This window comes from Carassius gibelio, chromosome B9 (assembly GCF_023724105.1).
Source record: "Carassius gibelio isolate Cgi1373 ecotype wild population from Czech Republic chromosome B9, carGib1.2-hapl.c, whole genome shotgun sequence".
Lineage (NCBI taxonomy): Eukaryota > Metazoa > Chordata > Actinopteri > Cypriniformes > Cyprinidae > Carassius > Carassius gibelio.
In genome coordinates this window covers 9592863-9814739 of record NC_068404.1, presented here as the reverse complement: position 1 = coordinate 9814739, position 221877 = coordinate 9592863, and the positions used below count along the sequence as shown (strand labels likewise).

Here is a 221877-nt window from a genome sequence, read left to right as displayed (position 1 = left end):
GGAGGCAGCAATGCTGACAGAACTCCCATTTAAACATCATCAGACTTTTAAAAAGTGCTTTCTGAGCTTTCTGTGTTTGTAATAATCATACCACCATGTAGTTAAATTCTTCAAATGATGAGAAGAGACAGATTGTCGCTTAACAGATGATTCAGTGATTTCCAGGCCAGATGTTTGGTTTGACTCATGCTTTACTTTGCGTGTCTTCCCACTTCACCCTCTGTTGTCATTCTTTACCCTCCCCCAAGATGAGTGTAATCTATGCTTATGAGCTGATATGCAAAATATCTCTTTTCCTTTTAATGGGCTTATAAATACTTCTGTCCACAAAGTTTTAACGACATTATGCTCTTTAAACATCTCAGTTTATCCAGTTTTCTGCTTTGAATTTAGATGACTCTCTCAACATGTTGTTCTTGTGGTTTCTCAATGCAGCCCATCTTGTCATCAATGAGGCTCATGGTCTGCATGAATCAGTTTTGGTTTTCCCAAAATTTGGGAAGAATTTGGCTATTTATGAGCACATGTTGAAGTTTGTCTTCCTGTGCTTTGGTTTCTCCGGGTCTGAAACCACTGCGAATAGTGGGTGGCAAATATGTTCTTGTTGGGGGATTTTTTTGTGGAAAGTAGAGAGGTTTCAGTGATTGAACCTAAAGCTGCTGCATCATAGAGGTGAACACAGTAAGAGTGAACCCAGGAGAGCTGACTCCTTTAACGAAGGTCTGGATATGTGAGCACATCTAGCTGCATTTGCGATGACTCAGTGGATGACTCAAAGCCAGTGTTTTTGTGCATAGCTGCACAACAATATGCCAGAAACCACCATAGTCTATGAAAATGTTGACAGACAGTTGATGTGTTCAGGAAAGTTAGGTTTTCCAATAAAACTAGCTGGGAATTGTATAAGCAGAGATAATGCATACACTCAAAAAAATTCAATATTTGTTTTTTATATATTCCAAATGTTGGGTTCAGCCTGTTGGGTCATTTTATTGGATTGTTTTTAATATCATTACCCAGGTGCTGGGTCATTTTCAATGCTGGGTTAAGACTACGATGTCTCGGATGAAACAACCCACCTGCTGAGTTACAATCAGTGTGCAGGCTTTTTGTGTCCACTACGGAAAAGAGCCATTAGTGCCACCGAATTGGTGAACTTCTTCAGCGAAATAAAGGTTTGTATACTTTTTTTTTTCATTTATAAAGTCTTTACTGTGCTGTAAATTGTAATATTTATGCAACGCAACATTAAGGACAATGTCACAGCTGCGTCAGCAGTGGTCATTTCGCATGATGGAACTGCCTTTTGCCTTGCATAACATAGTATTTTTTTGTATTAATACTGAGTTTAATTTCATTTGATGTTAAAATATGTTCTCTTATCACAGTACAGTTTGTTTTGGGCTGGTTTTGGAGTCAGTCACAGAGTTTTTTTTCAGCTGTGAGTGAAACGCTCTGTCGATTTGTGCTGCTTTGTTAGATTTTGCTACCTCCCATTAAAACAGTGGGTAGCACAATTCAACAATGAAAAATGCTACCTGTAATATTGTGGTTTGCATGACGTAGGTCTTTGACTGAAACGTTGCCATTTTTAACTTTTTAAATAAAGAGACCAAAACAGTGTGCAGATCCTTTTTCTACTATTTGATTTACCCTTTGGTCTTGCACCTGGTCAAGACTTTTTTTGGATGTGCGTATTTAGATTTTTTCTTTATGTGAAATAAAATGTCAGGACACCAATCTGAAGTTTGCAGCTCCCCCCAAACAGCAGTCCATCATCCGCTCAGATTTCAGCGACACACCGGCATGCAAAGTAGCACTATTTCGGTAAAAAGCAGAGAACGGTTGAATACACTTAAATTAAAATTATACTTTTGAATGGCTGTATTCATGCTTTCTGCTCAAATAGAAAATTGCTGCTCCAAGATGGTCTACCAAGCAAAATTATGTGCCTTAATGGGAAAGGACATTGGTAGTCTCGCGTAGTCAGACCTTCAGACTGACGGCTGAAGGTCTGTAATCTATGGCAGCTTTCTTTGGCCAAGGCCCACCCATGAGGCCGTTTGATCGATATGTCAAACAACCAATCATAGTTTGTTTCGTTCAGCGGCATTTTTCGAGGTGTAGAAATGTCGCCACATTAACAGACCGGTGTGTAAAACTATTGGATGCATTTTAAGGATTCTATGCCGCAAACTTTAAATATTTTACATACTTTTGAGAATCCAGTGTTTAGTTGATCCTGATAAGTGCACAGTTGAAAGATGGCTTTCTTTTTAGTGAGAGGTTTTGGCACCATGGCATCTTTGTTTCCAGGCGGAACGTTAAAGAACGAGACACACACATCTCCCGGATATCCTATATAATTCAACCAATCCAATGGTGACTTGAAGTGTTTCCACTTTTGTGTCCCATATGCATCAGATGTTCAGCCAACGGTCTGTGGGCGTGACATATGAGGCTGAGACTAGGACATTGGTCATATTTAGTCTAAGCCCTTTTTAATCTCTACATCTCTACAGCAGAGTATGACATAATTCTCCCAGAGGACAGGGGCGGGGTACAGCTGCAGCCCCCTTCATTTTACCCAGACTGCACTAAACCCCTTGCCCCCACCAAACCTACAAGATCACATCTACAGTAACTGCCTTTTTCTGCTTCCCAACTCACTTTTGAATGCCATCTAAAGTGGGTTTAGCTCAGTTTAGTACCTGTTGTGGACTAAAGAGGGATGTATGTGAATTATGTGCTCTAAAACTAATGATTTTTTATTTATTTTTTAATCCTGAAATGTGTGCAGTTGTCCTGCTAAGCATAGCAGGCAATGTTTGTCTGGTATAGTTATTATCTGTGGATCTGTCAGAAGTGCTTTCAATGGCAATGGGCAAAGGAAGCCACAAAATGATAAAATTACTTGGCATAGGCACTAGAACTAGTTTTTAGTCGGTTAAACAGGCATTTGTTTATTTGAGTAAACTGTCCATCATGCCAACCAGCTTCTGTTCTGATGTCATTATTGTCTGTATGTCACATGTGTGCGGTTTATGATACAGGCGAGAGGTCAGAGATTAAAGGGTGAAGATCTTGTCACATCTAAGACATATACTTTCTTCACTCTCATCGCCATGACAACCCAGATGTGCATTTAGTCAATGATGTCTCAGAATTTCCTTTCCATAGTCTGAAACGCTGCACAGAGGCAGAGGTTATCCCTAGTTACAGCAAAACACACAGAGAACCTAAGTGACAGGAATTCTTACTAAGTTGTTGAGTCACAGAATACTTATTTTTTTTCTCGGAGGAAAACTCCTACAGAAAAGTGGCTGGTGTTTGTGGGCGGAAGTTCACACAGATTTTTTCTCTCTCTCTTTTTCCCAAAAATTTTGCTTTAAAGCAACAGTATCCTACACCCCTGAGATTTGTGAGTCAGAACACAATCTGGTAGTGATTTATGAACTAGCTTTAGTCCGCCTTTTCGATCATTAACCCTCACGTTGGACTGACTTCACTGTCTTATGTTTGGGGCCCCACAGAATAATGTATGTCCAACTATAAATAATGAAGCATTTACAATAATAATAACAAAATATGTAAATATAATATATAACCAGATTTATTTATTTTTTTAGCTTTAACCCTTTGCTATATAAAAGTAGTCATACAAATGTAAGAAATGTGACTGTTGGCCAGTAAATTTTTATAAGGATATATTATATAGGTCTGTTTGTGTTCAGTTTGACCAAATCTTAAAATTTTGCCACAGTGTGTTGATGATCACCATATAAACTTTATAATGTAGCAAAATACACTACAACTTCAGAATAAAAGTTCAAATTCAAAACCTCAAAATCAAAGATCAAAATATGCAACTAGGATTGCCCCAATTAATTACAAATATTAAGAATTAAATTTTAATTGTAAATGAAGAAGAATAATTCAATACAATCTATTATTAGTACTGAAAATGATTCAGATTTATTACATTTATTCATATTTTTCTGGGAACTTAAAGGCAGCACAGTTATATAACTAGGGAAAGTCAAAAAGTCTCAGTATGATACTTCTGTGAATCAAAAGCCTCAGAAACAATCATTTTCAGAGCCTTTGGATTCTTAAACAGAACATGCTTGTTAATAAACAGATATAAATATATATTATGCATGTCTTCTAACTAAATGATAACTTCTGTTTTTTATGGGGTGGAGTGAACAAACCACAGTGTTTCGCAACAATGGAAATGTTTTTTGGAAAGAGGAATGGGTGGAGGGGAAAACTCCTCCAATGAGGCCAGGGTGAATCCAACAGAGCCCCTGCTGGGATGATAAGGTGCCCCTTTATCCCTGATGAGAGACGCCTTCACCACTGATCCCAATCTCATGCCAGAGAGCCCTCTTTCACAAAACAATGGCTGATTATTTTTGTCCTGAGAGATGATCTGATATAGACAGGTCACTGTTGTCTAGGTCTGTCTTCCTGCCTCCAGCCACACTCAGTCCAGCAGCATTTGAGAGGGAGGGAAGCATCGCTGGCAGTCTCTGGCTGTGTCCTCTCCTATCCTGTTTAATGAACCTAAATCATCCGTAGATAAAAGCATGGGAGACAGTTCTCAGAGTGCATTACTCTGGACTGACGCAGTAATGTTTGCCATAAATGACACAATAACACTGATGAAGACTTTTTTCTTTTTATATCCTAGATTAACTTTAAATCTATCACATATACAAGAACATCTTAACCTTATATAGCAGTGTGCTAAATGTAAACGGATACCTGGTTTAGAGAAAAACATTTTAGAAGAAGCGTTTAAGCCACACACTGAACATAGAAGTTGATATTGCGTACAGCAATAAATAACACCGCTTTCAAACTGTTATATGTATATTTTAAGTCATGCTGACGAAGGACAGGCTTTCAGCCACCATGTGATGTGTGTTTTGTGAGCTGCTGGTGCAAACTGATCAATGGCAACTACATATTAAAGCTGTGTTTAAAATCCTAATAGGTGCGTAAGTGCTTGTTTGCTTTGGATTTATGAGTTCTTGGACCTTTAAGGAAAATCTAATCTTGTTAGTTCCTGGCATGCAGTATGGAGAGCGTCTTAAATTGTTATTGTTTCTCAGATGTTTCCCAGAAGAGTACTGCTTAATATTCCACCGGGTTGATTTTTACAGGATAGTGAGTAAGATGCATTTCAGGAAAACTGGCAAATATTCCAGAACAAAAACAACGAGTTTTTGAAACCGATAACAAAAAGCCAGGACAGACTCAAGCACACTAAACTACACAAACCATTGAAATGAAGGATGTGCATGAGTGGAACTATTACTCAGTGCCATAATTCAACCAATGTTATGTCATAGAACAGCGTCTGTGGGCAATCTGAGTGGAAACCCTGAGACATGGATAAACACCTGCACGTCATTCCAGATGGTGCTGCCGAACTGCAGCGTTAGTAACGAGAGAATTTCCTTGCATCGGAAAGCAATGGTGTAGAGTGACAGACATCAAGAGGAAAATCTGTGGAGTATTTTATTGCTGTGACACTGAATCATGGCATTTCCATATTTAAAAGGATTCTTTCACCACCCACCAAGGTTGGAGAGTTGGATGAAGCTCCCAGAAGGAATTTATTTCAAAATGACAAAAACATGTTTATGTTGTCAATGAATTGCTCTGTGTCATTGTACAATAAGGGAATGACATCATGCTGTAAAGGCTTGTGGTGTGGGGTAAATCACATATCCCAGACTGGAAATGAAGATTTCTTTTACAGTTATAGACAATTATAGACACCTTGATAAAATGAGGACATGATGCTTCTGTGCCAAAAATGCATTACTAAACAGTTAGTCCTGGTCCTCGATCTGCGTTCATGTTTATTACTGCATCCAGCATTGGGACTTGGGACTTTTCACTCATTGTATCACTCCACTTTTCTGTGTTCACTGGATTTCAGACCAAAGTATGTGAGCAACATGGAGTGGAAGCAGAGTTTTTCTGGAAAGGGAGTATTTGATAGACAAAGTGCTTATTTTCTCTTATTATATTATGGCATAAACCAGACAATATATTGTCTACTTGTCTACTGTTGTATAAAAAGTAATTTCAATCCTGTTTTGAATAACAGGGGTCAATAATGTGTGATAACAGGTTTACAAGACCATTTACTATTGTCTTCTTGCATTATCAACACTGCTCAACACTGTAAAGCTGCTTTGACAGAATCTGTACTGCATAAAGTACTATATATAAATAAATGTGACTTGAGTTGACTCTGAAAATTAGTGCATTAAATAACTTTTTTCTCATTTCATAATGAGATCTTAACCCCATTTTCAATTGTTTTACATCAATGTCATTTTTTGAAAGAAATCTGAAAACTACAAACAATGCATATTTATTTTCACATCATTCTTTGTTCATATTAATCAAGGGTGCAAGTAATTCTGACCAGGACTGTATTAATCATTGTCAAGCCACAATCCAAAATAAACACATTCACAACCAAACTCTGGACATATTCTTAGTGGTTTCCCATGAATAAACCTCCACTTTTAAAGTAGGGTGAATGCTAAATCCATGTAATTGATCTTATTATAAACGATTTCTCTATGCATTCATTTAAATTTCAGTTATTTCGTTTGCTTAAACCCTGCCTCTTTCTTAAAGTCAACAACTTGTATTTCTATCCATCTCTGTCTTACTATATCTGTTGTAAATATTTGACAGTTTTAAGGTTAGCCTTAAAAAGTACTGTTTCTTATTTGTGTGCACAAACTGATGTCAAAATGATTGTCATTGGTATAAATGACATATCATTACAGCAAAAATAACCTGACCACCTATAAACACATTCACTTGCAAATTCTATGAACCCTTATTATGTGAAATGCTGTGATATGTTATTAACTTTTAGAGTTCATATGAATTGTACTTTTTGGGTGTTTTTAAATACCACATCTGTCAGATATTCAGGCAGTGTTGGTGTAAACGGCGATCTGTCTTCTCTGACCATCGGTTCACCCAGGGCGGATGTTAATACCAGGTGTACACAGAGCCTGAGGCTAACAGGCCAACAGAGTCCACAAAGCGGCCTCACCCACCTGCCTGTAAGATAGGCCTTGTTTAAACCGTCTTCCTGTTTAATTTATTACTTGTTTCGTAAGATGCCTGCAGATCAAAGGCTCCGTTATGTTTTATCACTATGTGTGTGTGTAATACTGGGAGATGTTGAAAACAGGGTTCAGGGGTGGAAGTGTGGTTGTAGTGGTTAAAAATTTTACACTTGAATTCTTCAGTGGCAACCAACTGCTATCATCATCATGCTCCAAAGGTAATGTGTTACAAACAAAAACAGTATTTTCATGCATTGTTAAATTTTGAGAATAGCTCTTTTTTAAGAATCTGAAAATATTGTCAACAGACAGAAGCATATTAGAATAAACATAAACATGACTGTAGGAATGAAATTTCTAAAATCAAGGAAATTATTTAAAAACAAACCTCTCTGTATAGAAAGGAATAAAACTGATATATAGAAAGGAATAAAACTGTATTATGTATTGTGTTGTATGTAAGTGGAGATTCCAGATTTGTTTTTAGAAAACACCCTTTAAAGACGTTTACTTCCAGAATGAAAATTTCCTGATGATTTACTCACCCCCATGTGTTGAACCTTCAACCTGTTTGCTCCCATTGAAGTTCACTATATCCTGAAATGTTTCCCTCAAAAACCTTAATTTATTTTTAACTGTAGGATGGGACATTTCAGAAAACTTGTAATACGAAAACAAATGTTTGCAGTTCTTAATTAAACAATTGGTGAAGAATGATAATATCTATATAAGGGGCTTTCACACCAGAGGAACCTTTTTCACAGTTCCTAGAACTAATGGTGGAAGTTCTTAGAGAACCATCCTGGTGCCTAGTTCTTATAACTCAGTTCCTCGAACCACCCAATGTGAAAGCCCCTTTAGTTCAATCTTTTACCCTATTGACCTGGTGTGCTCTGTTTTACAGGAACAGTTCACTCCAAAATAAAAATGATTAATTACTCACCCTCACATGATTCCCACCCCAAAGACCTTCGTTCGTCTTCAGAAGACAAATTAAGATATTTTTGATGAAATCCGAGAGCTTTCTGACCCTAGTTAGACAGACTGACACATTCAAGACCCAGAAAGGTTGTAAGGACATTGTTAAAATAGTCCATGATACATCAGTGGTTCAACTGTAATTTTATGAAGCCACAAGAATATTTTATGTGCACAAAGAAAAAAAAACTGTATTCAACAAGACTTTATTCAACAATTTCTACTCTTCTGTGTCAGTCTTCGACACATGTTCAAGTGAGTATAATGAAGTTACTTTAGAGGTTAATTTGGAAGAGCTCACTAAATGACTTCAACCACTATAATCTTACAATAGATAAAGACTATAACCCCTAAAATGTCTATAGCCCCAAACTCTGATGACAAAAATCACACCCATCAAACTGCTTGAAACAAATGCTAATTGCATTTATCACTGATTTTGTAGGCGTGTTTGCATTACCTGATTTACCTAATTCCTTTAGTAAATCAGGCACAACAACAATGCATATAACCTATTACCTGTGCCCCTTGAGCAAGTACTTGCTCCAGGGTACTGCTCTTGTGATAAGAGATTTTAGCAGGCTTGGATTTACTTGGACTGAATGAGACCCACTGTCCTGCTCATCTTCTGGTGAGGGGGTTCAATTTCAGAAACAAGCAACAAATGTGCATTATATAAACAATTCTATGGTCAGGAACTTCAACATTCTCTTGTGAGGGATTAATACCCAAACTAAATAAAACTGGAAATAAAAAAGTTTAGACTGAAGGTTTGAAAAACAAATTTGGGAACTGTAACTACAAACCCCAAGTAAGAGCCAGAATACACACATTCGAACGACCACAGTGAAATGACCGCAATACAACAGACCACACACTAATGCAGTTTACACAATGTGTGTACATAGACTATCAATTGTTTGCTAAACTGTCATGAATTTGCTCATGTTTGAATTCAGCAATGATTGCATTTTAAGTGTCAGCTATGATGCTAACATTGCTCATTTCATATAACATTATGGTTCAGGAATTGCACTAAGCATTTTGTGAAACATAAGTGAGGTGGTGAAAGTATAGAAGTGTTCAGAATTTAAAACAGAATTAAGTAAATGATGTGATATGTGCAAAAAGTCTGTTTTCTAAAAAGACACTTTTCAATCACTATCACCCATTTGCTGCTTTTTCTTTCTTCCCAGGAAACAACCCGCTGAGTCTATTTACTCACAGATCCAAGTGGATCCCAACAGAGAGGAGAGCATCCGCTGTGAGTATTTGCTCTTTTAGTTTGTTATAAACACCAAAAGAAGAAGGGAGGGAGCATTCTGACACTGCCTGTCACGTTCTGACATGCAAATCTGATAGACCGCTGCAGATAAACCTGGGTGGGTTATATGAGTCCTACTGCCCCGAGGTATAAAAAAGCCTTTTCTGGCACATCAGCATTTACCACAAACTTCAAGGGCCGGTTTGGGCACATCTAGATAAGCAGTTTGCAATTGCTGCTCCCCAGGGGGATGAAAATGCAAGGCAAGCTCAACAGGGACTCCACCTTATCAAGTTCCTGTCCCACTTCTTCCACAGAGGCATTTCCAGTGATAAAGAAACAGAGAAATTTTCGAGTGCAAATTAGACTTTACTTTAAAGAGCTAATCCTAAAATGGTTTAGGAGGCATCTGCAATCATGCATATAACCAACAATGAAAATCCGCTGAAATTTTACTCACCCTCAGGCCATTCATAATGTAGTTTAATTTGTTAAACTTTAATGATGGATTTGTTTATGAGAAACATGCAACTTTTTCACTTCAGAAGATTTTAACTGATGGACTGGAGATGTGTGGATTACTGTGATGTTTTTAACAGCTGTTTAGACTCTCTTTCTGACGGCACCCACTGCAGAGGATCCATTGGTGAGCAAGTGATGTTATGCAAAATTTCTTTAAATGGGCTGTGATGAGCAAACAAACAAACTCATCTACTGTACATCTTGAATGGCCTGAAGGTGAAAACATTTTCAGTCATTTTTCATTTTTGGGTGAAGTATTCTTTTAAAGGGATAGTTAATATTTTAACTGTCATCACTTACTCACCCTAATGTCGTTCCAAACTTGAATGACTTTCCTTTTTTCTGTGTAATACAAAATAAGATATTTTGAAGACTGTTTTAGCTATTTGTGTCCATACAGTTAAAGTCTATGGGCATTTGTTGCGTTGGACCTCATTGACTTTCACTGTGTGAGCAAGAACTGAGGCATTATCAAAATATCTTCTGTTGTGTTCCACTAAAGTAAGGAAGTCATACACATTTGGAACTAAATAATGGTGAGTAAAATCCTTTTTTTTTTTTTTTTATAAACTTCCTCTTTATATAGTTTGAGACTTTCTGGCTTTTATTCAGGCTTCAGAAAAAAAGCTAATCAGTGTTTTCCACTTGCTTTTGTTAATGGGAAATTTCCCTTTAGATTGTAATTATTTGCTTTGCGCTTTTCCCATGGAGAGGTAAATGAGCACATGCACCTTATTAAAATAAATAAGCACTTCTCACAAAATACCCTACTAGGAGCAGTCAACTGCAGGTCCCCTCCCCCAACACACTACATAGTGTAATGACACATTCTCTCTAGTCAGAGGTCCCAGGACAACATTTCCGGTTGTCCAATTTTCATAAAGAAGATCAAAATTACCAATTTAATGTCTACTTGAAACAATACCCTTGCATTACCTAATGTTTGAACTCAGTGTGGGAAGGAACTCGCACATCCTCAGGCTGTGGAGTTCCCCATGCCTGATTTAGGAGAACTCTAAAGCTTTTTCAGGGAACACTGGGATAAATCAAAAGGTCTTTACTTTAAACCGCTACGATAAGATATTGGATTACAAATGCAGAAAGTAGTGCAAAGGGTGAAGAATTAAAAAACAAGCATTAACACATCCGAGAAAGAGAGACATGATTGTGTAAGATGAGCTAGGAGGTTCTTAGGGGACGTAAAAAGTGGAAACACACCGCTCCATATCCTTCCTGGAGAACACTGTAATTACAAATGTTTAAAGTCCATTCAACAAGGGACAAGTTGCTACATGTTAAGACACAAATTGACTGATGGAGAAGAACGAATATCTCTTACTCTTTCACTCAGGTTCTTTCTATCTTCAGTATACATCTCTGACCTTGACTTCCCTGACAAAGCCATGTTGTTTCGCAGAACCTGATTTTACCAAGTGAGACATGTTCCTGGGAACAACATTGTGATTAACCAATCAGATTTGAAGAACCAGTTTTTAGATTTTGTGAAGTTTACGCTTAAAATCAGTGTTTGGTGCTTGTACATCAGTGTCATTCATCTATCATTTCCTCTGATTTTAGGGATTACTCATGGTTAAGGTTAGGTTTAGGTGTAGGGATATGGTTAAGAATATATTTTTGGAGTAAAATGTTGTTCCAGGGTCAACAAAATATGTTGACCTAGGAACACTTCGAACTTGGCAAAATCAGGACGTGCTGTTGTTTCCAACCCCAATGGGAAGCTGAGCAAAGAACAAAGGTTAACATACTTATGTGATAAATTATAGCATCTGGACACTCCTTTAAAGCCAAGCTGTTAGCGCTTTCGCATTTAGAGTCCCACATGGAATCCGCACCAGTCAATAGAGCCATTGTTAGAGCTAGTTAGAGATGTGACATGCAATAGAACTTCATCATGTGACCCAAGGGAACTTTCTGGAATAATGTGTGAGATTTATGTGCGATGGACCATAGAGATGAGGGAGACTGTGATTTATGCTGGATAGTATGGCTTGTCTCCTCTAAAAATAAATGTATATGGAATTTCGAATCCAGTGGTTTGTCTTTGGGATTCAGAAAGGATAATAAAAGCTATTCATGATCGTCGGATGAAGCATATGAATTGCTGATGAACAATTGAATGTAATTTACAAAAGAACAAAAGAATGTCATTTACTTTTCTTTTCTGAGACTGTGTGAGGACTCTCTAATGCAATTTATGATTTTCAAATGGGACATGACATGAAGTTTTGTATATTTTGGTGGGCAACAAAGCAATATGCAAGGTCTGGGAGTTACATTACATCCAAAACAAGCACATAAATAGAAAAAGTCATCTCTGACATAGTGCACACTTGCACTGCGTCTTCAAAAACAAAATTTTCCATGGGATATTAGGACAGGAAGTCCACTAGACGTGTGTGGTAACCTCTGTGGCTTTTCCACATTTGGCAAAACTTAAGCACTAACACAGATGAATCATATACAGTAAGAAGCCCACTTGAACATTTACTGGCCTGATATGGGTAATATGCTGTAGGGTATTTGTGTAGTGGCAGATTTCAGAGGGGGGCAAGAGGGCAAGCTGCAGAGTGATAAGTTCTGCGTGACTCAGTCCATGTTGAGCAGTAAGGAAACTAACAGTCTACTAACGGTCCACTCATGTCCATCTTCAACACCCCCTCAGTCTCCATGAACTTTTCCTTTGTAAAGGACCTATACCATGGAAAGAGCAGGCCTCTGGAGGGTCATGGGTTTGTCCCATGGGATTAAGCTTGCAACCTTCCAATTCATCTTGGAAAGTACCTTTATTAATTAGAATTACAACGGGAAGTGAAAACAGGAAGTCCTCTTTTTCTTTTGTTAAATTTCCATCATGTTGAACTAAACTTTGTGTCTCCTAGGTAAATAGCATTTTCCCCTTAATTATTAATTTAATTAAAAATGAATTAAACTCCTACATAGCGACTTGAATCTGCTATACTAAATCAGACCAAAAGAAAAAAAAGTTGTTCCAAACCTCTATGTGTTTCTTTTTTTCTGTTGAGCACAAAAGATATTCTGAAGAATGTTGGTAACCAAAAACTTTACGGTAGCTATTGACTTCCATTGTACGGAAAAATACTCTAGAAGTCAGTGGTTACTGTTAACTTTTTTACTGGCAATGAATATCTTGAAAAATGTTTGTCTACCAAAAAAAAAAAAAAAAACCCCACAAAAAAAAAAAAAACCCCACAAAACAGGAAATGAGATCATACAGGGGCCCTCTGCAGACCCTCTTGAGTGTGTTAGTGTCCGATATCAGATCATTGACCTTTTTTGACCAGGGTGGCGTGTCTCACAAAACCTTAATGATATTTATGAATTAATATATTATGATATCTGCAAAAATACAAATTGTACATTTTGAGAAAGAAGAGAATAACATTTTGAGAAAGAGTACTTTTCTAAATGGCATTTAACATTTTTTTATTCTTTTTATTTTCTTTACTGTAGACAGTCTTGCAAATCACTGACTTTCAGAACTTGAGGTGCTTCTCCATAAAAGGGATCGTGGGAGAACAAACTATTTTTACGTCACGGAGGACCATGTCTTCAATTTGTCACACATCACAACTGTTGAAAGCATTTACATTAGGTTTATCATACCTCAGTGTTATATGTTCCTCTGCTGATTTCCAGGGCAGACCAAAGAGCCATGGAGAGTCGTCAAAGAGGCACAAAACGGCAGTTATCAGCACGCATACTGTACATGGTGAGGAGATCTGTGTGCAGGTGTGAAGTAAAACAATGCAGACCCCCTAATGAAGTACAACACATACACAAAGCCATTCAAAATGACTTACACATGTAGCAGACACGGCTGTCACTGGCTGCCGTTGTTTCTGGAGTTTCTATGATTTCCCACACCACAGCACAAGACACCCCTGCTCTGCCTCTTCTGAGGTTTGTGTGTCTATACACAGGACATACCGTATTCTGCCCCACAGTGTCTCACAGAATGTGTGCTGGAGAGTGAAAAGACGAGGCTGATGTCATGCACATAAATATTTTTGGAGAGCATAAGCGTAGTCTGTAGACCCAGAAAGGGAAGCAGCGGGTTTGCTTAATAAATAATGAAATATAAAGCGTGAAGGCCTGATTGCTGGCACAGAGGAGGGCGACATCCTCTCTTTAATCGATTACATACAGGCTGTGATGAATGAAATGCAAGTAGAGGTCTGGCCTGCATGTCTACAGAGAGGGGGCTGGGATAAAGAAAAGAATAGCAGAGACATAAACTAGGATGAAGGAGTGAGAAGGATGAATGAAAAGCGACAGGGAAACTAAAAGGAAAGTGAGAATTAGTGAAACAGCAGGAAACAGGGGACTATGAAGGGTTTTAATTTGAAGTTAAAGTTAGGAGTTTGGATAGTGAGGGAGAAAGGAAAGAGATAAAGAGAAGTTTGCCATGATCCTATGGCAGCTGTGTGTGTGAGGGGGGAAAAAAACCCTTAGTACAGGGATTACTGACTTTAGTCATGGACATTTTGCAGACTTTGGGAAATTCTTTGCACAATGTACCAAAAAAACGTCTAAAGACAGACCTTTGAGCCTGGCTAATACTTCCTGTATGAGGAAAGTTTTGGCTCAGTGCCTGTTGAGTCAGAGTTAGAGTAAAAGTAGCCTATTCGTTTCTCTGGCTTCACATTCTTCATGGATATATTATTTATATTAGCTATTTATTAATAGCCTACTTCATTTATTAATCAATGTAATAATTAAACCTTTATAACATTCAAAGAAAACGTCTCTAGGTTACGTATGTAACCCTAGTTCCTCGAGGGAATGAGACGCTGCGTCGAAACGCTTTGGGGAACGCGTTTAGCGTGAGCGACTCTGAATATGATATCTAATCTGTCTTATAGAAGAGTGTGACGTCACGGGCGAGCTGTCGTAAGCGACCAGGAAGCTATAAAGGCACGAGCCGCACAGCTGGCTTCAGCTTCGAGTACCAGCAAGCGCCGGCAGGGGTGCCGGGGGTATGGCCTCGAGACGCAGCGTCTTGTTCCCTCGAGGAACTAGGGTTACATACGTAACCTAGAGACGTTCCTCTTCAGGAACTCTAGCTGGGTCGAAACGCTTTGGGGAACGAGTACCAATGCTGCCAGACTACCAAACCCCTGCCTAGTGTGTATCCGAAGAGCACAGCTTAGGACGAGGGGAATGAAGTGCCTGGAGTGACTGGCATGTCTAAGCCATAGAATCTTTCAAAAGTAGAAGGCGTGGAAACCCCGTAGCATTGCAGATGTCCAGCATGGACGCACCTGCTAGAAAGGCCTTGGAGGCCGCCATACCCCATGTAGAGTGAACCTTGGCTCCCGACAGCGGGGGACGACCAGAGGGCTCAGAGTGGCGTTGATAGTCTCAACTATCCAATGACTAGTAGTCTGCTTAGAAGCAGGGAAACCCCTCTTGGGGGGACCGCAGCATGCAAGCAATTGGTCCATTTCTCTCCACAGGGCAGCTCTGTGGGCGTATGCATCCAGCGCTCGAGCTGGACACACACAATTTAGCTTCTCTTGGTCGGGCTCCCGAAAGGGAGGAGGACAGAAGGCCTGCAGCACTACAGGTTGTGGTGTGATAGAGGGCACCTTAGGAACATATCCCGCTCGAGGGTATATGAACACTTTGGTCATGCCAGGTGCAAAATCAAGATAGGTAGGGGCCACTGAGAGGTCCTGTAAATCTCCTACTCTCCTCAGAGAGGTAATGGCCAACAGAAAGGCAGTTTTAAGAGTCAGATGTCTATCTGAGATATCTTGAATCGGTTGAATGGAGATTTGTAAAGAGCCTCTAACACCACACCCAAGTCCCACGGGGGAATACGGGACCGCACTGGAGGTTTCAGCCTCAGTGCACCGCGGAGGAAACGTGTAACTAGGGGGTGTCTTCCCAAAGACTGGCCATCGAGAAGGGCATGGTAGGCCACAATAGCCGCCACGTAGACCTTCAACGTGGAGTGGGTCAACCCTGCAGAGAGCCTAGCCTGTAGAAACTCCAGAACTGTACCAACCGGGCAGTTTGCTGGGTCTAACTGGCGGTCTCTGCACCATGAGGTGAAGATTTTCCACCTCAGGGCGTACAGTTTCCTCGTTGAGGGAGCTCTGGATTGGAGAAGGGTCTCAACAACCTCAGTTGAGAGGCCGGCTGCTAACAGTTGTGCCCCCTCAGGGGCCACACCCACAGCTTCCACAACTCCAGGCGAGGGTGAATTATCGTACCCTGCGCCTGCGAGATTAGGTCCGTCCTGATCGGTATCTCCCACGGAGAGCCGTCGAGGAGCGAGACTAGATCTGAGAACCATACTCGGCCCGGCCAGAACGGGGCTACTAACAACAGACGGACCCCGTCCCGGCGCACTCTCATCAGAACTCCCGGGAGCAGAGCAATAGGGGGAAATGCGTACAGTCTGTACCATAGCGTCCAGTCCCAGAGGAGCTGGATGAACTAGAGAGAACCAAAGGGGGTATTGCGACATCTCTTGAGATGCAAATAGGTCTACTTGAGCCCTGCCAAATACTCTCCATATCTGGATCTGGTGCGCCAGCTTGTACAAAGGGCGCGAACGCAGACCTCCCTGGTGGTTGATATAAGAGATCACCGATGTGTTGTCGGTGCGCACCAACACATGGTGACCCCTCAGGTCTGGGAGGAAGTGCTTCAGTGCACGATAAACTGCTAGCATTTCTAGACAATTGATATGCCATGTTAGATGGCGATCGTTTCACAGACCACGGGCAGGGTGGCCACTCATGACTGCACCCCAGCCGGTGAGGGATGCGTCCGTCGCTAGTGTTACATGGTGACAAGGAGCTCCCAGCACCGGGCCCTGTTTTAAGAACCAAGGTTTCTTCCACATGTCTAAGGCACGGAGGCATCGCCGTGTGACCTTGATAGTGTGAAGTAGATTGCCCCTCGGGGAAAATCCCTTGGTCTTGAGCCAACACTGTAGGGGTCTCATGTACAGCAGGCCAAGAGGTATCACGTTGGACGCATCTGCCATCAGACCCAACAATCTCTGAGATTGTTTGACAGTGAGTGACTGGCCTTCTTTGACTCTCTCGACTGAGATGTGGATCGACTCAATACGAGCAGGGGACAATCGTGCCTGCATCGTGGTCGAATCCCATACTACGCCTAGATAGGTGGTTCTCTGAACCGGAGAAAGCACACTCTTCTTGGCGTTCAGTCTCAAACCCAGCTCCCCCATATGTGCGAGAATGACACCTCGATTCCGAGCTGCAACCTGCTCTTGACTGAGCTAAAATCAACCAGTCGTCGATGTGGTTGAGAATGCGGATGCCCTGCATGTGCAGGGGAACACATCTTGTGAACATGAGGGGTGAGAGTGCAAGGCCGAAGGGAAGTACTCGATATTGGTAGGCTTCGCCCCCGAAAGTGAACCTCAGAAACTTCCTGTGTTGTGGAAGTATGGAAATGTGGAAGTATGCATCTTTGAGATATATTGTGACAGACAAGTCCTCGGACCTGAACTGATCTACAACATGCTTGATCGTGAGCATTTTGAACTTCAATCTCATAACTGAACGATTTAAGACCCTCAAGTCTATAATCGGATGCGACCCCCCATCCTTCTTTGGAACTGTGAAATACCAGCTGTAGAACCTGGGCTCCATGTCTTGAGAAGGGACCACCTCGATGGCCTCCTTCTCTAATAGGGTTTCACTTCCTGTTCCGTTACTCTACCGTCGTCAGAATGACCCCATTGAATATCGGCGGTACAGAGCCGAATTAAATACGGTAGCTTTTTCTACTGTGTGCAGGACCCATTGAGATACATTTGGCAGTAGTTTTCACAGCTTTGCTCTTTGACTATTGCTTACTTTTCGAGGAGCTAATAGTGACAAACAACAACAAATAAGACTGACAAGACAGAATGAAATGCACACACAGAGCGCTTGCTGAAGACGCAGAAGCTGAAGCCAGCTGTGCGGCTCGTGCCTTTATAGCTTCCTGGTCGCTATTACGTCACCTCGCCCGTGACATCACACTCTTCTATAAGACAGATTAGATATCATATTCAGAGTCGCTCACGCTAAACGCGTTCCCCAAAGCGTTTCGACGCAGTTTGAGTTCCTGAAGAGGAACTGTTTACTTCCATGTTGCAAAATAAGGTATATAGTTTCCTTAGAACTAGGCCTATTTCATTCACTACCTTCTTCTGTGGAACACAGGAGAAAAACTGAAGACTGTGCTGATCACTTTTCTGGCTCACTTTTTTCCTGTCAAGCTTCAAACATAATGCAAAACAGAACCAAGAAAGTACCTTTATAATTTAGTTAAGTTGCACAATTGCTTTGCATGAGAGAGAACCGGAATTTGTGTCATTATTCACTGATAATTTTCTGTTAACCACTGGGAATGGATCAATGAACCAATGGACATCACTACTTCTCTCATGTACGTTAATAAATGTGCCAAAAAGAGCTTGGGTGGATGACATGATTTCCAAGGAAAAACAATTTAAATTTTGGCATTATTTAACGTTTAAAAGCTCCATTCTTCACTGTAATCATACTGTATGAAAAAAAGAGTCAGCGACATAGTCTTATGTCCCACAAAAGAAAAGTCATGAATTTCGAACGACATGAAGGTGAGTAAATGATGACATAATTATTTTTCGTGAACAATTCCATTAAGGAAAATTAGATCTTGTAGACTGATTTTATACAGAGTGAAGTTAATCTATAAAATTAAACTGTCTACACCATCATACCATCACATTTTGAATGTTAGGAATCTTCTTTTTACATATTTCTTTTTGCACATCCCTTTCCGACTACACACTACCCCTTCATCAACTACTGAAGCCTTAGAAACATGGGTGTGCCTGTACAACACACACACACACACACACACACACACACACACACACACACACACACACACAATGTTGCCCGATGGAGAATCTTAGCCCAACATGTTTGTCTCACTTCCATTAGTATTTATAGATCAAACTTTGCTTAGCTGTGGGTTCATTGCCTGGCTAAAGTCTGAGATACTGCTCAAATGTGGTTGCATTTTAACCATAGAGCTCTGCAGACTCTCTAAGCATCTCACCGGTCCCATTAGACCAGAATGTCTCTCATAGGACCAAGGACTGTCAGTGAGGAGTATTGCTGTAGCCATGGTCACAAGGATGGTCACAGTTATGTGTTTTCCCCCTGATGTCATTCTGACCTGAGTCAAAGGCTATTTCAGCAAAACCGGTGGTCAGAGTTTATATGGTAATGCATGTAGCGGAAGTCTAAGTAATGGATAAAGTGAGAGTAAGATGGATACAACAGTTTGGAGAGAATCAATGGTCTATGAAAGTCTGGACAGTGTGGGTTATGATTGTGGAATGTGACCATGTGGAGGGTAGGAAGGAAAAATCCCAAATGAGGTCTCTTTTAAACCTTAATTGTTTCTCTCAGACAACGAGATTAAATGGAGTGTAAATCGAAACTTGTTTGTTCTCAGATTCTCAGAAAAAGAACCTAGTTGCAAAGCCAAACATCTCGAAGTGGGAGGATCTTTGTAAAAGACACTGAATTGGTAGGATTTTGTTTTAAACATAAGCCAAAAACATCACAATTAAAAGAACCAAAGACTTAAACTACTTCAGTCTGTGTGCAGTGAATGTATTTAATACAAATGTTTCACAATTTGAGTTGGATTACTGAATAAATGGAACTTTTTCACGACATTATCATTTATTGAGATGCACCTGAAAGCTGTTTTTAGACTAACGAGAAAGTTTTGTGCCCTGGAACATACAGGATGTTTTTATAATACAATGACCTCTTATATGTAAAAAGATCAAGTGAATTCTGATTTCTCAGTTCATGATTTAAATTAATCTTTCAAACAGACTCACAACAAACTCCTGCTTGAGCTACCATTTGAATTCTCCATTAAATGAACTGGTCAATGCACCTTTACTTTAATACAGATTAGGCTACACATAATTTCTGTACAATCAACAAAGCAAAAATAAAAGATATTTTCTTTATCAGTATACTTCTTATAACTAACTATAAGCCTAAAAGGTTTGAGAACCCTTGATACCAGCTAAGATATCAGATACAGACAACATATGGGTGTCTTTTTCAGTGGGGTCGATGGAGGTTTTCTGAGCCTCAGGCTGGTGATGTCAGTGAGTGAGTCACTGTCTGACAGCTCAAGGTAATATAGAGACGTCTATAAGATAAAATTCTACAGGTAACAGTCATGGAACACTTGTCTGTCTGACCCAACACATTCCCTCAGGTGAAAGACCACAGCGCACAGATTAGATCTCTATGAAAGACGTCATGCGTTGAAATACAACCTAACCTGTCTATGCAACTATCTTCATTTCCAGTAAAATACACTAGCTGTAATGACTTTATATCGATTCCAAACCAAAGTAAGGATTATTTCTTTTTTTTAGAAATTTATATAGATACTTTAACACAATAGATACTGGGAAGAGCTCATTCACTTCATCTTAAAACATACGTTTGTTTTCCTTTGATAACTGTAATCTGCGGGGCGTTCCTGTAAAGGATGCAAAAAAGTATCTTACTGAGTTCAGTAATTATCTGGCTGTACCGTGCAGATGCTTCAATGTGCGTGAATAAATCATGCCATAAAAGGGAGATCCCTGCTCAATTATAGCCTTATATCCACCACACTGGGCTCCGACCTCTACCAGCCTGCCAGCGCTGGGCGTTCACTCACAAGTGAATTCAGTTGTGTATGCGCCTGTGATATCTGGCTGTTTCTTCAACTTCAGGCACTTTTATGTTCCAACTGACTCATTAAAACCTTATTTTATTTGTCTACAAAGATGGCATTAAAACATTCACATAATTGTCATGTCATTTCCATCAGAACTTACAATTTTGTCCCCATTAAAGTGCTTAACTATGAACATTTTGGTCAATTAGGTCAACATTTCCACATAAATAAACACACACACACACAAATAAAAAAGTCCAAAATGCAATTTACATTATCATAAAATAACACCATTATTTGCCAATTATACAGTATATTCATTGTAAAAATAAATAAATAAATACATCATTATATAATAATCACAAAAATGTCCCAAAGTTAAATGAACAGAATGTTTTTGTGCTAGCATTCATTGGTAATTAGACATTTTTGATAGAGCTCTTCTTTTCTCCTGTTACGTGGCACTCTGAATTTCTCTCTTTCTTTCTGCACACTTTTTCTTACTGCTGTCAGCATGATGTTATTGTTATACCGGACGGTTTAGTATTTCAAGGTCACAGAGTCATTTTTGGTGAGAGCCAGTTTTCCATGGGAACATACACACAATCAAATGTGCATTAGTTTTGCAGGGCAACTGACACAGTCAGATTAACATAGCATAGATCAGGATTTATCCATGTTTTTTCAACCAAGGACTCCTTTCATAATGTCAGACTATTTATTAATCCCCTCAACTTCATAAAGCATTGTGAATTACATAACGGTACAAGTCTTCATTGTCTTTGCAGAAATAGAATTGGGATAGAGTTTTGTATTGCGTCTTAACTTTTTTGTTTTTACAAAATGCTGTGATTTATGGTGAGCTAATTGGTTTGGTTGAAGGTTTAAAATCCATATGGAGACCATTAATGAGAACACTACACTATACCATACAAAACGGTTAGATTTTTGATGTTTTTGAAAGAAGCCTTTTATGCTCACCAAGGTAAAGTAAAAACAGTAGTACTGTGAAATTCACCATTTAAATTTACAGTTCTATTTACTGTGTTATATTTAGTATATTTTCAAAGTTTAATAAATTTGGAATTTGTGATGCATTTCTATTTATCTGATTAACAGTGCATTCAATAGAACACCATTTATTTGAAATATAAATCTTATGTAACATTATAAATGCATTTACTGTCACTTTTAAAAAATAAATTAATTTAATACATCCTTGCTGAATAAAATAAGCCTTTCCAAAAGGCACTACTTAACTACTGGAACAATAAAGATCACTGTTGCACTCTACATACCACAATTTAGCGATTTTTGTTTCCAATTCAGACACTTTCTCCTGACCCTTTGCCTTTTTAAGACGGGATTTCTAGGGCTCCACAGACATATTAGTCATTACAGACACATTACAACTCAGACTCGACACTTATCTCAAGCACATACCATGCTGACTGCAAACGGCAGTAAAGCTTTCTCTTTTGAATGTTTATCTCCATTCAGAGGGCCTCTCTCGTAAACAAATCTCTCTGCTCACCTCTCTCCCCCTGAGCGCTTGTGACATAACTGCACATTTCACCCTCCAAGCACATCTGGATTTCTGCTCTGCTACAAAATGTCTGTGTCACCCCTCAAAGCTGCTTAAACCAAACTGTTAAAATCAGTGAATAGCATTAGAAATGAAAAACACTGGACGACTCAATGCCAGTGTGCTTACGTGCAAAATTTCAGATTCAGTATGGTCCAGTCTCACGGGAACAGTGCATAATAGGTTTCATTTGTGGACTACGTCAACTGACCCAAATAAGTCTAACATTTCTTGAGGGGGTAGTGTGAGCATGCAGACTTGGCCAAAGAGGTCAGTTTAGGTTGGGGAGTGTTTCGCTGTGAGATAAACCAGAGTAGAGCAAGGCTATAGATAAGGACAGCTCATGAGTCAACTGGACTGATTTAACGTTTAGGGTTATCCTACCTCAGTCTGTTGACCTGACCCTTGTGTTGTTTAGGAAGGAAACAGCAAAGCAGACTGTAGAATTAAAGTGATTTATGTCCCCAGACAAAATACCTTCAACTTAATGTCTATATGATGTCAATGGACTGGGCCATTGGAGGGCAATACTATTAAGTATCATACCTTTCAATTGTAAAGCTGTGTGAAAAAGCAATTAATTTTTCTAAAACACTAAATCGTTATTTTAAATAAATAAATAAATTATGCTTTAAATTTTGTATTTAAATGCAATACAAAAGTTTCAACATTAATTACAATAAAGTATATTTAGGTTACTATGAATGCTTGCATTAGAATATTACATTAGATAGTACACTTTAACTGTATTTCAAAGACAATAGAAGTAATTAAGAAATTACTTGTGTTTAAGTCTTAAAAAAAGTTAATTTCACAATGATCATTATGATTATTGGACTCCTGATTTAAAAATGATTGGATTCCAATTTCTTTTTACATCAGAAAATAAAAAAATACTGCTGTTCTCTGAATTTCAATATTATGACATTAAGAGTTCATTAAATACAGCAGACTGGGAAAATAAGCTGTATTTGGAATAACTTAGCCTACACATGATAAACTGCATTTTTACTTACCTACAGTGACCTTTCACCTTTTGTCCCATCTGAAGAAGTATGCTATCCAACATGCTTGGGGCTGCATGCTCCTTTTTTCACTTTGATGCAAAAATGTAATTTTTCTTTCATGAGAATAGAGAGCTGTGCTATGCTGGGGCCTCATGAGAAGGACAGTAAAGAAACTGTGCTGTTCTTTCAGAAGGACTGACATCCGTTTATTTAACTGCACCACATATGTTAGCCAATAAGAGGCCACTGTCCAATCTTTGATGACTTTAAGCCACAGGCTGCATTGCTTCAATAATAAAACATGTTATAGCCCCCTCAAAGCAGAAGCAAGGATCATATATTAAATTCTTATTCTCCTTTAGAACCAAATTCAACATGACAAAAAGAAGGAAAAAAGAAAATAGTGGATACAGTGAAAGATAAAACCTAAGGAAAGCCCTGGGCAGTATGCATCTCTCTCTCTCTCTCTCCACTGCACACTCTAGTCACATCTGTTTAGAGTTTTATTTATTTAAGTTGTCAGTCAGTTATGGTAATATGTTTATAAAATACCAAACAAATGAGGACACAAAAGGCATGCTATCTTAGTAGAGCACAGCTATTCATATGGGATGAGATACAGATGTTTAAAACTTGATTTCTTTTTTACTAATTGCTCAAATGTACAGGAAAACAGGACTGGTCCTAAAACAGAGCCTTGAGGAACATCATACTCTACTGTTGCATTTTCTGACATTTCATTGGTAATAAATAAAAGTTTAGTTTTAAACTTAGAAGTACCAGTGAATCACTAAAACCCACAATGTAAATGTTCAACAGAAACCTGAAATTAAAAGGGTCATATGATGCGATTTCAAATGTTCCTTTCTCTTTAGAGTGTTTTAAGTTCTTGGTGCATGAAGAAGATCTGTAAAGTTGCAAAAACTAAAGTCTTAAATACAAAGAGATTTTCTTTATAAAAGTTAAGAGAGTCAACTATGCCCTCCTAAAACGCTCATTCTAACATGCCCCCACATGTCTACATCACGATGTGGGAAGATTTGCATAACGCCACCAAAATGTTCACTTTTATTCTTGCTGTTGCCGCCATGTTGTGGAGATGCTGTGTGTTTTGTTGTGAAAGCGAAACTACTCTATTTGACCTTCCAAAATAAGACAACTACAAATCAGTGGTTAAGTTGTATTTACAGCACTGTTCCAGAATAGTTCAACCCAAATATTCTGTGGGCAGTGCATTTTACAGAGGATGAGGATTGTTTCCTGAACCAATAGTCTACAATGCTTCTGTCCACAAAGGCTGTTTCTATAAAGTATGGCAATTCAAACTTTGCAAGGACAGTCTCATGCTTCTGACTCACAGCCTGTAAGTACGTTTGCATATTTAAAGAATTTGCCACTGATGATTCAAACGCGAGTTTTGAGCAGTGTAGAGTAGCGCTTGTACTTTTAATTATTCAGAGTTCAGCTGCTCAGTGGTTCCTGCTTTTCTGAAAGTTCAGTATTTTCTACTTACATTATTAAACTAACCTACTATACAAAATCCAGTTGATCTCTGAGATCCATATTACTGGGAAAAGGGAGAGATGTCTGGCTCCAGTAGAGAGTGAGAGAGAGGTCTGGCCGCTCTCTTTGCCAAATGTTCTTATGATGAGAAAACCATTCTCACATCCCCCATCATCTGTTAAATGCACTTTGCATAAGCATATACTGGTATTATACACATACAGTGACCCCAAGAATATTTTAATATTTTGGACAGGATACCTAAGTCATGCTTAATGTATAAATCTCATGGTGTTACACAAAATATCAAACAAAGTAGCATTGACAAACAAATATTGTTAGGGCTTTGCTGTTGATTGTAGGTGCCTCTGCCATAATTTTATACAATGCCTGTAAATTTTTAAGTGTTCAGTATTTTAGTCTCAGTATGATCATTAGATCAATCAGGCACTGTTTTTAGCACTGGGCATAATAAGGAGTGTTGAAACTGGTAAACTGTTAGTAATGGAACATTCTGGTTTCCTGTAAGTTAACAAAGTTTCCCAGAGTTAGACACTTGGTTTTGATGTTAGTCTATGCTACATGCTTCAGCAAATAACACACGTAGGTCATGCCCTGTGGTGTGTGAGATGCAAAGATGGGGTAATGTCAAAATCTAAGGCCAGAGATTCTTTCTTTCATTTTCAAGATTTTCATTTATTAAAATAAAGCTGAAAAAAAAAAAAGAAATAATGAATTACATTATAAAAAAAAAAAAAAAAAGAAAAATACAAAAATTACAAATGCTGGCTCAGCAGCAAGCTGAATGAAGTTAAATAACTGAAAATAAATGAAACTGAAATTAAAAACATATGAAAACTTACTGGAACAGTCCAACTGCATTTAGTGTACTGTATTTCAGAGTGCTTCCCAGACAAAATTACTAAAAAAATAATAATAATTAAAAAGTCGACTGAAAATACAAAAGATTATAAATACAATACACTATGAAAATCAACTATAAATAAAAACAATAGTATTCACAAATTATACTCAAATAAAACTGCTCTTATAAGCACCAGTTTTTCCACCACAGTCCCTAGCGGGACAGTTGGACAGCTCTGTTTGTCTGTTGGCATGTATTAAATCCCACAGGAACTAGACAACTGGAAAAAGTGCAAGATTTCTTGTGCAACTCGAAGATACAGCCGTAGTAACACAGCTAGAGATAGTGGAAAGAGAAGTAGAGAGTACTAAAGAAACGGTGGCAGGAGTTGAAATTGAAGGAAGTTAATAAAGAGTGAATGAAAGAGTGGGAAGTGACTGATCAAAAGAAAAGAAAAGAAAAGAAAAGAAAAAAGGAAAGACACTTTGCTATATGATAGGACTCTACTCTGACCCAATTGTAGAGCTCATATGAAGTTGGACTCGAGCAGTAATAAGAATCATTATGAAATACAATCACATATCCTTCATAAAGATAAAATGCTCCTATTTTCCTCCATCTGTGAGGTGAATGGGGGCAGATCATCTTTCATACACAGACCCTGAGATGATGTAAACTGTAGAAAGTTGGACCCTGTCCTTTCTGTGGTCATGGAGGAATATTTCTACCAATTGCTAGAGGGACGTGACAACAAAGCCAGGACTATCACACTGACATGAACACACACACACACAAACACACATAATCAGAACAAGGTGTTTCTGTTGGCCCCTGGCAATAAGAGAAAGCCAAGCTTGAAAACTCAGATTTATAATAAAGCCCCCTCCTCCTCCTCCTTACACTTCTTTCTCAAACTCTCTCTCATTCTCTGCTCCACATCTGTTTCTGGCCCCTCAGATCAGACCCAGGAGACAACGATATATAGGTCAGCGTGCACAGCTGAAACTATGACCACACTCACTTATTATCTGATATTAAACAGACATGCATGGCATCAAGCAGAGAGTTACGAAATACACTGTAGTCAATCTTCATCATGGGATGTCATGTCTTTAGATGTTTAGTGAGTTCATGCTGGACTACTGCTAAGAGGAAAAAAACAGCACTTTCAAAGAGGTTAGACTGACCTCTGCTGGCTAATCTGATGAAGCACATAAAATCACAAAAGGGGATATTCTCTTCACATTAAAGGGATAGTTAACCACAAAATGTAAATGTTATTTTTATCTTCTTACCCCCAGGGCATCCAAGATGTTGGTGACTTTGTTTCTTCAGTAGAACACAAACTGAGATGTTTAAGTCAAACCGTTGCAGTCTATAAGTCTCTCCTTTTTCTTCTTCTTGCTTTAAGACAGACTTAACTGCATTACCACCACCTATCTCCCAAGTGGACCATTGAAACTCCTAACTGAGATTTTAGGTAGAGTGTCAATGGTCCTCTTGAGAGATAGGTGGCAGTAATGCATGTTTAAGTCTGCAATCTGTCTTAAAATAAAAAGAAGAAAAAGGAGAGATTGTTGCTGAGAAGTGAGAACATTCTCAGGAGAATTATAACAGTTCGGACATTGCTTAAATCAGAGGTTAAAAAAAATATATATATATATATACATACATATATATATATTAGTGCTGTCAAAATTAGCGCGTTAACGCATTCGATTAATTTGAAATATTTAACGCGTTAAAAAAAATAACGCAATTAACGCGGTTGCAGTTTTTTTTATTTCCAGTTGTGGCCTATGTGTGTTCAACGTGTAAAGAAATATGGATAAGACCAAGGAAGGACTTTTAGACGGAAAGTTTCAGTATAAAACTCTGCCGGATTACTCTTCAGTCTGCCACAAGAAACATTACTCTTCATTTAGTCTGCCACAAGAAACAGCAACATTAAAATCATGAACTCAAATGTCATTGTTTAAAAAAAAAAAAAAACAATGACTGTAACAGTGCGTAAATCAGACCTTTCTGTAACGCTAACGTTAATAAGCTTAAACGAAAATAACGAAATAATTGTGTAGCGGAGTATTTTTTGTACACAGTGCCGCGAACTGTCAATCACTCCTGTACGCGTGCATCACTGTCCTCCTCGCAGCTGCAGCTTGCGCTCTCTCTCTTCATCAAGCTTTAAAACAAAAAGGGGACAAAAAGATCATATTGTCTTTGTGCATAGGCTATAGATTAATTAGATAAATGAATATCTAAATTTGTGCCTTGCCGTCTACGGTATTTTTTAAGAACTTAGAAAAAAGATGCTGCAGCCAATGAGCAGCCAGCGGGGGCTGCAGGACGACTCAGCCTCCGCAGACAGTTTTTAATGTTTATCAGACAATAAATACTCAAGATTTTGCTTTAGTATAACTCACAACGAGTTTCACACACCTTCTCCGGCCACGTTGAGTTGTTGACACTTAACAGTGGGAAAAGCGACACATGCGCTATTCACTTGTATAACTTAAGGGTGAATGGGTATAATGTAGTTTCTGCTCTGGGTGGGATGAATTAGGAAGCTTGCATTGTGAAGGGCGCTCTGAAAATCGGCAGTGCAGGTAAAAGATTAAAACCTCTATTAAAAGATATGTCCAAATGAGTGTACCGGTACGCTAAAGCACGTTCTGGGCGCACGGAGAGGTGGCGGTAAGCTCAAGAGCTATATTTGGAAGTGGCGGTACTGAGTACTGGTGCATACTGGCCCACTTAAAGCACTGGCAATGACTATACTTTGGAATTTTTTTGCAGTCCACTTAGAATTCAACATGGAAATGTTTGTTTTTTATTGGCATTGATTGTTTTGAAATTCAAATGGTACTTACATGCCTGTGTTTTTATTTCTGTAATAAATATGGCTTTCAAGCCAACAGTTAATTTGGAGGATATTGATGGTTTATTGCAGGTATGTTGTTTACATGAGAAAATCTGTGTTACAAGTTAAACAAAAATTCCAATAAACAATCATATTTTGAATTTAAATAGTTTCTTTGTCTTGAGTTTACATTCATTATTTACATTTTACATTTACATATCCAAAAAGTTTCAGTCTTTTAATTGCGATTAATCGCGATTAATTTTAAAAAATTGTGCGATTAATTAGTTATTTTTTTTAATCGATTGACAGCACTAATATATATATATATATATATATATATATATATATATATATATATATATATATATATATATATATATATATATATAATACTGTTCAGTTTCTTGCACAGACCAATCATTTTGTGTCTATACATATCAATGTATCTTCAAGAGCCACAGTGTATAATTCGTTTTTGTGTGTGTGTGTGTGTGTGTTTGTTTGTTTTATTGTATGTTTTAGCCATGATTCCCATACACTTACATTATAAGAGTAACAGACTGCAACGGTTTGAGCTAAAAATCTCAGTTTGTGTTCTACTGAAGAAACAAAGTCACCTACATCTTAGATAAGGATAAAAATCTAATTTTCATTTTTGGGTGAACTATCCCTATAACAAATAGGCTAACTGAGAATAAAGTAAAACTTGTACGTTTAGTTAGATTAAATGATTGAGATTCAATTATATTATTTATAAAAACTGCATTCAGAAATTCTTATTTCGGAATCATTTAGACTGCTGTCTATCTATGGGGACCAGCATAAAAGTCTCTTGAGATAACAGTTACAGTGATACTAGTGAGTTTTATTAGAGAGTGTCTACACGACAATTAATACACTTACCCAGGGGCACTGCTACAGTTACTGGGCCCCCTGAACAGCATGTTGACTGAATTTATTTATAAGAACAGTTGCAGGAGAAGCATCAAAGAGAGCAATCAAATCTGAACTTAAAGGTTCCTTTGCATCTCAAGACTCAATTCTTGGATATTTCTCTTTGGCAAGCTGTACAAAGTCTTCAGCACTGTCCAGAGACACCAGTCGATCCTAGGAAATGATCATAACAGTTAAAATGCTCATTATTCCAAAAGTCCTTCAGCTCCACCAAGCTGCTTGTAAAAGTGGCTCATCCTTGATCAAGTAAATACTCTACTTTTACATTATACGTTTATCTTTGATGTACACATACGGTTAAGTATCGAGGCTGTAGGACTGAGGACTGATGCAGACATGTATTTACCATGACAAAGTTATCTTTCACTGTTGCTGAGTCCACGGGGGAAGAGGCCTGTTTCCTCTGACACTATTTGCAGAAGTTCTTTGGCTTTCTACATATTCTCCCAGTCACTCAGAACCGTCTGTCTATTCACTGTCAGTAAGGAGTCTGCCTCTTTCTGGTAACCTGGATCATGTACATTGACATGACTGCACTTCCTCAAACACAAAGACATGCTCACACTCCACTGCCATTAGACTGGCAAATAAGGGTCATGTTTGACTTGGTATGCTATTACTATTATGTTAACTGCCATTCTACATTGTAAATGCAAGCATAAATAAGTGACATTTTTTAAGATAAAATGAGCATTGTTCTTGAGTGACATACAGGAAACATCAACAAGATGAGGTTGTTAGAATCACATGCATTGCATTTTATTTTAAAAAAGCAGGTCCAAAGATTATTCCTGAGCAAGAATTTCTGCTCTGATCATGTGACAGTTATGGTTTACAGTTAAAATGATTGAAATGTGATGCACCACATCGGTGTCCTAACCTCAGCTAAGGGTTGTGTCTGAAGTGAACCGTTCATCACTTGTCTTTTTGGTACAGTTGCACTGAATTCAATTTAAGAAAACTGGCAAATTACATCAGCCTAAATTCCGACGTATTTACTCATAGCCAAAATCCAATAGAAAAAAGTCTGTGAAAGTCACATCTGCTCTAAAGCAGATGTATGGAAGAACTTATGGATTTTTTGCAGGTTAAGGCATAACGTTTAAGGGTCACACTGAACACAATTTTCCATTCCAATGCACTACTTTTACATTGTTTGTCTATGAACACACCCTAGACTGATGTGTATGATAGATGTGGATTGTGGGTAGAGATGACTCCTGAGTCCTGTCTGGATAATTAACTTAAATAGCTGTTGTAAAATATATTCACTTGCTTAGTTCTGTATTCGTTTTCGCAGTCCTTGCTTGTATCTCAGAGTGCATGTGTATTTGTTCTTTACCTCAGTATCTTTGTTCATCATCTTGATGAAGGCATGTAATTATATATATATATATATTGTTGCTTATCTTAATATACAATCTTTCTCCTCGGTAGTTGGTGTTGGAGGTTTTCCCTTAAAATGAGCTAGAATTCATTACATCATACTCATACCGTAGTTATTATTATTGTTCCTTCTAGTAGAGCCAACATCCTCCACGCACTAAGACAGAAATTTGTGCTGCCAAAGTTATTTCTCACAGGCGGTGTCCTTAACTCTGGCCATGTGACTGCACTGTTTAAAAGCCCTTGGGACTAACCAACGTCAAGACAGAAACACTACATCTGGAGCTGCCTTATTTTAAACGGATACATTCATGTTTATATGTAGAAATGGCTACTGTACTTCTTGTGACCCTCATTTGGGAACTTGCTTTCTAACTAAATTGCTTCACAATTCAAAAGAACTATCAGACGTTTAACATTCCACAGAACCTTTAAGAACCAAGACAATGTGTTGAGCTACAGTATGTCAGCGTCTGGAAGATCCAACTGTTGGTGATTGGACAGATTCAAGAGAATTTACACAAGGGAGTCATTTTAAAAATGGTTTAATATAAATCAGTCTCAGACATGTCAAGAAGAAACTGAGTGTTAAGTTACTAGTGCAGAATGGCTCGTTGCTGCTCAGGCTCCAGGTTTGAGACTGTGGCTCCAGTAGACATGAAGGGGGTCTGGCTGGTCACTAGGGGGCGCATCTGCTCCCTGTTGTTCTTCAGTTCGGCCCTGGACTGTCTGTTGGAGCCAAGGCTGTTTTTCCTACACATACATAAAATGATAAAGTAAAGCCTGGGCGAATATCACTTCAGCTAATCAAACAAGAAGAGTCAATGTCACTTGGATGCATTTCTTACAAAAAAAAAAAAAGACCCGAACACAGATAGAGTGAGGTTAACATAAAAGGTAGATGTGACCTGGAAGATGAAGGTGGAAGAGTGATGATTCGTGGCCGTGTTGTCAACACCAGCTCACCCAAGAAAGCCTCCATCATTAGGTTCTGCAAGGTATTAAGCAAAATATCCTCCACTAGGTCACTAAACTCAGGCAACCTGCAGAAAAGAATTAGAGAGAATGAAGAGAAGTTGTTTAAATGGCAACATTTGATTTGTGACTAAATTGTGTCATAACACACCTGCGAATGGACTCCTGGACCTTCATTTTTATCTCCTCCTGGACTTCTTTCAGAGACTCCTGGACACTCTCAGTCTTGGGTCTGTCTGCAGTGCTACAGTTTCCTGTGTAAGTCTCTTCTGGACTGACACTGGAAACACTGGACATTTCTACAGGACTCTGGTTGCCTGTAGCAGAGCGGGGTTGTGTTTGTGTGGGGAGCGTAGGAGCAGGCCGCAGCTGTGTGAAGTATGGCACCTGCTCATTGTCGCCCTCTACCAGAGACTGCTGGAACTGAGGCTCATCTAGGAGACTCCTTTAGGAGAACACACAATAAAAAAAAACAGTGTGACCTCCTACTGAATGAATAAATAATAGGACAGAATAAGTCAGAAGAACTACCAAAACATATGTGAGCATTTAGAAGTTGTTTCTCAAGGAAGTCTTAGTCTTAGATTCACAAAAGTACAAATGGCAATACTGTGAAATATTATTACAATTTTAAATACTTGTTTTATATTTGAATATATTTTAAAATGTAAATTATTCCTGTGATCGCAAAATCATCATTCCTCCAGTCTTCAGTGTCATGTGATCCTTAAGAAATCATTCTAATATTCTGATTAACTATTTGTTTTTAGAACAGTTTTGCAGCTTAATATTTTTGTGGAACTTTTTTTTTTTCATGGTTCTCTAAGGAATAAAAGTTCTATTTGGAATGCAATCTTCCGTAACATTATAAATATCTTTATCAATGCATCAAAAGTTAATGCATCTCTCTCAATAAAAAGTATTCATTTTTAAACAAAGAAACAAACAAAACAGAATTGTATTAATAAAAAATTGAAAGTCATACTGTAGTAAAGAGGTGAGCACGAGTGTGATGACATCTCTCTCTGGACCCAGAGGAAGTGGGGGCAGGTCTGCAGGACAATGGCAGCTCTCACCTGTCCCAGATTGAAAAAGCTTGGGTTGCCTAGACCTGAAAGAAATATAATGCTAAAATAACCATCCTCATGTCAGACTTGTTATTAATTTTTAATCCTTACTCACTGTTTATCTCCAGGTTTAAATAAAACATTTACAGATTTGAAATTTTTGCACCCAGTTGTACCTGTTGATGTAATGAATGTTGAATTGTGTGGGGAAATGTGTCTGATACTCCATGAGGCTGTGAGAGCGCGCGGTGACACCTAAATGCAGTATTGCAGGACGAGGAGGCTCAGGACGTCTTCTCCTTTCATGGCCTGTCTGCTGCTGAGCCCTCTGTTCAGCACGACTGGGTCTCACTGAGGGACCGCTCACAGCTTGATCACTGCTACGAATGGGTGGAAGAGTCTGCCACATGAGAAACAAAATATTGGTCTCTCACTTACAAATATAATGTGCACAGAAACACTGCTTCAGCTGACTGCAACTCAAAATGTGAAAGTGTTACATTACTTGTAAATAAGACTCATTTGTCATTTTTCAGGTGTAGTTACCTTGTATTTTCTTGTGACAGTTTTCTGTTCCAGTACTGCACCTTCCTGAGGAAGTCAATTAGTTTTTTTTAAACAATGTTTTGATAAAGTGAATAAAATGTGAAAGTATGATTGTTAATGTTAAAAGTCTAAAATGTGTCTTTCTGACCTGAGAGCATTTATGCAGTTGGTTTGTCTGTATCAGGTCTTTCTCAGTGATAGTAAACTCATATTTCTGTCTTTCTGTCTCTTCCTCCCACTGTCGAAGGTCTTTGTGATACTGTGCAAGCTTCTTTACAAGAGTTATCTAACAAAGACAGCGAACAACCATTCTGTAAAAAGTATTCTGAGTATTCTGGAAAAAATTTACCTTTGTTACCACAGAAATATTAAGCAACACAACAGTGTTCAACATTGATCATAAGACATATTTCTTAAATCAACACCAAATCAGCATTTTAGAATTATTTCTGAAGGATCGTGTGACAGCTGATAAATGCAGTCATAGTGAACATATGAGATTTCTATAAATGAAATAATAATAATTACTGACCCCATACATTTAAATGGTAGTTTGCCTTTTTTTAAATACACACTGTATGTGTTTTCTATGTGCATGTGTGTTCATTGGTGTATTCGTCACCTCACAGACGAGGTCTTGCTGATAGAAAGTGGGGCTGCCTGAGTCCTGTATTGTCAGGATGCAGAGAACACTCTCCTCTGGTGCCAGACGGCCACTCTCAGGACGGATATATACAGTCTATGCACAGTGTAACAAACATATGAAAACATGCAATTAATCAATACACTGAGTAGACTGACCATAATATCTGATCAATTATATATTGTATCAGTTTGTTTGCACACAAAATAAAAAAAGTCTGAAAACTCACGCAGTTGTTTTGCACATAATGTTCCACAGTGACATTTCACTTCTGTCAAGCTTCAAAAAACTTAATGAAAGCACCATAAACGTGGCCCATATGACTTTTGCACTACAATGTACATACCTGTTGGCATTCTGTGCTTGTTCTATTCCATTTATACAACACTTGGTCTGTGTGTGAGACATTGGTCAAAAAAAGGATGCGTGTACTACGAGAGCCCACTGGGATATCACCAAAACACACTCTCTCTTCTGACAGGAACACCACCTATTCGCAAAGAAAGAGATGGAAAATTTTGGCTTCCATTTCACATGGAACACTCCTTATATATGGCTTTTTTTCATCAAGCACGTTCTTACTTGTCCAGGTACTGGGATTCTTTGAGTGCAAGGCACAGTAATACGCCCATCTTGTATCTGAATGGGTTCTGCCTCTCTTTCATCAAAGCCTTGGCCCTCAAAGGTTACAAACATACTGTCCCCCTCCACCACGTGTATAGGTACATCCACCTGGAATTGTACACCAAACTCAGTATAAAACACTTATTGGTTTGCATATTAATGTAGACAGTAATTTCTTTTCAGACAAAAACAAGTTTTTGCTAGCAGGGACATTAACAAAAAATGTTTTTTAAGCGGATGTTATTGTGGAGTAACTAACACTGTATGTTTTAGCCTCCAGTGGGGAGAAGATCCACTCCACCAGGGCAGTGTGGCCTGGTTCCACTTCTCCTCCAGGGTTCAGACACTGTAAGACTGGGTGACTAAAGTTCTCCTCCATCAGCTCCTCCAGTGGAGTGGTGTCGACGTGGTATCTCAGCGGAAGAGCGCCTGCATTATACAACTCAAACACCTGTGCAGATTAAGCATTTAGCACATCTGTGACCATTAAAAATAAACACATGATATCTAGTAGATGACTGTAAGGACCTGCCAATACATAAACAATGAATATATTTATTTTAAAAGCATTTTATCCTATAAGGTTTTCAAAATGTTTGACTCCAAGCCCCCTACTTCTGCACAACAATAATCTATGAACACTTCAAGTTTCAAATTCAGACGTTTTATGTTCTGAATGATCTTCAGGGATCCCATTCCTTCTCATTAATAAATCTGCATGACTTTTCCAGTTGTAGGTGATTTACCTGGTTAAGAATAATGATAATTTTAGGTCCCCTTTGGTTGGTTAGCATGACCTTTTTAGCCACTTCTGGTACATAGATACTGTAACTAAACCATTTGGGGAAACATATATATATTTTTTTCTTATCATTGAGAGCCATTTAAAATACACCCTATATACTGAGGGCCAACAGCATATAAATCAACAACAATTAACTACAAATACTGTATAGTCTGTGTAGATCAAAATTAGAGAAAAACCAACAATTTCATATATGTCAAGGTCACTGTTTAGTCCTATTTGAAGTTATCCGAACAGGTGTAAAAGCTCAGTTTTTTAAGCATATTTCTTGCATTAGATATATTCTGAAGCACAGTATAAAGGAGAGCGCTGTTCATTAACTCCCTCCCACCTACAACTCCTGCCAGCACCGAGACTCGAACCTGTGACCTTCAGGTTACAAGTCCAACTCCCTAACCATTAGGCTGTCCACAAAAGACAAATGCATGAGAGGACAGGATAATGTAGAGAATCTCAGTGGGGAATCAGTTCAACACTGCAACTGGAATTACTTACCAGTTAAGTGCTGATCAGGGTTAGGATTGGTCTCTGCACATTTAACAGTTTGTAGTAGTTTGACTGAAAGCACACCCTGCAGTGACCAAATCTTTCATCAGCAGAAAGATTTAAAAGGCTAGACTAATCTTTGCTGAGGAGCATAGTGTGTAGAGTTGAGGACTGGTCCGAAGTTATTTGGGTCTAATTGGAAACATTTTGTTCAGCTTCAAACTGGGGAAAGACTGAACCCCGATTGCTCAAGTCTTTTTTGTTTGATGCGACAAACTTTGCTCATCAGCATTTCACAACCATCTGCCATTCTTCCCCTCAAATGTTCACCTCTAAAGCTCTGTCACGTTGGATGAGGGCAGATGCACATTTTCCGGTTTCTCCAGAAATATTTGAATTGGTTCAAGCTCAGGCTCTGTCTGGTCCACCCAAGGACATTCACAAAGTTGTCTATAAGCCACTTTTGCTGCGTGTTCAGGGTCATTGTCCTGTTGGAAATTGAGATTTTTGCCCAGTCTGAGGTTCCGAATGTTCTGGACTGGGTTTTCATTAAGGCTAACTCAATATTTTGGCCCCACAGCACGAGGCTGCTACCAGCATATTTTACTTTTGGGATGTTACTCTGCAGGTGATGAGCAGAGCTGGTTTCCTTCAAAACTTGATGCTTAGAATTGAGGTTCATCAGACCAGAGAATATAGCTTCTCATAGTCTGAGGGTCCTTTAGGTGCTTTTTTGTAAATTCCAAGTGTGTTTTCAGTAGTCTTCACTGAGGAGAGGATTGAGTCTTGCCACACAGCCATAAAGCCAGAGACAATTTATAAGAGACATGCCACTTCCTCAATCCTCTATACAACTATATAAGGAAAACCCGTAACGGCAAAAATGGCGGTTGTATGCACATGTCCCGCCCCTCCTACTGGAAAGCCAATCATCTGCTATTAACAGTCAAGCTGGGAAACATTTAAGCCTATCGTCTGGCTCCACTGACGCATGCACATATTGAGGTTTTGCAACAGCGGAGACGATATGGTGACAGCGAGTTGTGGTGTCTGCAAGATCAGATGGAATCCACATACAGTAGGAAGGCACCGGACTACCAGTTAAAGCATTTTATATCGACCACAAATATGTTACCTTACATTCTAAGTAAATGACACCGTCACTCTGTATAGAGACTTAAATTAAGCTGGTGTCGTGAACCCTAGCAAATGCATAGTAAAAGTCTAACCTGTGGCGAAAAAGGCGTTTTTGAACCTTATTTTGGTTTTATCTGATTTTTATCATATTTCTATACATGCAGTTTTTATGTCCCGGTGACCATTGAAAGTGCAGTTCTGACTCTCTGCCCATTCATTTAGATAGGAGCCTGGTCTTGTTATTCTGAAATAGCTGCCCAGAGGCGTTGCCAAGATGGCGGCCGAGTGGCAGCACTTGCCTAAAAGGACTTTGATAAAGCCCATATTGGTGGAGTGTTGCAGTGATGTTTGTCCTTCTGTAGATTTCTCCACTTATGATCATAGACCATTTGTCCAGGAGGCCAGCTCTAGGAAATGTCCTGGTTGTTTAAAATTTCTTCCATTAAGTGTAACAAAGGCTACATGCTTCTGTGACCCTTCAATGAAGCATGATTTTTTTCTGAACTCTTCCCCAGATGAGTGGCCTGTGTTTCCGAGTTCTACAGGCAGTTCTTTTGATATCAGTGCTTGGTGTTTGTTCTGATATGCATTATCAGCTGTTGGACCTTTTATTAAGATGTGTGTGCCTTTCCAAATCATACCCATTCAACTGAATTAGCCACAGGTTAACTCAAAGTGTACAGTAGTAACATCTATAAATAAAATGAATGCTCCTGAGCTAAATTTCAATTGTCCCAGGGTATGAATGCTTATGCAATGGAATCTTTTAAGTTTTTTATTTTTAATAGATGTTTAAAAACAGTTTTTTGCTTTACCATTATGGTTTATGGAGTGAAGATTGATGTGGGGTAAAAAAACAGTTTAACATAACAGCAGCATAACAAAACGTGAAAAAATTAATGAATGAAAATTTATAAATACTTTCACAAGGCACTGTATATATAATACAATATAATATGATATACTTAATAGTCTATAATAGACAAAAAGTGTATCATACAAATTCAACAGCTAATGAAAACAGCTTTCAGGGAAAATCTCAGTTCAGGTAATAGGCCTACAAACCTGTTTGGGGGGACTGAACCCTCCAATTGCCACCGGGGAAAAGATGTGCCGGTTGGAGGCGAGGTAAATGTAGTGTCTGTCTCTTTCCACAGTTACTCCTATGAAATTCATCTGAAAAAAAAAAAAATCAAGATTCTTTCTGCATTAATAATTTTTAAAATGATGTATGTGGTGCAATGACAATAATCATTTGCCTCACCAGTATTTCTCTTCCATGTAAAAGTTTCAACAAGACAGGAAGACGATCTGTCCCCACAAAGTCATGTCTGGGAGAGAAGCATGTGCCTTATAGTTTTCTGTGCCTCACTAAACAACACTTCAGTGTAAAAAAAGCACTATTGTGCACATTCCTGACCTGTATGTGAATTGTACTGTCTTCTGTTGGCCGGGGAGGAGTTTACCAGAGCGTGGGGAGACGGAGAAGAGCCTGTTGTCCTGAATCTTCATCAGGTGGAGCTCAGATGGACTGAAATCTCCAGACTCAGCCCAATACTCCAGTTCAATCTGCTGGTCCTCTGGAAGCAAGAATGACCTGAGAACAACCATTTTGATCATTTCTTCATACTGCATGACTTTATTTGCTACCATACCATATAGGCAGATAAAGTTATGGATGCTCACCACTCTACAGGAATACTTCCTGGGTTCTTAAACAAAAGCAGAATACTGGAGGGGTCTGAGCCTAGGGGAGCAGCACTGAAGCTAAAATCCAACATGGCTGAGGTGAAGATGGAAGGGCAACGTTGAAAACTGCAGAAGGTTTTAATAGTTATCAAAAGAAATTTGAAGAAAAAGAAATCTCTGAATTTATCAGTGTTTTAATTGAAGCAAAATAAAAATGGCTGTGTGTATAAATTATTGCCTGTGTCTAGTGGGCACCCTGAAGGTGAGCTCAGATGGACTGGGTTCTCTGCGTAGATAAGTGTTGAGTGCATCCAGATTAAAGAGGCGCCAGAGCTGTAGTTTACTAAGTCCCTCCACACTGCCACAGCTACGGGCATCCATCACCTCCAGGGTGGGGTACACTCCCTCAGCCTGGACATGGCAAACGGATTGTGGGTCTACTCCCCCACAGCCTGGCAACCAGAAAAAGCATATTATATTGTGACATTTACTCATAGCTATTTTCTCAAATATACAAAACGTGACATTGTCTTAATAACCCAATTGAAAATACCAGCATGTATTTTCCATGCTGGTGCAGGCTGGTTTATTCTGGTTAGTGGTGGCTAATTGTGCTGGAATATTGCAGCAGGTAAGGTGTTGCACTAAGGTTTAATGCCAAGTAAACACTAGAATCACAGTTGAAAGCATAAACAGCACTGTTTTCTCTGTACGCTACCAGGAGCATTGAGGATGTGGTAACTGATGGTCCAGCAGTAATGGGCCCTGCACGCCGGTTTCACTGTGCAGCGGATCGCTAGCCTGCAGTCAGCAGGTATGGTTCCACTTGCATTCTCCATCTCCAGAACTGAAAAAGTAAAGCTTACTTAAAAAATGAATAAATAATACAGACTGACTTGACAGCTATCAACGGTATAACATAAAACAACTACACTACCTTTCAAAGTCTTGGGGTGGATAAGAGGTAAAAACGGTAATATTGTGAAAAATTCAAATGTAAAATAAATGTTTCTATCTGAATATGTTTTAAACTGTAATTTATTTATGTGATAGCAAACATTTCTGTTTATTATCAATGCTGAAAACAGTTGTACTGCCTTATATTTTTCTGGATTTTTTTCCCCAGGAATCTCTGATGAATAAAAACTAAAAAAAAAACTAAAAAAAAAAAAAAAAAATAGCATTTATTTAAAATCAATTTTTTTTTACATTCTAAAAGTTCTCATCAAAAGTTGATCAATGCATCCTTGTTAAATAAAGCATCTTTTGAATAGTATGTACATAATTTGCACATGCCTGAATATAGACAGCGAAGCATTTAAAGTGAGACACTGGCAATGGCAGTACAAACATTTCTAAGAATAGTGAATTGATAATGTCTCCAACCCAAAGGAGCTTGAGTCATATCTTCAGGGAGGCCTGTAACTGTGATGCTCTGCTTTGTGGTCAGAGAGAAGCTGACAGCACAGGGGCTGTTGTTCAGTAGAGGGACATCAAATGACTTACAGCTTCCCACCAGAACCTCACCAAGATCTATAACAGGATACTCTGCCTATGAAAAAATAAATAAATAAATAAATTAAACAAGTAATGTCACTTTTATTATACAAATATTACAGGAAAGTGTGCACAACCCATCCCAATGCAATGTATATAATATGCACTCCATTGTACATATGATTAGATTAGTTCTTTATTCCATTTAGGTAACACACCTGGAGAGACCCTTTGGATGCCAATCCAAGAGCTTTAATGGTAAGCCTGGACTTCTTGCATTGTGGCGTTTGGACAGGCCAGAAAGTGAGACTGGGCTTCATGATGTACATCATCTCCTCTATAGGGGCAAAGGACCACTTCTGTACCTGAAAGCAAACAAATACTTCTTTAATAATTCTCAAAAAACCACAATCATGTTGCAGCCTTACCTTCGATTCATTGGGCTGGAGTGTGTCTGTGTCCGGCAGTACAGTCAGAACCCTTCGGTCAGATCCACACAGCCTCCACTTGAACTCCACAGGCACTCTGCTCAGGTTCCTCACCCACAGGGTTCTCTCGGAGCAGGTGCCCATGGCTGTGGGCTGAAAGAACAGACTGCTGTCCCCCTCCACACTCATGGAAAGCTTCTCTGCTACAGCAACCACATTCAATACCTACAAAAGATTCAGAATCCTTAGTTTTAATCAGATTTCCAGACAGGCAGTGTCACACTTTAATAAAAGTATTGGTAACTAGCTATTCAGAAAAATACTTAAGTAAATGTAATTGAAATTAAAACTACTTTTAGTATTAAATGTACAGTTTAACTTCATAAACTCTTCTAAAGAGTCTTTCAGCAGAACATTGGGGTCTCTTGTTAATCTTGGTTAATGAATAAATATACTTTTGTTAGATCATTGTTAAGCCATCACTTTATGTTTCAATATTGAATTATTAATTTTTAAATGTAAAAATTAATTTCCCAATTAATGAAATAGAGTCAGACAGTTATGCCTAATGTGTCTGTGTCCATACAGTCATAAACTCAGTAACTCAACAAAATAATTCAACAAAAATATTCATACTAAAGAAAATAATTTCCAAGTAATACAATAAGTATTTGTATTTTGCTACTATACACCTCTTTAGGTATGTTATTCAATGCCTTAAAAACTACTATTTAGAAACTTTCATTTGGCAAATAATCTGCTGAAACAACACAGAATGAATCTGTAAAAAAAATGAATCTTTTTTTTATTCTATCTAGGCTATTCTAGTAAACTGGATTTGTTTCTCATGACGTTCCATCAATTGTCATGACCTTCAATCACTCAGTGTGGCAAATTACAATCTTAATGATATGTAGGAGATGGTGTTGACCTGTGAGTGTTTGGGGCTGGCATTCAGATGTAATGTCAAAGGGATACTGGCAGGGTGATCCGGTGATGGAGTGCATCTGAATGTGAGGATCTGGTGGCTGCCTGATGGAACCAGACCACTGGGTGGCAGCACGCATACAGATGGACATTCCTCTGGGTCTAGTCTGAAGATCAAGGGCAGGTCCCCTGTATTCTGCAGGAGAATACTGCGGTATGCAACCTGTCTCAGTGCTGGGAATACCTGATAGGAGATGGATTATGTCAAAACCTTTTATGTATATTCACATACGGTATTTTTCCAATGATTACAAATTATGATGACAGATGTCAGACTCACTACTTTAGGGTATTGAAGAGAAAAGTTGGGAATGAAGTGCTCTTTTCCAGCCTGAAACGAGTGACCGCTCACCCTGACTGTAAGGCACCAGGGTGGGCACAAAGTCCGATCTTCCACATTTTTATGATCCCTCAGAACCTGGGGATGACAAAAAACAAGTTCAAGCCAAGTAACATGTCTATTGTAACACTAAACATTCATGCCCATAACTTGTCTTCACTTTATGTCCCATTTACAGACTGACAGACTGTGACTGCTGGAAGTCAGCAAATCAATTTACTTCAAGGCTGGAATACACTATATGACTTTTGCACTGAATTACAGTCTGGATAAGTTGATGCTAGTTACCAAAAATCAGAGCCAGTCTGCCGATTTGATTGGACAGATTTCACAGAAAATCAAAGAGTGTATGATTGGCACAAATTCCAATTATTTGCTTCACAGACAGGGGATATTAAATGTTATGTAGTATATTCTAGCCTTTAGTCTCACATTACCTTATAAAAAGTCAAACACTCAAGTTGTGCTGCATGGAAGACGTTCTGCTGGTTGGGACTGTATGTCACTCTGAAGGCTGTGCTTTTTAGAGGGCCCAGCTCACAGGAGAGAGGAGAGATAGAGAAAGGGGTTTCGGCTCCATGAGTCCAAATCAGACAGATCTTGCCTTTGGTGTGGTTGGTGATGGAGACTGACTTAGATGCTGGGCCATCATAAAAAAGGAGCTCCGTGGGCCGCACTGTAACATGGGGGGTTGGGAATCTGGAGGGGATTGAGCTGTTGTCAAGTTCTGTTTCCGCTTCAGGAGCTGAATTAACGTGGAAATACTCCTCCAGAGGACTGCGTGGGTTGAAGAGAAGTGTGGATTTGTCAGTGTCCTCTGCTGGAATCTAAAGAAAGTTAGATGCAGTGTTACGTGATGTCACATCCTTGCTTTGTTTATCTTTTGTTTTTTTTAGCTGTGTTGTACCTGATTGTTTTGTGAATTAGATATGAGAATATGAGGTTAGTGTGTTTGAATTAACTCTAAGAACATTGTATGTTAAATCACAGTGCAGATGGACCAATACACACCTCCTGGATTAGCAATGCTCCGCTATCATCCAGTTTTAATTTGTGTTCATCCAGCAAGGAACTCAGTATGTCAGGAGGATAGCAGGTGAGCCCTCGTAGCAGATTCATTCTGTAGATACTCAAGTGTCTGGGGGTTAAAACGGCTGGCTTCGACTGCTCTGAGTGACAGGTGCCAATCAGATCCAGAAACAGTGGCTCCTTTAATGAGAAAAGCAGAACTGCACTATCAATCAAATGAAAACGAGATAAGAAAGTAGATATTCCACATAGCCAACAAACGGACAGATAGACAGACTACCCTGTGCAGCAGTAAACAGGTCACTGTCTTGTGATAAGCTATAGGCTGATGTGGGCGGAACTTCACACGCAGAGTGAGTTTGCTGCTTCCTGGCAGAGAGCCACAAGGCTTATCAATGCTGAACACACTATGGCTGCCAGTGTCCACATCAAACTGGTAATGAGCCAATACTGCAGAGGAGTTGATGATCTGCACATTGTGTGTGACCTCTGTGCCCTCCTCAACACAGCCAAAATCCAGTACAGAGGTATTTAAAGACACTATTGGACCTATAGTGGACAGATAAGGATGGTCAGACTAGGTTTGATATGTTAATGAGCAAATGTTTGGCCTACAGCTGTTACTGTAGGCTTATATATTGTACCTATGCAGGTGCCAGACACTTTGAGCAGGTCTTTGCTCACAGCCCCAGGACAGGTAAGAGAGAGGTAGTCCACACTTATGCTGTCCACTGTGAGTGGGGAGAAGCAGACGGGGACTTTCAATACTGAATTTGGAGCGATCTTCCCCTCATGAACCTCACAGAAGAACACAGACTCCATGAGAGCGGGACGTCTCAACCAGGACAGACTGAATGTTGTGCTAACCTGAGCGAGAAATAGAGTCAATTTGACAGGGAAATATCTGTTGTCTAAATACTGGATGAGAAAAAAAGCAGGGTGTGGAGGGAAACATACAGTGGAGAGGTTGTAGATCTCAAAGTGCCTTTCAAGAGAGTCTCCTACTGTCACACTGCCAAACTCAAGCACCTTGCAGCCTTCCTCCTGTCCCATGGAACTGATCTGGAGGTGAGGGTACTTGGCTGTGGAAAGGTATTTAAATTGGATGTGAGTCATTTCTAAGCCATTAACCAAACCAATGTCTGATATAAATCACAGCATTCAAAACTATAATTTGAGAAAAAGTATTTGATAATCAGGAAAAAATGAACTATGATATATATCATGTCAATGAACTAGGATATATATCATGTCAATGAACTAGGATATATATTTATATGTCAGCTGTAAAATGAAATATAGAAATATAAACAACAAATATAAAATATTTCTCATTTTTATATTTATATTTAGTTTTATAGATTTATATTTGTTTATTGTTTTTAATAAATGCAGCTGATGGCTTCAAAAGCATATATTGTACCATAGATTAACAAATTATGAGCTCATGGTACATCTGTCTTTAAAGGTTTATTCATGATTGTTATATGTTTATTTCTCTATGTAATAAAATGAATGATGTTATTACATTAATATGTTAGAAAAGACCAGAATATACTAAATGTAACCCTGGAGCACAAAACCAGTCATAAGTAGCACTGTATATTTGCAGCAATAGATAATTATATTCCAAAAACTTTTAGGATATTAATAAAGATCATGTTCCATGAAGATATTTTGTACATTTGCAACCATAAATATATCAAACCTTATATTTTGATCAGTAATATGCATTGCTAAGAACTTAATCTGGACAACTTTAAAGGAGATTTACTCAATATTTTGATTTTTTTTTGCACCCTCAGATTACAGATTTTCAAATAGTTATATCTCAGCCAAATATTGTCTGACATACATCTAGGGGAAATTATTAATCATTTATTCCGATGTATAAATTTATTGCATACATTTATTAAATTTTTTAAATGGACCCTTAAGACTTATGACTGGTTTTGTGGTTCAGGGTCACAAATGTGTTTTCTGAAATTCTTTGAAAAGCTCACACAGCCCACGCAGAAGCACAGTACAGCTGCTTTCCCCATCATCTCCAAAAGCACAGCAGGCCTCAGCCTGATACACTAGAGCCTGCTGGGGTTTAAACTCTACTGTAACCCTGCATTCTTCTCCAGGCTTTAACTGTCCAGTCTCAGGAGACAGCTGGAACGGAGTATCCACAAACCACCTGAATCCTGTCTGCAGCTTGCTGGAGACAAAATGTGCATTCACAGGTTTCAAAATTCAGCACTTTCTTTGCACTTTCTCCATAACTCAGGATTATTTTTAGCCATGCTTTACCTTGAATTCCGAAAGAGGAAGCTGGTTTGGGAGCTGTGCTGGGCAGCACAGGGTAGCAGCATCACTGTGTCTGGTACCTCAAGGGCATGATGAGGAATCACAGCTCGCAGAGATACAAGGAATATGCCTTCCTTACCCTGGAACTCTATAGTGTCTGTGTACTCACACTGGAAAAAGGAGGGCAAGAAAGAAAATATATACACATCTAGTCATGCAATTAATATCTCTCATTACTTTCTGTAAATGTTGATTATAAAATTCACCATAATACATCATAATCATAGGATTATTGAATGCTTCAATGATATAACAAGTTTAAGATAATATATTAGATCATTTAAACTTTACATTCTCAAGAGGCTGAAAAGTAACTGGGAGTGAGTAAGAAGTTCCTGGGCTCAGAAGAATGGTCTGAGGAAATGGTGTGCTGAAGAACTTGGAAGCAGGAGGTCTAAAATGGACAAAACAGCACAAATATATCAGTTTGAACACTGCTGTTTGAAAGTTTTGGGTCAGAAAGATAAAAAAAAAAATAATAATCTGATTAAACAACAATTAAATTGATCAAAAGTGACAATAAATACATTTGTGATGTTACTAAAGATTTATATTTCAAATAATTGGTGTATATATCTTTCTATTCATTGAAAAAAAAACATTAAAAGCATTTACTGTATCACAGTTTCCACAGAAATATTAAGCAGCACAACTATTCAACACTGATCATAATAAGATATGTTTTTCAAGCACCAAATCAGCATATTAGAATGATTTCTGAACGATCATGTGACACTGAAGACTGAAGTAATGGCCGATGGAAATAAATAAATAACATTTTAAAATACACTCAAATCGAAAACAGTTATTTTAAACTTGAATAGTATTTCACAATATAACTGCTTTTATTGATCGTTTGTTTTTTTGTGTGTTTTTTTTATCAAATATAAGCAGCCTGGGTGAACATAAGATATGCTTTAAAACCACAAAAAAAATCTTACAGACCACAAACTTAGCTTGAAATTCTGGTCTTAATGAGATATACTTTTCAGTGGACTGACCTGAAGGTGAGTTTCTGGAGTTTTCCATGAATGCTTCTAAGGAACAGTGATTTAGTATACTCTCGTCCTGGCTCCCAGCCCTCCCAGACCAGCTCAGCCCAGGTCTCCACCCCAAAAAAACAGTTCAGAGTTCTCTTCAGAGGACTCCTCGACCTGAGGCGCGAGACCCTCTGAAAATAAAGGAAAGTCAATCATAATGTTTATTGGCCTTTACACCAGCAGATGGCAGTGTATTTCAGCAAAGCATTTTAGCAGACTTGAGGCAAAAAGTCAATGCAATATCAGTCAACTTTTTGTCAACCACACAATTATTTATATATAGGGGGTATATTAATTATATATATATATATATATATATACACAAAAAAAAATAAATAAATAAATAATTCCAACTATCCCATATCTCCCCTACAAACATAATAAATGCCTATAAAAGCACCTTACCTTTCTATGTGGGTTGTGAATGACTCCAAAGGGAATGCCTGAGTTCAGAGGATTCACTGGATGATCCGTCAACATTGCACCTAAAAAACAAACACCCAAACCACAGGAGTTCAAACAGTGCTGCTGTATTTGAGGGGTTCAAATATATATCATATAGCTTTTAAATCAAATTAAATGAAACAGATGTGGATGAAACGTTAGTGCTTGAACGATCTGGGTCTAACTTATATCATAAATTAACCTATATTTCATCTGACCGATAATATGAATATTGGGCAATATCTGTATTGGCTACTTTAAGTGGTTCATTTACATTTTATCTGTTCTTCTCTCAATTTATTGTGTAAGCAGGATCGGTCATGTCTGTCTGAGGTTAACTGGGGCTGGTGTAAATGTATGAGCCTGTCACTCATTTCTTTACCTCTCTATTATCTTAAGTGAAATCACTGACAGCAAAGTTGATTGCCTCAGAGGATCATCAAATGAAATGTTATTGAAAAAAAGTGGGTTTTCTGAAAACTATGCAAAGGTTTTTTTCTGTTTGATGTCGAAAATCACTTACTACTTGTCTTTTAAAAAGTTGATATGGCTTTAAATGAAGCTGTAAATCTGTTAAAATAAATCATAAATTCGTTTGCTAAACATTACAGCAGCTTATATCAAGTAACACGGGTAACGTACGCGCTTACACCTAACGTTACCAAAACGAGCAGAATTAGCGTTGTATTTATGTCGTGTATCCTACTTAAAATGATAACTTACCACCGTGTCTTTATCTCATGCAGTAATATCACAAACAAACAACAAAAGTTAATAGAAATGCGTCAGTTTATTTGTTTCAGCTTTCCTCACTGTTCAGTTGTGTATTCGAGCTCCATGACAACGCCGACGGAAACAGCCGAGGGACAATTTTTTTCTCTCTCAACACTTCAGCAGTCAGGTGAGATCAAGATGCAGGTGTAATTTTCCAAATGCGTGATAAATGTTTCACAGTTTGCCTGTGCTCGAGTTTGCTTTGTTTTGGCAGGGTGTTATGTTTATTCCCAACAGTGCAATGCATTTAATCAGCATATAAATATGTCCTATTCTAGTTTGGCTGCAGGACCGCACCTTCTCTGCTTTAATATTTAATTGTTGGCCTTACACCACACCCCTGTAAAAATGCTCTTTTGGTCACTGAGGTAATTCATCTTTTCAAATTAAATTACCCGGTGACATCAGCATAAGGAGCAGATTATTTTGCTTTTCCTTCATTAACTTAATTATTTGCCTATCAGTAAACCCCCGAGTAATTCATATTTGAGAGGCTGTGGCCATAAATATCAGGGCCTGCGTTGTTTATAATGCACTGTAGGTTCGTCTGCACTTTAATCACAATCTGTGTCAGCTAGAGGTTAAAAGGGAGAGGAGAGTGGGATGTAGGAAGGGGGGTATATTCATTTACAGTTTTAAACATTTCACTCATGAGCAGGACACATAAAAGCAGCATTTCTACATGTTTTTAAAGTGAGAAAAAAGGCTGAAAATCATCTTTTATTTGGTTTATTTCCCTTTTGTCTCCAAGTACATATTTTACCAGCCGTCTCTGAAGGTCACACATCCTTCGAACTGACTCTTGATATCAGATGAATAAATTAGATATAATCTATAACAGTTAAATAACATTAAAGACACCAACATCAACAACATGACATAAACTAATTGACTAACTAATGCAGCGTTCACAGTTTGCCCTTGTTCAATATTTGCAGAGGATTTACCAGTTCCTCTGTGTTCCAGTCAATGGTTACTGGAAGAAAGCTGACATCGATGACCTCTGGACAATCATCTGTTCCTCAGCATCCCCTCTTGACTACTATTAAATTAAATGTGTTCAAGAGACCAAAGAGCACAAGTGTCAGCCTGTGACGTTCAATGCAAGGCTTCCTCATTTGGTTCAACAGCTTTTTTTTCAACCAAAATGTCCATGTTAGCATATAAAGTAAAGATTTTGTTCGCATAAGAAAAACATTAGTTAGTTGCAATAGTATACATTTGCAGTTTACAAGCAGTTTGCAAGAAAAATGTTAAGTGCAAATAAACTGGAAGACCATTTTCATGAATGAAGACTTTTTGTCTTTAAATGTCATGGACAATGAACTCAGTGGGTCTTAGGGATAGTTTTGACATCAAACAGCTTTCACTCTTTAAACCTGTCCAGTTCATGGACATGCAGACAGCAGCTGCCATTAGTTCTTCATAACCCGAGCCTGATCTTTCGCTCTCCTCTGATCTCTTCAAGGTCGTCATCAGAGTAAGAGCCATGAGAGCTGTAGCTCAGCGCGGAGCTGTGCTGCAGGAAGTCCGAGCGGTGAGGCAGACCCACACCTGCGTTAATCGCTTTTCTGAACTCTTCTTCTTCTTCTTCATCTTCCTCCTCAGCATCAAGATCCTCATCATTATTGTGTGCACTGCAGCGAGTGAGGTCTTTGGGCTTGGTTTCTTTCTTGTCTGACTTACAGCCATCTGTTTCCAGCTGCACAGCCTGCTCTTTAGCTTTACGGCTGCGCTTCCACTTCATTCGCCGGTTTTGGAACCAAATCTTCACCTGGTAAATGGATAACAATCATCACAATCAGTCACATAAAGTTTGATCCTTTGGTATTAGCATTTGGAAATATTCATAAGCTTATTATTGAACTGATGATGAAAAATATATTTCTGTCCCTTTGTTCTCAGTATGTTTTTCTCCATCATCTCATATTTCTCCAAACCCAATTTAATGAGAAAACTTAACTTTTAATAAAGTAAGCATTAAGGTCAACCCCAAACTTAACCGTAAGTGGGACGTAAGCAGATCATATGTACAAATGCATCCACCAATTTGTCAAAATATCCAATAGTCTTAAAAATAAAGTTTCTTCATTGGCCTCTAAGGTTCCATTGGCATTGTCATGGAACATTTTCATTGCACTGAAAGTTCTTATGTTCTTTAGAATGTTCTTCACACTATGTAAAAATAGTTACTTTAAGAACTGTCGACTGAAAGGTGTTGCTTTCTCCTCACCTGTGTCTCAGTCAGCATGAGAGAAGTGGCCACTTCAAAGCGCTTGGGTCGTGATAGGTACTTGTTGAGTTTGAACTGATTTTCCAGCTCTAACAGTTGCTGGCTGGTGAAGGCTGTGCGTGGTCTCCGGCACTTTCCGATTAAACCAGACTGAGGTGCCCCTGAGGAGAAAGTTAGTTGATAAAGGAGGTGTAAGACTCATGCCAAAAAACAAAGACATATGATGAAGTCACGAAGCAGACGCAGCAAACAAGAACATATTCACCTCTTGTTCCTCCCCCCAATAGATAATGATAACAGCTTTACTTCAGTTTATTGTTGATGACAGGACCGGGAGATATTGCTTTAGCGTGACAGTAAAACACTAGGAGAACACCATTAACTTAATGAAAATTCAATAAATGCTACCAGATAACTTTATTGATGAAGCTCAGACCGTTTTAAGTGTTTCTTTATAGTTTTCCTGTGGATGAAGGCAGTTTTAATGGAGTTGTCATTTATGATGCTATGAAAAGGCTGAAAATAAAAAAAACTACATTATATTTCCGTTAGCAGTAAATACTGCTTCAATTATGCTAGGTAATATTTATAGCATGTGAGTTCACTTTATAGTGTTTTTGCAGAAATATATAATATAAATAAATATTATACATATTTAGCCTATGTAATGATATTTTCACCATCATTTTCCCTACATTTTAGGATAGATTAAGTATTACATGTAAATATATTTTGCAGATTTATTAAGTAATAATAATCATTGCTGCAGCTTCATAGAAATACGTTTCAGATAAAAAAAAAAAAAAGTAAATAAAATGTAGGCCTGTTTTCCAGATTTCTGCGTCCAGATAACAAACTTCATAGTAGCATCATTTAGACTTTGTTTGCTTTACAAGCACTAATACAAATAGAAACAAGTTTTATAATGCATAGATGAATAAATATGCAGAACAAACACATACCGCTGTAGTCTGCGAGGCGAGGCATTATGAGTCCAGCCCGGAGCCAGTGCTCTAACGGAAATGAACCGGACAGGGCGGCCGCTTTTAGATGCTCGGGGTACGGCTGCGCGAAACCGGAATATGCGAAGGTGGGATGCTGCGCTCCAAGTGCCGTGATGGAGTACATAGGTGAGGGATACATTCCTTGCATAGACCCTTGGGGAAGTGACATTAATCCTGGGTGAGAAATGTTCAGCATGCCTGATTTGGGCATGACCCCTGTCTGGAGCTGATAAGCGCGAGGAAGAGGAGAGTGTTCTGTCCGTTTGCAGGTCGCAGGCTCGATGTCGGTGCCGTCGGTGCACAGTCCCGGAGAATCCTCGCGAACCACCCGCTGAGAGCTCTCTGACAGCAGAGCGTCTATCCGAAAGTTCCTCGACTTATCCATTGAGAGAGACTTTAGGTCTCAAGTATGGTACGAGCTAAATATAGGCTATTATGAAATAGTCTTAAGTTTAAGAGTGTTTTTCTTTTTCCCTCTCTTACACTAGTCTTAAATAGAATTCACTTTTACTTATATACTACCAAACTATTTGCTTGACCGTGTGTAATATTGTCTAATTCTTTATAACTGCGTATTTTCATTTCTATATACGTGACGCAATATAATGCCCCGAGCGTGTGCAGACTTCAGTTTTTGACTGTCTCGCGCTCCAGCACGCTCCTCCTAAAGACTCTCTGATTGGTTCATTTTGATGCCCTTTAAGAGTTGAGGAACTTGCAGTGCATTCTAATTAATTAATTACACGCGCTTTTATTAAAACTTCAAGCCATACATTTCACATCTCTTAAAACTTAAAGATCGAAATTATAAATTGGCCACAAAAATAAAATAAAAATAAAAAAATAAATCAACACAGCTGATCCTTTAAGAATAATTTTGATCCACCGAAAAGTTTGCAAAATGTAATTGACAATGTTGATAAAAGAATAAAACGATTAGACAATGTGCTAGAATATAGACAATAAAAAAAAAAAAAGGCTTATAAAAACTGGGCACATTTAGACGTCATTTAAAATGTCTGAGGCACTTTACTAGCCTATATTTAATTTGATTAAATTAGATTTTCCTCAATATTAGCTAAATTCGAATTGGTGGAAATAATTGCATGAACTTTTTATATAGCCATGTTTGATTCAAGTTATTTAAATATCGTTAATACCAGTCCTGATATTAAAACTACCAACAATGATACGTCATCTTTTGTATATGTGTGTGTATATATATATATATATATATATATATATATATATATATATATATATATATATATATATATATATATATACATATATATATATATATATATATATATATATATATATACACACACACATACACAAAGGCTAGTACACATATTTCGATTTAAGAATAGAATCGAATAGAATAGGACCGAGAATGTCTAATTGAAAAGCACAAACAGATCTATCCGCCTATCTGACATGTCATTTTTATAGCACATGCCACGTTCAGAATTAAAGTTCAGGTTATTTTAACTGATTAGCTTCTTAAGAGCATTGAAGAGGACTTCATGGCGTATTGTATTGTTAAAAGAGGAATTAAACAACACTTTCACTCCTCTCGAAATTATTTGACAGGTTTCTCCGGAGCTTGGGTTCAAATACACTGCTCATGGCGCTAACCTTGACAATGAAAGGGACAATGACGGACAGACTGACCTTTTGCACCTGGCGCGCTCGCAGGTGCGATGCAGCCTCGCGTTTCTCACACTAGTAATGCGGCGTGTTTGCACGATCACCCACTTACCTCCATTTCTTATCAGGTGCAAACATATACTAATGAACAAATGAATCAACAAGCAAGATAAACGCAAACGCCGGTTATTTGTTAGGTTGCTTGTTTTTCCAGTAGGCTGCTCTCGAAACAACGGTTTATTCTAGTTATTTTGCATGAGACGTTAGCGTGCTAACTTTTAAAATAGGCTACACATGCGGGGAAAAAAACTACTAAAATCATTATCCTACTACTGTGTCAAAGGTCGAGTAAAGTTTCGAACGCGAGAAACATACCAGTATGCAATGACTCCTGAGACTCGCTGTTTTAATAGTTACTTGCATAATTTTTCTCATGGGAAGTCAGGTAATGCACTCAGCACTGTTGGTGTGTTCCCAGACAGGACCTTGAGGTTATCTCAGTATATTAGGAAGATAAAGGTCAATTATTAGGCTTCTAACTGTCAATTATTAACAGTAGCGTTTGTGCAGCGGGACAGATAATACACCGATTTGCTTTTCTTTAACTTCTCGAAAAAAATATATGTTGCAAATAATTAGAGGTAAACACTACTAAACAGCGGTAACAATCCAATAACTCAAAAATGTTGCAGCTGTGTGAATCCTTTTAATATAACTCAATAAATTATTAATGTCAGTGGTTTACTTTTAATGTCATCATCCTATCTCACGAAGTAATATAAATTAAATAATTTTACCATTTATTTGTTTTATTTATTTTTTATTTTTTGTGTAGCCTACTTCATATTTTAGAAACAACTGCATGAACATAATTTTTTTTTTTTAAGTTTACAATACTAACTGCAAAAAAAAAAAAAAAAAAAAAAAAAATCAGAATAGCATAATCAGTATCCTCCTCATTGTTTCCTTTTTCGAATCAATATAAGGGCAAAATATATATATACAGTATATTTGAAGCACTGAATCTAATTAGTTATCAAATCGAATATTATTATAAAGTCTAAATATAATCAAATATAATTTGTGACATTTAATAAAATAATGATTAAAGCTAATTATTTTATTGCAACATTATATTAATAAAATAAGCACAGTTTTGTCAGGTTGGGGAGGACAGATATGAAAATGAAATTGCATTTAAAAAGATCAACTTCAAACAGTTTGTATTCAAGTTAAAACAGTTTGTTACAAAAGCATGTTACAAAATAATATTAATAACTAAATTAATTGCCTACATTTAGTGAAATTAATTTTGTGAAATTTAGTGACTACATGTAATGAATTAAGTGCCTAAAAATGTTTAACTCTCTGTACAAAGAACTGGCCTGAATAACAGTATTGACACAAAAGAAGCCATTACGCAAAAAAAACAAACAAAAAAAAAACTAGTGAAAACTCATGTGGAGTAAAAAAAAAACAAAAACAAACAAACACATGAGTACGTTTTTCTGAAACTATTTATAAAATTAAACTATTTTAAAATTGATTGACTGCAAGAATGGGCCAGATGTGCAATGTTGTGCATACATGGCAAAAAAAGTGTGATGTGATGACTGAACAACTTGTTTCTTGTCACAAATATTTTGAAAATGTTTAAAATGTGCCATAAAAATAAAATGCATGCAACCTAATTTTTCCAATGGTACCATAAGTAGATCTACAAATAAATGTTCTTTTTCTAAAAAAGGAGAACACAGATGCCTAACAAGCCTGCCAAAAGTGCATGCTCTCTGCATTCTGACTGTCCAGAAGGGAGCCAACACTTGTATTCAAGAGACTGTAAAAGAGCCACTGAATGGACAGCTATTCATACACAAATGCAACATGGGGACATGGGCTGCCCCTTTCGTAACTGTCTGACCTCTTGCTCTAGGTCAGAGATAAAAAAAAAAAAAAAAGCAATGTGCTGTGCTTGTATATATGTTTCAGTATAACGAAATAACTTGCTGTGCTGTGTAATTTTCAATTTCAGCCTTCCTACTCAACAAATTTAACTATTTGTTCAGACCTACCAAAACTTAACATTGCTTTGCTGGAATCCACTGAATAGTTGCATCTTATTTTAATTTCCATTCATAATCGACCCATTGTTGCACTCTTGTGTCCTTGTGATTGACCAGAGGAAATCACAGAGGGAAAACTTCCTCAGTAACCAGGGCTGGGCGGTGCAGGTTAACCAGTTCAGGCCTGTGTTGAATCGTTTGATTAATGACAGCTATGTTGCCCAGACATCAAGACAATGGCAGAGGCAAGAGGGGTGTGTTTCGGGATAATTACTGCTAAATCCTACTGTTGTGTTAAAGCATAACAGAAAGTTGAACACATACACGTGCACATACTACACAAAGAGGATGACCGGAATAGATAATTAGTCCGGCGGAGCTGCTACAAACATCTGTTGCTCCGGAAAAAATGGTGGCAACATCAGGAGCTGGTGGCGCATCGTGGGTGGTTCTCCTGCTGAGACATATGCACATAGAAAGACACAAAAAATAGATTACACATTTAAACAGAAAAACTAAATGAATGAATAACTAAATGCAATTTTATGAGATCATGCATTTAATAAAAATGACTTAATGAAGTGATATACCAATTATGATATTATACATTTAATTAAAAACTAAATCAATTAATTAATAAAATATATAAATGCAATTATGAGATTATGAATAAAAAAAACTAAATAAAATGATTTACCAATTATGAGATTATACATTTAATAAATAAAAAAATGCAATTATATGAGATTATACATTAAACAAAAATAACTGAATAAAGTGCAAAACCAGTTATGAGATTAAAAAACTAAAACTAAATGAATTAATACCAGTTATGAGGGGGACAAAATCTGAAGCTAAATGAATGCAGGAAAATACATAAATGCAATATCAGCAATGTGATTGTGTATGTTATGTTTAATAAAATAAGTAAATAAAAAGTGCAATAATTTGAAATTCTTATATTTCATAACTTAATAAAGCTCAATATAATTTTTGATATGTAATGAAAAAAGATACCAATACCAATGCGATTATACATTTCTTAAAAATAATAAATAAATAAAGTGCAATACCAATGGGATGATAAATGTCAATGAATGAATAAATACTCATCTCTGCAGAGTATGAGGTGATGTGCCCTAGACAAATATTAAAAAAGTTTAATCAGAAAGTTTAATCCCGGGCCGCAATAATTTATGGGATATCATTGCAGATTTCTGAACCACAATGTAATAACTTCCAAAATATAGCCGTATTTTTGTTTGTCAGGGTGGAATTTAATTAGCAAAGCAAAAATCCAACAACATGCACAGAAGGCAGGGCTGAATTGCTGTGCCCTTTGTGTACAGGTATGTGTGTGTTTGGTCACTCTGGAGATATATAACAGGACAGGCATGATGGATAACTACTACATCTAATCAGCCTCTGTGTTTATCTTCCAGGACCATCCTACTCAGCTCACAGATTCATCCAGGGCTGTATGTGTGTGTGGCTGTCAGAGGTGAGCAAATTAAATATGACAGTTCAATTAGCCTCGCTTGTCCAAATGGTTGCACCTAATCCTGCTCTAGGATAAGCAGCCCCACCCACCAATAGACTATATGTTTTTTAATCAGACGGTCCTCAGACCACACAGCTATAATTCAAAACCATGATTTAAGCCCACCTCACCCTTTAGAATCGTGCACCCATACCTTAGCTCACATGTTATGTAAAATAAATAAAAACAATGAGATTTACATCTTTCAAGGCAAAATAGTATAAAGCATCACTACAAAAAGCGGAAAAAAACGTTTACCTTTTAATTCCAATCAAAATGTATATAGCTGTTTTGTTGTATAAAATAACCCTGAAACAAATACCACTTGTGTACTGCCTGCGATCCCTTAATGTACTGTTTATGTCTGTGCTTTTATATCATAAACCTGTCATTCATAAATTACAGCATCTGATTTCCATTAGGAATTCATTAAAATATTCTCTTATAATGACATGCCCACATTAAATCTCTGTGTTTGTCTGGAAGGTTGTCGTTAAAATTTAATATTTGCTTTGCAAATCTATGCCAATTTGCAGAGTGACTGCATAGACTGCTAGGTGTATTTAAATGGGTGATGATCTATGGGGGATCAAGTCAGGGGACACAAAAAGGGTCCAACAAAGCATATTCTCATCCAGAAACAAATCTGGCTTGTTATTAATTTAGTATCTTGCCCATTACTAAACTTGGGTGTTGGGAACACTAATGAAAATGCTGCATTTTTCTAAAATAATATTTTGTCCCATTACAAATATAAAGGGAAGTTGAAAAAAGTAGAAAATGTATGATTCATATATTATAATTTATATAGAGAGAGATTTTAACTTTGTTCCGTTTTTTTCAATGTGAACAATGTGAATTTTAAGTTTCGTAAAAAGTCTGATCCTCAACAATCATCATTACACTAAAATGATTTTGTAGACAATAAGCTGACCTAAGTAAGTACAGGAATTAGGCTTTCCTAATGTTTTCATTCTTGCTGAAGGTAATGAAAGAGTAGTTTGACCAATAGCATGCAGGCATTGCACACAATTGACCAAATTGTAGTGTGCAGGAATGTGGGATATACAGAGAATGGTCAACGTAATCCAAATACACTTACATATAAATTATGAAGATTGTAGAGGGCACATCAATAGGATATCAAAGCCAAAATCTAGACATTTAATGCAATTTAGAAGTTTAGAAAAAGAGAACGAATGGTCACCCTAGCTTACTCCTCGTGATTGTTAGGTGTAGATCTTCATGAAGCTTACTGTACATTTTTGTACAACTCGGATTGTATACATTCATACAAAATTGGCATCTCGTAAAATAGTAAAATTTTTGCATGAGATCAGGATGGTATTTCCGCATTTATGTAAGGTTGCATGTTATGATTGGTTAATCACAATGTTGTTCCAGGGTCAACAACGATGTTGTCCCAGGAACATGTCTCACTTGGTAAAATCAGGTTCTGCCTGATACATATAGCTGGGGCCCATTTATAAAATGGTCTTGGTTGTGTACAGCAGTCCAAAGCGCTGGGGCCTAAAAGAAGAATTAGCAATCCGTTAACTGGCTGTTCTGTCAGAGGTTCTGACAAGCTGAAAGGGAGAAGCTGCCAAAAGCTAATTTATCTCCAATGGAGCCCAACATGAAATTTCATTCTCTAATTAGAAACCGCCCCACCCTTTCTGTTCTAGCACTTCGTCACCTCTCCTCGATCCCTCCGCTTCTCCATCATCATCCCGAGGGCGCAACATCACAATGACAATGCAGCATTATGGAAATAAATAGTTCCATTATGCCGCATTGTGTAGTGGAATTGGACTCGCCGCACTGCTTTAGTGATGGAGGAGGGTTCTACTTTGATTAAGATGGATGATTTATTGAGGAACGGTCGTGACACGTTTGGAGTCTAAACTGGGAAGGTCATACATCGGGTGTCTCCCACATGTGTAGGCAAAAGCAGACTATACCAACCAAATTGTTATTCACAAAAAAATACGTTAATGCAGTATCTGAATCAAAAGTACAAGCTATTTTGGTGCATGTATTGCAATTAAACGGTTGCAATTGCACCTGTTTTGTCCAAATCAGATTTCCTGTGCACTTGCATTAGTAAATGTACAATAGTTAAGAACGACTAGTATATCTTGGTGTGTTTTTTCTTTGTGCCTGTGAAGATTTCTTTGTATAATGTCTCAATTAATTTCCCGGTGAAGTGCCCACTTAGCATCAAGACAAGCCAATGCCAGCTCTGAAAACAAGCTGGAGTGTTTAACAGCTCATCATTTTTATAGAAGCAGGGGACACTGCCATCACAAAGGGTGTACAGCCACTTAAACAAATGCAGCCCGCGATGTCCTTTTCAAGCAGAGTCAACAGATGTCATTTGGTTGCTTTCTACTGAATAGGACTTGAGGTCAGTCAGGCAGATAAGAGATTACTGTTTGAGAATCTCTCAATTATCGTCTCAATGACTGACCCCTGAGAGACACGAGAGAGGAGGAGGAGGGGGGGGGGCAACGTAGCCAAAATGAGCCCCAGAACAGCCAAAAGCCTTTTCAGTGGAAGAAGCCATTTATCAGGCTGCTTAACTCTTAAATGCTTTGGTGTGGATGGAGGGTTGGACATTCGCTGCAATTGGACTAATTAAAACACTGCAGCGCTGCTAAATTGTACATCTGGTCATGCATTAGTTAAATGTCCTGCTGTTCCTATAGAGTGATTAATATGTCCTTTTCAAGCACTGATTAATGCCTAGTTTAATGCCTTTTAGTACTATAAAACCATTTTACATAAAGAACAAAACCAGTTTAATTGGAGCTGAAATACCCAGACATGGATTTGCATTTCAGCATTAGACAGATACTCCAAAGTGACTGCTCCAAAGAGTCTTTTCAAATATACATTTTATGTATGAAAATTAAACCTGTAATTTTGGCATTTTAAATATGCAAATACATTTATTTCATGCTAAGTGCAGTTAACGTATTTATGACATATCACTCAAGTACGGAGCCCCGCACATGACATGCAAGAAAAAATAAATAAATTGTGAGCACGATTTACTAATTCATTCCCTCAATGTACTAAAACGTGCACATGATTACTATTGTGTTCCCTCGATTTGCTAAATCATGCAAACGAATTAGGAAATCGTGTGCACAATTTATAAATCGCTTGAACAAAATAGTAAATAGAGGGAACGCAATAGTAATCGTGTGAATATTTTAGTACATTGAGGGGAATGATTTAGTGCACATGATTTAGCCTAATATTTTTTCCTGCATGTCATGTGCAGGGCTCCGTACTCAAGACTTATTGTACTGATAGAAAAATTACAATTAAATTTTATTTGGACACACATTTTAACAATATTAAGCCTAAAATGAGTTTTAATGTCACTATTGATAAGGAGTGTATGATCTTTGAATAATAAATAGCTGAAGTATACTTGCAATAGTTTCACTTTAACAATCAAACATAATTCAGTATATCTTTAGTTGGACTTGAGTGCATTAGTTGTTCCAATTTAGCAGACTTTTATTATACCAGTTTATTTACATAAATAAATAATAAATTTAATACATTTGAAATAAATGTATTTCAAATACATTTAGTATATTTATTTTCCACTAGGGTAAGCACCACGCAATACTATTTGAGCTACTAGAAAAAAAAAAACTCATTATTAATTCAGTATAATATAATATAATAACAGTATATGTTTGATTGATATATAAGCACAGTATCAACTGTTTCTCTTTCTTTTTTTCTTACACACAAAGAAAACCTGAATGGGGATTAATTTCTATTCATTCACTCAAGTTTATTCAGCAGCAGTTAGATCATCTAAAATGGCCTTTTGAATAAAGAATAAAATGACAATGAATGCTCTATGAAATCATATGGCCTCACCCACTAATATAATCTTGCGTACTTGTGTCTCTGAGTTTGTTTGTTTATGCTGTTTGCATTGGTAAAGCGCCATACTGCAGTGTGACTCTTCAATGGGCCCTGGGTAGGTGCAGAAGTCCTCAATGGATACGCATCAAAGGACAGATTGCCATTTGTCTTTTGAAATGGATGACATTTTAACGCCTGGTATTGTTTACAGGTCAGTGAAAACAAATCACAGAGAACTTTAAATACGTATGAGGAATTAAAGGCTCTCAGCATAGCCAGCGTTTAGAATATATAATCTGTCTTTTATTATATGAAGTGTCAGTAATAGAGACCAGGAGCTTAAGTTCAGAACTGGGCTAAAATGCACTTTGATTCAGGATTCAAGTGGTTTGCTAGTGTTTTTCTATGTTCTGCAAATTTGTAAGTGTTTATTTATGTTTCTCTGACGAAAATTTATCATAAAATGTCCTTTGAAATCCTTCAAATGTGAGCTATCTGGAATTCCCAATGAGTCCAGCTGGCCTAAACTCCACAGTGAGCATTTCTACTTGTGACCTTGAGTGTGAGAACGATCTGTAGATAAAGTGCAAAAACATTTGCAATACATTTCGTGTAATTAGATACACCCAGGTTGTTACATAATATTTCTCATATTCTGGAAAAATAAGCAACAGTAGCAAAGAGCAAAGATTTGTAAGCTCCATAGATCATCATCTAGTGATCGTGTTGTTCCTTTTCTTCATTCTGTCTTCGGATCATCGTCGTTCTCAATGAAAGCTATCCACTGGAACACAGGATGTGCACATCTATTGACATTTTTAAACTAAAACTAAAATCTTATATAAAATCAACTCAGTTCTGTAAATGCTGACATGGTTGTGGTTTAACTGGACGCTATCTTTACTGTTCTTTTTTGGCTCTGATAGGATGTGTATTTATGTGTTTGTTGTCTAATGCGTTTATGTTTACCTAAGATTATGATTACCTGCCAATAGGCCGTGGATGAAAACTAGCCATTGACTAAAATCTATACAGTTCATGAAAGGGAAACATTTATGTTCTACGTGGTCCCTTTTCAACTAAATTTAAATAACTAAATAAAGTCCTGGTGTTCCAATGCTGTCAGTCCATTTAATCAACATAAGGGCTTGTCTGTGTCATTGTTTCAGGAAAATGAATAAGGTTTACGGTAAAAGGACTATGGAGGTTGTGTGTGTGTGTGCTTCTGTGTGTGTGACAGAGGAGAGAGAGAGAGCGAGAGAACGTTGGACAGGGAAAGAATCCCACATCAGACTCAAATATTTCAAAAACTCACACAGATGGAGGGAACAGAAGTGTGTGTGAGTGCATTTGTGTTTATGCCCAACCCCTCTTAGTCTATTGACATGATAATGGGTACAAATTGATGAAGACTTTTCACTCTCGCTCTGACAACAGTGTGGAAGAATACACAAATGTTCCACCACCCACTAGCAGGAATAAATCACAGCCCTGTGCCTCCTCCTGGACTGCTTTAATCAACTAATTCCCCCTGCCACTGACACCCCTAACTCGTGCTGTGTCTCCTGTTTTGTCTCATCTCTCTCATAGCCACATAATCCCATCAGTCTTAATCTGTTTTAACAAGGTCTTAATCCACCAATTAGACCCTATCAAACCTCACGTTAAGACATAGCCGATAAATTACTAGTGTGCTTCGACTGTCACAGGATTAAACCATGTTACAAATTCTGTAAATCCATTCCTAATACGCCTTGATCTGAACTTTAAGAGACCATAGAAACGGTCAATACCATAATCCTTAAATCACACACACACACACACACACACACACACACACACACACACACACACACACACACACACACACACACACACACACACACACACACAAACACACACACACACAAACTCACACCAAGAACAGATGTCTTGAGTCTAACAACCCAGGTTGAGATTATACCTCATGTAGCCGAAAATGACCATTTTTGAAATATTTAAAAATATTACAAAATTTATTTTTCATTCAGTTATGCAAACATCCTGTCAAAGCTCTCTCTGGAATGATGCTAAATGAGCTATAGTGCCTAAAAAAGTGCTGTTTTCAGGCTACAGTATACAAGTTTAGTCCACACAAATTTGAATATGACTACAAGTGCACCAGGTTAAACTTGTTAAATTAAAGTTGAACAAAAATAAAATAGAACGTAAAATAATTAAACAGTAGAGGCCAATAAAGCACTTGGAACTAATGAAACAATGTAGATTCTGCTATACAAAACTAAATAAAACGGCTAATTCGTGAAATCATAGAAGTAAGGTATGGAAGCCTTCTTTCACATTAGAATACAAAAGATAAAAAAAGTAATGTGCAACTTTTTATACCACAGTTTTTTATATAAAAAGACTTTTATAAAAATACTTTTTCATATAAACACTAAGAATGTTTTTCATATAAACGGAAACTGTGAGATAAACTCAGAATTGCAAGATATAGAATACTGTCATCATCTTTAGTTCACAATTCCTTTTTTTCCTCGAAACTGTGAAAAAAAAAAGATTTATTGTCAAAATTAACATTACTGTAAGAATATTTTGTTTGTAATAAGTAAGTTCTCAGAGGGTTCCCTGTTTTTTTTTTTTTTTTTTTTTTTTAAGTAGTTTTCAGTAATGATTAACAGATTAAAGAGAGTGTCAACCATAGATTCTGCTCTGTCCATTGCAAATATACAAAACAGAAAGGAACAAGATGACTGGCATGTTCAAGATTCATAAGATCCAAAACCTGTATAAAAGAATCTGAATTCCATGCTAAGTGTCTATTTAGGCTGCTAAAGTATTTTAGATCAAGATCTCCACAAACCAGTGCAGCAAATTCTTTATATAAATGCTCCAGTTCCAACACTCAGAAAGATTATGTGTATATATTTTAATAAGTATGCTATGTTGACATTTCACATTCTAATTAAGTGAACGAGGGGAAATTGGAGTGTGTTAATGAATTGAATCAATATTTTTTTCATTGATCCATGTCAGTATTGATTATCCCAAAACGCTTTGCGTTTTCCAATTTGCATTCTCACTGAGACCCAAAGCTTACAGAAGGGCTCTGAGTCCAATGTGTTTACATGGAGATGAAATACTCACCTTCAGGAGTGAAGTGACTGGAAAACAGTCACAAATAAATGGAATCAATGTAATCAGCTAACAGCTGAATGCCATCGCCAGTTTCACACCATTTGTGTTTTAGTTGCTCCCAGGGGCTCCATCTAAATCCAGCATAGGAAATATTCTTAATTAGATTACATAAGAAATATAATTTCTTAATCACACAGCGTGCTTCATCGTATTGTAAATAAGTGGAATTTTTTACTCCATAATTTATGACTGTTTTTACTTCTGTTACTCTGCTAATATATCACCCTAATGCAAACCATTTCTGCAAAAGACACAAAATATAATATAGAGTTAATGCTCATAGGTGTGCAGAAAATGTAATGTATCTTTTCAGAAATAACTGAAAGCATTTCAAGTTTCCTTTTTGAAAACTAAAGGCTACTAAAAAATAGTAGTAAATGAAAACAAGAAAGATGATCAAATGCACTGTAAGCATGAGACCCAGGGTCGTTGGTGAGGATGTAACTGTGGCAAACCTTAATCAAAGTGTAATTCATTCATCTGTGTGTGTATGAGCTACAGGGTTAAGGTCACTCTAGTGATTAATTAGGACAAGGAAAGAGGTACGACGTCACTTTGAGCTTGCTGACCTTGATGGCTGTAAATCTGTTGCCCAACATATTTCTTTGTGATGGTCTGAGACCTGTTGGCCCCTGCTTAGTGGATTCTTTGCCTAATTTCAGCAGCAGCATATAAATATTAAATGCATATATTCTAGCAGATTGTGAACCTGGAAACAGGATTATTATGTGTTTGCATTTACTATATTATGTGTTTGCATACACTATACATATACTGTATTGAAGAAGCTTGGAATTGAAAATATGTGAGAAGTATTCACTATTTTTCAAAGGATAACATTGCAAAAAAAAATAAAAAAGCTTTGAACTGACACACCAGGTGATTGAGTTTGAGTCCTGGTTAGTCCCCCTTTGTCTTCCGCAATGCTTCCTGTCCACTCTCTTGTACTATACAAACTTTTTTCCTTAAAAAAAGGTTGTTATGAATTTGTCATTGACTAATTCTTAATGTTTTCCAGTATTTAATATTGGTTAAGCTTTTTCCCATCAGCACTTTTTGCTGGAATGTGTTGTATACAGTGCATATTGCTATATTTATTCATTCATCAACCCCAAATAAACTTATTTTAATATTCAGTCTTAAGATTAATGCAGATTTTTAACACAGTAAATTTAGGTCTGCATGCAGTCACACATTTTCACTTTCAATTGATTTCTTAAAAAACAAACAAACGCAATATTTCATATAAATTAGTTGTCTTTCACATGATGAAAATTCTCCTTAATCAGCGTGACTATACTGCCCCCTTGTGGTGTTTTTGCCACAATGCACGATAGATGAGTTTTCGTCAGAAACATGCATATGGGTTTTGGTGAAGGTGAATAACTTTAACACTTTTCTAAGCTAGTTGCTATAGTTGCTATAGCCTTTCAATGTATGATGAGGATGTTTATGTAATTATTTCAGGAAAATTAACAATTAAATATTTTGTTGCATTTGCAAATTCTATAACAAATAACCACGAAACAAAAACTAACTACTGGTTTAAAAATCTGCTTGAAGAGAAAAATCTATAACCTTTCTGCCAAAAGTTTTTTTTTTTTTTTTTAATGCCATGTTTATCGTACCTTTTACAACCACTAGGGGTCGGTATAAAAACTTATCACATCTCAAGAGTTCACGTAAAGTTAACATTAAAATTGAATGAGTTTAGACAGTAGGCATATGGAGTCAGTATTTATCTGTCAGAAGAAGAAATAGATTACCAAACATTATAGAAACCAACAGTATATAAATGTGAAAAACACTATTTTCTGAGATCCAGACTAGTCCAAAAAACAATTAGCTAAATGTTGTTGTTTTTTTTTGTTGTTGTTGTTTTTCTGGAAGTTGTTTAATTGTAATTATAATACATGCTGGAGGAAGGCTGGAAGCAGAGTATGAAAGTGAAATTCAATCTTTTACACACATTAAGAGTAAAAGTCTTACTTCTGAAGTAAGGTAATCCCTGTACGGTCATGTTTAAGTATATATTGCCTTAAAATGCACTTTGGTAAACTGATACATAGTCGCATAGACATAAAATTGATAAATGAAGAACTATAAAATCCTCTTATTCTGCTCACATTCAAACAGGATTTGCCTAAGCAGAAGATACTCAGGCCAAGATTACAAGAAAAAGGATGAGATGCAATTATCAGGAAGCCACATAAAAGAAAATTGAAGGTACATAGTTCTCAGTGTCTACGAGTCAATCTGAGCAACTATTGGATTACTATTTTTACTCTCTTGCAGCAAACCTCATTTTGAGCACACAAAGGATATAACATTACTCTCTGTAATGAGAGGAGCCATTATTAATTCATGAAAGTGTTTCCTCTGCACGAGTAACCTACAGATTCTTTCTTATATGCTTCTTTGTGTTGAGAATACATCAACCAAGATTTTGCACAAGTAAAGCCATACAGTTTGCTCAGCTGTGCTTTGGTCAAAATGCTCCCCAGAGGATTAAAAAGGCTTTCTGACATATTTTTCACCAGCCTATTCAAATTCCTAACTTAAACTAACAGTAAACTATTCCTATGAGTGTAGGAGGTGCTAACCTCATTTTTTTTGTCTTCTTCCTTTTTCCTCCTGAAGATAGTATCAACATCAGTGGCTTCTCCGATAACAAAGTTAACTTTTACTGCATGATACTCCAGGTATAAGTATGTTCTGTGTCAGGCTTTGACACATTTAGAGCTTCGTTCCGAACCCTGAGCATCAGCTAGAAGACAAAATTCAACATGGTAACCTATATCAGTCTATTGCAAATTACTTCAGTACTGGTATATTTAATCTGTATGATTAAAATAATTAATAATGTGAAAATAAATAATTCTCAATCTGCAGCGTGAGTGCATTCCCGTCCATGTTGGTCAAGCTGGGGCCCAAATGGGAAATGCATGCTGGGAGCTTTACTGTCTGGAGCACGGCATCCAGCCGGATGGACAGATGCCCAGTGACAAGACAAGGAGGAGATGATTCCTTCAACACCTTCTTCTGGAACAGGGAAACATGTTCCACGTGCCATCTTTGTTGATCTAGAACCCACTGTGATTGGTATGTGAACATTTTTGGTTTAAAAATGGTTTAAAATAGCTTGTACCTGAGAATACCACAATAATGGTCTTTTAGTGAATTAAGGGGGGAGAAATCTGATTAAAATAGCCTTCTTTGAACGTAGATGAAGTACGGACACTTTAAGATATCACTTTATAAAGAGATTATAAGTTAATACAGTAGCTGACATAAAATATTTATGAAGAATACTTTTAAAGCATTTATTAGTCTTTGGTAATTTCTACATATACTAATATATGATACTGCACACAATATATGATACTAATATATATACTGATACATCTGAAGTTGTTCAAATGAATACGTGTTAGTGAACTGTTTACATGCATATGATCACCTAGATGAATAATTGGTTTATAAACTTACAAGGTTAGTTCATTATATCTGATGTTAATGCATTAACTTAATGTTCCTAATTCTTTTTCTGCTTTTTGTGTTTTATCATAAAGTTATATCCCTCTCTAAAAGTAAAAATGAATTGTAAAAATGGAATAAAATAAAGAAATAAAAAGTCTGGTGCCAAGCTCTTTCTAAAAATGTGTTGTTATTTACACTCCTTTCGTGATAAACAGTTGGACATGTTATCTGTTTCATATCTGTATATATTTGCTCATGCAAAAGTGATTAAGGCCTAATGCAATACATCACGACACCCTTCCCCCAAGGGTATCTATGCTGCAGCACAAAAATGACCACCTGCTAGCTGTTATTCATGATTCAGCTGTCTGTACATGTCAATGGACATCACTATGAGAGGCTGGATAATATCTGTGCTTTCATTATCACTGTAGCACAGAAATTAAAGTCTGATGACAACTGGGTCAGTGTATCTTTCTCTATAGCAAAAACCATCAATATAAAATTTTAGTCAATAGTACTTTAAACTTGCTTTTCTTCATGTATGAATCGCAAAGAATACAGAATCCTGCTGTAAGCATTATATTACAAATAGATATCAATTTTCCTGCAGTTGTTACGCAATGTTAACACGCGACCGTGGAGAACTTTGACATATAGCCTTTAAATTTCCATCCTGGCTTTTAGCATTATCGAATGCCCAAAAAGCTGGTAAAGGGGCCAGATGGTTTTCACAGACCCAAATGTCCCAAGAGGGAGCTATTAGACTATACTCGTGCAGGAAGGACGGCCCTTCTGAATGACTATCCTCACTCCAACAGGCGATCCCACTTCCTGTTAACCCCCTCTCTTCCTCCTCCCTCTTCCCTCTCTATAAAAACCCCACCTCTCCTTTCTTCTCCACATCTTCCTTCTCTTTCCGAACCCTCAAGTCGGCCTGAAGGGAAATCTGACAAGATGGTAAGTTCATAGTGCTTGAGCGATTCTTAATTCTAATCTTTTTATACATCACTCCACTAAAATGTACATTATTTCAAATTTTGTGCACTTAAGGCATGTTAAGAGATTTCAGTAAACCCAATAATATTAAATAAACAAATTTAGATGAATGTATTCTTTTTGTGTGAAAGACGAAATTGGCGGCACTGTAGTTAAACTATTGAAACAGTTTATATATATATATATATACATTATATACATTTTAAGTCAGAAGTGAAGCGTTGAGCCAAGCTGAGTTTCAGTTATAAATCTGGCCTTTCATTATACAGAGGATGTGGCTACGGCCTTCAAAGCCTGATCCCAGACTGTGACACACATGTCAGCAGGAAACTGCAGTACTTTGCCTTTTCTGGATATAACATTTATCTATGTTTGGTAGGTCTGCTGAGCCAAAATAGCTAACCGAACCTCTGTCAACTAAAAAGGAGAAAAAAGGGAACTACAGCATGAGACATGCAGTTGTTACTCAGAGAATGAATACATTCATGCCTTTATGACATACAGCGAGGCATTGGTAGTAGATGAGATAATGAGTGACAAAATCTGCAGCATAGCAGAATAATAGATATAACTGTTCTAGCGACAAGCCCGAGTGAGATATCTCTGTGCTACACAAAGGAGAGTGTACAGCTGGGACAGGGAGGGGGTGGACTGAGGCCTCTAAGGAACGCACTCAGTCTCTTCTTCTGTAATCTAGAGATCCTATGACCCAGTCTAGAGGAGAGGGTAAACAGTGCATGTTAATGTAATTAAAAAAAAAAAAAAAAAAAAAACTGAGTTCTGCACTCAACAATAATTCCAAAAGTAAATTGCATAAAGTTGTTACAGTATTGAGCTTTGGGTAAATCAGCATGCCAATGACTAACATAACAGACCTAACTATATACATTTCTCATTCAAAACAATAAAAGAACAAATTTAGTTCAGGGGTTCTCAGCCTTTTTGACTTCAAGGCCCCACATTTTCAAAATTAGTTTTAATCTATGGGCTAGTTTCTGTATATATACAGTATATATATATTTTTAAAAAATTAAAGAATTTTCATTAAAAATAATTAAATATATGAAAATCCGGGTTGTTTTCGGTGTAACTAGGCAATATTTATATTCATTATAAAAATGTCATAGCATTTTAAGATTTTATAAATTTAAATGACTTTTCCAACCTTTGTTGACTTTTTCACAGGTCTTACAAGACTTTTGGAACCCTGATTCTTCAAAGTAAATAAACAGTTATTTAGGGAGTAAATTAAAATAAGGAATATCTTGATTTCAGTTTTTTAATGCATGTTTTGTTTTATTTAAAATAATTTTAAGTCACCTTGTGGTCCCCTTGTAAGTTTGCTGAGGACTCCCCCCATCCTTAAATATCACATAGTTAAAGAAATTTTAAATAATAGGATCTAATATGTTTCCGTGTCTTATTAGCTCAGAGTATTTAGCTAAAATATATACAGCTGCCACTTACATTCATATATATAATTTATTTTTACCCTCCTTCTCCCTTTAGCGTGAGTGTATCTCTATGCATGTTGGCCAAGCTGGGGCCCAAATGGGAAATGCATGCTGGGAGCTTTACTGTCTGGAGCACGGTATCCAGCCGGATGGACAGATGCCCAGTGACAAGACAATAGGAGGAGGAGATGATTCCTTCAACACCTTCTTCAGTGAGACTGGAGCAGGGAAACATGTTCCACGTGCCATCTTTGTGGATCTAGAACCCACTGTGATTGGTAAGCTGAGCCTGAGGAACATTATAAATAATTGTTTGAAAATACTGGAAAAGCAAGTTTTATAAAATATATATCCGGATAAGAAGTAATTACCTTGGATTTATTGGGTAATTTCTTCTTCTTTTTCTTCCTATTTGCTACTGTGAATAAATAATGTAAAAAAACACAGGAACTTAGATAATTTGGTTTTTAAATTTTTTCCTCTTCAGACGAGGTGCGCACAGGCACATATCGCCAGCTGTTCCATCCTGAGCAACTAATTACTGGCAAAGAAGATGCTGCCAATAACTATGCCCGTGGTCATTACACCATTGGTAAAGAGATTATTGACCTAGTGCTGGACAGGACTCGCAAACTGGTGAGGTTCAAGTCTTTTGAATACAAACTGAATTTGACTTTGACATTAATAATTATAAAGATGTTCTTTCTAATGAGCTGATTTACTCCAACAGGCTGATCAGTGCACTGGCCTTCAAGGGTTTCTCATCTTCCACAGCTTTGGTGGAGGCACTGGCTCTGGCTTCACCTCTCTGCTGATGGAGCGTCTCTCTGTCGACTACGGCAAGAAGTCCAAGCTGGAGTTTGCCATCTATCCTGCTCCTCAAGTGTCCACAGCGGTGGTGGAGCCCTACAACTCCATCCTGACCACCCACACCACCCTGGAGCACTCTGACTGTGCCTTCATGGTGGACAATGAAGCCATCTATGACATCTGCCGTAAAAACCTGGACATCGAGCGTCCGACCTATACCAACCTCAACAGGCTCATCGGGCAGATCGTGTCCTCCATCACAGCCTCGCTGAGATTTGACGGAGCTCTGAATGTGGATCTCACCGAGTTCCAAACCAACTTGGTGCCCTACCCACGAATTCATTTCCCTCTGGCTACATACGCTCCTGTGATCTCTGCTGAAAAGGCGTATCATGAGCAGCTCTCTGTGGCTGACATCACCAACGCCTGCTTTGAGCCGTCCAATCAGATGGTGAAGTGTGATCCTCGTCATGGGAAATACATGGCCTGCTGTCTTCTGTATCGTGGAGATGTAGTGCCCAAAGACGTCAACTCTGCCATCGCTGCCATTAAGACCAAGCGCACCATTCAGTTTGTTGACTGGTGTCCCACTGGATTCAAAGTAGGTATCAACTATCAGCCTCCAACTGTGGTTCCTGGTGGAGATCTGGCAAAAGTACAGAGAGCCGTGTGCATGCTGAGCAACACTACAGCTATTGCTGAGGCCTGGGCTCGTCTAGATCACAAGTTTGACCTGATGTATGCCAAGAGAGCCTTTGTGCACTGGTATGTGGGTGAAGGAATGGAGGAAGGAGAGTTCTCAGAGGCCAGAGAAGATATGGCAGCTCTGGAGAAGGATTATGAAGAAGTCGGCACTGACAGCATCGGAGAGGAAGATGAAGAGGGAGAAGAATATTAAAGAAACAGAATTACAGCCTGGAAAAATAAAATCTGACCATTAAGATTTTTGTAAATTCGGTTCGCAATTGAATTGGTTTTATATTAATAAAATTGGAATAAGAAAAGAAAGAATCTGTTCTTTTGTGTGTGTTTTCTCTCTGGTCTCAGACATAATATGAAAAATATTTTACAATTAAGCAAGTTCATATTTTAGCACCTTTTGTTGAATTAGTTTTTATGCCTTCTCTTATTTCTTGCCCTTACTGTACCTAGACTAAAGGTGGCCAATATGAAGCAATCCATTTAAGACATCTTCTTCCAGTGTTTTTAAAGCATATAAAATGGCATTGGAAATATATTTTAATTTTGAAATATTAAATGACTCACATGGCAGAAATAAATTATCAAAAAGCATTAAGGAAGTCTATTTCTGGAGAGATATGTAATGAATATCAATCTGGAATTAAGAATTTAGAGTTGCACTAAATTCTGGATTTTTTTTCTTTTTCTTTTTTTTCATTTCATCAGTGTGAACTCTTCAGTAAATATTTGAACCTAAAATTGATGTATTCTGAATACAGATACTTTGGGATAGTCATCAACAGAGATACTGTACCATGGGACCAAGGTAATGCTGTTCAGAATGGGCAGTTAGCTGCTGGTAGAAGTTTTAACTACATTCTTCAGGCAAAAACTGAAAAGGTTCTAGTCATTTTCTGCCAGGATGTTATCCATTAAGTTGTAACCCTGTATAACCTTAAAATGCAATATTGAATTTAATACACAGGTAAAACACCTGTGAAAAATAAATACGTATTGTTCCTTTAACAAACAGTACATGTTAGCTTGGTTGGCAAAAGTTAGCTATACTTGTTTCTATAGACAAACTGAATTTTGCCAATCAAAACTTAAAAAATGAAAGCCTGTAGACTAATTTTTGTACAAAGGACTGAGAGCGGTTTTACTGGGGAAATCCAAGGGAAGCTATCATTCATAACAGTGTGATTAAATGAACCTCATCTGTTGACATGATGTCGGTGAATTCCCCTGGCCTTTGCTCGCTCACATTAGATCTAATGTGGAGTGTGTGCAAGAGCATGAGCAATGAGTTACTGACCACAGCCACCGGTGTCACTAATAACAAGGGTTTCTCAATTCTACATAGAGCCCTTTAACAGCTACTGTTGACAGTAAAATAGCTTATGCCATTATCTTGAGTAGGATTAGGTGATATGATAGTACAGTTAAAATTTTTGACATGCTTATAAAGGAGCAATAAACAAACCTGAAAAGAAAAAAAAAGTACAGAGATGCTTGATGTTACTTAAGTAAACATATATTAGAATGGATCAATATATTGGATATTGTCTAGTATTGTCTCCTATAGGATTAAAGAGTACGTTGTATATAAATATGTTGTTTGTAAGTTGTTCAAGGAGGGGAAATCCCTTATCTTTCTCTTAATGGCACTGTCTCTTACACTTGATTTCAATTAAAAATTGTTTGTATTTCTGTATTTTCAAATGATAAATTACTTGTATTTTAATTAAATACATTTCTCACACCAGTATTTTGTATTTTTAAATTAAATAAATTTGATGAGCGAGTATTTTTAATTTGTAATTAAATCGTTTTTTTATGTAGGCTAATTGTGCCCAACTCTGCTGACAACAAGTGTGTGGAGCGCATATATAGTACATATATATGTATCCACATTTAGATATATTCACTATGTGTTTTAAAAGCTGCGGAATACTATTAAAATATAGAAAATAAAATGGTTCTGTCACATAGGTGATTCCGTAGTTTGTAGCGACTTCTTGTGGATACATTCATTAATGCATCTAGATCTTAGTGCCTGGGTACATTTATTTATTTATTTTAAATTTGGACATATATTTTGGTGAATTTGTTTAGTTATTTTATTGTTTATTTATTGCGCTGATAACAGTAGATGTTACCTGAAAGTGATAAGTCCAATTATAAAAGCTGAAGCAGTGCACAGGATTCTGATGTTGATGCTCATGCTGGAATCAGCTGGAATTAGTGGTGCATGTAACAGCATGCTCGATGTCCTGTGACTTTCACCAGGCCTGCTGTTCATTTTATGGTACAACTAGGCTTTGTAGGTCCACTCTATGATCTTAGAACAGGTGGTTTCTGTTTTTAGCTGAAGTGAACCAGCAGATACACAGAATCTCCAGTAAGGGTGTAAGTGTTTACTCCTTTTTGTATGAAAAATATATTTTACTTGAGCAAGCTCAAAGGGTCATTTCACAGCAGGTCCAAATGGGCTGTCGGCCGTTAAAAAGTGATTTGACATAAAAAGGCTGCTCAAGCACTTTCAGTGGCTTCACCACATTCTGGGCAAAACTAACATTGAATTTAATTACAAAAAAATAAAAATAAAATGTCATACACTATCGGAGGATTAAACTGAAATATACTATACTAATATGCAGATATAAATAATCAAGCGTACAGTAGTATAAATATACTGTACAATATAAAAAAGTCACATGGGAAAAACCTTTTAAGAAGAACTCAAACTTACTAGTTTTATATAATTTGAAACTGCTGTGTCAGCATATGGTTAATTTTGAGTCAGACATGAGCAATTCAGAAAGATATTAACAGGAGACTCTGAATGGATAATTGGATCAGTGAGTTGCTGACTCAAAAAAATAAGAAGGAAAAAAAGTAACAAAACATGATTTGTTTAGTGTGATTTGTGAAACTAGCTGGTTCATTAAAAAGATTCTGCCAACTCCAAGTGTCTTATAGTGAAAACTTAAAATGGTGTAAAAAGAAGGGAATCATACTAGGCTTTGGAATGTGAGAAATAGTTTTAAATAAGCTTGCTGGAAGAGTATAGCACTGGAATCGTAAAGACATTAAGACAATTAAGAAAATTTTGGGTAAAGAGTTTACTAAAGCAAAGCTTAGCATTTAAAAAAAAAAATGCATTCTTTATTTCAGCATTTTTTAAATTCATACCCACAACAGGATCAGCTGTCAATTTACAGACTGATGTGAAATCTACTCAACATAAATGTGTAGGCTTTTCTTTTATTATCTTTTATCTTCTATGGGTTTTAAAAGACATAAAGGTTATATATATATATATATATATATATATATATATATATATATATATATATATATATATATATATATATATATATATATATATATATATAAATTGGGGTTAAAAAAGAGCCTTTATTCATTCAACAGATTAAAAAGAGGCTTTATTCATTCGGTTAATTCAAATATTTTTTCAAAGTCAGTTTTAGCGTAGTCCCTGTTTTTATGACATTTTTTAAACTAGTAGGCCCGGCGCCACGAGGGGGCAAAAGGGGGCAATGCCCCCTCAGATCTGACTTGTGCCCCCTCTGTTTCATTTTTGTATTCGTGGTTAAAAATAAATGTTAAACCTTTTGAGTTAAATAATAATTTAACCTTATCCCCATGGGATTTAGAATGTTCAGTGTGACTCGTGACATTACTGCCAGATTCAAATATCTTTCGCGTTGGTTGGCGCTGAGCCAGATACGGACGAGCTCAACGCTGTCATATATCACAACTATGTAGTGTTTTCAACCTCTTAATGTTTATTTTAGATTTCAGACATTTAAATACACATAAGCACTGGTAAAATAACAGCCTACATTTGGAGTTTGTAAAATACACACTGATGTCTGTGGAAGCAAGTGCTAGTGTCGCGTTGGTTGGCGCTGAGCCAGAGACGGACGAGCTCAGCGCTGTCATATCACAACTATGCAGTGTTTTCAACCTCATAATGTTTATTTTAGATTTCATACATTTAAATAGGCTACACGTAAGCACTGGTAAAACAATAGGCTACATTTGGAGTCTGTGAAAGCAGCAAAAACAATCTATTCAAATGTAATTTGCCGACGTGTGTTTTTAAAATCAGATAAACACAGTGGAAGTAGGCTATCTATAAAGTTTACTCTATTGTTATAAAGATTTTAAAACGACCAAACACACTCACTTACACATATTTGAGAATCGGCATATAGGATAGTTGATGACATGGTAAGTAAGTCTGTGAATATGTCGAATAAAAAAGGAAAAACGAAATGAAGGATAGCCTACATCTGTTATACAGTTATTGTGGCTGCTGTGTTTCACGTGACAAATATGACGCGTTGCCATGGAAACATTAAGGGGGAACGTTCTAAAATAACTGTCGACTTGTAAAATCTTGAAAAAATCTAATCAGTTAGAATATTTTAAACTTTAGTGTGAAAGGGTTAATTATTCATAATAAATGACGCTGGCTTGGCTGTGTGATTTCCTGATGTGGGTATTAAAGGTGCTGTAGGGAACTTTTGTAAAAAAATTTTTTACATATTTATTAAACCTGTCATTATGTCCTGACAGTAGAATATGAGACAGATAATCTGAAAAAAATCAAGCTCCTCTGGCTCCTCCCAGTGTCCTATTGCCATTTGCAGAAACTCCTTCGCTCCCGGTAAAAAATAACCAATCAGAGCTGCGGTCCGTAACTTTGTTTTCAAAATGTAGAAAAATGTATATAATAAGCGAGTACACCATGAATCCCTTTTCAAAACCGTGTTTTTAGCTTGTCCTGAATCACTAGGGTGCACCTATAATAAGTGTTTATATTCTGACTATTTTAGATTGCTTCGGGGATACCGCGGCGGAGTAACCCAGCACCTTTGTGATTCTTCATAGACATAAACAGAGAGAAGTAGTTCCGGCTACGATGTTCTTCCGCAAGACGCTAGCAGTTCTGTTTATTAACCGCTAGAGCGTCAAAACTTCCCTACCGCAGCTTTAAATCACATGGAAAATACAGTTGTTTAAATTTAAAGCAAGGGGCGTGGTTTTATCCAACCCCGCGCCATTCGGTGTCCATCGAGCAAATATCTGAACATGTGATATTATCAGCAATTCAGTTTCAGCTAAAATGTGAATTATCATTAATATCATTAAAAATGGACATAAGAAAGTATATGCAGCGTATTTCAGACCACAAAAAGAACACTGTAAGTGTGATTGAGAGTACAGCTGATGAACATGACAGCCATCAAAGCATTTTGATGGTGTAATAAAGTTAAGCCCCCTTAACAATTTCACATGCCCCCTCAGTCATTTCATCCTGCAGCCGGGCCTGCTAGTAGCTATACAATCCGTTCAGTATTCAGAGTCTGAAGGGCTATGTTCTTTACACATTTAATGTAGTATAACTAAATGAACACACGATAGCTGCATTAGTTCATTGTGTCTAGCAGTTTGAGCAGTTCTGCACATGGCTCCCTCAGGCTGAAGTGGGCGGGGCTAGTGACGTAAACAAACACTGGCAAGTTCTAGACGGGGCTGTGTTTTTGGGTCGTGACGCACCGCGTTAGAGGGCGAGGGACAGACTCATATAGAAGTTGGGTGTCGGTTTCACGCTGAAGTAATGAATCCCGGCGTGCCAGCGGCAAACGGGCGATTCTGACTGAATTCTGTACTAAAGCGGACGTTAAAAGAGCGTCAGTTCCTGTGATCCGCGTCTTGGGAGTCGGGACCGACTGACGTTAGCGCCTCTCCGAGATACCCTAGCCCTGTTTACAGAAGCACGGCTCCTCCTGGCTGGATACAGTTCTAAAAAAGGTAAAAGTTGTTATAATAGAGCGGCCACAGGCACTGCTGGATCTCTAAAATGGTGTGTTATTAGGGAGTTGTGTGTGTCTCTGTGAAGATTACGCGTGTTTCAGCAGCACCAGCTGTCAGTGGACATATGGCCCACACAAATCGCTTTTCAACTTTGGGCTTGAAATAACATCACATTGTGTCCGGTTTCCAGAGAGTTCCAGACATGGGCAGGCCAGACTCCAGGGGAATACCAGTCTATATTCAGTCAATTAATCCAAGTCCAGCACTTTGTGATAAACTGTCAATAGAAGCAACAGTTCATTGAGTCGCTGTCTTCCTTAGCATTGCGTTTGAGCATGAACAAAGTCCAATGGGAAACTGGTCTTTCTGCCATTAAAGAGCGTAGAAGACTAAAGTTGTTCAAATAAATGCTTAATAATTACCTGAAAAACACAAGAACTTGTTATGTTTGATCATGTCATGGGGTTTGATTTGAATGATCACAGATGTGTAATTGTGTGAACATGACTGTAACTGACATGTAACAACAGTTCTGGAAATCGTATGAAGGGTTTCAGAAACACTTCTTGACACATTTTGATGATTTATGATTTTTCACATGTGTGTAACAGGTGGACTAAGCTGAAGGCCGCGATGGTGGATTACTATGATGTTCTGGGAGTGTCACGAAATGCTTCTCCAGATGACATCAAGAAAGCGTAAGTTAAAACTGAAGGCACTTATCAGTAGCCTCCAGTATGGAGGGGCCAATGGCATTGTAATTGAATGCGACTAAATTTGTCTCTGAGTAAATTAACTGTAAGCGAAGACTTAAGTATTTTGACACATACTGTTTAACTTTATAAAGTATTCATTAGCAGTGAAATACACTACCATTCAGAAACAGTTGCTTAGCAATTTTGCATTAATTATTTTTAAATAAAGTGAAAACAGTAACTAATTCTGAGTTTAATTCTATAATTTTAATATATCTTAAAATGTAATAAATTACTATGCCTAAGAAACATTTATTATTCTTATTATTATTATGTTGAAAACAGCTTAAATATTTTAAAAATGAAGTTCATAAACAACGTCATGAAATGTATTTTCTGCTCGTATTCTGTGGTCTCTTACTTTGACACATGCTAATATCTTTAATAAAGTCACAAAAACTTTTTTTTGTTTTGCTGGTCATTTTTATTTTATGCTTTTCCTTCAAACTAAGTAGAACAATCAAGCTGATATGCCTGAATTGGAAAAAGTGACCACTCACACATTTTAACTTGACTTGGCGCTCCAAAATTTGGAATTCAAATGGCGCAAGATGCTAAAAAAACAGTCTAACATGTCAGCCTAATGTTTATATAGAAGAAGATGGATGCAAGAATGTGTCATATGTGAATGACCCCCTGATCCTATATGTCACTTCATCACAATCTTGAGATGCCAGTCAAGCTAAGTTTACTTATGTTTATTTATGCTGTGTATACAGTTACAGGAAACTGGCTCTACGGTGGCACCCTGACAAAAACCCAGACAACAAGGAAGAGGCAGAGAAAAAATTTAAGGAGATAGCAGAGGCCTATGAAGTTCTTTCAGACAGTAGGACGCTGGACATTTGATTTCTACAGCAATTTTATTAATAGTTAAATTACGTGCATTTCACTGTTGTTGTTTTTTCTCATTTTTAAGAAAGCAAACGAGATGCTTACGACAGATACGGTAGATCAGACATGCCAAGCTCGGGTGAGGAGAACTTCACACTGCTTAATACCATCTTAGTGTTACATGTGCTTACATGAAGTCTGTTTTATAGGCTCTAGTGGTTCTTCATTTCCTGATGACTTCCCAGGATTCAGCTTCACATTCCGCAGCCCAGACGAGGTGTTTAGAGAGTTCTTCGGAGGGCAGGACCCATTCGCAGACTTCTTTGGTGGGTTCCCAGGGAGTTTGTATGTTGATGTGCTGATCTTGAATCTTGCTAATATACCACTGTGAGTGTTTCTATCACACCAGTGGCTCTCAATCAGGAGCCCGGGGTCCACTAGGGGGTCTCTGCAAACTTCCATGAGTACATCATAGCATTATTTAAATGTAGTTATATTATGATGATTTCAATTAAAATGATAAAAACTAAAAGTAAAAATGTACAACATTAAATTGACATTGTATTTTTGAATTGATTTGTTTTGATTACAACAGACGTACCAGAGATACATAATCAGTTTAGATATTAAGGCCACAGATAAAATTGGTTGAGAACCACTGACTTACACTTTAGTGGGCACACTCTGCACAAAGTCGTCAGATTGCTGTTCTTCTCACACTACATGACTGTCTACAAACTAAGTTTTAAAACCAAACAACCAGAACCAGAAGTGATCCAGAAAATAACAGAAGATCACACATGAGACAGGAGTTCTCACACAAGACTGGATTTCTTCCTGGTAAAAATTGTAGCTACTTGTAATACAAGTTGTCTGTACGCTGATTTGGAATGGAAAAAAGGAAAAGAAGAGAATGGTTGCTTGCTGATGTTCTGTTGCAGGTTTATGACTCCTCCTCCTGAATTTTTTCTTGCCATTTATCTTGCACTCATATTGGTTATGGGTCTTCGCTGATTTAATTTCTAGTCAAAACACATTTTCTCATAGGTATCAGAGACTCATTGACACTTCTGTTAGATCACAAAAAGCTGATCTAAAATTGTGCAGTGTGTACCCAGCAGTAATACTCTTTAACTTGCCATTTTCTACACTCTTCCACTTTGCCACTAGATGATTTCTCATTTGGTGGAATGCACAGTGGGTTTCACAGCTCCTCCTCCAGGCTTGGGCCCAGTCGCTTCTTCTCCTTCCCCTCAGCAAATGGTTGGTTTTTCATGTTTTTTATTTTTAATTTTTGTATATAATTAACGCTTATGTGTTCAGTCTCCTCCCAGAATAATACTTAAATGAACACTCCGCTATTTTTGAAAATAGGCAAATTTTCCAACTCCCCCAGAGTTAAACAGTTGAGTTTTAAAAATGATTGTTGCTTTAATTTAGGTGAACTTTACTGAATACATCAATTTGGTGAAAAACTCCAAGGCACGATGTTGATATGAAAAGAATTGTATTTTTTACTTATTAAGAGCTGCATTTTTTGTAACTTTTTTTTTGGATCAACAGCTGATTTCACCTCCTTCTCTTCTTCGATGGATGGGATGGGCAGCCTGGGAGGAGCAAACTTCAAGTCTGTTTCTACTTCCACCCGCATTGTCAATGGAAAACGTATTACCACTAAAAAGTCAGTTTGCTTCTCATCATACCTACTATTTTTCCTACTGTTACCTTTGTTCCATATGTGGTATGATATGCATTTAACATGTAATATGCATACAGAATCTATAATATGCAAAGTATAGATTCAAGAGATCCAAGATCCAAGATTTTATTTGTCACGTTCAAGTTATATGGCATACAACAAGCAGTGAAATGTAGGTCTGGCATACTCGTTTTTTATTTATTTTATTTTTTTAGACTGTGCGGAAAAAAAGAAGAGAAAATTAAATACAAATAATGAAATATATACAATATATTAAACTACTACACAGATGATGTGTAGAGATGCTGCACGGAAACTCCTACACAGATACACAGTGCAGAGATGTAAACAATGTGCAGTGAAGATGAGTTGCATAACTAGGTTATCTCAAAAAAGTGCAGTGTGCATAGATTTATTGGGTAACCCTACACTAACAGAATCTCTAAAGTGCAGTGTGTTATATGTCCATGTTTAGTAGTCTGATAGCGTGAGGGAAGAAACTCCTCCTGAGCCTCTTCGTTTATGCCATCAGACTGCGGAAGCGCCTGCCTGACTGTAGCCAGATTAAAAAGAGGGTTTCCAGGGTGGGGTAGTCTTTTGAGGATCTTAACAGTCCTAGATTTACATCTCCTGGTGTGGATGTCTTGCAGAGAGGAGAGAGATGTTCTGGAGATGCACTCAGCTTCTGGAGAAAGGCTGAGCTGTTTCCATAACACGATGTAATGCACACTGAAAGTCAATACACTTTCTATAGCCCCGATATAGAAAAAGTTTTCAGGATTCCAGGGGAAACCTTGAATTTTCTCAGGAGGTTTAGATGGTATGGTCATAATAGCTTTTTTAACTTAAGCTTGAATATGATTAGTCCAAGTCAGGTCCTTGGAAATATGTACAGCAAGGTATTTGAATCTGCTCACTCTCTCCACTGGGGTCCCGTTAATGATGAGTGGGGTGTAGATTCACTGTTGCCTCCTCCTGAAGTGCACAACCAGCTCCTTGGTTTTGCTGACATTCAGAAAGAGACAGTTTATTAGGCACCATGATGTCAGAATTTGTACCTCATCAAGGTAGGCAGCTTCATTGTTGTTGGAGATTAGGCCCATCAACACTGTATCATCCTCAAACTTGATGACAGACGTGGAGGTGTGAGTGGACACACAGTCATATGTGTAAAGGGAGTAAAGCAGCGGGCTCACTGACTGCGCAAGGGACTCGTTAAAGATGGACATAAACAATCCTGCCACATGCGCCTGGAGTCATTCATTTGGAAATGAGACTCAACTCGTTCTCTGTACTGTTGTTTAGCAGTTCTCACAGCGCGTCGGAGAGCGTAACAAGCAGTGCATCCTGCACATCAAACAAGAAATTTGATTTTGATTAAATAAGCAATTTAAACGCAGTTGATGAAAATGAGTAAAAAATGTTGAAGGCCTGGCTTCCAGAAAATCTGAGTTCGAGTTTGTTTATGATTGATAAACTATTGATAAACATTTCATTTCTTCCCTCAGGGTCAGAGAAAATGGCCAGGAGAGAACAGAGGTTGAGGAGGATGGGGTTTTGAAAACAGTCCTCATCAATGGTAATTCATTTTTTTGCTATCATTTAATAATGATATAGGACCAGAAGGCATCTCTATAGGTAATAGCACATATTCTGGGGTGTAATAAAAAGTTATCGTTTATCATCTCAGGATGAATCTTCCTGGGAAAGTAGATGCATTTGGAATACTAATACACATAACCTACCCTTCAAACATCTGGGGTCAGCTAAATTTTGTGAAAGAATGCAACAAATGCATTAAATTAATAAATAAAAATAATATAGTAAAAGTATTTTGTTATAATGCAACAAAATGTTTATTACAAATAAATGTTTATTTTATTTTATTTTTTACTTTCTATTCATTAACAAATCCTGAAAAAAAATCATCACAGCTTCCACTAAACATAAAGCCACACAACTGTTTTCAACATGATAATAAATGTTTTTTGTATCATTTATACTGTATTATAACATATTATAAAATATATTTTTGGAGATTAACTCAAGACCCTTGCACTCTGGTGTGTCTTTAACCTTTATCTTTGCTTGTTGTCTAATGTCTAAACTTCTTGCGTTATCTTTAGCTTGCTTTAAAGATTTAAGGATTTTTCCTTTTTTAATTACAGTGAAAACAAAGTAATTTTTCTCTAATTCATCCACTTGTCACTGTACATTACAAGTTAAACTATTTATGTTTAAATCCAAATTTCCTGTTTTTTTTTATGGTAAGAACTTCTCAAGTAACTCTAAACCACTTATTTAGTTATCTTCTTATGAGGCTTGCAGGTAGATTAAGCTAACTCATTACATTTCACACTATAGCTTCTTGATTTGATATATGCAGATTGCAAATTTCCTGTAGAACTGATATGACATTCATCTGTGTTTGTGTGTCCAGGTGTGGAGGATGAGATGGCCTTAGCTCTGGAACTGAGTCGTAGAGAGCAGTCCATTCAGCCTCCCAGACAATCCCAGCATCCACTGCTCCACCCCTCAAACACCAGCTCTTCAAACCCCGCCCTTCGCTCCTACAGCGCCGCCCCGTTCTACCACTGTCCCGATGCCGGTGAAGATGAGGAGGATGAAGACCTGCAGATGGCGCTGGCCTACAGCTTGTCGGAGATGGAGGCCCAGCAGCGGGCAGAGGACGTGATCTCAGGTGCTGGGGGAGGGAGGGGGAAGCAACCAGGTGGTGGGATGGGTACCGTTCAAAAAAACCCAGATCAGAAAGAAGTACCAGATAATTCAACACAAAGCACCCCCTCGTCTCCTGAGGATAGACTGACAGAACAGGGCCGGGCTAGAGGTTCAGAAAGTGTTGTTGTACAGGACAAGGAGAATGACAAAATGGCAGCCAATGGGCCTAATGTAGTAAAAAAGAGGAGGAAGTGTCAGTGCGTGGTCTGTTAGTAAGAATATGGAGAATAATCATGCTTGTGTGAAATGAGCAGAGTTTTAACCTTATGTTTTCATCTTATGGTTGATTTTTTTGTTAATCCTTCCTGAAGTTTTTGACTGTGCTTTGACTTACAGCTCTGTTTTTTATGGCATTGCACAAATGACTGTTGAAATTTTATTTTCTTGCATTGTGGTACGAGTATTAGGTGCCAATATCAAAGGCAGAAAATTTTACAGGAGATTTTGAAGGAACTGTTTGCAATATTTCAGAACCCCATGCACAAAATGCCCTGCTGTCTGACAGATATCACTGAAATGGGTGTCTTGGGATATTATTTGCCAGCATTTATTCTGTAAATGGTGAAAATTGTCACTAGTCACTATTTTAGACAATCAGAAAAACTGTCTGCCTGTGAGTTGTCTGGCATTGCTGGCATCTGGTTGACAGACATGTTTTTACAGGGTGCGATTTGGGGATTTTGGAGAGCAGGTATATTGTTAGCAAAATGGTAAAAGTTAAAGGGTTAGTTCACTCAAAAAAAAAAAAATTGCCAGTGTTTTACTCACCCTCGAGGCATCCGAGGTGTGTATGACTTTCCTCTTTCGGACAAATCCAATCAAAAGTTATATAAAAAAAAAAAAAAATTGTCCTGGCTCTACCAAGCTTCATCATTGACACCAAATAAAGTGTGCGCATCTATAATAAAAGACACGACTTCGGGCGTGAAAAAAGGCTTCTTGTAGTGAATCCATGCATATTCATTGAAATATCCATATTTCAAACGTAATGAATACTTCTCTCTCACACATCTGACTGTCGTATGCAGAAGCCGTTCCAGTGGACGTATGTGCAGCATGCGCACCTCTGAGATATGCTAGTCTCGCGGGTTTGTTTACAGGAGCAAAGGAAGCAACGTTTCCTTACTTTAGCAAAGGAAAACCAGTCTCCTCTTGGCTTATATTGAAATCCTCCAACATTTTCCTCGGTTTGTACTTCTCAATCTTGACCAGTTTTTTATTTTTATTTTTTTCTCTCTCTGAATCATGCAACGCCAACATCTTCAGTCATCCACCGGAACAGCTTCTGCATATTACAGTCAGATGAAGTGAGAGAGAAGTTTTTATTACGTTTGATTTATGGATGCACATTTTATTATGGATGCACGAGTTTTATGTGACATCTTGTGAACTATTGAAAAAATAAAACCTCTAGGATGAGTAAAACATAGTCTTATTTTCATTTTTGGATGAACATTATGGCTGAAATCTCTCACAGCAACTTTTTTGCTGCCGAACAAAGATAAATTCTCTGCAATTACATTTTCATTCAGATGAAATAAATTGCTACTAAGTTGCTACACTCGAAACCAGTAGATCCCGCAGTCTTGGAAAACCTGGATATATGAGGTTACCCTAATTTTATTGTGATTTAGTGTGATTTCTAAGATTGGAAAAGTAATGTTAATTAAAAAAAATCATATAACTCCATGGGATTAAAAAAAAAAAAAAAAAAAAACTTTATCCAGTAAATTCTGAAAAACTGTAAAGTCATGAGACTTTTGAATATTGTTTTGAACAATGGGTGGTTCTGGAGTCAGAAAGGTTTAGTACCACTGCTCTAAACAGTTTTAATGGCTTGAAAAGCATTTAAATGGATATCTTTTATCTGATTAGTTGACGTCACATCCCATTCCCAATGAACCTTCCATTTATTTTTTCAGCAGTGAACAACTCCGTTTCATTTGCATTCATATTCATTAGTATTGGTCATTCTAGAACGGAGATTCTCTGTTTCGGGTCTCAGTGAGTTATATTTATTTATTGGCCATTTGTCATTCCTTCAAAGGTACCTGTTGAATGTGAACTTGATGTTGTTTTTTTGTGGGGGGCGTGGATAATCAGCCTCTGAGGACTCATGTGATTAGCAATAATTCAGTGACTAACGGCTAGTCACTAAAATAATGTAGAATCCAGAATGATCTCAGTTAATGAGGAAGTGCCAAATAACTGACCGTAGAACTTGCATCATTAGTTTTATATGTATCAGAATTACTCAGTATTGATATTTAGTTTGTGCCTTTTTTTTGTTAGAATAGGAATGCTAGGCTATTGCTGCCAATGATACAGTATATACAGTATTTCACTTGCCAGTTTGTGTTTAAGTTAGCCAAAGAAGCACTTTTCTTTACTTGTTTGTGCATTTTGTTCCATAATAACTATCAGCTTTGTGATATAAAATATACAATCAAAATATCAATACATGAACATTTGTTTTGATTTTAATAAAAATAAATAAATAAGCACAGGAAGATTGAATGTAATGCTTTGTGAATATTAAAAAAAAAAGTAATATGCTCAGTGCTCAAAGTGCCATTTAAATGACTAACTTGTTAATAAATGCTGTTTCAACATGATGTTGTAAGGAATGGAGAAAAGGTGAGGAAAAAATAAACTGTAAAATATATTCTGTTCACTACATTCAATTCATTTTCAATTTTAAGGATAAGTATTTTTGATGGACTGCTAACGGTTATCAATTTTCTACCAGTTCACCTGATTAAAACAGCAGATTTTATTTTATAAACTACTAAGCCTTTAAATAAATAAAAAAATAAGCAGCGGAGATGCTTTGCATTATTGAAATCCCTTTCCACTAGCTTTCACAAGCCACCATTCACTATTCAGCATGTAATTCTCAGATTTGATCATTCCCACTCCTCATATGCATTCATTATGTTTATAATTTTTTCTTCCTGACTCATTCTCCCTGCCGTTACAGAGTCCGACTTCCAGGCCTTCACAGGCTGACCCGTGGCTGTGACCCCCTCTAACCCCTCCGAGGTAAAACGAAGTGTAGATGTCTCTGCAGCTCTTCAGCATAGTTATCAACTCTTCTCCCCATTCATAGTTCATTAACATTTGTGTAATTATCTGATAGTTTGCTGCAGCATTCCAGGAAAATATTGAACTCTACATTATTCCTTTGTGTAGGAAAATACTTAGTAGAGTCAAAATAACGAACAATCGTCAATTTTATTACTTGTGTAGTTTTAATTCAGCAAACACAACACAAGAAACTGTGAGGCAACACTAATACTGGATTCATCCGTCTGCTCCTAACAGGTGAAGCATTTCCCGGTGCTCTGCTCTCTCTTTCTGCTTCTCTGTCTCTCTCTGCCTGGCACACCTGCTGCTCAGAGCCTTTTCAAAGTTTTATTTGAAAAAAAAAAAACCCAGGCAACACTACATAAAGGTCAAACTTGTACGTGCTACGCATGTATATGTGTTTGTGTATGAATGTGTTCTCAGTCTTGAAGAAGGAATACTGGATTGCTTTTATATATATAAATTCAATTTATGGCCTGCACTGATCAAATATATGAGCTAATGTTGAAGATCAAGTGTCTTAAAGACAAAATTCTTCATTAACATTTTAATAATGAATGATTCAAACCTGTGATAAATGTATAGTTGCACTTGACATGCAGTATTTGAGAATTTAAAGCCTTCATAACTTATGATAAAGGTTTATTATTTATTCAGAAGGGTTTCTTGTGTTTTAATTGCAACCTCTGCTTCTTCATGTCTCGTTATTTTGTCATTTTTTTTCAATTCACTACTGTCCAGAAGTCTGGGTCCGTGTGTTTTTAAAATAATCTTAATCTCGCCAAAATTTTATGTATTTGATCAAAATAGTAGTATTGTCAAACATTATTACAATTTAAAATAAGTGTTTTCAGAGTGAATATATTTGTATTCCTGTGATGCAAAGCTGAATTTTTAGCATCATTACTCCAGTTTTCAGTGTCATATGATCCTTCAGAAATGATTTTAATATGCAGATTTTAAGCTCAAGAAACATTTTTAATAATTTATCATTATCACTGTTGAAAACAGTTTTGCCGCTTGATGTTTTGTGGTAACCAAAAATGTTTTTATTCAAGATTTTAGAAAGTTAGAAAAATCTAGAAAGTTAGAAAGCATTTGTTTGAAATAGAAATCCTTTGTAACAACATAAATGTTTACTGACTCTAACCTTCTAAATGTTAGTGTAGATTAGACATTAACGGGTTAAGCCCCGTTCACCAGAACGATAACTATAAAGATAACTATAAAGATAACGTAATTATCGTACACACCAGCGAACGATATAATCATCTGTTTATTCTGAGCGCACGTGCTTCTGTCGCTTTAAAGGTCCCGTTATTCGCGCTTTTTTGAAGCTTTGATTGTGTTTACAGTGTACAATATAACATGTGTTCATGTTTCGCGTGTAAAAAAAAAAACAGTATTTTTCGCACAATTCACCTATCTGTATACCGCTGTTTTCACTGTCATAAAAATGAGCTGATGTCTTCCTTGTTCTATGAAGTCCCTCCTTCAGAAATATGCAGGCGGCAAGGAAGTCGACCGGAAGTTGAAGTCGGCCGCGAGCTGCCATCTTGTAGCAGAACTTCACTTGCGTTGGCATCCCATTGACTTTGCATTCATTTCATTTTGGCGTCACTTTGACACCGAATAACTTTACATCTGAGGCGTTTAAAGACTCCATTTGTCCATTATTTATTTCTAAAGATACACGACAATGTATAAAGGGCTCCATTACCTTCTATGTTACATTATGGCCCCGTAGAAACAGTTTTTGTAAAAAATAGGCTAACGATTGCGTCATAACCACTCGACTCTCTGTCGCATTACCGTACAGACAGGAGGAGAAGCACGCAGGCAATTAACTTAATATGGCGTACTGGCGTTACATTTTAAAATACTATACAAAATAATTAATCAAAATACTTACTCCTGCTCACTCACGCCAAAGGACTCCCCGCTCAAGCTCGCCGTCTCTGCAAGATTAACGATGGCAGTTTGCACACACAGCTACTAGAAGATTTACATCTGTCAGACAGGTTGCTGACGTCGTCAAGCTTCATTTGAGTCTGCGCGTCAGAAACAGAAGTGCTAAAAATAGCTAAAAATGGGCTTCACTTGTCTCAATTGAGTTCCAATGGGGTGGCTGTGTCCATTTCTTTTACTGTCTTTGGAAATACGTAACGAGTTTGATTGTGCCAGCGGTTCCTGTGTTGTGATTCGGCAGCAGCTAAGTGCGCGCTGCCCTCCTGGTAATGTGATTGGGCTAGAAGGGACGTGCTGGAGATGTATTTATAATCACAGGAGCATTTTTACTTACGAGATGAGCATGAAAACCGCAGTCGTTTTTTTTTGCACAGTCCTAACATCTAGTTAACAAAGCTAAACAGTGTTGCCTTTTGTGTAATAAGTTACAGAAACTGTTAAATGCACCAACTTAAATAATAAAATACACTTACTGGTTGTGGTCCATAAACAACGCCTTCTCCAGACAAAGAGGGAACTGCTCCATCTTTTCAAGAATAATCGAATCCGGAATTAAACTGATTGAGATTGAGGAAGTTGTCCTCAGCAAGTTGTCCTCAGCAAAATGTGCTGCACATAGTTTTACATGTGCATTATAATTTTCGGGAACCGAGTTAAACATAAATTGTAACCATTAATCTCCAAGTACAGCGTCCCTGGGAAACCCAAACAAAGGTGATTGGACTCCGAGATGAAAATAACAGTGTTTCAATGACATGGCAAACACAAACACAGCTCTTCCTTCTTCTCCGTCGGAGAACAACAAGAACACGCCCCCCTTTTTGTGAATTCATGTGGGTGGAGGTTAGTCAAAAAACTGTTTTAGTGATGTCATTACTGCAGGAACTAGAGGGCTGTAGTCCAAACGGGTAGTTTTTTGTAGGCGAATTCTGTTAAATAAAATATCTCGCTTGGCATTGAACTTTGAGCTTTAGAATTTTATAGATATTATTTATACTCTAACACGAACATTACACACTAACTAAAGTTTAAAACAGGGCTGGCCCGCGGCATAGGCGAATGCTAAGGGCGCCACTCATCCATATGGGCGCCAGAATGAGTGAACGAGTGAATTTTTTTTTTTTTTTTTATAATAGGCTACTATTTAAAAACCATTAATTCGAAATACTACCAAATAAAGCAAAAAAGTCCGGCTCTTCAATCTTCCCCCGCCCATCGAGTGCTTGAAGTGCGTCAGAAACAGAGCGCGCGCACGATCAGTTGTTGGTAATTTGTTGTGTAGCGTGCCTGACGCCGCATCCAATGTAGACAGCACTGCTTTTGTTAACACCCTTTACTGTCTATGGTTAACACACAGCTCGTAGAAACGGGCCTGGCAGCTCGCGCCAGCTCTAGACACGGTGAAAGTTTCCTGATTGTGACGGAAGGCCGAATTTACATGACAATCATACAATATACATGAGCATAGTCTGCGATAGATACAGTGCCAAAAAGAAGAGAAGAGGGTAAAGACAGAGGTAAAGAGATGTAGTGAAATAACAATTTATTGCATAGGAGTAAGATACTATAATTTCATGGCAGTTATTTTTACCTTAAACTTAATGTTAGCAGTTGTTCTGAGTTCTGAGTTCCCAGACTGTGATTTTGTACAATCATGTCAGTTTTAAGACGCATTTTTTATTATCACTTTTTTTTATTAATGTTTTACTCTAGAGTTGTGTAGTTTTGGGGGGATACAGTACAGGCCAAAAGTTTGGAAACATTACTATTTTTAATGTTTTTGAAAGAAGTTTCTTCTGCTCATCAAGCCTGCATTTATTTTATCAAAAATACAGAAAAAATTTAATATTGTGATATATTATTACAATTTAAAATAATTTGTTTTCAATTTATTATACTTTAAATTATCATTTATTTCTGTAATGCAAAGCTGAATTTTCAGCATCATTACTCCAGCCTTCAGTGTCACATGTGACATCCAGTCTATCACATGATCCTTTAGAAATCATTCTAATAGATGATTTATAAGTGTTGGAAACAGTTCTGCTGTAATGTGTGTGTGTGTGTGTGTGTGTGTGTGTATATATATATATATATATGCTAAATCATGAACACAATGACAGGGTGAAATGGGCTGTGATGCATGGGGCGCCAGGTAAAATCTTGCCTAGGGCAGCAAATTGGTCAGGGCCAGCCCTGGTTTAAAACATGTGATCACGAAGAAGGGGACCTTTAAATTCTCGAGCTCATTATAGCAGGATGGATTCTGATTGGATGTCAATGTTTGTATCATTCATCAGCTGGAAAAAAATTGTTTTGAAAATGATTCCAACGATACCGTTTCTCTATGCCTTTATCGTTATAGTTGTAGTGTAGACTCTGCTATTCTTTAATATTGAGAACGATTTTTAGAACTATATCTTTAGTTATCTTTATAGTTATCGTGCTTGGTGTGGAAGGGCCTTAACAAGGTTTTTTTTTTTGGGGGGGGGGGGGGGGGGGGGGTTGCATGGTCATAATGAAAGAGAGAAGCCAAACACAACAAGCAGTGCTGCTACACAGATACACATTTAATTCAGAAACATTTAAAAATTATAGTCATATACTTCTCTCTTTTTTTAATAATTTTCTACACATTTGCTACAGGAGTAAACAGAGCTCTCAGTGAATTATTAACAGTGATCACATGACGTAAAGGCGGCACTAGACATTACAGATGTGTAAGCACTGTATGTTTGTTAAAGTTTGGACAGGACCCTTAAGATATTACAGGTGCCTTTCAGGTACATTCCAACGAATTCTGAGTTCAGACATGACTGTGCATATATGGTCTCATGTTTGACTGCATGAGACATGGTCGCTTCTTTTGTCATTTCCACATTTGATACATGAATTGCATTTTTGGCCATGATAAAGAAAGCATTTTAAGAACAAAATCTGCATTTTTCAACATCAAACATTATACGTATGTATATTTATAAAAAAGACAACCTGATACTGTCAATTTACAGAATTAGGACACTTTAAATGTGATGCTTAAAACCATCATTTCCCCCTGAAACTCAATTAGGACTGAAGCATTTGGCCCCTGCAAAGTGTTTCCAGCATTGGAAAGCTTTCATAGTCTTTCAAAAAGTGACAATATTAATTTCTGATTAGTGAAAGGGAGTGAGGTGCGTGAAAAAGATGTAAAAGTGACACAGTGGGATGTGGCTCACTGAGGAAGGGCTTTCAGAATGGCATTCACCTCTTCTGCCACAGCTGTCAGGGCAAACTCAAACTGGTCCTGAAGAAATAATCAAGATTAGTGTGTAAATGAATTCACTCAACATCCACAATCATATGCTGGGAAAGCACTTAGTACATACCTTGGTGCGTACCATACTTGGTCTCTGGTCACGAATGTGCTCCAGTGTTGCAGCAATGTCAATCTCCTTCACGCCTAAAACACACAAATAACCTGTGAGCATGCGGCGCGTGCATGAAATTAAACGGCTAGATAGAGAAGCGAGGTGCTTACCTTTCGCCATGCGGTTAAGTACCATGTCAATAAGAATATAGGTGCCGGTTCTGCCAGTTCCTTCACTGTGTGAAACAGGAAACCAATTTAAATCATTCATTTTCAATGATAACAGTAATAAAATAAAATAAAAACGCTCATATTGTGAACCTGAGACTCATTGTAGCCGTTTACCTGCAGTGCACAATGATTGGGCACGAGCGTCCTCTGTAGCACTTGTTCACTTTTCTAAAAAAGAAAAAGAAAAGGAGGATAGAGGAGAGAAAGAAAATTGAAAACTAAGTATGTAATAAGAAGCATTATGGTCAATTTGTCCAAATTTGTCAACAAAGAGGAACTGAGCGACGTGTGAGGTTGGGGAAGGATGGGGGAGAGAGGAGATGGAGCATCCGTTAAGCCTCGCTCCTGCTGCAATCACACCTACCAATGATCATTTTTGTGACTATGCAACTGGACCCAGACTACTAGCTGCAAATCACAAAAATGACACTGGGAGGTGCGCTACGTCCAGGGACCTACCGATCTCCATCAGAGACAGAGAGTGTGACGGTGGGAGGAGGAGGAGAGGAGGACATGGTGTCGAGCACAAACGGGGAAGGTCCAAAGTGCAAATGCATTCAAGGGAGAGGAACGCTGGAAGGACTGGACTTTAAGGTAAAGAAAACATCCACAGATATTCAGGGAATCCCAAGTGTGAAGCAGATCCTCATATTCGGGTGAGACAAGCAGTATTTGCAAAAAGATGTGGATAAGACACTGTGTGTGTCTAAACTGATTTTTATGTTTATTTGTTCATTGAAATAAAGATCATTTTAAACATTTGTCAAAGCCATGTGGAACACCTTTTACCTTACAGTCATCAGCAAGAAATTTTAATTTTAAGGTGTCCTTGTTACACTGTTACATGTACTATACTTAGAAATAAATCTAATAAATGACACATAATTAAATTCAAGTAGCCCTAAGCCAAACCCAAACCACATAGTAAGCACATGCAGTTCATATCACTCAGCACTTAAATGCATAATGAGACCGTAACAAGGACACCTTAAAATAAAGTGTCATTTTTGAATTTTTGGATATTGTTAAATATGCTTTTAAATATTATGTTTACTCATTACTTTTAAACCCTTTTTTTACATTACACTATCATCAAGAAACTTTTTATATGTTTTTAACAACAACATCAAATATACTATCATCCAGTTAAATGTAACATTTACTCACTGTTTATGCAGTTTTTGAATAATGTAGCATACATATTTTGGAACGACAATGACAGTAACAAGCACATTTATTTGTTTCAAGCAGTTTTTTGGCTATTTTTATCAAATCAGCAAATCTTCAATACAGATATTGCGCCTTTAATTTAACAGAGTGCTCACAAAAAATTGTTTCAATCACAGTCCATTTTGCATTCAATATCAATTCTGTGGAAATGTTCTTTATTCTTTAATTATCCATCATTTCCCACCGGTTTTACCAATTTTCTGCAATTTTCTCCTGTGGTGCTGCTATTGGACACTATTACCTTTTAGTACATTTGTTTTGCTATTACTGTGTTGTGAATTATTTTCGCACCTGAAACTTTTGAGTAGCGACTACTACCTGCAGTGTGTGTGTGATCTGTTTGTAGTTGTATGAGAATGCGAGTCGGTGTTGGGTTGTGTCAGTACCTGCGGAAGTCCAGCAGGGGGCGTGTGGAGGAAGGGATGCCTTGTGCAGGCCAGCTCAGCAGATGAAACTGGGTCAGAGTGCGAGTCTCCTGAGTCTGAACGTTCTTCAGGTAGAAACTACGAACCAGGAAGTCTTTACACCAGATGTGTTCAGACACAAGGTTCACCTGAGACATACAAGAACAAACAGGTAGTAAAGAGTAAAAACTAAAAGCATCAATGGCCTTCGAGGGCAATGAAACTGAATGTTTCTCACCTCATAGATGTTGTATAAAGATGATCCTTCATCAGGCCAGTAACGTTCACATTGTTTCTCTCCATCCTCCACTAGAGCGGTCATCATCACTATTACTGTACACCCGTTCTCCCATACCATCTAACACATGCACCAAAACACTGTCAGTACACAGAGAATCACTTACCGTATATAGGAGATGCATATTAACAATCTAAAGCATTTTAGTGTTGTGCTTTTATTCCATTTATAACCAGTTAGAATTTCACATTTTAAATCTAAAAATTCTAAATCTTAAAATTGCATCACTACTCTCAACGTGTGCACCTCACCTGCCAGAAATCCGCAACAGTGTGTGCTAAAGGTCCTTGAGTTGCAATATAAGCAGGTAAACGTGGATCATGGTCAATCTAGGGGTAAAGATAGTAAAATGAAGATTCGTTCCTGTGACATGATCACATGTACATTTGTTTATAGAGAAACAAACATTCATTTACTTATCCAGCATGCATATTAGTGCTAGAAGCAAAAACCTTGTTCTATAGTGGAATAAAGATGGTCACTTCTTACTATAGTGCTGGCATTTATGTAGTCCTCTTTGGAAGGATTGACCTCTGCCTTTAGTTTCACTCTCGAATGGTCATCTAAAACAGAATGTTTAAATTAAACATACCGAAAACTGAAATGTATACGTTTAACTCATTTTGGTTTGCCAATATTTGCATTTTTCAGTTATATGTTGTCTTTCTTGCCAGTGTAATCTACTTTTTTTTAAAGTCTCTAATTTAAGCTCAGCAAGGCTCCATTGGTTTGATCAAAAATACGTTAAAACTGTAATATTGTGAAATATTATTACAATTAAAAATAACTGTTTTGTATTTAAATATGTTTTAAAATGTCATTTATTGCTGTGATATCAAAGCTGTCACGTGTCACGTGATCCTTCAGAAATCATTTTGATGTGCTGATTTCAGGAAATATTCATCACTGTCAAGGATAGAAACTAAAATGGTTGTTCTGCTTAACATTTCTATGGGAACTGTGATAAAATATTTTTTAATTCATCTTTGATGAATAGAAAGTTCAATAGAACAGAAATTATTTGAAATATAAATCTTTAGGCATTATAAATGTCTCTACTTTCACTTTTAGTCAATTTAACGTGTCCTTGCTGAATAAAAGTGTTTCCTGTAATGTAAATGGATGAGATCAACGAAGTAAATGTTTTTTTAAGACACACTGCTCTTACAGGGCACAAAGTCAGGATAGCGGTTCTTCTCCATGTTGCTTTCAGACTGGGCGACAGAGACCGAGCTCGGCTCGGCCTGGTACGAACACAGAGCCTCCCACTCTTTCTGTAAGCGGTCCTTATTCTTCAGATGGTCCTCCATATATGCCTGAACAACAGAAATGGATTTGAGGCATTCCACTGGCTGCTCATTAAATGGCTATTTTCCTTCTATGCAATTAATACACAACTTGACATGATTCCACAGCACACAGTCAAGAAGACACGAAACTCCAATAGTTCTTCTTTCCTTAAATTTGCTGAAGGTTTTTTTTTTCTATACAAGTTTAAATATAAATTTGGTTTGTGCAAGCAGGTACTGCAACCTATTTACTGATATGTGCTGAACAGTCAGAAATTGTAATGCAATAATTCCTGTTAATTAGAGTATGATTCTCACTTTTGTTAGCACACAGAAAGATGCAGCATATTGCTAGCAAAGTGAAGTCTGAATTATAATTTGTGTGTGTACCAGTATCATGTGTCCGGTGGAGATGTCCATGTTGGACTGTGCAGGCTCTTCGCTCCAGGACGGTGTGCTGCTGTGAGAGCTGGGACTGTGCTGCGGTCCATCGCTGAACTGAGACGACACACTGCTGACTCGAGATGTGTCGGTCCCCCGTCGACCTCCTGGCTCCGGACGGGCGAACGATGACTTGGCTGCCATGTGCTGGCGACACAGCTCCTGAGAGATGCAGAGAAACCTGCTCATCACTGACTGAGCATTAATGTCTCAAATGACATTTTCAGATCCATAATCATCACTGTTAATAAACAGCAATACTTAATGTCAACTGAATTGAAATGCAATCGCTGTGCTGATTACATGCCAGTTACAACCTGATTAAACTGATCAAAACATTTATGTTACTAAAGATTTCAGTCACGCTTTATTTTGAGGTTCAATTCTCACTATTAACAAACCATAAACTATGATTTTGCCACAATAGACTCCTATTTTGCTGCTTATTGATATTAAGGTAGTTGTTAAATTTAGGTATTGGGTAGGATTAGAGATGTAGAATATGGTCATGCAGAATATTGCTTTATAAGCACTTATAAACAGGCAGTATGTTAATGCTAATGAATGCATTAATGCATGCTAATGAACAAATAGTTAATAATGAGAATTGGTCCCTATATATGTTACCAAGATTTCATAAATGCTGCTCTTTTGAAAATGTTTCTGTTTTCATAAAAAAAAAATGAATAAAATCTTAAATGCAGCACAACTGTTTCAAACATCAATGATAATTAATGTTTCTTAAGCATCAAACCAGTATATTAGAATGATTTCTAAAGGATCATTTGACACTAAAGACTGGAGTATGTCTGAAAATTCAGTGTGCCATCACAGGAATAACTTAAATATATTTCAATAAAAACAGCTGTTTTAAATTGTAATAATATTTCACAGTTTTTACTGTTCAAAAGACCCCAAAGGCATTTCGGGCTCCTAAAAACATGGTGATATGATTTTATTCATTATGCAAAATTTCAGGCACTATATGACGATATTACATGTGCCATTTTATTTCTGTGAAATGTATTTTCCATATTTCTTTTATTTTTATATACCTTTTAGTTCCTCTGACTACATTTTCCTTTTTGGGCGATACAGTAAACATCTTTCAATCATTCTGTATCTTTCTCTCTCTCTCTGTATTTGTGTGTGTTTAACATTGTACCTGGTAATCAAAGTGGGTTTCCGCACCGGCCTCTGGTCCCAGACCCAGTTTTCCAGAGGCTAACTGCCGGGTGTGGTGTCGGAGACAGGCGACCGCGAGGGCCACCAACAACACCGTGCCCACACAAGCCATGGCCACCATTGTGAGGACGACCCCACGTGAACCCTCCCCGACCCGTGTGGCCTGGGGCAAACCACGCCCCTCGCTCCTCTAAAACGAGAGAAAAAGAGAATTACAGCAAATCATACAAAGAATCAAGGGAACATTTGAGAGATGGCTTTCATCGCGGAGCGTTTGTATGGTCTCTCTTTCTTCTCTACACTCTCTCATCCCTCTTTTGTCTCTCTCTCTGTTTGTGTAAACACGTCGGATGTCATCATCGACTACTAATTACCCTGGCAACCCAGACGCACACGCACAGCCACGTGTCACCCTGCAATAATTAGAGGAAGTCAGTGACCCACCCGCTCCGCTGAATAATTAAGGAATTAAGGAAGCCCCCCAACACAATGCAGGGTCAATCACTCGGAGGGGATCTTTCGGACACTCTCATTTCGTTTTATTCCATCCTTACTCTTCTGCACTTACAGCGCATCGAGAGAATGATACAACGCACGGACGCAACTGCTGATGTCATGCGGCCGCTGTCCCGTGTCTCCAACCCCTGCCTGCTGGTGTTGCCATGGTGTCTGGGAGCCTCAGCAGGGGGGAACAGGCCGTAGCGCTACCATGGCAACAACGGAATGCTCAATGTAATCCATGGCCATCACAGTGAGCGAAGGAAATGAGAGGAGAGCAGAGGAAACATGCCACTGTCAATACGCCTGCATTATTACACCGAATAATACGTGCTGTTATCTGCAGAAACCACCTTAGGACCTAAAACTTACAGCCACTGGCATCTGTTTTATCCACCTGCATTCTAATCTAGTCTTTCTAATCTTTGGGTGTTAAAGGATAATGTTTTAATGAATATTTTAATTCCTATTATTCTCCTATTATAGAAAAGAACATCCTCTGTACTAACATAAATGTGACTCTGTATTACATAAACACACACACACACACACATATATATGTATACTTATCTTGAAGTCCTACAGAAACTGTAGTTTATTATAATATAAAATAAACTACAGCTTCTGTAGCACTGCGAGATAATTAAAAATACTTAAATCAATAATCAATACAATACAACATCATGCAATAATAATCAAAATAAATAATGTATATTTAGGTGCCATTGTCTGATTACCTAGTTATCCTTTATTTTATATTTATGTCAATTTTTTTTTTTTATTAATAACCAGAGTTAATGTTACTTTCGTCCAGAATATCAATTTATATTTGGCATGAAAAAAACAAATCTGAAAAAAAAAAAAAAAAAAGTATAGGTAATTATGACAAAAACAGCAGAACTTTTTTATTTCAAATAAATTATTTTAACTCCTGCATTCAGTTACATTGAATGCCTCTGATATCTACAAAATCAAAGAATTGTTTTAATTAATTTAGTGCAAAATGCTCAATATTTAATAATATTTCGATGATTTCAGTTAAACTATATTGCTCTCACATCAACCAAACCTAATTAAAGAATTATTTAATTTGGTGTACAATCCTCAATATTTATTATTATTTTAATGATATTAATTAAATTATTTTGCCACCGCAAATTGCCTGAATATATCTGGACACAATCTTTAGAAAATTAAATAATGGAACTTTTCATACATTGATATTTACTTTTTCACCAGCATATACAAAAGACTAATTGTCAAAGTTGTAAACTAAAAATAAATCTCACCAAGTGAAATAAAACAGCAACGAATGCAACAAGTTTTAACAACCTATTCTAACACTGCCTATAATTTTCGCTCGGGCACCCGCTCTTTTTTTCTGAAAGTGGAACAGACCTTTAGGCTGACACCTCAGCACCACTCTGCAGCTCACAGGCAGCTGTTAGAGCTGAGCTAGCAGAAGAAAAAGACTGAGTGAAAGAGCTCTTAAGTCTGACCACAAAGAGGTCAGGACGCTTTCCCTTCTTTTCGGTCCTTTCTCGAAATTCATCAACCATTTTCCCCCTCGCTCCCTGTCCTCCTCACACCCACTCTCCCTCTCTTTCTCCTTCTTCATCCCTCACACGTTTCATTCTGTCCCTCTTGTTCCCACTCAAATTCGGCCTTTTCTCCCGAAAAGCTAGAAGAATGTTCCGCAGGAGAGATTGAAGGAGGTAGAAGGAGGGAGGGAGAAGGCGGCGGCGTTGAAGCAAGGGTGCACGACTGGACGGAAGGACAATGGGGGAGGAGAGATAAAGGGTGCGGGGCGCCTCACCTGCTACTCCAGAGAGGCCCCGAAAGGAAGACTGACAGGCTTTTAGAATGGAGCACGGGAGCAGGCAGAAAAAATGAGCTGGTTTAGGACAAGAGGACAAAGGCCCCCCAAGGTCTGAGAGGGGCAGGCGGAGAAATGAGGACGCAGAGAGAAAGCGGGAGAGAAGGCAACCGATCGCAAGAAGAGAAAGCATGGTTACAGGGAACGAGAGTAAAACTCTGCACAGGAGGGATAAAAAAAACGGGTGATACGTGAGGAATAACCTCACGACATAACGCTCAGTTCAGCACATGCTCAACCAATCGCTAGGAATACTAATGTGCATTTGAATCACAATAAGCTGTTGGCCGAGGAAGCATAATTCAAACATCTGTTCCTCAAGAAGCGGGAAAATCAGATTCAGCGTCCCAGGACCCCTCTGCCGTTCCCCATGACCCCCGAGCCCTTTGACCTCAGCCACAAAAAAAGGAGATATACGCACACACAAACACACACGTATGGCTGTGTGTGCACTTGTTTGTTTTGGAAGATCCCAAGGGCAGAGATCACCAAGAGCTTCGCACTCAATAGATGATTACAATAGATGATTCAGACACAGCCGAACACGTCCGAGTCAGACATGGAGCACCGACCATCTCCGAGGGTCTCAGTGATCTAAGATTTCATCAGGCTGTCTGTCCCATTATGTATCTTCTGCTCAATTCGCTCGCTGTGAATTGATTTCTCAATTCAGCAGGGCTCTGCTGTTATCTGATAGAGGCGTTCAGACTATGACTCGTCAGAATTCACAGCACCGCCGTCGTCTCGCTGCCTTTATATTGCACAGCAGAAGGTGTGCGGTTTTCATTAAGTTTCCTCTAAGAAAAAAAAAAAAAACCTTCAGAGAGTTGTTTATAATGGATGATTTTTCTTCCTCTTGCATCTTTCAGTACATTCCCACTGGCTGTTTTTTTTTTTTTATGAATAATATTTGAAATAACCGTTCAATCTAAATGGAAACTCGAAAATGATTAAAAGAAAATTATCTAACTCTGTTAAATGAATGCAATAAAATGCAATTCAAGGTAACATGGAAAATTAACATCCACTCAATTCCAGTCACTTTAATGAATGGTTTAAGACAATATAACTTTTTTACGACCTACTCAATATATCTAATTAGTACACAAAACCAAGAGAAATAGAATGAACTTAGGTGCACCTGCAATGACTAGAAACGGATTACATCATCTCACTCATCCAGTCTGCTCTGCCCTGTTACCACAGCAACCGGTCCACCTGACATCACTATTCAAGATAGCACACAATTCTTAAAAACAGAGTTTAACCAAAATATTTCATTAAGCGCACATATGCCTTACGCATGCAGCACATGGCACTGCGCATGCACCACACACGCATTTATGTGTATGCCAAGCTGAAGATATGAACTGAGATCAAATGCATGTGGGTAAATGGTATTTTAGTTATAATTTGTAGTCAAATATTCAATTAAATATTACCAAAGACACATTTAAAGATTATCTATATATTAGTTGTGTTATTAAGGTAAGATATGTTAACATGGTTCAGATGCAAAAGAAAAATAATAACATACAAATATCTTAGGTTTTTGAATAAATATTTGCATCAAAAAGTTTAGAGTTAGCTTACATATGAAGACAATTCAGTTGATAATAATCATAATGTATTTAGACCATTTATTTTGAAACTGGTGAGAGAGAAATATTTATTTATAGTAGTTTAGTGTTCTGTAGTATCTATAATGTAGAAGTTTGAATTGTTATGGTATATTTGTTTCAGAACATATTTATAGAACTGATAAAGCCTACAATATATATTTCAGATTTCCATATAAAATACAGCTTTATCCACAACTGTCACAGTTGTTAACTGAAATTACAATTCAAGTGTATGAGTGTGCAAAAAGAAGAAAACAAAAAAAACATTTTTTTTTGGAGCTGTGATCATTTTTGAATGCAATAGTTTCTACCTTCTTTAACAACTTCTACATGTGAATAGGAATATATTTTGAAAAAAATATACAAAATATACACACACCCACCCACACACACACACGTTCACTAAATTAAATCTGAACAAACAGGATGCATGATTAATTGCATCAGTATGTTGGTAGACTATTAAAGCAATGAGTAGCTTATGTCTATTCCATTATTCATAAGGAAAATATATCATGATGTCAAGCACAACCATCAGAAAAACACCTAAATAAATAAATCCATCCTACATAAAGGCCTACAGAATCAGTAGATCTAGTACGAAACAGAACTCACCGGCACACATCCCGTGTGCTCTCCGGACGCTCAGACCTCTTTACCTCACACGCGCCACAACATCATGAGCAGGACCGTCTTCAATCTCACATTTTCAAGCCTCCAAACAGTCCAAACATCTCCGGTCAGACAACTTAAGAAAAGCATCAAACAAGCGCTTCAAAGTAGCCCTTAACGTTTCAGAGCAGAGAAACCAAAACGGTGGGATAGAGTGGCATACGTGTAGTGCCGGAGCGAAAAGGTAAATGAATGAAAATAAATGGGAAGGACAAGAAAAGGGAGGGGAAAGAGAGAATGTGACTCCCCGAGAGCTGTGTCCGACTCGTATGAAGGCCTCGCTGCCTCTCAGCCCCATTCAACCAATTCTGCCACTTGTCACATCAAACGTTGTTGCCTTAGAGACAGCTCCACATGTTTCTGATGGTGAAATGGTGGGGTAGGGGGTGGTATTGATGCCCTGGATAGGTCGTCCGTGTGTGAGAGAGAGAGAGAGAGAGAGAGAGAGAGGGGAGGGGAAAAATGGGCCAAAAGCAACAGGAGCAGGAGGGGGTACAACGAATGGGGTGTAAGAAAAGTGCCATGGGCCCAAAAAGGGGTTTGTAAGTAATATGGTTTGGCAGGGACACAAACACTGAGCCTTCACATCTGGAATAACCGTACAACAGAAGATATATGAGATCGCACAAGTTGGGGACAATACGGGTAATGGTCCCTGCCCAAGATTTATGGAATAACAAGTGTTTAAATTGACATGTCTGATAAAAATGCTTTAAACTGGATATATTATATTTTAAGCTGAAAAGGATTTTCAGGATGTGTCATCCAATAAATATATAAACCCTAGGGTACATTAAAGTAATAGTTCATGCCAAAATGAAAATTCAGTCATCATTTCCTCAAAACTGTATACATTTCTTTCTTCTGTTGAACACAAAAGAAAACAGCTGCTGGTCCCCACTGACTTCCATTGTATGGAAAAAATACTATGGAAGCCAATGGGGACCAGCAACCATTTGGTCACCAACATTCTTCAAAATATCTTAGGGTGAGTAAACCAAATTTAAATTTTGGGGTGAATTACTCCTTTAATAAGATTTCAGTGCAATCTCGGCGGGAATTCTGAAAGGGCATTGCTATGTATGTCACTGTGGGCTGTAAAAACCTTAATTCATTAAAGAAGTAAAGAAAGAGACTCACAGAGAGAGAAAGAAGCACAGAGAGACAAAACAGCCAAAGCAGAAAAGCATTTATCCCCATAAAAGGCGGACAAAAAACAGTCAGGTGCAGGCAGGTCTCATTACTGAGGCAGAGAGAGAAAATTATAAGATAAAGGACAGGGAGAGCGCACGCACACTCGCTCGCTCGCTCATACGCTGTGCACTTCACAGCAAAGAAAGTGTCACAGCCCACAATAGAACAAGAAAGAATAATTAAAAATATGAGCAGCCGGATGCAACAAAAGACATTATTCTGCATTCAAGGGCCTGCAACAGCTGTACAAAGTGAAAGGGGAGCGAGCGAGGGAGAGCAGAACGCCTCAATATGCGCCGAGCACAAAAGCCACCCAAGAAAGTGGGGGAGCGAGGGAGAAAGGGATGGGGAGGGGTCACAGGCAGAGGTAACAAAAAGAGAACGGCCAGAAGAATGGCAGAGGGGAGAATGGCATGGGACAAGAAGAGAAAGAATGAGTGAGGGAGAGAAATGAGGCACAGCGGGAAAAAACGCAGGAGGATTGGAGACGGGGGATTGGTACAGTGGGGACAGTTCGAGATGAGATGAACGGTGACGATTTCTAAAACAGTTCGTTTCAAATGCCCTCCTTGTTCAGTTCAGTATTAAACGCCAGAGTGATTCATGAAAACCCAGAGTTATATCTCAGTACGTGATCTGTACATAATAGATGGACAAAACTGTAGAATCTATGAATTTCAATGAGAACGTTCCCTGTTTGGTTGATGAGGGTGGTTACGCAGAGAATAGTGACCTGTGTGGCCAATTCTGTTGCTGACTGACAAGAGAGAGTGGCTCATTATACCAACCGGTTCCCATAATCGCTAATCTATAGACCTGCTGATCACAGTGAGCGTGTGGGTTTCACGGTTTGCGGTTGGAAGACATAAAAAAAGGGATAGGCGTACCTCTCCTACCCCAGTCTGGATGATTTTCAGTCCTGTCTCTCCCTCGAGGAAATTCTTCTCAGCTACTGCAATACAAAGACAATAAATGTTGGTGAATGTGTGAGTGAATCAATAAGTGCCCGCGCATTTTTTTTTTTTCATTCCAGTCCAAACGAGAAGGCTTGTCACTCACCGGCTTTACTGGCCACATCCTCCGCGCTGAGATTAAGAGAGTTCTGTCGTACCCTGAACGTCAGGGCCGAGCCCACCACGCTGCAGAGACAAACGGCCGAGAGATCGTGTTTTCTTTTATTCTCACCCTGCATTCACTAATCTAACTGTCTCACACACGCACACACTTTACCTAATGTTGATGAAACTGCTCGTGGAGAGATGGATTCTCTCGGCCAGGGTCTCTAAGAGTTTCACCCCATCATAAAGACTTAAAGGACTGGAGGGAAAACACAAGAAGAAATCCATTTGTTTTATTATGAGCATTCAGCACAAATTAATTAAATTCATTTCGAGGAACATCCGGCTATATTAACACAAATGCATCAGGAAATTATCAGAAAACCCTTTTAAATTCTGGGGTTGAAAAAGGGTTGCATAAATTGGAGCAACTATTTAAAAAGATACAGAAAAATTTACCTGGTATGTAGATTAGATCTCATCTAGTCACATTTAATATTTCTCTGATAAACCTTGTCATACATTTTTATTCATACTGTTCAAGACTTTTTCTTGAAGTTTCCAGTATTTTAACTGAAATGAATAATTGTATAGCAATTTGCTGATGAAATATTTTCTAAATATGCATAAAACAAGAAAATGTTTATTAACTACAAATTTTTTTATGACTTTTTAATGACACTTCCAAGCTATTTTCATGTCTTCCATAACAATGGGAATACAGTGCAATACAAATACTCATAATTTTTCCCCATTACATTCATTCATTTTTAAAGCAGAAAATTAAATCTGTCTATTTACTTAAAAAAAATAAATAAAAAAAAAATAAGAAATACTACGAAAATTGTGTTTTTTGTAAAAACTTGAGCATGGATGACTGTGTCTAAAATGATCAGGCATCTGCCATCTATAACTTCAACATAGTAAATTTCAGGTGAATGAACTGTACAACATTAAAACCTTGAAAAGTTTTAGGAGTCCCTACCTCTGGTTAGTGACAATGTAGCCATATTCCTCTCTGGTGTTTGTCCCAGTTTTCAAGATGTTGGAGGTTTTCTCTTTTAAATCCGGGTCTTTGGCTGGCAGGGTGGGCCCCACAGTGGCAGGAGCTGGTGTGGATGGGGGCTGAGTAGGGGCCCGATGGTGTATTGGGGTGGAGGTCAGAGCTGAAACAGGTAAGGGGGGTTTCGCACCTTTTTCTTTCACTTTATCACTACCTTCTACAATTGTCTGTTGAGGAAAACACAAAGCGTTGTGTGTAAAGAAAAAAAAAACATAATGCAAATAAATCAGCATTTTTTTTTTTACCTGAAAATGCATTATAAAGCTAATTCATTAATTATTTTTACTTCTTTTTATGCTTTCTGATAAGTGCCAGTTTTTTTTATAATCAGATGACTCATTCAGCAATGCATTAAAAGCAATGTTTAAAAAGCAAAAATCCTGGTGAAAGTTATACCTTTTCTTGGACTACAAATCTGCATTTACCTCTTTTACCGTGACTGTCCCTGGGGATTGATCTGAGGAACACAAAGATAAGAAAAAAATCACACAGTGCTTTTGTCCCACAAACAATTTTAATGACATGAATGCATAAGACCTAAGCCTGTTGATAAAATTTATAATGCCCATGACAATAAGACTAGGTGCAGTGACTTCATCCTATATGATTCAAGCAATGTGACAATGCGTATGTCTGAATGCATGACATAAATACATTTGTGTGTGTTCTGATGTCACTCTATACCTGCGTTCTCCATGTTTTGTAGCAGCTGTAACACTAAAGTAAGTCTTTTTATCTGCTGAGGGCTCAGGTCTCGTGGGTCCACCCCAAAACTCTTTAACAGGGTGGCCAGCTGTGCCAGTGTATCATCTATAACACAAATATTAACATGCTGGATGAAATGGAAACATCAGCATGCACCATCAGTACCAACTGGAAAAAAATTCATATTCACACTTCATAAAATGCTACATATACATTTATATATCCAAAGCAACTTACATTAGATTCATTTGATAAGTTTACACTTTTTCTGAGATTTAAAACATGACCTTGGTGTTGCCTGCACCCAAAGTTAAACTGTTTTAGGAACAGAAATCCTAGTTTTGCACCAAAAAAATGCATCTTATTATACCTGCTCTCTAAATATGAGAACAAACAAGTTTAAAACACATCTGTTTAAGCAAGATATAATAAACAGCTCTATAATATCATTTGAATCCATTCAAAACTAAAGCAAATTGGAAAACATGCAGACTTTAATAGTGAATTGTTTACTATGACATCCCCTGGGGCATAACATTTGAAGCATCCCAAAAAGGGATACTCACCATCAAGTCCAGAAAGAGAGCTGTAGTCTTGAGGAACTTTCTTGTTGTTGCGCTGGGCTGAGCTGGGCTGTTCCTGTAGGGTGTAGTCCTCTCCATATTCCAAAGGGAAATCTAGATCTTCATAATATGGGGCGGCAGGGAGGGCTGCTGCCCCCCTGTGGCGGAAAGAGGGTTGTGAGGAGGAGAGGTAGAGAGAGACTGCTTCTTGCAGGAGCTGACGGTCTCTGTCTCTTTGCTGGGCTCCAGCTCGAGAGGGGGGTCGCTGGTATCCCATGCTGGTGTGAGGATGGAGAGAATGGGTCATGTCCTCCTGTCAGGGAACAAATTAAAAATATAAGATAAATCTGTGTTTGGTTTTCTATGTTACTTAAAAAAAAAGAATCTTACTTGTAGGTATGAGTATGGGTCCACTGGTAGGGCTTGCATCCGGAGCGAGGAGGACTGGTGGGGGTCTAGGATCATGTAATCCATGTAGCTCTGAGCTGGACCAGGTTCAGAGTTAGAGCTGGAATAGACCTTCTTAGCTGCAGGCTGTGGCGGCCTAAGAAAAATTCAGTCAGATACATTACATCTAATACAAGAGATCAAACATCTGAGGTCTGAGAGACCTCTGAAATCAAGTTTTCCAGCAGTAATAATAACACACTCAAAGAATGGTTGAAAAATAAAAAATTACTTTTTCATCCTCATGTTCCTGTCAGACCTGTTTGACTTTCATTTTTCTTGTGTAGCACAAAAGGAGAAATTCTGAAGAACGCTTTTTTCATTCGTGTTAATAGATCGTTCAAGCACCATGAAAGTATTATAGTCTTTTACATAAGTAGAACATCATCTAAGAAGTCTTCTAAAGCCATGAAGTAGCTTTGTGTGAGAAACACAAGAAGCTTCATTAGTAAGTCAGTGTGCAATGAAAATCTTGATATTTCCGATGGAGCTGACATACTTGAGTTTGAGTCCTAGTTTGTGGTACTTTCTGACTCTCTATCACTTCACTTTCTGTCAAGCGACTATTTTCCTATTCAAATGGGCAAAAAAATCTGTCTTTCTGGTAAAAGACAAAATAATAATAACAAAAAAAAAAATCTAAATCTTGACAGCCATGCTAACCCTACTTTGAAATTTCATGAGGGAAGTGGTGATTTAATTATTTTCCAAATAAACTGATCAAAGTATCTGATCAGGTCCTCAGGTTCAACTTGACTCAATAATCCATTACAATTCACAAAACTATTATTTAAATTCAACAAACTTTAAATATAGTGCACTTTTCAGCTCCATAATCCATTAACTGTAAATGCACAGAGAAAATGAGCCAGGAGAAAAATGTATTCCACTAAGGAAATGAAGTCATACAGGTGCAACAACATCAGGGTGATTAAATTATACTATTCCTTTAAACTAACATCATTGTTTGTTCCTGGTACTCACTGTGCAGTCTGGACCTTTTGTGTGCGTGTGTGAGGAATACGGCTCAGCTCCTTTGCAATGATGTGCTGGGTGATTTCATCCTGCCAAGAGAATCCTGTTCACAGGCACACAAATACACAAATCAGCACAAACAATGTGAGCAGGTATGTAAAGCAGTACTTAATATGTACAATAGTACTTACACTGTACACAGCACATGCCTCGCCAGAGTCTTTTTTGCTATGAAACCTGATATACTCAATCCTATCTGCGGAGCTTTGTTTGTTTGCCTTTAGTCTCTCCTAATCCTAATGGATAATCTATTTCTTCATTACTTCATTTGGTATTATACTATATTATACTTCTGATACACCTTGCACACTCCATTAGATACAGCAGCAGATGAAAGTACTTCTATTCCAAAAACTGGTATTATGATTCAGAAAATAAATGAAGTGTTAAATATTAAAAACGTGGGACGTTTTGTTGTCAGTACCAACATAAAATGAGTGTAATGTAATGCAATATATCCCAATAGACAAAAAAAAGCTTTTCTTTTTCATTATACCATTTTTGTTTTATTCACTTTATTTTATATCAGTAAAATGTAATAAATTAACAAACAAAATGTATGTTGTTAGCAAATAGTTTAAATACATTTTTGCACATTTACGTTTGAATGTTTGCTCTAGCCAGTGCATACGAGTAACAGGAAGTTAAAAGGCATGGAGTAACAAAGCTGTCAGCTATTCACTGTCGCAGGATGTCAGCTGTGAAAGTAAATGTCATTCATGCTTGGCTTTAGAGCTCTAGGAAAACACTGGCTATGTTTGGTGCTCATGTTTAACTAATATTATTCATTGATTTGTAATCATATTTGCATTTTCATATTTTCAAAAAATAAAAAAACAAAAATAATAGCATTACCGCTGTAAATGTGTGTGAGCCTAAAAATTAGAAATCATAAACATTATGTGGTAGAAAGGAAAACAGCTTATAAAAACATAATAAACAATGTCTTAATAAATCTGTGTTTATGTTTAAAGTAGGGGCTAAAAAATATTATTAGCCCAGTACAAAAACAACAAAAGGCAATTTTTGAAGTCGCCACCATGACACCGTGTGTGTGTGTTTGTGTGTGTGTGTGTGTGTGTGTGTGTGTGTGTGTGTGTGTGTGTGTGTGTGTGTGTGTGTGTTTACCCTGAAGCATCAACTCTTTGAGCACTTCCTGCAGTCTCTGAAGAACAGGAACAGAGACCTGGTACTGAACCTGGTCATGTCTGGAGCTCCGGCACTGTCCAAAGAGCTTGTCTGTAACACATACAAACACACGGAGGAGAAAATCTATAAAGGAAACCTGTTTTCATAATAATATTCTGTGTAAATGATGCAAAAAAAAAAAAAAATAGAAAAGTCTTTTGAACATTATGTACTAATGTCAGTATAAACAACTTCAAAATAATTAAATATGAAACAACATCTTAAACACTCATACATAAATACAGCATGACTATGAGCACATTCAAATGTCACAGACAAAATAACCCAGAAGTGAAAAATGAGCCAGTTTTCTTGACTAATAAGCACCCATAACATATTCAACCCACCCCACACATACACTCTCATCAAACACATATACCACTGACTCATCCCTGACTAAACCTCCAGTTGTGTGGTTTAAAAAAAGCCCTTGATCCCTAGAACCCGGCCATTTTCTATATCTCAGAGCAGGTCTGTCCATGAACATGACTCACAGCTATTTATAGTACAGATGGAGATGTGAGAGCACAATGGGGGAGATGGATCAGTTTCCCTTGGGCATGTAAATACACAGTACATCATTACATCGCAATAGAAGTGACCCAGGAGAAACTGATGTCACACCATCACTTCAGCAAAAGAAAGACGTACATACACACGACACAAAATTATATTCTGCCTCTCATAATACATACATGAATATTCGTAAAATAACTTTTTCAGTGGTTGCTGCATTTTATTTTGTTTTATGGCTGACTATACATTGGCTAAGCATAGACAGACATCTAAATACATATAAGCTACATGCATAAAAAAAATAATAATTGTTTGTTAGAATCTATTTTAGGAAGAACGAGGGATAAAGTCAAGGCTTTTGGAATCTCATTTATTTAAACACTTGACTTGTCTGAGGTTTATTATGTCTTATTGAAGCTTGTTTGCCCCATGGGATAAAAATAAAATAAAAAGGTAATTGTGACATTTTATCTCATAATTCACTATTGTAAGAATTGCGATAATTTAAGTCAGAATTCAGTGGAAAAAAAGGTCTGAATTGTGATGTATAAATTCAGAATGATAAACATGAAAAACAGCTTATTTATACACCTTTGTTCCATCATTTTATGACACTGGGAAACGGAAGCCTTAACTATGTACAGCAACCCAAGACCCTGAAATGCATTTCAAAGAGCGCCTCATATTTGTGTGACCTCTTTTGAATTCGCAGGTCTCCGTGTGGGTATATATGTGCGTATGAGTGTGTTTGGATGCACGGCAAAGACGTGAGTCTGTGCGTAAGCACCGGGTAGTGAGTCATCAGTGATTGTGGGGGCGTACACCCAGCTTCCACGGGCTTGATGATGTCACCGTTACCAAGGGGACATGGAGCAGAGGTGGGAGGGACTTGACGGTGAGAGAGAAGAGCAGGTGACAGAATACTAGTGGTTCATGGCTGTGGTAATAAGAACACAGGTAAATCCTTGAGATGAATACAAAATAGCAGATGGAATGTGAATGATTCCACTTTAGAATTTTCAGGAAACCGCACTGAAACACAAAAACAGTATGGGGCCATACCGATACAGTGAGGAAAAAATACACAAGCATATAAATATATAGACAATACTGATAACTGATGTCTTCTAATTGTTACAGTTGGGTTCAAAAATGTCTGAGACCACATGGTTTATTTTAATATTTAATAGTGGAAATTAACAGAAAGATTTAGGATTAACAATAAAGAAATATTCTGAAGTAAGAAATATTCTGAGTATTCTCAAGTGATAATTCAAATAACGCCAATTCTGACAGTGTGCTTCCAGGAAGCACAAGATGCTCTTTGGATCTTTCTCAAATCTTACTGGTTTTACATTAAGTTTTACACAAACTTGGGGAGCTTGTGCAACTGAAATTTGTTTAGTTCATTTTTTATTTAACAGGTCTGTGAAATAATATTAACAAATACACCTTTCAAATTTATAATGCATTAGTAGATGCTGAGATTAACATTATCTAGGATTAATTAATTCTTAATATTTATTTTTCATTGTTAATTCATGTAAACTAATTTTAATAAATGAAACCTTATTGTAAATTGTCATTGAAATATATATATATATATATATATATATATATATATATATATTTCAGAAAATAATGCAAAATATAAGGATTTTATAGGTTTTTGGATCCTATTGTATCTTCATGTGGACATCTATGTAGAATACTGACACAAATAACACAAACACCCACCCTCCAATATATACCAACACAATTTTCATTACTGCTGACAAATATGAAATGAGAAATGAAGTGAAAGTTCCTGCAGTATAAATTATTTAGCCGTGTGCATGTGTCTCCTGTTGCGTCGTTGTTCTAGCAGGATGTAGCAGAGCAGCAGTGTCAAGCGATGATCCGGAAATCACAATTAGATCATCGAGAGCAAGAAATAAAGAGACAGGACACAGAAGACAGAACCACGTCCCTATTGTGATACTCACCATCAGAGCAGAACTGCTCTCTAGAGCACAGCCTCTTCTCAAACAAACAGCCTGTATGCAAGGGACAGAAAGAGAGATGAAGAGGAAAAGGCAAGTGAGCATAATAAAACATTTCAAATGACAACTACTGAAAACCTCATAGCATTTTCTTTTTCCATTTTGTCCATATATATTATATAGATTGTTTTCAAGAGATGTCTAAGTGACCTTTCCTTCACCGACATATTCATCTAATCTATGTGTCAAATCTGTCTTTCCAACTTTCTGACTCTGGGACAAGAGTTATAGCTTAAAAACTCAAACTCAAAAACAATACTAAATCAAGATGAATCAATGACAATCATCATTCATCCATGATGGCCTATCATTTCAGTGGCTTGTTTCCCCTAAGATGCAGAACTGCTGTGTGGGCGGACAGAATGAGGAGGAAAGCTCTGGGCATGTGCCGAACACAGCTGATCAAATAAAAAGGAAACGTAACTGCCAGCGAGCATGACCTTACTATGCTCGAGTGTGTATGTGGGTGTGTGTATGTCTGTTTGTGTGTCTGTGTGGGAAACACTAGGCTGGCCAACAGCACTGCTTTCAGGGGAACCGAGCAGGACAAACAAAGATAAAGAGTCAAGCTGATAAAGCTGGAGAGAATAAAGTGGCCTAAAAACAGATTTAGACAGTTAAAAAAAGGATTGGGCTTTTGGTGAAATAATTCTAAATGAAATTATATACCAGATTAGGGCTTTTCACACTGCACTTAATCCCAGATTATCCTGCATTCAGCATTTGAGGGGGGAAATGTCAAATGGGGACTGAAAACCATTTAGATAAAGAGTCAGTTTTATTTTTACCATTGACGCACTGACGCAAATCGCAAATGTTCAAACAGGAACATGCGAAACATCAATTAATGAGCAACACCCAGGCCAGGATTACAGTAGCTAGAGTAGACTATATGTATGCATATATATGGTCCTGATTTATATACCATGAAAGGACCATAAAATGTCTACTTGCCTGTCAACCTATGTATTTTCATACCTCTGGCACAGCCAATAGCAAGAGTTTTGGGCGTGGCTAATGTAGCAGGCTGAGCCAGGGGGAGTTTAAGAAAACTGGTGTCGAAAAAGAAATTCAGATTCCATTGAAATCAAAATTCAAGGACTTACCAAACTATACAAAGGACAAAGAATGTTTGCAAAAAGTAAAGTTACAAGTATTCCTAATATGTTTTACCTTTTATTGAAAGCATCCAATTTAAGCTGATTAGACGAGCTTTTACTTTTATAGCTAGATGGGCTATAAAATGTGATTCCGTTTACCCGGGATTCTGAATGATCCATGTTGATCTATTTCAAGTGTGAAAAGCTGTACCATTTGTTAAAATAATGAATAAATAAAAGAAAAGAAAAGAATACAAAATATCGAATGACTATGAATTATATTGAAGAGTGAAGGTTACTAAACACAGGTCTGACCAACAGCTATTTTTGAAACACACTACAGTTTACGTTGACAAAAATGGGAAGTGTAAAGCCTGTTCATTATTCACAGTTATTCTGTACTAGGAACTTGTGAACTGCTGATTTAGAAATGGAACAGAATGTGGTGTTAACCTCTCATTTCCACTTTCCACTGATGACTTATCACATCAGTGAAAATCACCATGGCAGAGTTTGACTCATGCTGGATTAATGATTAAAAGCACACTGGATTCTTGTAAACACCAGCCATTGCCACAGTTTAGTCTCAGACAAACAGGTGCAAATCTAAACTCAAACTGAAATACTTATTATTTAATATGTTAAGATAATAAGCAATATGTTTGCAAAAAATAATCCAATCAAGTTGTCAGTGTAAATTTGTATCAGGCTAAAGCAGCAATAACTTTTACTCTAACAAAGACCCTGTTTGTCAATAACTAAATCAACATTTGCCCTCAGATGGAATGAGAATAAATATTACAATGAATGAGACAAAACTCTAGCAAAAAGTCCAGAAATATTACAAATGTAAATAATTAAGATGTATAGATGCTTTCATGGCGCTGCTTTTTATTTACACAAAACTAAAATCAGCATCTGAGCCGGTTTAGAGCAGCCTTAACCAGGCTGTCCAGAAAAAATAACAAAAAATAAAAACCCAACATCCCAACGTTTTTTCAACATCTCACTGAAACTGTCGTCCATTAAATAAACTGAGAGTGCAATCAAGAGACTATTGAACATTTAAATTAATGTGTAAGACGTAGGAGAAATATTTACAAATGGGCCACTCCTCCAATGTCGCCGACGTGTCGCCAAGGATACAGAGAAGAGTGATTTCTATTGGTCAGAGCAGGGATGGAGCGTAAAGAGTATTTCTGTTAACCTTTTAATGCTTGCATAGAGGATGATAGTGTATATTGAATGATATACAACAAAACATAAAGTGGATAGTTGCTTTCAAAATAAACAAATATGAAAATTGACCCTCTCCATGGTGCTGAAATGATGCTCTTTACCGGACGACTCTTCGTTTCCATACTGTCCTTTCCCACCAGTTGCATGATAAAACTGGAAGCACTTAAATTACGTATACAATACTTGTGATGCATGTTTACGGTGCGATGTGTTCACAGTGTCAATAAGAAACAAACACTAATATTCTCAAAAAGTGGTTTTAAAATAATGGCACGTATATCTGTAACATGATCCCACATGTCACAAAATACACCAAATTGCCCACGAGTAGAATTATTTGTTGTAAAGAATATAAATAAATGTGGCCACATTGTAATTGTCATAGGCCTAAACAACCACACCAATGCACGTCCGTGCACAACGAAAACTGACATTCTTTCAAATCGATTTTCATTATATTTCTCAAATACTTTATTTTCTAGCGATGCTAAAACCTACCGTATTTGCCTGCCATCCCAAGCTGGCAGAATACGGACATCAAAAGCAGGGCTCTCCATACTCGTGGATGCATCATATTAACTATCCACGGGATTGAATCGGCACGCGTTGTTTTATCGCCCTCCGTCTAGATTAAATCCACATTTTGTCTGTCGGTGCCGCAGGCTTGTGCTTAACGCTCGTAGCACTGGTGATTGACGCGTCAGGTAAGAGAAATTAACTGTGGGCTTTCGTTTTAAGCAAGAATAAACATACAGAGACATTAACGAATGCACTGAATTTCTGGTGCGGATCTGGAGCCGGAATCACGATCTTCCTTCATCGATGTGGCGGGGACCCGCAATTACGTCATAGAGAGACCAGGAGGTTTGTGAAGAGTCTTGCGTGCAAAATGAAGGAAGGGAGCTAGAGCCCTATACATCGGAGTCCTGGTTCACATATGAAATGAAAGAGTGGGCAGGATGTGTGACTGTCTGTTAGTTATAACACTGACTGCAGAAGATGCGGTTATAGTTTTCCTCCTCCTACGAAGAGACTGAGGTGAAACATAACATTTCACTGAGGAAAGAACTGATATCAAGTGAATCCCAGGCAAATTCATGTTCAATGACAAATGCTGATTGTTAGCCACACATCTTAAGGAAACGTGTTTTTGTGTTCATATGCAATAAACCCCTTATGAAATTAACCTTTTTTTTCTTCTTCTTCTTTTTTTACAAAACCATTGTTAAATTTCGTAAGGGCTGGTCTCAAATAGCAATAATTTTATGCAGGTGTAGAGCAAGTAGACCGAGTGAATATTTTACAATGAAAACAAACTAATATCACAATTGATGTAGAGCCAATTTGGCACCGTTTCTGTTGCTTTCATTTGTGGTATAAGAAACCAATGTAATGTACATCATGTTTACATCACCATTATCTAGCGCCAATTGAGATAGTAAAGTAACAACAAAACACGTCATTCTGACATGGAGATGCACCGGTTAAGCTGAGCTGTGGTGCCACCAACTGTCCGGGTATTGTCAGTGCAGTATTTTTCTCATATACGCTACATTGCTTTGCCATTAGACTGTTTCAATACACTTTCAAAATAGTGGCCATATGATGCACTATATATATATATATATATATATATATATATATATATATATATATATATATATATATATATATATATATATATATATATATATATAGTTTTATATAATTTATTTATTATTATAATTATTTTGCAATGCACAATATTTAGCTCCACAACAAAATGTTCAAAAAATGTACTTGTGAAGGCCTAATGAAATTTGGCCTCAAGCATATAGCTATATATATGTCAGCAATTTCTGTAAATGTTTTATAGTGGAACCCTTGCATATTTAACCTTTAAAACTCTGTCCCAAAATCTCGCCATGTTCCCCTTTACTCCCTCGGCGTGGCATTTCACCTTGTTGGAATCTGTGTTTGTCTGTTTGGGGGGTTGCTAAGGCAGCCAGAGGGAGTTTTTGAAAGACAACCTACTGGGCAGCTCCCACCACTTCCCATAAACCCTACCCACATGTGGTTTCACATGTCCCGCCATTTGGACACCACATTAGCAGACATGTTTTAGTCAAATGTCTTATTCAGCGACTCACTAAAACAAAGCAATTACCTCAGTTTCTTTAGATTCTGTTAGTAATTATTTTTTTATGGCACTATTATCTAAAATACAACAAACAAACATTTATCATTTTCTATATTTAATATTCAGTTTATTAAATGTATTAAAAACAGCTATGCATGCATATTAACGGATAGACATTATGACATTTATCTTACTTGAATAAATAGATTTGACAGCTGTTATTGAAGCACTGCTGAATTTCTGTTGTGGTTACCTGGCAACATAAACTCCATGTGTTTTGACCTCGTCAGAATCATCTTCCCACCTGACACATGCCTGTCCCGGAATTGCTCTGTAACCTAGGAATTTTTAGAGGCTGCTCTCATAGTGTGCCGAAAATAGATTCGATTATAAGGTTAATGGTGAAGCATTGCGATGATGAAACACATTTGTCAGGTTAAATTGAGATCTTAAATGGTAATGTTGCTGTTTTTGATAAAAAAATCTGACATTTGAATGACTACCCTAACAGGAAGTAACTATACACTAAAAATGTTGGGTTGTTTCAACCCAACACACACACACACACACACACACACACACTTTTTGTATACAATGCTTTTGTGCATTCAATTAAATAATTTTTTTTTTTATTAATTAATTCTCACCGGTGCTGGCCTGGGTTTGCTGAAAATAATGAACTAACGGAAAGATGGTGTTTAATTGCAAGGGTTCAATTTGCATTGTTTGAGTTCCTTGAGGCACTTTTAGACACCAGAGACAAAGATCACAATACATTCCATTCACACAGATACATTCAGAGATATACAGTATGTAAAAGATTTAACTCATGTTCCAATAACATTTACACATTTGTAAACAAGGCTAAAAAAAGTATTTTGAGATCGTTGAGTCTCTGCCTCATCAAGTCTACTCTTTTTCCAAGAGGCCCTTAGGAAAGCAGCCTGGTGACAGTGTTCAGCCTGGAAGTCTATTAATAACTATGACAGCAGCTGTGGAGTAACATCGGCCTTTCGCGCACTATGGTTAGCTTGGGGAACAGCCAGAACTACGGGAGCTGGAGCGACAGAGATTGCATTTGGTATATTTGATGACACAGATACACAGTTACATTACTCTGATTTCCCAGATGCAATGTAGGAGTTTATGACACACACGAAAAACAAAAATCTAATTAAGAACATTCCATCATTGAAATGTGGTACAGTATATCTAAAATATTAAGCCCTCCTCTCATGATTGCAGACTATTTTATATACCTGAAGGCATTTAATTGCGAAAAAATACATTAGAATATTAGATGAACTGACAGTTTAAGGCCAGAGAAATACATTTCACACAATGCAAAAAAAGCAACATACAAAAGCTTCAATTAAATCCATACTAATCTGGACATCATTTAGCATTATGATAGTAAAAACAAGTATAGCACATATTTAATCAACACAAATGTATAAAAACATATATTATTTACTTATAACTCAAAATGTCACAAAATGAAGCATGATTGGGTTGTAATTTGTGTTTAAAAAAGCAAAACCTAAATGGCGATAGTTCACACAAAAATGAAACTTCTATTAACATTTACTCACCCTCATGTCAACCCCAACCTGTAGTATTGCAGTTAAGAAATATAACAACACTGTCCCATTGATCTTCACTGCATGGACAAAAAAAACACAGAACTATTTTTCAAACTATATAATTTTCTGTTCCCTGAAGAAAAAAAGTCATACACGTTCCATACAACATGAAGGTGGAATAAATGATAACAAAATTGATTTGAGCATCTGTTTTTTAGAGGAAAATGTTGCATAAGCTCAGATCAATATGACAAGATGTACGATCAATCAGTTCCAAATGAAATACAAAGCCTGTGCAGGAACACAACAAGTATAACAAGGTGGGAAAAAGTCCAAAAAAAAGAATAAAATGATCTATAATATTTTACTTGTTATACCCTATGTGATAAAAGCCAATACGTTTTAGTTAAATACAATAGAATTAACGTCTTTTGAAAATAAGAAAATGACTGGAGTACACCATGAGGGTTATATCAGCAGATTCAAATAATATTTTAACTAGAAGACTGGCTTAAAAGAGACGCAAACTTTAGTTATTTGTGCAGAAGTGAAAGACAAAGTTAGAAATTATTGTTGAAAAGAAAACTAACTTAATCATAAAAATGGCAACCCTTTCAAATTGAACATTTTAAATGTAAAATTCTCAAAGAAGTATTAGTTTTACGGTGGTAAAATAGATCTTTCTGGTAAGCATCCTCTTGTGTGAAAAAAAAAATGACAGCATATACGTGACGTGATCTGTGCCACCTCATGCTCCACCCAGCTGCTGGAAACCAGACCTTCACGACAGCTGAGGAAGCAAGGTTTAGAAAAGAGAAAGCCAAGTGGCCACCGTGTCTGGTGATAACAGTGACAGAAAAATGTGGGTGGGGGCAGACGGGGTGCTAGCTACACTATATATAGTTCAGCTTCACTGCTTGACCCTCATTCTACCACACAGCCTTCAGCGAACTGGCATTTGCACACCGTTCAAACCTTAGACCCCCAGTCATGAGCAAGTCATATTCAGCTTCAGCCGAGACGGCTTCCTCTTACCGCCGTACCTTCGGCTCCGGCCTGGGCTCCTCCATATTCTCTGGCCATGGAGGTTCTTCTGGATCCTCTCGTATGTCCTCCAAAGTGTATGAAGTCAAGTCCTCCTCTTCTCCCATTTTTTCCAGCCAGCGTGCATCCAGGGCTTCATTTGGTGGTGGATCAATGGTCCGTTCCTATGCAGGCCTTGGTGAGAAGCTGGACTTCAATCTGGCCGATGCCGTGAACCAAGACTTCCTCAATACACGCACTAGTGAGAAGGCAGAGCTGCAACATCTCAATGACCGTTTCGCCAGCTACATCGAGAAGGTGCGCTTCCTAGAGCAGCAGAACCAAGCCTTGTCTGTGGAGATCGAACGTCTGCGGGGCCGCGAGCCCACGCGCATCGCAGAGATGTACGAGGAGGAGATGAGAGAGCTGCGCAGACAGGTGGATGCACTGACCAATCAGAGGTCCCGCATTGAGATAGAGAGGGACAACCTTGCCGATGACTTGCAGAAACTAAAACAGAGGTGAGACCTTCAAGAATTATTTACGTCTATGCATTCTAAATCACTAAATGTAGACCGAATTGTGTTCATCATCACTAAAGTTTGAGGTAACTGGATGTTGCCATAATTGTTGACCAAACACAAGCGCTGATCTTCAATATCCAGACAGTATCTCTTACTGGTATTGTGTTGAAGTGATATGGTCTATTTAATTTATGGAGCATCCATCGAACTTTTCCATTCCACAAAAGGTTCTATAGATTATGTTCTTCACACTAAGAAAGAAAAGAACGATTTTTTTAAGAACGGTTCAGTGAGAGGTTCTTTGGGGAACCAAAAATTGTTCTTCTATTGCATTGCCACAAAAAAAAAAACATTTAGAATCTTTATTTTTAGTTGTGAATGTAGGTCCTAGAAGAAGTCAGATAGTCATGATGGTGCTCGTAACTCACGTATGTCATTAATTAGGGAAAAACATGAAAAAGTGCATTAGACATCTGCAATTCCCTAAACTTCTCCCCAACATTCTAGAACAATATAATTAGAATGCATTCATGTTCTCCAACAATGAAATCATGGCCAGATTTCTAGAACTCAAGCACTTGACATGAAACAGAGACCACAGGAAAGACAGAGGTCAGGACCACCTCAGAGGTAAAGACAACATTAATGCAAGAATGCTTATGACAGGGTATACAGTAACTGCAAGTAGTAACCACTGGTGTAACTCATGTCTGTGTATGATGTTGGAAAGACTGTAAGAGTGTTATTCCTGTTTGCAAAAGAACCCAGAGTCACATTACACATTGCTCAGATTAGACTGCTATTATTAGCCTCTTCAATATACCCCCCAGCACTGCAGAGAATGTATGTTCTTAAAAATAACCCTTATCTCAATTAGTGTGTGTGTGTGTGTGTGTGTGTGAGTGAGTGCATTGCACTCAAGGGACCCGCAACCACCCCACGTTAAAAGCTTACCAACAGCAAGTTTTATTCAAATATATTGTTCAAAGTGAACCTGATGGTTCAAATTATATAACACAACACATTTTATGACTTGCAGCTATAGCTATAAGTTATTGCTACCCAGCACTGTATGAAAAAAAAAAAAAACTAAAATACTTTATTAGTATTTTAGCTCTCCATTTCATTTTGGAGCCCACAGGGCCTAAAAAAATCTGTATGATTTATACCACAACTACTTTCATCTCTATGATGAAAATTTCAGATGCTATCTGACTGCCAACAATTGCATTCATGAAACCTGATATGTGCCACATTAACAACATGCCACTTTCAAAAGACTCAGGGATGTTTATATTAAACCTGAGCCTTGTGTGGCTCCAAGCAGTATGTGAGAATATAAAGTTCTGTCTTGATGTCTGTGCATGAAGGAACGACCACTTCTCTCAGTATATCTCAAATATGGAGAACACCCAGGACAACTTGGCCAATAGAACAGGCTCTATTTCTGCCCATGTAGAAATTCTAATATAACAAAGACCATCTTGTTTAGACCGTAAAGTCTTAATAGAGCACTTTAATAAGTATGTTAATTCAAATGATTACTTCAAAATTATTTGAAGACTCTAATATCTCTTTCTTCCACAGACTTCAAGAGGAGATCCACCAGAAAGAGGAAGCTGAGAACAACCTCTCTGCTTTTAGAGCTGTATGTTCTTGACATCACCTTTAGTGTTTGGCAAAATATTTCAATATTTAAGAAGGTTTCTTGGGGTGAAACATATAACACAAGACCAAAACTTAAGCTTCCTGTTGTACTCCTGCTTTATGTAGGATGTAGATGCTGCCACTCTGGCCAGGCTGGACCTGGAAAGACGTATTGAGGGTCTTCATGAAGAGATTGCATTCCTCAAAAAGATCCATGAGGAGGTTTGTATACATCTACAATTACATTTCTCAACATCTCCCAAAACTATACGTGACTAACTGTTCATCTCTTTCACTGTCTCTGTCTGCAACCTCCCCCACTCTCGTACCCAGCATACAACACGCACACTGACCTTTTACTCACGAGGCTTTGAAGTCAAGTTCTTTAAATGCCCTCTCTGCTTTTTATTTGACAAGCATGGATAAAATGGTCACATGTGTGTCTGTTTGCGTGTCAGCTGCACACTGACAGTGAGGGGGCAGTGTGAAGCTGTGGAACAGATGCATCCCTATAATTAAACAGAGACAGATTTTCTGAGACGCAGCTGTGAGAAGGGCGGTGGATAAAGAAAAAGGTCTTACAAGGCCACAGAGTCCTACAATTACACATAGCTATGAGAGATTACAGCTACACTCTTAAAAATAAATGCTCCAAAGGGTTTTTTCACAGCAATGCAATTGTTGAACCATTTTGGGAACCTTTCAGCCACCAGTTCTTAAAATAACCAACATTTTAATAATCTGAAGAACATTTTTACACTATACCTTTTGTGAAGTTGAAAGGTTCCATTGATGTAAAAGGTTCTTCATGGAACCATCAATGCCAATGCCTGCATTTTTAAAAGTATGAGTTTTATACACTTAACATTCAACATCTGAGATTCCCTTGGAAAAGTTACATTAATTTTCCCCTTTAGTCTCAACAATGACATTGACTTGTTTCATACACCCATCAAGCCTCAACTTGTCAAGTGAAATGACAATACATAAGCATGCTCTGAAGCCATGTCTCTCTCTCTACCTTTTCCTTTAGGAGATCCGGGAGCTGCAAAACCAGATGCAGGAGAGTCAGGTGCAGATCCAAATGGACATGTCCAAACCAGACCTGACTGCCGCCCTCAGGGACATCCGCATGCAGTACGAAGCTATCGCTGCCAAGAATATCGGAGAAGCTGAGGAATGGTACAAGTCTAAGGTCTGTATCAGAGGACAAGCACACAAAGGCTACACTGAGATCTGTGTATCTAGACTGAAAGTCGCCGGGTGTTTGAGCTGAAACATTTTGTTTTCACCAACAGGTGTCAGATCTGAACCAGGCGGTAAACAAGAATAATGATGCTCTCAGACAGGCCAAGCTGGAGACCATGGAGTTCCGTCACCAGCTCCAGTCCTACACTTGTGAGATCGACTCTCTCAAGGGCACCGTAAGTCCTTAAAGATTCTGTGCATGCAGGGCTCTAAGCCGAGTTATTATTTCCCAGCCAAAACAAGTATTAGCTGAGCCTCAGCACACCTGAATCCATCTTATTACCAATTATGAAGTCTTTAGTATGTTTCCCCAGGTGCTCAATGAGCAAATTTGATTCAGCAAATCGCTAGTAATAACACACAGTAGCTCAAGAAATATCTACTGGAACTCATCCGCAGTTTTTATTAATACTCCACTAAAGAATGAATAAATTCTTCCCTCTGTACATCAGTTTCACCCTACGTCTTGTCTTTACTTCTCGCTTTCTCCATCTTTTTGTCATTCCTTCTGCAGAATGAGTCTTTGATGAGGCAAATGAGGGAGATGGAGGAGAGGACGGGTCGTGAGGCCGGTGGTTTTCAGGACACCATTGCCCGCCTTGAGGCTGACATCGCAAAAATGAAGGATGAGATGGCTCGCCATCTCCGAGAGTACCAGGATCTGCTGAATGTTAAGATGGCACTTGATGTGGAGATCGCCACCTACAGGAAGCTTCTGGAAGGAGAGGAGAGCAGGTAAGAGATAGAAAGTATTTACACACACTTAAATTGCTAATTGCTCCCTCAACTGATGTCACAAAGCTTTATTTAATGTGATTTTTATTGTTTTTCGTATTTTTAGGATCACGATGCCTGTGCAGTCCTTCTCAACCTTGAGTTTCAGAGGTGGGTTCTTCACAAGAAAAACTACATTTACACTTCTTAAAGGGACAGTTCACCTACAAAAATTACAGTTTCGTCTATAGTTCTAAATATATGACACATATATGATTTATTTTGTGCAATAGTTTTTGTCCATACAATGAAAGTCATTGGGGTTTTGAAACAATGTTGCAAACCACTGACTCATCTTAATAACAGTAGAAAGTAGAAAGGTTTGAACCAACATGAAGGTTAAAAAAAAAATGAAACAATTATAGCCTGAATGCACTGTCGGTCACTTTTGATAAAAGTGTCTGCTAAATGCATAAATGTTAAATGGTTGAATAGAGATTTTTGACCAAGGCTTCACAAGGGGGGATATTTTTTTAATATCCTGACCTCTCTTCCTGCTTTGTTGTGTTTGAGCACCTCAGCTTATTTTGATATCAATAATGCAGTATGTATGTGTTTACAATGTGCGGGTGAGTTTTATGATGCCGTGGTTGTGAATTGTTGCCATAGAGACAAGCCCAGAGCAGCACCACCAGCAACAACAGCGTGCATCTGAAGTCCACTCCAAGAAAACAGTTCTGATCAAGACTATTGAGACCCGAGATGGAGAGGTAACAAACACACAAACAAACACTCGCTAACAGGCCAATAATTGCTTGATATTGTAATTTATGGATTTTACAGGCTGTCTAACCTCATATTCGTGTTATACACAAACACACACACGTAGGCTATAGTATATGCGTGCATTTAATCATTAAAATAATTTTTTAGCTTTACTCTAGACTAGGACAAGTGAGGGCATGAGTGCCCTCAGTGCTCAGTGTGTAAGTTTAGCCATGACTCAACTCTCTTTTTCCCAAAAAAGTCATGTTCCCTATTAACCGGCACTGGATTTCACTCCAGAATCCTCCAGTTTATAAGTGTATCACTTTTAATATCAGTTTTCTGCTCTGCTGAATGTCATTGTTTCTGCACAGCACATATGAAGTTCATTAATCAAAGAATGTGTTCTTGCTCTAGCCCAGTATTGATTTAGAGCAGGAAATGAACCGTTTTAATTTATAGAAACGCCTCTTCCAACTGTCTCTGTTCCTTATTACTGAATATCAACCATTCACTTTAAAGCGCTTTTCTGTTTTCCCAACATGTTTATGCGGCCATCTGTGCATGTGAATCATCTGTATCCTGTTCAGACACCGTCGCTCTAGTCATTTCCCTTTTCTCTCCCCCTTTAGGTCGTCAGTGAGTCCACACAGCACCAGCAGGACATCATGTAAAGCCTATGAAACAGATTGAGTTTCATAAAATCCCTTATCCTAACTTAAATGTTCACTGATGGCCTCAGGCTTTTTATGTACTCGCCCAGTATTGCCATGACCAATTACTGCATATGTGGAGGACACAGACAAAAGGGAAAAGTGAGCTGAAGAACAAGAGGGTGAACGAGCAAAATGGCATAATATGCATACTGCCTGTGGCCAGTTGATCTCAGAGTTTTTGTTGACATGAATGTATGTGTGGTAGGGTCATATCTGAGAAGCTGTGTTCCACTGCTACAAAATGACAACATATACTGCACGGTATTTTCTTGCAATAAAATTGAAGGCCTCTGTACTTTTGGATTAATCTCATACATAGTAGTAACATGTTTTAAGTCAATTTACTACAAAAGACAAATCATATGCACCATGTTTTCCTTCTATAAAATTTACGGCTTTTGTAATTTTGGATTAATCTCACATTAAAATAAATAATAATAATTAATTTTAAGTATTTGCTACAAAAAAGACAACAATACACTCCACTGTGTTTTACTTCAATAAAATTGCAGTCTCCTGTGATTTTTGGGTTCTCATGCTAAATATAGGTTATAGTAATATAATGTATAGCATTTTTCAATAGAAATCTATTTCTATTTTATTAGACAACAACACTGCCTTAAAATCTTGGCTATAAAAAAAGATATTGAACAGCAATATAAACTGTTGATGCAAAACATTAACACATACTGACCTTTTGTAAATACAGAGTATATTAAATGTATTATTAAATAGCCTTCTGTGCAACATAAATATAGTAAAATAATTATTAAATGACAAAACATGTCATTACAGTAAACTGAAAATTGTAATTAATAAATTTCATAAAATTACCATTTTCATTTATGAAAACACCCGTATAGAGTATAGTCTAAACTTGACAAAAAAATGCTTGAACTAGGTCTAGTATGCACCTGCTAGAGATCCAAACAAATCACAACAGGGAATAAACTGACAGGCTGAGTAAACCATGCTGAGATTTCACAGTAAAATACCACCTTCTGTCCTAACTCAGCCTCCAGCTCTTTGTTCCTGAGGCGAAGGCAGTCACGTGCAGACTCACCACACTGTAACCTTCACTCTATCACCTTACAGTCCCCTCACTTTATACTGACAGGTTATGACGTATCATCATAACCTTAATGAGACTCTTTTATTAGCATTAACTCTGACCTTTAGAAAGCCTCCTGGGCTGAGTTGTGTTTTATGCTTGCATGTCTGTCTCTGTGTCGGTGTAAGGTAGGTTTAAAAATAAAATGAAAACAGAGTAATGCTGCTGCTAGCTGGAGAAATCAAAACCTTTAAACTTGGATTCATCTTTGAATTAAACTTCCCTGCAATGTTGAGACAACTGATTAAAATGAATCCAATTTGAATATAATTAATTTTAATCCAATTATATTGATATAATTTGCCACAAAGTACCCCAAAGATACAGACATGAACCAGCATGCAGTCTTTTATCACCAGATTAAAAAAAAAAAAAAAAAAACACAAAAAAGGAACTACTGTCACTGGGGCTGTATCTGGACTTCAGGGCATTCGCTGCCATTAACCCCGGGTTATCATCATTCTAAACCCTGCTTCCAGTCCTTGATTCTGATTGGTTGAGCTGTGTTCAAAGCTGTTGTCTTTGTTTCTGTGTTGCACGGCAACCACTTTGTTGCAGCCATACAGTCATGGCCAAAAGTTTGCTGCTTAAGCTGTTGTGGTGTTCATTCACATTATTTCTAGATTATTGTGCAGAGTGATAAGATGCATTTAAAAAATTACTAAAAGCTTCATAGGCCAAAAAATTTACTTTTCACAAAATAAACCAATAAATAAATAAAATTGTTTGTATATAATTTCAGTTTTTTTTGATCCTGTCACAAAATGACCTGCTAACATTAATTGACTAATCATATCACTTGAAGAACTTGACAAGAACAAGAACTTGAAGGTGAGAGGTTCGACTGCAGTGAAGTCTTCAGGACGTCCAGAGTGTCCAGCAAGCACCAGGACCGTCTCCTCCTGAGGAGTCTGGTACAGAATCGTGTCTCCAGCAGTGCAGAGCTTGTTCAGGAACGGCAGCAGGTTGGTGTGAGAGCATCTACATGCACAGTGAGGACAACAGCCTTGTATCAACAAGGACAACAAAGAAGCCACTTCTCTCCAAGAAACACATCAAGGAGAGATTGAAATTCTGCAGGAAGTACAAGAATTGGACAACAGAAGACTGGTGCAAAGTTATTTTCTCAGATGAAGCTCCCTTCCGACTGTTTGGGACATCTGGAAAATCAAATGTTCGGAGAAGAAAAGGTGAATGCTGCCATGAGTTCTGTGACAGTGAAGCATCCTCAGACCATCCATGTGGGGGGGCTGCTTTTCAACCAAGGGAGCGGTCTCTCTTATAATTCTGCCCTAAAACACTGCCATTAATAAAGAATGGTATCCAAATGTCCTGCAAGAGTGACTTCTTCCAACGATCCATAAGTTATTTGGTGATGATCCATGCATTTTCAAGCATGATGGAGCTTAATGTCACAAAGCAAGAGTGATAAAGAAGTGGCTTGAAGATCATTACATTGAAATTTTGGACCTGGTGCCAGGCAACTTCCCAAGATCTCAATCCCATAGAGAACCTGTGGTCAGTCCTCAAAAGGTGAGTGGGCAAGCAGAAGCCCACAAATTGTGATCAAAACAGAGAACTAATAAGACAAGAATGGATCGCCATTAGTCGGTTTTGGCCCAGAAGCTAATATCCAGCATGCCAGAGCAAATTGCAGAGGTTATGAAGAAGTGTCAACACTATATAGACCCTTTATTTATTTTACCATTAAAAGTCTTTAAACGTATATGATTATCATTATTTTTCAGTATACCACAGAAACGAGGAAAAATCATCTACAAATACTGAAGCAGCAAACTTTGCGAACACAAAATGTAGATATGTATATGTATTTCTGAGGAAATATATCATTGCATTTTATTTGCTTTGTGTTATTTTGTGAAACCTTGCTATGTGTATTGAATAACTGTTTTATAAAAGCAATAAGCCCTTTAAAGCTTTTTTTTGTTTACAGTGAATTTATAGCAGCTAAAATAAGGGGGTTTTAGGCACTCCACTCCGCGTCATATCTAACATATATATACCTGTATAGACATATATATGCCTAACAACACCCCTTAGCTTGTATATACTCACTGTAATCCATGGCTTATCGCTTTATTTTAACACAGCTGAAGGAACCTTTCTCACCTCACCTGTAAATTGGAGGTGGGGTTAGCACCGCTTTTTACCTAGCATAATGATACAGGGAAGGAGTGCTAAATTTGTTCAGTGTAAAGCAACATGATGCGGTGCTACAATTTTATGGCTTGATGCTTAGCAACAGCCTTTTCGCATGTTTTTACAGTCACGGAAACACTGCTCATTTTAAGAAGGGGTTGGGGGGGGGGGGTAGGGTGTTGAATTGCTCACCTTTGGAATCCACTGTAAAAAAAAAAAAAAAAAAAAAAATCAATTTCTGGATAGATGTTGCCTGTACATTCCTCACTCTGCAGTAATACAAAGACCACCTGCTGTGTTCATCCAATCACTGACTCCGCAAATATGCAAATAAGAATGTTAAAGGGATAGTTCACTCAAAAATGAAATGTCATTAATTGTCACACAGAGATTGTGTAGCTAATACTTAAAAGGGTCTTCTAATCAAGAGAATCTAGTCCACCACAGAAAGTGTATATTCTGAGCTCATGAATGAAAGAGAAGCATTACCAGTTCAGCCCCTCGGTCTGAGACTCAGTTTATACTCATACTCATACTATCAATACTCAGTATGGATGGTGACCATTGCATGAAAGCAAATAAATCATTTGCTAGTTAAAGCTATCCAGCAGTTCATAAGATGTGAATCAAATAAAGGACAGGTGTATTTCAGTATTATGAAAAACAGAAATTCGAGACATCTCAGATAATTTAAAGGAAACCACTCAGCTGAAATCACATCTGTAGCTTTTTCCATCAATTTGGAAGTAAAACAATAGGATGACAACAAAAATCCATTTTAATGTGATTTTTCATTTGCCCTTGTGTAAATGAATTTTACCCCTGCAGGGATATGCACATTTATTTTCAAAATGGAAAATTATGCTGTGCATCACAAAGCTACTTGAGCACGTTTTGTCTTTATTGTTGGCACATTCTTCCCACCAGTAGCTAGTTCACGCAATTAAATGCGTCTCACCCAGTGCCTCACAGGCATCTACCACCACGTTCTTTGCCATCTATCTTTTTTAAACAGCAGTGTTAAGAGGAAAATGGACACATACTCACGTGTACTTGACTTCAGGACCACAACATTTATGGTTATCAGTACTGTACAAATACATGCTCAAGAATAATAATAATAATAATAATAATAATAATGGTCAACATCAATTAAATTACATACAGAGTATGTAACTCCACTTGAAGTCTTAATCTAATAAATTAGAAATAAATTATAATTACAAATCACTATCAATGGGACAATTTAAAAGACAGTTCTTCAACACACAGATGTAACCACTGATTAGAAGAAAAATATCAAATTAATCAAAGCACTAGTAATAATACAGAATTGTATGTAAGCATATTTACATTTAGACAATGTACAAAAATTTACAAGAGAGCCAATCTGTAACTTTAAAAGAAACAGTAAACAGAGGAATTTAAGCCTTTGAGCCCTTTCACTACTTCAGAGTGAGGAAAAGATTATACTTTGACTCTTCATTGCTCCGACAGCCCTGATAAACACAGACGGGAAACTGGGTGTGAAATCACCCCACATCCGAACATGAAGGTAAATCAGAAATTAAGACTCAACCCACAGTATGACAAATACTTTCACACATCCACACACACTCGAAACACAAAATACACATACAGACAGTCTCTCTCTCTCTCTCTCTCCTTTTCATGCTTTCTACAGACACAGAACTACACTAAATCTTTTTTCTGTGAGAAGTCCACCATTGTAAATCTCTTCCACCCTTCTGCGGCATCTTTCTTTAATCCTTTACAAAACTCTTCTCTTGTAGGCAAGGTCAAGGACACTTAAATCACTCACAGAAAACCCCTTAAGTGTTCACAGTTACATCGTTAGGGCTCTTCTCGATGCCACAGCCCCTGAGATTTAACTGGGAGCCACTAAAACAGTCTCTAGATACTAAGCCATAAACAGAAAAACAACCAAAAACAGATTAAAGTGTACATCTACAGCACAAAAGCAATGGTGGCACTTCCCCCACATGCATTGGCTAACGATAAATGCACATTTCAGTATATGCTTGTGCAATAGGCTCAGACTGAACAGAGGTTTTGTTCACCATACATGGTTTGGGAGATTTTGTGTAGGCCCTGGCACAGAGCAGATAAAGCCATTTGAAACATTATAAAATGTTACACACCTCCCGGCCCGTGCTGTAAACACAATGTCATCTGAAACGTCTTTAAAAGGTCAGGAGGATTGAAGTTTGAATCTGTAAACTGAATGTACAAATAGTCTGTCTAGCAGAAACCATGCATGCTTTATGACAGTTTAGTCGCATAAAAGCCAAGGCCGTATTTGGTCCCGAGTTCAGATTGAACATAATGGATCTTCTTTAAAACTTCTGCTGTGGTAATGAGACCGTTCTTCTCGGACGGAGTGAAACAGCAGCCTAATTACGGGAAGATGAGCCTCGGAGGAGCAGACACACATACCACAACCATCTTCAGCAATATATAATGGAGTTAAATGCAAGAGAACAGAGCCGTACTGTGGTTAAGCATTGTTTCATAGGCATATGATCCATTTGCTGCAACTTCTCTGGCATTAAATAAAAAAATCATGGGAATACAGCAAATGGATTTAGGTATGAAAGTCCCGTCAGCCATTGTGACGGCTGAGGTAATTGCATGCTGTAAGATCTGATCCGGCTTCAAAGTTTTCGGTTCTCGGAATGGTTTGTGCAGTGCAATTCCTGTTCATTAAATGGTACAGGGTCATCCTCTCACTGCAGGGCCTGTATGGGCTGTTAGGGGCACTTGGGAGCCGTAGTCATAGTCCAAATCTACAACATGTGAGCCGCCGATCAGCCTGTCATGAGAGTAGCCCCTCCTCTCCGTACGTCTGTCACGGAAGTTCTGGATGTAACTCTAAAAGAAAAAGTAAACATGCAATCAATCTCTGATCAATTGAAAAGATAAGCATAGGGATTCGTTTGTCAGGTTTCAGTGAGACCGATGTCTGATACTTACTGGAGAAAGTACGTCTCCATCGAAGCGGCGAATGGTGTTGGGCTTGCGGCGGTGGGTGGGCTCCGGAGGCTGGAGTTTGGGAGGAGGGTTTGGGGGATGAGGGTTGGTCTGAAGGGGGTGGTGGTACTTCTGTTGCTGCGGTGGCTGTTTCTGTGGCTTTTTCTTCTTTTTCTTTTGGCATTCCCTTATTTCTTCCTTTTGACGAATTCGCATTAACTGTACTCGTCTCTGCTGGTGATTGATGAAGACTTTAAGAAAAACAGAATTAAGAAAGATAGATATTAATGGAATATATTTTCATACATCAGGTCATCATAACTGCAAGAGGCATTATTCTACTCTGTAAAGACACGATGCAGTGTGTATTGGCAGGGTCTCTCAAACAGTGGTCCAAAGCCAAGCTGATAAACAAACCGTTGAGTGTTTTGAAACATTCTGCCCTGCGCAGAGCTAAACTGACATTCTGTTCTCTGTCATTATTAAAAACAGACGGATTAATTCTGCCCATTCAGTCGCTCTGTTGTGCCTCAACAGCTTCGTGGACCATCTGTCAGGGAATTCATGTAATGATCTTTCTCTCCCGCTTTCCGCCTCGGAAACACTCCTCCCACTCTCACCTCTATTCTTCTGTCCCATGCTCATCACGGCCCCTTCCCCCATTCCCGCCAAACAAGGGCCCAGCTTGTAGTCATGGCAACCACCCCCAGCGCAGTTCACGCCGCCTGTTCTCCCAGTGCGCACATTAATTCTGAACACTAGTGTTTTGTTTAGCCTTGCACTTGACAAGGAAAAGAAGAGTATGTAAGTGTACTTTTAAAAGAGAACTGCTCAAGGTGCTTCCTTTGTTTTTAACTTCCCACAATTCTGTTCTTATTGTGAGAGAAGTATTCTTGTTCTTAGTTATCAGACATAGACCTTGGTCAAAGTAGCACCATATTTAATTCCTGACAGTAGTGAAAACTACAAGGCTGTAAGGGATACAAGAAAATATGATCATATTACCCCAATTTAACAGTCTCTGCACTGGCTTCATATTAAGTTCCGTATCAGTTACAAATTATTATTAGTTACCTATAAGGCTCTCAATGGTTTAGCTCTTGCATACCTAACTAGCCTTATACCATGCTACAATCCATCACGCTCTCTATGGTCACAAAACACTGGACTTTAGCCAAGTCCACTAAAGGAGGTAGATTTTTTCGCATTCAGCTCCCAAGCTCTGGAATAGCCTTCCTGATAATGTTCAGGGTTCAGACACACTCTTTCTGTTTAAATCTAGATTTAAAAACACATCTCTTTCGCCAAGCATTTGAATAATGCATCTCATAATTTGTGACTGCAGTTGTATCTGATCAAACGCGCATTATTATTCTTTAGCTTGGGTTAAACTAATTAATTGTACTTTGTTGGAACAGCAGCTATGCTCATGATGTCTCTATTTGTTTCTCTGTTTTGCCACACAAGCTCCAGTCTGGATCCAGAACACCTGAGAAGAGATGATGCCAACCCCTCAGAGGACCTCAGATGATGCTAACCCTGAAACAACATACAGAACTAACAAATATTGCTACTTACTATGCAATCCCATTATAATTGCTGTTAATAGTGTTCATCGTCTGGTTGACTATGTCTTGTATTCATTTTTCAGAAAATTCCTGTCATATGCACATAAACTGATCACCACTTATAAGCTACTACTAAATATTGTAGAAACTTGCTTTGCTATGATTTGTATCGTAAAAAGCGCTATACAAATAAACTTGAATTGAAAAAGTACAGTGAGTTAAGTGGATTGTACTGTTGTTTAGCAACATGTTTACTGTTCAACTGACTAAACGTCTTTCTGAGAAAAAAAAAGAAGAAAACTTTACACACTTAATTTAGGTCTATAGAGGTCTACAGAGAGTGTGACTTCTACCCTTGGAAATTTCATGGCCGTGGCTACTTTCTACAAGACAGCGATGAAGCAATTTAAAAATCCCCATTCATGGATTTCAGGTCCAGGCCTTCTCATTGATCACTCTGAGACTATGGGAGCTTGTATGCAGGGCACAGCTGAGCCAGTCTGATCTCCACAAGATCTACCACAGGAATTAACTAGGACACCCATAAATAGAAATAAATAAGCACCAAAAACCGTATCACCTCAAAACACCCAGAATACCCAGGGGGAAGTTTCAGAAAGACACCTTGTTGTAATGAATTCCACAGAGGAATTTCTCTTTAGGGTTGTGCCGATAGACGATAGTATCGTGTATCAATGATAGAGATATCGACGTAAGCTGTCTCTGTCGATAGTCAAGACGATATTAGGCTCATTCTCCTATTAATGTATTAAATAATAATAATTATTATTATTATTATTTTCATAAGGTGGCCTATTATAATTCGGCTATCAAACTGCCCAGCTATTTCACTTCAGCACCGCATTTCACACAAATCCATGCGCAAAAATGATGATTAGATCCTGTAGCCGGTGAAGAAGTCTCCATCCACAAACAGAAATACTGTCTCCTGATTTAAGGTATTTCATTGCACTTTAACAAGTAATCTGAATGACCTATATATGTGCAATATATTAAACAAGCCCTCACTAACTGAGTTTAATGGCACAGTTATGTTAGAATGCATCTCATTCTTGTTTCTGTGGCGGTGCATCGGTCTCGTCATGAGGCACGTGGTCTGGGCCGCTGTATGACTGATGCAGCAGTTCAATTCAACTTTACTCCAAATATATGATCTTACCTGTTTTGAATACTTTATATTTAATGTGTTCATTTATGTCCAATATTATTGTTAAACTGTTGGACCTTAGCATTTAGACTGATAACTTTTGTGCGCAGATGTGGCAGAATTGTCACAGTACGCGCGATATTACTGTTGCGTCTGACCATGAACTGAACTGAAACGGTTTTAAATACAGTATTTTTATATTTAACATTAGTTTATCAGTATGTTTGAAAGTATATTCTTTTGATTATTTGAGATTCCATCGGCTCTCTCTCGCGCACCTGCATGGTTTAAAACACCAAATAGTTATGCTATGACAAGAACAAAGAGTCTCTCTCTTGCTCCAACCATGCACGATAATATCGTGTTTCGTCGATCTGATGGGCTGACAATATGACGATTTGAAAAAATACCATATCACCCAACACTATTCCTCTTAAAGGAATAGTTCACTCAAAAATCAAACTGTTGAAACATTTTTTCTACAAACTCAAAAAAAAAAAAAAATCAATCATGCTTAGGCTTAAAGCAGGGGGTCCCAACCTGTGTTTGATTAGGTTTGTAGCCAAACTTTGCAGGACAGTCGATCGCCAGGAGCAGGGTTGGGCATCCCTGGCTTAAAGGGATAGTTCACTCAAAATGAAATTTACTCACCCTCAAGTTTTTCTAACATAATGTCCTAACCAGATGCATCATGACAAGATTCCAGCAAAAAGCAATGTGTCTGTCCAAATCAGATGTGAAACAGCTATGCGACATAACAAAATCAATCAAATCTCACAGCCAATCAGAAGCAAGTGTGGGTGGGATCTCTCTGAAAGTGCACTGCACTTGCATAGAAATGAATACATTTATAATAAAATTCATAAACATTAAATCTTTTTAACATTATTAATAGTACATACTTAGTGACTGGTACCATCTTTTTATTGAATAAACTTGTTGAGTACATATTAACTTCCAGATCTATTCTAACTCAAGTTAGACACTTTTAACATTGAATGAAGCACACGATCAGTTACTGAGATGATCATTGTCATAGTTTGTATGCCACAATGTTGCAGAAATAGAAACCATTTCTAAAACAGAATCCTCTGTTGCTTGTCGCGGCTGAAACAAAACTCAGATTAACATGGAAAAGATGCCTTTTTGTGTGTCGCTGTGTCACACAAAGTCGGGTTAGGACTTGTATGAGTTTCTACCTTCTGTTGAACACAAAATATACCTTTAGTTACCAACTTTCTTCAAAATATCTTCTTTTGTGTTTAACATAAAGAAACTCATTCAGGTTTGGAACAACTTGAGGTTGAGTAAATGACAGAATTTTAATTTTGGGTGAACTATCCATTTAAGCCACAGCCTTGTCCCTTTCCCAACAATCGCTTGCCAAACTTACCTTCTGTGTGTGAATATCCTTCAGCCGTGACCTTCCACTGAATAAGAACACCCAGCAGCGCCAGCACGGGCCAGACTCCCATGACCACCCATGTGAACCAACACACTGGGCGAGGTGGATCCACCTTCACCCTCTCATAGATATATTGTGTCAAAGCAAAGAGCTCGACAAAATAATCCACAGTCACAGTCACCACAGCTGATCCGAAGACGGCGGTGGACAGGGTGGTGAAACAGCGCTGCCACTGCAGCGTGAGCACAGCAAACAGCATGCCCGAGCCCAGCAGCACACCCAGGGGAAGCCACACTGTCCTCGGGTGATAAAACTCCTCTAGAACCACCAGAGAGGCCAGGGCCACCAGTAAACCCAGGAGAAGTCCAACCATGAAAAGCCCCACGCTGCGGACCAGCATAGTGACCAAACCGCACAGTGTGCCAATGCCCAGGCCGATGCCCACGCTGGCCTCCACACTGAGCTGAGTATCCATGACCCTCTCCTTATAGCAGAGCATGAAGATGACGATGGAACCAAACATTAGACCCGTGAGGAACATTACAGCCTTGAAGCAGCGGTACCCTACAAAAGAAGAAATGTGGAGAGGGAAGGATATAGGAGGAGGAGGAGGAGGAAAGGGTGGAAAAGAAAATGATTTTAGAAGAGATCATTATTTTATTCAATCAAATGACAATCGCAATTACATATATGTAGATAACGATGATAAGCTCTGAATATTTGTATTCAATATGGATAAGTCTAACAGCCTATAACACAGCAGAAATAAATGGAATGGTCACCTTTTCATCTGCATGTCAAAGCTCATGTCAATTTTAAACTACAATTGAACTACACTGAAACAATCTCCATCGCCAAATTAAAAGCTTGTTTTAATTTGAATTAATTTGGAAAGAAATTCTACTATTGCATAATCATTTACTTTTATAATACTTATGTAATTTACAGCTATATTCATTATTCGAATTTTTAAATATTGTACAACCAATACATTTTTCATGTTTTAATGTAAACGGCATACAAGTTCTGTTGTACAGGACCTTATTTGACAAAAAACTAAATGTTCATTGTTATATTTTCATTTAATCACATTTTTTAAGTAATATATTCAAGTAAATTCATTGCATTCTATTCAGATATTTAAGTAAATTAACTTAAATAGATATAATTTTGTTATGATAAATACAATTTTTATATGAAAATCATAAAACACAGAATTCACAAATAAATAAATACATAAAATTCAATGGAAAACACTGAATTTTGGGACACATTGAAACAGATTTTAATGGGCCCTAAATTAAAAATGTAATAAAAAAGTTTCCATGTAAATAAATAAGTTACATGAAAATGAATTACCAATATCTTACTTACATGTGGAATGCATTTCTTACAAATAAATATCGTGATGAATAGAGAATGAAATAGAAAAATAAAAATCACCCACCCCTGTGTGTATCTATCTATCTATACAAGAGACAAAAACATTGTTCATTGCTGGGCTTATTTAAAAAGGTAATTTCTCAACCAGCTCTACTTGAAATTCCAGGGATAAACATTTTGTTTGGAAACACAAATGAGTGGGATCATCAGAAATGCCTTGAGTGAAAGTGTTTATGCCATTAACGCCCATTCTGTTGCTACAGTTACTGTAAAAAAGTAGCTTTTAAACAAACAGGAGCCTTTCATAATGCATTGTGCTTTTCACACAGGTTATCTGCTTTCACCTGATGCAATTTAGAACGGTTAATAATGGCCCAAATTGGCAGCAGAAAGGCAGGAAGAATAAATAGCACGTTTTAACATTTTAACGTAGTCACACTGGGGCCAGAATGTCACAGAGTGAAGCTGCTGTTCGTCACAGCTGAGATAGCCTCGATCCTCCCTCTCTCTCTCTCTCCTAGCAAGTAATGGGCAGTGAAAGCAAATTTCACAGTCAAGTGAAAGTGATAAAGCTTATCTAATAGAGAGGGACACAGATTTGTCACCCTTGTCTGGTTGTCACATTCAGATGGTTATTAAGTGAATTAAATTTGGCCATTACCAACCACAGCTGAAACAATGTTTGTGATAATGAGACAAAAACATAACCCACACATTCAAGTCATAGCAGAATTTGAGCTTGTTCTTACGTAAATCTACATTTCTCCAAACCAGACACACGTCTCATTTTTGTAAACATTATCATTCATGCTTTGTAACCTACCGAAGAAGCAGTAGATGATGCCAAACAGGCAACACATGGAGCAGACGACAGACGGGACCACCTCATAGCGCCGTTCAATGTCCTCATCACAGCTGAACAGACGCTCTGGACTCCCATCCTGAGAGGGTGGGGAGAGCTTAAAGGCCAGAATCTGGCCAGTGGACGACATGCTGTCAGTGTGTGTTAGAGAGTGTTACGAGCCTTCACGGGAGCTGATGAAACAGGGAGAGTAGGGTCATGTGGAAGGTAAAGGGTGCAGAGAAGCTTCCCATCCACTACAATTGACCTGTTCAAAAAGATGAGAAGAAGATGTGCAGATATTAGCTCATGAGCGTCAGAGACGGTTTGACTCTACCTGTCAAAATAAACATGCCAGATCACATTAAAAAAATTCTCTTTGTGACAGCATCAGACAGTTTAAAGCTGAGCTGCTGTCAGACTCTATTAAACTCTTAGGTCAAGTCATATTTTCTCTTCATTTAGTCTTCTAATCTTTTCGCTCTTCAAAATATATAGTGGCATGACCTACAAACTAAAAATGTGTGATGTCAGTAGTAACATAGTGATAAATAGCCTTTAGAGGGTTCGTTCACTCAAAAATGAAAATACCGTCTTTATTAATAACTCTCATGTCACTCTCACACTCGTGTCGTTCCAAACCCATAAGACCTTCATTCATCTTCATAACACAAATTAAGATATTTATTATGAAATATGAAAACTTTCTGAGCCTGCACAGACCGGAATGTCATGTTTAAGGCCCAGAAATCATTAAAACAGTCCATGTAACATTAGTGGTTCAACTGTAATTTTATGAAACTACGAGAATACTTTTGTGCAAAGAAAACAAGAAGAAAGTGTCTCTTCCGTGTCAGTCATTAACGCACGTTCACAACATGAGCCTTACTACCTTTCTGGACCATGAATGTGTCAGTTGCGTTGCTGTCTATGGAGAGTCAGCAAGCTCTTGGCTTTCATCGAAGAATATCTTAATTTGTGTTCTGAAGATGAACAAAAGTCTTATGAGTTTGGAATGATACGAGAGTGAGTAATTAATGGCAGAATTTGTATTTTTGGATGAGCTATCCCTTTAACATCAACAACACATACTAAACATTTAAAAGTATTATAATTCTGAATTAAAACCGAACAGTTCTGTTTACGATGTCAGTGATTTGTGCACTGCATGGTTGTCAGCAGTACTTTAATTGTTTTTAAGTGCACCACACTGAGCATATCTGTCTTATTGAAAAGTCAATATTTGTATGCGTGTACTTCAAAGCAGCATAGTGAGTATTTGTTAATGCACAAAGGACAGAACAGAAAATCAATATTGTTTAGCAAAATATGAATTACAGAATTCCTCCTACATTAAAACATCCAAACACAAAAGACTACATCTCTTTGTTAGTAAGGGGTTTCGCTTGCTTTAGAAAAATGTACCACAACAAAAGCCTCCATCACACCACAAATAGTCCATAGCACAATACGGTTGAAGGGGGAAAATTGCTCCATTAATTTATATGTTGGTTCCCAGAAATAAGATATTATTTTATATCAATTTATCTGAAAATATAACCTTTTTTTCATAGGATTCCAGTAGGGTGCCATTTGGGATGGCAATATAATGCCAGACCTCTGAACCGCAAAGGCTGATTATATGTTGGTTCCCTCTACAATTCAGGCAACCTTTGCGATTCAGACATCAGGCATTATATTGCCATTCCAAAATGCACCCAACTATATTGGAAAGATATAAAAAAAAATATATATATATATATATATTAGTGCTGTCAAAATTAGCGCGTTAACGCATTCGATTAATTTGAAATATTTAACGCGTTAAAATAAAATAACGCAATTAACGCGGTTGCAGTTTTTTTATTTCCAGTTGTGGCCTATGTATGTTCATCGTGCAAAGAAATATGGATAAGACCAAGGAAGGACTTTTAGACGGAAAGTTTCAGTATAAAACTCTGCCGGATTACTCTTCAGTCTGCCACAAGAAACATTACTCTTCATTTAGTCTGCCACAAGAAACAGCAACATTAAAATCATGAACTCAAATGTCATTGTTTAAAAAAAAAAAAAAAAAAAAAAACAATGACTGTAACAGTGCGTAAATCAGACCTTTCTGTAACGCTAACGTTAATAAGCTTAAACGAAAATAAAGAAATAATTGTGTAGCGGAGTATTTTTTGTACACGGTGCCGCGAACTGTCAATCACTCCTGTACGCGTGCGTCACTGTCCTCCTCGCAGCTGCAGCAACTTGCGCTCTCTCTCTTCATCAAGCTTTAAAACAAAAAGGGGACAAAAAGATCATATTGTCTTTGTGCATAGGCTATAGATTAATTAGATAAATGAATATCTAAATTTGTGCCTTGCCGTCTACGGTATTTTTTTAGAACTTAGAAAAAAGATGCTGCAGCCAATGAGCAGCCAGCGGGGGCTGCAGGACGACTCAACCTCCGCAGACAGTTTTTAATGTTTACCAGACAATAAATACTCAAGATTTTGCTTTAGTATAACTCACAACGAGTTTCACACACTTTCTCCGGCCACGTTGAGTTGTTGACACTTAACAGTGGGAAAAGCGACGAATGCGCTATTCACTTGTATAACTTAAGGGTGAATGGGTAATGTAGTTTCTGCTCTGGGTGGGATGAATTAGGAAGCTTGCATTGTGAAGGGCGCTCTGAAAATCGGCAGTGCAGGTAAAAGATTAAAACCTCTATTAAAACAGATGTCCAAATGAGCGTACCGGTACGCTACAAGCACGTTCTGGGCGCACGGAGAGGTGGCGGTACGCTCAAGAGCTATATTTGGAAGTGGCGGTACTGAGTACCTGTGCGTACTGGCCCACTTAAAGCACTGGCAATGACTTTACTTTGGAATTTTTTTGCAGTCCACTTAGAATTCAACATGGAAATCATTTTTGTTTTTTATTGGCATTGATTGTTTTGAAATTCAAATGGTACTTACATGCCTGTGTTTTTATTTCTGTAATAAATATGGCTTTCAAGCCAACAGTTAATTTGGAGGATATTGATGGTTTATTGCAGGTATGTTGTTTACATGAGAAAATCTGTGTTACAAGTTAAACAAAAATTCCAATAAACAATCATATTTTGAATTTAAATAGTTTCTTTGTCTTGAGTTTACATTAATTATTTACATTTTACATTTACATATCCAAAAAGTTTCAGTCTTTTAATTGCGATTAATCGCGATTAATCGCGATTAATTTTAAAAAATTGTGCGATTAATTAGTTAATTTTTTTTAATCGATTGACAGCACTAATATATATATATATATTTTATAAAATGAATAATGTTGACGGAAAAAATACAAATATCCTCTCTGCTACTCTCAGAGGAATGTCTAATCTCTCTCTATTTGGACTTTGATTTGGCCTGACATGAAATTATCCAACTTAAAAATCTGTTGAAAGCAAGGAGCAAAAAATTAAGCCTCCATTAAACCCCGACATAAAGTAAGCCTATATCCAACTTTGCCTTGGGACTCTGGGGTATTCATTAGTCTAATTCAAACTAAAATATCTCACAAACCTGACATACACTTTAAAACTTGCCCTTTGGCATTTACTGTGAAACTGACATGAACAAATACGCTTCATCAATGAACAGAGACAAAAATGTTTTCATCAGTGTCTAAAAAGCTGAACTGAAAAACCTGGCAGAGCTTTTAATACATCGATATAAAAGCACCATTTCCATGACGCATGTTTCAGAACAATATAGCTCTTCAGCATTGTGACAGAATGCTAGGGGTAACCTCGATCGACAATAAGGCTAGACATTATTATTAGAAGCCTTTTGTCTTATAAAAGACTCTCCAGTTCAAATTGATGTTTTCTTGCTGCAAGAAATATTATAGAAAATAAAGCCTTTAGCCTATATAACTGTGATAACAATACCTCACTTCCTGTCTGTTGTCATTACAACAGTGTAATTCTGGGATGCTACAAGTTATACACCATTTGTCTGAGACGAGGAGAGTGACCTGCCACCATGGCAACAGCCTGAGAACCAATCAATGTTTTAGCCTGCCCCTTATGCAAACCCCTCCTCTTCTGCACCCAAGACGTGCAAATAACAACTTGGCACACTCGGGGAAAGCCTGGGAAAGAGAGAAAGATACAAAGAATAATAAATAAATCAAGAAAAAAGTGATCAGGAGAAATAAATAACCCTCTTAAGCTGTAGTTTTGATTTGGAACAGGGTAGCTGTTTTCTACTGGTCCATGCTGGGCACTGCAAGCTAGTTTGGATCTGAAACAAATTGTGGATCTGCATCTGAATTTTGTACATGCTGACTGGTCAACCATCCAATGATCAACTTGGACCAACTTAAGGCGAGGACCAGTTAAAGAAATAGTTCACCAAAAAATGAACATGAGAGTCAAAAACAACCAGTAAAAGACATCACAATAATCCACAGGTTATTAATTTCATGGAACTCTGGTCAGTCATTTTTGTTTTATGAAGTGAAAACATGTATGAAACAGAGCCATCGTTAAGGTGTTTTAATGGCGAAGTGTTGCTTCTGTCCAAAACACCAGTCCATCAATATTAACGCTTTCTTCAATAATAATAATAAAAAAAGTTCATCAAAATACACCAACATATTTGTTTACAACTGTTTTGGACTATGTTGCTTTATCTGTGCATATTTCTCTCCTGATTCAGAGGAGACAATTATTGCCTGGAGTAAGCAATAGAACGGAGTGGACAGGAGCTGGAAGCACTTTAAAGTTCAAAGCATCTTGATGGATTTTTTTATTTATTAAAAACATGTATATTTACTTCACAAGATATTAATTGATGGACTGGAGACATTTGGTAACTTGTGGATTATTGTGAAGTTTTTTTTATTATCTGTTTGGACTCTCATTCTGATGGCACCCATTCACTGCAGAGGATCCATTTTCTCTAAATCTGTTCCAAAAACAAAAAACTTGTCTAGATTCAAGTCTATATCTCAAATCACCTGAGGCTGATAATTTTTGGGTTTACTGACCAACTTGGATCACCTGGAAACTAGCAACCATTACAAAGCTACCAGCTTAAACTGGAACCGAGAAAAACATGAGGAGAGAGACAGAGAGATCATTTTATTAAGCCATGTTTTGCCTTCACCCATGCATGAGTAAACTTGTAGCAGTAACAGCTCAAACAGGCTCATGTTACAACAAGAAAAATAAATCGATCTGGACCAACACTCCACAACAACTCTCAGCACTCAAGCGAAAAATTCATCAATTGGATGGAGAGACAGAAAGAGATAACATTACATGAAATTTCAGCAGTGGAAACAACCTTCAGGTTTTACTCCATCTCAATGCAAAGAGCATTATTCAACGGCAGCTGTCTCTAAGGAAAATAAGCCGTCTTCAACCACTAAAAAATCTTTGTTGTTCTCTTTCCATCTTCAGATGGTATCTTCGGAACGTCCCAGAGCACTTCAGATCATGAGCAACGGGTCCTTGTCTGCCTCAGGTGTAGATGTCAGTCATGATGTAGAACAAAATGCTCTATTGAGCTTGCGACTTCACATGAATATTTTAGAGACCGCTGATAGGCCCGCAGAGAAAATGTCAGCAGAATGAAGCTTGACCCATGTATGCACGTGTATGTATATTATGCACGTGTATATGTATGCATCCTGCGCATTAGAATGAAAGTGGCAGATCAATGTAAAAGGGTGTCCAGCTGAACAAAAACAGACAATGTGATGGGCTTGAGAACAGCCTCTGGAGACTGTCTGGAGACTGTCTGGAACTAGAAGCCTTGCTTGAGAGCACAAACAATGAAAAACACTGTGAAAAGTAGCCTAGTTGTGTGCTACAAGCAGCCCCATGTGTGTGCATCTGGGTTAACTGCTACAGCAATCACTAGGCACCTGGTGGTCCTGAACATGCATCATGCCCCCAAATGTCTGCTATAATGTGGGACACTGGATGTACAATTCACAGATGACAGAATCATGTAAACACCCATCTAGCTGGGTAGAAACCAGCATAATTCCTCTATATATTGTGTATTGCATAAAGAGATCTAGAAAGGAGAAAACATGCGGTACTGTCATGAAGACTGACATGGAAGAGAAGAAATTGTTGAATAAAGTCTTCATTTTATTTCTTTTTACATATTTTCGTGGATTCATTAAATTACGGTTAAATAACAGAAGACTATTTTAACAATGTCCTTACTAACTATCTGGGCCTAAAATGTGTCAGTTGCATTCCTGTCTATGAAGGGTCAGAAAGCTCTCGGATTTAATCAAAAATATTTTTGTGCTATCCCTTTAAGAACAATCCCTATAGTTCACCTACAAATGAAAATTCTGTCATCATTTATTCAACCTTATGTTGTTCCAACCTGTATGACTTTCTTTCTTCTGTAGAACATATGAAGGTATGTTGTGCAATGCATTGGTGTGTTTTTTGTCCACACATTTGAAGTATACAGTCTAAACATTCCACTAGGTCAGGTTAGGTTACTATCATTCTTAAAAATAGCTTTTGTTCCACTGTCACAAAAATGGCATGAAGGTGCGTAAATGATGACAGAATTTTAATTTGGTGAAATATCCCTCTAAGAAGGGTCTTAACAATTGGAGAAACAATGTTACAAAAATGGCTCTTTATGTCTTGATAAGCTTTGCCACTGAACACTTTACTCCTAAATGAAAATTCTGTCGTTTATTAACCATTCTGTCTTCCCGAATGTTAATGTATTTATTTATTCAGTGCAACACATATTTTTAAGAATGTTTCAGGTGTTTTTGTCCATGCAAAGGTCAACGATACCTAAAACTGCAAAAGCTCCCTCTGAAAAACAGATCACTAGAATTGCAAATTCCAAGTTTTCTAAAATAATTATCTTTTTGTATAAACATTCTGCAACAATAAAAATACCTTCTTTGTGTTCAACAGGAGGAGGAAAATCATATGAGTTTGGATCAACATGAGGGTGAGTAAATTATTATAATTTTAGGGTGAACCTGTACAACCCCAATGGAAAGACCCTATTTTCATGTAAAATGAATTCAATGAATAGCATTTACTTAATGTTGTGGGTCTGCTGTCAGATTCAGTAAAATTGATTCTGTCCCACTCTTGAATAACAGCCACTTGTACAAAACAATAAACTGTGACAAGATTACAAAACATCTTGTGCTGAAATGTGTTGAAGGTGAAATGACCTGAAATCAAGAATCACATTAAAAATAAACTGCAAGGACAATTGTATAGTCAGCTATATACTAACTGGAACAATATTATGTATTTAGAAATGATTGAATCTATTCTACTTCCTCTTAATTACTTTAACATGACAAGAAGCCAAGTTGCTGAATGGCAAGCAGATGCTGTTAATGTGTTAATGAATTCATCAGTAAGCTTTGTTTTGTAGATTTAATAAATGGTATTTTTGGATGTTCTGAAAGTTATGTTTGCATGTACATCTTTCACTTCAAAAGATCAAGGAAAATCGAATTATGCTTCATATGAGCCCTTTGAAGTCATTCTAAGGTCAATTCAAATCATATTTTCTGTGTTGGTTTTAGGAGAAAATCTGCAGAATGGTTTTTAGCGTGCCAAATGAGGGCTGAGAGTGCTCTTAATGGTAGCTGACAACATAATAAAATTAGCCAAAATATTTCATAAATCAAGCAGCGAGGAATGTGTAAGACTTAATGAATGAGTGCCGTTTAAAATCACAGAACTCTCTATTTCAATCCCACTATGAGCTGCATGAACAGATTCGAGAGCTACAGAAGGAAATCCTTCTGCACATACAGTAAACGCTGAATCCTAACACCCCATTCATTAGCTCCCTGCAGAGCATTTGCAGGTGTGGAAGGCAGCATCTGACAGGTAGATGTACTGCTCCTGCTCCCTCGACAACCACTTACTCGTCTGGAATGAGAGCAAGAGAGCAGATTCCACCCAAGGCTTTGGGAAATGGAGATAAAGGAGCATCCTGCTAAATTCTCCATTTCTTATTCCGCTGCAGTCACCATTGTGGAGGTCTCCCTGGCAATGGTTGCCAGGTTAAAGGGACAGACGGAGGTTGTGTAGAGAAATGTGAGCGTCTGAACGGTGGGGTGGGTAAGCCTGCATGGGAATAAAAGAGAGGAAGGGGTGACGGTGTGTGTCAGTGTGAGATAAAGAGAACGGACATGTATAAGGGTATGTGCGTTTGTGTGTTTGAAAGAGAAAGAAAAGAGTGTGTGTGGTTGGACTGAGTGATTTAGCGGACATGGCGATGGCCCTGCTAAACCTCGTTAATCTTGTTGAGAGCTTCTGCTCTAAATTCCATTAACACTGGACTGCTTTCTCCTTCTGCTGACCTGAATGATATTAGCAATGTGATGGGTGTTTGAATGCTATGTGTACATGGTCATATGCAAACCAATGTGTGTGTCTTTCAGTCTGGGATTCTTCAGTTTTATCCACTGGCTGTCGGCTCTAAACAATGACTAACCCTAGTAGGGCCTCACTGTGTGTTTCCATTCTGAGTCAGAGGTGAGAGAGAACGAACCTGGAGATAGCACAGCAGCCAGTCAGCTCTGAAAATATCATGACTATACACACACAAAACACAGAAAGCATAGATTCTTCAATCTATGACATACAGTATTGCTTAAAATTGGCCCGAAAATGAAGATTCTTTCATCATGCTGTTCTACTTCTGAGGGAGCACAAGTAAAGGGGGTTGGCTCTCATGCTTGTCATGACACACAGCGGCCACAATACTACTGTAGAACAGATATAGGCTTATCTCCCTACTAAAAAAAAACCCAAAACAATAAAACCATCACATAAGATGTTAATGCTTTCCACAAAAAATAATATTACATAACACAACAAACCATCAACTTAACCATTAAAACCATTCAAAAAAAAAAAGTAACATATTCCATTAAGATTTATTGGTTTTGACAAGCCACCAATAGAAGGCAACCAGTTACCAGAAGAGACCAACAGGGTTCATCACAGTTTAAATTAAAACCAATCAAGCAACCAATCAAGTCCCATTATAACCAGTAAAACCATTACAAATTTTGTAATGGTGTCTATTGTTTTGTTTTTTCGTCAGCAAGGATTACGCATTTTTTATTTTTATTCGAAATATCCCCAGAATATATCATGAAATAAATCGATTCTCAAATGTGTAAGTAAATGCATTTTGCGCCTTTATAGATTATGTTAGATGATCTATAATTTACAATGGGCAAAGTAGCCTAATAGTGTAATCTATTAACTGTGCATAAAAATCCATCTTTTTACTTAAGTACGAGATTTGGTCATACCATAAAATATCTTTAATACAACAGACTTTGTATTTAAGCAACAATGTTAAATGTTAACTATGTTAAAAAAACAGAACTGTGCGCATCCCATGGAAGAACATTCTAACCGGCGCTACTTCTACAAGTTTATGTCTATTGCGATTCAAGCAGGTATGCTTTACCCGTGTTACGACCCGAACAGGTTACAATAGTCCAAAAATAATCATTAATTACATTAATTATAAATGTAACACTAAAAAGGCGGTTTGGTAGATTAATTTATGATGTACAAACTCATTATATACATTTTGCTAATTTTGAACACAGAAAAAGTTACATAGTGTTGCTTTAATGTGAATTTAATAAAAAGATCGTAAGTTACTAATTAGCCTATAACATTTTCATTGTACAAAATGAGAGCAAAGAAGGTTTATATTATCAAAGAATATTTTCACTTCAGTCCAGCGAGTCCAAGCACTCTCAAAAACTCCCATAATAATGTTTAAAGTGTGAAATTTATATCTTTCTTACATTCGTGCATCTTCACTTTGTTGTGTCTGATGAGAGGATTAGCCAGATAATTCAGTCAGTCTGCACTAGTAGTGACGAAACAGCGTGTTTCAGTGGTGACTCATCTGAACGCCTCTGACTGGTTCTTGCATTCATAAGCTCAGCAGAATTGTGAGTGATTGGTTATGTTCTGTCTATGGTCTCTGGCTGAGTGGCTCTGAACGCACTGGCTCTGTTTTTCTTTTATATATATATATATATATATATATCATTCAGCAATAGACCAACGCACCAATAAAAGCAAGTCTTTTTTAACAAATTAAATTAAGATACATTTTGAATTAAGATGGGTATTTGGCATTAACGAAATTAAGATAAAGGCTCCACCGGATTTGCTTTGCCACTAGCAGCTGACATTTAATAAAAGAATAATGCCAACATTAGCGTCTATACTCTGTTGACACTATGCATTTAAGACTCAATGAATATTTAGTTATCTTTTGAAAAACCTTTACTCACAGAGATTAGGCTAAGCCTACATGTTTTTGTGGAGGAAAATGATTGAATCCACTGTAGATGGCTTCAGCACGCTCCTGCATTCACTGATGGTGCGTCATTATTCACTCATTATTCTCATTATAAACATGGTCAAAACTTTTACACACCTCAGACTTTGCTTTAGTTGTTGGTGCAACCAAAACGTAATCGCCAGAGCCAAGCCTCCGTTTCACCAACTCAGTATCCATTTTCACATCTTTCTCACATTAATCGAAACACATCACATGACCGCTCGTTTACCTCGCAAACTGGAACGTAAGCCCGAGCCCGGCCCGAGCCCATGTAAGATGATATAAATTAAACCGGAACCCGTCGGGTCCCATTGGGTCCCCTTGGGTTCGGGCAAAGATCTTCTGCTCTATTCATCACTTTCTAAAATTTTCACTCTAGTGAAAACAATAATAGCATGTGGGTTTTGGAACAACATCAGGGAGAGTGAATAATTTTCAAATGTAAAACTATATGTGTGTCTAATTGATTTGAATTAGTGATTATGAGTGCAATCATCATTAGCAACATAATCAGCACCTCAAGAGCCAATGCAGTTGACTTCAGATTAGAACAGATCCCGTACGGCTCGAAATGCTACAGAGCAGAACACACAGAACGTACATTGCATCAGCATGGGGGCCAGCAGAGCACTCAATGCTCTTGGCACACAGTAAAATTGGGAGGCCCCTGGGTGAATCAATCCAAACTCATTCCACTTTCACAGACAGGACAAAAGAAAGGGAAAAAAAAGAAAGAGTCTGGGATTTGTGGTAAAAGCTAGTGACTTCAAAGAATACACAGCAAGAAAAGTCTAAGAAAAAAACAACAACAAAAGCAGTGGCATTTCATACTTCTGATTTGATAATTCATCATCATCTGCTGCTCATTGTTTTCATTGTTTCATTAGTGGCCCATTTACCTCTGATTGCTCTTGATTGTGCTGTGGGTGGATCAGTAATCAATGGGCCCCAGTCACAATCAGTCATTAGCATGTAAATCTGAGCAAACAAATGAACTTAGTACATAACGTAATTATGTCCAAGCCTTGGCTTCACATTACATGTGTCCCAATGGCATATTCTTATGCACACACACACATACAAACCAAACGAGCTTACAAAAGGGCTGGGTGACCTCTGTCTCCGACTTTGTGTCCAAATCAAATGCTTTGGTGATTTTCCCAGGCTGCTCTCGGGGATGATACAGAGCATCTATTGAGCTATTCTTGGTCTGGCTAGGAACAGAGTCTCTGACAGTCCACTGGAGCAGAAGTGGATAGAGTAAAGACAGGCCTGAGGGAAGAGGTGGTGCTATCCGGCATGTACAGGAAGAACAAATTTGGGAAAACAAGAATGAAGAGTAAAGAAAGCAGGAACGGGCAGATAAAAAACTATTTACGGAGAAATTTATGGCGGAAATGCATTAAGCACATACTCCCCATATGCCACCCCCCCCCCCCACACACACACATAAAACTCAGTACTTAAATATGATGTTACAAAAAATATATATTTAGGTTAATTTTATTCAAGTAGTCTACTATACGTTATAAAAAATTATTTACATTACATTACTATTCGAAATTTCTTTACTTTTTGGCCAAACAAATATCAGCAACTGCACCAAATGGCATATTTTTGCTCAGTTTGAACCTCTGTATAAACTTAGGGGTTTTCCTTCTCCAATAGGAGCCCTTTATGCTCTTATATCATACTTTATGAGCCATAAAAGCCTGTTGTATCAATATAATACTTAACAACGATCCAATAATAGAATCAGCTGGCAAAATAAAGTCTCACAGTCCATTTTTCTAGAAGCATGATATATGTCAAGAAGCATAATATATGTCACAATAGGGAAGAAAAGACAATCGCAACATCCTTTTCATGTCAACGTTAATGATACCACGCGCCAAGAGAAGGAATTAGCCTCTTTTGTCACTATTTTATTCCAGCTTTTAATCACATCCCCCGATTTATCCAGCAACATCTTCGAGATATAAATACCCATTTCACTTCTTTGAACTGATGCCTTGAAGTCCTCTGGTGATTTTCACTGGGGATGAGACTGAGCGATGAAGATCTAAATAGGCTTTTCTCAGATTAAAGTGTCCATCCTCAGCCAAGTCCAACATGACGACTACAAATCAACACTGGAGTCTAAAAGCAAACATTAGCTTAAGCGTCATCTGTTGCTTAAACCATCTTCTGACCCATTGAGAAGCTTTAAATTTGGCTCAAACCGATAAATGAAGTTTTTAGATATACATCCATCATAAATGCAGCTGATGATAAAATGACTCCGGATAAAGCTCATTCAAAATTATTCCTTTTTCCACTTGAGAGGACATTGTGAAGCCAAACAAAGAAAGACACTCAGCTGTAACATCCACAGCTAAGAACACAGGGTGGTGTGCTAATTTAAACCATAAATCTCAATGGCATGGCAGGGGATCAGTAGATAGATGTACAATATTCACTGGGGAATATTTTAGATGGCTCTTATATCATTGCATGACTCACCAAACATCTGCTCTAATGTATCATATTATGGAGTACAAGCTTCGATAGAGACATTCAAAGTCTTTTAAAAGCCAAGGACGAACAAAAGATGAGTGATGTGCCTATGAGACAATAATCTCCAGTATTCATACCCACGCACAAAGATGTGTTGCTTGCAGAAAACTGATCGGAGACAAATGCGAAATAGGGAAATAAAGCAAATTCAAGAGTAGATCGGTGCAAGAACAGATCGAACAAAAGAGACAGCAGATGTAATGTAAAATTGTCACAAAAAGGATTACGCTTCTTGTGAATAGTATAGAAAGATTGAATTCTCTGCATTAAAAAGTTACTGAAAATATTTTTTCAGCAAATGTAGTAGCCTATGAATTAAACAGCATTTTCTCTGTCTTTAAAGAAAAATATATTTTTATTCAATAATAAATGCATAGTAGAGAGACTGATTAAGACTGCTTTAGAAAATTATTTTAACACTTATGGTCTCATTGTTTAACATGGCATGCTTCTTCAGAAAGTGTTTTAAGAGCAGCAGTGAAATGGATTTATCATTGACTTTCTCCTGCTCTCCCACTCACTTCTCTACGTGTCTCTTTCCGTTCTTTCCGTTCTCCCCGTTCTGGCCTATTATCATGCATTCTTCTCTCTGCAATATCCAAATCCATTCATTCTTTGCATCACATATTCTCATTCTTTCTCACTATCTCTCTTTCAAGCTTCATCTTCCACTCTCCCACAAATCAAGGACAGAAATGTTTGGTGTGCTGCAGCCTCACTCAATTAGACATGGATCTCTGAGGGGCACCGCTGCTTCCTTCATCCAACTGTTATTACATAATAGTCATCACTATGGAAAACAGCACTTGGCTTTCATAAAACTTCACGCTTTTCACATTGTTTCCTCCCCACCCATTATTTTGACATCCCTTCGTGTGTTGGGGCAATGTTGCACAGACAAGGACATTTCTTGCTGTGACAACTTTTTTTGTGAGCAATGTTTTCCTTATATAATCATGCTTTCTTTTTTTTTCTTTTTTATAAATGTTTCATAATGGACAGGTGGTTGGACAATAACCAGCCTTCTAATACACCTATCATCTATAGCACATTGCAAATAATCAATACAAGCTTTTAAAAAATCTCAGATTTTTTTTTTCATCAGAAAAAGCTCCGTTCCTCATCAAAAAATATATTGTGTTTATATTATATTCAATTGATAATGCAAAGTTCCGCTCTGCTCAAACAGGAAATCTGCCACTAAATAAATAAATAATCTTATAAAGATCCAGAATGTTATATATTTCCATCCAAGTGTCTGAAACATTAAGAAGAAGGTAAACCAAAGTCTTTTAAACATGCCCTTTGAATTTGTATTTCACGAGATCGCCTGCCCATTCAGTCCTGATGGCTGATGATAAACAAACTTAGCTTGTTGGGGGGAAAACAGAAATAGAGGAGGAGATGGGGAGATGGAGGGATGCTGGAAGAATTGACTACAGGACGATGAAATGAGAACTGCTTATATAGGCTCATATTGATGATTGACGACTGAATGATTAGGCTTCTCTCGAACCTACATTTGGAACTTCATTTAATTTGCATTAATGTGAATTCAGACCTTTTTTCACATGATTTAAATTATTGAAATAATCAGTCAAATCTTCAAATGAACACTTCAGGGGATTCTTTAGGCCATTTTGACACCCTTAAATAATTATACCACACAAAAAAATTATAAAAGGAAACAAACCAATATTAACGTTTTATATAATTTTATGTTTGTGACTCGTTAATCCAGAAATATTTGATTGGTAAAGTGTGGGTACAGGATTACCACAGTGACGACATAAAACAATAAGCGAGTTCTGTCGTGAGGAGCACGTGACTCTTCCACAAAACAATCGAGCACGAGAACAATCCCGCTTGTTTTCAAGGCGGATTCCTTAACATAATTGTTGGTGAAAAAACGTTTCTACACAATCAAGCACTATAGTAGTGCATATTGTGATAGCAGCTTGTTGCTGCTCCCAGGACACAGTACTCAGCTGTTATGCACACTATTGGACAAAAACAAACACATACGGCATACAGCGCGAGAAACAAAAGGACCCAAACACAATGGGCTGGACAATGAGTCCGCTGCCAAAAACTGATATCACACAGATATAAATGGCGAAGAAATCTTCGAGACAATACTCCTAAAATATATTTTGTATTGTGATACTAAATCGTAATTCAACCCACCGCAAACGCTTTGTGGACAAAGGACTGAACAAACCCTCCAACATAACGTTAACCTCCCACTGTTTAGTATCTGTAAAACATCTTGAATTATTTTTCACGATATATTAAGGTTTGCAAACTTCTTTGGTCACAAAAACAGCGCAAAGATATCTGAACAACAAAGGATTTATATGGTGAGAAAACGCACAACTTACCGCAGTGACAGCTCGTGATCAGTGGTTTAAATTGCTTACACAAAGCGCTATTAACTCATTTTTAGCATCCTCCGTGGGGAAGGATTTTTTTCCATTCCGAAGCATTCAGAATCCGCTCTGTAATCTAATAAAGCAACTGTCACGATGTTATGTCTGGAGTATATGGAGTGTTTCATATAATTTGTTCGAAGAAATCCAGATGCTTTCAAACTGGCTCGGTATCATCACATGCATGCATTTTTGGTATCCCTCCGGTTTCCTTCCTTTCTATTGTAGCCTATATCTGATGGCACTCAGTGTTTTCATTTTGATTCACATGCACCGTGTCTTTGGAGTATACCATTCATTTAAGAATGGGGGGTTTGTACATAATGGGGGCCTCAGTGAATGAAGCTGAAGCATTGTGCACCTCAGTATTAGTTTTATCAAATGGTCCACACATATAAGCGTATTCTTCAGATTATCTCTGTGTAAAATGTTAGTGTAAACAATGTGACTGTAAGTGGGCAAAGTAAATGCATTCCTAAAACTTGTAACATAACAGAGTCATTCTATTTAGGGGTACATTTAATGTTAGATAAAAAGACAGAAAATCAGTATTGTTTTTTGATAAATAAATTAGGTGGTTGAATAATATATCCCCTTAATGTGCTAAATTAATTGTTTGGCAAGCTTATTAGCTCTAATTACTTTTTATGTTCATGAAAGTTACCATTTGATTCATTATTTTGTCAACTGTGTTACAGACAAATGTTGTGTAAAAAAAATCCCACATGTGGAAATACACATTTGTTTGAAGGTTTTGAGTCTATTCACTAGAGTTTTTGAGGTTATCTGTCTAACTGATTTGGCTTCATAAAGGGTTACTGTGGGATGCTATCATGAAGGATGATCACAGTATGCTGAATTTAGTGTTATTCACCATCCTTACCAAAGTCATCCATCTCCAGAGATATCCCCATCTTTTTTTTCTTACATATTAGTTTACTTAGTGAGACTTCAAGTTGTAAGGACTTAAAAAATAACATCATAACACTTTTCAGTCAAGACTAAGCAGAAATAGATATATGCCAAATCTATAATATTATATAGGCTTTTGTTAATCATGAGGAATTCTGAATGCTTTTTTAACCCTTGACGAATGTGAATATAATTTTTATATAATATTATGGATACAGAGTTCATAGAAAGTGTGGCCGTTAAGTTTATGCATTGTTTTCCATGGTTTTAGGCAATTCCTATGTAATTTCTGTGTAATGACAAAAGTTGGCAAGTATTTATTTTTATCAACAACACTCAGTGGGAGCATAAATTGACACTGAATTGCCAGCATTGTCAACCGTTGCCAACTGTGTTACAGCTGATGGGTAACACAGCTGACATTCCAGCCATTTTCGGGCCTTGTGCAAACTGCTGCCTTGGAATAGTTGGTACATGACCATGATTAACTTTTGTTTTTATTCTTTCTCTACATGTTTATAAATATAACATGAGATGCTAGTTCACCAGAAGATGTTGATAACACAGTTGACGGTCAATAATCTAGATAAAATACTGAAGAGGAGACTTTCCACATGGTTTTCAAATTTCCCTCCAAAAAAGGAAAATACTTCATGCAATGTGGGATGTGGGACTTTGGAACAAACCATTTCTGATTTATAGGGGGTTTTATGGGGAGTAACACAGTTGACACTGATTACTTGGACAAACACAAAATGGATGATTTAATGTAGATGCATGAGCAAAATATTTTTTTAAACACCTTTCTCACGATTTAATGATTCTTTTGGACAAATATATATAAGAAATATAAATACAGAAACATGTATTTTAGAGCTAATCTAAAGAGCAAAACCTCACATTTTCAAATTGGACAGCACAAAAAAAGCTAATTCCAGTATAGATTATCCCAATTTTTGCAAGATAAAAGAAGGATATCTGTTGGATTTTTGTATTAAATTAATTAGAAATGTCCTCTGATTTAAAAGTGATCATTGTTTGAAGTGAAAAGATATTGAAAAATGTGTAAATGTGACATGTACCCCTAATTATAGAATGACTCAGTGACAACCGTCTAACAACGTTTTGGCAACATGCAAAAAAATTCGCAATTTGTTTTATGGTGAACGTTGTCACAAAGCTGTCACAATGTTTTTTTGTTTTTTTTTCTGCTGCAACATTTTTTTTTTTCCATAAATAAATAAATATTCCTAAATAATAATCTTGATTTAATCAATTAAAAACATACACAAAAACTAAACTGATTAACTTAAACTTTCTGGCGTTATTATTATAATATATATATATATATATATATATATATATATATATATATATATATATATATATATATATATATATATATAAATTATTTGCAGTTACATATAATTTATATTTATTATTATTATTATTATTTGTTAATAATTACCATTAATCGCTTATGCTATCATCATCAGACTTTCATAATTTATATGTAAATTTCTAAAAAAAAAAGTATATATATACTTATTAATATAAATGTAAATATGTGTACATTATCAGCATGATCAAAACTTTGCAGTAAATTTGCTGTTGTACGCAATCATGCCCTCTGTCGTCTGATCGTTAATTTATTTTTCTTTGCAAATAAAGGCATATTAATGTTTAAGAATTGTATTTTGTATTTATTTATTTATAAGTATAAGGTATTATAAGTATAAAATATAAATGTACAGGCCTTGAGGGATGTTTATTTGTTCATTTCTCAAATGTGGCATTACATGCTTTGACCCTTCAATAAAAATAAAAAAAACATTAAAATACAGTGGTTGTGATACGTATTGATACGCTGTTTATGTGCATTGTGTGTTAAGTAGTCTGTTATACAGTTTTAAAGATCTCTTTGATTTACATTACAAGCAAAATATCATACATCTTTTTGGCCATGTAAAATAACTACATCAAATTGCATATTTATTTTTTTATTCGTTGGGGCTTCTAAATATAATTAAGTTTTATTTTTCATTCGAGTGCGACCTATATATTATCACTATCATATAATCAATCAATTATAATACAAAACAAACAAATATAGACAAAATGTGTTTTATTATAAGAAGAATATAAGATTGATTATTTGTATCACAGGAAAGTTTTGACTAATTCCTGGCGCTGTCTAGTGCTGAAACACGATACGATTCTATTAATAGAAAAGAAGCTTCAAGAACATCGAAGTTAAAGCAGGTTATTAGACTAGAAGACCAATGGACATTAATGACATGTGAGGAAACCTTTGTATAATAACAAAACATACTGTTTCTGCTCATCTGTGCAGGGGAAGGCCGTGACTGGTGCGATTGCACATCGTTCAGGATTTTTAACACCTGTCTTAAACAGGTTGAACTTGGTTATTTCAACAGGGTAAGATATAAAGCACTAGCGCCCTCCTGCGTGACAGCTGCATCAATACAATGCAATATAAGATGCAGAGATAAAATCCTTTGAAGCTGCAATAATAATGATAAAAACAATTTAGCTTACATGGGAAAATAGATTTTCTTTTATGCTCTTTTGGATATATTAGCACGTTACCACAGTATTATATTGTATTTATGTTAAATAATAGACATATGTATATATTTATACAGTATAAATCGTCTCCTTGTTAAAGCTGGGCTTGCTTTTTATTATGCTACACGTTACGAAATTTGGGCGAAATTGTTTAGTGTGGAAATATCACTTTACACGTCGTTATAGGCTCATGAACATCATACTCATATGCACAAATCAACTTGCACGTGCAAAGTGTCCCCTCTGCTGGTGATACTTTAAAACTGCTACAGGGATTGGTTAAATGAGACAATGCATGTTAGAATACATTTCTTAAATTATATAATGCCATTATGACATGCTTCATTTTGCACAAACGCACTATATTTAGATTAAGGCACATATATTGATATAGTTTATACTGTAAAAGTTTTCTAAAGAGAAGAATTGCCATTAACAAAAGGAAAACATGAATAAATGCATTAATGATTGGGGAAGAAAAAACACATGAATGATTCAATTAAGGGATGTTAGACAGTCTTTGAAGCTTAGTTCTATACACTACCAGAAAATGTTCAAAGGTGGCAGTGTTATGCTTTAGAAAATAACATGTGAACTGAACTTACGTCATAAAATATAGGCTACTTCATTCAGCATGTTGCTTTCTCTTTACCACTTGTGTTATTATGGTGGATGTTGATATATGCTGAAGGATCAAACACACACATATATCAGTCTATCATTTTTCATTGTTGTGCATGCAACCGATGGCTACTGGTTTTGAAATGATAGCTTCCTTAGAGGCATGCTTTGAGGTCTCACCACAAATTATCAAATGCTCTGGGCTGCCTAATTCTGGTGCTCCAATAAATGTTTGATCCACGAACCACTAAGAGGCTGGCTGTGTACCACAAATAAATCAGAACCATCTGCTGAAATGTGATGGAGATTTTGCGGAGAAACTCTGGAGTTTATGCAGTTCTGTTCAAGCCAACCCGCAAATGAGGCTGAACCAAGCACAACCCACAAACATTTATTTTTCTTTTTTCTTCCTTTTTAATGTATTTAAAGCAAATGTTACTGATTTAAATAGACTACTGAAGCAAATCAGTAGTCCAGTTTTTGTGATTGTTTATGACATTTCTTAAAGTAGTAGCTTTGAATCCATTTTTAGTAATTCATCTGGTCAATACGTCCTTCAGTAGAAACAACTCCTAAATTATAAATATTTCTATTACACATGACATCCCACTGTTAAACCACTGAAAAATCGACAACAGGTCTAAAATAATGAGTTAGGTCTATGTGACATGAAAAAATAGTTTACTGTCCCTTTAAGACTGCGCTATTGTCATTGGTCAATGGCCATCAGTATCGTGTGCGCTTGTGCGGGTTCATTCTGCTCCCGGGGCGAGTGTTATTATAAGGCCTAGAATTGAATGCACCTGCATTGAGGGAAAAATCAGTCTGTTAAATTAGATATTGTGACAAATGCTATTTTGACTTGTTATTAGCAAATAACACAATCCAGATAAAAATGGCTGAATTACCGATGGGGAAAGGGGTATCCGCAGGAAAAATAGCAAGCAATGTACAGAAAAAAATTACCAGGGCTCAGGAAAAGGTAAGACGTTTTAACCATCAGATATATATCAAATACATCATCTCTTTCAACACGGATCTCAGTGTTATTTGCCTGACATCACAATTAAACATCTAAGGACGTCAGTATCGTCCTCTAGCGTGATGTGTCAAAGGAACGCGTCAGAGTCGAGTCTCATCCATGTAGCTACTGATTATCAGATACTAAAATACGTGCATTTGCCTCATCTATATTTGCAAATGTTTTGATAATTTTATGGATAATGCAATTTCGAAAGCGCAAACTCGCTGTTTATTTAAATGAAATGGGGCTGTTATATGGAAACGAGCCTGTTAGACTAGATTTGTGCGTTCGCGTTGAAACCAGGACGATCAGTTCTCAATGTGCTTTAAGCTTCAATTAACCCATTTTGCCTATAAACCTTCGCATTACCCTGGCCGTGCACTTCGAAATAGATGAGCGCGGCGGGGATGTCCGGATCCTTTTAACGAATTGGTTCACAAAACAAGTCCGAACGATTCGTTCACGAATCTGATCACGATTCGTCGGCTCACTCGTTCATTAAACCGAGAACCCTCACTTTCATGCATGCATGTGGTATGTGCGATTTGATATAGATTTTTTGATATACATATTTGACTCTGTGATATACATAAACAGTAGTTGTTTTTTTCGCATCCACTTGATCACACTCACTCAATGACGTTTTATCCGGTTCTTTGAACGGATCGTTCTAAAGAACCGATTCGCGGAAATGAGTCAGACTTCCCTTCACCACAGCAAATGAGCAGCTGCATCCCCCTCATCCTTTTGATTCGTCCGCTTTTGAATGCTGCAGCCTGATATTTCACAACCTTATGTAAAATACACAAACAACTTTTGTTTTAACCTCCTTGCTCAAGCCCAGAAGTAAATTGTGGTCAGACTATTGATTATTTCCTTTAGAATGGTGTTTGGGTTCTTCACACCAGCTGTCACTGAATAAGGCTACGGAAATGAAAGATTTCCTTTAAATGTTGCAGAAACAAATACATATGCTAGTCATGGTCTTTTAGCAATATATATGACTTTGACAATTTATAAATGATTTGTACAGTATTTAATAAATAAAATTCCATTTAGATCTTTTTTATGGTCATCTGTGCAGCTACAGTAGCTTGAATTGAATCTGCTACTGTCGTTTTCTAAAGAGCAGTAGTCCTTTATGTTGTAGACACACATTTACAGGATAATAGGCTCTAGATATCCAGTCTTAACCTACAGTATGTATTTCTCATCAGTGTAAAGAATCTCCCACCACATAGAAGTTCTGGGTTGTCATTGCAAATTGAAAACACTTGAACTTATTGTTCATTTAATATTTCAATAACATGAAGTACATAACTAGCAAAACTGGAAATGTAACAAACCACAATAAATGCTTTTTAAAAACATGAGCAATGTGGTCAATAATGCAATCATCTTCTCTCAGGTTCTCCAAAAGCTTGGCAAGGCAGACGAGACTAAAGATCTGGCATTTGAAGAGGGTGTGATCAACTTCAACAAACAGCTGGTGAGTGTTTTTCTTTTTCGAACTCCTATTTTTTATTTATTTATTTTTTTCATGTTCAACTGCAAGCACTGGGAATCTATTCTAGTTTTTTCTTCTTGGTCTGTGACTTTCTGTTTCAATTTTGTGTCTTGGGCTTACATAGGTTGAGGGATCCAAACTGCAGAAAGACCTGCGGGCCTATTTGACTGCTGTGAAAAGTGAGATTATCGATTGACAAATTTACACACCTAAATGCAACGACTCAAGGATGTTATGTTCTTAGCATTGCTGATTTCTTTCTTTCTCATGGTTTCCCCCAGCCATGCATGAGTCTTCTAAACATCTGTACGAGTGCCTGGATGACATGTATGAGACTGACTGGTATGGCAGAAAGGAAGTGGACTCACTTTTGGAGGTTATTGTTTTATACTCAAGTCAATGTCAGTAAAATGTGTTTTAGACTCAAACGGTGTAATTTGAGCCCCCTCTTGTCCTATTAATACAGTTTAAAATGTCTCAGCTTTGTATTTTAAAAAGGAATAATTTCAAAACAGGACAGAAAATTGCTGTTTCTTTATGTAAAGAGTAAACCAAATAATTTAGAATGTTATAAAATTCATTTAACACATAATTAAGGGCAGATGTGGCAAAAGGTATGCTCTAAAGCTTTTCTTCTTTCCATTTTCTTGTTTTTAATTCATGACTATCTGTCATTTCACCATGTTTTTATTACATATTACACTACTGTTCTAAGTTTTTTTTATGTTTTGAAAGAGTATGCTTGCCAAGACTGCATTTAATTGATTAAAGGGGTCATATGATGCGATTTCAATTTTTCCTTTTTTTTACAAGCCGTTCGTGAATAGATAAGATCCCTAAAGTTGCAAAGACTAAAGTCTCAAACCCAAAGAGATATTCTTTTTAAAAGTTAAGACTCATCCACGCCCTCATAAAACGCCTTGTTTAAACACCCCCCCCCCCCATCTATACATCACTGTGTGGGAAGATTTGCATAACACCACCTAAATGTTTTTATTTTACACCCAGAAGGTTTTATTGTTTTTGTCTTGTCCCACCAGTGTTCTGACTGGAACACAGCATCACATCTTAAAGGGCGTAACATTTCCGTCACACACCTGAGGCATTCGGCCAATCACAAAGCTCTGGGTAGCTGGCCAATCTGAGCACACCTTTCTTTTTAGACTGATGAGCTTTGTAAATATTTATACATTTCAGAAAGGTGGGGCATAGGGAAGTAACAATAATGTACCGTATGTGGAAAATAATGTTTTTTTTTTTTTACATTAAACCGCATAAACACATTTCGTTACACCAAATAATGTTATTTTTTTGCTACGTCATATGACCCCTTCAGAATTCAGAAAACAATAGTATTGTGAAATATTATTACAGTTAAAAAAAGAATTATTTTGTATTTAAATATATATTGAAATATAATTTATTTCTGTAAAGGCAAAGTTGAATTTTAGCAGCCATTACTCCAGTCTTCAGTGTCACATGTTCAGAATTCATTGATGATTTGCTGCTTAAGAAACATTTCTTGTTATCAACGTTAAAAATAGTTTTGCTACGTAATATTTTTGTGGAAATAGAGATACATTTTCTTTTAATATCTTTTTTACTCTCTCTTTTAACCAATTTAATGTGTCCTTGCTGAATAAAAGTATTAATATCCTTTTCCTTTTTCTTTCTTTTTTTTATCCCATGACCTCAGACTTTTGAACAGTAGTGTATGTGTATGCATTTTACATGTCCACCATTTTTACTTGATTTCTGCTTTCTTTGAAAGGAATGTTAGGAGTGAGGAAACAGATGGGAGGTAATTCAAGGGGTTTTGATTATTAATTAGTTGTTGATTTTATAATAGCTAGTTTCTAAACATGTAAATGCTGTTTAGCTTTTCAGCAGTAACTGCAAAAAATTATTATTCATCCACGCAAGTAGTGACACTAGAATTAGCTAAATAGTTTTACAACAATGAGGATCCAGCTGCTCTGTAGTTGTCCCGATAGGTACAGCACGTGTCATGTGTGGTTGTGTACTTCATGTATTTAAGATAGTCTTCCACCATCCTGATCTTTTGTATCTATTGTTGTGTGTGTGTGTGTGTAACAGGATTCAGACCTCCTTTGGACAGATTTCCATCAGAAACTTGTGGACCATGCACTTATATCCATGGACACTTACCTGGGCCAGTTTCCTGACATCAAAGTACTAAGATCCCAAAACGATGCTGTAGTTTAACATATCAGGCTGTGATTTTCTGTTTAATATCTGTATACTTCTTTTCAGGCTCGTATTGCAAAGCGTGACAGGAAGCTGGTGGACTTTGACAGCGCACGACACAACTTTGCTGCTGTAAACAAAGGCAAGAAAAAGGAGGGGATCAAGATCACCAAGGTACAGCCCTTTGTTTTTTACAAGACTTTTGCCATTTAGTTTCTTGTAGTCATGTTGTTGTTTTAATGTTTCTATAGTCGGTGCATATGAAGTAAGCCACTTTTTTTCCTCTTCTCTATGTAGCCAGCTTCCCTGCTGGAGAGGGCCGCCCCAGTCTGGGCTCAGGGGATCCTGTCGGCCCATAACGTGGCTCAAACGAGCCTCTCCAGGAGTCAGGTGAAACACTATAACTTAAAGGGATAGTTCACCTGAAAATAAATTCAAAAATTCTGTCATTTACTCACCCTCAAGCTGTTATCAACCTGTATGATTTTCTTTCTTCTGTTGAGCATAAAAGGGAACATTTTGAAAAATTTTGGTAACCAAACAGTTGACGGCAGCCATTGACTTCCATAGAATGAAAACAAGTACTATGGAAGTCAATGGCTGCTCTCAACAATAAATTCCTTACATTTGACTACTTTCTGAGCTATTCTGAGATACTAGCCATCATTTTAAACATTTTGCTTGGTCAATATCATCCAGAACAAATAAGTATTTTGTTATTACATGGTTATTCCAGGCATTTTTGGGCCAAATTAATGACAAATCAAATATGGCAGGTGAAGCTGTTCATCATGTTTGATTAGCTGTGGGTGAATAAGTTGAATGAACTCCATGTCGTGCAATAATGTCATTTTTTATGTTTATAGGCAGAGGAAGAGCTGGAGAGGGCACAGAAAGTGTTTGAGGAGATTAATATAGATTTGCAGGAGGAACTGCCATCTCTGTGGAACAGGTCTGGATTTATTTATTGTCTCTCATAGATTTTATTTGTGTTTAGTCTCACAGACTTTTGACCGAGGCATTTATGGTCCACATTCCAGCTAATTCTGGCTAAAAATCAGCTACTTAGACAGGAAGAACCATGTTCATCATCTAAAACAACGTGCAACTGTTCATTTACTTTATGAGAAATATATGGGTGGATAAATGTAAAATCTACAATAATAATAGACTGTTTTTTTTAACAATGCAGCAATACAATCAAATTATTGCACAGCAGTCTCTGTTTTACAGATAACATCAAAGACAGTGGAAAATGTCTAAATGAGAAGTATGCAGTTTAACTGCTAAAAGCAAGTACCTCAAGCAAAATTCAAGAGAACATATTTCACAGATTCAGTGTCATGAGCCTCTGTATTTGCCACTTTGTCAAATCCAGTACCTGTACACCCTGAATCACGGAAATTATCTGACAATCTGATTCACTCTTGCTATTTTTGTTTGCAATATGCACCAGATGGGTCATAAATGGTACATGGGTGTAGCGTCTTAGACTAAGGTCTGTTGTCATCTTGTGGAGGGCTAAGACTGTGTTTGTTCTCTTCCAGTCGTGTTGGCTTTTATGTGAATACATTCCAGAGCGTGGCTGGTCTGGAGGAGAAGTTTCACAGAGAAATGGGAAAAGTAAGGGCTCCAGCTCAACACCATCCACTGACAGAACATTGTTATTATGTTTTGTATATAAGTGTTAATAATCTAGTGAATGAGTAGTTTGTGTGTGTGTGTGTGTATTAATTGATTAATATAAATATTATTAATATAATATTGACTGTAAAATATGACTGAAAACTTCTACGTTTCAAAAGATGTTGATTTTCCATGTATATATATATATGTTTTTCCTTACAGATTAATCAAAATCTGAATGATACGCTGGAGGAATTAGAAAATCAAGATATGTCCAGGTTAGTCAAATGTATATGCAGCATACATACTTAATGTTTACATTTATAAGCACTGCATTGTCTTCATTGTATATTTTAACCATGCTGGCTCCTTTGTAGCTATTTTGCCTCAAAATGGTGTGTAAATTGTGCATATGGCAATAATTAGTATTTATACAATTAAGTTTATACAATTAAATAAATGAACAAACCAAAAACACCACTCTCACAGAAAAACAGGTAGCCAAGGGGTGAGGACATCAACAGCCCAGAAGAGGTAACGGTAGCCCTACAGTGCTGTGTGATTGAGTGTGTGTGTGTGTGTGTGTGTGTGTGTGTGTGTGCGTGTGTTCCGTACCAAAGCTGTTTGTGTGCCCTCAAGTGCTGCCCACTTAGACAGGGGTTTGTCTTGTGCAGTCTGTCTGCAGTCCTAAGAGTTCACTGCATGAACAGATTGATTTTGCACAGGAAGTATCTGCGTCTGCATGAATACCTGTTAATTTTGGTACTATCCTAAGTGTAGTTACAGAATTTCAGTTCTGGCTTGGAAGTCTCCCAGATAAGCTGTCGGTCACACTGGCCATCTAAGACTAGGACTTGCACTGTGAAGCATTGGTGCTTGCATTGAGCCTATTCAAAGCATGACACACAGGGGCACTTTATAGCCATGATACTGTATTTCATTATTTTTACTTTATGCTGCAGTGACAAAACACAAGATGCCAATCACACACTGAGTCCAGGAGGACCGGCAGCCATACCCAAATCACCGTCCAAGGTATGCATTTAGAAAACACCAATGCATTGTACTTGCATGTAAAATAACACAGCCCTGCATCTTGAAAATTTTTTTTGAAATTTGGTGATTATCAGCATATATTTATGTATCGGCTTTAATGCTCTTAAAATATCAAAATAAATGTGACCCTGGACCACAAAACCAGTCTTAAGCCGCTGGGCTATATTTTTATCAATAGCCAAAAAAACATTGCATGGGTCAAAATTACAGATTTTTCTTTTATGCTAAAAATAATTTGGATATTAAGTAAAGATCATGTTTCATGAAGAAATTTTGTAAATTTCCTACAGTAAATATATAAAAACTTAATTTTATTTTAGATTTAGATATTGTCATATCCTTACAAACCATACATCAATGGAAAACTTATTTGTTCCACTTTCAGATTATGTATAGATCTCAATTTTGAAAAATTGACACTTAAGACTGGTTTTGTGGACCTGGGTGACAATATCAAAATATCAAAAGCATTCATAAGTAAATGACAATTAAAACAAGGTATTCAATGAATTTAGCTTACATTAAGCAAAGGAATTGTATCAGGACACATAAAATAATGTAAAATTATGTGCTTAAGCAAAACAGCACTATTTTTGGAATCAGTACCCCAAAATTAATAATTGCTGTGATTTGCCAGTATTAAAGTGATTTCTAAATAAAATATGAAACCTATTTCATTTTTGTGTTTCTAGCTAAAGCCTATGGTTCCTCCACCTCCTAAAGTTACTCCATCAAAGGATATGAAGCAGGAGAACATTATCAATCTGTTTGGTGAGGCAGCAGCCCCAAACATAAGTGTCACTTCGCCAACACAGGTCTGCAGTACTTTCTTCTCTTGTAATTCTCGTCTTTGGGCTAATTATGTTACTAGTAAAGACACCAGGACTTGCTTAAATACGCAGTTTGAAAACTGACTTCCTCGCAGTTGGAAACTCCAGCTGGAATTTGAATAGTAGGATATTGAATCTGAGTTGGAATGAAGGGGTTTACTGAATTAAAATGCAATAAATATTGTTGGTATGAAGAACATGGCAACAGCAGGTCACTTCTCAGGTGTTCTTTTAAAAGTTTCCATCTTTTAAGTCTGTTTGGTGTTTGGCTCCACTTGGGTAAATTGTTAAATTGGTAGTTAATATTTTAATATTAAAATTAAATACTTTTCTATATATGGAATAGAAATGTTGTAATAATTAACACAGGTAGTAATTAATACTGAAAAATAAACATAACACTTCACATAGAATAAACATTTCTTGGAATGTAAATCTTAAATACTTAAATACTTTCTTAAATTCAAATTTAAATCCTACTTTTTGGCTCCTTTTCAAACTCAGGATTCAAATCTTTTGTTTGATAGTTAGACATTATGCTCTTTTATATATATATATATATATATATATATTTAGAAATCTGTTACCCTTGCAATATGGTCACATTTACCATTGTTCTGCAAATTGTCATGGATGAATTGCAGTCACTTCAATAGGAATCTACGTAGTCTGAAATTTCAAAAAGATTTGTCCACTAAAATTTTGCAACAGGTTTAATTCAGTAAAACAATTTTTCCTGCTTATTAACCAACAGAAACCTTCTCGTCTGAAAGTGACAATTGAGTTTTTTTTCCTGCAAAATTTCACAGGAATTTTCTTTCTTTTTGTCAGTATGATGCTCCAGCCACTGCTAATCTTCTGGATATGGATCTGGACTCACTTCAGGCTGCCACCACACCAGCCGCACAGGTCTGTCAGATTTAGAGGAACTAAAAACTTTTTTTTTTTTTTTTATTTAACTTTCATTCAATTTAGCCCATAGCAGTGTTGCAGTACTCAGGTTCAGGCAAAACCAGACCAGTTCTGAGCCCAAGGCCATATTTTCTATATCTAGTAAAGACCAGCTCATTCAAGTATGAGTCTATGCCGAGTCTTAATGCTCCTGAGAATATGAAGTCTAGAGAACTGGATTCTGAGTCTGGTCTCGTCCAAACTCGAGGACTACAACACTTACAGTATGTTTAAATCATGCATTATAACATATTCAAAGTGTGCATGCAATGGAACATCAAATTGACAAATCTACTTTGTCTAGTCATTCATTTTACTTTGCTTTTATGCTTTTACACAGCCTTGGGAGACTTGGGAGGTGAGTGTGCTTTTATGTTCGCTCATAGTTGTAGTGTATAGCAGCATACATAACCTTTCCTTTTAATTCAAACAGGATCCTTCACTATTTTGAAGAATTTAGCTAATAATATTCAGTATATGTAATGGTTTGGGAAGTCTGTCAGTTGCAACAAAAGCTATTCCATTTAATTTCCTTTCACTGCAAAGCTTTCCAGCATAAAGATTGTAAATGTCTTTCTGTCCTGCTTTAGTAACTGTCTGTCTAATATTAATGTTGCATGTCCCACATCCTTCCATAGAGGCTATATGACCTCCAGTATTGTGTGTTCAGCTGCAGAAATGCTCATCTGTGTTTTACACTCTCTCTGGCTCCTCATTCTTTCTCCTCTCTGAATGATCCCTGCTCATGCTTTTCCCTGCTCCCACATGTACCCTTTCCCACCATTCCCCTCACCGCCAAACCCACCCTCCTCCCTGCCTCTGTAGCAAACAGAGAAGGAAGCTGAGGTCCCTCAGACATGGGACGATGATGGTACCCAGCCTGGGCACTCTGGCTGGGGCGATGATGGTACCCAGGCTACCTGGGATGATGATGGTAGCCAACCTGATGGCTCTCAGCCTGTGCAGGGGAATGACAATGATTCTACCCAGCAGGCCCAGGGGTGGGACGATGATGGGGCTCAGGTACAAAATTCATAGCGCAAGCTGACAGGAGCTGAGCTGTGCTATATTGAGGTCGCGCTCCTGTAGGAACCTGTGGATGGAGGCGAACAGTTGCTCAGCATGGCAAAAGGGAGAATGCTGGTAGCAGAGCTAATAGTAGTAATAGTAGCTGAGTAGTTGTAGTAGTAACAGCTACAGCTGGGCTTGCTATGTTATGAGGATAGCTGTGTAATACGCATCTTTTTGTTCTCTTTTTCAATTCTTTGCTCTCTCTTGGTATTTCTACCTCTTATTCTTCAATCTGTATTGGCCCTCTCCTTCTCTATCTCCCGGTCTTTTCTTTTTGCAGGTCACAGAAAAGGTAGCTGTTACAGAAGAGGCAGTAGCTGAAACCATAAATGAAGTAAGTGATGAGTAAGTAAATAATATAAGGCATAGCATACGATCCAAAAGTGTAAAATCTGATCATCCAACCCAAGGCAACAGCATAAAGAACAAAGAGGAAGTCCATAGGCGACTCAAACCCTTTATCAACATACACTACTATTCAAAAATGTATTTATTTTTGTTCAGGAAGTATGCATTAAACTCATCAAAAGTGACAGTTAGGACATTAATAATGTTACAAAAGATTTCGATAAAAAAAAAAAAATGTTGTTTACCACAAAAATGTTCACGCTTTCCACATAAACATTATACAGCACAATTGTTTTGAACACTGATAATAATGAGTTGCAAATCAGGCTGATTTCTGAAGGATCATGTGCCAATGAAAACTGGAGCTGAAATTTATCTGTCATCACATAAAAAAAGACGTTTATTAAAATATATTAATATAAAAAACACTTATTTAAATTGCTAAATTTCATATTATTACTGTTTTTATTATATATGTATATATATATATATATATATATATATATATATATATATATATATATATATATATATTTATGTTGTTGTTGTTTTTTTCCTTTTTTTTATCTAATGTAGCCTTGGTGAGCCTTGTATTAAAAAAATAAATAAATAAAAAATTGAAGGCTAATAAGTGAGTTAGGACTCCCTCTGGTGGACTGAATGAGCAGCTGCAGACCCCCAGAGCAGTCCTAAACACCTACCAAAGTGTAGCATTAGCTTGTCAAACACCAAGCGGCGCACCTTTCATGTTTTGATGCTAATTATTAATATAATACTTTAAAAAGTATAATGCTTATCTGTTATTTATTTACATTTATTGTTTAACCCAGACTGCACAGGCGACCACAGAGAGCACAGAGAGTGTAGAGATGCCAGAATCCTTCCTGTTCAAAGTGAGTGCGAAATTATGTTTCAGTTTAGCTAACATTGTTCTTTTAATTAACTAACATTGTTCTTCATTAGCAGAAGAAGTGAGACATGTATTTGTGTGAATATAGGTGAAAGCAATGCACGACTACAATGCCAATGACTCTGATGAGTTGGAGTTGAAGGCCGGAGATGTGGTGCTGGTTGTAAGCTATGAAAACCAGGATGAGCAGGTTAGTAGAGTCGTTTTGATCAGTTCATACCCAAAAGATCTTGGTTTTAGCATCACTTAACAGTGTTTCTGTGCTTACAGGATGAAGGGTGGTTAGTGGGAGTCAAAGAGTCCGACTGGATTCAGCACAAAGATCAAGGGAAAAAAGGAGTCTTTCCTGAAAACTTCACCCAGAGGATGTGAGGGGCTGTGATCCACTTGACCTGTTGTTAATCCTTCTGTATAACTCCTTATTGTTTCCCCTCAAAATGCAGACAAAAAAAACACTGTACTACACTAACAAATGCACAGTCACAGGCAATCTGCTGGTTATGTTTGTGGAAGTTGTTGACAGGTTAGTCTTTGCGTTGTTGTCACCATGTATCATATTTGTCACGGTGCAAATATAAGAAGATTGGAACAACCATTGATAAAATAAGTTGTATTCTGTTAACTAGTTTCGCCTTGTTTAATAGATGGAGTAAAATACCCAAAGTAAGTCTTTGCTGCAAATGTTTTTAGACTAGACATTCTTAACCATGTCCCATTTTGTGTGGAAATGTTTTAAAGTCAAAATCCCAGATGAGCAAACAAACTGGTGAGAAAACAGTCTCTATAGTGTAATACTGAGTACTAGCTGCATGCTATATATAGTAATGTCAAAGGTTGAAGTAAACAGTATTTATTTTTAAAAGGTGATTAATATTCCTCTTGAGACTGGAATGCACTATACAGCTTTTCAAATCTAAACAGATTTTAAAAAGCACACAAAAAACACTAGGCGTCGTACACTTGCCATCTTTGTAAATGGTTACAGAGGAAAAACTGGACATCAAACACTAAATAACTGAGGGGCATAAACTAAAAACGACTTTAAATTAGCTCCGAACACAACAAACTTACTGTTTCTAGGAGATGCACTCTTAAAAATAAAGCTGCTTAAGAGGTTGCCATAAAATAACCATTTTTTGGTTCCACAAAGAAGTATTCAGTCTAAGATTCTTTAAAGAACCATCTCTTTACTAGCTTTTTATAATCTGAAGAACCTTCTTTCCCCACAAAGAAAATTTTGTGAAACAGCAAGGTTCTTCAGATGTTAAAGGTTCTTTATGGAACCATTTAGACAAAAGGGTTCTTCTATGGCATCGTGTGAAGCACCTTTATTTTTAAGAGTGTGTGACAAATAAAAGCAATATGTGATCTAAAATCTAAACGGTTAATATCCTCTGATTGGATGAAATCACAGGCTGAATTTTCTGTAAAATCTGTCAACTCCAACAGCCCAAAATCTGCAGAATGGATCTGACTTTCAGCAACTAGCGTCAATTCCTCCAGACTGTAAATTAGGGCAAAAATCTGTACAAAAGTCACCTTGTGAATTCCAGCCTTCAGTTCCATAGTCCTACAATAAATACGACAGCTGAACACTCCTTGATAGAAATCGAGTTTGACGTCTCAGAGTCAAAGATCTACCAGCTCCATTTCTGCATGTTTAAATCAGAAACAAACTCAAAAGGTAAAATAAAACCATCTAATATAGTTAAAGGAGTATTTAAACCTTCTCATTAACGAACAAAAAACATATGCACTCATTCTATATGCAGTTAACGGCGACACTAATGAGGCTGATGTATTTAACCCCAGACTCTTGCTCAGGTTATATTTATATGAACCTGTGTGCTGTCCTTCACCCTTAGCTTTACCTTGTACACAATATTACTGTCCACTGATTTTTTGTTGTTGTTGTTGATGAAGCCATTTCAGAAATGAATGTGGTTAATATTCTTCACTGTGCAAATGGAGTCATATACACATAACTTGTCAATCAATCAATCACCTTTATTTATATAGTGCTTTAAACAAAATACATTGCGCCAAAGCACTGAACAACATTCATTTGGAAAACAGTGTCTCAATAATGCAAAATGATAGTTAAAGGCAGTTCATCATTGAATTCATTGATGTCATCTCTGTTCAGTTGAAATAGTGTCTGTTTTAATTTGCAATCAAGTCAACAATATCGCTGTAGATGAAGTGACCCCAACTAAGCAAGCCAGAGGCGACAGCGGCAAGGAACCGAAACTCCATCGGTGACAGAATGGAGAAAAAAACCTTGGGAGAAACCAGGCTCAGTTGGGGGGCCAGTTCTCCTCTGACCAGACGAAACCAGTAGTTCAATCCCAGGCTGCAGCAAAGTCAGATTGTGCAGAAGAATCATCTGTTTCCTGTGGTCTTGTCCTGGTGCTCCTCTGAGACAAGGTCTTTACAGGGGATCTGTATCTGGGGCTCTAGTTGTCCTGGTCTCCGCTGTCTTTCAGGGCAGTAGAGGTCCTTTCTAGGTGCTGATCCACCATCTGGTCTGGATACGTACTGGATCCGGGTGACTGCAGTGACCCTCTGATCTGGACACAGACTGGATCTGGTGGCCACGGTGACCTCGGAACAAGAGAGAAACAGACAAATATTAGCGTAGATGCCATTCTTCTAATGATGTAGAAAGTACGGTGTTATGTGAAGTGTTCCGGTTCCAGTTTACCTAATTAATGCAGCCTAAAAATCCTTTAACGGATTTGGATATTAAAAGCATATTAGTATGTTATGTGTATGCCAGGTTAAAGAGATGGGTCTTTAATCTAGATTTAAACTGCAAGAGTGTGTCTGCCTCCCGAACAATGTTAGGTAGGTTATTCCAGAGTTTAGGCGCCAAATAGGAAAAGGATCTGCCGCCCGCAGTTGATTTTGATATTCTAGGTATTATCAAATTGCCTGAGTTTTGAGAACGTAGCGGACGTAGAGGAGTATAATGTAAAAGGAGCTCATTCAAATACTGAGGTGCTAAACCATTCAGGGCTTTATAAGTAATAAGCAATATTTTAAAATCTATACGATGTTTGATAGGGAGCCAGTGCAGTGTGGACAGGACCGGGCTAATATGGTCATACTTCCTGGTTCTAGTAAGAACTCTTGCTGCTGCATTTTGGACTAGCTGTAGTTTGTTTACCAAGCGTGCAGAACAACCACCCAATAAAGCATTACAGTAGTCTAACCTTGAAGTCATAAATGCATGGATTAACATTTCTGCATTTGACATTGAGAGCATAGGCCGTAATTTAGATATATTTTTGAGATGGAAAAATGCAGTTTTACAAATGCTAGAAACGTGGCTTTCTAAGGAAAGATTGCGATCAAGTAGCACACCTAGGTTCCTAACTGATGACGAAGAATTGACAGAGCAACCATCAAGTCTTAGACAGTGTTCTAGGTTATTACAAGTAGAGTTTTTAGGCCCTATGATTAACACCTCTGTTTTTTCTGAATTTAGCAGTAAGAAATTACTCGTCATCCAATTTTTTATATCGACTATGCATTCCATTAGTTTTTCAAATTGGTGTGTTTCACCGGGCTGCGAGGAAATATAGAGCTGCGTATCATCAGCATAACAGTGAAAGCTAACACCATGTTTCCTGATGATATCTCCCAAGGGTAACATATAAAGCGTGAAGAGTAGCGGCCCTAGAACTGAGCCTTGAGGTACTCCATACTGCACTTGTGATCGATATGATACATCTTCATTCACTGCTACGAACTGATGGCGGTCATATAAGTACGATTTAAACCATGCTAATGCACTTCCACTGATGCCAACAAAGTGTTCAAGTCTATGCAAAAGAATGTTGTGGTCAATTGTGTCAAACGCAGCACTAAGATCCAATAAAACTAATAGAGAGATACACCCACGATCAGATGATAAGAGCAGATCATTTGTAACTCTAAGGAGAGCAGTTTCAGTACTATGATACGGTCTAAATCCTGACTGGAAATCCTCACATATACCATTTTTCTCTAAGAAGGAATATAATTGTGAGGATACCACCTTTTCTAGTATCTTGGACAGAAAAGGGAGATTCGAGATTGGTCTATAATTAACTAGTTCTCTGGGGTCAAGTTGTGGCTTTTTTATGAGAGGCTTAATAACAGCCAGTTTGAAGGTTTTGGGGACATGTCCTAATAACAATGAGGGATTAATAATAGTCAGAAGAGGACCTATGACTTCTGGAAGCACCTCTTTTAAGAGCTTAGATGGTATAGGGTCTAACATACATGTTGTAAGTTTAGATGATTTAACAAGTTTATACAATTCTTCCTCTCCTATAGTAGAGAATGAGTGGAACTGTTCCTCAGGGGGTCTATAGTGCACTGTCTGATGCGAAACTGATGCGAAACTGTAGCTGACGGCTGAATGGTTGCAATTTTATCTCTAATAGTATCGATTTTAGAAGTAAAGTAGTTCATAAAGTCATTACTGCTGTGGTGTTGGGAAATGTCAACACTTGTTGAGGCTTTATTTTTCGTTAATTTAGCCACTGTATTGAATAAATACCTGGGGTTATGTTTGTTTTCTTCTAAAAGAGAAGAAAAGTAATCAGATCTAGCAGTTTTTAATGCTTTTCGGTAGGATATGCTACTTTCCCGCCAAGCAATACGAAATACCTCTAGTTTTGTTTTCCTCCAGCTGCGCTCCATTTTTCGGGCTGCTCTCTTTAGGGTGCGAGTATGCTCATTATACCATGGTGTCAAACTGTTTTCCTTAACCTTTCTTAAGCGTAAAGGAGCAACTGTATTTAAAGTGCTAGAAAAGAGAGAGTCCATAGTTTCTGTTACATCATCAAGTTGTTCTGAGGTTTTAGATATGCTAAGGAATTCGGATACATCAGGAAGATAACTTAAAAAGCTGTCTTTTGTGGTAGAAGTGATGGTTCTTCGATACTTGTAACAAGAAGTAGAATTTACAATTTTGGCTAAACTTGTCACAGTCATTTAGTAAAACACGGTTTATATCAACTGAAGGAGAATTTCTGTCCTTCTTAACATGAAATGCAATAATCTCTGCACAGATTTTTATTTCTTCATGACTCGTATTCATAGACACATCAGAGATATTGGATATTGGCATTTTGTGATTTGAAAGTGGATATTAATGCTCATTTGTGTGAGTTTTAATACAGTGAAACATTCAAAAGTGACTTGCATAATATGAATTCAGTCCTCTTACACTGTAATTATAGTTTTATTTTTGTACATTGTGAGTCAAATGAGAGTTGAAATGATTTTATGTGCCATGAACACTGGCTTTTAACTGGGGTCTTTCTCAGTGCTGTATACTCTGGTCTTTTCATGTTTGAATCAGAAAGTACCATCAATCTCAGAGCAAGAGCAGGTTTAGTGAGGATTTGAACTTTTATAAGGAACTGAACTCAAGCTGGTATGGCGGAGATATTGATTTTCCAGTCATCTGTTGTGCTGAATGAGAACTTGTTTGGTTTGCTTGCTACCCCTGATCTCTCGCTAACTGGACGCGTCATGTGACCCAAGCTTGAGGGAGGTCTTGCCATGCTTCACCAGGTTTGAAGCACGTGTTGCGTGCTAGGTTTTGGTATCCAGTACTGAGAAATAAATGTGATCTTGTAAAGAGACTGATTACTGAGTTATTTAAGCTGCCAATGCATCTTTAATGACCTCACACAAGCTCTTAATTAAATCGAAAAACCTTGTTGGTGGACAAACACTTCCTCTTCATGTATTTGAGCGCAGTTACGATATTTGCTAGTGTTGTTGTGTTGTTGCATTTGTGACTGTGATCATTGTGTAGTTTTGTTACATTTCTTCACTAAAGATACAAATTCTCTGAGCATATCTATATCTATAACTAGTGTGAATGTGAAAGGAGCATACTTAAATTCATGAGCAGTGTGTCTGTGTGTAGTGACTTGATGTTTTTTTGCTGAGGTTGGCCTGGGAAACCAGGGTCACTTTGCGCCACTGTAAGCCATGAGTAGTCATTCTGCAGTCCTGTATCCTGCTGACTCACCAGTGCTAATAAACATGGATTTAATCCTGTCAGATTTCATCTTTTGTGTGCACAAATTGTCCATATATATATATATTTAAAATATTTATCACAGAAATAAGAATATACTCGTGCAAAATGATTGTAATTGAAACAGTTGTGATTTGTGATTGTGTTCATTGCAATTAAATGAAAAACTATTATAGATTAAATTAATATGAAATGCAATTAGAAAGAATTAGAGAGCTTTTATGACTTAATTTATAGAATTTCATTACTTCTATTGTCTTTTAAATATTTAACCCTGGACCACAAAACCAGTCTTAAGTCGCTGGGGTATATTTTTAACATTGTATGGGTCAAAATTATAGATTTTTCTTTTATGCCAAAAATCCATAGGATATTAAGTAAAGATCATGTTGCATGAATATATTTTCTACATTTCTTACCATATTTAGTATTTAGATTTTTTTTTTTGCACCCTCAGATTCCAGAATTTCAGATCCTAACAAATCATACATCAATTGAAAGTTTATTTATTCAGTTTTCAGATGATGTATAAATGTCAACTTAGAAAGATTTACACTTAAGACACTTAAGTTAAAGTGCACTGCTGAAATTAAATTATATTTGCTGTAATTTCTACTGAATATATATATGTATATATATATATATATATATATATATATATATATATATACACACACACACACACACACACACACACACACACAAATATATATGTATTTACCCATTTCTAATAAAGTTTAAATTAAGTGGATTTAAAATGTATATAATTTAAATGTAATATATTTGAAAAAATACAGTTAAAATTATGATCAAGTACTTTACATGTGCTTTAATATTTTAGTCAAAACATCAAAATAAGTGCACTTCTTTAAAACATGACAATGTTTTAAGATAATTAAAATGATGATTTAAAATGTATTTCAAGTAAAACCTTTAGTTTTACTTTATTAAAGTGCACTTTTTACTTTCTGTAAGTGTGCTTAAGTGGAATTTTATGTCATATATTAGCTGCAAGCACAGTTTTTTAAAGAATGCTTTTAAGATTTGAAGCACACTATAATTGCTAATTTCTTACAATTTAGCACACTTTTTCAAAAGGGTAAGTTTAACAGTAATGTTACAGTCAAAAACACAGATTTCTCCACAAGTCATATCAGCTTCCAAAGCAAAGCTGTTGCAATAATCCATTGTTATTTTAAGTCAATGGGAAGATAATGATTAAAAGGAGTAATGCTGATGAAAAACCACACGTTGCATAACTGAGTCAAAGGCCATCATGTGAGGAGGAATCGAAGAGAGAAAGAAAGAAGGAATTTAGTTAACACTGTAAAAAGAGTGACAGCACAAATAATAAGGAAAGACAAAGAAAAAGGAAAGAAAAAAGAGAAAACAATGGTGAAGACACATAGATGCAAGAAACTCTCATGTAAAGAGCAACCTTTGGACCAAGAAAGGCATAGAAGAATAGAGAGCCTAGATGTGAATTCCAGTCCTTCATTGATGCTGAATATTGCCCTTGCACTCCAAGTAAGTATTTCTTTATTTATTTTTCTTATCTCTTTTGAAAGTTAAAAAAGTCATATAGCACAGTAGAGTACATTAAAAGCATGCACTTTAACTCCTCTGTGGATCACAGCTATACTCTAGCTGTTGAAAGTGAAGTCATCCTTGATTTTCTTTTGTAACTTAAAAAAACATACTTTCACATTTTAGTTACAAATGCTGAAATCTTACCTCATAATGAATTACATAGACAGGATGTTCTCAGAGCAAACATTTAACACAACAACTGAAAAAGTAAAAAGTGTTTTGCTCTCTGTCTCCACACAGCATGTGCTGGTTCTGTCCTCTCTGTGTGCGCTGGTTGTGGAAACACTCATTCAGGAAGTAGACAAAGACAGAATAGTGGCCTATGTGTTCTTTAACTCAGGTATATCTACACTGTTGCAGAGCTGGATTGGATCACGGTAAGATTACATTTACCCTGTTGCTTTCCATGTGAGCTGATATAGTTGCACTAAAGCATCTATAGAGATAAGTCCAATGTTTACTCTGTTTAGTTTGCCATTGATCTTGGCTCCATCTTTGGACTTTCTGATCCCTGCCTTGGCTCTGCTTTCTGCTCAGTCAGGTGAGAATGGCAGAATTAAAGTGAAGCCAAAGACATTCTAAATACCTACCCACTTAAACACACTAACAAACCCAATGAAACACATCTACAGAAAAAATAATATTGTTTTGTGTGTTAGGGACTGCTGTGGCCTGCAGGGGGCAGTGCACTGAACCAGAGGAGCCTGTGGCCCCAGCACTCCCAATAAGAGAGGTAGAGCACAGTGCTGTCCGTGGTGCTGAACATTCAGACCACCCTCCATTGTCACATTGTTCTACAGTAATGCATTGTAACAGCAGATCCCACTTCACAAAAAGTAGGCAAATTGATTTATTTAATGTATTTATTTATAACAGCTTTTTTTTTTTTTACTTTATTTATTTGAACAGGGATACTGTAAAATATACATTAACCTTAAAAAGGAGAGACGCATTATATCAGGTTGTAGCATTTATGATAATTTCCACCTGTAGTCCCTGGGCAGGCTGAAATAAAATTATTTCTGCTACTTGGAATAAAATAGATGCTAAATGAAATATGTATTCATTTATTTATTTAAGGGTTTTTAAAGGTAATTTGCTTCTTGAAATAAAATAAAATTTTACCTTAAATAATATAATTAAACTTTATGTCAGCTACATTTCAAATTTTCATTGAAAAAACAAAATGACTAAAATGAAATAAGACAATTATTATTATTTTTTTAAATCAAAAACTATATACAAAAGAAATAATGAAAATGACAAAACAAGAAAATTGCTGCAACTTTAAAATAACTAAATGAATATATATATATATATATATTATTATTATTATTAAATTACAAATATTAACAAAAAATGTAATAGTATATAAATTATGCTACATTAATAGAAATGCTTCTTGTACACCAAAATAGCATATTAGAGTGATTTCTATGACCATATGACTTTTAAGACTTGTGATGATGGTAATATATAATAAAAGTAATGATGCTGAAAATTCAGCTTTGCGTCACTGGAATAAAATACTTTTTAAAAATGTATTTAAACAAAACAGTTATTGTTAAAAGTATTTGTAATAACATTCCACGGTATTACAGTTTGAAATAAAATCAAATTAAAAATATCACCAAAAACTGTAATATATCAATCATTTATGTATGTATGTATGTATGTGTGTGTATATATATATATATATATATATATATATATATATATATATATATATATATATATATTATACTGACAATCTGTCTGTGCGAGTTTGTCAATGCTTGTCCAGTAAAGTGTCGTTATACTTATTCTACTTGGAGTATTGTGTATGTGTTTGTGTGTGTGCAGTTGAGAGGCATGGCTGTGGTTGCAGGTATGGTGCAGCTCGCTGTGGGTTTGACTGGTCTGGTTGGCTTTGCACTGGGACATTGTGGACCATTAGTTCTGGCTCCTCTTCTCTGCATTCTGGGTTTTTCCATCTACAGGGAGGCAGCACTGTTTTGTTCTGACCACTGGGGCATGGCTGCACTGTAAGCAAACACTTTGATGAAAAAAACAGCAGTTTATAATATTAGTCATTTGTAATATTATTTATATTAGTAATTGAACAATATAGAAACACCCTATAAGAAATACATTTTTCGCACATAGTGTGCAACTACATAGACACACATACTGCACTAAATACAATTTTCTTTGTTTTCAGGGCAGTTGTTCTTCTGGTGATCCTGTCTCAGCATCTGCACTACTTTCTGCAGCTGTCAGCGTTCTCCGTCTGCAAGAGACTTTCTGTGAGTCAAATAAAGGTTTTTTGGCTGCGTTTCTTAATGGGTTAGTTCACCCAAAAATCTAAATTATGTCATTAATAACTCACCCTCATGTCGTTCCAAACCGGTAAGACCTCCATTTATCTTCAGAACACAGTTTAAGATATTTTAGATTTAGTCCGAGAGCTCTCTGTCCCTGTGTGTGCGGTATACTGTCCATGTCCAGAAAGATAAGAAAAACATCTTCAAAGTAGTCCATGTGACATCAGAGGGTCCGTTAGAATATTTTGAAGCATCGAAAATACATTTTGGTCCAAAAATATCAAAAACTATGATTTTATTCAGCACTGTCTTCTTTTCCGTGTCTGTTGTGAGAGAGTTCAAAACAAAGCAGTTTGTCATATCCGGTTCGCGAACGAATCACTCGATGTAACCGGATCTTTTTGAACCAGTTCACCAAATCGAACTGAATCATTTTAAATGGTTCTTGACTCCAAAACGCATTAATCCACAGATGACTTAAGCTGTTAACTTTTTTAATGTGGCTGACACTCCCTCTGAGTTCAAACAAACCAATATCCCGGAGTAATTCATTTACTCAAACAGTACACTGACTGAACTGCTGTGTAGAGAGAACTAAAGATGAACACAGAGCCGAGCCAGATAACGAACAAAAGACTGACTCGTTCACGAGTCAAGAACCGGTTGCATCGGTTTTTGGATCACTAGTAGTGATGGGAAGTTCGGTTCTTCCGGACAGTTCGATTCAATAAACCGGTTGAAGAAAACGGTTGACTGGTTCTTTTGTGCTCGACGTAATGACATCATTGGCCTTCATCCAAGCCTTCGGTTTACCCGCGCTCATAACACTAGCACAGAATCAGTTCAGAATCAATCAACAAAAGAATAATTTCGGTTCAGACGCTCTGTGTGTCGGTCTGCTTCACGCTGAATCACACATGCGCAGTATGCAGTACTCGAGAAAGAGTCAATCTTTTGTTCATTATCTGGCTCGGCTATGTGTTCATCTTCAGTTCTCTCTTCACAGCAGTTCAGTCAGTGTACTGTTTGAGTACATGAATTACTCTGGGATATTGGTTTGTTTGAACTCAGAGGGAGTGTCAGCCACATTAAAAAAGTTAACAGCTTAAGTCATTTGTGGATTAATGCGTATTGGAGACGTGAACCGTTTCAAATGATTCAGTTCGATTCGGTGAACTGGTTACATCAAATGATTCATTGACGAACCTGATATCACTACACTTCAGTGAACACGCTCACAACAGACCTGGATGAGAAGACAATGATGAATAAAGTCGTAGTTTTTGCTATTTTTGGACCAAAATGTATTTTCGATGCTTCAAAATATTCTAACTGACCCTCTGATGTCACATGGACTACTTTGATGATGGACTAAATCTAAAATATCTTAAACTGTGTTCCAAAGATAATGGGTTCTTATGGGTTTGGAACAACATGAGGGATAATTATTAATAACATAATTTTCATTTTTGGGTGAACTAACCCTTTAAGGCTAGACTACACTGTAAGACTCAACTGATTTTAAAACACTATGCCCTGACTAACTTGCTGATTTCTTTGCAAATGGCTATATACAGCATCACACAGCAAATGACTTAGGATCACACACTAACTTGCACAGAAACATGTGCCTCTTAGTGAAAAGATGCTTGAATCAGTATGAAATATTAAACATGTTCAATATCCTCCAGCTGGTCAGAGTCGGCTCCCATCATACACTACATGATTTTCTGTGAAATCTGCAGTCTGTCAACTTTCACTTGTCCAGACTAGAGAAGTATAGTGTATTGCAGACATTACTTTGATTTTGAGAGCCATTTCTGCAAGTGTTTCTTTACATTTTAATGTTGTGTGACTTACCACAAAAAAAGGAGTTTAATTTCCCTCCCAAAACTAGTGTAACACAGACACCTTCGGTCATGATTTATGGGATTTCCTGTGTTGCACTGGTAGTCGAGCTCTTTTACAGCTTTTAACCTGCAGTACATTAGATCAGTGTTTTGCCTGTAAGAAGATTATATCATTGATCTGGGCAAAGTTTCCCAATGAAGATATGCCTTGTGTTACAGTGATCTTTGGCTAAAATGTTCTTAATTTAATATGAGGTTGAATGTTGTCAAAGGTTATGGGAAACAGTTTAAAGCTTTTTATGAGTGATCGTAAGCTCGTATTGGAATCTTGCTTTTGGGAAATCCTTATTAGTTTTTCTCTGCTCTGTGGAACTAGACAGTGCCTGATTGTCTAGTTATTATTCCCATCCATCTGTGTAAATGTTTTGATGTGGGAGTGTTTGTGTGCAACTTAAAATGTATGAATTACATTATCCAATTTTGATGTATTTTCTTACAGCATTTATTAATGTTAATTTTTAAATATAAATGCTAAAATGTATCAGTATATGTAAAATTTTACATTAACCTAGATTGATGCTTGTTTTCTTTTTAAAGGTTGAAATATGTTTACAATTTTCGCTGAAAATTTGGTGCTAATAAGATTTTTATTTCATATTAATCAACATATTAAAATGATTTCTAAAGGATCATGTGACATTGAAGACTGGAAAATTCAACTTTGTCATATCAGGAAAATATATACAATAGATCAAATATATTACAATAGAAAACAGTTAAGTTTAAATTTTAATAATGTTTCTTTATTGTATTTTCTATCAAATAAATGCACCCCTTTTAAAAAAAATCTTACCAACAACAAACTTTTACATGTACTTATAGGCCGCATAGATTTAAAATGAGGCAAATGTGGCACCTGCAAATACACGATGACCCTTTTTTTAGAACTTCTATTTTTTATTTTTACCATCTGATCTTTTTGCATAGGAAATAATATAGGTCCAATGACATTTTTGCACTAAACAGTCCATATATTGTTGGGTCACTGTATGTAAGGTCCCTTTTTATGTCCACACCCTATAACAGTTATATTGTCCCTGCTCTTTGTCCCCATTCTGTGCAGGTACTTCTGTCTGTGATGGTGACGTGTGGTGTCTGTGCTGCATTGGTGCATTGGGGACATGTCCATCTGAACTCTGTGACCCACATGCTCTCAACAAAGAGAAACGCCACCTTCATTCAGTCCAGGAATGGTCCACACTCATCTGACTTTGTCTTTCCTAATGACTCTGTACCCTGGCTGGACTTCCCCCTTCCAGGTAATGTGAAAGATCAGTTTTCAGTTTTAGTAGCTTTGTAGCAGCGCGATAGAAATGGTATTTTTTCCTTTTTTTGTTTCGATCTTTATGTTTCTTGTGTACTTTCAGCTCCAGCGCTCCCCCTGCTGTCTGGGAAAAGCATTGCAGCAGGAGTGGCAGCAGGCCTGTCTAGCAGCATTAGCTCTCCGGCTGTCTACGTGGTGGCAGCTCGGCTCCTGAAGGCTCCTGTGGCCCCAGCACATGCCTGTAACAGGGGCCTGTGTGTGGATGGACTGGGAAGTGTGCTCTCTGGCCTGATGGGGGCGCCAGCAGGAATGTGCAGCAGTGTGCCTAATGCATGTGTTATTGGGCTCAGCCAGGTGAGAGACTGTACTGATGCATTCACAAAAGTATTATGATTGATAGGTTTGCCTAGGATTCATTCTGTTAATGTTTATTGTTATATCTCTTCATGATGTTTCTCTTTTTCTCTCAGTCTGGGTCCCGGAGCAGTGTGCAGCTCGCTGGGGTGTTGTTGTTAATTCTGGGGGTGTCTCCTCAATTAGCTCAGATGGTCTGCTCAGTCCCTCTGGCCATCCATGGTGATCATCATTTTATATTTTTATATTTTCATTTTCCAAACATCCAAAGGACTTTCCATCTTTGTAGCTCATACTCTACTCTAGTCTTCTTGACTGTATACACAAATCCGCACAGGAGTACGCAGGTTTAGATTTCATCGGGTCAACCTATAGTTATGGTTTCACCCTGACGATTATGGCGTTATACTCATAGTTTAAATGTTTGCGTTTGCTCTTGTTCTCTCAGGTGCGGTGCTCAGCGTGACCTACACGCTTTCCGTAGCAACAGGGATAACTTATTTCCAACATGCAGATGTTGACTCTGGACGCAACATTTTTAATATCGGCTTCACAGTGTTCATGTCACTAGCACTGCCACGCTGGTTCAGACTTCACTCTAACTTCATACAAACAGGTATGGGATAATGCAAGTGCTTCATTAAAGGACATTATATACATTATTTTGACACGGGTCCATTTCATTGGATGAATTTTCATCTCTTTGTGTTCAGGTGTACCCAGTGTTGATGTGTTTCTCCGGTCTCTTTTAACCTTGCCCGTTCTCTTTGTGGGGGTTTTGGCTTTTCTTCTAGAGCACACGGTTTCAGGTAAAACAAAACACACAAATACACTACCATTCAAGTAGTTTGTGGTCTGAAAGATTGTTTTAAAAGAAAATATCATATAATTCTAACCAAGGCTGCATTTATTTACAGTATTAGATCAAAAATACAGTACAAACAGTAATATTGTGAAAATGATTATTTCTATTTTAATATATCTTAACATTTAACTTATTCCTGGGATGGCAAAGCTGAATTTTCAGCAGTCTTCAGTGTCGCATGATCCTTCAGAAATCATTCTAATATGCAGATTTGATGCTCAAGAAACATTTCTTGTTATTGTCAATGTTGAAAACAGCTGTGCTGCTTCATATTTTAGTGGAAACTGTGATCATTTTTATTTAAAGGTTTTTGATTAATTGATTTATTTGAAATGGAAGTCTTTCGCGATATCATAAATGATGATTTACTGCCATTTCAGGGAATTATAGGAGTTTCTTCCTAAAATAAAGCACTAAATTAATGTCTGTGATTTTTGGTATTTAGGGACTTTGCCTGAGAGGGGTCTTGTGCGACATGAAGGCACAAAGAAGATTCTGTCTCTCGCTGACCTGCAGCAGGGTTACAGCCATAGTCCAAACACGGTGTATGACCCTCCTCCACTCGTGATGAAAGTGCTGGACCTGAGGGGCTTGAGAACCATCCCGTTCTGTGCCTGCAGAAGCCCTCCTGTTGAAGAGGTGGTAGTGACAGTCCCAGAGATGTCTAGCCTATTACCTGACAAGGATGCTGCTGTTAGAAGCAGCTGAAGTTGTTCACTCCAACTTCTATTGTAGTTTTTTTGTATTTAACTTTTTATAAATTGTATTATGTTTATGAGTGGTACAGTTTTGTATTACTTCAACCTTTTTGACTTGAGGACCCACCCATTAACCCTCTGGAGTCTAAGGGTATTTTTGGGGCCTTGAGAAGTTTTGTCATGCCCTGACATTTGTGCTTTTTTCAGTTTCTTATAAATATCTAAATGGGTAAAGTCTAATATCACTGTAATCAGCACAAACTGGGCTATAATAATATGTGAAACCCATGCATGTACATGATTGTATTTTTGAGAAAAAAAATGTTATGCATGGTTAGTGAAAAACTAAAAATGTTAAATCACTTGAATAAGGGAATAAAACACATACATAAAATTGGTTGCCGGAAAAGTTGAGAACTGGAGCTTGTAGCCTAGAATTTTTCTTTCTGAATGATGTGAAAATCATCTTGTTTACTCACTCACAGAAAACAATATATTGATTTAAATTTTCTAAAACACTTTTTGTTGGTAAAAGTCATATGCAAGTAGGCGTCAACTATCATGAATATCATTGTGATTTACACCTGAGAAGACAAAGGCCTGCATAATGAGCTGCATAATGAGCTGCATAATGAGCCTCTCATTCAACTGTGCTACTGTGAGTGAGGACTTACAAGAAAGAGAACAAAATAAAAGTATATAATTTTATGTTTGTAGTTTATTAAGAATATATTTAATTATCCCACAACATAATTTAATATCCACTTGGGGGAGCAGTTAAACAGTTTATTAGGAACAATCAAAGCTGACTTTCAAATTTTTTGGCATCCTTTCTCTAGTCACACAATCCTTCAGAAATCCTTTTAACAATCTTATTTTCTACCAAATAAACCCCATTTATTATCATCATCATTATTATTATTATTATTATTATTAATGTTGAAAAGAGCTGATAATATTTTTCAGTTTTTTTTAGGGGGAATAAATCGAAAGAACTGCATTGTTTTTACATTTGTTAGAGTTATCTCTATTTGTCACATTTATATTATTTACATCAAGCTTTTGAATGGTATAGTATTGTATATTGTTATTGAAACTTCATAATGTTTCACTTGATTATACATTTAGTCAGGAATTATAGTTTGGAAAAAGTATTTGGAAAAAGTCTAACTAGTAAAATGTTTACACGTTATGTGAAAACTAGTACAAATAAATAAAGAGAGACTTACTCTGTTTATGATCTCTGCTGAATAAAGTGCTTCATTCTTTTTTCTGAGGAAATCCATTTCTCAAATCCTCAACCACATCACATCTTTTTGGGGTGAATTATGTCTTAGTCCTCTCATCGCGAAGCAAACAGTAAAATAAAATAAAAACTTGAAGAATAGTCTGGCTGCTTTTTCTTCTGTGTGGGCGTATTCAAGCCACGCGCTTCAGTTTGAATCTGAATAGCGCGTTCAGCGCGGGGGCGTGGTCACATTAAATATAATGAGCGGAGATATGAAAAATAGACATCGCGTTGTTTTCATATGGATTACTTTATCTCAGAATATTTGTTTTCGGCAGCACTTGTTTAGTTTAAAAGTAGACATTCCAGGCTTTCTATAGATATCTCTCTCATGTCTCTTCGTTGAGTATTCACGGAGTTACAGTTCATTTTAATGAAATGTTTGTACATGACGATCAGCGGAGACAAAGACTGTAGACAGCGCACCTTGTTTGTTATCTTTATTTTATAAGTGCACAAAGGTTTTTTGTTATTATGTCTGTATCCAAAAAAAACTAGACCCTTTACAGATTCGATTGATGTATTGCTCTTATCTGTACGATTAAAACTGAGAGTGTAATTTAAGTTCTTTTCGGGGTTATCAGGTGAAAATGACTCAAAACGCATATATGCGTTAATCGACTCGAAAGGGTTAATCAACAAAATGTAATTATTTATTAGATAATTTAAGTTAGATTGTTTTATTTTATTAATAATATTACTATTATGAATAATTCATTAATAGTAATATATTAATTTGAGGCTCCTTCATTGGTCCCAGCCGCTGGTTCAGAATAACTGGATAGAGTGCATAACTTGAGTTTCGGAGGTGAAATTGATCAAAAATTGATTTTTAATATAATTTTAAAGATTTTTAAGACCTGTTTTGAGCTCCAAGGTTCTTGATCGGTGGTAAATGCTTTTCTTAGAATTTGTTATGGAAAAACTACATTACCCATGATACCTTGCAGAAAATTCCACCAATGAGAGAGCAAGTGAGCAAACTTTGGCAAAAGAGCTTGCAGAGAACATCCACTGCATGAATCATCACAAATAACTTAATATTCTGGTGTACTCTTAAAATGGCTAAATATTTTAATATATATGAATATTTTCAGAAAATTTAAAATATGTTGTTTTATAGCTATAATAAAAACATTTAATGAATTAGTTTTGTTTTACCAGTGTTTTTAATTCATGTCATTCGCAATGCTTCATTGGATTGTAGTTCTTTCCTTCAATAAATCCAGTACACCAGTCTTGTACCTTTGTCTTTATGTCTGATATTCGAATACCTTATGCACATTAAATAAAAGTTTGTGTTGATGTGATTCACCTCGTAGCTGGTTGATTTGATTGATGGCTTGTAATAACAAAATCAATTCTTTTAAAACCCCCATTGGAAAAAGTGAATGGAAAAAATACTTCCGGAACCAACGGCACCGAAAAATTGTATGAACACGAATGCACTCTATTAATACACCCTTATTCATTTTAGAAGGAGTTCAGAAAACAGAGAGATTTCGTCAGTAGACTAAAGAAGGACAAAGGCAGATATTTCCATAATCTTTAATTCTGAAAAATAGATCTTTAAATAGTTTTACAAATATTATATAATTTCTGACATCTTTAAGTAAAATGTAAATAATGCCACAAAACCGATAAATACAGTAAGTTGTATGGGAAACTGAGTATTACTGCATAAAGCACACATAAGGACTACATAAACTGGCATAAACATTGCTACACATTGCACAGAATAGACTCTTAATTTGTTCGAATGGAGCCTTCATAAAAGTACTCAACACCCTAATAATGTATGCTAGATGGAGAAATACAGTGTACAATGTGACCATTAAATACTCGATTAAGTTGGGACAGACACCTCTACGTTTACAGTGAGAAACGTGTAACTGACCATATGAATGAATACAAAACAGTTATCATGAACCGCTCTGGACCTGAAAGTACATTTTCCTGATGTTTTACAGACCTTAACCCAGTTGTAAAGTGTATGTTTCTATGGGCGTGTTCGTGTGTACCTTCCACTCACAGAACTTCCTCCTCCGTCTCAAACCTTATCAGGCCGTGTTGGTCTGATTGCCTTTGGTTGAGTCACTGCATACCTGAGTATAAAGCAAATTCATCTATAGTTTCCTCACTTCCATGCCTATATAATGATATGTTTATTGAATGTGTATGTGTGTATAAAGCAAAAAAAGAGACTGAATAGGAGCTATCCGAGCGGAAATGTGTGCGTCTTGATATATTTGTGATAATGTTCCAGTGTAGGCAGTATAGAAAAACCCATCTGAAAGTGTTAAATATGGGCTACAAAAGATCAATTTTGTCACGTCCTATGTCCACTTCCTCAAACGAAGCTCGACCTATTGAATAGCTGCATCCTTTCTAGTCTTTTAGGGACTATTCAGGGTCACAACTGATTGTGTTCTTCATTTCAGGACTTTCTTACTTCGCTTTCTTTTAGATGCTTCCGTGACATTCTCATTCCCCCTGTTTGTTTTCATCTGTCATTGTCCATCATGCTCCAGGGATGGAAGTGTGTTGGATCCAACACATGAGTCCCAACCCAATGCAGCAGAGAGGAATACCAGTGTATCCCCACAGCCTGATGTCCAACTGTCCCTCCCCAGCTAGAAAGTACCCTGAGTGGGCCGAACGCCCAGTGAGCCAGCCAGTGCTGGTCCACGGCAGCGTAGCAGGAGGAAACCACGCCATTGACCACCACCGTGCCATGGCGGGTAAGCGGCGCAAAAACCCCCTTGTCCTCCTGTATTTGGATCCTAGTGACCCGGGACAGATGTCCCTGCTGTCCTGCTCCTTGTGTGGACACCACACACTGACCTGGTAGCACGTCACTAGCAAACACAGACTTCAGCTCTGTACTCGCTACTGGCCCTGAGCAGTTCCCTTCGGATACAAACAGGAGATGCGCCGCAGTCAAGCTCAGTTTAGCACCCGAGTCCGTCTCGATGGCGTAGAACTGCTTCTCTGCAGAAGGATCGCGGTCTAGGAAGGCGATGACTTCACTGTAGATGAGCGGCCCACTTCCGTCGTTCTCTGATGAAGCGAGGACTTTATCTCCAGGCTGTAAGCTGTCCATAGTCTTCACGCTTCCATCCTCAATGGTGACAAGAGCCGATGCGGGGAAACAGCCGCCAGTTTTTGCAGCCACAGAGTGCTCTGAAAGAGAAATATAATGACAAACTAACAATATAATTGTCCTGTTTCTCTTCTTTATTTGCACAGTAGCCTAACATAATTCCAAAGGTCTTGTGTGTTTATTAAAGCTCAGGTTTGGATTGTTCAGATGGCACAGTGCCTTTCTCAGATTAATCTTCAATCTTTAAAACACACACACCCAAGCACAAACACACTCCCCGTTCTCATTGTAAACCCATAAAAATCCAATCGAACAGAAAGCTGCAGTGCTAAAATAAAGGTGTGCAGGCAAACATTTCAAGCGCCATCCTTCAAGCTAATTCATTTTTTGGCATGACTCTAGTCAGCAGGTAAAAATGCAATAAAAGCTAATAAATAACCACTTGATTGAATCCCAACTCCCTGTGACTTCTGTCCAACAGAAGGTTTGGAGTGATGTATGTACTACAAAAACCAGAATGAGTCTTAAGTCTCTGTTGAATCCAACACAAATATTTGGGAAAGGTAAGTACCAAGGCCAGGTGATAAGACAGGCTGATATAAGAGATCTGAGAAAAGGGGACAACAGAGTTGCCGTCTGGAAAACAAAGGGCTTGGTTAATCATCTCACAGCACTTTAGCAGGCAGTCCTACTTCTTAAGGCACAATCTCTCTCTCTTACATAAACACACACACATGCATACATATTTACTCTTATGCACTTCTAGCATATGAATGTGTGCTCACAAGTCCAAATACTGTTTTGTTTATATTTGAGTTCTGAAGAACTTATTTTACATGATATTTCGTAATCTGGTTAACTGTATCTTTTTTTATATATACTGTATATACTAAAGTACGTGCATAAAATCTTACAATAACAGTTGACGAAGCCAACTGAAGAACACACCTATAGAGGACTTTGATAGAGTAGAAGTAGACAACAGATCTTGCTTGTGTTTGCATGCTCTATCAGAAAGATAACAGAAGGGCCTCAGATATGTCCACACACAGGTCTCATTTCTCTTTAGCAGTGGAGAAATACTCTACAGACATTTGGAAAAATATATACTTTATTGTCAGACCTAATCCAAAACTGTAGACCTTTATCTGCACTGCCTATGCAGAAAGATATGATGAATTCTGAAGAACTGATTAAAGTAGAATAAGTTATCAAGTTGAATATTCCCAGATTCTTAATGGTAGCTAAGTGATGAGATAAACAAATAATCCAAAACATTTGCAGAAAGAAGCATCACAAAGAAAAGGTGTCGCAAGGTGTTAAATTTAATTACTTCATTATCTTCAATGAGAAGACAATGTGTGCAATAGGTCGTTTTTTAGCACCCGAAAAATAAAAATTCAGGTCAAGAGAGAAGAAGAGACAATAAATGGGTGCACTTTTACTTTCCTTGTTGTCTGGCCAATAATTTAGTCTCTGGTGATTCAGGTAGAGGCAGGTGTTTAAGGTTTAATGATGTGGTCTGTTACCTGTTGTTACCTTCATCCCAGGTCTACCACTTATCTCACCCAAGTTAATGAGAAATGACCATCTTCACCACAATAGGACACACCTAATTTAACTGCACACTGAACGCATATAAACCTTTCAGTCTGGAGTCTCTTAGTTCAAACATCAGAGATCAGACTGGAGAGTTTTACACCAGCAATCATAACCCTGTTTTTTAATTCACACAATATTCCACGTTTCCCCTTATAGATGTTGTGAGCTCAACTATATTCAGTGAATAAAGTCTCTGGCTGAATGTTACATTATATTACTCTGTATATCACATTGGTTACGTTTCATATAGTTGTACTGTAAATAAACAGATATATGTAGTCTCAGCCCTACCTGACTTGACGCTGCAGTGGATGTAAGATTTGGACTCATAGTAGACCCAATCAAATCCGGCCTCCACCGCGAGACGTGCCAACATGCCATATTTATTACGGTCGCGATCAGAGGTGGTGATATCGATAGCTCTTCCTTCATAATGCAGCGAATCTTCAAAGTGATTGCCGTCTTCATCCCAACCCTCAGTCACCCTGAGCTTCACCCCGGGCCACATGTTCATCACAGAGATAGCCAGAGAGTTCAGCTTATCTTTACAGCGCTGTGAACGCAACAAGGAAAGATGTTTAGACCTGGGTTACACATGTGGAAGATGATGGCCTGCATTTACTGGAATTTTGCAAGAAATACGCAAACAGGACAAGTTATAACTCCAAAGTGCAAAACAGACTGAATCTCTCACACACACACACACACACACACACACACAAACACTTACATCACAGGGCAAGACAGAAGACATGCAGAATTGATGCAAATGACACTGATTTCTGTTGTTGAGGTAAATAAAAACATATCTGCAAATGATACTTTAAAGAGACCAGGATCAGCTCTTTAGTGAGTTGAAGTGTATGACTATAACACCCCAAATAATATGTGAAACAAATGAACGGGCTGAATCTTTAAATCTTGTTTAAATAGAGATGATTTGATTTATCTGATTTAAGTTATGAAAATTAGTAATTAACTTCCATTTGTTTACCCTGTTTTGCATCTTCCATGCAGAGCTTTCCACCGTACACTTTCCAATAAATCGTATAATTTATTCCTATATTAACTAATTAAAAGAGGTTCTGTAATCCCACACTAACATACCATACAATATGCCATAGTTTTTGTTTTTAACCCAGGCACCTCTCTTTCATGCCTGGAGAGCTTGTTTTCAAAAGCACCCACGTAAAACATTACATAAGGAGAAGTTATTGAATCATGAGACGAACTGAGTGATGCTTGAACCCACAAATATATACTGACTTATTTTTACCATCCCACAGGTATTTTTCATTGACCAAAGGTACAAAATGTTGAGTGATTCACTTTTACTCATTTAACCTAACCACATTCACCACCCTTTAGAATACACAAGACAAATTTGCTTTTAACAGCAAATTCATATTTCAGCATGGAAACAAGAGTTCATCGCCAAAGCACAGATACCGTAACGAACCACAATTTCAGGCAATATCGGTTTCATTATTTGGAAAGGATATAAGAGTCACAAGTTCAGATTCATGAGTCATTTAAGATTTATTTATAAATTGTTTAAATAAACCACAAACTGAATGGAAAGTTTACTTATTTTTTAAACTATTTCCATTTATGACTAATACTCTAAGGTTAGTATTAGAGTGAGTTAACATGAACAAATTAAATAAATATTAAGTTAACCAGCAATGTAACATTAATAACTTTTTGAAATCCCCAAAGATACAGCAAAACTCACGAACCCGAACGTAAGGTTTTTTAAAAACATAAGATTCTCTGCAGAACCCGAAATCCATCGAAGAAGCTGTTTTATTAAGCGATATTAAGAGACAAACCTCTGTCAGCAATCAGTTCCTCTGAAAGCTGTGAAGATCGATAGGAGCGCGTCGGTGGGACTGAGCAAAGGGCAAACCGCGGAGCAACAGGTCTAATGCGCTCGCAATCGAATCAGAGCCACTGAGTGTGTTTCTAATGGGCCGATAATTGAATTCATACGAGCTGCATTATTACCTGCGTCATGAGTCGATCCGCACCTGTGTTCTCCTCATCCTTGAAGATGATATCGGGGTTGTAGTTCGGTGTGAGCTCTTTAAAACGCTCCGAGGTCCTGGTGATCTTGCCCTCGTGTCTCCCACTGGCTCCCAGTGTCTTTTCGGCTACATTTGGACTAAACTGCTTGTAATTAAGGGGTGTCAGTTTCTTTGGAGGCCGCCTTTTCCCATGTCCCCTCCCCGGCCCACAGCCCTCGTTAACAGGTGCGAAAATCAGGGCGCAGCCGACGAGGAGCCCAAACACCACGGGGAGACGCATTCCACCCCAACACGCCGGGCACTCCGGGCACTCCGATACGGAGTGGCACGGTGGCACAGCTCGCCGTTCAATGAGAAACTACCCCCCGGAAGATCCTTATTCCCCCCCACGGGGTAAAAGATGGGGAGGACAAAACCTCTACTTCTTTATCGCTCTTATCCTCGCCATCGTCCGTGCGTAAAACGTGCTTTACGCAGAGGCTGTCACGGAGAGACGCCGGAGAAAAGATCCAGTGATACCAAGTGTTCAGTGCCCATAGAATGCGAAACGCTGGTCTCTCGAGTAAATCACCGAAATGAGAGTAAGCAGGCAAGTCCATTTATTTATCTAACAGATTCTAGGAGCGCGAGAGACAGGGTGACTCCGACGCACACTGGCAGAGCTGTCAGACTCGGAGAAACTGCTGCGGCTGCTGTCTTTGAATGAGCACGTCCTTTGGCGCACGTCAAGTGATCTGAGTTGCCGGCGAAATGAGACCGCACCCTGCCAGTTTTTTGCCCCTCTCTATCCCTGCCTGCCACTCCTCCCCATGGGTCACATTGGGTGCGTCGTATACCCACCGGCTCCCTTTAACGCTTCACAGCGCCTGGCTGGGCAAACACAAGTCTCGCAGAAGATCTGTGGACTCAGACTCTCACATTCATAAGATCCACAAATAGAGAACGAGCCTGGCCGCTCCTCAAACAAACGTGAACGACTGCTGCCCGCCCCTACCTCTTTATAACATTGATACGCTTCAGGAAACACACTAGACTAGAACCTGGCGCATTCGTTTAAATGATTGATCATTGTTCATCAGAAGACGCCTGTTTGCTGTTCATTTTTGGTGACAGGTGTAACGACGTTGCTTATGAGTCAAAGACAAGTGATTTTTTTTTTATGGTCCTGAACTATTGTTATGCAATGTTACATAAAAGTAAAGTGGTTTCTAGAATGAGAGAAAATGCTGACATTATTATTATTTTTTTTTAAAGAAGGAAGAAATTGGTTCATTGTTGGCATTAGTTTGGCAGTGTTTTCTAAAATAAATAAATAAATAAAAAGTCAATATTAATATTTGAAAACACTTACTTGCCCAGACAGATCAAATTTAGTATGGTGTAACAAATAGGAAGGAAGCCATTTTGGTGTTATGTGATCCCTTAGACCGTCATAACTATGTGTCAGGACATTAAAAAAATTGCACATTTTTAATTTAATGAAATAACTCTCAATATTTGTGACTTTAAAAATCGGGATATTTGTACTTGATTTCAAACTCATTCCTTCTCTGTCTTGGGCATCCTTATCTGGATTGATCTTCTTTGCAATACATTATAACCTATGGACAAGACAAGCATTGTGAAAATTCATTTGAGCCGGAAAAAAAAAAAAATGTTGGTTTGTGTATTACAGCCTCCTTGTTCCAGGTTCTGTTCACATCAGCTGCTCAATGGATCTTATTTGTATCAGATATTAAAGGACAGAGCTCTAGTGTGTGCTGGCCTATGCTGAGGTAATGGGCAGTGGTGGGACCTGCATGAGGGGTTCACTGTTCTAACTGAAGATGAAGCAGGTAAAGACGGGAGCATATAGCTTGGAAGACTTACACAGGAGCAGCTCTATTCTACAGCACTGAGAGAAGACGCTCCATGTATACAAGTCGTGACTGTGTGGAGGTAGCCAGCGGTCAGCACCTTAAGAACAGATATATCCACGACACTCGAAGTCTGTTCACTTTCTCTTTAAATGAGGAAAAGGAAACAGACCCAAGTCTTCCAAATTAGCTCTGCAAATATTTGCCGGAAAGGGTCTAGTGGTTTTGTGCCCATTTCAAAAGCAATTTATTTTTATTATTTACGTCTGTAAATATCAAAGTATTTTAGGTTTGGGGGTTGGTGTGTCCTCATTTGGAACAAGGAGTAAAAGAGAGTAATTGAGTGGATGAGGAACACACTACTGTCACTCTTCCAATCAAACTCAATTTCACATTGACCATTTGGTGCAGGTCAGTGTGAAACTGTGGCCATTTTACCCATCCCTCATTCTTACATTCATGGCCCATTGTTCCTCTAAACAGTCATTAAATTATAATTCCTTATCTGTTTGTTGTTTAAAACTCTCTTAATTGCTTTTTATATTGACCTCACTACCTTAACTGGACCCACCCATCCATTCTCCAAACCAATTGTCCCATGTAGGATCACAGGGAACCCCACAGGCCAGTCCATCAGAGGGCTAATACAAACATTCACTCACATCAATTTACTTTTTTATCTCTCCAATTCACTTGCATCTCTTTAGTTTGTGGAGCATCCAGGGGAAACCCATGCCAACACCGAGAGAACATGCAAACTCCTCACAGAAAGGCCTCATTTCTCAGCAGGGAGTCCCAGGCTGTGTGGCGACAGAGCTACCCACTGAGCCACCATTAATCTAAATATATTCTAAATATGAAATAAGCACTTCATTAGTTACAGTCATTGGAGTCTTGTAGAACTTTGGCCAAGCTCTTCCCTAACTTACTGGTGACTTCATTCCACTGTAGCTCACCTTCCTCAGATGATTTCATCTCCAGGTACCCAAGTCCTCATGGGAACCAGGTACGTTTGAGCAATCCCAGCATGCATAAATGGAATGTAGAGGATGAACTTGTTTTCAAATTTTTGCATCTTGACTTTGGAGATCACAGAGACACAATTACAGAGTGTGTGGATCCCACTGAGCATGTCCTCTTCCCTTTGATGGACGTAAATAAAGACATGGCTCGTTGCAGGCCTGCCTATTGAACTTGGCTGTTGACAATGCCTCAGAAGTGGTCAGATCCAGTCAGAAATCCCTTCTGCCCTCAAGAAAAGAGCCCACGTCCTTAAAGGCAACACAGCAGTGGCTGTTCCCAGTCAGCCGGGTGATGGCAGTGGTTCAGACGCCAACCCAGGCTCTTTTAGCGAGAGTCCATTGATGTAACAGAGTTATTAATTTGCCCTGTGAAATAAGAGGACACCCAGGCCAAAACAGAGGGAGATGGGTGCCTTTCAAATAATGCCAGCCAGGGAGTCTTTCATCTGCTGTCAGTGGGGTGAGTGAACTGGTTCTGCTGGGTTCTCACATGGGCACCAGGGCTACCCACGGAACTAACCAACAAAGGGTGTGCAGGAGGGACAGGGAGCTTGAATGCTGAGGGGGAGGAGAAAGAGAGAGAAAAAGAGCATGGGCAACTTGGTGTTTCTCCTCTATTAACTGGTAAACAACTCTGTTTTTAGTTGTTTTCGTTCTTTGGAATGGCGTTCTTGTGGATTGTGGTTGGATTCGGTGTTCTGTGAGCTGCTCTTTCACTCCCCTTGATTTCAAGGTAATAGCAGCTTTTTTCCCCTCACCGCTTCCTGCTGTCCCTAGTAACCTCAGGGGAAAGAGGGTTAGTGCCCTCAAACTGGGTGATAAATCTTGTAGGGTCCTAACAGCCACCATACTCCACTAATTCTCTTTTCGGTGGAAGCCTAATGCAATTTCGAAATTAAACATTCTTAGAAAAAAAAAAAAAACTTTTAGGGATAAAACAGCTTCTCACAATGGCAGTCCCTTTAAAGGAATGACTTATCCTTATCTAGTCCTAAAACAGGGTTGTCCAATCCTGCTCCTGGAAGGCCACTATTATACAGAGATTAGGTCCAATCCTAATTAAACACATCTGAACCAATTAATCAAAGTCATCAGGCATGCTAGAAACTTACAGGAAAGTGTGTTGGGGTAGGTTAGTTCTATAATTTGCAGGATTTAGGCCCTCCAGGAGCAGGATTGGACAATTCTACCATAAACGGTGCATATTAATACATAAAGACTCATTTCCACCAAGTGGTATGGTGCGGTCCAAACAGTATTGTATGCAATTATATCTGTTTCCATTGCCAGAAACTGTGAATGGTACAAAAATGCACTGAAAAAAAAAAAGATATTTTTTTTGGATGCAAACAATTTATTTTAGCTAGAATTAAATAAAACAATTTTGAAAGTTAGTCAGCTAAATTAGTTTATTTAAATGTAGATACAATAAATTGATCGCAACCGCTTTTTCAATATTTTTTTTTAGTAAATTCAAAATCTTTTTTTTTGTTTAGTTTTTTTTGTGCAATGAACTATACCACTTTTGTATGGTACCCTTCCATTGGTGTACCTAGCACAGTAGTTCGGTAGCTGAAGGGTGCAGCTAGATTCACTGAAGAACATTGATTAGTTAATGCCATGCTGCTCATGCATGTTAGGCTTGTTTATATCAGAGTGTGAAAAAACAATCACGTGGACAATGTTGCACTTTCTTCTTTGCGCGAGAATGACATTTTATAGCTATTTTCCAATATACACCAACCTTATCAAATAAAAGTACTGCTGACATCGGAAATGTAAGCCAGATAAGGGTGTACTGTCCCAAATCATACCATACTGTACTGACACTTATCACTCAATAGAAATAGGCATTAGAGTACCCTTAAGGTACTACCATGAACCGTTAAGGGTTAAATAAGGTACAAAGAAATCCCTTTGAGAGTACTGATTCAGTGACAAGCTTCAAAAATTTTTTTTCTTTCTTAGAGCAAAAGGTGTGTCCCATTTTGAAAACTTTCACACTGTTCTGTGCCACATGGTAGCATAAGTACAGTAGTGCTAGTAGTGCGTTTACACTGAAATACACTAAGTGATCATTTGAGACATTAGTCTGCTAAAATTATTAAACTAGATGACAATTACCAGCACAATGTATAGTACATTATTTGGGACTTCAACTAAGGGCACCTGAATTCCAACTTCACTTCTGCAGTCTCTGAAGGCCTCTCTTTTGATTGGAGCAGAGACAGAAGATGTCACTGAATTCATTCATGCATGCAGAGAGCTGTGCAGCGTCAATGTCTGATTACTCCATTCCTCCACATGCAGTGGAGCACGAGGAGTGGTTGGGGCAGTCACAGCTGGAGCAAGCAGGGAAAAAATAATACCAGAGATGTATAAAAGCAGAGGCTAAAAGCAGCCTGAGCTAGCCGCCTGCTAAAAAAACAAAGCACTGCCCAGGGGACAAGCACAGGGTCAGGCAGTGTGGACCGGACTCGCCACAGCCGCGTCTCCACACGTTAGTGCTCCTGCCAAATGGCTGTAATTGAGGCCTAAAGTCAAGAGCCCTGAATAACTCAATGCATCAATAGCAGCCTGTGGGACCTCCCCCCTCTATGTTTCTCTTTACCTTCATAACGGACCTGAAATCATTTTTTTTTTCACCAATGAGCTGAAACCTCACTCACCTCCATGGCTGTGGTGACCTTTACTCTTGGCTAAATGTATAAGATGATGAGAGGTGAGTTTCAGTGTTTCTGTTTCTAGAATAACTTTGTTTTGTGTTAGGGATTAAGGAACTTGTGCTATTTAATAGATGCGACATGTTTTAAAGTCAAAGGATTTGTTCATTTATACACATTTGCTCATTCAAAATGTTGCTCTGATTGTGGCCTGTCCCATAAGAACCCAAAAGAAGTCAAAGCTGTTTATGTTTCCCAGTGATATTGATATCGATTTTATTATTATGATGATGATGATGGTGTCCAGTGTTGTTTTGCATAACCAATAGCTTTGGAGGGATCCATGCTAATGGCAGCGTTTAAAATGAAGTAGGGCACATGCTGCACATTTCTGCCTGTTTATTGGTTCTACTGGGTTCTTCTCTCAGGCTTCAGAGGCCTGGGCTGCTTTTTTCCTGCACGCATGCCACAGCTGTGGTCCCTGTGGTGATGTTTCACTGCTCAGAATGGATTCACCAGCTCAAAAACGTTCTTATTATATTTATATTTTACTATACCGCTGCTGCCCTTGCCAGCTGTGTACTGGCTAACAGCCTGTTTCCTTTAAATAGGTTGTGACAATATGATTAAACAGCTAAAATGAAGGTAAACATCAACATTCACTACCCAGTATTGACATAGAGCCCACAAACAAAAATTGCTGGATTTTAGGCCTCAATTTTTGCTGAGCTGCAAGACGGCAAGAGTACAGATGAGTCTCAGTGGGAAATTAAGTTTGATTTTATCTCAGAAGCTGTCAAGCTTGTTTAATTGAACTCACACCTGCCATTGCAAGTGTTTTTGCACTTTAAAATTATAATTCAAGCAGCTTAAGGCTGGAATGATCTTATGGATCCATTAATAAACTTGTTCTGGAATGTAGTGCTACCAGGTATAGAAGAAAAAAATGAAAGAACAAAGGTAAGCTATGGAGAAAAATAGAGGAAGGATAGAAAGGTGAGAGAGAGAGTATTGCGCATTTACACAAGAGAGGAATAGTGAAGAAAAGACAGAACAGATCCTGCGTGTCCATGTTGTACGGTTTTGTCTCGTGATCTTCTGTGGGATGCCGCTGTCACCCCGGCTGTGGCGAGCTGCTGTGGTGCTGCTGCAAGCTTCAAAGACTGCAGGCCTGCCCGCAGCCCTAATTAGAGGGTGCCTGCTTGGAGCTGGGGACAAGCTAGCGGAAAGTGTGTGCAAGTGCACACACTACGCTTCAGTAGCAGCAGGCTGACATGGATGAAGGGAGGAATAGCATCCTACTCTCATCTGTCCCACAGTAGTCTGTCTCTCTTTATGTCTGTTTGTATCTCTCTCTGTCAATCCACGGCTCAGGCCTGGAAGGAAACCATTAGTGCTGTAGATGTAGCCTATCTGGGACTGTAGCTATAGGGAGTCTGGGCCTCCTCACTGTATATTTCTCTAGGCCCCTCACCTTTTTTAAGAAAGTTTAGATTTAGATGTGGTCTGGTGGACGGCGCACATGCTCTGACACGTGGAGCTTGTATGAGGATTACCAAAGTTTAAATCTTGCTTGAGTAATTTTCTTACTCTACTAATATTACAAAATTATATATTTATCAAGCTTTCTTTCTTTGAAGATCTCTCATACTTTATTCTTATTCTATCTAACACCTCGTTACTGTTTTATTCTGTTTTCTGAGAGAAATAACATTGATTTTAATGATGCAATACGTAATTAGTATAAGATAACATCAACATTAAAACATCAGAAAATCATATTTGTCCTAATACTTAATTTAAAATATTTTCCAGACGGGAGAGTGTAAGTTCGATTCTTTGATGAATAAAAAGTTAAAAAGAACATAATTTATTCAAAATAGAAATCTTAGTCTTTTTACTATCACTTTTTTATCCATTTAACACATCCTTGCTGAAAAAAAAGTATTAATTTATTTAGTTTTTTAAATAAAAGAAAAAAAAATTGCCAACCCCAAACTTTTGTGTAGTAGTGTATATTGTAACGTAAAATTTATATTTTGACTAAACACTGTACACTGTGCACATTTTATTTATCAAAGAAACAGCACTTTTTCCAACATTGATTATAAATCAGCACATAGTAGATTTATTTCTGAAGGATCATGTCACAATGCAGACTGGAGTAATGATGATGAAAATTCATCTTTGCTTCAAGTTAACAAATTATATTTTAAAAAATATTGAAATAGAATACTGTTAATCTGCAACAATATTTCACAAATTGTAAATCTGTATTTAAAAAAAAAAAAAACATAACCTTGATGAGCCTAAGAAACTTCTTTAGACATTAAACAATCTTACTGAGCGCAAACTTAAACAGCACTGTAAATGCCAAGTTCTGTCATGAAGCTCTAGATTGCACAGGCTGATGGGTCTTTTATATGAAGGTATTTTTGATTCAAATTAACTGAGCACCTGTGGCAGTGCGATTTGTAGTTGTAGAGAAAAGCCACACATGTGTATCAGTAAATTTGAAGTCACAGAGTGAAATGTTTTAAGAGTTGCAAACCTGTAGCCTTTTTTTCTCTCCCACAAACACAACACAACAGTTACACCTTCTCAAATTCTTCATTGCAGGTGCACAAATCCTATTCTACAAATCACACATTTAGAAACTCGTACGCTCACATTTTTGAAACAATTGCTGCAGTGAATGTGGTGCAAAACGCATTTACACACCCGCATCAAGAAATGTGCAGTCGTGGAGAAATGTTGAACATCCGCAAATCAGTACGTGAATTCATCAAATGAGAGTTGCACACTTGTAGAATATTTTCTCAGAATGTCTTGTATATTTTTCTAACACAAACACAAAGTACATAACTACAGCTGCTTGAATCTGCTGCGATGAAGCTCAAACACTGTTTTTTCGCTTTCAAGCGACAAGTTTCGCGCTCTCCCTTTTGCACCGAGATATTTGGTTCAAAAGTGATTTGTGCATCTGTAGAGGTAGTGGGCGGGACTGTTTAGAGATTACAGAATTTCAGCCAATCAGAAGAGCTTACTGAGCCGGTAGATATACGCCCCAAGCAGTTTTACGCCCCTGTTGTTCCTCATGCGTCCAGTAGGGGGAGGCTGCAGACCTATGACCTACTGTAAAATGTATTATTTATATATATTTATAAACTGTTTTTATATACAGAGATTGACTGATATATGATGTTGTGAATTTATATTAAGTTATATTTAGATATTAACCATATTCAGGCCATTAGACATACAGTACTGTGTAATCATATGGATCCTAAATGAAATATTTGCTTTACAATTCACAATTGCTCGTTATACAGCAACAGAACATGTTCTACATAGCATTTTATGAAGACCAACAAAATTTAACAATTTTCTAAAGTTCCAAGGGTCATTTAAAAGAAAGACAATATTGTTGTTCACAAAAAAAATTTATTAACACCATGACTTGGTTATTTCTTAACAGCATGACTCCTGTAGATGACTCTCCTATGGTTTGCCACTCTTCTTTAATTGTTTCTTTATCCTGCGGTCAAAGTGATCCCACTCACTGATAAAAATAAATAAAAAAGCAAAAGTTGCATAGTGGTAGAAAACAATGGTTATTTATAAATAATGGCAGGATGTCATGTTTCAATTTTTTTTTCCTTTATAGGATCCTTACAGTACCTTGCGTCAATGACAGGTCCTCGAAGGAATTTCTCCTCAGCCTCCAAGATGGACACATCTTTCACAACAGCAAGAGCACAGATGATGGACTACCAGAGAAAGATTTATCACAGCCCAAATAAGCCAAGCATCATTTTGCTTTTTTTTTTTTTTACAACAAAATCCAAAGTTCCTTTTCTATATTAAGCACAAAACTATTATTTTATAGAAATTATCTAACATTATGGTTAAACTATTTGACATTAAAAACAATGTGAATATGACACCATGCAGAGCACAACTAACACACAAGACCATACCTCTGGAAAAGGGACATCCATAATGAATCTGATCTGGTCACTGTGGGTGTGTGTAGGTGTGCCATCCAAAATTGAAGTCATCTGAGTGTAGATAACATCAATTCGCTCCTGATCTTCAATGAACAATATTGATGGAACACTTGGAAAAAGTGTCAAGTCACTTTGATTGTTTTTTTTTTTGTTTGTTTTTTTTTTTTTTTCATTGATGATAGACTGTGGTTAGTTAAGTTTGAGTCAGACAGAAGATCTGACTCAATCAAGTACTTTTGCCTCTCGAAATAAACTGATCCATCTTTTGAATTGATATCGCTATTCTTTCTTATTTAATTGATCAATCTTTTATAAATAATAAATGTTGCATCATTACACAATACAATCAACAACAAGTACTTTAGCAGATTATTTAACATACCTCATCCGTATCGCTTCAAGAAGGTCTGCTGCTATCATACATATAGATATGGTCTGCTGTTCTTATAAATGACTGGGCTCATATACTAATATACTGCCTCCCCCTACTGGACGCATGAGGAACAACAGGGGCGTAAAACTGCTTGGGGCGTATATCTACCGGCTCAGTAAGCTCTTCTGATTGGCTGAAATTCTGTAATCTCTAAACAGTCCCGCCCACTACCTCTACAGATGCACAAATCACTTTTGAACCAAATATCTCGGTGCAAAAGGGAGAGCGCGAAACTTGTCGCTTGAAAGCGAAAAAACAGTGTTTGAGCTTCATCGCAGCAGATTCAAGAAGCTGTAGTTATGTACTTTGTGTTTGTGTTAGAAAAATATACAAGACATTCTGAGAAAATATTCTACAAGTGTGCAACTCTCATTTGATGAATTCACGTACTGATTTGCGGATGTTCAACATTTCTCCACGACTGCACATTTCTTGATGCGGGTGTGTAAATGCGTTTTGCACCACATTCACTGCAGCAATTGTTTCAAAAATGTGAGCGTACGAGTTTCTAAATGTGTGATTTGTAGAATAGGATTTGTGCACCTGCAATGAAGAATTTGAGAAGGTGTAACTGTTGTGTTGTGTTTGTGGGAGAGAAAAAAAGGCTACAGGTTTGCAACTCTTAAAACATTTCACTCTGTGACTTCAAATTTACTGATACACATGTGTGGCTTTTCTCTACAACTACAAATCGCACTGCCACAGGTGCTCAGTTAATTTGAATCAAAAATACCTTCATACTTTTACGTAAACTGATAATATTCACAGTGTTAAACTACTTGGCACAACCTGATTGGTTCATGTTGAATATGCGGCCAATGAGTTTACTGCTTTACATTTAAATGGCTGGTTAGAATTCCCAAGAGCATTCTGCAGGGTGCTTTCAGAGTTACTCTGAATCCCTCTACTTCCCCAGCTCCACCTGTATAGATCTGCTACAGGTTATTATACACTGTTTGTGCAGCAGCAGTATATCTGAAATAGTCACAGCACCGTATTGTCATATGCATTGGCCGTAGCAAGTTCCTGTACTTGTTTGGCAGCAGCAGCAGCAATATTCAACAGCAGCAGCATAGCATATCTATTCTAAAAAGAACAAATACATTTACATTGTCATATCCTTTACCATGCTAAAATCTTGTGAAAGAGTTGTGATGATATAACTATTTTTCTAAATTATAGTATACTGATGTGTTCGTAGGATCATTGGAAATTAAATGAATATGTAGAACTGTGTGAAAATTAAATGTTCTAAAGAAGCAGTGACAAGAAGCAGACAACTTTCTTGTCTGTTACTGTTAATATGACTTGTTTAATAAACTCAAAAAAGTACTTAAAAAGTAATTAGTTTTTTGTGTGTGTGTTTCTATACTGCTTCTGTTTTCATTCTCCTTTCTTCCTTTCTTGTCTCTTATGGTGAACAGATTTTTGTTTCTTTCCTGACAGTATGACTCGCTCACCAGATTAACTTCTCGCCTTTATCCTTTTAATGTGGCTTCAAATGAATTATTATACTGGATCATACATCAGTCCTACTGGAAATACTGTGGGTCCCCTTGAATCTGTGGGCCCCTAGAATCATTCCCACCCTTCAGACCATTAGCAATGGCCCTCAGCCTACTGCTACAAGATAAAGTCAAACAGATAAACTCAGTTTAATGATTCCCTAAAAGACTGTCATTCCACAACTCTGTCTCAGTTCCCTTCTTCAGTAAGCCATAAGCACATGCTGTGATGATGAATCAGTCATGGCCGCGTCTAGGCCTGGACTGTTAAATGCTGTTTATGATTCGGCACTGCAACATAGTGGTCCTTTTTGCTAATTTTAACCTCTTCGCTGTCTGTCTTCGCGTCCCCTCACATTCCCTGTCTCACCTATATACAGAGGGAGACCCACAGGCCTGCAGTATAGCTAATCTGACCATAGGTAAACACTGTCTTACCACAGACATGCTCACTTAGGGCTATAATGGACAAAAATACCACACTGCGATGAATGCACACATACACCTTAAAGCAGACTGACTGTTTGTTACTCTCAGAGAGAGCTTATATCATTCAGGGGTTTTCAAGAAAGACCACAGTCTGATTCATGACACATTTTCTGTCCTCATGGTTTGTGTATATATCCAGTGCCTTACAGTAAATTTTCCCATAGTGCATTCGTCTGAGGAAACGATTGAAAGGTAAGTAAGAAACAGAGAGTAGATTTACAGATTTTGTCGGGTCTACTTGTTGCTATGTGTGTTTCCTGTGGTTCCCTGTATTTGGATATACCCTAATCCTGGACTCAATTAAAGATTGTTCTGTGTATTTTGCATCTCCCTGTTCCTCTCTACACAGAATGTGACAGAAGACCCAACCTAACCGTTACCTCCGTTTGTTTTCAGTTTTTTCTCTTTTTTTTTCCGTTGTGTTGACCTATGGATCCCCTCCTTCCCCTGGAATACCTCCTCCTCCTGTTGGTTTTTAGATAAATCGCTCAGGGCCCACACCAGGCTGTCTAGCCTCACCAACTACCCGGGCGACACACTCTGTGTGGTCTATGACACTAGTTTGAACATTGTGTACTGAGCACTGTCGTCCAAGGACGGTCCCCGAGCGAATTTCGCCACCTTTGTGGCACAGTGTTGTTGCCAAAACGAGGAGGGGGATCTAAATAGATTTGGAGTCTGAAATGGAAATCGAACTGCCCCCTCTCCTTTCTGCGTCATCTCCGCTGGTCCTATCCAGCCGTCCTTCGTCCTTGGTTTCCTTCTTCCCTCTCCCACTCCTGCCTCCTCCACCGCTGTCGTCTGGCAGCCCCTCTGCTTGCCCTCAGCCAACCATCATTGCGGTGCAAGCCCCACGGGACTGCCATCCTCCAACGTCACTGGGGTCAGAGTATCCATCACCTCCGCCTCCAACCTCTGAGGGCCGGACTCCACCTTGGTCAGTAGACCCAGCAGCTCCACCTCGGCTCATAGCTCCCTCACCTCCACCATCACTCGTCAATCCATCAGCTCCCCTGGGCTCCCTCCTCTCGCCAGCTCCACCTTGGTCAGGCATCAACCTATCATTGCCTCTGGACTCCTCTCCTCTGGCTGGGCCTCGTTGTTCCGTCCCACTGGCTCCGCTGGGCTCCTTCCTCCCGCCAGCTCCACCTTGGTCCTCAGTCACTCCGGCTCCACCATGAATCTCTGCCTCTGCCTCGGACACCAGAGCCCTCGGCTCTGCCCTGCCCCCCCCCGATCCTCAGCATTCCCCTGGCTCGTTGGCTCTCTGCCTCGAGTTCCTCCTCCATGGCTCCTTCCTCCTTCGGCTCCACCATGGGTCAGTATCATGGATTTGGCCTGGGTCCAGCTAGACTCCTCCTGCTCCAGACCTGTCCTGTTTCCTCCCTGGCTCCTCCTTCTATAGTCTCCTTCTTGGTCTCCAGCTGTTGTCCTCCTCCTGGATATCCATGCTTCTCCGTAACCTCCTCTTTAGTTCTCACTCATTCCCCATTTCTGCTGTTTCTACTGTGCGAGGACGCACCTTCCGGGAGGGGGCGTTATGTCAGAATTATTACCTGTGTGTGAGTTTTTGCTCCATGAAGCAGTTTCTGTCTCCTGTTAATTGTGCTAATTTGATCCCAGGTATGTCTCTTTCCACCATTATTATCCTGTCTTTAAAAGTCCAAGTCCATTCAGTTCTTGGTTGTCAGGTCTACTTGTTGCTGCGTGTGTTTACTGTGATTCCCTGTGTTGGATATACCCTAATCCTGGACTCCATTAAAGATTGTTTTGTGTATTCGGCATCTCCTCGTTACACTCTACACAGAGCATGACAAGTACAGAGATTTATACAATTACGAAGCTGTATCACAAGTTCCACAAAAATATTAAGCATTACACATTCTTTTTTTCAACACTGATAAACATTAATAATAGAATGTTTCTTGCAAATTAGAATATTAGAAAGATTTCTGAAGGATCATATGGCACTGAAGACTGGAGTATTGACTGCTGAAAATTAAACTTTGCCGTATTGGGAATTAATTATATTTCTAAATATATCTCTAAAAATCTATAATTTTTTGTACATTTTAATAATATTTCATAATATGCTTGCTTTTATTGTATTTTTGATGGAAATATATTCAACCTTGGTGAGCATAATATAATATTAAAGGGGGGGAGGGGTGCTAATTTTCACTCAATATCCTGTCAATCTTGAGTACCTATAGAGTAGTACTGCATCCTTCATATCTCCAAAAAGTCTTTAGTTTTATTATATTTATAAGAGTAAGATAGTCTGTACCATTTTCTTTCGGAAAAACACGAGCGGCTGGAGGGGTGACGTGTGGGTGGAGCTAAAGAATCACGAGCGCGAGTAGGCTTTTGCGTTGAGAGCGTCTTTAGGAAAAAAACATCATCCAAAACAAACCATGGCTAACAGTCAGATTCAGCCATATATTTATGATCCAGAATCAGATCCAGAGGCTGAAATTGAACAAGAGCAGCAGCAGCTACGACTACAGCAGGACTTCTTAATGTGGTATGTATTGAAACTGTTTATATTTGCTTAGCGGTTTTGGAAAATGACTAAGTTCCACTTTATGTCGTCTTTTTTTTTTTTTTTTTTTTAAGCTGTACATGTGGGAAGTGCAGTTTGATGCCAACATCACATGTTGTTTACTTGGTATGCTTATGCGCCGATAGTTAAGTTAACAACACAGAGATATTTGAAGCAGTTTTACTCACCGCCTGCCGTTCCAACACACGATCGTGACCCTTTTTCGTTGGGACTGCATTATCCTTAAGAAATAAACGATGTGCAAATCCGGCGTCAAACTGGGCCTTGTTTGTAAAACAAGCATCTTTGAAATGCAGGGAACAAACACAAACACTTGCACAACTCCGTTGATGCTCTGTAAAAATAAACTCCATCCACTGGTCCCTTAATGCTGTTTTTTTTTTTTTTTTGGTAATCTGTGCAGGGTTGTCTTGCCCTGGCAACCAAAAACTCTCTCGCTCTGATCAGTGAATGTCTCTGCTCTGCTATACGGGAGCGCGCACTCTTCCGGCAGAAGTGCCCTTAGGACCCATATAAGGAAATTCCGCTCCATCTAACGTCACACAGAGCCATACTCGAAAAAAACTTTCTGAAACTTGTGACAAACCGGAAGTAGTATTTTTGGAACAAAAATACTCCTTCAAACTTACAACTTAATTTTTGAAACTTTGAGCATGTTTAGCATGGGAATCCAACTCTTTAACAGTGTAAAAAACTCAGTATGCATGAAATAGCATTTCACCCCCCCCCCCCCCCCTTTAAATGTTAAATTAAATGTTAAAAAAGAGAGAAAGATTCAGCAACCAAACTTTTGAATGAAAGAGTATTTTGACAGTTTTTCTCAATAAAATTAATGTGTGTATATATACTCACACTGATTGTCATTGTGTGGAAAAAAAGATTAAATATTTTTTACAATTTCTTTTTTTGTGTGTATTTCACAGAGGAAAGGAGGTTAAACAGATTTTATAATGTCATGAGGGTGAGTAAATAATTAAAAAAATAAAATAATAGTATTAATAAAGATTACATTGCCTGGACTGTAATAAAAAAAAAATAGACTACATGACCAAATGAGTTAAAATTACTTTCTTAATAAACAAGCCAACAGCTAATATTAATTGTTCTATTCGGCTAAAAGGAGTGGAAAAATCCACTATTTTTGGATATCTATAAATGATCAAACTTTTATTTCCTCATATAGATATGGGTGGAGGTGTTTCTGCAGACTCACAATTGAAAGTCAAATTCAGAATAGGAAGGAAAGTGGAGGAGACTCACTGAACAAACTTCATGTTCACAAAAAGATTAAAATCTGAAGGAAGTAATAATGGCAACTCCCATGCAGCCGCTGAAACTCATTGGTACTCTTGTGCTAGCGTGTGCTAACAGTCCCACCTCAGCCTCAATTTGTCATCAGTAGTGAATTAAAACAGGCAAGTGCAATCAGTGAGCAAGCATACAGATGCACTGAAACCAAAACATCGTTCTGTGATCTTTGCAGATTTCAAACGTCAACTGCGGGGGGTTTAATCACGCTAGTTTTAATACTTCTGTAAGAACAACAGAATTTACCGGAATTGCCCTTTAATCACAAATTATAATTATGACTAATGTTATTGTCTCTTACGCTTCAGTCAACATGTTTTTTATCTTCACAGAAACACCCTTCCTGGACAAAATGTACTTTAGAGAAGAGTAAAGAAGAAGAAAAAAATCAAAGGCATTATAAGAACATGACGAGAAGAATGAACAAGAAATTGATCAAGAGAGGAAAAGGCTGAGAGAAGAGATAAACAGAAATAACCTGACACAAAAGGATAAACTTGAGTGAACTAATCCTCAGCACAGTAATATCTGAGTCTCTAGAAATGAAAGGTATAGCCTGAGTGAGACTGATCAGCGATGTTATAGAGCCAGAGTCACTTGTATCGCTCAGCACTCCGGCCCAAAAGCGCACATTCCCACATCCCAGCGCACCACTTTAAAGAGTATCCCGGCTGCTCTGGTTCGCCACTCCCTGAGGAAACTGCAACTCTGAAATGGCAAATATCAATACATTCATTATGCACTTTATATTTATACATTTATACTCATGCTTTTATATAATCCTTGTATTTTGCTTCTAATAGTATTTTTAGACAGGAGATGCAAGGCCGCACTAGACTGGCAGAGAAACTGTTTGTCGAGTGGGCATGCAGAACAGACTGAGACAGAGAGAGATTTGGTCCCCACTGTGGTTTTCAATAGGGGGAATGTAATGGGCACCCTGGTCAGTTCAGTGCACAGCTGTGTTGGAAACCCATCTCTAACAATCCAATGACTTTCCCACATCATTAAAAAACTAACCAAACTAATGGCTGGAATAGCATGAGGTATCTGTCAGGTAAGAGCCAAATGTCAGTAAAAAAAAAAGGGGCTTTTTGTGATTAAACAATGTGGACAGTCAACTATACCTTTATTATGGAAAAGTTCACCCAATAATACAAATTTGCTGTTAATTTAATCACCCTCATAGCATCCAAGATGTAAATTTGTTTCTTCACTTAACACTACAGATGATTTTAAGATGATCCTATGGCCACTGGTCATTCTTAACACACAAGTCAATGGGTGCCGTCACTTAGAATGTTAGTCATAATTAACAAATAGTTTAACTTTGATTAGTTTGCTCAAGCATGTGGCCAGATAACATATGCTTTGTCATTAGTCTCTGTCAAAAACTGTATGTTTTCAGTGGACTTTGCAGATTTGCTTTATTTGTGAAATGTTACACACAGTTAAAGTTTCATTTGATTCAGTGGAGGTAGATTTGCATAAAATATGCACATTTGCAATGAATTGCATTCCAATGTCTGATGATGCCACCTTCAGCACGTGTCCTCACTCTTGTAAACAACAACGGCGCAGTTCACATGTGATTTCGCTGCCACTCGTATGTCATAAAACACAAATTGGATTACAGATGGATTACAAATAATAATGTTTTAAATAACGTTAAGTTTCTTGCAAAAACTGATTATTCCACTTCATTAGACCTCAATATATCATCAGCAGTCACAGGTAGGCTATTCATTTTGTGTTTTCTTTACCTGCTTTTTTTGACTTTCAAAGAGACAGAACCCATTGACTTATTATGAATCACCAAGGACCACTGTTACAGGATGTCATGAGGGTGAGTAAATTCACAGCAAATTTTCATTTTTGGGTGAACTACACCTTTAAAGAATCTGCAACATAATATATGGTCAATTATAGGAATGATTGACAATTATTATCTTATCTCTACAAAACATCTACCAAAGCACCCACCTAAATGTCATCAAAGCAACTTATTACAAGCAAAAACATCTTTGTTTTGTTTTCACAATTTTTGACAGGTTTTAACCAGAAAAGTACAGCTTTACAGAAATATGAGAAAATTTGCCTACTTCCATCATCAAAGATACAAAATGCATTTTTTTTTTAAATGGAGGAAATGGAGAGAACACACTGTTGAATCTTGATACATTTTCATTCTCTGTGAAGTGTTTCTTCAATTGACATGTTTGCATCACCTTTACAAGTTCACATAATCAAACAGCTTGAACATTTATTGACAGATTGTCTGTAAATGTATAACCAGTAGAATAAAGGGAAGAGGGCAAGAATGAGTGAGAGAGCACGAGCAAGCAAGCAGTATAATCAGCAGCTGGACTGGCCTCTCGTAGCCCTTCCTTTCTGATAGCTGCACAGCGTCTGATCCAATGAACTCTGAATTGCAACACAACTTAAAAAAAAAAGAGCAAAGGAAGGAGAAAAAATATACACAAAACACAATGCAACCAGTTTTACCCCCATTTCCTAAGAACTCAGAGTCAGAAATAGTTATGAGGCAATACAGTCCGTAGAATATAGATATAATTTTAAAGGCCTGTTAGTGTGTGCGACAGTCTAATGTACATGTGAGGGTCATTCATCATGAAGAGGTTTGTTGACCTGGAATCAATTATTCCTAGCCAGTACCTAGGAAGACAGGTTGATCGCTGCATAATTGCATTAAATTATGAACTGGTCTCTATGTTTGTGTGTAAAGCTTTAACGTTAGCTTTAAAATGTATAAGTATATTCATTTTGATTGTAGCAGAGTTGATTGTCTGGTGAATAATCATCATAAACAGTATTAAAAAAAAACAGTGTTTAAAAGCTTCAGTGCTCAACTAGAATGATTGACTTTAATACGGGAAACTCCATAGTCCCTCAAAAATACAGACGGCTCCAGTAGCCCATCAGGGGGTCTGTCCTGCAGAGCACTGGGCATGAGGGGAGTGATATTTACACTCCGAGACTCCAAACACACTCATTCATTGTTCATGTGTTTATTGTGTAGAGCACATAATTACTTTAGCTGGCTCCCAGAGATTTTGCTGATTGTTCATATTGTTTCATTGGATTTAATTTAAAATGGACCTAAACAAGCGGTCAGTGAGTACATTTGCTTGCTAATGGAGACTACTTTGTGCCACTTGTCAAAAAGCCACAGGGTTCGCCTTAAGCAACACTTTACAGGTCCTAAATTTTTTCTGTCCTCTTCTAAATCTTTGATAATACAGAATTGTTCATACTGTATGTAGTTTTACAGTAATATTATGGCTTAAATACAATTTCAGCTATGTTGACAGCATTTGTGGCCAGAACAAAGAATTCATCCCTCCGTCTATGAAAACAAAGGAAACATCCAATGGAATTCTTATACATTGGAAATCTATAGGGCACATACAGAACCATAAAAAAAAATATTATATCGCACTGAAAATAAAAACGTAAGTATTACACGTTAGCATGGGACGGGTGTGATAGAAGCACTTATCAAGCTTGTCTGTTTAAAGTTATAATGTATCCAATCAGTCTCAGAAAAGCAGACAAACTCAACAACTTCTGCATGACATACTGTATATGCAGGAATACCAAGAAAAGGTGACTATTATTAACACAAGACCAAGGACTCAAATGCATCTTTCTCTAATGATGATCATTAAAAATTAGCTACTGCATGGAAATTTAGCTATATTATACAGTAAATATACAGCATATACATTAAGTCAACATATACAGTAAATAAGATGAGACAGAGGCCTGTCATCTAGGCATAGTCTATCTCAAGGTTTTTTTTCTTACTGTCAACTGATGGGGTTTTGGTTCCTTGCCATTCTTGCCTTTGGCTTGCTTAATTGGGGCAGAGAAATATAGCCAGAAATATTCTGAAATATCATCACCACTACTGGTTGAGAACTAAACCTAAACTGAATTGAGCAAGATAATGACACTATATTGTATTTACTAGAGATGCTTCATAACTGATGAACAGTTATTTAACTGCATTGAATTAACATTGTACTAAAGTGCATGAGATATAATGACACAATCATCTTCTGAACTGCTTTCTTTTTAATTTAATAATTGATTTACTTCTCATCATTTAAAGTCTTTTTGATCTAAACTGAATTAACATTGAACTAAACTGAGCTGAATGTCTTCTGTAAAGCTGCTTCTAGCTGAAATTGAAGTCATTCCATAAGATTAAAATCTAAATCTTTGAAACAATGTGTATTGTATAAAGCACTTCACAAGCAAAGAAAAAAAAGATATTTTGCCTTTTTTTTCATGAGGACTCTAAAACTGTGAAACTGACATATTTTCCATGCTACATTTGACGTCACATCTCAGGATAATCACAAATGGAGAGTTTAGGACTGTGTGTTCTTGTGCAATCAGCTTTCACTTGACAACTTTCCTGTGGCTGCAGTTTTAAAACATGGACACCGAACTGAGTTCACAGTGGTTTAACAGATTTAAAAAAACATACTTTACATTCACGTACTTTAGTGCCCTCACTCTAACCTGAATGATCAGCAGGTCCCGGCAGGCTTTGTCATAGACACCTCAGGGATTCTGTGTTTTTCTGACTTGGCTCAGTCGCAGTCGGATGGACAGCAGCAGCACTGTGTAAAGGAGGGCTGAATAACTTTCTAGCACGTAAGATGAGGCGCCCAGAGAGTCGACAAGTCCAGCAGGCGGAGGTGACGAAAGAGGCTGATTGATTTCTCTCATACACCTGTCCCAGGGCCTGCCGAATCCTGCATCCCAACATTGGATTATATGCATTTTTAAGCTTTGGTTATGTTAATCTTCACTGCTCAATCAAGGCATTTCCTTCCCAAGGCCTGAGCAAATCAACGGCTGTCGAACTTGAAAATAAACGACAATTCCCTGAAATGCCTGTTGAGTCATATGTAGCAGTATATTAACTGTGGCCTTTGTGGAGAAGAAAGGTTGGAGGTGCAGAGCAGGATCAGAGGAGAGGTGCTGAGAGGCCAGCCACAGCGAGCACACAGCCCTGTATGTCCCTCACAGAGCCTGTACTACAGCTCCGAGCAGGGAACAGGAGGGGGTGTGTGTGGTTTTGGGGGGTGTTGGGGTTTAAAACTCCCAGCCTCTAATCCTGACACACTGTCTCCACCAATTAGAACTCCTTCAAAAGGCGAAAGGGGAGGAAAAAACAAAACCAGAAAGCCAGCGAGGGCATATTTAGTAACATTTTGGCAAGCTATAATTACATGTATGGCTAACAGAGAGATTTAACTGCTTTTTACCCATTGATTGACAAGGCAGAGAACTACATGGTTTCGATACAAGTCTGCGACAGGCAGACACGCAGAGCGAAGACTCAGACCTGCATTTAAATGATAAGAATCAACAGAACTGTGCTTATAAGCACCAAAAGAGAAATAAATAATCACTTAAAAAACAGTCAGCTTCTATCTGTTTGATATAAGTATACTTTTGATTCCATTTTTGGTTCAGTCAAGAACCTTTAACATCCATTGAACATTTTCAATGCACAAAAGATTCTTTTAAGTGGGAAAGAGTTTGATAGATTATTAAGATTTTCTTCATATGAAGAAAGAAATTACTCTTTTCAGAACTTTTCACTGAAAGGTTCTTTGAGGAACCAATGGTTCTTCTGCAACATTGCTACTACAAAAATTCTTTTTTGGAATCTTTACTTCTAAGAGCACAGAGGTAAATATTTATGGCAAAAAAAAAAAAACATTCCAGCCTCTTTTGATCATGTAATCTAAATGAAACCCCCTAACACTAGTTGTTGACAGTAAGGCTGTTTTGTCAGCAGTATTCAGAGGGTTATAATTACCATACATGTCAATATTGACCGTCGGAAAAAAGTGTGACTAGGGGATCACAGAGAACAAATTCCCTGGGAATCTATTCCTAACTTATAGTAAACATACAGAAATACATGTTTTTAGTTTGATGTGTGTTCAGCATTTTTTAAAATCCATTCATAGTATTACAGACCCTACAGAGATAAGCAAAGGAGGACGTTTTGATCAAAAAATCTCTGTGAAGTTCCACAGTAAGGCCTCCACGAGTTCATCCTTTTCACCGTAACAACTCGTGTTACTATGAATCACTTCATCTCCATCGTTCATCAATCTATAGTCTGTATTCTCAGAATAGGCTGAAGAGCGGTTAAGAGGAAGTTATGGGAAGCTCTGTTTCTCCATGTTAAACAACCTTGAAACAAGACCCCTTTTTCAACTTTTCAGATGAGGGAAAATTATTCTCCAGAAATATCTGGCTCTGGACTTTGATGATGAATGTACTGTTTCATCAATCATATACTTGTAAAAATATTGACAGTGACATTGAGCTGTCCGAAATGTCTGTTTGTGTTCAGGTCTGTAGAATGAGAGCAGGTTTATCATTATTACACCAAACGTGATTCAGGATTCCCTGGGAGACGCAGGGAAAATAAACTATGCTGAAGACACCATATTATGGGAAGGTTAAAAAAAAAAGAAAACTGATTTCATGGAAAGAACGACCATTGCTTCTAAGCTGGTAGAAACAGCCATGAGACTGAATTCAGCATGATTTGTGCCCTGCCTGGAAACCATATGGAGCAACATGCAACAAACAAAGTTTGACAATGAAAATGACATTTGTTGAAATGTCTCAGATCAATCAATGAAAAAGCTTAAGGGATAGTCCAGCCAAAAAAATTTATTCTGCCATAATTTACTTTTTCCAAACCTGAAATTTGTTCTTTCTTATGTGGAACACAAAATAAATATATATTGCGACTTTTTGTCTTTTTGTCCATACAGTGGAAATCATTGGTAAACAAAATGGTTTAATTAGCAACATTCTTCAAAATATCTTCTTTTATGTTTTCCAGAAAATCTAAAGTCATAGTGATTTGGAACAACACGAGGGTGATCAAATTATGGCAGAAATTTCAGTTTTGGGTGAACCATCCCTATATAGAAGTGATCATTGTAAAGCCAAATATTACTGATATTGGTGGAACCACCCCTGGTTTACCATTATACAATTTTGACATACTTTTTTCTTTTAAAAGTTTAAAGGTGATTTTAATAATCGGCTTTAAGTTTATTGCCCCCATTCTTCAGAGCTTTCAAATCTCACTGAGCTACATCAGATTATGAATGTTATCTTTGTGGGAAACAGTTGACACATACTGTATTCGACTGCGTATGTCTCATCACACGGTGTTGTAGAAAACCGTCGGCCTGCACAAGCTCACACTCGCCCGGCATTGTCCTGTCAGAAGTGAAACATTTCTAAATCCTGATAAGGGTCAATAAGGAAGTCCGTGAATATCAAAGGCTGCCTGTGTCCATACAGGGTGAGTTGTTTACTTCCCTGGCAAATGCCTGACACCAGCCACCCGTCAGACGACAACGTCAAAACAACAGCACATGCCTCACGCGGACATCCCGTAAACGAGCACCAACACCCATTTAACAGAGAATTCCACAGCTCCCCAACCCCTCATTTCCTCTGCGAGCTGACGACCTGTAATCACACGTGGAGAAACCACCATACTTCATTACTGCAGTGATTACACCAATTAGCAGCATGTAGGGAGTGGCCCACAATGCCCAGCGTCACCGCCAGACTGCTCGCTTTCCCCACATGCCAATATTAGTGGGAAGTTTCTACTTTGCAGTTGATCAGAACATAGTTCTGGAGTCTTTTGTAATGGTATATATAACCAAATACAGTGTGCGGAGTAATGAAAATAAAGTCGGTGTGGTGTCTTCCTGTGGAGTGAATGTGGAATTTAATTTCTAGGAAGATTAGCTGATAACTATAAAACATGGGATAGGATCATTTTTGCTGTTGTTTTTTTGTTTCATAGACCATCTTCCATCTGTTTTCCATTATTCGCTATGACAGATGTGCGTTTAAGGATGTGACTAAATGTGCAATCAAGAATCTGGTGTGAATCACTGTTTATGGACACATTTTCTAGCCACTCATCTTTGATGTGCACTTGTCTGTCACAAAAACATCAAATGAATCATGAAGAGGAATCTCAAGATCTAAAGGCCCAGTGATCTCCATTCGCCAAAGCCAGAAAGGCTGTTTTTGTCTTTCAACTCAACACATGACATGAATCTGAAAATTTGAGCAGAAGATTAGCAGGTTTTTTATGCCGTACCCCTCTCTCTTTCAACATCTTCCTCTAAGCAGATGTTAGGCTCAGGAGTGGCATCCCAATAAGCCACAAGTGAGCGTATTTTCTTTCCACAGGCTTGAGAGTGAAGCCACAAAACAGTCTGATGCAGCTCAACATAAAACAAAGCAGATGAAAAAGAGGGCAGAAATCAAGCGATTTCTTAAAACTTTGGGGAGAGTGGAAACTAAAGATTTTCTAATGCAACCTTTATTGAGGTTCCTGGTTTCAGCGCAGCAACCTTTTTTATGTGTTAGAGGAACTCCCTGTAATTTTTCTTCACCACTAGCACTGGACAGGCTTATAATAAAAAGATGTCTATTCTGGGATTCTCTGTAATAATGGCCTCTTCTTGTCTTCATGCACTTCTGTCTTGTCTGAAGAAAGACAGACAGCAGGTGATAAATGACTGGCCAGATGGATGGATGGATAAGCTGAATGAAGCCATCAGTGGATGAACAATAGTTATCAACAAGGAAAGATAGCTATCAAAATTCTTATTCAGATAACACAAGCCTGGCAATGTCATTATAAGTGAAACGTCATCTAAAAAAATATTACAAAATTGACATTTTGTCTACTTTGAAAGTAGGCGGGAACCAAATAGGACAAGAAAGGTCAATTAAAGCATAATAAAAGCCCTCAAAACTTCTGAATATAATATGTAGCTTTGTGAACATTATGTATTATTCACCAAACATCTTAAAAATAAGAGTTCTTTATTGGCATCTATGGTTCCTTGAAGAATCTCTAACATCCTGGGAACATTTCCATTGCACAAAAGGTTCTCTACAGTGTAAAAGGTTCTCCAGATTCTTCACTAAGGTCCTTCACAAAACCCCGTTTGGAACCTTTATTTTTAAGAGTGTTGAAATCTGTGGTCACCTTCACTTTATAAGAGAAGTTTGGACCTTCAACCAGTTTTTGACTTGATACAATTGTCATTTTTGGGCAAACTATTCCTTTGCATGACATTTATCATTCATTTGGCTTGAATCACTGATTACAAGCCAGTGAACACATACACACACATGTAAACTGATGCTTGTCCTATAATCACAAAGATGTGTCATGTCTAATTAAGCCTTAATGAAAGTGTCGGACAATCCAAAGCACCATACTATTTCCTTTCTCAATTTGGTGGCGAAGGCCATTTAAGAAGGACTCATGTGCGGTTACCCTGCCTAATGGGGTGGATGAATTTCTCCAAAACGAAGGGAAAAAAGTGAAAAACACACTCTTGTTGCATGACAGAATCCCTCCCAACCAAGACTTGTCCTTTAATACCAAGGCTTTTTCATGTGGCTTCTCCACGATTGCACATGGGGAAATGCAAACCACACTGTTACAGTGCTTATTATACACTAAGAGTATGTGTATGTGTGTTACTATGTGCACAAGGAAAGATCGCTGCAGTTGTGCAGCATGCCTTAAATTGAAATGACACGTCTTAATTTGTCAACACACTTACCCTTGGAAAGAAGAGAAGTGAATGAAATAAAGGAAGCACTCAGTGCTAGATGCTTGAGTGTGTACTACCAATAGACAAAATCTGATGCAGTGAAGGATGCCGTACTTCAGTTATGTAAAACCTGACTGGAGACATCTTTCTCTTTACATACAGTACCAAGGAGGTCTATAATACCTGCAGAAAACTATCTATTGGCATAACCTTTTTCTTCTCCTTGACAGTTAGCTGGCACAGGACCCCACAAAAGTACGATTTTGAGCCAGTCACTCAAACCATAATGTTTTGTGACTCACTCTTGCACTGCAGGAAAATTACATCATGACAATACCAACTGGCTAGTCCCAAACCCTTCACTAGTGACAATCCTGAGCTGTGACGTCCAAGGTGGCTGACAGGGACAAATATAAGTCCATTTCTTGATTTTAAGGGCCTTCAAATGAGAATCAAGCAATGGTGAAATATTTCATAAAGGGGATCATACCAGGGACCAGTGACTAACATCATAAATCTAGTTTTATATTTTCATTTATCTTAGCATTAAATTGGCATACATTATTTTTCTCTATTGATAAGTCACAGAAACATTATCATGGGCTTTTTTTATGCTACTGGAACAAATGTAAAAAAATATATTGTTGTAGGCTCCGTTCACCACTACAGAGGTATTACCTATGTTTTCTGTCCATTACTTAGTTTCATTATTCACAGTGCACCGCTATACTAGTTAGCTATTCCTGGTTAAACTCGATTAGAAGATTTTTTTTGCGCTACAACAGTGTTTGCTGAATCAAAGCCCACAAATGTTGAATAATGTTGATATAAGAGTACAGGCCTTTGGGAACCAGCGAAATCTGGTGCATTACATAAAACAATTCAGTTCAGCTCAGTTCACACTCTTTAAATGTGCCTTTTGGAAATATTAGTTCAGTCATGTAAGTGAATGCATTGTGCACACTGTGTGCACACTGTTTTTTGTTTTAACAGATACTTGTCATCAAGCATCACTGCCATCTCCACTTCTCTCCTATCTTCACCTCTTGTGTGACAGTAAACTGAAGATGGCAGCTTCGTGGGTAGACTAATAGGCTAGAGTTGAGTGCTGGGTAAGGTGCCGCCCCCTGGCCGAACTGTTCCCATTGCCTTCTCTCCCAAAATCCGGTCTACTTGCTGCCATGCATGAATTGCCAGCCACAGGAAAGTTAAAAAAGAGGAGTCTAAATTAAGTGCCCTTTCATTCCAGCATTTTCATGGTTTGGCTAAAAACAGGGTGCAAGATGATTCACATTTTATAAGCCCTCTCTTGCGGCCGCCTGCGTCACCCTGGCGCTCGGACTCTACGGCTCATTCACACATCTCTCTCTGTCCTGCTCTTTTACTTTGTCTTTTCCAGCACTCTGTGCTAACAGATAAATCTCTTAAATCACAGGTGATGTGGAATAGTTCACGAAATGCATGGGTAACATTAATTATTTCAGAATATTAAATGATAATAATTGCTTTCTCAATATGTTTTTGGACTCTTCGATGTTTGCGATTTGTCATTGAATTAAGCCTTTATAAACAAATAACTCTGATTTCATTCTGGTTGCCTGGAGAATATGCTGAATGAACAAAACAGTCCATAACACCCATGTAGCAGACGAAGCCTAACGTTCATGCTTTTAGCAGAGCACAAACTTAGTGGTTGGAAGAAAAAGAAATAGGAAGGGGATAGACATTTCTCTAAACAAGTCTGACAGCTACTACCATTCTGACCACTGTCCATTATCATTTCCGCACCACGGCTGCTGTCGGCCTGGTAACTGCTGCCAGAAAAAACATAAGAGGATCTAGTATGGGTGAAGTGCACAGATGTGCTACTGGACAATGAGCTTCACCTCAAACTCAAAGCCAATATGTGCTGTGTAATGCTGCCCTCTGCTATTCATGAGAAGTTTTGCAGTGAGCATTAAAGAAGTCATTAGATTGTATGAATTGGTGTTGTATGTTGTGTGATGACTACATTTTCATGTTTAATGCAAATTTGTAAGAAAATGGCTTTATACTATAGAAATGTACACATTTTCACACAAACACTTTTTTCTTGGTAATTTGATTGTTAAAGGCAACATTAATGTGTAAGAAGGGATTTTTGCCAAACGATGTTGATATTTGAAAGCATTAATAACAAACACACCCATACCCCAAAGGGACCAATGACCTCGCCTCTATTTTTATATCTCCACCCACATGTACATACAGTCATGGCCTAAAGTTTTGGCAGTGACAAATTTAGTCTTTTGCAAAGTTTGCTGCTTCAGTATTTGTAGATTATTTTTCCATGTGTCTATGGTATACGAAAAAAAGCAGCGAATCATAAGTTTAAGGCTTTTTTAGCAATATATATATATATATATATATATATATATATTTTTTTTTTTTCAGTGTTTTACAGTGTTCTTCATTACCTATGCAATTTGCTCTGGCATGCTGGATATTAGCTTCTGGGCTAAATCCTGACTGATGGCGATCCATTTCCTTATTAAATCTCGGAGTTAGTTTTGCTTGCCCACTCACCTTTTGAGGACTGACCACATGTTTTCTATGGGATTGAGATCCGGGGAGTTGCCTGGCTACAGATCCAAAAATTTCAATGTAATGATCTACAAGCCACTTCTTTATCACTCTTGCTTTGTGACACGATGCTCCATCATGCTGGAAAATGCATGGATCATCACCAAACCACTTATGGATCGTTGGAAGAAGTCACTCTTGCAGGTTTTGATACCATTCTTCATGGCAGTATTTTTGGGCAGACTTATAAGAGAGACTGCTCCCTTGGTTGAAAAGCAACCCCACACTGTTGGCATGTCACAGGACTCATGTTAGCATTCACCTTTTCTTTTCCGAACAAATCCAGATGTCCCAAACCTTCGGAAGGGACTTTCATCTGAGAAAATAACTTTACACCAGTCTTCTGTTGTCCAATCCTTGTACTTCCTGCAGAATTTCAATCTCTCCTTGATGTGTTTCTTGGAGAGAAGTGGCTTCTTTGTTGTCCTTGTTGACACAAGGCTGTTGTCCAAAAGTCTTGTCCTCACTGTGTGTGCAGATGCTCTCACACCAACCTGCTGCCGTTTCTGAGCAAGCTCTGCACTGCTGGAGACACGATTCTGTACCAGACTCCTCAGGAGGAGACGGTCCTGGTGCTTGCTGGACACTCTGGACGTCCTGAAGACTTCTTCACTGCAGTCAAACCTCTCACCTTCAAGTTCTCGAAGAGCCAGCAAATGGTTCTTTCAAAGCGATGACAGCTGCATGTGTTTCTTTGGAGGTATCCTTTGCTAACAAGAACACAATGATTGGAAGCACTTCCTCCATCCTTTTTTAGCAATCAGTCTGTTCTTACAATCTAATTAGTATGATAGTGATTTTACCTGACTAGTACTAATTCAAATTCCACATGTGCTGCTGATATGATTAGTCAATGAATATTAGCTGGTCTATTATTCTAATTACAAATAAGTGCAATCAAAAATACTGCTGATTGACTTCAAGTGTGTTTTGGGGCACGTTCCAACACTGTGGTCAAAAGCGTTTTTCAAAGATTGCTTAGTGCGCCTTTAAGGGGAATGTTCCATTTTATGATTTTGCATTCATTATGGGAATGCGGCTTTTGTGTGTTCTCTAAACCATCTTAAATGAACGTTCAACTAAAACTAATCAGGAAAAGGTTCCATAAATTGTGCTAATGTTTTGAGAATGCTAGCTATTAAAAACCAACTAACTTTAAATGAAAGTTCTAGTAACACTGGAGCACTGAATCTTTATTCAGAACCTTGTCAGAACGTTAGCCAAAGTTCTGAAAATGTTAGGCATGTTTTTGATGGGGGGCCTGTCCTACTGATTAGAGGCTACAAATGCCCCTGTGGAACACATGGTGGAAGTTGTTGGTCACCAAGTGGTGTGAACACAGTGGTGCGATCATGCTACCTCAGAAATGTTTCTGTGAACTGTGGGGACTTTTCATAGATTTCTATTACTTTTATACTGACCAATCAATATTTTCTATACCCTAACCCTAAACCTAACTCTTACAGAAATCCTGTTTCCATTGTTACACTTTCAGATAAACAGAATTTTTTTTTCCCTTATGGGGACCAGGCTCGTCACCACAATGTAAAAAATTTCAAGTTTTACTATCCTTGTGGGGACCAAATGTACACACACTCAAAACGATAGTCCGATTCACAAAAAATGATTCTCATTGGTTGGTTCTTGTAATCAAAACACTCATCCCGAGTAACCAATTTGAATCAGTCTGACAAATCCTGAATCAGTTATGACTCACTGAACATTCCATGACAATGCATCATTAAGCTACTTCAATAAGTCATCAAGTAAAATTTCATTTCTTTATTTATGAAAATAAAAATAAAAAAATCACCCAGAATGTCAAGATATTCAGTTAATAATATGAAGTTTATAGTCAAAGGTTTAAAATGAACTTCTATTAAACATCTATCATAGCTTCATCTCGATCAGGCCAATCTGCTTTTCGTTGAAAACATGCTATTTTGGACACAGTTTCCTTACACCAGCGGGATGCTGGAACTACACAAATGCTACAATATTATGACCACATATTTACTAAGGATGCTATTCCACAGAAAATAAAAAGATCCACCACAAAGACATGGTAATGAATTACATTCCATAGTTACGACTGTACACAGACTGACTGAACAACTCTCCAACCTCCATTCATGCCAAAGCAGGAGGAAGCTCTGGGCAGTTGGCGAGAGGAAATGGCGTGGCTGGTCTGAGGTTTGGAGGAAGAATGGGAAGTATGCTGTTACTGTGGTGCTGGTCAGACAGCAGGCTTTAGGTTTCCTCGCCACAGCTGCCCTGACCACATCTGTCCTTTGCTCTCACTCAATCTTCTCAGCCATTTAAACTATAAAATGCTTCCTCACTAAATGCGGCTCCACCCAACTCTTAAACTGTGTACATTAAAAGAACACCCCCTACTACACCCACATGACAGCGAATAAAACGGGCTTGCTCGGCTGTTAAAACTGTTGGAGCGGCCCAGCCAGCTTTTAATTCACATGTTCTGATGTTGTTTGTGGTCATCGTTGCCCCTTTGTGAACAAGCGGGAGTAAAAGACAGAGAAATGATGAGAGGGAAAACGTTAATGCAGACTGGATTCAGTGAGTAATAGGAGAAGGGCAAAATAACATGCATATAGCGAAATGCGCTGCAAATCATCACAACACATGCATATAACGAAACGCGATGCAAATCATCACAACACATGCATATAGCTAAACGCGCTGCAAATCATCACAACACATGCATATAACGAAACGCGCTGCAAATCATCACAACACATGCATATAACGAAACGCGCTGCAAATCATCACAACACATGCATATAACGAAACGCGCTGAAAATCATCACAACACATGCATATAACGAAACGCGCTGAAAATCATCACAACACATGCATATAACGAAACGCGCTGCAAATCATCACAACACATGCATATAACGAAACGCGCTGCAAATCATCACAACACATGCATATAACGAAACGCGCTGCAAATCATCACAACACATGCATATAACGAAACGCGCTGAAAATCATCACAACACATGCATATGACGAAACGCGCTGCAAATCATAACAACACATGCATATGACGAAACGCGCTGCAAATCATCACAACACATGCATATAACGAAACGCGCTGAAAATCATCACAACACATGCATATAACGAAACGCGCTGCAAATCATCACAACACATGCATATAACGAAACGCGCTGAAAATCATCACAACACATGCATATAACGAAACGCGCTGAAAATCATCACAACACATGCATATAACGAAGCGCGCTGCAAATCATCACAACACATGCATATAGCGAAACGCGGTGAAAATAATCACAACACATGCATATAGCGAAACGCGGTGAAAATCATCACAACACATGCATATAGCGAAACGCGCTGCAAATCACCACAACACATGCATATAGCGAAACGCGCTGCAAATCATCACAACACATGCATATAACGAAACGCGCTGCAAATCATCACAACACATGCATATAACGAAACGCGCTGCAAATCATCACAACACATGCATATAACGAAACGCGATGCAAATCATCACAACACATGCATATAACGAAACGCGATGCAAATCATCACAACACATGCATATAACGAAACGCGCTGCAAATCATCACAACACATGCATATAGCGAAACGCGATGCAAATCATCACAACACATGCATATAGCGAAACGCGCTGAAAATCATCACAACACATGCATATAGCGAAACGCGCTGAAAATCATCACAACACATGCATATAGCGAAACGCGATGCAAATCATCACAACACATGCATATAGCGAAACGCGCTGCAAATCATCACAACACATGCATATAACAAA

The 221877-nt window shown here is 37.7% G+C and overlaps 11 protein-coding genes across 17 annotated transcripts; 5 read left to right on the top strand and 6 right to left on the bottom strand.

Moving 5' to 3' along the window:
* Positions 1–31335: 31335 nt before the first annotated feature.
* cfap65 (cilia and flagella associated protein 65) lies at positions 31336–47752 on the bottom strand. Its single transcript, XM_052565822.1, has 33 exons — positions 47619–47752; positions 46857–46936; positions 46413–46582; positions 45703–45805; positions 45355–45521; positions 45063–45262; positions 44017–44141; positions 43704–43926; positions 43340–43608; positions 43042–43239; positions 42468–42857; positions 41971–42108; positions 41635–41874; positions 40704–40928; positions 40494–40640; positions 40165–40330; positions 39497–39625; positions 39017–39230; positions 38776–38904; positions 38510–38686; positions 38354–38420; positions 38155–38265; positions 34921–35112; positions 34620–34769; positions 34384–34527; positions 34017–34133; positions 33543–33680; positions 33395–33439; positions 33025–33248; positions 32767–32892; positions 31933–32226; positions 31715–31849; positions 31336–31559 (listed from the first exon to the last, which is right to left on the bottom strand). Exons 2-33 carry the CDS (start codon positions 46929–46931, stop codon positions 31403–31405), a joined length of 5385 nt encoding a protein of 1794 aa, XP_052421782.1. The 5' UTR covers positions 46932–46936; positions 47619–47752; the 3' UTR covers positions 31336–31402.
* A 624-nt stretch (positions 47753–48376) lies between these two features.
* mnx2a (motor neuron and pancreas homeobox 2a) lies at positions 48377–52071 on the bottom strand. Its single transcript, XM_052565831.1, has 3 exons — positions 50865–52071; positions 49903–50063; positions 48377–49443 (listed from the first exon to the last, which is right to left on the bottom strand). Exons 1-3 carry the CDS (start codon positions 51289–51291, stop codon positions 49093–49095), a joined length of 939 nt encoding a protein of 312 aa, XP_052421791.1. The 5' UTR covers positions 51292–52071; the 3' UTR covers positions 48377–49092.
* Positions 52072–67584: 15513 nt separating this feature from the next.
* On the top strand, positions 67585–71008 carry LOC127965172 (tubulin alpha chain). Its single transcript, XM_052565826.1, has 4 exons — positions 67585–67694; positions 69243–69465; positions 69675–69823; positions 69918–71008. The coding sequence occupies exons 1-4, from the start codon at positions 67692–67694 to the stop codon at positions 70893–70895; spliced, it is 1353 nt and encodes a 450-aa protein (XP_052421786.1). The 5' UTR covers positions 67585–67691; the 3' UTR covers positions 70896–71008.
* A 5223-nt stretch (positions 71009–76231) lies between these two features.
* dnajb2 (DnaJ heat shock protein family (Hsp40) member B2) lies at positions 76232–86301 on the top strand. 2 transcript variants are annotated; one of them, XM_052565830.1, is made up of 11 exons: positions 76232–76525; positions 77140–77226; positions 78003–78112; positions 78203–78256; positions 78327–78443; positions 79288–79380; positions 79681–79798; positions 81325–81395; positions 82257–82517; positions 85536–85597; positions 85880–86301. In XM_052565830.1, the coding sequence occupies exons 2-10, from the start codon at positions 77162–77164 to the stop codon at positions 85562–85564; spliced, it is 918 nt and encodes a 305-aa protein (XP_052421790.1). In that variant the 5' UTR covers positions 76232–76525; positions 77140–77161; the 3' UTR covers positions 85565–85597; positions 85880–86301. The 2 variants fall into 2 exon arrangements, with proteins under 2 accessions (XP_052421790.1, XP_052421789.1); XM_052565829.1 differs by lacking the exons at positions 85536–85597; positions 85880–86301 and having other exon boundaries at positions 82257–85527.
* A 3858-nt stretch (positions 86302–90159) lies between these two features.
* ptprna (protein tyrosine phosphatase receptor type Na) lies at positions 90160–113756 on the bottom strand. Of its 2 annotated transcripts, XM_052565823.1 has the most exons (23): positions 113354–113755; positions 110460–110510; positions 107899–108009; positions 106720–106813; positions 105679–105832; positions 105292–105601; positions 104705–104830; positions 104446–104477; positions 103943–104187; positions 103130–103216; positions 102959–103038; positions 102787–102851; positions 96018–96227; positions 94802–95014; positions 94291–94438; positions 93612–93685; positions 93374–93451; positions 93063–93182; positions 92807–92973; positions 91305–91358; positions 91131–91195; positions 90979–91052; positions 90160–90896 (listed from the first exon to the last, which is right to left on the bottom strand). In XM_052565823.1, exons 1-23 carry the CDS (start codon positions 113427–113429, stop codon positions 90825–90827), a joined length of 2706 nt encoding a protein of 901 aa, XP_052421783.1. In that variant the 5' UTR covers positions 113430–113755; the 3' UTR covers positions 90160–90824. The 2 variants fall into 2 exon arrangements, with proteins under 2 accessions (XP_052421783.1, XP_052421784.1); XM_052565824.1 differs by lacking the exon at positions 110460–110510 and having other exon boundaries at positions 113354–113756.
* A 3712-nt stretch (positions 113757–117468) lies between these two features.
* On the top strand, positions 117469–123489 carry desma (desmin a). Its single transcript, XM_052565825.1, has 9 exons — positions 117469–118101; positions 119692–119752; positions 119878–119973; positions 120785–120946; positions 121050–121175; positions 121514–121734; positions 121841–121884; positions 122383–122483; positions 123111–123489. Exons 1-9 carry the CDS (start codon positions 117548–117550, stop codon positions 123150–123152), a joined length of 1407 nt encoding a protein of 468 aa, XP_052421785.1. The 5' UTR covers positions 117469–117547; the 3' UTR covers positions 123153–123489.
* Positions 123490–127221: 3732 nt separating this feature from the next.
* On the bottom strand, positions 127222–151445 carry tmem198a (transmembrane protein 198a). Of its 2 annotated transcripts, none has more exons than XM_052565827.1 (5): positions 151141–151445; positions 135804–136089; positions 133586–134161; positions 129460–129707; positions 127222–129357 (listed from the first exon to the last, which is right to left on the bottom strand). In XM_052565827.1, exons 2-5 carry the CDS (start codon positions 135970–135972, stop codon positions 129205–129207), a joined length of 1146 nt encoding a protein of 381 aa, XP_052421787.1. In that variant the 5' UTR covers positions 135973–136089; positions 151141–151445; the 3' UTR covers positions 127222–129204. The 2 variants fall into 2 exon arrangements, with proteins under 2 accessions (XP_052421787.1, XP_052421788.1); XM_052565828.1 differs by lacking the exon at positions 151141–151445 and adding an exon at positions 139744–139880.
* Positions 151446–156041: 4596 nt separating this feature from the next.
* Positions 156042–167508, top strand: LOC127965588 (myc box-dependent-interacting protein 1). 3 transcript variants are annotated; one of them, XM_052566439.1, is made up of 20 exons: positions 156042–156292; positions 157743–157823; positions 157966–158020; positions 158123–158217; positions 159939–160034; positions 160116–160223; positions 160347–160439; positions 160916–161001; positions 161597–161672; positions 161898–161953; positions 162165–162209; positions 162638–162710; positions 163424–163546; positions 164393–164470; positions 164853–164870; positions 165338–165535; positions 165864–165917; positions 166762–166824; positions 166930–167031; positions 167112–167508. In XM_052566439.1, exons 1-20 carry the CDS (start codon positions 156206–156208, stop codon positions 167211–167213), a joined length of 1689 nt encoding a protein of 562 aa, XP_052422399.1. In that variant the 5' UTR covers positions 156042–156205; the 3' UTR covers positions 167214–167508. The 3 variants fall into 3 exon arrangements, with proteins under 3 accessions (XP_052422399.1, XP_052422400.1, XP_052422401.1); XM_052566440.1 differs by lacking the exon at positions 162165–162209; XM_052566441.1 differs by lacking the exon at positions 165338–165535.
* Positions 167509–174158: 6650 nt separating this feature from the next.
* Positions 174159–182921, top strand: slc23a3 (solute carrier family 23 member 3). The gene is made up of 12 exons (XM_052564750.1): positions 174159–174414; positions 174718–174854; positions 174948–175018; positions 175137–175210; positions 176320–176501; positions 176678–176762; positions 179754–179949; positions 180058–180308; positions 180425–180530; positions 180757–180924; positions 181022–181117; positions 181619–182921. The coding sequence occupies exons 1-12, from the start codon at positions 174280–174282 to the stop codon at positions 181879–181881; spliced, it is 1764 nt and encodes a 587-aa protein (XP_052420710.1). The 5' UTR covers positions 174159–174279; the 3' UTR covers positions 181882–182921.
* A 1770-nt stretch (positions 182922–184691) lies between these two features.
* On the bottom strand, positions 184692–190722 carry ihha (Indian hedgehog signaling molecule a). Its single transcript, XM_052566451.1, has 3 exons — positions 189872–190722; positions 188156–188417; positions 184692–186342 (listed from the first exon to the last, which is right to left on the bottom strand). Exons 1-3 carry the CDS (start codon positions 190169–190171, stop codon positions 185663–185665), a joined length of 1242 nt encoding a protein of 413 aa, XP_052422411.1. The 5' UTR covers positions 190172–190722; the 3' UTR covers positions 184692–185662.
* A 7992-nt stretch (positions 190723–198714) lies between these two features.
* LOC127964672 (PWWP domain-containing DNA repair factor 3A-like) lies at positions 198715–200594 on the bottom strand. Of its 2 annotated transcripts, none has more exons than XR_008155115.1 (4): positions 199825–200594; positions 199413–199525; positions 199114–199202; positions 198715–198994 (listed from the first exon to the last, which is right to left on the bottom strand). XR_008155115.1 is itself a non-coding variant. In XM_052564945.1 (4 exons), exons 1-4 carry the CDS (start codon positions 199860–199862, stop codon positions 198934–198936), a joined length of 327 nt encoding a protein of 108 aa, XP_052420905.1. In that variant the 5' UTR covers positions 199863–200594; the 3' UTR covers positions 198715–198933. The 2 variants fall into 2 exon arrangements, 1 of the variants encoding a protein (XP_052420905.1); XM_052564945.1 differs by having other exon boundaries at positions 199413–199551.
* Between the last annotated feature and the right edge of the window lie 21283 nt (positions 200595–221877).

Excerpts from the sequence above, each read along its gene's own strand:
- LOC127965588 (XM_052566439.1), top strand. The coding sequence starts at position 156,206 with ATGGCTGAATTACCGATGGGGAAAGGGGTATCCGCAGGAAAAATAGCA. Across the intron at positions 157,824-157,965 it reads TCAACTTCAACAAACAGCTG|GTTGAGGGATCCAAACTGCA; the intron begins GTGAGTGTTTTT and ends GGGCTTACATAG. Across the intron at positions 158,021-158,122 it reads CTATTTGACTGCTGTGAAAA|CCATGCATGAGTCTTCTAAA; the intron begins GTGAGATTATCG and ends GGTTTCCCCCAG.
- LOC127964672 (XM_052564945.1), bottom strand. The coding sequence starts at position 199,862 with ATGATAGCAGCAGACCTTCTTGAAGCGATACGGATGAG. Across the intron at positions 199,552-199,824 it reads CTTGAAGCGATACGGATGAG|TGTTCCATCAATATTGTTCA; the intron begins GTATGTTAAATA and ends ACTTTTTCCAAG. Across the intron at positions 198,995-199,113 it reads GGACCTGTCATTGACGCAAG|TGAGTGGGATCACTTTGACC; the intron begins GTACTGTAAGGA and ends TATTTTTATCAG.
- LOC127965172 (XM_052565826.1), top strand. Across the intron at positions 69,466-69,674 it reads TCTAGAACCCACTGTGATTG|ACGAGGTGCGCACAGGCACA; the intron begins GTAAGCTGAGCC and ends TTTCCTCTTCAG. Across the intron at positions 69,824-69,917 it reads TGGACAGGACTCGCAAACTG|GCTGATCAGTGCACTGGCCT; the intron begins GTGAGGTTCAAG and ends TTACTCCAACAG.
- mnx2a (XM_052565831.1), bottom strand. The coding sequence starts at position 51,291 with ATGGATAAGTCGAGGAACTTTCGGATAGACGCTCTGCTGTCAGAGAGC. Across the intron at positions 50,064-50,864 it reads TCGCCTCGCAGACTACAGCG|GGGCACCTCAGTCTGGTTTA; the intron begins GTATGTGTTTGT and ends CTTTCTCCTCAG. Across the intron at positions 49,444-49,902 it reads TCATGCTGACTGAGACACAG|GTGAAGATTTGGTTCCAAAA; the intron begins GTGAGGAGAAAG and ends TCCATTTACCAG.
- dnajb2 (XM_052565829.1), top strand. The coding sequence starts at position 77,162 with ATGGTGGATTACTATGATGTTCTGGGAGTGTCACGAAATGCTTCTCCA. Across the intron at positions 78,113-78,202 it reads CTATGAAGTTCTTTCAGACA|AAAGCAAACGAGATGCTTAC; the intron begins GTAGGACGCTGG and ends CTCATTTTTAAG. Across the intron at positions 81,396-82,256 it reads GAAAACAGTCCTCATCAATG|GTGTGGAGGATGAGATGGCC; the intron begins GTAATTCATTTT and ends TTGTGTGTCCAG.
- ihha (XM_052566451.1), bottom strand. The coding sequence starts at position 190,171 with ATGCGTCTCCCCGTGGTGTTTGGGCTCCTCGTCGGCTGCGCCCTGATT. Across the intron at positions 188,418-189,871 it reads CGGATCGACTCATGACGCAG|CGCTGTAAAGATAAGCTGAA; the intron begins GTAATAATGCAG and ends TTGCGTTCACAG. Across the intron at positions 186,343-188,155 it reads CCACTGCAGCGTCAAGTCAG|AGCACTCTGTGGCTGCAAAA; the intron begins GTAGGGCTGAGA and ends TTTCTCTTTCAG.
- desma (XM_052565825.1), top strand. The coding sequence starts at position 117,548 with ATGAGCAAGTCATATTCAGCTTCAGCCGAGACGGCTTCCTCTTACCGC. Across the intron at positions 119,753-119,877 it reads ACCTCTCTGCTTTTAGAGCT|GATGTAGATGCTGCCACTCT; the intron begins GTATGTTCTTGA and ends TGCTTTATGTAG. Across the intron at positions 122,484-123,110 it reads TTGAGACCCGAGATGGAGAG|GTCGTCAGTGAGTCCACACA; the intron begins GTAACAAACACA and ends CTCCCCCTTTAG.
- slc23a3 (XM_052564750.1), top strand. The coding sequence starts at position 174,280 with ATGGTGAAGACACATAGATGCAAGAAACTCTCATGTAAAGAGCAACCT. Across the intron at positions 179,950-180,057 it reads GCTGGACTTCCCCCTTCCAG|CTCCAGCGCTCCCCCTGCTG; the intron begins GTAATGTGAAAG and ends GTGTACTTTCAG. Across the intron at positions 181,118-181,618 it reads TCTAGAGCACACGGTTTCAG|GGACTTTGCCTGAGAGGGGT; the intron begins GTAAAACAAAAC and ends TTTGGTATTTAG.
- ptprna (XM_052565823.1), bottom strand. The coding sequence starts at position 113,429 with ATGATGCATCCACGAGTATGGAGAGCCCTGCTTTTGATGTCCGTATTC. Across the intron at positions 103,217-103,942 it reads TACATTGTCACTAACCAGAG|TCCTTTAAGTCTTTATGATG; the intron begins GTAGGGACTCCT and ends TTTTCCCTCCAG. Across the intron at positions 93,686-94,290 it reads CTATCCTGACTTTGTGCCCT|ATGACCATTCGAGAGTGAAA; the intron begins GTAAGAGCAGTG and ends ATTCTGTTTTAG.
- cfap65 (XM_052565822.1), bottom strand. The coding sequence starts at position 46,931 with ATGTTGACGGATCATCCAGTGAATCCTCTGAACTCAGGCATTCCCTTT. Across the intron at positions 38,687-38,775 it reads GGAAGTATTCCTGTAGAGTG|GTCATTCTTGCTTCCAGAGG; the intron begins GTGAGCATCCAT and ends GGTTGTTCTCAG. Across the intron at positions 33,440-33,542 it reads AACTGCATAAATGCTCTCAG|GAAGGTGCAGTACTGGAACA; the intron begins GTCAGAAAGACA and ends TGACTTCCTCAG.
- tmem198a (XM_052565827.1), bottom strand. The coding sequence starts at position 135,972 with ATGTCGTCCACTGGCCAGATTCTGGCCTTTAAGCTCTCCCCACCCTCT. Across the intron at positions 134,162-135,803 it reads CATCATCTACTGCTTCTTCG|GGTACCGCTGCTTCAAGGCT; the intron begins GTAGGTTACAAA and ends CTTCTTTTGTAG. Across the intron at positions 129,358-129,459 it reads ATGGAGACGTACTTTCTCCA|AGTTACATCCAGAACTTCCG; the intron begins GTAAGTATCAGA and ends TTTTTCTTTTAG.